The sequence below is a fragment of the Meriones unguiculatus genome, chromosome 12 (genome assembly GCF_030254825.1).
Source record: "Meriones unguiculatus strain TT.TT164.6M chromosome 12, Bangor_MerUng_6.1, whole genome shotgun sequence".
NCBI lineage: Eukaryota > Metazoa > Chordata > Mammalia > Rodentia > Muridae > Meriones > Meriones unguiculatus.
The window spans coordinates 86,948,743-87,219,620 of NC_083360.1; the positions used below are offsets into that span (position 1 = coordinate 86,948,743).

The 270,878-nt window shown below is 45.8% G+C and overlaps 3 protein-coding genes, 1 long non-coding RNA gene and 1 other non-coding gene across 15 annotated transcripts; 2 read left to right on the forward strand and 3 right to left on the reverse strand.

Annotated features, from left to right (window-relative positions):
* Nucleotides 1–12,628: 12,628 nt before the first annotated feature.
* LOC132646960 (U6 spliceosomal RNA) lies at nucleotides 12,629–12,731 on the reverse strand. The gene has a single exon (XR_009585282.1). It is a non-coding gene; the product is annotated as a U6 spliceosomal RNA (small nuclear RNA).
* A 1,679-nt stretch (nucleotides 12,732–14,410) lies between these two features.
* Nucleotides 14,411–81,273, forward strand: Nrdc (nardilysin convertase). Of its 3 annotated transcripts, XM_021660836.2 has the most exons (33): nucleotides 14,411–14,946; nucleotides 30,097–30,409; nucleotides 33,159–33,268; nucleotides 34,211–34,280; nucleotides 34,423–34,504; nucleotides 35,561–35,714; nucleotides 40,986–41,059; nucleotides 43,980–44,075; nucleotides 45,331–45,453; nucleotides 49,757–49,814; nucleotides 50,610–50,683; nucleotides 51,786–51,855; nucleotides 55,083–55,160; nucleotides 57,757–57,877; nucleotides 57,959–58,017; nucleotides 58,303–58,357; nucleotides 63,222–63,326; nucleotides 64,898–65,021; nucleotides 66,897–66,983; nucleotides 68,493–68,612; nucleotides 69,813–69,864; nucleotides 71,641–71,791; nucleotides 73,522–73,649; nucleotides 74,519–74,681; nucleotides 75,862–75,893; nucleotides 76,105–76,243; nucleotides 77,889–77,936; nucleotides 78,204–78,256; nucleotides 78,594–78,677; nucleotides 79,469–79,559; nucleotides 79,782–79,898; nucleotides 80,550–80,639; nucleotides 80,737–81,273. In XM_021660836.2, the coding sequence occupies exons 1-33, from the start codon at nucleotides 14,609–14,611 to the stop codon at nucleotides 80,929–80,931; spliced, it is 3,654 nt and encodes a 1,217-aa protein (XP_021516511.1). In that variant the 5' UTR covers nucleotides 14,411–14,608; the 3' UTR covers nucleotides 80,932–81,273. The 3 variants fall into 3 exon arrangements, with proteins under 3 accessions (XP_021516511.1, XP_021516517.1, XP_060222086.1); XM_021660842.2 differs by lacking the exons at nucleotides 33,159–33,268; nucleotides 34,211–34,280 and having other exon boundaries at nucleotides 14,412–14,946; XM_060366103.1 differs by lacking the exons at nucleotides 14,411–14,946; nucleotides 33,159–33,268 and having other exon boundaries at nucleotides 30,128–30,409.
* Nucleotides 30,807–32,693, reverse strand: LOC132646865 (uncharacterized). Its single transcript, XR_009585205.1, has 3 exons — nucleotides 32,569–32,693; nucleotides 31,612–31,642; nucleotides 30,807–30,829 (listed from the first exon to the last, which is right to left on the reverse strand). It is a non-coding gene; the product is annotated as an uncharacterized LOC132646865 (long non-coding RNA).
* A 195-nt stretch (nucleotides 81,274–81,468) lies between the features above and the next one.
* Nucleotides 81,469–203,293, reverse strand: Osbpl9 (oxysterol binding protein like 9). Of its 9 annotated transcripts, XM_021660853.2 has the most exons (25): nucleotides 203,119–203,293; nucleotides 181,302–181,352; nucleotides 167,540–167,618; nucleotides 146,359–146,435; nucleotides 125,836–125,904; nucleotides 120,488–120,583; nucleotides 119,254–119,301; nucleotides 117,754–117,783; nucleotides 116,633–116,683; nucleotides 111,460–111,498; nucleotides 106,622–106,712; nucleotides 105,573–105,677; nucleotides 102,330–102,489; nucleotides 91,543–91,655; nucleotides 91,343–91,461; nucleotides 90,461–90,546; nucleotides 87,662–87,833; nucleotides 86,292–86,376; nucleotides 85,668–85,778; nucleotides 85,390–85,453; nucleotides 85,172–85,312; nucleotides 84,528–84,606; nucleotides 82,807–82,898; nucleotides 82,301–82,436; nucleotides 81,469–82,149 (listed from the first exon to the last, which is right to left on the reverse strand). In XM_021660853.2, exons 1-25 carry the CDS (start codon nucleotides 203,281–203,283, stop codon nucleotides 82,075–82,077), a joined length of 2,334 nt encoding a protein of 777 aa, XP_021516528.2. In that variant the 5' UTR covers nucleotides 203,284–203,293; the 3' UTR covers nucleotides 81,469–82,074. The 9 variants fall into 9 exon arrangements, with proteins under 9 accessions (XP_021516528.2, XP_060222088.1, XP_021516544.1 ...); XM_060366105.1 differs by lacking the exon at nucleotides 181,302–181,352; XM_021660869.2 differs by lacking the exon at nucleotides 125,836–125,904.
* An 18,378-nt stretch (nucleotides 203,294–221,671) lies between these two features.
* On the forward strand, nucleotides 221,672–252,910 carry LOC110563573 (calreticulin-like). Its single transcript, XM_060365217.1, has 10 exons — nucleotides 221,672–221,777; nucleotides 224,435–224,473; nucleotides 237,480–237,644; nucleotides 240,502–240,705; nucleotides 243,301–243,395; nucleotides 244,585–244,794; nucleotides 245,202–245,315; nucleotides 246,272–246,415; nucleotides 249,414–249,506; nucleotides 251,936–252,910. The coding sequence occupies exons 1-10, from the start codon at nucleotides 221,672–221,674 to the stop codon at nucleotides 252,185–252,187; spliced, it is 1,422 nt and encodes a 473-aa protein (XP_060221200.1). The 3' UTR covers nucleotides 252,188–252,910.
* The last annotated feature ends 17,968 nt before the right edge of the window (nucleotides 252,911–270,878 follow it).

Here is a 270,878-nt window from a genome sequence, read left to right on the forward strand (position 1 = left end):
AAGCAAATGCTCTGGATTCAGTTATAGGTAGTTCAACATTCATAAGAATGCCAGTGGCAGGGCAGTGACCAGATTTCAAGGGATTGAAATCAGCATTACAATATATAGCACCAGAGGAATCTCCAACAACCCACAAAGAAATGCTGCTTACTGGCTTGCTCCAGAGCTCGTATTCACCTGCCCAGGGATGGCACTGCCCACAGGGATGGCCTCCTACAACAATTAGAAATGTGAAAAATGCCCTCAAGGGACATGACCACGTGCCAACCTGGTGGAGGCAACTATTCAGTGGAGAGTCCTCTTCCCAAGTATGTAAGCTGACAGCCAAGGTTAGCTGTCACCGATTCCTTTAAACATTGTCTACGGAGCTGCTTCAATGGCTGGTCATGGATTCCTTTAGGCTCCTTTTATTATTCTTCCTCCTTCATTGATGACAGTTTTGCTGCATATCCTGGGTTGGTACTCAGTATCTTTCAGAGTTTGGAGTATACCATTTTAAGGCTTCCTGGCTTTTAAAAGTTTCTGTAGAGAAACCTGGTGCTATTTTGATGGGCCTGCCTTTTTTGTGTGTGAGGATGTGTGTATCTTTTAATAGAGCTTATTTCATAGATCTAGTAGTTTAACTGTAACATGACAGGTGGAGGGTCTTTTCTGACTTTGTCTGTGCCTCCTAGGCCCAGGTAAGCATCTCTTTCCCTAGAGTTGGTGAGTTTTCACCTGTGGTTTCTATTGAAAACGGTGTTCTATGCTTTTGGAATGAAGCTTTTCTCCTTTGCCTGTGACTTGCGCGTTTGATCTTTTCAGAGTCCCACGGAGCTCAGGTGTTGTGCTTGTATCTTCTTATTTAGCTCTTGAAAGTTCCAACGCCTCCATGTTATCTTCAGCCCTGATGTCTGTCTTCCCTTTGGTCCATTTTACTGGGGAGGTTTTCCATGGAGCTTTTCATCTGACTTACTGACTTTCCTATGTTTAACATTTATTTATTTATTTGTGTGTGTGTGTGTGTGTGTACCATAACATGCACATACAGGTCAGAGGTCAACCGTGTGGAGTTGGTTTTCTCCTGCTACTATGTGGCTCCTGGAGCTTGAGCTCAGGTCATCAGACTTGGTGGCAAGCGCCTCTCCCAACTGAGCCAACTCAACACGTGAGTTATTAAAACTCTCACTGCCAGCACTTCGGTTTGTTTGTTCTTTCTTTCTTTTTTTTCAGTAGTTTTCTTTACCAAATTCATTGGCTCATACTTGTATTCCCAGTGCTCGGGTGGCAAAGCCAGCCAGCCTGGCCCAACTGGCAAGCTCCAGGTCAATGAGCAACCCTGTCTCCAAAAATCAAGATAGAAGACTCCAGAGAAACCGCCCCTGAGGTTGCCCTTTGACCTCCACCATATGCATATGCATGAACCTTTCACACACAGAGACAAATAAGAAGATGATCGAAAAACGCCCAGCCCTCAAGAGAGTCAGGCACAAATCAGGCCAGGCTATGTTCTTTGAAAAAAAATCTAAAGGAGGTGAGGGAGGGAGGGAGGGAGGAATGAAGGAAGGAAGGGAGAGAGACAGAGAGACAAAGAGAGAGCACATAAGAACAGAACTGGCCTGGTAAATTGACATTGGGTGTTAAATAGAGGAGGAATCAGTGTGGAGAGGGCTGGAGGGAGTGTGCAGCCTGCGTTCAGTCTCCATGCCTGTCACACCCCTGGGCAGTCCTCACAGATACTAGTCTTGACAGAGGGTGGGCCTCTCCAGGTTGCATCATAGATACTGGTCACACTTCTGAGCAGTCCTTCCGTAGTCAGGTTGCAAATGCTGGCCCTGTCCTCTCTTTTTAAAAAAAATATTAAATTAGCCAGGCAATGGTGGCCCACGCCTTTAATCCCAGCACTGGGGAGGCAAAGGCAGGTGGATCTCTGTGAATTAGAGGCCAGCCTGGCCTGCAGAGCGAGTTCAAGGACAGCCAAGACTACACGAAGAAACCCTGTCTCAAAACACCAACCAACCAACCAACCAACAAGCAAACAAATTAATTAATTAATTAAAATTTCTTTCATTGTGTGTGTAAAGGTGTGTCGCCTGCATGTATGTCTGTGTACTACTTAAGTGCCTTTGGGAGGCCAGAATTCCCAGGAACTGGAGTTCCAGACAGATGGGAGTCACATCTGAGAATCAGTCTGAGTCCTCTGTGAGAGCGGACCATGCTCTTCACAGGAGAGCTAGCTCCCTCCTCCTGCGGCTGCTCTTCCCTGTAGGCCCTGGCTCCGTCGGACTTTGCTGAATACCTGTGTGTGGCTATGATTTAAGATTTTTACCCCTGGCCAAGTGGCTCTTCAGTCTCCCACTGCTCAGAGCTCACATACAGTTTCTGTTTCCCCTTCCTCCTCCTCGTTGTTGTTGCTGTTTTTCATTCTTCCCTCTTTATTACGCCTGTCCCTGATATCTCAGCGCCAGACTCTTGGGAGCCTCTCGAAAGCGTAGCTCTAGCCATTCCCTTTCGTTGAGGAGAGCCACAGACCCTCCAATCTCTCGGTCAGAGTCCGGTATTCCCGACCTCCTGTTCTGTTTTGTAAGGTTTCCCATTTTACTGTGCTGCTAACTGGGAGCTTTTCAGCCTTCACCCTCCTTTCCTGGTCGGTCCAGCCTCCCCCAGGGTATCCCTCGGTGATTCTCGCAGGCTGAACCTGCACGTAGCCACCACCTTCTGGCTCCATCTTCCCACGTCCCTTGTAGCTGAGGAACAGAGACAGGTGAGGGCTGGAACCTCAGGTCAGGGTCCTGTGGTCCTTCCTCCCGATAACACGCGTCATCATTGTCACCGCGGGCCACACCGGGACCACATGGCGAGAGGACGGTCATGTTACACCCAGGGGGAAAGGCCAGACCTCAGGGCTCTCATCTCACCCTTAGAACACATTCATCAGATTAGTCAGTTCTCCCAGTAATACCACGACTGAACTGCCACGTCTCTGCAGTCCTTGATCGTGACCTTGACATTCTTCCACACTATATATACATATAAAAGCTTTTTGATCACCATCCTTCAATTTGTGTTGCTCTGATATTTTCTCTTGATCAAATCTGAGTTATGGATTTTGGGCAAGAAACAGCTCAGAAGTGGCGGTAGTTTTTTTCTTCATTGCAAACCGTCAGCCATGGCTATAATTGCAGTTTGTCTCATTACTGTGTTCTTGAGGTAAGCGATATTTGCCAAGTTTTTCCATTACAAAGTCATTTGTTATCTCTTCTTAATCAATACCTATTTTTGAAGAGATATTTTGAACGACATAAATACAGCATCCTTTCGGCGTTTGGGGGTACATTCTTCCCCACTGTCCTCTTCAGCAGTCTGAGGAGTTACCTTAGAGCTTTAGGGACCTTGACTCAGGCCAAACCAGATTCATGGCTGGCCATAAAATATTACAGTTACTCAGGAAATAAAAACTATCATCTTGGTTTGGCTTCTTATATATTAAGTCCCATAAAAGGAAAACCCATTATTTTGTTTCTTTGCCCTAGCCTTGACTGTACATCACATTTCAAAAATAAAATGAAGTCTGGGGCTACAGGATAAAAACACTCAAATTCACACTGCTTTCTTCTTTCTAATGCTATTTAATTTTAAAATTACATTTGCAACTGTCCATCTTTTTTTTTTTTTTTTTTTTTTTTTTTTTTTTCCAGGCCCAATGGTAGAAATCTTTTCCTCCAGCCTAAGACTAATTTCACTCTTCTACCTCTTCTGGGATTTTGAGATTCCAGGGATGCCCCCCTCTTCTGTTTCACAAATTCATCCAATTCAGAAGTTACTTATTGATCAGGTCAGCCATGGCTACATGGTGAGACTCTGTCTCAAAAAAGAAATTACTTCTAGAGCAGGCATGAGTCTTGATGTTAGGAGCACAGGAGGGGATGGGACAGATGAAGTGGACACTCTCCGGTGGAATTGAGCTATAATGATAAGCTGATATATGGATAGACAATGAGCGTTCTTTTCAGAATGGTGAGAGAAAGACTCTAAAAATGGTGTTTGTGGAGCCAGGATGACGGCTCAGTCAGTGCAGTGCAGTACAGGTACAGGGACCTGAGCCTGATCCCCAGAAAAGATGGGCATGGTGGCATGAACCTGAGACTGCAGTACTAGAGAGGCACAGACAGACAGATCCATTCGGTTCAGTGGCCAGTGGGTTCCATGGCCAGCCAGTCCGGCCTTATTAACAAAGCCAACGCCAGCGAGAGGCTGTGTGGAAAAGCAGGAGGCTATCACCCAAGGGAGACACTGAAGGGTTTCCAAGACCAGCTTTGACACTGGGGGAAACTGAGGTGGGACATGGCATTGGTCAGAAGAAAGACGCAAAGGAGCTGGTTGCTCTGGCTTCTCAGGCTAGCCACTGAACTCTAAGTCTCTAAACTCTCCTTTAACTCTTACAGTGCCAGTGTGATGGCTCTGATGGCTCTGGCTATCATCCTTGAGTATCTGTGAGACACCCAAGGGAAAAGGAAGGGGGAGGGAGCCAGAAACTGATGGTTCTGGTGAAACACTCTTGTCTGGCACCAGGCATGCGCTTGGTATACTGGCACACACATGCAATGAATGGAGCAAAGCAGGCTCCAACACTTCACACATACACAGATGTACATGCATACCGACATGCAGACATATACACAATTACACATTACATGGATGGAGCAAAGCTCAAACCATCCTACATCCATATACACATGTATACATACATACATACATGTATATATACATACATAAATATATATCTGTTCATCTATACATACATATATACATCTGGTAGACAGAGCAAAGCCTTGATGATCAAGTTCTAACAGTTTCATACATGCACACACACACATACATCTATACACTTACACATATCTGCAACTGGTGGATAAGTCAGCTTGAGCAGCTCCAACAACTTTTTATTTTTGTCCTTGGGCTCGTATACTTTCTCAGACAAAGTCTCTACATAAGAAGAAAAGTTACCTTAGCTATAAAAGCAATTATCACAAAGACAGTTAAAAAATTGTAGTTACGTCAGGATTATTGATCGCTAAGAATGAGTTACAACAAGACGATAGATTATGTGTTTTTCCATTGAGACTCATTTCTAATTAAACATTTCTTATGTATGTCTTCATCCCACAGGTTCATTGTAAGTTCAGGGCAATAGTTTTTCATGTCATAGGTTAACAAGATTTAAGGTTAACAGCAGGATTATTGTTTACATGTCTTTCCATTAAGACTCACACCTAACTACACATTCTTTAGCCCCATGAGTTCATTATAATAGGTTTCTAGGTCATAGGTTAACAAAAATTTTAACTAAGAAACAGATCATCTATCTGAGGTTTTGTATAGTTAAATTAGTTAATTATATATTCTATTCATGCTTTATTCATCATGGTGCATACCAAGACCTGAAGATCTCATTTACAACCTAGAGCAAATGTTATTCCTCGACGTATAAATCTATCTCAAGCCCACTCTTCTCTCTATGGCTGTTTATACGCCAGTGACACGTGAAGGCTCACAGATACTCTGTAGAGGGGTGGGTGGAGTGTTAGAGTTGCTTGAATCAAGCCAGGAATTCTATAAAATCATTATCAGGAATTCCAAAATCATCTTCTTATTGATTCTGCGGGAAACCTGTCCAGCAGAATGAAGTGGTTGCACCAGAGCATAGGCAGTGAGGATTTCTTTATGGCGTGCCAGATATAGGAGAGATACAGACGTGACAGGCATGGAAAGGCATGTCAGTGTCAGGAAGCAAACTGAGACAATGTCCTTGAGGCCATGCCTCAACCAGGGCACATCCATTGGAGACTGTAGACTATACAAAATGCTGGCCTGCCCCCAGGAAGCGCACTTGCTTGCCACAGGCCCTTTCTTGGGCATGAGTGGCTTCTTGCAGAGGATGTTATCTCTCTCTCTCTCTCTCTCACACACACACACATACACACACACACACGCGCGCACACACACACACACAAACACACAAAGATGGTATTTGAGATGTCATATTACCGCCAGTGATACAAAATTTAAAGGAAGAAAAGTTCAGGCAGAGGACAATGTGAAAGCCCTGATGGAAGAACACAGAGAGTTGGTGTGATGAGCAAAGGCCTTAAGGGGTAGCTGAGGTGATGGACACAGAACAGAAACCCCAATGATGCCTATAGGCCATTGAAATTACAAAGGGGAGCCATTGAGGGGGAAGTTATTTTAACTAATACAGTTCTTGTGTAGCTACAGTTTTCTTCTAGGGAGTTTCAGAATGAATGTCTCTAGAAAAAAAGCTGAGGAACCATTAGCTGTATTTTTTACAGAATAATCCTCCACATGACATATTCCCTTCCATCCTTCCTTCCTCCCTCCCTCCCTCCCTCCCTCCCTCCCTTCCTTCCTTCCTTCCTTCCTTCCTTCCTTCCTTCCTTCCAAGATAGGGTTTCTCTGTGTAGTCTTCGGTGTCCAGACTCCCTTTGTAGACTAGGCTGGCTTAGAACTCACAGAGACTCAACTGCCTCTGCCTCCTGAGTGCTGGAATTACAGGCACACACCGCTGCACCCAGCCCTAACTTCTTTTAAGGTTGGAGTACTAAATTCATCCTAGAACTATGTTCATAGCTGTTCTATAAACTCCATTTCTATTGCTGTGATAAAATAGCCCGACCACAGGCAGCTCTGAGGAGAAAGGAGCTTATTTTTACTTACAGTTCCATCGTACAGCCCACCATGGTGGGAAAGGCAAGTGTACACATGATTGTTTGTGTTTAGCTCTGTGCCTTCGTTCTTACGCAGTTCAGGACACCCTGCCTAGGGGTGGTGTGGTTCTTCGCAGGCTGTGTCTTTCCAGATCAGTTAACCTAATTATGATAGTCTCCATGCCCCCAGGCAGACCTAAGGTAGACAGTCTCTCATTAATACTCTCAGACCATGTGATTCCATTCTTTTTGAAGTGGACAGTTAAAGCTAACCACCACAATAGTACAGGCAATTATGGTCACACAAATGCCCTGGGCTAGTGTCACATATAATTAGTCTCCTAAGACAGAACTCCATAACGATACACCTATTTCTTGACCTAGATAGATACAAAGCTGCTTCATGTGAATAGCAAAACTCCATAACGATACACCTATTTCTTGACCTAGATAGATACAAAGCTGCTTCATGTGAATAGCAATCAGTGGGTGAGACACTTATTAATTAAAGCTCCAAAGATAAATTTCTTACACTGTAGGCCTGTAAGACAGGACTAAAGATAATATTTTCCTTATTTCTTCCGTCTTTTTTTTTTTTGTAAACTCTCTACATTTCCTTCTTCATTTGGCTATCTTCTTGCCCACCTTGGGTTTATGATAATCTCAGATTGCCCAAAGCATGCTCAGAGAGAGAAAAAGAGAGAGAGAGAGAGTGAAGAAATAAAATAAACCCATTCACAAAATGGTGTTTTGCATTCCTAAAAGTGTTATTGGCATTTAGGTGGAGTTATAGGGAGGAGAATGAACAACTAGGGAGGGAATTTTGGACACTAAATGGGATAATTTGGGGCTTGAAACTTCAATGGGTTCACACCATCCCGTGTTTACTCAGTGTAGAATCCTCACTCCACACTTCTGACATCCAGACTCTCTCAGGAGTTACCCTTGAAATCGCTACTTAGTGAGGAAAAACAAAACAAAACAAACAAACATGAAAGCACAAGGGTGGATATTTGGTAAAGGGAATGTGTGTGGGGGGGTAAATATGATCAAAGTACATCGTGTGTGTATATGAAAATGTCTTGATGGGAACAAAAGAGATGGCTCAGTGGTTAAGAGCACTGGCTGCTCTTTCAGAGGACCGAGGTTCAATTCCCAGCACCCACATGGCGGCTCACAACTGCCTGTTACTCCAGTAACAGGGGATCTGATGCCCTGTTATGCGTCAATGTGCATAAAATAAAATAAAAAGGGAATGTCCTAACCAATCTCATTATTTTGCATGCAATTAACACATGCCGATAAAAAGGAAAAATAATAAAAATACCCCCACTTAAAATTTCATACTAAAATATATTCAAAGATAAAATTATGAATGTAATGAGAAAATTCAAAATATAATGTGAATTAAGTAAGTTACCTAAGAGCTGAAAATCTCTTAACCAATTTTGCTTTTGACATTTGAAACTATGCTGTGTGAAGAACACAGGTGTTTTTTTCTCTTAACTTTGGCTTTTCTAGTTTCCAAAAGAAGAAAATTATTTTTCTATAGCTCAAGTATAATACTTTATGTAATATTCTTTTAGTTTTTTATCATCTAAGGTAATTCATCAAATTCTAAGCATTTAAAAAATAAAAAGAATTATCCTTTGGATTTTAAGACTAAGGTTCAGATCTGTCCCTCTGTCAGTGGACAGCCATTACTTGATTAAAATGACATTCAGAGCTAGCCATTAGTCACGGAAATGAGATGTTTTAAATTCTGATGAGTCCTGAACTCATGCCTGAACAATAGGAAGGGTTATGGAGTCCACAAGGGGCTAACTCTCAGATTAAAAATTAGGAAAGAGTGTGGGATGGCTGCAGAAGGAGTGAAAACAGAAAAAAAAATCTATTTAAATACTCTAAGAAAGTATGGGTTAACAAGATTGAAAATTATGTGTTGGAGCTAGGGAAGTAGCTCACCCAGCCACGTGCCTGTCCTACAAGCATGAGGTACTGAATCTGATGCCTGACCCCACATGAAAAAGTTGCTCCTGGTGGTGCAAACCTGTTACTCCCAGCTCTGAGAGGCAGAGATGAGCACCTGCCTGGACTCACCAGCTGGGCAGCCTAGTCCATTTAGCAAACTCCAGACCAAGGAGAGACCCTGTCTCAAAAACCACGGTGGACAGTTCCTGAGGAAAAACTCTCGAGGTGTCCTCTGCCCTCCACGTGCGTGCTCCCCACCTCGACGACCATCTCTGGGCGCACACACGCTTTATAATGGTCTTGTGCTCTGTAGCTTTCTTGGTGATCTCAGAATCTTTTTACTTCGGAAAACATCAGTATCTTATAAAATGGTTGTATAAGCAGCTTAAATGTACTTTTTTTTTTTTTTTTTTTTTTTACAGTAATGAGATGTGGCAACTCTTAAGTCCTGGAAATTCACTTTGTCGATCAGGCTGGCTTTGAACTCGCAGAGATCCGCCTTCCTCTGCCTCCGAGCGCTGGGATTAAAGGTGAGCACCATCCATTGCCCAACTTAAAATTATTAAAAACAAAACAGACCAAGACAAAAACAGGAAAAACCTTCAAAACAAAAAACAAAAACAATAAATAGTTCTAGTTTTGAAGTCCTGGCTAGGCTATGGTCACTTATAGGCTTTAACTTTTTGGGGTATATATTCAAACTAAAGTATTTTTTGTGACTTCTTGACAGTTCTGTTTCTAAAATAAGAACTTTTAATTACGCTTATTTATTATGTGTGTGTTGAACACTCATGTTGGCACATGCCGTGGAGGGTATTTGTGAGCGTTCGTTTTTCCCTTCTATCCTGTGGCTCCCACGGAACAAACTCAGGTTGTCAGACTTGGCAGCCATCACCCTTCACCTGTGGAGCCCTCTCACCAGTCCCCAATTCTTATATTTTATACACCTAAGTCGACACACAACTTGACAATTAATTTGACATTTTGACGCCTGCTGTGGTCTCAGGATTGTATTAGGGTTAGCATTCAAGAGGAATTTTTCCTGTGGATACCACATTCTTCTGGCTTTTCCGTTACCACTCTGGAAGCTTCTCCCTCACCTCACTTTCTTCCTTATGAGTTTTTCCTCTTCCACAAGCACTTAGGGGCTAAGTCCTTTACTCTTTTTGCTTGTTTTGTTTGTTTGTTTGTTTTCTTTTTGAAAAGATTTATTTATTTATGTGTATGTGTGCTTGCTTGCAAGAGTTTATATGTACCACATGCGTGCAAGAGACTTTGAGTGCCAGAAGAGACTGTCAGATTCCCTGCAATTGAAGTTAAAGGCAGCTGACATGGGGCACTGGGATCTGAACCCAGGTCCTCTGCCAGAGCAGCAAGTGCTCTTAACCGCTAAGCTATGTCTTCAGCTCCTCTGTTTTTTGTTTTGTTTTGTTTTTTCTTTTGTTCTTTTTTCTCTTTCTTTCTTTTTTTTTGAGACGAGATTTTACTATGTAGCTCTGGCTGGCTTAGAACTCACTGTGTGGTCAAGGCTTGCCTTAAACTCACAGAAATTCTCCTGACTCAGGTTTCCTGAGTGTTGGGATCACGAATTCGAGCTGTATGCCCCACTTCTTTGCTTCCCTTCACCCCCGGTGTGGGTGATCTCGCTCTGTAAGTTTTGTTTATCACCTAGGAACGGGCCAGTTTTCCCTGCAATCTAGGCTTCCTTCTGACTCTAGATCTGACTTCATTTGTGTGGGGCACAAATAACTGTCCCAAACCGAGGTAATGTCTTCTCACCAAACTGTTTCTCTTCCAGAATTTCCTCTTTTTCAAGTTACTAGTAGAATTGGAAGGGTCAGAACCTGGGCAAGTCTAAGAAGCTCAGCTCAGCCACTAGCCCTTAACAGGCCACTTACAAAGGACAATATAGTTAAGGAATATGGCCACATTGAGGAGAGAAACTCCTGGGAAGGCCGGTGACCGACCAAGTCCCATCATCTGGGTCCTGACCTAAGGTCTGGGTTTGCAAGGATGGAACTAAAGCAATCCTGGTGGAGGTGTGGTCCCGTTCATCCCTGACCCACTAGCATCTGGCCCTACCCTGTCCTTCCAGTTGCCTGCTTTCAGAATTACGTGAAAGATCTTCCTGGGAGACAGTTTCCTCCTCTGACTAGCAGCAGGTCATCCGGCCTGAGATGACTGGGGACATTCCAGTTCCCTGGGGACTAGGGTAAAAATAGTCTAATAGCCAAAGGAAGGGTCACAAGTGTCTCTCTTTGGAATATCTCTTCTCCTGCTGGGATGGGGCATAGCCCCGTGACCTACTCTACAAAGAAGATTAGCTAGCATCGCATCACTCTTCTTCATTATCCCAATCAAGAAGTTACTGTTGGGGCTGGAGAGGTGGCTCAGCAGTTGAGGGTGCTTGTTGCTTTTTAAGAGGACTCTGGTTCAGATGCCAGTGCTCAGGCCAAGTGGCTCACGGCAGCCTAAACTCCAGTGCTAGGGGATCTGGTGGCTTTCGTGGGCACTGGTGGCACATACCCATAAATAAAACATTTAAAAAAAATCACTGAAATCAGGCAGTTTGGGACTAGAGGTAGCTAGCTCAGCCAGCTAAGCTGTATAATGATAGCAAGTTAAGAGCACTTGCTATTCTTGCTAGGGGTCTTGGGTTTGGTTCCCAGCACCCATATGGTGGCTTACAATCATCATTAACTCTAGCTCCAAGGAATTTGATGTTCTCTTCTGGTCTCTGAGGGTACCAGGCATGCACACAAGCACATACATATATACAGGCGACATTCACACATACAGGGTAAATACAATATATAAATCTAACAGAAAGATAGACAAAACCAGTCAGTTCAACCTCCTAAATTTATGTCTGGCTACAATCCTCCAGCTCCATTATTACTGCTACAATTAAAGTCATTTTCTAATTTCTGTATTATGTCAATAGCTTTGAAATTGTTTTTTTTTTGTTTTGTTTTGTTTTGTTTTTGCTTTTTGAGAGATCTCATTATTTTTTCCCTGGCTAGTCCCCAATTCTTGGGCTCAAGTAATTCTCTTGCCTCAGCCTCCTGAATATTCCCAGGTCAGATCACAGACATATCTATTTTATTTTTTCATTTTCAGTTTTGCCCTTCTCTCCTCCCTGCTTCAATTCATTGTTAAATTTTTCCTCCTTCTTTTGTTTCTTTTTGTATGTTTACATGTGTGATGTATGCTCCTGTGGAGGCCTGAAATTGATGTCAAGTGTCTGCCTCAATCTCTCCACTTGTTGAGGCAAGGCACTCTCACGGAACCCAATTCTGGCCAATCTAGCCAGTTAACTTACCCTGGGAATCCCCCTTCCAAGTGCTGGGCTTTTTAGGTGCCTACCACATCTGCCACTTTTACATGGGTTTTGGGAACTCTGATCCTCAAGCTTCAACCTCCAATTGGTTTGTTTGTTTATAACTCATCAACCATAGTGATTTCTTGGAAAACAACTGCGATCATTCCTTCTCTTCATTTGCTCACACATCACTTAGTATCTACAGTTTATTGGAAAACATTCTAGGATCTGGGAGTTCGATGAGACACTCAACAGGCAGGGCAATGTCTTAGTCTCTAGGATGTTCTACGTGACCTTTGCCATTGACCCCTTTCTCTTTTGCTTACATATCACCAGTGTAACCACACTCAGAGCTTTTCCTAAGTCCATCCCACACCAATCTTTACAGTTTCCAAGTGTTAGCTTAAATTCCCTTCTTTGGGAAAACTTTCTGAAGAGGGTGTATGTTTGTGTATCTCCATCTAGAGTCATTTGCAGTTATAGACTTAGGCTATATAGTCAGATTTCTACACTGAAAAAGAAAGGCAAAAATAAGTTACAGGGACACCATCTTAATGTCTGCTCTTGGGGCTAGAGGGGAGAGAGACAGGAAAGGATTGAAGCATGTGGTCATGGTACCTGGATACTTCAGAAAAAGATGGAGCTCTTCATGAATGTGCCTGTCACCCAAGAACAAGGGCTGTGCTGATCTTCTCTGTATCGGTCCAACTTTAGTTATCTGCTGCTGAACTGAGGGCTCTCTGTGCCTTTTAAATGTCTGTCTCCTCTCCCGCTAGCTAGCTCCCTTGTAAGCTCTGGAGAGAGGGGGGAAATACTTAGTACTTCCAGCTTCTGGCACACAGCAGCACCTCACTTGGTTACTTAAATAATGGAACATTTCACTACAGGGAAATGCAGCAAACCGCAATTAAGGGTATAAATTATTTTTCTACTTAGGGAAACGATACAGAGTTGAAGCTGAAGATTTTTTATTTCTGGCATTATTGCTTTGGGGGGGGAGAGAGAGAGAGAGAGGCACACAAACACCAATCCAGTAGAAAGCACAGACTCTGTCACTTCTGGATCTATTCAGCATTTGCTATTGTTTTTAATGCACGGGGCAGCCATTCTAGCACTGGAGAAACACAGATGAAGCCGCTCTGAATGAGGAGTCCAGCGGAGTTGCTTTAAAAAGTGTCCTGAAACCAGGGTGCTTCAGTGCCTCAATTTCCCTATCCTCCTCAATACTTTTCCTATCCTGTACTGTAGTCTTAGAATTTGTTTTTCGAATGTATCATTTATTTTATGGTCTTTTTCTTCCCTTAAGAAAATAAGCTACAAGAAGGAAAGGTTTTTTTATTTTATTCTTTTTTTATATTTTTTAATTAAAACAATTTTCTTTTGAGACACTGTCTTAGTAGGTTGCCCTGCCTGGGCCTCCTTGAGTGCTGAGAGTCAGGGCGTGGAATACCAGACCTGCAAAGCTTTGCGTTTTGTTCAGGGCATTATCTTCAGCACCCCGAGGTTCAGAGGTAGCAAAGATAACCACCAACCCACCAGCTTCAAGTGGTAGGTTTTTTTTTTTTTTTCCGTTTGAATGTTGAATATGTTTATTTCCTCCATGTGGTACCATTTCATTATCCAATGGTATCAGCGTACTGTATCTGGTCAACTGCTTTTTGTATTTTTATGTTGTGTCTGTTCCAGTCGCAGCAAAGGCTCTGGCAAACATCAAAAACAAACACTTGGGAAAGTTAACTTGAGGGCAGCAGTCTAACCTGCTTTTGCTTTTCAGTAGAAGTTGGGTAAACCTAAAAAGGTAGGCTGAGGGCTCCTGTCTACGGGCAAGCTGGGGAAACATTTCACATACAAGAGCGAGCACCCCGAAACTGGCCTTTTGGGCACCCTTTCGGATTCTGGGCGTGAAAAGCACCAACGGTCTGTCAGCCTACAAGGAGGGAAAGGGCCATTATTTCCGGTGCTCAGTGACCCCACAAGATCAGCGTCCATCTCAGGACAGGGTAGAAGAACACTTCCGGCGCCCCGTCTTTTCAAAAGGGGGCTTTGCTGAGTCACCGCGAGCGGGTGAGGAAGCCCGGCGTCCCCCGGGTCGGCTCGCGTCGGCGCCGTCCCGCCGGGCAGTACTTGCTCACCCGCGGAGCGCTGCGCGGCTTGCTCCAAACAGCGGCGGCGCGCGTCACAATCGCAGCACGGCCGCTCCCGTCATCCTCCGCCTCTTCGCTCCTGCCCCGCCCACGTCAGGTTTCGAAATGCTCTCTGGGTGCTCCGGGGCCCCGGCCCGTTCCTATTGGCCGCCCGCTCTCCCCGCTCCCATTGGCTGCTTCCGCAAACGTGACGGCTGTGCTGCCTTGTGATTGGCCAGAGGTCCCAGCGTCATCGGCTGTCAGGAGGTGGGATGAAGGAAGTCGGTGTGAGCGAGGCCGGGTTGGAGGAGGGGTTCAGGCCTGTCCTCCCCAGCGGCTGCGGCAGCAACAACGCCGGCCGCCGCCGCCGCCGCCGCCCCTGGGACCCGGAGGAGGAGGAGGAGGAGGAGGAAGAGGAGGAGTGGCTGGAGGAGTAGGAGGAAGAGGTGGGCCTGGGGAGCGGGATGTCCAGCGCTACGACTTGGTGAATGCTGAGGAGAGTCGCGGTTGCTGCAGTCGGTGCCACCGTGAAGAAGTTGTGGTGTGAGGCCGGGCGGGAGCTCACGACTTCGGGGCGAATCGAAGCACGGGGTCTGTGCGAAGAATCTGCGCGATCCTTTCCTAAGCTGACCATGCCTGGAAGAAACAAGGCGAAGTCCACCTGCAGCTGCCCGGACCTGCAGCCCAATGGACAGGACTTGGGCGAGAGCGGCCGGGTTGCCCGTCTAGGAGCGGATGAATCTGAGGAAGACGGACGGAGCGGGTCTCTCAGTAATGCTGGCGACCCTGAGATCATCAAGTCTCCCAGCGACCCCAAGCAGTACCGGTGAGAGTCGAGGCTTGGACTGGGGAAGAACAGGGTGCCGGCTTCGGTTGGTGCTGAGTTACTTTTGGTCTCCGTGTTTCCTGGAGGAGCAACAGGGCGTAATCACTTCCCATCCCAAATGTGTTCTTGGGCGGAGGTGGCGATGGCAATTTGGGTTGTCCCGAAAGGAGTCACTGTGTAGCCATGGCTGTCCTGGAACCCACTCTGTGGTCCAGGTTGGCCTCGAATTTAGAGATCCGCCTGCCTCTGCCATCCAGATGTTGGGATTAAAGGTGTGAGCCGCCATCGCCTGGCTAATTTTCACATTTATTAAAGCAGGGACCAAGGTTTTCGTGAGGAAGAGAGGGTGGGTGGTAAAGGGCGGTTTGGTGTGTTACAAGGAAAGCTGGACAGTTGGCGATCTTAATTTTGGTGGAGAGGATATTTGAGATGTGTGTTATTTCTATTCAGTCTCAGTCCATATATATATATACATATATATGAAAGTCTGTTAAACACAAGAGAGGTAAAAGAGATTGAAAATTACGAAGGGGCCGCTGTAGCTTTCATAAAAGAACTTTATACCACAGCTGGCCTGAGATGGAGTGGCTTGTGACTATGGTAGCTCGCCTTAACTAGATAGCTTCTTTCAAAAACTTATTAGAGAGAACTTGGACCTGAGTTGGGTGAATGGTAGGCTTGTAAACTCCCATCTAATCCAGTGTTTCAATCATGTGTAATGAATGGTGCCTGAGTCTCCACCTAAATAAACTTAAAGAGTTAGTTTGTTTCATTACACAGGGGCATCTTGGATTTGAAACAGTTGATATGACCTAACAGCTTCGTTTTACTGGCCGAGGGCATTCAAACCTAGAGAGTTGCCCGCTCTCTCTCTCAGAATTAGACAGCAGAATAATATCGGAGCTTGTATGAAACTGCTGATCTGCCAAAAAGCCAGTGTAAGGTGTGCCTGTATTAGCCCGAGTAGTGTAGGTTCAAACTTACTATGAGCCTGTAGTGTGTGAAGAATAGGAAGGAATCCTAGACATCACCCTTTCCACCCTTTTCCGGACTCCTGATTTACAAACAGTGGACACTCAGGTCCAGAAAGCAGTGACACAGACCCAACTTCAAGACCAGCTTAATTTCTCTATATAGTTTTTTTGTCAGGCTATCAGGGTCAAGTTATCTTTCTAAATTAGGGATAACTTTTCTTGTCAGACATGTAGTTCTAACTTGTAAGTGAGCAAGTAGAAAGTAACAACATTGCTTGATTTTTTTTGCCTCAAAGATAAAAGTTTCAGTACAGGCTTTAGTGTTTCTTGTTTTTATTTTTCCTGTTCATACAAAGTTACCTAAAAGTAGCTAAATGTCAGATGCTGTTCTGATTGCTTTAGATTTGTTCTTTGACCTTATTTTCTGCAGATTGTTTAACAAATACTAAACTTATATGTCAGGTGCTGACCTAGCATTTCTACACTTTGGTCAAATATACTGCAATAAATAACATTTTCTCTGGGGTGGTATACAAAGGTGATTGAATTTACAGTGTAGGAGGATACAGACATTTAAAAAAATAAAATGAATGGGGTGTGGTAGGGTGCCCCTGTCATCCTAGCACTGGGGAGGTAGAGGAAGGACAATCAGAATTCAGGAGTCATCCTTGGTTATATAGTTTGGGCTACATAAGACTCTGGCTCAAAAAACAAACTAGGGAGGGAGAAGCAAAATCAGGAACCCAAAGTTTAAGGAATTCCAAGTGGAAGTATGTAATAAACTAGGAAGTGATAAACTGGAGTGGCTGGTTTCTTCCAAAAATGTATGAGAGGATGTGGAGATTGGTTGAATGGTAGCCCGTAAGATCCCTTCAGACCTTCCAGTGTTCTGACCATCTGTAATGAGCAGTGACTGAAACCTGTCCTGAATGAACTCCTGAGCTAGCTTGTAATACAAGCTAGAAAAGGAAGACTTCCAAAGGAGAGATTGGATTTGGTGGTGCACAGCTTATAACCAGGGCTCTGGAGGGGGAGGCTGGTCTACGGAGAGAGTTTCAGGAAAGCCAGCGCTATACAGAGAAACTCTGTCTCCAAAACAACACCTCCCCCTTAAAAACAACAAAAACCCAAACAACAACAACAACAAAAGAGATAATGCTTAAGAGTTACTCAGGGAAAATTGTTGCGTTTATGTTTTATGGCTTTTTAGAGCATGCTCTTCCCTTTTTGCCCACTTTTACCTTTTTTCTATACTTTGCCCACTTTTACCTTTTTCTATACGTTTCAGATAGACTTTGTTTTTATTTTATTTTAATTTTGTGGCTGGCTCGCTAGCACTGGCTGCGCTGCAGCTCGTGATGTAGACGAGGCTGATGGAGTCTTCCTGCCTCTGCCCTGAGTGCTGTGATTTTGGGCTTGAACCACCACATGGTTTTGCAGTTTGACTTTGGAAGAAGTTTTTTATCCTTGTTACTTTAAAGGTGGAAAACTTAAAGACTAGATCTTTGAAGTTAAATTCTGTTAAGTTTTGTGTCCAGAAACAAGCATCAAGTGTCTGCAGCCTCTAGAGTGAAACCACCTTTCTAATATTTGCATGTAGACCTTTCCAGCCAAAACTGATTCTTCCCATCGTGTTTCTGTAGAGATTTATCGATGACCCAATATAGCACACAGGAAGAGGAAGAAGAGAGAGAGATCGGGGGGAGGGCCCCAGTTTTCTTATAGGGTGACCCAGGGACATGCGCAGATAGTCTAGGTGTCTTCATAACTGCCTGATAACTGGTCTATCATGTCCCTTGGGGCTGGCCATAGAAGTGCCTGCTTACTGATCCCAACAGTCTTTTTAATATGTGAATGATTATTCCTCCACTCCTGTTTGGAGGAATATTGTGGTGGAATAATGCTGTCAAGGGTGTATCAGCTTGCGTTTATTAATAGTCTGCAGAATTTTATTTTTCTGTATATAATTTGTATTTAGCCTATTTTGAAATGTTGATAATAGCCCCAGGACGTGTGTGTGTGTGTGTGTGTGTGTGTGTGTGTGTTGCAGAAGTGTGGAGGTCAGGACAATTTACAGGAGTCAGTTTTCTTCATTTGCTGTAGGAGTACCGGGGACAGCAATCAGATTGTCACACGTGGCGGCAGGGGCTTTTACTCACTTAGCAAACTCCCATGCTCCTTTTAAGGTTTTTCGGTGGTTGCTTAAATACCAGCTAAGTGTTCGTTTCCCTTTTTTTTCCCCCCCTGGAGGGATTATTCAAATCTTTATTGGTTGGGATACTTTTCTAACAGTGGGTACATAATGCTGGGAAGTTTAGATTGACGAAAATCAGGAGAAAAGACTTTGTTGTTTAATCTGTCTAATCTACGGGAGATGGTAAAGGAAACACGGACATGTAGTCCCTTCTAATTTAAATTTTGCTCAGACTGTTAGATGTAAGTAAGAACCACATTTATTTTTGTTTATATGCTGGGAGAGGCAGTGCATGTGCCACTGTGTGTGCATGTGTGCATATGTGTGTGTGTGTGTGTGCGTGTGCGTGTGCGTGTGCGTGTGCGTGTGTGTGTGTGCGTGTGCGTGCGCGCGCGCGCGCGCGAGCATGCGTGTAGGTTGGAGGACAACTTGCGGAAGTGGCCTATTCTTCCACTGCGTGGGTTTTCAGAGTTGCTCTCAGTGCAGCGGTGGGTCAGGCTTGCCCTGTGCCTTCACCTGCTGAGCCAGCCTGCCAGCCTGCTTACCTTTAAGTTCTCCGTCTGCTTACTGTAGGAAGTACGGCATACCGAACGAGGTTCAGGCTGTTTGAGTATTGATGACGATGTTGACTGTTACATGCTTTGAACAAAAAGGACACAGCCCAACAACTGCATTGAGAACACCAGTGTCTGCTGACTTTTCCAGTTTAGCAGTGAGGTGACTTGCTTAGCCAAAACCTTAGACAAACCAAGTTATCAGAAGGCAGACATACATCAAACATATTTCCTTCTGTATTGAGTGGTAAGAACATGGGCTTTTTGTTGATATTTATTACTAAAACTAGTAAGTGCTTCATTGAGTATGTGCGGGATTAATTTCCTTAGTATAAATGCATACAGATTAATAGGCCCTTAGAGTTATAAATGAATTATGTGCATTTACTTGTATTAAATTCTAGGAACTTTGAAACGTTTATTTTCTTGGCCTGCTACTTGAATTTAGACTCCAATCCCCAAAACATTTATTTATTTTCTATTTCAAAATTTTAGGTGTATGAACGTTTGCCTGCAAGTATGCATGGACACCACTTGTGTGCCTGGTGCCCTTAGAAGTCAGAAAAGGTGATAATCTGGGGCAGTGCTGTCTGCAGTGGTAGAGGCAGGGCGGAGACACTGAGAGACAAAGCAGTAGGTGTTATGAGGACGGTGTGGTGGCTTCCGTCACTGTGTGTTTAGTTTCCAGCCTGAGCTGTGTGACCTCGAGCAAGTTAATCTCTCAAAGTCCAGGACCTTCAAGAGACAGAGCAGGACAATCCTAATAATCGAAACAGAATCTGAACAGTCAGCAAGAAGCAGAAGGAGAAACTTAAATGAAGACCCCTTGAAAGAGAACCCTTTAGCAAGGAGTGATTGTCAATAATCCTGACTACTTGATACTGTTCAGTGACAGAAGACTTGAAGGCTTAGAGACCCAAGAAATTATTCCTGGAGAAAATACTTTGAGAGGGAACAGAGGGTGTAGAGATGTTAATTCAGAACATGCCTGTTCTGGCAAGAGGCCACATCTAAAGTCCAGGCATGGTGGTACACACCTTCAATCCCAAACAATGAAGGTAAGGATAGTTTGTAGAAGGAAGCATCATGTTTGAAAGTGATGTCTAACTGAGCGGCAGAAACAGTGACGAATCAGAGAAGATTTGACCGAATGGGATGTACCCAACTCTCGGAGGAGAGAGGAAAGGGAAGCTACTTAAGGACCAGTACAGAGAGAGGAGGAGGCAGCTTGTGGGGGCAGCAGTAGACAGGTTGCAGAGTGAGAACTCGGGTGAAGACTGAAGGAGCCAGAGATTAGAACAGACTGCTTGAGTTAGAGGCCAAACAGAGCAATTCAGGGGCCGAGAGAAAAGCCAGATTGAATAAGTCAGCTGGGAGAGGAGTTTGAGCCAGAACAGCTGAGTTGAACTAGGGGGCCTGGAGCTCAGAAAGAGCTGGAAAGGCTGAGCTTCTTCAGCAGTAAGTCTCAGAGACTGAAAACATTCTAGGCCTAGATTAGATCTTACGGAGTCTAGAAGCTTCCATGATTAGTCCCAAATTAGCAAAAGGAGTCAGAAATCCTCCCAGGCAACAATTGGAACAGGTGAATAAAAGTTCCTTTTATAACAAGGAGGCATAAGCCATGTTGACTGGTTTAAAGAATGAATGGGAAGCATGACATTTTAGGTCATCGGGGAGATAATTTTTCAATAAAATTTTTTAAAAAGTCTATCTTTGTATATCTGCCTGTCTCCCTACCTACCCACAGAGTTTCATATATTTCCATTTGGCCTTAAGTTCAGTATGTAAGCCAGAATGGCTTTGAACTTCTGATCTTCCTATATGACCTCTCAAAAGCTGGGATTATAGGCATGTGCGCCCACACCCAGTTTATGCAGTGCTGGGTGGGCTCAACCCCGGCCCTAGTGAGTGCCAGGCCCCTGCTATACTAACTGAGCTATATTTGTAGCCCCCAAGATTAGAACAATCATTTAAAAATATTGGGTGCTAGAGAGATGGCTCAGTGGTTAGGAGCACTGGCCCCTTTTCCAGAGCTACTGAGTTCAATTCCCAGCAACCACATGGCGGCTCACAACCATCTGTAACATGATCTGAAGCCCTCTTTTGGCATCCAGGCATATATGCAGATAGAGTACCCATAAATGTCAAATAATAAATCTTTAAAAAAATATTTTTGTGTGTGTATGAGTGTTTTACTGGCATGTATGTTTGTGTACCACACATATTCCTGGTGCTTGCAGAGGGCAGAAGAGAGCTGCTTTGGAGTCCCTGGAACTAGAGGTACAGACAGTTGTGAGTTACCGTGAGGGTAATGGTAATGGGAATTGAATTCAGGTTCTCTGGAATAAGCAGCCAGTGCTCGTAACTGCTGAGCCATCTCTAGCTCAAGAAGATTGCTTAAAGTGGAAGGGAAGAGCTATTAGGATAATGAATTGCCTAGAGTAGAGGAAGAGCTTTATCAGAGTGCAAGAGACGCCATGTTTAGTGCTTAGAGATTTTGAAGGTGAAGATAATCCTCCGATGTTTGGGAAGTGGGCAAGATCCATATTATTTGTGGAATGATTGCTTTTTGAAGGAATAGAAAAGTCCTGTGAAGTGCAGGAAGGAGGGGGGAAGTGGAGAAGGTAGAAGGACAGCAGCACAGTGGCCACAGGTGGTGAAAGCTGATTCACTCTAGCATGGCAGCGTATTTAAGGGGTCAGTAGTAAGGGGGCAGTCGGAGGTACAAGGAAAAGCTTTGGTTGTGCTGTTAGTCTTACAGAAAGCTGCTGTAGACAAGTCTGTGGGACATTTTCTAGCTGATGATTGACGCGGGAGGATCCAAGGCCACTGTGGGCAGTGTCACCCATGGCAGGTGCCCCTGGGCTCAATAGATGAGCAAACGGAGGGGAAACCAGTAAGTAGCAGTTTGCTGTTGTCTCTGCTTTAGTTCCTGCTTCCGGGTTCCTGCGTAAACATCCCTTCAAGGTGGGCTGTAAGCTGTATGTAAACCTTTCCTCGAGTTGCTTTTGGTCATACTGTTATTCCAGCAGTAGAAAGCAACCTGGGACCGGAATTGGCACCAGAGAATAGACTGTTGCTGACCATGTTTGGAGAGGATCATAGAAGTGTTTGGAACTTGGGTTGGAAAAGCACTTGAATGCTCAGAGACTAATGGATTGTTCTGGGAATCTCGGAAGATCAGAATGTTGAGAGAGGTGCAGATGATAGAGGCCTGGCTTGTGCAGTTTCAGAGGGAAGTTTGAGGGTCCCTCAAAGACTCTATTGTGGCTATTCTTGTGATATTTTGAACTAGGAATCTGGCTTTAGTCAGCTGGGGCTTAAGAATCAGCTCTAGTTAACAAGAGGCTGGTACCAGTGAAGTAAAGCTATTGCTGTAGTGGGACAGTTGATGCTAGTTAGCTGGTGCTGAAGTATCAGCTGTGATTAATCAGAGACCAGCATCACATTCGGGAAGTGTTTCCTTAGGGTCAGCACACAGACGCTGTAGTCCGGAGGATGGCTAAATTGCATCTTAAGCCGAGAGCCAAACTGAGTGATGTGAGAAGCTCCCATTTGATACTGTTTTTGAGGGCGTGAGGGTCATGGAGAGTTGCTGAAGTTTGGCACCGTGCGGGGTCAGAATCCCTGCTGAGGACCAGGAGGCCGCTGGTAAAGGTTCAGCCTCAGTTGCAGAGGAGACCCAGGATATTGGAGATACCAGGAACATGGGATGAATGCCAAGAGCTGTATCAGCTGTGGAGTGGAGCCAGCCTGAGCCAATGAGATGAGCTTTGTGTGCTGTGAATGTCAGTCATAAAAGTGGGCTGTACAGGAAGTGATGATTGAATACCATGCCGGGGAGCTACAGGCTTTAATTACAGTGGTGGATGTTGGTTTTGCTTTGATTTGATTTTAACTGTTTTGGTTTTTCTCTCTTGGAATAAGAAATGTGTAACTTACTGTTGATTTTACAGAAACCCACAATTTAGACACTTTGGATTTTTAAAGAGGTTGGATATTTTAAAGAAATTATTATTTTTTAAGACTGTGGGACTTTGAACGCTATCCTGTTTTGTATTGTGATTAAAAAAAAGATTTATTTATTTATTATGTATACAGTATGTGTTTGCATGTACACCTGCACGCCAGAGAGGGCATCAGATTTCATTTTAGATGGTTTTGAACCACAATGTGGTTGCTGGGAATTGAACTCATGACCTCTAGAAGAGTAGCTAGTGCTCTTGACCTCTGAACCATCTCCCCAGCCTCTTTGTATTGTGATATTAACGAGATCTTATAGATAAACAAGAAAGGAAGAGTTAGGGTTCAGTAGTGTTGTATGTCAGGTTGACAAAGGGTTAGCTGCTTAGCTTTTTGTTTTTCTGTCACCTTAATACAAGCTAGGGTCATCTGGAAAGTGGGAAGGAACTCTTATCGAAAAAATGCATCCACCAGATTGGCCTGTAAGAAAGTTCGTGGTTTTTTTTTTTAATTGATTAATGATTGATTTGGGAGGATCCAGCCCTCTGTGAGCAATACCACCCCTGGGCAGGTCAGATGGCCATGGGTTGTATTAGAAAGCAGGCTGGGCAAGCCATGGGGGAGAGGGCCAAGTCAGTAAGCAGGGTTCTTCCCTGTTCTCTACTTTATTTCCCGAGTCCAGGGTTCTGCCTGTTTCATGATGAAAAGCTGTGAGATGAAATAAACCCTTTCCTTTTCAAGTTGCTTTTGGTCGTGGTGTTTATCACAGTAACAGAAAGAAAAGCAGGGCACTGGTGGAAGTGTGCAGAGAATACTGAAGAGGCTAGGTGACAGTTGGTGAATGCCAAGTATTCTTGTGTGAAAATGGCTGAGAAAGAGGTAATCTGAGGGCTACTGCTTAGATTCTTAGGATGTGTCAAGACTGGCTTGAGAGGCAAAGTAGTGTGTTGAGTACCGCGTATGCTGACAAATGACGTCAAAGTGTGTGCTCCCCTCTTGACTTTTGTTGCTGTTTTTTCTCACTCTGTCTCTCTTTCTCCCTCCCACCTTCCTTTCCTTTTCCCCTATCTTTTTTTAGGCAGGGTTTCTCTGTGTAGCCCTGGCTGTCCCAGAAGTTGCTTTGTAGACCAGGCTGGCCTCAAACTCACAGAGATCCTCTTGCCTCTTTCTTCTGAGTGCTGGGATTAAAAACCTGGATTCTTTATTGATTTTTCCAATTTTTTAAAATTATTGTATGTGTGAGTGTTTTGTCCGTGCACATGTGTGCACCAGGTGCATGCCTGGTGCTCCCAGAGGCCAGAAGAGTGCTGGATCCTCTGGAACTAGAGTTCTTGGCAGCTGTGAGTGACCGTGTGCATGCTGGGAATCTAACCCGGGTCCTCTGGAAGAGCAGCGTGTGCTCTCGTCCACTGACCCATCTTTCCAGCCCTTCAGTTATCTGTCAGCTGTTTCCCTGCCATCTCAATTTAACAAGTGTTTGCAGGCTAAAACTTCATGAATATGAAGAACATGTCTGCTTTAGTTGCTCTGTGCCTAGCACATTGTAGATTCTTTAATACCATTTAGCATTAAATGTGAATGAATGACTGCTAAGCATTTTCCTAGAACTCTTAGTAATATTTTTTTCCAGAACTTTCTTAAATTTATATCTGGCCAATTTCTTAAAATGCCCGTATTTCCTAGAAAACAAGTATAAACAGGTAAATTACAAAACAAGAAGTACAGATTATGGCAATATCTAATTTATGGAAGCTTGTGTTTAGCATATAGCAAGTGCTTAAATGTTAAATATTTATGTTTAAAGTTACTGAGTTATATTTGTATAAGGTTATTGGGGTTTTTTTTGTTGTTGTTGTTGTTTTGTTTTTGTTTTTGAAATAGGGTCTCATTATGTAGTCTTTGCTGACCTGGAACTGTACTATGTAACCCAGGCTGGTCTTGAACTTGTGATTCTCCTGCTGCTGGGCTTACAGTTGTGGCACCATGTCCAGCCTGCAGCATGGCTTTTGTAGGAGCAAAAAGTTGGCAACAGTTTTTTTTCTCACTGTTATATAAGGATCACGTTATGGTGCAGGTCTACAATGATGATAATCAAGCTATAAAGAAATAAGTATGTCTCCTTTCCTTTGTTTCTTTTCCTTCCTTCCTTCCTTCCTTCCTTCCTTCCTTCCTTCCTTCCTTTCTTCCTTCTTTCCTTTTTTAATTTGAGATGTCTGGAGTTGCTATGTAAACCACTGGGTTGGCTTTGAAGTAATGACAGTCTGTCTGGTGTTGGGGTTACAGCTGTGAGTCACCATCCAGGGAGATTGTGTTTTGTGTATTGACATAGAAAAACGTCGTATAACTTACTGTTGAGTTACAACTAATGGTCAAACAAAGCATTGCATAATTTTGTTTTTAAAAGGAAAACCCCCCTAAAAACAGTACCTCTGTTCTTAATCTAAAATACAATTTTCTTTGTTTAAACGTATATAGAAAAGGAAGATAGAATTTTTGTATTTGGTTTTTAGTAGTTAAAAGATGTTAAATAACAATAAGTACAAATATTGTGTGGTAATTGTAGGAAATTTAGATAACAAAAAGAAAAGTGTAAAGTTTCCCATAATCATTTTATCTATTATTAACACTAAGTAACTTTTGTGTGTATTTTTTACGTGTTTATAACATATCTTTTGGGCTGGAGAATGTTCTAAGCATGTCTAAGCATGTATTCAATGTACTGCTTCACTTTCTGATATTTTATAAACATCTTAATATTCAATAACCTTTTTATCCTTTTTTCTTTCTCTTTTTCTTTTTTGATTTCTGAAATTTCAGTTACATTTGCAGAAATAATTTGCCCTAAAATTGTATACTGTTGAGAGGATCATGATGAAATCCCTTGTATACAGATGTGGCTCTCCCCTTGGTAGCTTAGTCTTGGTTGTCAGATATGTTGTTCAGTTCTGTGCTTCCACATGTGGCTCCTGAGGATTGGACTGAGGTCATCAGGCGTTGGCTGAGGATTGGACTGAGGTCATCAGGCGTCGGCAGTAAGCTTTTATATTTACCCCACGAGCCAGTTCTCTGGCCCCTTGGTTGTTTTCTGTATAGCTTCTGGGTTTGTGTATTGGCGAGTGTAAAATGTCTTCGCTCATAATAAATTTTGTCTCAGAAATATTGTAAAACATTCTTTTTCACTTCATAATATATATGGTATGTGTAAATAAATATATACTATCTTATCACAAAGTGCACGGACACCTATTTTTCTCCATTTTTATTGTCTCATCAAGTACAGATGACTTCATTTGAGACTTTTTAGGGTTTTGGTATACTTTTTAGATGCATTTAATGTGTACATCATATCTATACAAAATTTACAAGGTCTTAATTTTTACAAAACAAGCTGTTAGATTTTATTTGATAGTCTTTCATTTGACAGAGATTAAGTATTTCAGTGTGCCAGGCCCCCTTTTTAAACTGAAAATTCATACAATGTTCTAATCATGGTTCCCTCCTCATTTCCTCCATCCTCCTCCACCTCCTCACCTAGCTAACTCAACGCCTCCTTTATTTCCCTCTTTAGGAAACAAACAGGCAAATAAAAACCAAACAGGCCAGAATTAAAACAAAGCACAAAAAGTACACACATGGACACACACAAACACATAAAAACGCAAAATCAGTAACCATAATAAACTGTAGAAGATGGTAAAATTACCCCCCCCAAAAAATATACAAACTCTTGAGTTCCTTTTGTGTTGGCCATTTGCTGCTGGGCGTGGGCCTCCCTGAAGTCTGGTTTATACACCGTGTGAGGCTTCGCTGGAGAAAGCTGACTTTCCCTGTGTAAGCAGTTGGAGATAGCTTCTTGTTAGGGATGGGAAATAGTGTTCACTCCCTCCTCTCGGCGTCGGGACCCATCTGGTATGAACTGTGTGCAGTGTGCAGGCCCTGTGCGTGCGGCACAGTCTCTTGTGAGTTCACAGCGTGCTTGTGTCTAGTGACAGTTTTCTTGGCGTCTTCCATCCCTGCTGGCTCTCACAGTCTTTCTTTTTCCTCTTCCACCTAGTTCCCTGATCGCCGAGGGGAGGGCTTTGATGAAGACACTCCATTCAGAACTGAGTGTGTCAAAGTCTCTCACTCTCTGCCCATTGTCCAGATGTGGGCCTCTGTCTTAGTTCCCATCTTCTGCAAGAGGAAGCTTCTCTGATGATGGCCGAGTGACACGCTGATCTGTGGTGGGGTAGAACGCAGGAGTCCTGTTCCTGCTCTGCTGCTTTAGCAAGAAGATAGTTTTTGGTTCTCTCCTAGGCCCATGTCTGTCTAGTCTCGGGTTCTTGTTTGGCCTTAAAGGCGGTCAGACAGTGGGTGGGCACGCTCACATTTGTGCCATTGTTGCACCAGTATAATGTGCAGGCAGCCTGGTCGCCGTTGTACTCCAGGGTAGTGGATGGAATGGTGGTACCTTTCTCTCCGCTGGCAGTGTGGAGTATATGTACTATGAACACTAGTCGGTAGATGTGAAGGCTGTGGCTGGGCACCAGCTGGACTTCTCCGTGTTGGTCAGTTATCAGGCTCCTTCTGGGAGTAACGTACTTTTTTTTTTTTAAATAAAAAATTTAAATTGTGTGCGTGCGCCTGTGTGTGTGTGCACATGCGCGCACCATAGCATGTGTCTGAAGGTCAGAGGACAGCTTGTGGGAGTCAGTGCTCTCCTTTTACCGTGTTGGTCCTGGGGATTGATCCTCATGCTGTCAGGCTTTGTGGCAAGCACATTTGCACCGAGCCATTTCAAGCAGCCTCAACATTTTCTGATTGGCTTTGCTTCTGAGACATTGTTTCATTCTGTCTCCCAGCCTGGACTTGAGTTAGGGTCCTCCGATCTTTCCCCCTTAAGGCGTACTGTGCCGCCCTCATCTGTTAACATTGTTTTGTCTGCTCAGCAAATGTTTCTTAAATATTTGGTATTTGCAAGATGATGGTATATGTGGAAGAGAAAAATCTTTGTAACATTCTAATGAGGCAGACAGAAAAAGTTTTAAGAAGTAATGACAAATGTTACACATTTAAAGTAGGATTAAAGAGAACAGAGATTGCCCGGTGTGCTATGGAGTGGTCAGGAGACACAGGTTTTTGTTTTGTTTTGTTTTGTTTTTTGTTTCTTTTAAGGTGCATTTCAGCACAAACTGCCTTACTGATGGCTGTTTTTGGCATGGAATCATCCTATCTGTCTTTTCCTCTGAGCTCAAGAACTAGGATTTGCCTCCTCTTCTTCTTCCTCCTCCTTCTCCTCCTCTTTCTCCTCCTCCTCCTCTTCCTTTTCCTCTTCTTCTTCTTCTTCTTCTTCTTCTTCTTCTTCTTCTTCTTCTTCTTCTTCTTCTTCTTCATAAAAGCATGTATACTAAGCAAATGCTCGAGTGTTACTCTGAATACCATCTCCAACCCTAAAAACCTCTATTTTGTAAGGGGCCTAGGTCCAGTTCATGCATGGTCCTTGGCTGATACTTCCATCTCAGCAAGACCCTCTTTAGCCTGGTTAGTTGTCTCTGTTGGTCTTTCTGTGGCGTTTCTGTCACCTCCGGGTCATTTTATCTTTTCCTCCCACTTTTTCCCTAGACTCCTGCGATGGCCCAATGTTTGGTTGTGAGTCTCAGCGTCTGTTTTGAAGCACTGTTGGGTAGAGTCTCTCATAGAACAACTCTGACAAGCTCCTGTCTGCAGGGTTAGCAGAGTATCGTTCATAGTGTCAGGGGTTGGCACTCTCTCTTTCGGGTGGGTTTTGGTAAGGCCAGGCATTGGTTTGGCATTCCCTTAATCTCTGCTCTGTCTGCTCTATTTTTATCCCTGCACTTCTTGCAGGCAGGGTAAATTTGAGGTCGAAGTTTTTGTGCGTGGGTTGGTGTTCCCCTCCCTCTCCTAGAAGACTAGTCTAGTTCTAGAGGGTGTCCTCTTCCGTCTCTATGGCCCCCTACAAAGATGCAGCAGATGGGCAGCTTAGGCCTCATGTGGGCCCTCTAGTAAGGGAAGTGGGGACTGCATCAGACAAGGACTCACTCGCCAGCTTTTTAATCACTTCCCCCTGGTGGGACTGCCTTGACTGGCCACCGGGGAAGAGGACATGCTCAGTCCTGATGCAGTTTGATGAGCTGGGATGGATGGGAAAGGGAGCTTCACTGTTCTGAGGAAAAGGGAAAGGAGGAGGGGGCAGGAGGAGGGAGACAGGGTGGGTCTGGGAGAGGAGGAGAGTGGGGCTACAACCAGATGTAAAATGAATAAAAAATAAATTAAAAAATTAAAAAAATAAAAAAAGATAGGAACAAAAAAAAACCCTCGTATTTTGAATATATAAATGTATTTTATGGTTAAAAATTCAAAGAACATAAACAAGGCAAAAAAAAAAGTGTCTCTTCATTTCTTTCCAGCCAAAATGAATTTTGCTTTCAAGGTTCCTTCCCCAAATCGACCAATTAGATTAATTATAATTGTGGTAGTTTTTCCTGATTTGTGGAAGATTCAGTCTAAGACCCTCAGTGATGCTTGAAACCATGAATAGTACCAAATCTTTGTATGTTTTACATACACACACATTTAATGCATTTTCTATCTGTACTTTTAGTAAAATGAAAGTAGTGTTTACAGTTTGAGGTCATAGTATCATGGCTAGAAGTTTTGCTCTTATTGTAGATCTCTTGGACTACTTTGGCATATTTCTTTTCTGTCTTTTAGTTTTTCCCTCCGTTTGGTTTTTTTGAGACAGAGATTTTCTGTGTAACCTTGGCTATTCTGGAACTCACTCTGTAGACCAGGCTGGCCTCAAACTCAAGTGCTACGATTTTTAACATAGCCACCACCGCTAGGCTATGTTTTTTTTTTTTTTCTTTGAAGAGACACTTTATGGCTTCTCGTTGGTGTATGCAAATACCAGCATTTCCTGACTTGAGCTTTGGAAGCCACTGTTAAGTGACTAATGGTTACTTTTGAACACAAGCGCTGGGATACCATTAATGTCCATCTGCTAAAACAGATAGCTGTTGCTGCGTGGGGAGTTACTCAGGCAGATCTCACATGTAAGCTCAAGGCCAGGCTGGCCTACACGGTGATTTCCAGGATGGCCAGGGCTATGTAGATAAATCTCGCCTCAAAAATCCAAATGAAACCAAACTGAAGCCTAAAGAGCAACAACAAAAATCTGACAGCTACTAAAGTGACTAAGATCGTGTGTGTGTGTAGTATATATAAGTATATTCATATCTTGGGACAAATAATCATTTTTATGAAATCTTTATGCCTTGTCTGGATGGAGCGGTGCCCAATTAAAAATGTATTAATTATATGTTTGGACCATGGTTGATGGTGATTAACTGAAACTTGGGTAAGTGGGGTGCTTACGTAGCATGCAGTGTGTGTATTGTACATAATGTAGGTTCTTCTTACTGAATAGTTGAATCAAAATGCTTTGTGATTTTTTTTTCCCCCCCAGATACATCAAATTACAGAATGGCTTGCAGGCACTTTTGATTTCAGATCTAAGTAATACAGAGAGTAAAACAGGAAATGCAACAGATGAAGAGGAGGAGGAGGAAGAAGAGGAGGAAGAAGAGGAAGAAGAAGAAGAAGATGATGATGATGATGAAGACTCTGGAGCTGAGATAGAGGATGATGATGAAGAAGGTTTTGATGAAGATGAATTTGATGATGATGAACATGATGATGATGATCTTGATAATGAGGAAAATGATCTGGAAGAATTGGAAGAGAGGTTGGAAGCCAGAAAGAAAACTACTGAGAAACAGGTGTGAGTCATGTCTATATCATCTTTCTCATTTGGGAACTCCTTGGGGTAATGACTTCTTAGTAGCAAAAAGGAAGTATGCAGCTATCTTTTGATATTTTTTTTTTTAGCTACAGTCTATTCTATATAAAGATTATATTTTGAAAACAATTTGCTCTAGTTATAAAATAATAAATGCTTACTGTAGAAATTAAAACAAAAAAATGTAAAAATCACTCATCAGAGGTAAAAATGGCAATAATTGAGTTTATATGTATCAAGTACATCATATGCTTTAAGAACTGCCAGGAGGTGAGACTCTGTATACTTCCTAGCTGAAGATAGAGGATAAGAAAGTATATCCTCCTTGGAAAGACTGGAGAAAGGTGAGCGAGGCTGCTGCAGCGTCTTCACCCGGCCCCAGTGTTCTCAGTGCTGATTCCTGTGGAGGTAATGGAATTTGATCTCACCCACGAGAAAGTGTCACCGGTGGGAATAATTGAGTACATCAGAGATAGCTGAAGTGAGAGGTGGCTTACTTCCATCATCAGGAGTAGGTATGGTCCTGATAGATTTTCCTCAACATATCTTTTGAAGAATGCTTCCATTTTGCAGGAGGGAATGCCTGTATCAGAGGGTCAGTAACATTTTGGAGATATTATAGTAGAACTGACCAGTAAATATTTGCTAAAGTTAGTTTCTTTCTTGTTCTGTTTTTTGAGACAGGGTGTGATATAGCTCATGCTGCCCTTGAACTTAGTGTAGATGGGATGGAGCTGCTGATCCTCTTAAGCCAGCGGTTCTCACCCTTCCCTGCTATTTTACTACTGTTATGAGTCGTAATGTAAATATTTAGAGATGGAGGTTTGCCAGAAGGGTCATGACCCGCAGGTGGAAAACCACTGCTCTAGACTCTGCTTCCCAGTGCTGGGATTGCAAGCATGCACCGTCATGCTTGGCTTTTCTGTTGAAGAGCAATCCACCAGCATGGTATAGCCTTAATATATAGGAGTCATAGCCAGATTATTAATTTAGGTCTCAAAAGAGTACCAAAAAGTTGTCAGCCCCTAAGACTGATGAAGTAGCTCAGTGGGTAGAGTTTATGCAAGTTCAATGAACTGAGTTTGTCCTTGGAACTCAAAGGGCAGAGGAGGGAAGTAGCAGCCGGAAGTTCTCTGACCTCCATATGCACAGTTGTATTCAGCGTATACCACACATACATACCTATCCACACAGCATCATCAAGATTCAGTTCCTAGGTTTAAAAAAGTGAAAAAGTGGTTACTCCTCAAAGATTTGACAGTGTAAGTTACAGGCAGTAATGGCTGTGGGCAGTGCAGGTGTTTGAGACCAGGGCTTGTTTAACTTAGGTCAGCCTTGAGTGTTCTGTAGGGTGCTGGGATCACAGACGTGCTCTGTCTTGCCTGCCCACCCCACCCCCCTGTCTGGGGATGTCAGTCTCCTTTGGTTGTCCCTGCTGGTCTTGCACTCTTAGAGTGACATGGTCCTGCCAGTCCCTCCTCCTCCTCCGGCTCATATGCACCTCCTTCTTCTTACCTGCTCCTCCTCCTCCTCTCTCTCCTTCTTTCTCTCTCCCTTTCCTTTCTTCTTTTTTAATTTCTCAAGACAAAATGTTACTATGTAGCCCTGGCTAGCCTGGAATTTGCTATGTAGACCATGCTGGCCTTGAACTCTCAGAGAGCTGTCCACCTCTGCCTCCAGAGGGCATGGATTAAAGCCATGCATGCACCACTACCCCCAGACCCATTTTTTTTCCTTTTAAGAAAAGTGTACCAATTTTTCACCAACATTTTTGGTAGACTGAGTGATGTTTAAAGAAGCTTTGTGTGTGTGTGTGTCACACAGTAGGCCGAGTTGTGTTAGGCTGGAGAACTTCAGAGGGGAAACTCAAAACACTGAATAAATTTGTAAAATAGCCACGTGGTGGACTAGTCCAAAATCTTTGTAGGCAAATTGGGAACTGATGGGTTTATTTCTAAGCCTTACGAGAGCAGTAGTAGAATGGAGACATTCAGAAGTCATAAAATGAACCTGAGTGCTAGTGCTAGGTGTGTGCCTGGCTTCTCGGTCTCTTTCTTTCACACCACTTTAACGTGAACACACTTTTGAGCCCTAGCTTAGCTCCCAAAATGACAGCATTATTAAATTTTAGATTCTTACCACTAAGTTTGTCTTTTTGTGTGTAAAAACCTGTAGCTTTTCCTGTGTGTGCACTTCTTTTGATGAAGCAGTTAGTTTTGACGAGCTCAGATCGTTTTGGCGCTGAAGCGGTGGGTACCCTGGTGGAAGAAAGGATTCCTTGACTGTAACTGCGGGGAATGGCTTCTGCTTAGTGGGTGGGTAAGCGTCTGGAAGGGAACACGAGCAAGTTAGTTTATGTGACAGTGCCTTCAGAATTGCATTGGTTCTGAAGTGATTTTAGGACATAATTTTTATTTGAGAAATGTGAGCCTTATTTAAGGTAAGTAACTCATGAATAAATAAAATGGGAAGAAAAAGATCTGTTAGCTTTTGGAATACCTTATCCAATCAGAAGTTAATTACTCTCCTGAAGCATTTTAAAAATTATCCCCGTTTCTGTCCTTTGCAAGAAGTTTTTCTTGACCTGAAAATTAATAAATTAACAAAATTGAAGTTTAAGTATGATATATTTGAATTATGATTTGTTCATAATTTTGAGTTTTATAACTCAATTCTCAAGTATAAATTTTTTTGGGTAGAAAATTCTCAAGTATGAATTTCTTTTCTAGCAATCGCAGAACCTGTTTTTGCTGTGGTTTAAGTCAACTTATTCAAAAATGTCTTCAACCCTGCTGGTCGACACAAGAAATCTTTGTGGGGTGGTTGGACCTGAAAGCAGGTTAGGCATCTATTAAACATCACAGAACAGGTTAGACTGTGGTCTGAGGACGTGGATATTCTTCCATGTTTAAATGAGCATATGTGCTAAGTCTTCAAAAATGGGACTTACAGTATCAGGTGAGGCTGTTTGGTTCTTCTCAAGGCACAAGGCTGGCTTTGTGCCGGGTACATGCTTTCCTACGAGGATAACCCGACTGAACAGTCCTTCACAGTGGATTAATTCTGGAGACTGAGACAAAGTTGGAAGTTAATTTCTACTTCTGTATTTTCAAATTGAGTATTTCTTCTACTTAACAGAACTTTTAACTGATGATGATAATATGTGTCACAGTCATTTAAAACAGTTTTGTGTACATCTTGGCCATCTATTTTGTTAAAAACAAATTTTCCCAAGGAATTTGGCAAATGTACATTGATAAGTAATACATGATCTATATGTGTGTTCAGTGCAAACAGAAGAACTAAAAAGCCTCTTAAACCTATTTCTGTAGCTTTTTTATAACAAAAGTTTTCTCTTAACCATTTACATACTATTTTATTAGACTGAGGAAGATACCATTTTCATTCAAATCCTTAATATAAGTCTACTTAGATGAAAAGTCTTTCTCTGTAACTATTCCTAAGTCAGCGTTTTCTTCTTGGCTTTTTCTTTGTTTAAATGTACCTCCTGAATTGTTATTTTGCCCCCCCCCATGTTAGTAATAACACTTTCTGTGTAACATACTGAGAAGTTTCACACTTTGTCACTGAGTTACTGAGCAGAAGTATTTTAAATCGCTTAGAGCTCTTTATTCTACCTAGATAAGCTGGTTCTGCAGATTTCCAAAACCTAGTAACTCAGGGAACAAATTTGGTTCAGAGTCCTGAATCAGCAACAGAGATGGTGTCTGGGTGGCCAGCCTCTCCCGTTGTCTCTGTCTGTTTCTGCTTTTTCCTTTAGGTCTGCACCTGTTGAGCATTTGGCAGGATGGCAAGCGGAGGAGCAGCAGGGCGAAACTGACACAGTGCTGGTGAGTTTCGCTTTGCTGCTCCTCCTGGTTCCCAGGGAAAGCATTCTGTTCCTTTCTGTTGGAAAACTTCTCCACTGAGTCCTTGAGGTGCTAGTATTGCTTTAGGATTGACTCAAGTATCTATGTGTTCTGCTTACTGCAGTCTGCAGCGGCTCTGTGTGTTGGAGTCGGGAGCTTTGCTGATCCAGATGACCTGCCTGGGCTGGCACACTTTTTGGAGCACAGTAAGATCTTGTAAAATATCATTCCTGGGTGTGGTTCCTTCTCCTTCAAGTTTGTGTTAGTTGATTTCAGAGAAGAGTAATTGGTTAACCGAGTACATTTAAAGAAAAAGCTAAGAAGAGAAGCCTGATTTAGGAATAGTTATAGGGAAGGACTTTTCAGCGAGGCACACCTACATTAAGGATTTGAATGAAAATGGTACCTTCTCCAGTGTGTCCTTCATTCACTGAAGTAGGGTCTCAGTCAAGGCCAGAGCTTGCCGATATGGCTAGCCCCCACATCCAGCCTGCTCTGGGGTGCCTCTCTCTCTTCCTCTGAAAGTAATTACAGGTGGGCTGTCACACCCACCTGGCATATTAAATGGGTTCTAGGGATCTGAACCCCAGTTCACATTTGTTCAGAAAGTACTTTAACCACTGAGCCATCTTCCCAGCCCAAAACCTGTTTAACCGTAGGCATCATTATTTGGCTGCAGTACAGTGAATAGGGCGAGAGATAGTTGCCATTCTCTAGGAACCGGCTCGCTCTGGTTGGAGTAGCCTTATTTCTGTGTTGATAGTACCCGGGGACATCAGAGCATCGGAAACACAGACAGTAGTAAACAGGCACGATTAACATGCCACAAAAAGGAGCCCTGCGTTTAGGCCTGAGCACGCCTCCGAGACTGTGGGCCTTCTGCGGGTGTTCACACACGCGCTTGCTCTTCCACATTGGTCATTTAAAAATGTTTTTAGTTTCCAAGTTATTTGAAAATAAACTTTTTACCTGACAGCTCTTTTGTGGTACTGATTAATCTGCACATAAGCTTATGTTTAACTTTGACCCTTCTTATAAGCGAATTACTTGCTTTTGACAAGGAAATGTTGGGGTTTTCTTGGAGTAGAGATACCACAGAAGCCTTGCGCAGCGTGGCACAGCATCAATGTGACAGTGTTAGTGAGACACAGCCATTGTTTGTATATGACTTTATCTTCTGTGCATAGAAAAGTTCATCGTTGATAATAAAATGCTGTCTGTTTCTTTGTGTTATGTGACTTTTTTTTTTTTTTCCCATCTAGTGGTGTTCATGGGTAGTTTGAAATATCCAGATGAGAATGGATTTGATGCCTTCCTCAAGAAACACGGAGGTAGTGATAATGCGTCAACTGATTGTGAACGTACAGTCTTTCAGTTTGATGTCCAGAGAAAGTATTTCAAGGAAGCCCTGGATAGGTAATTATTACTTAATAACATTATACACATGGAAATATTGAACATGTTTTATGGTATTTTCAAGAAGTAGTCTAGTTCTCTAGAACGGTCAGAATATTTGGGGAAAAAAGAGCAAACTATTAAATGTCCTACCTTCCTTTCTTTTTTGTTTTTGTTTGTTTTTTGAGACAGGGTTTCTCTATGTAGCCCTGGATGTCCTGGAACTCACTTGCTGGACCAGGCTGGTCTTGAACTCACAGAGATCCTGCCTCTGCCTCCCAAGTGCTGGGATTAAAGGCGTGTGCCACCACATCTGTCTCCATTCTTTGTTATTTTATTTTTTTGAATTCTCAGGAACCTGGAGCTCACTAATTTGTTTGGCCAGCAAGCTCTAGGGATCCTCTTGTCTCTGCTTTTCTAGCGCTGAGATTACAGTTGTGTGCTCCATGCCAGGCTTTTAGATGGTACTGGGGATTGAACTCAGGTCTTCATTCTTATGTGACAAGCACCCTATTGACTGAGCCATCTTCCCAGCTCTTCATCATTATTTTTTTAAGATATTTTGTGTTTGTGTGTGTGTGTGTGTGTGCGCACGCGTGCACAGGTATATGGATGAATTCCCACACACATCAGATGCCAGGTGTGTTGCTCAGCAGTTGGAGTTACTGGTGTTTGTGAGCCACCTGGTATGGGTTCTGGGATCCAAACTCTGGTCCTCTGATAGAAGAATCAATTCTCTTAACCACCAACCAACTTCCCTGGTGCCCTCATTTTCTTCTGTACTAGCAATGAAAAGTCCAGTAGCAAATTTAAGAAGATAGCTTCCTTAATAATGACATCTTCAGAATAAACTTAAAGAGAAGTAAAAGACTTGGGATAATGGAAGATCAACCAGTAAGTAATAAGTAAGCAAAGTGCAGATGAGAAGCCATGCCATGAGCCAAGACTTAGTATTACTAAGGACGGCCCACAACAGTTCCAAACAATTCTGAATAGTTTTCACTTCCCTTTTAATGAAATTGGTGAGCTGATCTCATAATTCATATGGAAAAAGTAAAAAGCAAAAGTAGCCCAGGTTATATTTAAAACAAGTTGGACTGTCATTTCCCCAAGACTTAGAGCTGCAGAAATCCCAGGAATGTGTCTCTGTCATAAGAGTGGACACTGCTCAGCGGAGCTCTGGGGCTCCGGAAACAAACCACCACACTTGTTGCCAGTGTAGGACAGGGCCAGGAAGCTCAGTAGGAGAAGAAGGACTTTTAGCACTCTGCCAGAACACCCGGATAGCCACATGCAAAAGAACTGAAGTTCTTATTCAGCTGTATACAAAATTTTAAGTTTAAATTGTGCCACAGATTTAAATGTGAGAACAAAAATTATGAAACTTTGAAGAAAATGTCAACCTTTGTGACCTTATTATGTTTGGTGATAGTTTGAACATGTGGTGTTGGCAAGAAGACAAATAGAATAATAAATTACAGAAATAGGTAATTGTGGACAATTACACAAAGACACGATGAGAAAGTGGTAAAGTTTTTTTTTTTTTTTAATTGAAATGATGCCAAGAAAATTGAGTTTCCATGAATATAGAAATAAAATTGACTCCTTAACTCAAAAACATGCAAAATGTTCTGGGTTGACTAAAAAGTGGACAAAATAGCTAACTTTTTTGAGCCGCAGTTTAGGTAAGCTTTGTCAAATAAGAGTAACAAACCAACCCGTGAATGTAAAGGAAATGGTATTCATGGAAAGACGCTGGGGAGCTGGGGACCTGGCTCAGTGTTAGCAAGGTTCAGGTTTGATCCCAGTACCATTCTCTGTTTAAAAAAACACAAAGTAAATTAAGAGTATGGAAGACTATTTTTGTAATGAATAACTAACAGATTTATATTTTGAATAGTCATTGATTTTTTTTAAAAATTTATTAGATTTTTGTATGTAAGTATCTAATATGATTTAACTTGATACTGTATAAAACAAATATTAGATGCATTGTTAGAATTAAAAAGATACAATCTAGAAAAAAAAACTTGAATAAGCATTTAAAAAATAAATTTCTGATATAACTTCATAAAATGCTATTCAGTCTTACTAGGAATTAGGGAAATGTAAGTCAAAACTGTTGTGAGAGTTAACTATCAGAAAAGTTACAGAGAAGTTGAAACTCTGATAGTATCAAAGGAAAGCTGCAGAGGAACGATGGGGTCAGGCCACCGCGCAAGTGTGTGTTGTTGGTACCCCCGCGTGGAGAAAACTGGATGTTACTTGGTAATGCGTGTGCATCCGAGTCCTTTGAGGTTCTTTCCTGGTTAAATACTTAGAAAAACTGCATGTGACCAAATACACAGTATGAAAACTAACTTATGGTTCTGGTGTCTGTAATACCTTAGTTCTAAAGCCCAGGTATTTGCCAAACAGCAGTGGAATAGATGCATAAATTCACTTCAGTGAACATTGTCACAACAACGAAAATAAACTACAGTCACATTTGCCATGTGGAGGAGTAGACTATCATAGCATTGAGTTGAATTGTGAAAGTTGTTTTTTCTTCAGAGGAGGGGATGAGTTGAGAACTGTATCCAAGCTATAGGAATACACTATAGCTGAGGCCAGAGCATTTCTGTCCTATCTGTAGGCCTAGGCCTGGAAGCTTCTAGCCTCCGTACAATCTAATCTTCTGTAATCCTAACCTCGAAGGCTTCCATTTCTAGCCTCTGCTAACCTAGTTCTAGTTTCAGCCTCCGAGACTTACTGCTGAATAAACTCACCATTCTACCTCTTTTTGAACTCCCGCTGGTTGGTTCAGCTCCGAGACTTACTGCTGAATAAACTCACCATTCTACCTCTTTTTGAACTCCTGCTGGTTGGTTCAGCTCCGCTGTTCTGGCCCAGCTCCGCTGTTCTGGCCCAAACTCTCCAAGCTGACTGATTCAATCTGTGAGATCATTCTCTGATTCATCACTTTGTCTGCCCCTCAATTAGATGTCACTGTCAAACATGCCTGCTTCCTTCTATACGCTAATCTTTTATTGTGTGGGATTAAAGCTCTATAGTAAATGGTGTGTCTATTCCAGCCAGATCACAAAGAGCTAGGTCTTTGGATGTGATCCCTTGCCTGAGCAGCCATGTTGCTGGATTAAACTTCCTTTACATTGAACAATACACGAACAATTGCATACCATGTATTTACAACTATATAAAGTTCAGGAACAAAATCATTTTGCTAAAAACATATATTCTCAATGGAAGTGATGGTATTTGTTCGCTTTGGTGGCAAAACATAGACTAGTTCTTGAGAAGTTAAAAAAGATTAGTCTGTTCATTTGTGGTCCTATGTTTAATCCCCTGTGTTAAACATCTTCACTTTATTTTTAATTTCCCTTTGTGTTTAGCTTTCTTATCAAGTGATCACCATTTAATTCAGTATTTGATTTCATGGGACGCACACATGTGCGGGATTAGTGCTGTGAGCCTCTGGGAGCGGGCGACTGCCTGGAGAGCTGTGAAGAGCTGCTGTGGCCCCAGAGTCACTGTGCCTGTGGTTGTTCCTGGCTGCTTTGTGTGTTGCTTATGTTTTATCTGAAGTGTTTTGCATGACTTTGTTTTCTTAGACCTAAGTAAAAACAGTTCCTGTTTTATTCGAGGTATACTAACTGTTAGGAAGAATGTGAACGTTTTAATGAATGTGTAGAAGTCAAAGTTACAGCAAAAGATTTCAGGAAGTTGGTCTTTCAAGTGTTTCATCTTTATTGGGGAAAGACCAGTTAGGGAAGGGTGCAGGCACATATCTGTAATTGCAGCTACTCGAGGGCTGAGGCAGAAGATTGGCTTGAATTCAGTAGTTCCAGGCCAGATGGGGCAATACAGTGAGATCGTCCACTTCAAAACAACAAAAATAGAGCCAGGTGTGATGGCTTGCACCTGTAATCCTAGTACTGCGTAGGCTGAGGCAGGAGGATTGCCGCAGCACAAGCTAGGCTAGGCTGTAGCATGAGACTGTCTCAACAAGCAAATAGTTCTAAATGCTTAAACAAAATCAGTTTTTATTACATTGTTATACATTTATATACATGGCACTTACATATGGAACTTGTTGTGTAACAGTTCACATAAGTAAATAAATTATATTAAGAAACCCGGGCCATGGAGATGGCTCGGTGGGTGGCAGTGTGTGCTGCGCAAGCCTGATTGCCTGAGTTCAGGCCTTAGAATCAGTGTGAAAAAGTGAGATGTGTTTGTGAGCATCTGCAGCCCCAGCACTTGTAAGCAGAGGCGGGGGCAGCCATCCAGGGCCTGGAAGCTCTGGGGTCAGCTGACCCTGTGGGTGCAGCACCTCAGAAACAACCAGAGGGCCAGAGCCCTGCCCTGGCGGTGCTCCTGAAAGTTGTCCTCCGACTCCCACGCGTGCATTGCATGTCCACTCATATTCTCTCCAGCCCTGTCCCTCCCGCCCCTTCTCACACACACATACAAGAAAAATAGCGGTAGAACTTTGTGGCTAAATTAAATATCAATAGCTTTAAAATTCTGAATTTAAGGTGTGGAGAGTTGGTTAAGAGCACTTGTTGCTCTTGCGGAGATCCTGGGTTTGATTGCTTGCAGCCACACAGTGCTTTACAGCCATCTGTAACTCCAGTTCCAAGGGGTCTAACCCTCTCTTCCGACCTATGTGGGCACCAGGCACACACATGGTGCATATACATGCCATACAGGCAAAACCTTGATATACATAAAATAAAACTAAATAAAATTAAAATTCTAATTTTTATTTTGTAGCTTAAAATATCATTCATATCATAACGCTACTAAGTGACTAGAGTGAGTTTTGCTTAGTTTTATGTGCAAACGTGTGGATTGCTATAAAGATTGTGTATTAGAGAGAGCCGGGGGTGTTGGAAGTCTAATGTCAGCTACTTGGAAGGCGGAGGCAGGAGGGTCGTGAGTTAGAGGCCAGCCTTGGCAACATGGCAGTGTTTCATTTCTTAAGATAGGCGTGTAGCTCAGTGGCAGAGTGCTTTCCTCTCATATGGGAGGTTGTGAGTTTTGATCCTTGTCATTACAAAGAGAGGGCAGGACATGGAATAGGAATAATCCGAAAAGGCTTCCATCTGTGTATTTATGTCTTAGGTACTTTTCTGAATTAGTATTTTATTTCACAAAGAAACAAAGTGGTTTGTGGGCTTTAGATGGATTGTTATTATTTTCATCGTGTAGATTTTGAGGTAATTCTTCAACAGAGTAAAAACATGTGTGAACATGAACAATCCTGGAAACACTTGTTGTACTTTTCAGATGGGCCCAGTTCTTCATCCACCCACTGATGATCAGAGACGCCGTTGACAGAGAAGTTGAAGCTGTTGACAGTGGTAAAGAAACTTTTTATGTTTTGTAACAGTTTGTTTTTTTTTTTTTTTTTTCAAAATGTTAAGCATTTTTCATTCTTTTCAAAACTGTCATTTTATGTGTATATTTTAAAGGGCGCAACATTGAAGTAGAAGCATCAAATTTAGTCCTGAAGATGGTAAATATCTCTTTAGGATCACGTTGCCATACACTGAAAGGCTGCTGGATTCTCAAAGCTAATGTTTAGGTCTTAGATCTTCAAAAATCCAGTTACTCTTTATGTGTGAAGAGACGCTTTCTCTGAGGCTCCATTTCAAGTGTACACATTTATATTTGTCTTTTACTACGTGTCAGTCATGTGTGTGTATTCTTGTGGCTTGAATTTTGTTAAAAAAAATAACTGATATGTTTGTGGATGAAGAAATTAAATCCCCAGCAGGAAGTGTAGTTTCTTTTACTTTCTGATAATTTCTCTTAACTTTGGGGATTTATTTGCAATGCTGAAAAATAAATAGGAGACATCTTTTTTTTTTTTTTTTTTTTGTCTTTTTTTTTTTAAATTTTTTCCCAGAGCTAAGGACTGAACCCAGGGCCTTGTGCTTGCTAGGCAAGCGCTCTACCACTCAGCTAATTCCCCAACCCCTCTTTCTTTTTCTATTTTTGTTTTTTTTTTGAGACAGGTTTCTGTAGCCTTGGCTTTCTTGGGCTCCCTTTGTAGACCAGGCTGGTCTCAAACTCGCAATGATCCACCTGCTTCTACCTCTGTGAGTGCTGGGACTACAGGCGTGCACCACCACTTTGGCTCAAATAGACTTTCACTGGAATTTATTTGTTCCTACAAGAAGATCGTGGGAGAAATTACTCTTAAACGTTAGCTATTTTGAGCTGACTGTGGTGATGTATTCCTGTAACCCCTGTACTGGAAAAGTCTATGCAGGAGGAGAGACTTGACTTCCATGGCAGGCTACAGTATGAATCCATGTCTCAAAAAAAGAGAAAAAAGTTTTAGCCATTTTAATGATAATTCTTACGTTCACTTAAGCACATATACTTGCTTACATAGTGCATCTTAGTGGTTGGGGTAAAGGGAAGGTCCAAAAACTCACTGATTTATCAAGTGACAGAATGTATTCTCTGAGTGTTAGATATTTACACTGTCAATTTTTTTTTTTTTATCAACCAGCCAATTTTTATGGATATGTTTTTATGTCTAGGATGTTAACTACTTGTTGCTGTTGAACAAATTACCAGAAGCCTGGTAGCTAAAGCAAAACAAGTTATCTTCTTGTTTAGGAGGTCCAAAGTCTAAATGTTTCCTCAGGGCTGCATGCTGGTGATTTTGGACTCAGTGGGACAATCTGTTCTTTATTCCTTTTTCACCCTCACTGGAATCTCTGCATCTGACAGTCTTTTTCTGATCCTCCTGTCCCCAACTCTTATGGCCCCTTATTGTAATAATGAATCAAGTAATCCAGAGTAACCTCTCCTTTTCAGGGTTCCTGATTTTATCATATCCAAGTTCCTATGACTTTGTCAGCTAACATACTCGCACATGTGGAAGATCAGGAAACGACTTTGCCCCAACATCCCCACCTGTACTGCTCTGTGCATGTGTACACATATACCTCAGCCCAGTGGAAGGGAAAGAGGAGGCAAATTGCAATCAGTGAAAGGAAAAGCTAGAAATAGAAACATCCGTCATAAACCAGAAAACTAAACTAATTAAATGATAACTCAGTGTGCAAGTAATTTTGAAATTATATTGTGCATAAATCTGTTCCTTCCCAATGTGTATGTTAACTACTCAATTCTAGTCTCTCTGAATGTGACTGTATTTGGAAATAAAAGCTTTGCTTGTGTGTCTTAAAAAAAAAAAAGAAAAAAGCCTTTACAGTATCCATTGCTAACACAGACATGCTTGTTTTTTTATTGCCTGTCTCCCTATGAGGATATAAACTTAGTAGAGGGCCTTCATTAACATTTCTGTTTCCAGTGATTTATTTTTATTTTTATTTTTCGTGTCTGATGAGCAGTAGGTTTTCAGTAATACTTTTTGAAAGACTACCTTACATAATCTTAATTGAGAGTCCTGTGATCTTGATCTTGCTGGGTCCCTTTATGGAATCAGAAAAGTTAGGTAACTTGCTCAGAGTCTGGAGCTGAGTGAGACAGGTGGTGTTGTGGCTGTCCTGGAGGGTTTGGGCTACCCTAGCACAGCACTGGAGGCTCTGGGCTTACAGAGGCACCTGCCGCATCTTTGTGAGGCTGAGGAGTCCAGTGTGAAGGCACCCGGCAGGTTTGCTGTCTTGTCTTTACATAACAAAAAGGGGGAGCTCTCTGGGTTGCTGTGTCATTTTGGTTTTGAGCCTTCAGTGGCCAAGTCCTCTCTTCAGCGCTGGGATCCCTTCATAAGTACACTCGCTTCATTCTTGAGGGTCTACGGTCTGAACACTTAACAGTCCTCATGGGGTTGTAACACGAATTTTAGGGAGATAAAAACATCGAAACTATTGCTTTAGCAAAGATACTTGTGACTTCAAAGTAACTGCTCTTAACCACGATACGTTACTGATTGCTTTGGATGATGTTTAAACAAAATATATGACCAAGGTTTCAGATCCAAAGACTGACGTAGCATTTTATTAGCGCTTTCCTCCGGGAATTGTTAGACCTAACATTCTAGAGCTAAACCATTCAGATTAATAATTACACTGCCTCGTTTGAAAATAAGAGAAAAACTCTAGAAAGGTGATCAGCATCCTCAGAATGACTGACAAGTGATTGGATGGAGTTTCGGTCGTTGAGTTACCAACTTCAGTTGTATAACATGTTTAAAGTCAGTTTTATTACTGCCTTGGTTTCAGTTCTATAAGCTTGAATTTCTAGTCAACCAAGAAAAAAAAAACTTTTACTTTACTGAAAATATTTCTTTAAAACTGACAGAATATCAGCTTGCAAGACCTTCTGATGCAAACAGAAAAGAAATGTTGTTTGGAAGCCTCGCTAGACCTGGACATCCTATGGGGAAATTTTTTTGGGGTAAGATACTATAATTTATCTTATCCTTAGGTAAGGGACACTAAGAACAAGACAGAGTGATAAGGAAGTTAGAAATGTTGGGAGAGTGCTTGCCTTGAAAGCATAAGCCTCTGGGTTTGAGCCCCAGAACTGCATAAAATTGGGTGTGCTAGGTGTGTTCTTACTCCTAGAACCAGGAGGATCAGAAGTCCACCGTCATCTTCAGCCACAAGCCAGTCTGGGGTATACGAGACTGTCATAAACAAGCAAATGAGACAACAAAACCCACCCACCCAAACCACCCAAAAGGAAAGAGAAATTAAAGAAGCCGAAACTTAGCTAAAGTAGATAAGTGCTCTTCACCTTGAAAGGGTGCAGCTAGGAAACTTGAGACAGCGAGGTGTGAACATGCTTGTGCCTGGCTCTCCTGCTGGGTGTTGCTAGGACAGAGTTGGACGTTCTGTGACTGCTGTCTGGGTGTCCCATGCTGGGCTGGCTGTGTGCGATCATACTGTTTGCTCATTATCCCGGTGTTGAGAGGTAGGTACCGTGATAATCCTCCATGATAATCCTGCCTTTGCTAATAAGCATGCTCGGGAAGCTGTGTGTAATTTCCTTAAGCCACAAAGGTAGTAAATATTTGATGGGGGGTTTGAGTATCTGTTTATCTGATCGTAAAAGTCTGCACCTCAACCTGATGCTTCCACTTAGCAGCAGACACTCAGAATGGTTTCTCTAATAGTTTTTGAGCTGTGGCCTAAATTTGTTTAGCTGGTAAGATGTTGAACTGTGTTTCACAATGGCCTCTGTTGTTGGTGGAAATCACTTGTAACCTATTAATCCTGTCATAGCATGGGGCCCAGGATGAGCTGATCTAATTAATTAAAGGCTGTTTTCTTACACCTTCTGTTTCTGTTGTTGTAACTTAGGGCATCCTGACTGTTTATATTTTATTTTTAAGAATTAGATAGGATTAGTAAAATAATTCAGAGGGGAAAACGTAAATCAATACTAGACTATTCAGCAAGGAAACTTAGACAATTTCTGTCTGTTGTTGAGGTTTTTCCAACCATTGATTAATTCCTTATGCATCTATTTCAGAATTGTCTCTTGGCTTATGCTATTATTACATGCCAGCTCAGATGTTTGGGTTACCTGGGTAATATCACAGGTTTTGTAATCTTGCATTCATTGCAAGATTACATTGTTGGTATAGAAGACCTTTAATAAACTACTTTTAGTTCCATAATCTTTAATCTTTTTCATCTTTTCACAGGAAATGCTGAGACACTCAAGCATGAGCCAAAGAAGAATAACATAGATACACATGCCAGACTGAGAGAATTCTGGATGCGTTACTACTCCGCTCATTACATGACCTTAGTTGTTCAGTCCAAAGGTAGTGTTCTCTGTTACATCTTTAGTTACTCTGAAGTATTGCCAGCCCTTGGTCAGCAGGGCTTGAGTAGCCTGAGTCCACACACATGCAGTTTACTTTTGAAGGTTTGTAGTGTTTTGGAGAAACTTGCAGATGAAACATGTAGTCTAGAAGTATCAAAAGGAATTTTTTAAAACAGTTAGAGGTCATGAATAAAATACATGTGGATAATATTGTTTACTATCATGAAATGCATACAGATAAAAGATAAGATTAATGTACACGTAGGTAAACGTTGCATAATTACAGCAGAGAGTAATGTGAACAGTTAAGATGCTGCGTTAGAGCATAACTACGTGAGGTTAATAGTAGCGAATTACTGCTGAGATAGTTCACTCCATTGTTGGAGCATCTGTGTGAAGCTGATCATGTCCATATGGACAGGTATCTACTCCAGTAACGGTATTATAGGGTTTTACCCTTTTATAAAGATCTCATGGTGCTTGAACAGTTGTCATCAGCTCTAATGTGTATAAAATCTAGGATATGTGTGAACAGGGGTTTACGTGTGCTGCTTGCTCTTTGTTTTGGTACCACCGAGGGGTCAGCATTCCCACATTGTCCAAGGCTCAGCTGTACTGCTCTCGTTGAGTGTTTTTCTGAGTCAGTATGACATTACTTACTTCATTATCTGACATTAATTAAAACCGGAGCTGGGTGTGGTGGTGCACGCCTGTGATCCCAGAACTTGGGAGGCAGAGGCAGAGGCAGATGGATCTGTTATTTTTCAAGACCAGCCTGGTGCACAACATGAATCCAGGACATCCACGTCTTGTTACACAGAGAAACCCTTTCTCAAAACCAGAAAAATCAGAAAACAAAACAAAACAAAAAAACCAAACCAAAATAAAACACAACAAAACCCCCAAAACAGCAACAGAAGGCCCTTGGAGCTAGAGAGATGGCCCCGCAAGGAGTGCTTGCTGTGCTTGCGCTTGCAGTGAGCTAGACCTGGGTCTCAGCATCTGTGATGCGTGGCTCATAACCACCTATGGCTGCAGTTCTATGGCATCTCACGTCAGGCCTCCACCAACACCCACACACCAGGACACACAACACACATACACCACTGTACATAAATTAAAATAAAACATTTTCAGAACGGAATGAAATTAAAATTTCCTAATGTTACAAACTAATGGCCAAGTTCACAGAAATGTGAGATATCTCATATAAATTATTTCTCATAGAAATAGGTCTATTCTATTCCTAGACTAATCTCAAGTGTTTATGAGTATACTGATACTCATTTTTTTAAAGATTTTTTTATTATTTACTGTGTATATAATGTTTTGTCTGCATGTACACCTGCACTCTAGAAAAGGACACCAGATCTCATTGGTTATGAGCCACCATGTGGGTGCTGGGAATTGAACTCAGGACCTCTGGAAGAGCGACCAGTGCTCTTTACCTCTGAGCCATCTCTCCAGCCCCCTACTGATACTCATTTTGAGATGGGGTCATATGTAGCCTTGACCTTCTGTGATTTCAGGTATGTACCACCACACCTACCTTGGCTGTTGTGGGTTTTTTTAGATGACTCTTATTTGTGGTTGTATATTTAATCCATATTGATAATAAACTCATAGGGCAAGTTGTTGGTTCATTCTTACTTAAGGTCCTATGAGATGATTGGGAGCAATCCTATAGCAATAGCACAAGTGTTTTAAAGGTGAAGATTGAAGACTGCCTCTGCTCCTTTCCTCTTGTGGTTCTGTTTGGCCACCTGTGTGACTCAGTTAAGAAATTCCAGTAGTTTTCTTCTGATTTCTTGGGGTTTTAACCTTTTTTAGGCTTCTTAAAATCTTTCTAAACTGCCCCTTTTATTTTTTATTTTTTTAAACTGCCCCTTTTGACATTCATTAGTTTGCACATTTCGTCTCTTGAAGAGCTGATCCTCCCAAATATGACTCTCTTTTTTAGAAAACTCTGCCCAAATCTCTTTAAAATTGAGATCAAAGCTGGTTACATATGGAATATTTTTTTTTCAAAAATTAATCTACAAATGTGATTACTTTTATATTATTGTAACAGACATTGCTTATTTTTAGTACAGAGATTAATTTATAATTTGTTGCAAATTATTTCATGCATTTGAATTTTTATTCACCCAGATGTTTTGTTTCTTTGTGTTCTTTTCCTGTTTGACATGCCTATTAATACCTACTTCAGGTTTTTGTTTTTGAGACAGGATATCTCTGGTTTTCCCTGGTTACCCGGGACCTCACTGGGTAGACCAGGCTGGCCTTGAACTCAAAAAGCCTCACCTACCTTAGCTTCCCATGTTTTATTGTAAATTTAAAAATAAACAATAGAATTTTGATGAAAATCACATAGAATCTAGGTTCCATTGATTTTTGAGGATTTCTCATTTATTACACTATTAGCAAGCCACTTTTCTGGGCCTGGGGAGACGGATGGCTCAGTTACTGAACAGCTTGTTTCAGAGGCATGAGGATCTGAGTCTAGATCCCCAGCACACCTGTAAAAGGCAAGTGCAGTGTGTGCACTGTCACCCCAGCACTGGGGAAGCAGCTATGGGGGTCCCTGGGCCTGGCTGGCTGCCCTGTCTAGTAGAATCGCTAAGCTCCAGATTCAGTGAGGCTGTGAAGATGCTCAGGTTGAGGGGCTAGTGAGATGGCTCAGTGGGTGAAACACCAAGTGTGAATTCAGTCTACATGGTAGACCTTCACACACATGAAATAAGAAAAAAATGTAATTAAAAATAGTTTTTGAAGGTAGGCAGCAGTAACTATAAAAAAAAGTGTTTGGGATTTAATGTATGAGAGAAGAATTTAAAAAGGTGGAAAACAATTGAGACAGACAGCAAATGTCAACCTCTGGCCTCTACACACACACACACACACACACACACACACACACACACACAGAATATCAAGTATAAAGCCAGCAAAGTGGTTTAGCAGGTAAAGGTACTTGCTGCCAAACCTGATTACTTGAGTTCAATCCTTGGGACCAACATGGTTGGAAGGAAAGAACCAATTCCTGCAGATTGTTCTCTGACCACCTCACATGCACAGTGGTATGCATGCATGTACACACACACACACACACACACACACACAAATTTAACAAAAAACTCAATTATCTGTAAAGTCATTTAGGTTAAATTCAAAACTTGGTTAGTCTCATTTGTACATCTCTATATGTAGATATATATTTAAACTTTTTCTTGAGTTTCTTTTCTTTGAAGTTCTGGGAATTAAGCTCGGCCTTCACATAATAATTACAAGGTCTGCCACTGAGCAAAACCACAGGCTTACTGAGAATTACTGCAGCTTCTGTGTGTGGGCGAAATTAACACTGTCCAGCGACGGGACACTTAGATACATATGAAAGGTTGTCTTTTTCATCTTGTGTTTTACTAGAAATTTCAAACGGTGACATGCAGTTTAGGAAAGGAATCAGAGTTAGAAATCGTGCATTGTATCTGTTCCTTTTCTTAGCGCTGTGACAAAATCCTGACAAAAGCAAGTTAAGGAAGGCTTTCTGGGTGGAGCTCATTGTGATGGGAGCATGTTGCTGGTCCTCTTCCCATCCCTTGCAGACCAGGAGTTCTGGCAAAGGCTGGCGCTCTGCTGCCTTCCTCCTTTTTCACTTTGTCATTCATTATGGACCACTGGTTCACGGAATTGTGCCACCCACTATCAGAGTAGGTCTCCCTAAATTAAATGTCTCCAAAAATACCCTCATGCATGTCCAGAGGTGTGTCTTTTTAGATTCTAAGTCCGCCCAAGCTGACATGAAGATTAACCCTGAGGTACATACCTGAAACCTAAGAAGACTTGTGGGTAATGCCTCAGCAAATATAGTACAATGTGTGTGCAGGTGGGGTCTGGAAGCAGTCATAGATGCCAAAGAAAGAAAGGCTTGTCGGGGAAGATGAAAACCTCCTAAAAGCTGTACTCTGGGGTGGGTGCAGGAAGTCAGTTGACATCCTCCGTGTCTCTTGCCCCTTCACACTTGCCTCATGGGAAACAAAACCGTTTTGTGTTTTTAAACTTGTGTGCCCTTGCTAACTTTGTTGGTGAGCAATTAGAGATAAACGAAACTGTAGGTGCCGTATGGTTTTCTTGTGTGTTGATACCCTTCCAGTTTTCTTCCTGACTGGTTAATACCAGTCAGCATTAGGCCGACTCATGTATGTAAGAAACAGTCACCAGTATCTCTACAGTCGTTGACTTTGACTGACAACATTGTGTGTCCTTTTCTCCTGTACCTCTCCCTCCCGTCCTCCTTCAAGAAACACTGGACACTTTGGAAAAGTGGGTGACGGAGATCTTCTCTCAGATACCAAACAAGTAAGAAGTCATTCTCTGTAGGGTCTGGGTCTCCGCAGCTAAAGAGCGTATCTGTTGTAGGAGTCCCAAAGGTTTTTTTCCTTTGGTGCTTTTGAAAGGTTATAATACTAAGACCTAAGGAAGTTTACTTAGTCAAGATTGCAGTTTTTGAGTAGAAAGCTAAGGTGGGAACCTATCCTATAATTTCTCTAGTTCAAAAATACATGCATTTAAATTTTCGGGAAGCAGTAATTCTGAGGATTTTATGATTCTTTTTACATTTACTTTTTCACTTTTCTGTGACTGTCCAGGGCATTTGGAACTATGATAAGAAAGTACCATATTGAAAAGCATAGCATGTACAAGTATCTCTCCAAACAAACTTTGTTTTGAACAGTGTCCTTTTTTTTCCCTTTTCTTTTGTCAGTTGTTTGGAATGTGAAATATTGTTCCCTTTTAAAAAGCTATCTTGTACATGATGGTGATTTATACTTTATCACTCCATATATAGTTGTTACATTAAAATATTATTTCTAATACAGCTTTGCTAGGAAAGTACATTCTATAGGAGGAGAGCTGGAAATAAATGGGCACAGAAAGAGACGGTAAATTTTAGGGCAGTGTCCCTCTGATGCAGAAGTGACAGACACAGAGTGCAGTTAGGATTCTAACCCATTTGCTCGTGCCAAAGATGCACTTAGCCAGCACTGTAGAGTAGATGCTCATGAATGCCTGTCAGTTGGTGATGCATCCCTGATGATACTGCTCATCCAGGCGTTTCCTAATTAAATCTTTATGTGTTTGTTTTATTTTCAGTGGGTTACCTAAACCAAACTTCGGCCATTTAACGGATCCTTTTGACACACCAGCATTTAACAAACTTTATAGAGGTTTGTGAACCTAAGGCTTAAAATTACTGGAAGTAACTTTAGCACATTCCCCAAAATTTAAGACTGCCAATTTTCTTGAAAATGCAAAACACAACAGAAATGATGGCTGTGGAGCTCTAAATGGGGCAGACAGCAGGCCACTGACAGGCTGTGGTGCCCTGCTGCTGCCTGGCCTGCTTCATGCTTCCCTGTTTTCCCATGTGCCCTTTGTTCGTGTCTCCTCCCACCCCGTCCATTTTTCTCTTAAGAAAGTAAAAGCAGAAGAGAGAAAGTACTTTGAAAGTTAATTTCTAAAGTTTTATTATACAGAATGGTATTTGTTAAATTAAGAGGACCTCAGGTATCGGGAAAAGGCACCTTTAATTCTTAATAGAAAAAGAGTTTCTGCCACTTTACAGGTAAATTAACATAAAATAAAAGCGATTATAAAAACATTTTCTTAAATATATGCAGATCTTTTATTTTTACAATCTGGCATCTATAGTAATGGCTCGGTGAGCTGTTACATGGTCATGTCCTATTTTCTTCCCAATTTGCCAAGTGATTGTAACAGGGACATCGTTAGAGCTCCTCTTTTTCTCTCTTCCTTTAATCATGGTAGGTTTTCTTCCTTTTTTCTTTCTTCCAGTTGCCATCACTGTTCTTTGCTTCCCCTCTACCTCATTGTCAGTCTCTCCTCACTTCCTGTAATCAGTGACTATTTTGGCACACTCACTCTGCTGCAGGCTTCATCCTGCTAAGCCAGATAGTCCAACAGAGTATTTTCTGTTGTTTCTAGCTTCAGATTTTCTATTCCTATACTCATAGTCTCCAAAAATACTTTAGCCAGTGCACACATTTTATTGTGAGAAACAGAAGCAGAGAGACTTAAATGCAAATGAGTTTTATGCATTTAAAAATGCATTTTACATTCTTCTTGTTCTTTTTCATTCTTGCTTAAAACAACTATTCAGATTAGAAAATTGTCAACATGAAGTAACAGCTACATTTTAACATCCTGTGATTACTGGAGGATGAAATATATTGAACAAAAAAAATGTCCTTTTAACAGAAAATGTTACAGAAAAATACTTACAGCAATTCTTCTGACATTTTTATTTAGTTGTTCCGATCAGAAAAATTCATGCTCTGACCATCACGTGGGCCCTTCCCCCGCAGCAGCAGCACTACAGGTAAGAGCCCAGGGAGATTTGCCTCACTAACGACGGAGGGCGGGGAGAAGACTCAGCAGTTTGGGCTTTCTGTGTTTATAACTCAGCTGTCTTTTAACCTGGAACTTAGCTAATAGATTGTCAACTCTTAGGTATTTCATGGTTTTTCAGGGTGTAGAAACTAGAATTTAAGCTAGGTGTGGTGGTGCACATTTTTAGTCCCAGCACTAAAGAGTGACTTCTAGGACAGCCTGGGCTACACAGAGAAACCCTGTCTAAAAAACAAAATAAAACAAAACAAAAACAACAACAAAAAAACCCTACATTTTTCTTGTAGTGAGTTACTTAACTTGAGTCTTTGAAATTAGACATTTGGTATTAATGTTCACTTTTCTAATAATTTTTTAGTAGTAGAATAAAATATATTAATTTATGATTTATTTGTCCATGGTATGTAGTTTTTATTTACTTGTCAAAGGTGAAAGTTAAATAGCTTTAAGTTCCAAAGATTAACTTCTGTGGGTTAGGGGATTATATAAAGTGGGATAAAAATACCAGTTGATGTGTGTTTGAGCAGCACAGCTGAGCAGTGTTTGTTTTGTTTTTAGGTCAGGAGTGGTCAGTTCTAAAATTCTTTATATTAAATAAATGCAAATGAATTTATATAAATTTAGCTTATTTAAAAAATTATTTTTTGTTTGTTTTGTTTTTGAGACATGGTTTCTCTGTATAGCTCTGGCTGACCTGCTTCTCACCCTGTAGACCAGGCTGGCCTTGAACTCACAGATTCACCTGCATCTGCCTTTCAAGTGCTGGGATTAAAGGCATGTATTACCCCCTGACTGACCCCTACATTCATTTTTAACTTATGTGTATGTGTATGTCTGCACCTGAGTATTTACACGAGTGCACATATCTGTGGAGCCCAGAAGAGGGTGCTGGAGCCTCTAGGCTGGAGTTACCTAGTGGTTGTAAACTTTCCAAAATGGATGCTGGGAAAGGCGTAGAAGTCCAGTCCTGTGCAGTAGGAGCAGTATGTGCTCTTTAACTCTGGAACTGTCTCACAGCCCATCTCACTTTTTTACACTGCTACCAACAAAGCAAAGCTGTGAGGGCAAACCCAGCAGAAGGAAAAGAAGCAGTGTGCATTGCTTGAGCTCAGTAAGAAATTGTTGTGTTACTTGTTAGAATGTTTGAATAATCAAGTCCATTGAAATTAATAAAAACATTATGGATATAGTAAAAAGGCAGGAAAGTGTGTATTACAAGAATAATATAGCAAGAAGTGATATTTATTGGTATGTAGTTATGAATGTCTTAAGAAATATTGACATTATTAAACTAATACTAAAGGGCATTAGCTAAAATGTTCTGTCTTTGTCTTCAAAGATGTGTCAGACATTAGTAGCTTATTTTTATATCCTTCGGGCATTAACGTCTTGAAGATATCGGGCTGTAGAGATGCCTTGCTGGCTAGGGCACCCGCTGCCCTCCCAGAGGACCTGAGCTTGATTCTCAGGAGCCGTGTGGCAGCTCACAACTGTTGGTCACCGCAGTTCAGAGGATGCGATGCCCTCTCTGCCCACAAGCCCTGCGTGCGTACGTGTGGTGTGCACACGCTTGCAAGCAAAACGGCCATACACATAAAGTAAAAATAAACACATCTTTTAAAAACCAGCAAGATCCAGATAGGCAAATGGGATCTCAACATGTGCTGCCGAGACCGACTGTCTTACCCTCTTAATCACTGATATTTGAAGAAGTGTTGAGAATTTTAAAAAGTAACATGTTGTAGCTTTTTGTTTGTTGCTATCCAGATATTTTTACAAGGCCTGATGCTTTATTTAACATTTCATTATCAGTCATTTTTATGCCCCAAATATGTGACTTTTCAGTAAATTAACTTTAACGGAGAGTTTTTCCCATCAGTGTTGCCAAATGCGGCGATTTTAGTCCTGTTCAGATGCAGATGCTCACTTAGCTGGCTTCTCCATAGCTGCTTCCCCTGAGCCGGTCCGGTGTTCGTGCAGCTCCACTCACACTTTCATCCGTATAGTGGAGGCTTTGAGAATTGCTCGGCAGAACTGAAATATTACTTTGATTTTTCAAGAACTTACTACATTTTGGTGACCAAATGTCCCTCTATGTTCGTTATGTTACAGAATACTACTTAAATGACTTTCGAAACCTATTTAGATTTACTCTTTGTGGTGGTGGGGTTTGTGTGTGTGTGTGTTTGAATAACTCTTATTTTGGGGAACATAATTTAAACTAATGCTGAAGGAATTTGTGCTTACGTTGACTGTTGTTATCTGGTAATAACTGTTCCATGAGGTTCTGTGCGTAGTAAGTGGTGAGTACTCACACGGCAGATGACCAGATGACGAGGAAAAGAAAAATGCGCTAAGTTGTTTCCTTGCTTTAAGATCCAGTGTTCTTGAGGGAAACTGACACTAGACTCAGGCTCCCCAGCCTTTAAGATAACACATTTTAATCCTCGACCTCAATTCAATGATGAGAGCCTTTGTAAAAATCTGCTGCTGGGCGCTGATTCCATACTGTGTTCTAAGATGATAATCTGTGCTATGGCAGAGAGAGCTGGGGAGCTGGGGAGCTCACCAGCCAGGCCAACGAAGTGCACACACACACACACACACACACACACACACACACAGAAAGAAAGAGAGCCTCAAAATATAAAAATATTGCCAGGCAATGGTGGTGCACACCTGTGATCCCAACACTCGGGAAACAGAGGGCAGGCAGATCTCTATGAGTTTGAGGCCAACCTGGTCTACAAAGCAAGTCCAGGACAGCCAGGGTTACAGAGGAAACCGTGTCTTGAGAAACCAAAAAAAAAAAAAAAACAAAACAAAACAAAACACAGACATCTCATGTGAATTTACTAAAAGTGTATATATATATATATATATATATATATATATATATACACACACTTATATAATGTTTTATATACATTTTTGTATAATTTATTGGCTATGTGTGTGTAAGTGTATATATATATATACTTTCCTATAAAAAGTAGCAAGCTTACATTTTGAAATAATTCTGCTCTTTTAGTGACTTCACATGATATGTCTTACCATTTTCTGTTTTTATAATGTAGCTGTTAACTGATGACAATTTTGAGTTTGCTGAATTTATAAGAATAAGCTTAGATTCTCAAACCTTATATATTTTGACCTTCTTTTGACTTCTGACCTTTAATTTTTTTTTTTTTTTTAAAGGGTGAAGCCACTTCATTATATTTCCTGGCTGGTTGGACATGAAGGCAAAGGCAGCATTCTTTCTTACCTTAGAAAAAAGCAAGTATTTAATTATTAGGCCTTTTCTGTAACAATCTCTAAATAAAAAACAATAGGTTTTACCATGCATTCCTTTGCCGTAGTTGCCATGAGGTCTGGAATCAAAATGAGAATCATTTTGCAATTAACCAGCTCGTTTTAATGACCATAATTTTAAGGTTTCTTATAAGCTGTCTTTTTTTTAGCTTATGTTGGAAATAATTACGAAATTGAAATTATACATGAACGTAACAGTTGATTCCATAATTATATAAAAAGATTAGTTCTAATAAAAGAATCTGAGCAAATAAGCCAATTATTTAAACGTTTTAGCTCTCTAGGGTTCCCAACCCAAAAGGTGAACTGTGGACAAACGATGCTGAATATGTGGAGCTGAAAGTGTGTGCAGCTGCGTTGGTAGAACCTGTCCTCTGCATTTGATCAGCTCTAAAAGGAAGTGTGTGCAGCTGCGCTAGTAGAACCTGTCCTCTGCATTTGATCAGCTCTAAAGGAAGTGTGTGCAGCTGCGTTGGTAGAACCTGTCCTCTGCATTTGATCAGCTCTAAAGGAAGTGTGTGCAGCTGCGCTAGTAGAGCCTATCCTCTGCATTTGATCAGCTCTAAAGGAAGTGTGTGCAGCTGCGCTAGTAGAACCTGTCCTCTGCATTTGATCAGCTCTAAAGGAAGTGTGTGCAGCTGCGTTGGTAGAACCTGTCCTCTGCATTTGATCAGCTCTAAAGGAAGTGTGTGCAGCTGCGTTGGTAGAACCTGTCCTCTGCATTTGATCAGCTCTAAAAGGAAGTGTGTGCAGCTGCGTTAGTAGAACCTGTCCTCTGCATTTGATCAGCTCTAAAAGGAAGTGTGTGCAGCTGCGTTGGTAGAACCTGTCCTCTGCATTTGATCAGCTCTAAAGGAAGTGTGTGCAGCTGCGTTGGTAGAACCTGTCCTCTGCATTTGATCAGCTCTAAAGGAAGTGTGTGCAGCTGCGTTGGTAGAACCTGTCCTCTGCATTTGATCAGCTCTAAAAGGAAGTGTGTGCAGCTGCGCTAGTAGAACCTGTCCTCTGCATTTGATCAGCTCTAAAGGAAGTGTGTGCAGCTGCGCTAGTAGAACCTGTCCTCTGCATTTGATCAGCTCTAAAGGAAGTGTGTGCAGCTGCGCTAGTAGAACCTGTCCTCTGCATTTGATCAACTCTAAAGGAAGTGTGTGCAGCTGCGCTAGTAGAACCTGTCCTCTGCATTTGATCAACTCTAAAGGAAGTGTGTGCAGCTGCGCTAGTAGAACCTGTCCTCTGCATTTGATCAACTCTAAAGGAAGTGTGTGCAGCTGCGCTAGTAGAACCTGTCCTCTGCATTTGATCAACTCTAAAGGAAGTGTGTGCAGCTGCGCTAGTAGAACCTGTCCTCTGCATTTGATCAACTCTAAAGGAAGTGTGTGCAGCTGCGCTAGTAGAACCTGTCCTCTGCATTTGATCAGCTCTAAAGGAAGTGTGTGCAGCTGCGCTAGTAGAACCTGTCCTCTGCATTTGATCAGCTCTAAAAGGAAGTGTGTGCAGCTGCGCTAGTAGAACCTGTCCTCTGCATTTGATCAACTCTAAAAGGAAGTGTGTGCAGCTGCGCTAGTAGAACCTGTCCTCTGCATTTGATCAGCTCTAAAAGGAAGTGTGTGCAGCTGCGCTAGTAGAACCTGTCCTCTGCATTTGATCAGCTCTAAAGGAAGTGTGTGCAGCTGCGTTAGTAGAACCTGTCCTCTGCATTTGATCAGCTCTAAAAGGAAGTGTGTGCAGCTGGGCTAGTAGAACCTGTCCTCTGCATTTGATCAGCTCTAAAAGATAGATGAAAGCTTTACAGAAACACTAAGATCTCACTGTGTGCCAGGACACTCATGGAAGCTTAGAGGGCGGTTATAGCCGAGAACTTCAGTGACGTTGGTGAACTTTAGTGAGTGTGTATGTGAGCCTTCTCACGACGTGGGCAGTGTGCTTTGAGTTACGCGTGACCGTTCTTACGGAACTCAGGCTTGCAAGTTCTTCATTTTGGTGTATGACTTCTAAGTTTTTGGCATTATTTTAGAAACAAGCCCATTGTTAGTCCCATTGCTGCTTCATTGGGTGAAGCATGTAGCATATAATAGTCTCAAAGAACTTGAAATGGTGAGTTGGGTTATATTTTGTGTGTTTTAGGAGACAAGATCAAAGATGATAAGTGAGACAGCTCCAAGTAACTATGAAATATGGTTAATTTGTGTGCTTTTTACTGTGTTTTTCATTAAGAATTACATTTTTTAATACTTAGGTTTTACAGTAGCTTTTGGTCCTCCCATTAGACAGGAGAAGGTGATCACTGTTTGGTTCTGGTGACTTCTAAGTGTACTGTAACTCCTGTATTCCTGAAATTTGAACTTTAAACATACCGTTGTTGGGTGTGGTGCTACAACTCTGTAATGTCAGCCCTCAGAAGGCTGCTGCAGGGGCGGTCTGTGAGACCTGGTCGCAAACAAACCCCCTTTAACACTTAAAAACGTACGTTCACATCAAAAGCTCAGGCCCCAGAATCTTACAGAAATGTTGACTCTGTTAACTTAAGGCTTACTGATTAGATTGGTTTTCCCAACTTTAGGTGCTGGGCTCTTGCATTGTTTGGTGGAAACGGTGAGACAGGTTTTGAGCAAAATTCTACTTACTCTGTGTTCAGCATTTCTATTACGTTGACTGATGAAGGATATGAGCATTTCTATGAGGTAACTAATTAAGTGGAGTTGTTTTTCTTTTCTTTAGATAACTGCTTTATGCTAAAGACTAATGAAATGTTCTGCTTCTAGGTTGCCCATACTGTCTTTCAGTATTTAAAAATGCTGCAGAAGCTAGGCCCAGAGAAAAGGTAATAAATATTTCGTAGGATGAAACCAAGAGTTGATCCTAGCACAATTCTGATTGCAGACTGCCAACAGACATGCTTTAGTTTTATAAGAATTTATAAGAATAAGTGTTGTTCTGTCATTTTTTACTCTTTCCTTTATTGGCTCTGTATCCTGATCCCTCTACGTCTGAGTGTAGACTATAATGCTGTACATTTATTTACCCATTCCTTTGAATTTTTATGCCTCTTTTCTTATATAATGAAAATTTTTAATATATCTTGTGAATTGTCATGTTCTCTTCACAGAGTTTTTGAAGAGATTCAGAAAATTGAGGATAATGAATTTCACTACCAAGAACAGGTATTAGAAGTCAAATTGTTTTTGCATGTTATGTGTGAAAAAGTTGCAAGCGGTGTGACCACTGTTCCACTTTGTAGAAGTGTCACTGGGACTTTAATTGTGCCCGCTCTGTCATGTGCATCTCAGGATGGCATCGACACTTTCGGTTTAAGCATTTATTGTTACAGGACGAGACTAGACCCATGACTTAGTTAATAGTGTGTGACATTTCTCTATGTAATCACCTGCTTTGTTTATTTGTCTATGTAATCACCTCCTTTGATAAACATTTGAAGGAGAGCTTGCCATGAAATTTGATAGTTTGGGGATTCAAGTGTTGTGAAGATATTCCACTCAATTGCCATGTGTAATCTTAAGAACGCTTGAGTTTTGGGAATTTAAGGGAGAGGAGTTCTTCCTTGATTGAAGGTCTTCGTGGATATGGTGAATTTGAATTGAGGTTGCCAAACACACAGGTTTGTTTAGAATCCAGGGAACTGGAAGTCCATAGGTAAAGGACTGTGGGGCTGGGCAGTGGCTCAGTGAGTAAAGCACTTGCGGCGTATACATGAGGCACTGAGTTCGGAACTCTTAGGCCCATGCAGGAGGGCAGAGCTGGGTGGCCATGGTGCCATACCTTTCATTCCAGCATGTGGGAGGCAGAGGCAGGTGGATCTCTAAGTCTGAGGCCAGCCTGGCCTATGTAGGAAGTTCTATCTCAAAAACAGGGCTAGAAGAAGACACTCAACCTTGACCTTTGGCATGCACTTGGTTGCGGGCACCCATGTGCACACATGCATGCATACAAAAGCTTTGAGGTGTTATGAAAAAGCTAATGATCTGATATATCTATAGTATAAGGACATATAAATGTATAATACTGAAGGTAGAGAGCTTAGAGAAGGTGTCCATCTGCACATACAAGGCTGCTCCTTAAAATAATACATCCGGTCAGCTCCCACGCTTTAGAAGTTATTGTCACTGCACAGGGATTGCTGGTACGCCCTCACCTAGAGATCACTGGAGATGGTTATCATTTGCTTTTCTCTCCCTATGTATTTTTTGTTGACCCATGTACAGTCCACTCCCCGTATTTTACTCTCAATGTTTTTATCATGTATTTGTTACACAGGCATTCTCTTACATAGCATCTCAGTCAAGAATGTTGTCACAGCTGGGAAAGTTACCATTGAAACAACTCTGTTAAATGTACAGCGCATAGAATAGTGTTCTTAATTGTGTAAAGGTACAATTCACAAAAGAAGATAGAAATAAAATGCTCAGAATAAAAGTCGTAATAAGGTCTCTTGTATAGTAAGATCCAGTGGACTGTCCAGTGATTCTCAGAGTCATTCAGCATGAGTACACACGGGATTTAAAGATCTGTAACAGCTCTGTTGTGCTTCCTGTGGGTAGCGGTCACAGACACTGCTCATAATATGGTGCTGTGTTGCTGGTACTCAGAGTTGGATGTACCTCTGCATGGCACTGGGGTAGCGGCCTCTTCCACGTTAGGCAGGTCCTCCACTTGGGAGGCACGTGCACAGCCTCTCACAGTCGCGATGAAGAGCAGTAGATTAATGAAAATATGTCATTTCTTCTCAACCACGTTCAGGGTTTCCCTGGTTTTATCCACTGACATAGGGTTGAGATCTGAGAGCTCTTATTGATAGCCAGTCAGAGCATCTGAAAAGGATGGCTTTTTGATGGCCACCAAAGACTGCTCTCTCGACATATACCATAAGCAGGGAAGATGCAAGTGTATGCGGAAGGTTGCAGAAACTCCAGCTGCCATTGCCTCCTGTAGAGTGTTTTGTATCCTTGAAGCCATCTGAAGTGGAGATGAAAGCCTTACCCTGTGAATCAGAAAGGTCTTGGCTGTTAGAGGGCCCTCGAGGCAAGTTGATAGAGTTGGTACCCACAAGTCCTGGCCTGCCACCTTACGGGGAGTGTGTGTTCCCATCAGCTGTGGTGCAAACATGGGAGTCAGGCTGATGAGGGGTGCAACTGAGAGTGTGTGACTCCCAGACTCCATTCTCTGGGTTAAGAATGTCTTCCCCGTCCCTCTAATCAGTTGTTAGCAGGCCCTCTCAGGGTAAACGTTAACTGATGCCCGGGTCACGGCACCTCATCTCTTCTCCTGCATCTTTGCTGAGTCTTGATTTTAAAGTAGGAGTCCAACACATCTTAGATTAAACCAAGCAAATGTGAGAAAAGAACAAATCAGAAAAGGCCAGGTTTGCTGCATGAACTGTTGAGTTAGGTTTGTATTAATCTATTTTAAACAAAATTGTTTCCTCTTTCTAACCATCAATGAAGGCAAATAGGAATGCCTTTTTCAAAGTAATATTTTTTGTTTGGTTGTTTTATCTATTTATTTATTTATTTATTTATTTGAGATAGGGTTTCTCTGCGCAGCCTTCACAGTCCTGGATTCCCTTTATAGACCAGCCTGGCTTCAAACTCACGGAGAACTGCCTGCTCTGCCTCCGCAAGTGCTGGGATTACAGCCCTGTGCCACCATGCCTGGCTATTTAAAACAATTTTTATGTGATTATTTGTTGTGTATATGCTATAGCATGCATGAGGAAGTCAGAGGACATTTTACAGGAGTTGGACAATTTCTGACATGTGGGTTGTGGGCATTACACTCGGGTCATTCTGCTTGGTGGCATGTGTTTTTACCTGGCCAACCATCTTGCTGTCCTCTAGAGATATGTCATTCAAGATTTTTTTATAGACAGGAAAGCAGAATAATTGTGTAGCAATTAATGTAAGGGAGTAAGAGTTTATAGAAGATAAAACAGTTAAAAGGTCATGTATTAGCAAATGTTAGAATTGTTCTGGCTAAGTCCAAATCCTCAGGTGGAATGGTAGATGGTACAGCTACTTTGAAAAAGTTTGTCAAAACTAGCATTTGAGGAAACTGACATTAACATTTGAACTAGCCTAACATTAACATTTGAACTAGGCTCTTAGGTGTATACCCAAGAGAACTGGAAATGTAAATGCCCACAGACTTAGGTACAAAGGTTCATACTGACATCATTTATTAAAGCCCCAAAGGAAAAACAGCTGTTCATAAACCATTAAATAAGTAAGTAAAGTAGAATATTGTTGTCACGGAATAGTATTCAGTCATAAAGGAGTGGTTTTGTATTACAGCATGGATAGACCTTTAAAATGTTATGTTTAATGAGAGAAAACAGACACTAAAGTTTCCTTAGTAAACGAGTGTATTTACTTGGATTAGCATAAGTAATTTAGTACCATGAGTGTGGGGAATAATGACACTGTTTAACACTTAGCTTTGTAGATATAAAAAGCATTGGATTATAGACTTTAAAAGGGTAGGTTTTATGGTGTATAAAATATAGCTTCCATTGTTAAATCTAAAATTATAGTAAGGTTAGTCTGAAATCTAAAATTATCACTGAAAATGTGTGTGAGTATTTTCCTCGGTGATGCTAGAGATGAAGTCCTTGTCCCACCAGGCAGGTACTTTCTCTCTGCTGCTCCTCCAGTTGGTTTGTTTCCCCAGAACCCATGGCTTTTGCGTCACAGATCGGCTTTTAGGCAGGGTCCTTTAGTCATAGCAAATACTTTCAATCTCTAAGATTTCTACCATGTTGGCCAGAGCAGTTGTATTACAAGGAAGAAGCTGGCAAAAATAACTTGTTTAAAAGGTAGAACCGGGCCTGATGCTACAAGCCTGTACTCCCAACTATTCCGGAGGCTGAGGCAGGAGGATTCTAATTTTAAGGCCTGTCTGGTCTACTGAGTGAGTTAAAGGCTGTCCTGTGGGGCTTAGTGCGACTGTCTCAAATAGAATAAAAAAAAAGTGTTTGTGTATATATTAGTTACTTTTCTACTGGCGTGATGAAACGCCAGGACCAAGACAACTTCTGAAAGGAAGTGTTTAATTGGCTTATGCTTCCAGAGGGCTTGTGTTCATGGCGGTGGGTTCAGGGCCGTTGGAGAGCTCACATCTCACACCGCAAGCAGGCTGCGCTGGGGATGGTGGGAGGCTTTTGAGAGTGTAAAGCCCGCCCTCAGTAGCACGTCTCTTCCAACAGGCCACACCTCCTAATCCTTCTCAAGTAGTTCCAGTGGGGACTAAGTTTTTTAAAACAAATGAGCCTATGGGACCATCCTCAGTCAAACCACACAGTGTATTTGGGTGCACAAGTAGATATTTGAATTGATTGCTTTTTTATTTCTACTTCAAAAACCAGAGAACTTGTCATTCTTTGATCTTTAAATTGAGACAACACACTGATTAATGTAACTTCTTAGAAAATTCATCTTTATATAACATAATCAATGTCCATCTTTCAGTACAGTGTGATGTTTTAGTACGAGCATACAGTGTATGATGCTCAGATCAGAGTAACCGCTCTGTAGATAGTGACCTCTGTCACCACCACGTTGGCGAGTGTTGAAATTCTTTTCCTCTGGCCGTTCTGAAGCATGTGGTGTCACCACAGTTGCCCTTCCGCTCTCCAGAGTGCTGTTACCCCTGTCCTGTGGGCCTGCACCTGTTGCCACTGACCTCTCCAGTCTCTGCCCTGTACTTTGGATTCCTGCTCCTGTACTTCGACTTGTCACTACTCTAACCTAGTGACACACTGCAGTCTGACTCATCTCACGGGGCGTTCTGGGGGCCGCTGCTTTGGTGGTGGGTCCCCATCTTAATGACACAGCGTCCCCGGTGAGCACTTGACCGCTCAGCGTGGGACAGCGGCAGTCAAGAGTAGATAGGGTGACCCTTAGGGGAAGCACCCTGGCTCCGCAGATCTTTCCCCGTGACACGGCGTCCTGTGTGTGTGAACGACCGGGGACAACAATGGTGGCTGTGGGGTAAGCTGACTGTCCCTCTTCACAGACAGACCCCGTGGAGTACGTGGAGAACATGTGTGAGAACATGCAGCTGTACCCACTTGAGGACTTCCTCACCGGAGACCAGCTCCTGTTTGAGTACAAGCCAGAGGTAAGGACTGGTCCAGTTCAAACTGCTGTAGGCTGGCGGTGTGGGTGCATGCCCGTAATCCCAGCACTTGGAGGCAGAGGCAGCCTAGTCTCTGTGAGTTCCAGGCCAGCCAGGGCTAACAGAGAAACCCTGTCTCAAAAAGAGGGAGAGGGGAGAGGAAGGGAGGGAGGAGGGGAGAGAGTAGGAAAGGAGAGGAAGGGAGGGGAAAGGAAAGGAAAGAGGAAAAAGAGAGAAGAGGAGGGGGAGGGGAAGGGAAGGAAGAGGAGGTATGGGGGAGAGGACAGGTAGGGGAGAGGAGCACGTCTACAGATGATCCATCTCAGCCCTGAATGTTTGCCTTGGAGTACAAGAGATGCACACGCGATTTCTTACACACTATCTGTAGTTACTCAAGTGCTGAAACACGTGAAGGAGCTAAGGCAATCTCAAAGACTTGTGTAGTCGGTTCTAAGTGTTCTTTTCCTAAAGTCTTTCATTTTTAAAATGATTTCATTGCATTATTGTATGTGCATTAGTGTTTTGTTTACACGTGTGTCTGTAAGGGTGGCAGATGTCCTGGACCTGCAGGCAGTTGTGAGCTGCCGTGTGGGTGCTGGGAATTGAACCAGGGTCCTCTGGAAGAGCAGCCAGTGCTCTTAACCACTGAGCCAGCTCTCCAGCCCACTAAGCATTCTTTTTAACAAATTGCCTAACCTATTTTTAATTGCAAACTCAGGACAGTTATGATTTTTTTAATACTTGATATATTTATAAGAAAAACATAAAGAGTCCCTGTATTAGAAATTAATTACTTCTGGGCTGAGCCCGAATTATAGATGCTTGAGAGCCTAGTCCGGGAGAATCTTAAGCTCAAGGCCTATCTGAACCTTCGGGTAGAGATCCTGTTTTAAATAAAGTCAAAAGAGGATTGGGGGTGTAGCTCAGTGAAGAATTTGCCTAGCATACATACACAAGGGCTACGAGGGAAAAAACTTTCATATACTATTGTGTGCAAATGAAGAGTTGGTTAGCCACTCCTCTACTGGGAAACAAGTCAGCCTGGTTTTATAGGGTAGCTTTTGTCAGCCTGAGGCCATTTACCTCAGTATTTGTCAGTGTCTGGAGACATTTTGTCTGAGGCAGGGATGTGGGCTGTAGGGTGCTCCTCGGAGCGAGTGGGTGGAAGCTAAGATGGTACAAATCTTCCTAAAATGCACAGAACAGGAGCTGACAGTGAAGAGCTCTCTAGCCCAAGACACAGCTAGGACAGACACTGCTTCTTGCCACCTAGTGACAGGACAATAACATCACCCGCTTAGTTAGTGCTAGTGAAGTTCCAGATGAGCAGTGTTCAAAGCACCGCGAGGATACACGTTTGATGCTTGTTCATTATACCTCAACAGAAGTAAAAATGAGGTTTATGAAATAGTGTTAAACTTAGAGTTCATGAATTAGGAGCTTCATGAGCTAGACACAGTTCACTGGTCAAGACTACAGCTAACAGTGCAGCTGTTTGTTGTGTATTTACTTAAATTTTTGCTATTTTTTTTTCTCTTCCTGTCTCTCATGTCTCCTCTTGTCCCCTTTATTAGGTCATTGCTGAGGCCCTAAACCAGCTAGTTCCTCAAAAGGCAAATCTGGTTCTTCTGTCTGGTGCTAATGAAGGCAGGTGTGACCTCAAGGAGAAGTGGTTTGGGACTCAGTACAGCATAGAAGGTAAGACCGTGCTTCTCCTCCTCTATTTAAGTGTATCTGACTCATCTGAGGATTTTAAAAGATTATTTACGTGTGTGCGTGTCAGAGCTCATGTGCAACCATGTATGTGTGGATCCCTGTAGAAGCCAGCCGGTGTCAGATTCCACAGAGCTGGAGTTAGAGGCAGTTGTGAGCGCCCTGTGGGTGTGGGTGCTTGAGCAGCAGCACTCTTTCACTGCTGAGCCATCTTTCTGGCCCCATCACCTGGGAAATTTTATCCTTTAATAATTTGATGTTTCTTTACAAGTACAAAAAGTACATTTGTCTGCTTGCACAATTGCGTGTACATACACAGTTTTTATTAAATTTTTAGACAGGGACTCACTGTGTAGCCCTGGCTGACCTTAAATTCATTGTGTGGCACAAAATTGCTACATTCCCCCCCCCTTTTTTTTCTTTTTTGAGACAGAGTCTCTGCATAGCCATGACTATCCTGGAACTCGCACGGTGTGTGTAGACCAGGGTGGCCTCCATTTCACAGAGATCTGTTTGTCTCTGCCCCACAGTGCCGCTGTTATGCACTGCCACACCAGGTGTGGGCTGGCTGTCCCTGTCAGGTTGCTGTGTCTGCACTGTTCTCAGCATTATCTTTTATCTTCCACAGTAGCTCACCAAGCCCTGAACGGTGGCTTTTCTAGCCCAAAGTTCCGCAGTCCTCCAGCAGACATGTGCTCCTCTGTCACAGCACTCTAATCCTTGCACAGTAGTTACAGTTTCTGTTGTGATAAAACATCACGTCCAAAAACTGTCCTGAGATAAAACATGTCTTGGGAAGGGTGTATTTCTTCTTACAACTCTCAAGTCAGGGCAGGAATCTGAGGAATCTGGGAACCTGTCCCCCCCCCCCCCCATTGTGAAACAGATCACAGAGGAGGGTGGCTTATTGATTTGCTCTCCATGGCTTTCTCAGCGTGTCTTCTAGGCCTGCCTGCCAGGGGTGGCCCACCCTCCCATAAATCAAGGAAGTACCTACAGACGTCCCTGTGCAATCTGGGGAGGCATTTTCTCCCTAAGATTACCGCTTCTAGGTGTCACTGGCCTCCAGCTCACAGAGATTTGCCTGCCTTTGCGGCCCGAGTGCTGGGGAAGCAGTGTGCCGCTATGCCTGGCAAAAAGTATAAGTTTTTTAAAATTTAGTTTGAAATGAAACTTACTCATATTTTGTTCCTTACTGCTGTCTTTATATTTATGAATTGGTGAGAATATCCGCAGGGGTTATTCGGTGGGCAGATGTTTTACTTGTTACTCACTGGTGGTATTTACTGTTTTTGAGGCAAGGTCTTGCTGTGTATGCCTGGCTGACCTGCCGTCCCTCTGTGCGCCACCACTCTTGCTTGTATTTTGTTTTAGAGAAGGGCTTCTCTGGAGGCATCATTGCCTATTGCCTGCTCTCTGCAGTGTTCAGAATACCAAACTATTCTTTTAAAAAAAGGAGAGAGAGGGGCCGTCACTTGTCAGATTTCACTAAGCAGGTGTGTGTCACCTGGAGATCCACAATAGTCTCAGGCCAAGTGTAGTGACACATGCTCCTAATTGAAGTACCCAAAGCTCCACTGGGAGAGCGGTGTGGGCTGTGTCACGTGACTGTGTCACCAACAGTGAAGAGGGGGCAGTCCAGGAGGAAAGCTTGACTCTGTCACAGAGGGTCTGGGTAGGACCTGGGTTCTTCGTTGCTAGCCCTGCCTCAGATGCTGGCGGTGCTGCTGGGTAGTGAGTTTCTGGGTTTAGCTATGCCTGAGGAGAACCTGAGTGCTGAAGGCTCAGGTGATGGCTGGCTCGTTGAGAGAATTCTGAACGTTACATTTTTTGTTGGCTCATCTGTTTTTCCCTCCACAGATATTGAAGGTTCTTGGGCTGAACTATGGAAGAGTAATTTTGACCTAAATCCAGACCTTCATCTTCCAGCTGAGAACAAGTACATAGGTCAGTAAAACAGTGATCATTGTGTATGTATGTACACATAAAAGATGTTCAGAATATGTCTATTAAAAATTACTCATGATGTCCTGTACTCTGGCCAAAGTTTGGCTATGAGTCTCAGTATCTCCTTCGCTACCCTAGTGGGTAGTCTTTCAGAGGCCCTCTGTGGAAGGCTCCTGTCCTGTTCCTTGTCTTCTACTTCCCATGTCTATCCTGTTTGCCCTTCTGAGTGAGGTTTCAGCCTCTTCCCTAGGGTCCTCCTTGTTGTTTAACTTCTTTAGGACTATAGATTTTAGTATGTTTATCCTATATTATATGGCTATGAGAAGACAGGAATGCCACAGGAGACAGAGGCAAAAAACCTGGGCCCACAGGGCCCTGAAGAGACCAATACTCCAACCAAGGACCATGCATGAGATAACCTAGAACCCCTGCACAGATGTAGCCCATGGCAGCTCAGTTTCCAAGTGGGTTCCCTAGTAATGGGAACAGGGGCTGCCTCTGACAGGAACTCTGTGGCCTGCTCTTTGATCACCTCCCTCTGAGGGGGGAGCAGCCTTACCAGGCCACAGAGGAAGACAATGTAGCCAGTCCTGATGAGGCCTGATAGGCTAGGGTCAGATGGAAGGGGAAGGAGGACCTCCCCTATCAGTGGAATAGGGGAGGGGTATGGGAGGAGATAAGGGAGGGAAGGTAGGATTGGGAGGAAATGGAGGGGGCTGCAGCTTGAATACAGAGTGAATAAATTGTAATAAATGATAATTTAAAAAGTTAAAAAATTAATCATGGGCCTAGAGATGTTTAAGAGCAGTGGCTGCTTTTTCAGAAGACCACAGTTCAGTTTCCAGCTTCCAGATGGTGGCTCACTATTATTTCTCTGGCCTCATCTTTTATTCTTTCTTTCTTTTTTTTAATTAACTATCTTTTTTTAAAGGTCATTAATGTATAATTTATTTTTATGTACATTTGGTGTTTGGCCTGCATGTATGTCTGTGTGATTGAGTCGGATCCACTGGAACTTATGTTACAGACAGTTGTGAGCTGCCATGTGGGTACTGGGACTTGAAGCTGGGTCCTTTGGTAGAACAGCCAATGCTCTTAATCATGAGCCATCTCTCCAGCCCCTAAATGAACTATCTCTTACCTGCATGTTAATTAAGTAGCTAGCTATTCATTTGCAGTGACAAGTCAGGCTATAGTTGAGCTGAACTTTATGGGAATCTCTTAGAGTCCTTAAGGTTGGCAGAAGATACTCCTGTTGAAGAACAGATTCACTCATGAATTGGTTCTGCAAGGACCCTGGCCCAAAGGCCAGCCTCTCCTGGCTAACAGTTACTTGAGAATGGGAGTGAAGCTGAGTGTACAGAGATGAGAGTCTGCTGTTGGGAGTTAGATATTTCCAGTTTTCATGTAATTTAAGGCCAAGTATATACATTGTACTCTTTTTTTTTTTTTTTTTTTTACATTGTACTCTTAATATTTGCAAAATGAGCACTCTTTTCCTGTTGTCAGCCACGGACTTTACACTGAAGGCTTTTGACTGCCCTGAAACGGAATACCCTGCCAAGATTGTGAATACTTCGCAAGGGTGCCTGTGGTACAAGAAAGACAACAAGTTCAAAATCCCCAAGGGTGAGCTGCCACCCCTCGGAAGGAGTGCTGTGGGGAAATCTGTCTCTCGTGTGCCAGTTCTGTGCTCTGGTGCCTGCGTCCTTGACCTTTGAAGCCCTTTCCACGCCTAGACTGATCGTGTGCTTCTGTGCTTGAGGAGTAGATGTAGATGCGCTGCTGGTCTAGTGCTAACGTCACTTGATGCCAAGCTGCCCTTGCTTTTATCCCCGCGACCTGCAGCGTGGGAGGAGGAACCACACACAAACACACACACACACACACACACACACACACACACGTACACACACACACACTATACACACAAACTATATACACACACACACTATACACACACACTATACACATACACACATAATTTAAAATTTTAGTTCTAGAAAGAAACTGTTTTTAAGTATTTTTTCCTTTGAGAAAACCAGGTATTTGACCATCTTAAAGGACTGATTGTATTATTTAAACATTATTTTTAAAAACGGGATAAGATGAGGAAAATCATTCCTAGATACAAGAGAAAGCCAGATCCATAACTGTAAAGTGAAATCTTCCCCAGCTGCTTATCTCTGCCTTTTGCATTTAGCATGTACAGTGTGGGCTAACCAGAGTCTTTAAGGGCCTTCCCTTTAGGGGATGGCCACGCTGCGCCCTTCTTAGTCTGAGCCTGCCATTTAATCAGGTCACTGAACTTTGACACGTCTCCCTTCTACCTTTTCTCTAAATCTTTACTCAATATGTAATTCAGGCTGGTCTCAAAACGGCAATCCTCCTGCCTTAGTCTCCCAGGTTTGGGGACTCGAGGCTGTACCATTACAGTTTTTCTTGACTAGATTATAAGAATTTATAAATAGTTATTGGCATTTGTTCAGCCTCTTTAGAAAAAGGATCTTATTCTGACATGTATAGTTGTATTAATATTTCACCTGTCTGAAGTTATTGATAAATATGGCTATTCATACCTTTCTGTATGTGTCTGATATTCCTGTAGTTTAAAGTGTGCCTTCTATCATATTTATTTGGAATGGTTAAAAAAATACATTTTAAAAGTTTTAAGAATAAAAATAAAGTATGTAGGGATAAAAGAGAACAGGCATGTGATGAGGCTTTAAGGATTAGTAGTTTATTTTTAATTTAAAAGCCACATTAAGAGAAGATAATGGGTGTTGAAGCTTCTGGCCTTCTGTTTTATCCATGGCCTTGTTCTTTCAGCCTATATACGTTTTCATCTGGTCTCACCTTTGATACAGAAGTCTGCAGCAAAGTAAGTGTGTGGGTTTTTGTTTGTTAGGTTTTGTGGTTTGTTTTTTTTTTTTTTCTCGAAAAAAAATTAAATTCTTGACCGTGCCGGGTAGTTTTATGTCAACTTGCCACAAGCTAGAGTTTGTTTTACAAGAGGGAATCTCAGTTGAGAACGACTGAGCTGTGGGAAAGCCTGTGGTGTGTTTTCTTGAAGGACGGTCGATGTGAGTAGGGCCATCCGTGGGTGGTGGTCCACGTCTGTAAGAAAGCAGCCCAGAGAAACCAGTAAGCAGGACCCTCCTTGGCCTCTGCATCCGCTCCTGCCCTGCCTGAGTTCCTATCCTGACTTCCTTTGGTGATGGACTGTGATGTGGAAGTGGAAGCAGAGTAAACCCTTTCCTTCCGAGTTGCTTTTGGCGCTGGTGCTTCACTGCAGTAGTGACCCTGAGTAAGACGTTGGCGCTAGGAGTGGAGCGCCAGCCGGCAGACTGGACTCTGTGGGGGGGGATGAGGAAGGGCTGTGGAGTTTGGGGCTAGAAGCTATTGAGCGTTGAGAGCTTAGAGCTGTGCTGGGGACTTGGAGGCACAGTGCTGAGTGGTGCAGAAGGTGGCCTGGGCTTGTGAACACCGTCTGGGGCCTTTTGTGTAACCTTTTCACGTAAGAAGGTGTGACGTCTGGTCAGCTGGGGCTGAAGAATGAATGCCCATTCGGACTTCTGGGAAGCGTTTTCTCAGGGCCAGCACACATTGACTTGTGTTAATTACTGGAAAACAGTTTTATTTCGGTCTGAACACTTGGTTATTTTCTCTTTTAGTACTTGCACTATGCTGGCTGTTGACTTATTTTTCTGTGCTCTAAGCAAGTTAGAATAACTGGTCGGCAGGTCGCAGTTCCTGGCTTGGGCGTGTTTAGCCTTCCTGGGAACTAGGAGGGGAACCATTGCGGCTGGCTCCTCACCTGCAGAGAAGACCAGCTCAGTTTCTGTTATCTGGTCCTTGATGATTTGCAGGGAGTTAGGATTTATTTTATTTTAAATTGTATGTGCTTGTATGCTTCTAGTGGGGGTCGCGGGTGTGTGTGTGCGCGTGTATCGTTGGGGACAGTCCAGAAGAAGGCATTGCCTCTCCTGCGCTGGAATTAGAAGCAGCTGTGACGTGCTTGTTGTGGGTGCTAGGAACTAAACTAGGTCCTAAGCAAGAGTGCATGTGCTGTTAGCTCTGCGCGCTCTCCACCCCCAGCTTCCAGACTTTTAGTTAGACCTTTCTCTTTACACGTTGCTCACGTATTTATATAGGTAACTCGCTGCGGGAGATCAGAGGGCCCAAAAAGTGAGTTACAGGAAAGGCTCAGACACTGTTAGTGCCTTTCTTTGCCTCTTAACTGTAAAATCCAGCTCTGAAGTGTCCATCCCCCAAATATATTGCTCTTCTCCCTTTTCTCATGTTTTAGGTTTATGAGTCTGCAAGCCTAGCCTGGTGGGTAGCTGGGCTGCTGGCTAGTTGGGGTTGGTTGTTTCTGATGCTGGCTCATTCCCTCACTGTATTTTGCCATTGTCATGTTCTACATGTATGTGACATGAAAAGATTGGCAAACACTCAGGGCAGCCCTGTGATACCCCTGTGAAGCTGGTCCTGAGTAAGCTGGACTGACTTTCAGACCTCATGGGTTGTCCGTCCTGGAGTAGAGAATTAACACCTTACTAAAAAAAGTGAAGTTTCGTACTCTGATAGAAACAGCTCTACTTACTCTCGTTTCTCCTGCCAGTTAATGACGCTAGTTACAATTTGTGCTTTGCAGTGTTGTCCTCTTTGACATCTTTGTCAACATTCTCACTCACAACCTTGCTGAGCCAGCCTATGAGGCTGACGTGGCGCAGCTGGAGTATAAGCTGGTGGCTGGGGAGCATGGCTTGATTATCCGAGTGAAAGGCTTCAACCACAAACTACCTGTAAGTACACAGCTCCATTTTTCTCCGGTGTGGAGGCCCGTGTTCCTCTTTACTGCCCCAAGGTGCTACTCGGAAGCCTCCGTGTGGGTCTGTGGTGGAGAAGTGTCCCCATGGGGTCCTCTTGCGTGTGGCCCTGTTGTGACTTTGAACATACACAGGGTCTTTGCCCCGGCTCCCTCGGTGTGGGCTGTGATGTGTTTTAGCACAGCCTTGGAGAAGCAGGCTAGAGCAGGCCTACCCCTGATGCTGGGACTTGATGAGTCTCAACTGTAAGGACTCTCCTGTCTCTGGGAACACGGTGCCTGGCTTCTTCTGCATGGGTGCTGGGGTGGAATGTGCGTCTTTATGCTTGCGTGGCAAGCAGTTTACTAACTGAGCCATCTCCCCAGCCCCAAGAAACACACACACACACACACACACACACACACATTATTGGCAGTGCACAGAGAGCAAACAGCCCGTGTTTAGGCATGAGCTCACTTCCCTTTGCCTTTGTTCCTCTGAAATCCTTACTAGCATTTAGGTTTGGTTTGAGGTGAATTCTCATAAAAGAGCAATAATAAATTTAAGGAAAGACATTAATATTTTGGGAACTGGGTTCATGTAAGAAAGATTCCACAGGAAAGAGCCTAACAGAGTCCAACTTTGTGCTGGCAGAGTAACTGAAAAGTATAATTCTTTCCTTTATACCTTTGCCTCTGTTTGCTTAACAGGAAGCACTATGGAGTGATTTACTTTGGTTCACCTCCAAGTTTTAAGATTCAAACAAATTAAATCCCAGAATACAGTGGGCGTCTTTTGGGAAATAAGTTTAAAAAGCTGATTCAAAATACAAACCTTAGAAAATTGATGTTCTTCATTTTTTTGAGGCTTACCTCACCTTTTCTATAATTATATAGAATATTTATAGAAAGCTAAAAATTGATATATTTACAGAGTATAGATAAAGCTTTTTAAAAAAATTAAAAATGAAATATAACAACGTTGTAGAATAAATGATGCACCTTGCCTAAGTTCCTGAATGATAGACTTGGTCAGTGTCATAGACTTGGTCAGTGTCAGGCTGTCAGTGACCAGCTGTCCTGGTTGATCCAATAGCCTTTTCCATTTCCGTTTATTATCCTTTAGAAATGATTGGAAGCAAGTATGTGAGTTACATGTTGGGAAAAACAAAATATCTAGGATTAGGAAATAGTTTTAAGTTCGAGCTAAAGAAAAGAGTAAAACTTCTCATTTCTAGGTAAGGTAGTTGTTTTGTTTGTTACTTTTGGAGACAGGGTCTCACTATGTAGCTCAGGCCGTCCTGGAACTCACTATGTAGACCACTATGTAGTCAGACTGGCCTTGAACTCACAGAGGTTCGCCTGCCTCTTTCTCCCCGAGTGCTGGGAAAAGGCATGAGCCACCATGCCTAGCTTGGATAAGACAATTCAATATTAAATAGTTATCACAGTTTTCAAAATGTATATGCAAATATAATACCCTTCCAGCTAAAGATGCATTTTAAAGATAGTTTGGAAGGAAAATGATGAAAACTGAAGACACATTGCTTCAACTTTGAGGACTATTGCGGCCTTGGCCACTGGCAGTTGAGGCATGAGCCCTTCCCTTAGGTTCCTTGCAGCGCCTGTGTCCTCCCTGGCCCGTGGTGCTAACTGAAGGAAAGTGGGTCCTCCCTGAAGTGTAGTGTGTCTCTGTGCTTTGCTGCTCACGTGGCTCTCCCCTCTCAGCTGCTCTTCCAGCTCATTATTGACTACCTGGCTGAGTTCAGCTCCACCCCCGCTGTCTTTACCATGATAACGGAGCAGCTGAAGAAGACCTACTTCAACATCCTCATCAAGCCGGAGACGCTGGCCAAGTAGGTGTTGAGGAGACACACGCCCTAGAGTGCTTGCTTTGCTAGGAGGGGTGTATGAGGTCTGAGTTAAAGTGTTCACCGTGCCAGTGCCCTTCAACCTTGACAGCTGAGAATTCAACCAGGGTTCCAGCAGAGTCCAGGAGCAACAGCTTAAACATCGCGGCATGCGCCCCAGGGCCGATTGCAAGCGCATGCGCGTCTGTATGTGAACAGGAGAAAGCCCCGTGGGACTCTTGAACAGAGCGGAGAGCTCCATGGGAAGGGCAGGAAAGGCTCCTGTGGGTTGGCACAGCCCTTTGTCAGGTGGCTTTAAGCCCCTCCATGCGTCATTGCTTGATGTCTGTAATTGGTCATAAAACAGCTGACCTTAAACATAGGTCCTGCTTTTGTTGTATAAGTGACAAAACGTTGAGTCACAGATATTAGGAACTCGAGAAATTCAGTAGCTCTTAGGGAAGCAGTTTGGAGGTGGACAATGAAGTTAGTCTGATAATGAGCTAGGGTCATTACCCAGACTATAAATCATCACAATCATGGACACTATTAGATTATCTTCTAGTAATACAAATTAGTGAAATTTATAACAAAAGTAGAAATAATTTAAAATTTAAAATTTGTTAAAATTAGTTAAATTTGACTCGTTTGACTTAAGTGAAATCTTTCACTCTGCAACTGAGACAGGAAGGTGGGCAAACCTATTTAAAACTCTGTATGCAGTTTTAATTGCTGATTTGGCGGCTATGGCATTTTTCTCCATCATAAGTTATGGTGGGAATCACCTGTCTTTGGAATGCAGTAGAATCTTGACCTGAAATTTTTCTTAAGATACATTTCTTGTAACATTAAAAAAAAATATATCCCTTGTACAGAGATGTGCGGCTCTTAATCCTGGAATATTCCCGCTGGTCTATGATTGACAAGTACCGAGCTCTGATGGATGGCCTTTCCCTTGATTCTCTGCTGAACTTTGTCAAGGATTTTAAATCCCAGCTCTTTGTGGAGGGCCTGGTGCAAGGGAATGTTACAAGCACGGTGAGTAAGGGGTTCTCACAGTAGGCGGAGCCTGTCAGTGTGCTTTGGGTCTGGACTTACTCTTTCCTAAAGGCTTTGGTGGTGAGCATTGCCAAGTTCTGGTGGGAGTATCCGACCCCTGATCCGGGCAGCTCTGTTCTCAGGAAGAAGACGGTTTATGATTGCGTTAAAGGGGTTTGTTATTAATTTGGTTTTGGTTAAATTTGCTGAAGATCCTATGTGGAGACGAATGTAGAGATTGAAATAGGAGGGTGATAAAGTATGCGCACACACATGCACAGCCAGAATCTGCAAGCCAGGCCTGTCCACGCTAAGAAGTAAAGCAGTTTCCAGGGGCCCGTGGGGGTGCGGAGAGGGAGAAGAGAGTTGTTTAATGGGTATATACTTCTGGTGGGGATGTTCTGAAAGTTTGTCTCACAAGTATCACTGTACACTTTTAAAACTGGTTAAGCAATGAGCTGAGTTATAGGAAAATGGTGAAGCCTGAAAATAATGGAATAAATGAAAAGAAGTGCCTAGGAGACACCCAGGAAAAAGATGCCTTAACTACCCTGGCTGACTGGCTAAGGCATGGAGCGGCCTTTTGGGAGAACATAAAAATGGTCACTGGTAAATGGTGGCTATAAAAATGGTCACTGGTAAACGGTGGCTATAAAAATGGTCACTGGTAAACGGTGGCTTCTGCTCTGCCCTTTGTTTCTGGGAAGGGTATAACTCTGAGCCGCACACCAGTCTTGGTTTCTGTTCCTGAGCCTCGCCAGCTGTCTGCATCTGGCACGGCGGGAGGACAGGTCGAGCTTTGGGCTGAGGAGGAGGTGGTGTGACCGTGTGAAATAGCCACAGGAGAAGTGACCGAGTTGAGCTTACCTTCGCTCAGCTCTTGTAGTCAGTTAGTCCAAGCGCTGGTCTGTTACTTGCTCTACCCAGGCCGTGTCCACTGGCGCAGACTTCCAGAATGCAGCCCTGGCCATGGCATGGCCAGCTAGATAATGTGAGCAGGGAGCTGTTGAAATGTAAAGTCCAGCAGAGGGGCAGCCCGAGTCGCTTAGCGTGTGATGAACGGCTTGTCCTGAGTTCAGGTGGCAGACCCGCCTTCCTCATGCTGCCAGAGTGTGCAGGCACTTAGAGGCTGCGGTTACCAAGCTCTGAGGTCGGTGTCTGCTTGTCTTTTATCTTGTAGGAGTCTATGGATTTCTTGAAATACGTTGTTGAGTAAGTATTGGGTTCAGTTTTCTTGTTGAGGTGCCCTTCCCAGAAAGCCAAGTGTTCCTCAGCTGATTCATACCCTCCCTGCACTTGCTTGGTTTTCTGGAGCCTGATGTAAACAGAGCAGTTCAGAAGGGAGGTGGAGCCCAGGCTGTTCGGTTTGGGCTTGGGGGGAGCGGAAGATCTGCCCCTGGGAGCCGCGCTGACTGTTTTGCAGCAAGCTGAACTTCATGCCCCTGGAGCGGGAGATGCCCGTGCAGTTCCAGGTGGTGGAGCTGCCGGGCGGCCACCACCTGTGCAAGGTCAAAGCTCTCAACAAAGGCGACGCCAACTCTGAAGTCACCGTGTACTACCAGGTGAGCGGGCCACTCGCCCAAGGGCGGCGGGAGTCTGTCCCCGGCCGAGCCTGAGTAGAGAAGACGTTTGTTAAAGGGCACGCAGGAAGAAACGAGAGCGAGCCTAGCTGAGCGGTCAGTGCAGACAGCATGACCACCAGATAAGAAGGATCCATCGCCTGCTTTTCGTGGGGTGGTAAATCCGAGGCAGAATTCTTTATTGTCTGGGACCCAGTGGAGGGAGGAGGCGGCGGTCTGCAACCAATTGCCTTTCAGCACCCCTCGGTCAGCTCAGAGCCTGCTTTAGCCTTTGGTTGATCCCACTACTAATTTGTGAATATCCTCTCTGAACCTGTCCTGTCCAGTCTGTGGTCTAGCCTTTGGGTAACATGGCCTTGCTTACTTTCTTTTTTACTTTTTATTGTTGCTGATCCTGGGCCTGACCCCCGCCTCCCCATTGTCTGTGTGTCTGTGTGTGCATACAGGTGTATGTAGAAGTCAGAGGTCAACCTTGGATATCATTCCTCAGGTGCCATCCATTCCCCTGCCCCCTCTTTTTTAAAAACTTTGAGTCCAGTCCCTCACTGGCTTGGAGTGCACCATGTAGGGACGGCTGTGGCCACTGAGCCCTGTGATTACAAGTATATGCCGCCATACCAAGAGTTTTCTTTTCCAAGAAAAGTATTTTCATTTTGAGTGTTTTGCCTGCATGTATGTCCGTGTACCGAGTGTATGCCTGGTGCCTGCAGAGCCTAGAAGGGTGTCGGAGCGTTGAACTGGAGTCACAGATGGTTGTGAGCCACTGTTCGGGTGCTAGGAACTAGTTCCAGCTCCACCCTGCATTTCTTAAGTGTGGGTTCTGGGGATTGAACTCATGTCCTTGTGCATGTAAGGCAAGCGCTGGCCGCCTGAACCATCTCCCCAGTCATCCCTCCTCCCCCGTCCCGTCTTCTTTGACATTGTCCTGGTTTTCAGAAGTAAATTCATCATCAAATGATGCCATGATCATCTCATACAAACTGCTTCATTTAGGAAACTCTTTCCCTCCACAGAACAGACTTGACTGGTTTTGTTGCAGCCCTCTCAAAGGGAAACAGAGGAAGTCTTGCTGCTTGTTGGTCAGAGCTGTTAGGACATGCAGGCGCTGTCTTTTTCCTCTGGTGAAATAGGAAAGCCAAGGAATGAATGTCTAAGAAGCCTGCAAGAGACCTACTCCGACATGCACTAGCAACGTCCTTGTTTGGCCTCCGTCCACACTTTTATTCTGAGTTTGTGTGCTGTTCTCCAGGCTTCTGGGCTACTTTCGTAGTACTTGGTTTGTGCCTATGTGTTTGAGAAACAGATTCAGCTCCTCCACAGCCACTACCCTGCTATCCTCCTTAGGTCCTTGAACGACAGGTACTTGACTTTACCATGTATCCTGGGCCTTGCAGGCAGGCGCTGTCAGGCTAGGACTGTTGGCTCACCCATGTCTACCTGGAAGTGTACACTAGTGCCAGCCAGTCTACAACTAGCGGTGTTCCAGCAGGATTCCTGCTCTCCGGCTTTCAGGCTGCTGGGAGGGTAGATAATAAACAGGACTGTGAGGGCAGGAACCCTAGGAGAGTAGTGGCCAAGGTCATTAAACCTGTGGGCCATTGCTCATCTGCTCACCTTTCCCCTTCAGTCAGGTACCAGGAGTCTAAGAGAATACACGCTCATGGAGCTTCTTGTGGTAAGTGCACGGAGGGTGGGCTTCAGGGGTTCCTGGTCTACCATGAGGCCAACATTTATGCCGAGGGGCTGTGCAGCTGTGCAGGTCAGAAACTTGTAACTGGAGGGTCAGGCTGTCTATCTGCATCCCATATGCGCAGTCAAGGGCCTGGACCATGTAGGAGAAAAGCTTGTATGGGAGGCTGGATTTTGGAATTTATGGAACTCTGGGGCAGGAAATTGGCTTCTTTCCCGGAAGCTGGGCTGATGGAAGTATGCTGGGTTACAGATGCACATGGAGGAGCCCTGCTTTGACTTCCTTCGAACCAAGCAGACCCTGGGGTAAGTGCGGGCAAGAGCGCTGCGGACCGGGCTTCCCCTGCAGGCAGCTGGCCAGTCCACCGTGGCCCTTGCCTACCCTCCGGGGTAGTACCTACACGTCTGCCCTTCGGCAGTCTGTATGATGGACGATGATCCTTCAGTTTGTTCAGGCACTGGACAAGCTGGAAAAGTTAGCTTGAACCTAGTTGAACAGCGGGTGGGGACCTGCACTTCTACACAAGCAGCTGCGCGCCCACACTTCCAAAAGGGCAGAAGCCCGTTACCGCCATGCTCAGCGCCTCTCTGGACAGGAACCGGGTCACCACGTGAACTCCTGAACTTCTCTGTCTGGCTCTAGGTACCATGTCTACCCAACCTGTAGAAACACATCTGGGATTCTAGGATTCTCTGTGACTGTTGGGACTCAGGCAACCAAATACAAGTAAGAGAGTGACTGGGTCCCCCGCTATTCTTTAGAGGGGGTCGTGGTGAATGGCTGCAGGCACGTCCCTGAGTCTTGTACAGCTGAGGCCAGCATGGTTTGCTTTGCTTAGTTGGCAGGCGTGGGACGGACAATGGCCAACCCATCTAGGACTAACAAGAGGCTTTGCTGCGGCTCAAATCTTATACTTCACTCTGTAGGGCTTACAGGTTTGACTTCAGGGAGAGCAGAGAAAAAGGCTGTTGGGCTGATGGTTATAGAGTATCTCTGAATGCACAAAGCCCTGGGTTGGATTCCCAGAACCACACAGAGGCAGGCGTGATCACATCCTCTTGTAATCCCAGCACTTGGGAGGCAGTCAGGTGGATAAGTCAGAGCCAGCCCAGGCTGCACGACTGTCTTAACCCCCAGACCACTGGATAGCTCAGCGGCTAGGACTACCTGCTCTCAGCCTATGTGGTGGCTCAAACCTGTGTCTGACTCCAAGAAACCCAGTGCTTTCTTCTGACCTCTGTGGGCACCAGGCACATGCGTGAGCAAAACACACATACACATAAAAACAAAGCCACAGGAGACATGGACCCTGAGGGGTAAGGCCCTGACAGTGTGAGGCGTGGCATGGCCCAGGTGGATGTCGACACATCACTGTCTGGGCACCAGGAGAGGAGGCTGAAGCTTGGAGCGGCAGCTCTTCCTCAGTTTCCTTGCTTTCCTGGCTTAGGGTAGAGAACCTTCAGGCTTTATGCCTGAGTGAGCCTGAATTCCTTTGGCTTCTACCCGAATTGTTTCAGCTCCGAAACTGTTGACAAGAAGATAGAAGAATTTCTTTCCAGCTTCGAGGAGAAGATTGAGAACCTCACTGAAGATGCATTCAATACTCAGGTGACTAGTGCCCTGTCTTGGGAAGCCTTCAGGACACCAGAGCTGGTCACTGCCATGCTTGCACGATGGCAAGGGTGTTTACATTCCAGTACATTTTTACAAATGTCCCTCTAAAACCCCCGATACACACGCAGAGATATGCACACACGCACACTGGCATGTCTGCCACAAGCCGCTTGTTCTGAATGGGTGTGAGGTCACGGCTGAGCATGTTTCTGACAGGTCACAGCTCTGATCAAGTTGAAGGAGTGTGAGGACACACACCTCGGGGAGGAGGTGGACAGGAACTGGAATGAAGTGGTGACACAGCAGTACCTCTTTGACCGCCTTGCCCACGAGGTAATGATCTGTCAGAGCAAGACAGCCCTGAAGGCCTGGGGAAGGCCCTCAGCTGCGTTGTCCTGGGTCCAGACAGTGCTGTGTGGAGGGAAATTTCGGCCATGTTTCCTGGCTCACTGTTTCTGTCATCTGTGGTTTTCAGGCTCTGTAGTCTCTCCCTGGGTAGCAGCTCTTTAAGATGCTAACCTTTACCTCTACATGGACCAGCCAGAGGTTATTATGAAGTTTTAAGGGGGCAACTTATGGGGTCTACAGAAACAGAGCACTCATGTTTTTATGGAGTTCCTCCAGGTCTTTTGGCAACTTCTAGCTGACATTTGAAATCAATGAGACCATCACAACAGCGCTTTGGTCCTCTTGTCCAGGCGACTGATGCGCACCACATACCAAAGGCATCAGCGCAGCTCAGCCATTGCTGGAGCGTGCAGTGTGCGACTCTAGGCTGGCTTTCTGGTGCCCGCTGTGGGGCTGATGCACACACAGTTGCTAGGAAGGCCAGTCCCTGAGAACCTTTGTCCTTTTGTGAAAGGGCAGGGGCAGGTTGACACAAGCCAAGTAAGATAAACTCAGATTCTTAGGGGGCGGGGGACAGACTTCTGCCTAAGACGACGCCCTTACTCATGCTCTTTTCCCGTCCTCCCTCTCTGCAAGATTGAAGCGCTGAAGTCTTTCTCAAAGTCAGACCTGGTCAGCTGGTTCAAGGCTCACAGGGGGCCTGGAAGTAAAATGCTCAGCGTTCATGTGAGTGCAGCCAACCGTCTGAAGTCCTTGTGAAAAACTGAAGTCTTGCTCACATCTAGCTGGCAAGTTTCTAAGCCGCCTCTTTGGCCCCTTTCAGGTTGTTGGATATGGGAAGTATGAACTGGAAGAGGATGGCACCCGTTCCAGCGAGGATCCCAGTTCTCGTGAAGGGATGCGGCTCCTCTACCTGCCACCCTCTCCTCTCCTGGCAGACTCCACCATCCCCATTACGGACATCAGGGCCTTCACATCAACACTCAGCCTCTTCCCCTACCATAAAATAGTCAAATAAACTGCAGTCTCATTGGCCTGAAGCAGTGTGTATTTAAAGACGTGTGTGCATTTTATGGAATTACACGATTGCCTTAGGGCTTCGGTTGGATTTTTGCGCTGGCAACCTAGATTTGATTTACGAGAAGACTAACCCAGGGCTACTGGACTGGGTGGCAATGAGATAGATAGTATCCAAGTGTGATCCAGACACTTCCGTCAGCAGTGTGGGGGCCCTGGCCTGTGTCCTCTGAGGAGAACTCAGTTCTTGTGTGCCTACATGCAACTAATTTGTTATAGCACCAAACTGCCCTGTTTTTGTTTAATGTATTTTTAAATAAACATAGTTCTGTATTTCCCTTCAGATCAAGCCATCTGCTGTGGCCTTTTTGGGGGCTGGGGGTGGGAAAGTGAGGTCCCCAGCTCTGTAATCCAGTGAGGTTCCAGGATGAGCAGTATGCACTATTGATGGTGGTGTGTGGTTGGAGGGCTGGGAACGGTGCTTCAGTCAGGTCGCCAAGATTGGCGTTCGAGCTCATAAAACAATGAAGGAAACATATTTTTAAAAAGGTTGGAAAATTATTTTATGAAGCCTTAAGAAGCGCTGCATACTAATCCAGGTTTAGATACAATCTAATAGTTCAGTTCTAAAATAAAGGTTATAGGTGAAACCATGAAATTCCCTTAACACTTGATTTTCATACACTGCGCTAATTTTCTAAAACAACTCTGAGGATACAGTATTTACAGGTGCGTGTACTTGTGAAAAACTGTCAGGTATATCATGTGTGTGTGTATCTAGAACCAGAGAGTATATGAACTAGGAGACAAGGATTTTATGCCTCAACAGCAGAATTGAAGGACAGGAAGCTGAGACCCTGGTCCGTCTATAAATGCTTTTCAAAGCGTGGGATCTGGAAAAGGAAGAGACATCTTGTTTCAAAACCTGAAGTTTTTCTCAGGACTGAAGTCAAAATTGTAACTGCCACAGAGGAGAAAAGGGAAGCGTTTTCCACTTTAATTGTTCGTCTGTGTCGTCAAGTCCAGTATCCCTGAGATAGGAACCACTGCAATAAGAAGGGAGTGCCAGGTTCTCCTGGAGGAAGATCGATTGTTGCTCAGTGACGCCTGCTGCCTGGTCCCCAGCGTGGGCTGAGGTGCCAGCCTAGTGCTTCACAGCACCGAGACGCTTCAGTAGCGGCTCATCGTAAACCCAGCACTCCCCATCTTCATGGAAGAGCTGCAGAAGGAAGAGGACTCTGTTAGGCAGTGCACGTCTTCACCCCGTCTACTCCCGCTGCTAGAGTGAGTGTCAGGTAGGGTCGGGTCCGGGATCCAGTGTTCGCTGACACGAACCAGTTAGTGCTCAAGCTACAGAGGAAACGACTTACCCTTGTCTCCCACTGAATTTCTTTCTCCTTCCTTTCTCTGGCTTCTGCTCTCTGTCTTTCTTCAAGTCTGTGCTTTGCTTCGGTTGCTGCATCAATGTCTCTGATTTTTAAGTTGAAAGTGACGTCCTTCCAAAGGCTAAAGAGATGGAAGGAGCTGTGAGGACACACACCCACACGGCCTGGCAGCTCCCGAGGGCCGCAGTGTAGACTGGACCCCTTAAGGTGCTAACTGTCAACAAGGGAAGGGTTTAGAGGCCAGCAGCAGGGACTTAAGGGCATGAGAAACAGCTCCTTCTCCAGGCTGCCATCTCGGCTGCCAGGAACGCGGCAGAGAGACGGCACAGAACTTAGCTGTGGTTACAAAGCTCTCAGTGCAGGTCCTGCCTGAGGACCCGGGCCCTGGAGCTCAGCTGGCACTGCTTTTCCATGCTCTGTCTCCTCAAGCAGACCCACGTGGACCCGGGCCTAGGCAAGCCAGAAGCATGGCAGCTGCTCTGGTTCCTTACCAGCGGGACTCATACTCGTTCTGATCTTCCAACTTCCTCACTTTTTTCTTGATGATAGGCAACTTCTTGGTGTCGACAAAGACAGTATTTTCCTAGACAGCAAGGGCGAAGCTGCGTTAGTGTTACCCGGAGGTCCTTCTCAGGGCCCTCTGACGCCCAAGGCCCCTCCTCTTAGCACAGTGAGTTTCCTATGCAACCCAAGTCTAGAGAAATTCTTGTTTTGCATTCAGAGGCAATTCAACAGCCGGCTTCAGCATGGCTGTGCGTGCACTCCATCAGACACGCTCGAGGATCAGTCACCAAGGTAAGCGGCCCCTGAAGATGGGCTGCAGCCCCCTCAGCTCCATGTCACCAGCTCCCGCTAATCCGTGTAGATACCTGGCTGAGCACAAACACTGAGTGTGTAAAACTGAGTTCCTTCCTGGCAGGACAGCCCCATTTCTCTATGCCTGAGTGTATAAAACACAAATTAGCATTTTGTGCTGGTTAATTTTATAATTTTTTTATGTGTGTGAGTGTCATGCCTGCATGTATGTCTGTGACTGAGTCAGATCCCCTGGAACTCGACTTAGAGAGTTGTGAACTGCCATGTGGGTGCTGAGGCTTGAACCCGGGTCCTCTGGAAGAACAGCCAGCGCTCTTACGCACTGAGCCATCTCTCCAGCTTCTCTGCTGTTAGTTTTATGTCTACTTGACACAGGCTAGAGTCATCTTGAGAAGAGGGAGCCACAGTTGAGAAAATGCCTCTGTAAGAGCTATCTGTAGGACATACATTTTCTTAATTAGTGATTAATGAGGTAGTGGGAGGCCCAGCCCATTGTGGGTGGGGCCATGCCTGGGCTGGTGGTCCTGGGTTCTATAAGAAGGCAGGCCGAGTCTTTTCTGAGACTGACACTCCACCAAGGACCATGTATGGATATAATCTAGAACCATTGCTCGGATGTAGCCCGTGGTAGCTCAGTAGCTCAATTGGTTTCTCATAGTAAGGGGAACAGGGACTATCTCTGACAGGAACTCAATGACTGGCTCTTTGACACCCCCCCCCCCCAAGGAAGGAGCAGTTTTGCTAGGCGGCAGAGGAGGACTTTGCAGCCAGTCCTGAAGATACCTGATAAAACAGGGTCAGATGAAAAGGGAGGAGGTCCTCCTCAATCAGGATGGGATTGTGAAGGAATAAGGGAGCGGGATACAGAGTTAATAAAATGTAACTAATAATAAAAAATAAAATTTAATTGAAAAAAAAAAAGGCGGCAGGCTGAGCACGCCATGGGACAAGCCCTTAAGCAGCACCCTCCACGTCCTCAGCACTAGCCCCTGCCTCCAGGCTCCTGCCCTGCTTGACTTCCTGCTTTCACTGCTTTCTCTGACGAACCTTTTCGATGGAAGTGTGAGTGCAATGAACCCTCTTCTCTCCCTAAGCTGCTCCTGGTCATGGCATTTCATGACAGCACTAGTGACCCTAACAGACTTTCGTCTTATACCCTTCTGACAACAGACGAGACATTTACTGCGTGACTGCTAAGCACTGCTTCAAACAAGTTCTTCTCGAGAGTTTTGAGGCCGTCCTGTTAGATATAGTGTAGCAAAGTGGGGAGAGGGCGGGAGGGTTCTCCCTAACGCCATGCTAGCTGCTCTTGGCTGAAGTTCCGGAAGAAGGAAACAAGACCAAGGGCGGTCTGCACACACCACGGCCGAGACAAGAGTTGAAATGCGGTCCTCACCCCTGTTGCGTATTTCGCGTACATGATACCATTCCACTCCCCTTCAATTGAGCAGAAAGATTTCTTGTCGTTTGGAGAACTAAACAGAAAAGAAACAATTTCTATCAGTCTCAAGCTGCAAAGTGTTCTCCTCAAGCATTACCCCACTGGGACACTGTTTCAGGGTGGAGAAAAGGCCCTGAGGCGCACTGGACAGACTCCTTTGGAGGCAGTTTCTGAAGCCGCAAACTCCTGCTACTCAGACACACAGCTGCCTCCCAAGTCCTGCCGCAAGAAGTCTTGCCTGGGACCTACCTGTGCTGTTTACTGTTTCCCTAGCAGCGGACGGAGAAATGAAGGGCTTTGTGGAGGCGCGCAGACGCCACACTGCAGGTCCCAAAGCCTGTTTGCAGGACGAGCTCACGGCCCACCCGACAAGGATGGAGTCCGAGGGTGCAGGAGCTCAGCACTTAGGAGGGTCGTGCTCAGCAGGGGCCCACCCTCCACCCCACTGCTGTGGGTCCAGGGTGAAGGTCTCCTGGAGGAGACTGACGCCTACGGTGGAGACCTGCCTACAAGGTCAGCTGATGCTTAGTTCCCAACAGCCGGTCAAGAGAACAGCAATTGAGAAAACGGACACCGAGGCAGAAAGACAAAATACCTACAAAATGTCTGCCGTGATTCTGTGCTTCTTGCCCCCGTAGAAAGGCTTGGTGTGGAAGACGATGCTTGCACTGTAGCCCGTTTTGGAGCAGTTAATGCTGCACTCTCCTCCTAACTCCACCCAGGGCACTGTCAGGATGGACCTGCAGAATCAGAGGTTCTCGGTGAGAGCGCGGCGAGGCGAGAGCGGGGTGCAGCTGACGGAAAAGGGTCTACTTGCCTCCCGTAGCCGTTGGGGAAGGTGAGGATGTAGTGTTCGTCGTACTCCAGACAGGAAACGCAGCCTGTGGAGAGAAGGGCAGCCTCTGCTAGGGCAGCAGCCCCGGCCCGACGTCTGCCCGGGCACGGCGCGCCATCTACCTTAGGGATAGCACATCATCCCCTCCCCCCCGCCCCCGCCTTCACATTTCCATGTAAATTATGCCGCCCAGCCTGACTTTGAAGGGACGTCTTTCCTTAGTGCCCGGTTCTGGTACAAGCTGGAACCCACACACTTACCCTGGCCTATGTTGTGTACCCCAATTGACATCCCAAGGAATTTTGATTTAGTCCAGATATGAGCATTGAACTGTATCTTCTTGCTAAAACACTCAGCGTAAAAGGCTGAAACTGAAACAGAGAGTTTCATGAGTGTACAGTCATAGTCACTGCTCCAAACTGACTGGCTCTACAGTCGATCCTCCTCCCAGGGAAGAGCCAAGGTCATGCTAAGAGTGCCCCCTTTGCCCAGAGCAAGTACACGGAGAGCCGGCAGGACGGAGGCCATGGCCGCCCCAGTGGCCACCAAGCAGGAGAGCCACCCATCCTGCTCGGCAGGGAAGCTCCCGCTCCCTCCCCACAATCTGGGTCCCCACAATCCACTCTTCTGTTGTGTCTTTCTCTCTTTCTCTATTTGGTCTCCAGGTTGCTGTGGGTGAGGTGACTTCGGAAGCTCTAACCTTTAGTTCCCAAACCTTCACTCTGTACCCCTCACTCAGTGATGCCGAGGCTGTGCAACTGCAAACAGAGCGTCCAGTTCAGGGGACAGAGGATGCACAGCACTTGAGCGACAAGCCCTTGGCCCTGGCTGTGGGCAGCAGGCTTTAGAACAGTTTAAGACGGCAGGAAACACCTGTTACTTACTGGGTGGATGATGGGACACTTGCTCAGCCACAAATGTCACACTGTTCTTAGAGACCCAGGGAACTGGCCCTTCTGAAACGAGCTCCTGGAAGCAATTGTAACGTCAGTTAAAAAACTTCTTAGGTAAAGCAGGACAATGCAGAATCCAACAAGCAGCATCTCTGCTCTCTCCTAGACAGACAGGCAGACACACACACACACACACACACTCTCTCTCTCTCTCTCTCTCTCTCTCTCTCTCTCTCTCTCTCTCTGTAGAACCTGACCACTGCCCCTTAGGGACTGGCAGTTTCCCTGCCTACACTAAGATGCCTGAAGGCTTCACCTGCCTGGTGAGCAGGCTCTAAAGCCAGGCCTGGCACAGCCACCCTGTGCGCGCTGACCGTTGCCTCTGTCTTCAGTGAGGCCAACACGTTAACGTATCCTTGGAAATAGACACAGGGGCCTATTCTCCACAAGATGACCCTGAGCCGGGCGCCCCGGGCCGGGGCTGCTGCTTTCTCATGCTTAGAAGCTACGCAGACTGCATTCCCTGGTGTTGGTCTGTGCTTGCAAACAACGCTACACGGAGCCCCGGGCCAGGGCGGCGACTTAGCAGGTAAGGACACGGAGGCCGAGTTCAGTCTCTAAAACGTAGAAACAGAGAGACTCCACCAGGGGGGTCTCACTCCATCCGCCATGCCCCACCACCAAGAAATAAACAACACACACAGAGCAGCGCCCTAACACAGGGCTGGTTCTCGCACAGCGGCATCCAAACCACCCCAGCAGACTCAAATGTCTCTCCAGCAGACTTTCCCACAAGTGCAGCTTCCACTCTGAAGGCTCCTTTCACACGTCCAACACTTTCTGCTTTTGCTGTTAAAGAGCTGCTGGTGCCCACGAACAAGGACACATCTCTCCGACTGCCTCCCCTCTGTGAGCTGCTCACAATTCCACCTCACAAATGCAGCTGTTTTTTCTAGAGCATGCTGGTTCCAAATTTAGTTTGCACAAAGTCATTACAATGATCATTCTCAAAGCACAACAGACACCACTAAGCAGAAACTTAACCAGTACGGTGGACAAGGCCCTTGTGATCGGACTTAATGTCCATCCCCAAGTCATGCCATTCCTCTTTCACCGTCCCGTGCTTACAGGAAATGCTCACCAACAATAGTCTTTCCACAGTGAGCATCTGACATCACGGAATCTTTCAATTACTTCACACAGTGTGAAATAACTGAAAATCCTAACCCCAGGCCCCCCGGAAGGTTCAGCTGGTAAAGCAGTCTGCTGCCAAGTCTGAGTTTACTCCCACGACCCACAGAGAAAACTGCTTCCCAAAAGCTGTGCTTGCGGCTCACAGACCCCGGCCCACAGAAACTCACTGCGTTTTCTTCTGAGTCGTTTGGCAATGTCCAGTGGCACTGAAAGATCTCGCCTAGAATAGGATTGTACGGCTTCTTGGCCACTGACCCTCTCCTTCCTGCATGGAAGGCCGACAGGTACCATTTCACAACCTGGACCATGCGATCCCTGGGGTCCTTCTGATCGCTGATGCTGGAAGACAGGACAAAGGTGATGCTCCCTCTCAGCAGGACGCACCCTGGACCCCATGGTGGATGCCGATGCCAGTGTGGCACTCCAGGGTTTATAAGACTCCAGCAGATGTTTATACCCACGTGGTTAATCATCACCCAGTCAGAGCAGAGAGCATCCGTTTCCCTCAAGCCACCTCCCTCTGCACACTCCATGGCCCCCACTTGCTGGCTTCCAGGCTGGGTCTTCATCCTGCTTGTTCCAGAACTTGAGGCAGGTGTGCTGCTTCCCTGCCAGAGGGATGTCTATATTCCCAATCACCAGTCACCAATTCACTCATGGCTCGGTTTCTGAGACAGGATGTTAGTCCCTGGGCTTTGAATTTGAGTTGATTCTCCTGTCTAGCTCTGAGTGGTGACATTGCTGTGGCTTGTAACACCACACCAAGCTGGTTTAATTCTATTATGGTAAAAAAAATGTGACTTTCTTTTTAAAAATGTATTATTTTATATTTTATGTGTACTGGTGTTTTGCTTGCATGTCTGTACATGTACCACATGCGTGCCCGGCGCCTGTGGAGGGCATGGATACCCTGGCACTGAAGCTAGATGTCTGGGTCCTCTTGAAGCGGCCAGGACTCAACCACACGGCATCTCTCTAGCCCCTGCCGAGTTCCTGGGTCGACTGTCCAATTAGCTCTGGAGGGGCCGGCTGACTTCCATTTCCCTGTGTTTAGTCTGGTATTGGGGGGCGGGGTGACCCTACCACTGGGCTACACTTCAGGCCTGTTGCATGTATCCTGAAGCTGTGGGTGTGTGTCTTCTTGATAAATTCATTCTTTCTTCATTACAATCTGTCTATTTGCCTCTGGTTATTCTTCTGACCCATTTGTTTGTTTTGAGACAGGGTCTCACTCTTCAAGCTGGCCTGGTGCTTAATTTGTATGCTAGCTGGTCTCTCACTTACAGCAATGCTCCTGTCTCTGCCTCACAGATGCGGGGACTACAGGGCATTTACCTTCTTTTCTCTGTTGAGACTAATAAGCCACAGCCATGCTGCTCTGCACAGTGATAGATGGGGTGGTGGTCTGAAGAAGAATGGCCCCTACAGGGGCATTTCTGAACGCCTAGCCCCCTGTCAAGGACTGTTCACAAGGACTAGGTGTGACCTTGCTGAGGAGGTGTCACTCCAGCTGGGCCTGGAACTTTCAAAAGCCCACCCCAGACCTCTCTCTGCCCACAGATTGGCAGGTACCATGCCTGCCTGTCTGCCACGCTCTCCACCAAGCCCCCCATTAAAGCAATGTGTCAGAGTTTCCTTGGTCATGACGTCACGGCGTCTCTTCAGAGCAATCAAACAGCGAGTAAGATGCATGGTAACGGTTTTCCTCTTCTGAGGCGTTTATGAGTGTGCGCGATAAGTACGCGTGCAGTGCGCACAGCCCAGCGTGCCGTGTGAGAGCCAGGATGTCAGGGTCCTTCTCTGGCCCTCTCTGCCTCGCCCTTAGGGCCAGTCTCTAAGCAGACTGGATGCAGGCCCCGCTGCCCTGGGGCTGAGGTGAGTGTGCGCACACCTGTGTAAGCCCTGGCCTCTGAGTGCTGCCCGGTCATTTTATTTTTTACTGTTGGCAACACTAGCAAGGCCAGGGCCTCATGCCTGCAGGTGAGTGAGGGCCTGAGCTACACCCTCAGGCCTAGCTTCTTCCTTTCACCCAAGCAGGCCACTGGCCAAAGAGCCGCCCCTCCACACAGCAGGGCACGCTAGGCCGGCAACCGCTGTCTTCTCTGCCAGAGGCCGGGGGCTGCCCGCACCTGGTGGCTGCTGGCGCCGCCGGCTTAGCTGGGCTTGTCTTCCACCTGGCACCTTTGTCCTTCGTTTTGGAGTTAATCATGTATTTCTAGTATTCTGATTTTTCTGATTTGTTCATGTTTCAGCTGTACTCTTAAAATTCTAAAGTGGTTCCTCTGAGGAAAACAAACTCCAAATTTCCAAAAATCAGCTACTGTCATTAAGCACCTAATAGTCCTATGGCATTACAACGGACCCACCCGTCAGTGATACTTAACATGTCTGCACTTTGAGAACTGGCCACCGGTTTCTCTTAAATCTCTCTTGCTCTCTCCCTCTCCCCAACCTATTCCATGCTGAGCTAGTAATGTGCCTCTGGCTTTAGGAAGCCAGAGCACGGGATGCAGTCAGGGAACACAGACTGGAGCATTTCCTGCTGCTGTCGAAAAGCAATGACCCACTGCCAGTCTCTCGGCGTGTTTTTTTCCCTGCGCACGCAGCTCAGGCTGAAGGCTTTCTGGTACAGCCTATGATTCAGTGTGTAATTGGACTTCCAAACTTTTTCTTTCTTAGGGTTGTAATAAAGTACCTGCCAAGTGATAGGTATGTCAGAAAGGTTTGTTGAGCAGAATTAAATGAATTCCAAATGAGCACATAGTCTTGGCTTTTTAAATTCCCTGCCTGCCTCTTTGTAGACTTTAAAGCAGCTCTGTCAGTGACCGCCTTGAGGGCCTCCAAACCCTCCACCACACAGAAGATTCACCCACCCAAACACGCCAGAGGAGGGGGAGGGCCTGCCTCGCTAGCTGAGCAGAAGGGCACCATCGCTACATAGCAGCAACTTCTGAGCTGTCACTTACCTCACGAACAGGTCCGGATGCGCGAAAAAGTCTGCATACATTTCTAAGAGCGATCTTCTCTCGAGAATAAACGTTGGAAGCACTACCTGTAAACACACACATTTGACTCCCGAGGATCAGATTCCACGAGAAGCAGACTTCTGCACCGCTGCAAGGTGGGCACCCACCCCGCCACACCCACAGTTCCCCAGTTATGCTGCACACTGTCCAAGAAGTCCCAGTTCAGAACGCCCACTGCCCTGCCAAGCAGATGCGAGACCCCGAGGGCTCTGCACGCTTCCTGCTTCCTGTTCCTCGGTACAAACCTCTGCTCTCCCTGCATGTGACACACAGCACTCCTGTCTCAGTTGGAATGTTACAAACATCAAAAAGACGTAAGTGGCCCTGGGTCTGGCTGAGGGAATTATGCTTTCTTCAGGGAACCAGGAGAAGGCATAGCTAAGAAACAATTCATCGAGCTGCTTTTTAGAGGTAAGGCCATAACAGAGGTGACACGGACACACAAATAAGACGTGAAGACAGTGGTGGGGTGGGCAACCCCTCCCCCACAACCCAGTGGACGGAAACGAGAAAGCAGAGTGTGACAGACTAGACCAAGTCAGGACGGCCTCTACAGGACTCCAGGGTCTTGATCTTAAATAGGCAGATTTGTGCTAGAGGGCACGAGTCTCAATACGGCGAGGTTCACAGGGGTCTCTCACTCGCTGCACATCAGTCTCGGCTCTTAACTCAAGCGTCATCTCTGAAAACTCGCTTTCACTTGTCCACAGGGCACTAGTTCACCCATCTGCACGCATGTTAACCCAGGGTCAAGCCACACACACGCGCGCCCCCGTGCTCACTCTGCGAGCCAAGCGGACAGAGCGCAGGGCTGGTCCTTGCCTTTGTGAGGTCCATCCCGAGCCTGACTTGTGATAAGAGATGCATGATGACGCTCTTGTGCTCCTCCACCGAGCCCGCCTCCGCATCGTCATCTCGGTCGTCGTGGGAATCGAAGAGATCTGCAACACAGCAGCTGGCTCAGGCGCCGCCCGGCCGCACTCAAACACCGCCAAGACAACAAAGTTCTCAAGGCCCCTCACCAGCATCGCTTGTGCCATTGGACATGGAGGAATTCAGGGATTCTGTGGTGTCTGGGCGTTTCAGGCTATTTCCGGAGCTGCTGTGTGTCAAGACTGAGGCAGAGCCAGAAGAACTGCATAAAACAACAGTGGAACGGGTCAGCTTTCCAGCTAAAGCAAGCAGCATGGCACGCAGCTGCCCAGCCAGTCGCTTGCGATCAACAGCAATCCATACAGACAGATGGCGGAAACAGGCAGCCTCCTACAGGCAGCACCGACACGCCACACCGAGACCTGCGCTGTGTGCAAAGGGTGTGTTCGAGCCCAGGTGAAGGCCGTGAGCGAGTCGGTGAGCTTTCTGCCTCTGTATCCACATCTGAAACTTCAGTTCACTTTCTCAATTTTTTGTGCACATGGAAATGTGCCAGTAACTGGCAATTTAATTTCCTCAAAAATGGCAACTGTCCAGCTGGGGGGCTCTGGACCACACCTATGAGCATCAGCATTTGGGAAGCTGAGGCAGGAGGATTGCTTTCAGCTTGAGGCCAGCCTGAGTTATATAGACTGTGACTCTAGGCAAAAGTCACACTGGCAACATAATCCATCCTAAGTCTCAGGTTCCTTGTCTTTATTTCCTGAGATCCTTGAGCAAAGTCCACAGGGGATTAATACTTTTTCTTAAGATTTAAAAAGTGAATTTGAAATAACATTTTAAAATATATTATTCTTACAAATAAATTTATGACAACTGACTTTATTAGCAGGTTTAAGAAGGGCTAAAGAGCCTCCCCTAAAAAGTATCAAAATCTACCTTAGAATTCGTATATACATCAAATAACCAGCCAGGAGTGGGGGCAATGCCTTTAATCCCTACGCTTGGGAGGCAGAGGCAAGCTGTTCTCTGAGAGTTCGAGGCCAGTTGAGTCTACATTGAGAATTCCAGGCCAGCCACGGCTATATAATAAAACCTTGTTTCAAAAAACATAGAACCATAAAGGCAAGCAATCATGTACAGTATGGAAACATAAATCAAATTTCTCATAATACAGACACTTAAAATGCTACAGATAAATCACTTTTTAAAAACCCCAGTGAACACTGTACATTATTACTCTAGTTAAATAATTAGCCCTGTTGTCTTTTTTTCATCTTTAGAAACATTAATAAGCTATTTCATAGCAGAAATGAGCAGCAAACAGAGCGTGAGCATGCCGGCCCTGCAAAGCACCCTCCCCCCCTCCCCCCCCCCCCCCCCCCCCCCGCTACCCAGCACGGGAGCAGTCTGACTGCTGTGGCTACAGGCTCACCCGGGCACGCAGCAGGCCCCGCCCCTGTGGCTGCACACCTCCCAAGAAGTATGCAAGACAAGTGAAGAGCGCCAGGTACAGACACTCTCGCCACCCCGAAACTCCTCTGGGATCTGCTTACATTAATATACTGAAAGTTTAGCGTACGCATGAGCCCACTTTAAATAGAGTTTACCTTGTTTTGGTCTATTTTACAAAAATTCTTGGGTAATTACTTGCTGCCTCTCTGCTAATTAGCATTAATACACGTCAAAAGTGGCGAGAAAGTGTATCTCACAAGTTTGAAGAAGCAATGGAACAAGTGAAAGACCCACGTTAAGAAATTAAATTATTTTCACAAGACAGAGCTGCTGGAGAATTCTTGTCAAAATATGTGGTTCTTCCACAGATCATCAAAACGGAATCACTCTTTTAAGTCAACTCACTTTACACCCAAGCTGAGGCTGTCCAAGGAGAGCGCAAGACCGAAGGCCTGGAGACAGGCCTCACATTTGGGTTACTTTAAATGGTAGTTTATGAACTGTGGGTTAGGGGGCAGGAAATGGAGAAGAGAGAGAAGGGAACCAGAAAGAGGGGAGAGGGAGAGGGGCCAAAGTTGTGCAGACAGTTTTGTAGACGTGCTACGATGGAGTTAATCACAAGCACGTCAAGAGTAAGCCTTAAACTAGACCAGAGACTTGGGCGGCACTGCAAGAGTTCATCCCGTGTTACTAAGCTCACTTCAGGATGTTAGCAGATGGACAGGTAAAAGCCATTGGTTGGCAAAAACCCTACACACTGTGACGAGAAATCCAACTCCTGGAATGTCCCCTGACTTTCACAGTGACCATGGGATAGACACACTGATACATAAGATGTAGCAACAAATTAAAAAGAAAACAGCTAGGGTTTAAGAGACTCACTAACTCTGTTTAAATATAGAACAATGGCTGAACCTTTAAAAAAGAAAACCAACCTTTTACTTTGGGTTTGTTTTTTTTCTAAATGATTATTTGCTAAGCCTGTAACGGTATGCATGCAGTAATTAAGACACATCATTACTGTGGTTTAAAAGTTGTACACAGCTGGGCAATCGTGGTGCTCGCCTGTAATCCCAGCACTTGAGACGCAGAGGCAGGTGGATCTCTGTGAGTTCGAGGCCAGTCTGGGCTACAAAGCAAGCCCAGAACAGCCAAGGCTACAGAGAAACCCTGTCTCAACAAACAAACAAACAAACAAACAAACGGACAAACAGAACAAAACAAACAAAAGCTTGTACATAGAAATCCCCCCATTTTACTGTTTTTATTGAGTGATCTATTTTTCTAACTCTAGGCAAAGATAAATAACATCGTTAATTTTTTTTAATTCCCGAATTTCTTCTGGAAAACTGGTAATTATTTCTCAATAGTTTATGATACACACAATATACAACATGAAGTTAATACTATAACTTTGTCCACCCCTAGCCCTCAGGCCTTACTTTGGTCACACAACCTATACATCGTGCTAGTCTAGTGATGGTTCAAGACCCTTCTCCCACCCACACTGTGCCCAGACGTAGCCTGACAGCACAGCTTGCACACTGTGCCCACACCCCCAGACTTAGCCTCTGACAGCACAGCTTGTGCATCGGCCCAGAAAGATCCAGCCATCTGTCCCATTCACACGAATCCTTACAAACACTGAGCTGGAATCACCCCCGTTGCTCCAATCCAAAACCAACACCGAGTATCTGACGGTTGGCCAGCTAGCTTCCCGTGCAGCAGATGAGATTACCCAGGCGTGGACAACACCACAACTGAACCAAACCTCCAAAGCTGGCAGCCTAGAGCTTCACATCAGACACACAACCAAGGAAAAGTCCACACGACCAGAGTGCATCATAAAACACAATATGAAAGGCCAAGATGGTGTATGTTCCCCAAACCCACCAGTTCCACACAAATCTTCTCCAGTGAGAATTATTTAGATGAACCCTAAGACACAGTGCTTGAAAGAATAATCAAACTTTGTTAAAGAATTCAAGGGGTTTAAGGAAGACACAACCAGCCCAATGAGCTTAAAGAGAAGAGCAACAAAGTGACACCCAAGAAAACACAAACATTGTCTCAGTGAACAGAATTTGAAAATAGAGAACTTGTGTAAAACTAAAGATGGAACTGAAAACCTCAATAACCCAGTGAGAAAACTCGGGGGAGAGCCTCTCAAGTAGAACAGAGCAAGGGCAAGACAGACGTCAGAATCTGAAATCAGAGCACTGAAGAATATGAAAAAGTAAAATACTAAGAACATGTAGGAACTGGGGGATAATAAGAAAACATGAAATATGGGGCTGGAGAGACGGTTCAGAGATCAAGAGCACCTACTGCTCTTGGAGGACCAGAGTTCGCGTCTCAGGAGCCACAGGGTGGCTCAGAACCTCCTGCACTCCAGCTCCCGACCCTTCTGAGCCTGTGGGTACTGCAAGCACACAGTGCACCTGCGCATTCACACACAAGAAACACAGCTATACAAACAGAATTTCAAAACCTTATTCAAAACGTTGCCATTTTTAATTATAGACGTAGATGAGGAAGAAGAATCTCAGGTCAATGGTGTACACCAGATCTTCAGCAAGACCATAGAAGAAAACATCCTTAAATTAGGAAAGCACAGTCAGATAAGCACAAGCAGTACACAAAGCACCGGAACAGAGAGGACCAGGTTGGTATAATGTTCTTGTGGAATGTATACACTTTACCCTTGTTCATTCAAATGCTGGTTTCTCTCCCCCACTATCTGGTTTCAATCCAGACATCGCATCTCAAGTTTGTGTAAATATGCCATTGTTTGTTCTCTGTATTTTCAATTAAATAACCAGCCAATGCTGTGCAATGGAGAAAATAGGGTGGGGCATCCTGCTCAGGAGGGGAGGAGAAAGAAGGGAGTGGGTGGAGTTGGAGAGCAGAGATTAGAAGGAGAGGTCTTGGAACCATGAGGAAGGATGAAACCGACCTATGATATGACTAAAAGCAAGTATAATGTTGGGAAATCTCAATGGTAGGAAACTATGCAGGCTTGGAGGTTTAGGATGGAGTAACTATTGCCCAGCATTGTGCTCTAGATTAATTAAATACATCCCAGTCTCTGTGTAGTGATTTGGGTATACAGCTGGTTTAGGAATAACCACTGTTTAACCAAAAGATAAATCAACAGTAAATATTATTATTCTACAACAAACCAGGACAAAAAAACCCTACAACATATCATAGTTAAAGCACTAAATACAGAACAAAGAATGTTGAAAGCTCCAAGAGATACACACACAAACACACACGGAATCACAGAAAAGGCAATTCCATCAGAACAGCAGCTGATTTCTCAATAGAAAGTTGAAAAGCCAGAAGCCGGAGCAATGTCTGACAACCTGATCTATGGTACCCAGCAAAACATAAACAGGCTAAAAGACTCCATGATCACTAAGCCAACCCTACAGAATACTGGAGGGAATACTTCAGACTGAAGAGAGAAGTAAGGACAGCCAAGAGAGCATCAAAAGAGAAAAATAACAAGGTAACCATTCAAACACCAAGCACTATTCACAAAATAAGAGCTGCAACCAACACACTCTACTCAACAATAACAGTGTCAATCAAGACTTGTGTGAGCTGAATAGATATGTTGTATACGAGAAACTCAGCTTTAAAGATAGGCAGGCATCCCCTTAAAGTGGAAAGGTATTTTAAAAGAGGGTGGAATTCCAAGCAAATGGAACCAGGAAGTAAGTAAGTGTTGACAGCCATTATTCAACAAAATAGACTTCAAATTAAAACTAACTAGAAGATATAAAATACTTCCTTTTAATCAAGGGAACAATTAACCAAAAAGGGAATTTCACTTAAACATATGCATCAAATTCTGAAGCACCCAATTTCACAAAGTGTATCCCCACAATGAAAAGACTCAAAGACAAACTACAACTCAATCATGGGTGATTTTTCTTTTTATTTATTGATTGATTGATTGATTATTACAATTTATTCACACTGTATCTCAGCTGTAGCCCCCTTCCTCTTCTTCTCCCATGCCCCTATCCAAGTCCACTGATAGGGGAGGTCCTCCTCCCCTTCCCTCTGACCCTAGCCTATTAGGTCTCATGAGGACTGACTGTACTGTCTTCCTCTGTGGCCTGGTAAGGCTGCCCCAACCCCTCAGGGAGAAGTGATTAAAAAGCCAGCCACTGAGTTCATATCAGAGACAGTCCCTGTTCCCCTTGCTAGAGAACCCACTTGGAGACTGAGCTGCCATGGGCTACATCTGTGCAGAGGTTCTAGGTTATCTCCATGCATGGTCCTTGACTGGAGTATCAGTCCCAGAAAGACACCTGGGCTCAGATTTTTTGGTTCTGTTGCTCTCCTTGTGGAGTTCCTGTCCCCTTCAGGTCTTTCTGTCTCCCCTTCTTTCATAATACTCCCTGCACTCTGCCCAAAGTTTGGCTATGAGTGTCCGCATCTGCTTTGATACCCTGCTGGATAAGACTTTCAGAGGCCCTCTGTGGTAGACTCCTGTCCTGTTCCCTGTTTTCTCCCCCTTCCAACGTCTGTCCAGTTTGCCTTTCTGAGTGAGGACTGAGCATCTTACCCAGGGTCCTCCTTCTGGCTTAGCTTCTTTATGTGAACAGCAGTATGTTTATCCTATATTATATGTCTATTATCCACTTATAAGTGAGCATATACCATGTGTGTCTTTCTGCTTCTGGGTTACCTCACTCAGGATGATCTTTTCTAGTTCCCACCATTTGCCTGCAATCGTAGGTGATTTCAAGACTGTATTTTTCAATAGACAGGTCACCATGACAAAAGTTTTTCAGAATTAAATGTCAACATACAGCAGATGCGCTTAGTAGCTACCTACAGAATATTCCACCCACACACTGAGGAGCATGCATTGTACTCAGAAGTCCACAGGAGCTTCTTTAAAAGAGAACCCACTCTAAGACAAAACAAATCTTAAGAAGTTCAGAAAAACTGGAGTAACTTTTGTGTATGCCATCACAGTGCAATGAAACATGACAACAAACAAATTTCCAGTATTACACTAACTTATGGAGACTAAAGAGTGCATTGCTGACTGATGAAATGTGCCGAAGAACTCAAGAGAAGTAGTAAAATTTCTGCAACTAGGTGAGAGTGAAAACACGACACAACAAAGCCTTTAGGACACATTAAATGGAGTCCTAAGAAGGAAATTTATAATTTTAAGCTCCTACATCAAAAACACAGAAAGAGCATAAATAAATGGTGATCCAACTCAAGAATGGAGAAAAACAAAGAACAAACCAGACCCAAATCTAGGCAAGAAGTAATATAAGTCAGAGCAGAAATTAATGAAACCTAAATGAAGAAAATGATACAAAGAATCAACAAATCTAAAATCTGGTTCTTTGGGAAGATAAACAAGATTCACAGACCTTTGCCCAGACTCACAAGGAGTGACAGATGCCCCAAAAGGGATGAACCACAAATTAACAGAGACACCCAAGACCGAAACTGCTAAGAGAAAACATAGGCAAACCCCACAAGACGAGGGACAGGCAAGACTCTCTAAACAGGGCTCCATTTGTCTAATAATCCAGGCCAACAACTGACCTCATCAAACTAAAAAGCTTCTTCACAGCAAAGGAAGATGAAGCCACAGAATCTTCACTAGCTACACATCTTATAGAGGATTAACATACAGAATATACAAAGAACTAAAAAATTCAGACAGTCAAAAACAAATGACCTGATTAAAAAAAGGGCTATGGATCTGAACAGTGAGTTTCATTCATTCATTCATGAATGAATGAATGAATGAACAAACAATGGCTAAGAAATATCTCAAAAGTATTCAACATTCTTAGCAATCAAGGAAAGGCAAATAAAAATTACTTTGCGATTTCACCTTACCATGGTCAGAATGGCTAAGATCAAGAAAACAAATAACAACAAATGCTGGAGAGGATATGGGTAAGGGGAATTTCATTTAGTGTTAGTGGGAACACAAAGTGGTGCAGTCACTTTGAAAAATCGGTGCGGAGAATTCCCAAAAAGCTGAGAACAGACCATGCGACCCAGGTATACCACTCCTTGGCGCGCGCGCGCGCACACAGTAAAAGACCAGCGATCCCACTCATTGCTCAGCTGTGTTCATTACGCTATTTACAGTAGCTAGAAAATGAAAACAGCTTAAACGTCCTCAGCTGACGAGGGATTATGAAAGTGTGGTCCTTACACACAGTGGATTACTACTTGGCGGGAAAGAAAAGTGCAATCATGAAGCCTGCAGGCAAATGATGGAACCAGCAAATACACTGTGTTAAGTAGCCCAGAAAAACAGACACTGTGTGTTCCCTCATCCGCAGCTCCTCACTCCAAAGCTTCAGGTATGAGTACACAGCCTGGAGGACCGCAGAAGCCTGGAAAAGCACTCCTTGTCCTCCTTCTTATTCTGGCTTTTCAAGATAGGGTTTCTCTGTGTGGCCCTGGCTGTCCTGGAACTCACTCTGTAAAACAGGCTAGCCTCGAACTCACAGACATCCACCTGCTTCTGTCCCTGGAGTGCTGGGGTTAAAGGTGTTCAAGGTCACTGCCTGGCGCCACATTTCTTACTGAAAGAACTTTCAGTGCCTAAGGCTGGGCTTCTGCACACCTTGCAGGTCACATATAGTCAGTCCCAAATGTATCTTGCCACACAAGGCGAAACCCAAGCTATGTCCACTGTACCAACTTCCAAGAGAGCAGGACAAATGTCCAGTCAAACCAAAGCTAGCTACGTCTCTAGCGAGCAGAAGTGACAAGGTGAACAGTGCTTTCTGTGAGCGCGGCCACTTTATGCACAGCACGCCTGACTTACGTCTCGCTTAAATACTCACAGAGACTCCTCCACACTGCACTTATTCTTACCCTCATTTTACCAATGAGGAAACTGAGGACTGCGCAGGATAAGTAAGTTCACCAAGGTCACCCCACAAAACAGACTGAGAACTCAGTGGATCTGAGGTTCTAGAACTCAGAGGTGTGAGCCACAGCAACCTGCCTGTGCAGAGGTCCGGTAAACCTTTTACCCGCCAGCTACCACCCAGCTGGCGTCAGTCTTTTCTGGACAACGCTACTACGTACCTAGCTTTCAGCTACTGCGGTAAATCAGGTGAAGCGTTTTCCACCGAAGAAACCCGATCAGCAGGGTCTGCCTTCCTGCTCGGTATGCGAGTCCAGCACCTCCCTCCATCCCAAGAGCCATCACTGAGCTTCTCAGGCAACCACCAGGCCTGGCCTCCTCTTTCGACCTGAAGTCCAGCCCTCCCCAACACTACACAATCTGCGGCACCTAGCTGCCTAAAGCACAGACCTGGCCAGCAGCTGCCAACATCACAGTAAGATGTTCAAAATTCCTAAAAGCTTACCAAATCAAACAGCATGCCCTACACTCGAGTCACACCAAACTACCTGCAAATAAATCAAGCACCCTAAGAGCCCGCAGCCCTAATCTTCAAGGATGAGCTAACCATCCCACCTTCAATTGCAGCTGCATCCACACTTGGCAGGACTGGCCAAGCTTGAACACCTAAGACTAACCAATTATCTTACTTTATAACTTCCTCATCCAATCCTAAATTGCCAAAACTCCAACTTCAAATTTCCCACAATTTTTCTTTTAAAAACCTAAAGGCCTTTGTCTCCCGGTGCCACTCTTTGCTGACCAGCAGGGGTGACCCCATTGTACAATGGTTAATAAACCTCTTGCTTTTGCAACGAGTTTTGGTCTGGGGGAGTTTCTGGGAAGGGCGCAATTGAACTCCTGAGCTGTGAGACCCCAGGTTTTACACCCTCTGTGCCCCGGCATGGGGGTAGGCACAAAAGATGTTATAATACAATAGTTTTATTTGTAAACTAAAATCTAACAATGGCTTGAGCCCATCAATAAACAAACTGGTACAGGACATAGCCCTACAACAGCAAAATGCCCAGCCATAAAAGGAATGAGCTAGAGCCGTAATTAATCCAGGGATAACATGAGGGAATTGCAAAGTAAAACAGTAAGTAAAAGGAAGCAAAAGCGGTCACTGTCTGGCCCACTGGGACAGCATCCTTCTTGTTGCTGCTGGCGCCTCCTGCCCTGCCCCACCTCAGCTGTATCTTTAAAAGGAAAAAAGTATGATGAGTGCTTGCTCCTGGAGGGGTATGTGGTGAGAGATGGGCCAAAGGGACACCCAGGCCTCTGAAGGGGCTGTGCTCGGGAGACTGGGTGGTCTGCAACTCTATCAATGATGCCTCCCCAAGCCCACAAGAGAGGTGATGAGCAGAGGGGCCCAAGCAAAGCAGGGTTTCTCACTCCTGTGTCTTAAGACCAACATGAACATCTGGAGGCTCCCGGCCTCTCCACCCTGTCACTGTCTCGGGGAAAACTCTGTTCTCTGCTGGCGCTTTCTGCCTTTGCCTACAGTGCATTTGTGGTCCTTAGTAACAGTTCACACGGGCTGCGGTGTGACTCGGTAATCAAGCAAAGGCTTCCCACCCACAAAGCCCAGGGGTCAATTTTCAGCAGCGGACAGTAACAAGGAACCCCAAACAAAACAAGAACAGAACTGTGAATAGTCAGAAAGTGCCATCTAAATCCAGTCTACTTCCCCCACTGGGTAATTATTAGGCTCTTGTGTGTTTTCCCCAGTGTTTAAGTATAAATAAGAAAAATGTCCTTTTCCCTCTCCACAGAAGGCAGTAACGTCGACGTAGCTTCCGCCCCTGACCTTTCCCTTAGCTACACTGTGGAGGTGCTGCCATAGATGAACATTCGGCTTCTTTCCCCCTTTGAGACAGGGTCGCGTTATACAGCCCTGGCTAGAATGCTTGCTAGGAGACCAGGCTGGCCAGAAATTAGAGATCCACCTGCATCTGCCTCCTTGCGCTGGGATCAAAGGTGTGCGCAGGGAAGAGCAGGCTACTTTGAAAAGGTTTCAGAGACTCCCATGAGACTGTTTCAAGTGGCACAAACCACATTGCAGCCGGCAGCAGTGGGCACACATTTCACAGGTGTAGATCAGCTACAGGTCAACGCTCAGGCTGAGACAGCCCTTGCAGTCTTGTCAACGCCTCCCCTCACCCTTCGCACAATCTGTCCCGGGTCTTCTCCACCACAACGTGTGCGTTCCTCGCCAGCAGGGCCGGGATCCACTGTCTAAGTTCCCGTCTATCTACGGTTGAGGAATACCACCTCAGCGGGCTCTCACTGGACAGTTAAGGAGCTGACCACCTATTCTGCATGTTAAATACGTGTTATTTATTGATGTGTCCTTTAGTCATGTCCTTTGCCTGTTTTTTCTCTTATGTAAAGCCTATCCGTTCAGTTTGTATTACTAAATCAGAGTACATGTCACAGCTGTCACAGAACTGGCTTTGCTCAGCAGGCCTTTCTCAGAGGCAAGTCTGTCGCTAGCTGCAGCCTCCAGCCCACATCTTCCAACCCAGGAGCCCTTTGAGCGCACTGGTCTCCCACACTTACTCGATCAAGCGCTGTGGGGAGGAGCCGCTCTGGTGGAACTCGTCGGCGTCATAGAACTCGTCTTCGCTGCTGGAGTAGGAGAACTCGGGGACCGTGCTTGGAGACAGGTTGACGTGGCTGGGAGGCGTGAGGCTGCTGCTGGGCGGCGAGTTCCCGCTGCCTGAGAGGCAGAGGGGCCAGTTAGGGAAACGGCGCCAAGGAGGCAGCGCTCGCAAATCACCACAGTCGAGGCTGCGCTGGGTTAGCTGACAAAGTTCGCACACTATTATATTTCATCAACAATTAAATTAGACGATGGAAATAAGGCAAATCGTGACACAGGATGGAGACACAGCCTTTTATCTTTATTTACTCTACGTAACTAGGACTTATTCCATGCTGAAAAAATGCTCTCCCACTGAGCAACACGCCGCAGACCATATACAGCCTTTAACGCAGTGGAGAAAAGTCTGTACCTTCACTCTGTGATTGCAGATTAACTTGTGTTCTGGAGGGGAAGGGTGCTCTTCTGACTGCACACGTGCTGGTGTTTGGCATCGACAACAGCCAACAGCACCGCTGCGAGCCAGGGTTCCTTAGACTCAGATACTAACTCTAATGGAAATGCCAGGCTGCAAGGCTGTTAGGCACTGCTCGGGTACCGCACTCAGATTCATTCTTCAAGTCACTCACAGGATATAACACCTTTCCATGAAGCCCGGGGAACACACCACCCAAGTCCTCTGCCTACACCTAAGTCAGGGGCCTACAGCTCGGAGCAGAGATCAAGCAGCTGCGAAGGGAAGCACGCACAAAAGGAGGACGACAAGAGCATCCTTCTAATAACGAAATCTAACTAAAGAGGCCAAAACTACTGCTGAGCCAGAGGAAAGACTGTCCAATCTCTGAACCGACTATCTGGCACCCTGCTCAGTAGCAGAGCAAGAGCAAGCAGCGCCATTGAGACTGGTTTGCTGACAGAGGCTGTCAGGAGCCGCGTGACTAGTCTATTACAGAGGCCTGGTGGAGGCTCTAGTTCAGTTACTGCTATGGCCGGCAACACCTTTGATCCTAGCACCCAGGAGGCAGAGGCAACAAACCTCTGTCCACTCAAGGTCAGTCTACAGAGCCAGTCAGGAGCCAGCCAGGGCTATGCAAAGACACTCTGTCAAAAGCAGCAGTTAACACGGACAGTAACAGAAGCAACGAAAATCTGTCCCTGGGCTTCTAGCCTGCTCTTGTGTCTTGCTGCAGTTAATAAACCAACTAGCTATCCGCTGTACCATATTTACAAAGATCCCTTATTAGACAAAATGGCTTACTCCCTAAAGCAAAGCTTACTGTAGAAATCCAAAGGGAAGTCACCTCACCGAACAACTGAATTCTCCCTGTTCCTCAATAGCAAAACTAAGGGACCAAAGAAACTATTGGAACAGGAAAAACAGACCACGAATCACAACAATTAATAGGCAAATGTGCTTGAAACTATGTAAGAGAAAACATAAGAAAATGAATTTGAATAGAAACTGTTAGCCCAAGTTAAGATTTCAACACAACTTATTGTTTCTCTTTCTCCTCTCTTTCTCTCTCTCTCTCTAATTTTTCAAGACAGTGTTTCTCTGTGTAGCCCTAGCTGTCCTGGACTCACTTTTTAGAGCAGGCTGGCTTCAAACTCACAGAGATCAGCCCGCCTCTGCCTCCCGAGTGCTAAGATTAAAGAAGTGTGCCACCACTGCCCAACTTAAACAACTTCTAAGAAATTTTTTTCTATGGTCAAGAAGGAAGAAAAGATAGAGAAAACAGGGAAGTTAGGACAAAAACAAGACAGAAATCATATGCTATTTTTATGTCCTTAAATCCATCTCTAAAATGTTAAATACTTTATCTTCTTCAGAAATAACTCTGAGAAGATGACCCTCATCGTCTGAAAATAACTTATATTAAAATCATCTGACAGAAGAAATATTCCTCATTTTCCCCTTACTAACTAGTTTTGTGTATTTCCAGGTGGAGAAATTTTGGCCACTTTACAATCTGAACATCATATGAAACAAAAGTAAATAAGCAAAGCTTACAGGTTGGTGTTTGTTTCCTTTCGGTTTGTGTGAAGCAGAACCTCTTGCTACAGTAGCCCTGGCTAGCCTGTATGGCCTGTACCTCACTATACGGATCAAAACTTGCAGCAATCCCCCTGCTCCAGCCTCCCAGAGCTGGAATAGCCCTGTGCTCCAGCAGCTACAGGTTCTATTTTTAAGCTAAGATATGATATAGTCCATGAAACACAGAAGCAAAAACAAAACAAAAAACCTAACCTCATTACTGAAATCGCTTACTAGCACTTCCCAAGTAAAGGAACTTCTGTTGACTCCTAATTTTCTTTCAAAACTTAGAAGGCATTCGTGCTGTTAAATACGAGACCTGAGTACAGCAACACCCACTGTCCCAGAATTAATACGGGCTAAAGTCACAGGATAGTTTATGGTGACAGAAAACACTGTGCCAAGGAAGTGTCTGCAGTGATGAGAGATGCCAACGTCCCACCTGCTCACCAGGACTTAAACTTTTTAAACCTCCTCATGAAAGGTCAAAGGGTCAAAGGTTGTAACTGCATTTCCTTGAGTTGGTTCTACAGGTAACATGATACAAATTTAATTTTAAAACAAAAAAATAAATCTAGTATCTAACTTGGGAATGGCCCTGCACTTCAGAGAAAGGGTAAAGATGACTGTAAATAAAATTAAAACAACATATTTAATCCTACAGAATTGACAGCAGTGTGACTGGGTGAAGTTTCCTAGAGAACCCGTGTCACAGGTGAGAACCCTGAACCACCTAGCCGCCAGCTGGTGAAGTGGCAGCCACGAAAGATCACTGCTGACCCAAGGGCACGGGCGTGGGGGCTCGAGTCATCCCTGCCAGAAGCAAGTCACAAACACAACTTCACTGAGGCTCTACCAGAAGTGCAGCTGCACCCCAGAGGGCAAACCAACAGCGGCATCACAGGGCCGCCCGGAGTCGAGTCTTTGTGCTCCCACACTGCCAGATCGCTTTGAGTAAGAAAACGCCCTATATTAAAAACTGAATTATAATTACTACTACTCTTGGTTCAATCTCAAAGCTTCTCCAAGAAGGAACTCTAATTAAAAGCCAAGCTATCGCTGGTGTCGGCAGCTATTATGTTTCTTCATCCTTTTCCCCATTATGGGCCAAACAGAAACCTCCCGATACTGGAAATCCCAAGCAGTAAAGGTTACACGTCTGTACCTGTGCTGTTTGGTGTTGGAGTCTGGTGATGTCCCAAGGTAGCTAACACAGGTCCCACAGGTAAGGACGATGGACGCTGCTCTGACTTACACAACTGAGCAGGCTCTAGATTTGAATATGTAAAATAAGTTAGAGGAACAGCTCAACGTACACTCAACAATTGTTTGGGATGCAACACTTCTCGCTCTGAAGTTTCCTACAGCAAGTCAAATTCATGCTATTTCTCTTTGTGAGCCCCTAGCCTCTCAGCGTCCCAATGCCCAGCACAAGTGCCCTGTAAAACCAGCACTGTTTCTGAAACTCTGACCACTCAAGGTCAGAAATGGAGTGCGCTGCCCCTCGCTAGCGCTAAGAGACAGCAAGCTCACGCCTGAAGAGACGTCACGTGGTATCCTGACGAGGGATTTCCCTCTAGACAGCACAACCCCTGGCTTTACTAGTCACTGTGAGAACACAGAAATGTACGGTACAACAAACGGAGTTTTGAGACAAGAGCTCACTTCGCTCAGGCTAGCCTTCACTCTTTGGAAATGCTCTTACCTCAGCCGCCCACGTGCTGAAATTATAGGTCTGATTTTTGTTACTTTTGGCTTTTGTTATTTTTGTTTCTTTAAATATTATGTCCTCTAAACTAGTAGGCATCACACACGTCAGAGGCGTTCCCTTTGTCATTAACGTCCACTGTGGTAAAACATTTTACTGTTCAGAATTCTAAAGAACACCCCACATTTACATATTCCTGGGTTACACGGGACTAGGTCAGAAGTATTATGTTTTCCTGGTGCTATGAATTCTGAGTCACAGTTCAGGCCTACCGACAAATCAGCACCTTCACTGCGGTGCTCTCCACCACCTCAGAAACCAAAGCTCCTTCCATCTACTTTAAAAACGCCACCCAAGATACCAGCTTCTTTTTCCAGTTCATTTTCAGCTATATTATGCTGTAATTGCTATTATTTTCAAAATTATAGAAAATCTAGGATTGCTGTAATTATCAAACTAAGTTTTCCCATCTACCACTCCGTGGAACATGGTTCCAAATACTGTACCTGGAGGTAGGACAGTCTGGGAAGGCATGGTGCTGATCACGGGTTCCAAGGGACTAGGCTGGTATATTGCGTCTACGGGATTGATAGTACTCTGAGACAAGAAACACAGCAGTCGTTTTTAGTCAAATGTCCTTTTCATGCTGACCCTCCCGAACAAGTAAAATGCCACATTTCGAAAGCAAACTCCACAGGATAGTATACAGGAAAGCTGGTCAAAGGGAAATTTGTCCTTTTTATACAGAGGTTAAGTTTCTCCCAGTAAAGCACAGAAAGAGATGAGAGAAAACATTGTCACAAACAAAGCAGGGCTAGAAGCCAGCAAACCCCTTGTTTCAGCTCAGCGCTCCCGCCTCTTACCAAGGCACAGCACCTCACCAGTGGCTGCGACTCACCTCCCCCCACCCCACCCCCGAGGGGTACCCCACACATGATGTCTGATATGCACCCCACGTGTGCTGCCCTGAACAGGGGATGTGAAGAAGCCTTCCTTGAGGCCTTTTGGGGAGGGTGCTCTAACATGTATCGAAAACTTTGGGGTAAGGACAAAAGTCTAGATAGCTCTGATTCCAAATCAAGAAATTACTCTGACAGCATGATGCAGTTTAAACCAAAACTCCAGAGTTTACTCGATTTGTTTTTAAAGAGTCTGGATGAATTTAATTTGATTAGTTAATTGAAATGACTGATTGTGAGGCAGGATGTGGCTCTGTAGCCCAGGCTGTCCTGGGACTCAGTATGTAGAGCAGGCTGGCCTCGAACTCCTATCTTCTTGTACCCTTCATGCTGTGAACACAGAGGTTTGCTATGTGCATGGTTTGCCTAAACAAGACATTTGCATGATCCCCAAATGTATCCATAAAACCTTAAAAACACTTAGCAACAAAAACTGAGACCGTGGTAAAGGAACTTGTTTTTAGTATTGTCATTTAATGTCTAAATTATTTTTCGGACTAGTTACCACTGACAGTAACCGAAAAACCAAAGGATAGTTGCAGGTGGCGGCATGAAAATAACCCTTAACAACCAAGGATCTAGTGAGGTGACGTAAGGAATGTGCTGAAACAGAGACCTGGACTTCTAATTCCTTCAACTCCTTACGCCTCTCATCCTCTCTGGGCCGCAGTTTCTCCCACTGAGTGGAGGACAAGAGCCTGGATAGACAGTTCTCAACCTGTGGGCTGCAGCCCCCTTGGCAAACGTCTGTCTCCAGAAAACATTTACATTACGATCCATAACAGTAGCAAAATTACAGTTATGAAGTAGCAACGAAAATAGTTTTATAGTGGGGGTCATTCTTATTCCATGATTCTGTTTCAGAGCTGGAACAAGTCCTCAGAACCGGGGAAGCAGCCTTGAGGCTGTTCTGAGAATAAACTAGTCTCCAGTGCTCAGTCTCAAATGCTTCACAAAGGACTGGGCTCCCTGTGGTGGCAGAACACCTGCCTAGCATGTAGAAGGCCCCGAGCATGTGTAAGGCTAGATCCCAGAGCTGAAACACCAAAACAAACATGGGCAAAGTCCCTTCACTAACACTTTGATCCACATGAATGACAACAGATTATCCTTTCCATTGAAAAATCTAAGAAATAACGAACTTTAGAATCAGGGACTGGAATTCAACCTTTTAGATAAACTCTTTCTTCCAGGTGTAACATTCTAATATTAGGCTTGTCCAAAAAAAAAAAATTTTTTTTTTTTTTACAGAAGCCTTTAAACTTCTCTGCATTTTGTGTGTGTGTGTGTGTGTGTGTGTGTGTGTGTGAATTTAGTCTAACTCACTGGCCCTGGCTTATAATCCCAGTTCCTTGGAAAATGGAAGCAGGTGGATCTCAAGCTCAAAGCCTATAATGGCCTACAGAATGAGTTCAGATGCAACCCGAGTGAGATCCTACCCTACAACGAAAAAGTAGAATCGCTGGCTGGGAAACGCAGCTCCACGGCACGGAGCTTTCCTAGCGTATGTAAAGCCCCATGTTCAATCCCTGGCGCCACAAAAATAAAAGCAAATTGGATTTTTAAAACACAGGCTAAGTCAGAGTTTGGACTGAGCTCCTTGCACTAGGCCTCAAAACAGCACAACAAGCCCAAATGGAGTCAGCCAGGCTCAACGCCACAGACTGCAGTTGCAAGCAAACAGGTTGGATGCCAAAACAGGCCACTTCCTCCTGATCACAAGAAATTCAAGTCTGACTGAGTCTGCTTTCATCTAGTTTATAAGAAATGTATCAGTGTTGCTTTGATTGCCCAGTTTCCATGCCATCTTATAAAACTATTTCTGACACTGTCCAGTAAAACATCCTTTTTAAATCAATTAGAGGCTCCAAAGTCCATAAACCACAGGTAAATGAATTAGATAATAAAGTTTGCTGCAACTTTGTCTTTTTGATAGCATATATTAAAAATATACAACCTTTCCTTGTTTTGATGGAATAAAGAAACGGCTATGTTTATCTTAAGTCACTGGTCAATTTCAGCCAAAAAAAAAATCATTCTGCAACTTCCTTGGAACAGGATATTTATACAGCAAGTAATCCTGAGCTGTACTCTGTTGGGACATTCACTAATGAACCCATGCCAAAGCAATGTGTAAATAAAACATGCAAAACATGCATGGCTGTGGCTTCCCTATCCCTCGAGATATGCACAAGTGAAGCATGAGGCTTTGCTGGCTTCTCTGACAGGCTTTCTCTGTGCAATCCTGGCTGTCCTGGACTTGCTTAGACCAGGCTGGCCACAAACTCACAGAAGTCTACCTGCCTCTGCCTCTCTGAGTGCTAGGATTAAAGGTGTGTGGCACCACGCCCAGCCCAGATTTGTTACAGATGATAATCCTAAGGCATAGAATGATTGACTAGCTCTGCCTAGGGTCTCAGATGGGGGTGGCTGGACTAGCACACAGCCCTGGCATTCGATCTCAGCCTCTATCACCAGTTCTCAACTTATAAAACTTTCCTGCAAAAGGACTACGGTTTCAGAGGTAATCACTCAAAACTGTTTTCTACAAGTTTAAATTTTCTCTGTAGAAAGCCCATCCCCAAACGTTCTTAATTGGAAAGGATCAAACAGGCGTGATATGCTTTCTAAAACCCGGCCTCTTTTTATACACAATAAATTAGTCTTGAGGGGAAGGGAGGTTTGGCTACCTGAAGTGTGAGTTCTGCACAGGTGTGTTTCTTGGAAACCATGAACCACTCTTGCCCCAGAAGGCTTAGCAAAGACAGAGTACACCACGCTGCATTGTTACCACAGGTTACAATCACAGAAAGAAAAACCCAGTATATTTAATCCTTATGTCAAAAAATGATTCCTTTTATCGTTTTTTAAAAACACATTCCTTTTTAAAAAATTTTTTAAAAATGTTCCTGCTTTTTAAAAATAATTTTATTTACTTATTTTAATTTAATGTTCATTGGTGCTTTGTGAGGGCGTCAGCTCTGCTGGAACAGGAATTATAGACAGTTGTGAGCTGTCACATGGGTGCTGGGAATTGAACCCAGGTCCTGTGGAAGCGCAGCCAGTGCTCTTAACTAATGAGCCATCTCTCCAACCCTCTAAAAAAATATTTAAAAAGCCCATAGATAACGAACTTGTTTCCCATTTCAAAGCAGATAGAAAGCCACAAGCTCAGCCCTCCTGGGCTCCTTGAGATGGTTGTCAAGGTCCTAATGTGTCATCCCCAGATAGGCAAGCTGGCAATGAGCTTCAGGGTAAAGAGGCTGCTTCCTGTTTTTAACAACAGTTTCTGCTTCTCCCTTGAGATAAAGTCTCCTGCAGCGCAGGCTGGCCAAACATTCCCTACATAGCTGAGGCTGGCCTTGAACTCCTGACCCTCCTGCCTCTACTTCCTGAGTGCTAGGATTACAGGTGTCACCATTACACCTAGTTGATGCTGGGGGGAAAAATCAATTCCAGGGCCTCACGAATACTTAGCAAGAACTCAACTGAGCTTCATCACAGCTCTGCTTAAGAATAGTCAACCATAGTCACTAAAAGCATAAAACTACAGATCTTAACTCATTTCTGTGTGCATGTGTAGTCAGTGTGTATGAGTGTGTACACCTGTGCATAAAGGTCAGAGGTCAACATTGGTTGCCTTCCTCTATCAGCCTGAGACAGGCTCCACGGCCCCCTCTCCTCCCCCAGAGCTATGGCTAAGAGGCCTGGCACCACGCTTGGCTTTTACGTGGGCACTGTGGATCCAAACTCTGGTCCTCACGCTTTCCCGGCAGGCTTTCACCAACTGAACAGCTCCCCAGCCTTCAAACTGGAAAGCTTTTATTTCCAGCTAAGAAATTTAGCCATGAATTTCTATTCTTTACAAAGAGAAGAGTAAAGAGCTGAGGAAGAAAGAATAACTATGTCAAAGAGTCCACATGACCTGTTCTACCAAGAAAACATTATGCACCATGGTAGGAATGACAAAGAGAACAAACACAAAGTCTAAACAGGGAACACAAAACAAACAAACAAACATATTTTTAAGGTATGTTTCCATAGCACACAGCCCTCCCTCCAAGAAGATGTTTGGTGAGAAATGCACTCAGTGAGTGACCTCATGAAAGCTAATTAGCCCATCAGAGGCTGACACATGCAAAGCGATTCATTCGTAGAACCAACACTTAGAAAAATCATCAGACTGCCATTTCCCCTCCAAATGACTGTTGAAAGATGGCCAGCTTTAGGAGCTCAAGGAAAATCACGAGAGTTACAAACGAAAGAGCAGTGAGGAGGTGAAGAGAGGAGCTTGCGTTGAAGAGTGAACAGAGACGCAGGCTCCTCCTGACACGATGGTCAGAAGGCTCCCCAAGAGTGAAAGGATGAAGCCCCGTTAGACTTACTATCATCCCATCTGCGTGCTGCTCCGCATTACTCTGGTCCTTAAGGAAAAACGTTAAAGACATTAACTTCACTCTCACATTTATGGAATGTCGTGTGTACTTTTCCTATCAGGAAGCTTTCTTCACCAGTAAGTGATGAGCCTAGAACATTCCTCTCCGTTTGCACTGAGATTTCCATTTCACGGGACGCTCACTCACCAGACACGGCTCTCCCACTGGCAGCATACCCACAGGAGGGAAAAGCAGTAACGACAGCTCTCCTCAGGCACGTCCTGAGCTCAGGGACTCACCCTCCCAATGGGTACTTACAGTCACAGCAACAATCGAAGGATGAGGACCTCAGGGTGTCTACATCTCAACATTACACAGTTCCTAAACTCCTGCTGCACTTTACACGCGTGACCATGACATGAAATAGTACCCGAAAAATCACGGACGGGAATGACTTCACGTAGCTGGCTGTGACTTCAGAATTACAGCAATCTGTTCTGATTTTTGTTTCAATCAACTTAACAGATGCACCCAGGAACGGTGCTGGAACAGCTAATCCTACCCGACAGGTATTTCATGTACATTAACTCACTTTGTTCCATCAATAAGCCTGTTTGTTTGGTTCTGAGACAGGGTCTCATCGGTCCCAGGCTGGACTCTGTGCTCGCTGGGCAGCCACACTAGGTCCCGTGCCCGTCCGCACAGGCAGCATCATCCTCACCACTGCACTGAGGCTGCGAGGGGCACTCCCCACACAGGCCGCCTCACCGCAGGGTCGCTCCTGTAAACACCGTCTGCCTCCTCAAGGCTGTGCCTCACAGTGAGTAACGTGGAGGAAAGCTGGTGACACAAACTCCTTCCTCAGAACTGCATTTGGGAACTTTGTCGTATGGACCCTGGACTCCTGTCTTCCAACAGAACCTGCCCAGCACGGGTGTGAGCGTGACACTCAGAGAACCCTGGAGGAAGTATATGCTCAGAGAACTCTGAGGAAGAAAACCTCTAGAACGTTAGCTTACGATGATGCAGGGTACTCAGGTGTACAATACCACAACCTCAGAAAACTACATTTCTTGGGTTTCTTCATGTTCACACTTGTCAATTGTACCTATTTCAGAGGTTTTATAAAGATAAAATGAGAAAATACAGGGAAGCATTTAAGAGAGAAAAGTCAGATATAAAACCAAGCTTTTACTATTAAAAGGCACTACTGCAGCTCCCACCTCGCTCGAGTACAGAATATAAATGCAGTGCCCTGGATGTTCCCTGTCAGCCTGACACAAACAGACATGATCTGGGAAGAGGAGCCTCAACTGAGGGACTGTCTCCAGCAGGTTGCCCGGGGCAAGTCTGCAGAGCACTTTCCTGATTCATGACTGATGGGGGGGGCGCTGCGGGCGGGGCCACCTGGAGGGTCCTGGTGAGAGTAAGAAAGTAGGCTGAGCTAGCAGCATGAGCAAGTCAGTAAGTGGCCATCTGAACTGATGCTTTCCCCTCTCCATCCACAACTGAGTTAACTACACAGCTGACATTCTAAAGTCTCGGTAATGCTGATACAAAAGAATTAAAAATATAGACCACTTAGAATTAAAAATTAAAAATATAGACCACTTAGAATTAAAAATTAAAAATATAGACCACTTAGAATTAAAGAGAAAGAAAAATCAAGTTTCCTGCTCTGATTATAAACTTTTGATATTTAGTTTTCCCCTTCTCATTTCTATACAGTAAAGTGGTTTTTCCCTAAGACTAATAATATGAAATATAGGACAAACGTGCTAAAATGGGCCTGTTGTTATCCTCTCCACTGCTGAACCTGCATTGGCCTTTATGACTATCCCCACTAAGTGTAAGAGTTATCCGTGCCTTCCAAAACTGTGACCTGCCTCACTCTCTTGCAGCCTACTAGACGATGAGGAGGCCAGGGCAGCCACAGACACTGCAGAGAGGGGCGGACCTACTCCCCAACATTTCACAGCCATGTAAAGGAGACTTTCAAGGGGGTCACCCGGCTGGAGGCGCTCAGCATTGAGAGCGCTTGCTGCTCCTCCAAGGACCCAGGCTTAGCTCCAGCCAGCGTCAGGGGACCTGATGCCCTCTTCTGACCTCAGTGGGCTCTTGAATGCACATGGCACACATACATACAATGAAGACATTGCACATGTGCGCATGCGCGTGCACACACACAGAGAATAAACCTTTATATATATTTATACATATAAACCTTTATATATATTTATATATATATATAAACCTATATATATATATAAATCTTTATACACACATACACATAAAAGTTTTAAATTTTTCTTTAACATGTATTGGTGTGAGGGTGTCGGATTCCCTGGAATTGGAGTTACAGACAGTTGGGAGCTGCCATGTGGGTGCTGAGAATTGAACCCATGTCCTCTGGAAGAGCGGCCAGTGCTCTTAACTGCTGAGCCATCTCTCCAGCTCCCACAAATAAATCTTCCAATACAGAAAAGCAGGTCTTTCAGCCCCAGTGAAGCATATGCAGGGACGGTGGATGAAAAGGAACGAGCCACGGGCTGTGCTCAGACTCAGCTTCCAGGCGGTTAGATTCGGACATCACTGATAGACTTTCACCTACAGAAACATAGCGAGCTTCACCGGAAACGCTGGTTTTGGCCCCAGCACTGTACAAACTGGGTGTGTCTGCATGCTCGGTAGCTCCAACACTAGCAAAGCAGAGCACAGGTCACCAAATTCACCCTTGGCTCAGCGTTTGAGGTCAGCCTGGGCTACATGTGACCCTAACTCAGAACAGAAACAAGAATTCTACCACCTAACACTTCTATTTTCTATATGATAAAATAACCAGGAAAGTACATTTGACAATTTTCCTTCAAAATGTTTTGTTCATGTATTCTTCCTTATGGGATATTGCTCTTAACCTCTGACATCTTTCCAGCCAGATCTGGGGGAACTTCTGGCTGGAATTATAAATCCAGTATTTTTAAACCAGTCAGTTTTAAAAAGACTAAAGATTGCACTGCTCTGATGAGGTAATGTCAATTATATACCCACATAAATTCTAACATACAATCCAAGTTTTATCAGATAAAAAATAATGAATTTGGACTCTTTACTCCTACTATAACAAAAAATCAAAGTGCAACATTGACGTAAATGTAAGACAAAAAACAAAACAACCCCCCCCCCCAGCAAAGTCTCCATGATCACAGATGCCAGAGTCTCCTCTGCACATACAACCACAGAAAGCTATGAGGGGAAAAGGGAGAGGCGGACGGCCTCCAGCTCCCTCTTCAGAACCTGAAAAGGGTAGAGCCCATGCTTTTGAACACCCAGAACTGTAAGAAAATAAAATGTGCTCAAGCCTTCCAGTTTCTGTGGCATTTTGTTAGGAAAGTCAGAGTCGAGAAAGGCAAGTGCCAAGCTGAGTCCTCCAGGAGACAAGCGCTGTCACACTAAGACAGTGGGAGTGTGCGCATTGCGCCACGCACTGGCCAGTGCTGAGGAAAGAGAGAGCCGCGCGCTACAGAGATTGTTTCTGATAGTCCAGACCCTCTGGTGGACCTCTGTGGAAGGAGCTGCCCAACAGAAGCAAACTCTGAGACTGAGAAGAAAGCTCGCTCGCCTCCTCTGAAGACAAAAACAAAGGCAACATAGGCTCACCACGTGGAACAGCATGAGCAAGGGGAGGCAGGAATGAGAGCGAGCGCCGGCTCAAACACCAGCAGCCCTCTCCAAGTGATCGAGGGAAGTCAGAGACATGGGCTGGCAGCTGCTAGGACTTATACTGAACTTGAGCTTGAAGAGTTCACAGACGTGCCAGGTTTGAAAGGTTTACTTGTAAAAACAACATAAAACTCCCTTCTGGAACTGATAAAGAGTCAAACTTTAAGTGACTTCAGAATACCACTACTCATTCTGAAATACCCTAAAAAGTAGACCTGTCCATCAGACTAAAACATTAAACTGTAGAAACTAGTAGAAAAGAAAGAGAATGATGTGAACTGTAATACTGTTCAAAGACAGAGAGTGTCAGAAACAGTCCTGATGGGGCCAGCAAGAGGGTTGAGCAGGGAGAGGTGCTGCGGCCACGTGGAAGAAGACTGAAAAGAGAGTCACGCCTATCAGCTGGCCTCTGCTACACACACAATAAACAGACACATGTAATAACTTACACATGTTGCTTCAGGAGTAGCTAAGACGTGAGCCACTGAGCCAAGAAGGCACATACCAAGCCCAGCTACCTGAACGACTTTCAGAGACCACGCAAACTGGCCCACGGGGCTAAACTGCATTTCCTCCATCGCCACACTAGACAGTTGTTGATAAGCGTCTAACCCCCCCCCTGCCACCCTCCGCTGACATCTGCTGCTGCTCCCCATGCAGTCGTGTAAATATAGATCCAAGGAAAAGGAAATTTCATGCCTCCAACCATGTCCTGGGCTGTGTCACTAACAATGTGAGGTAAAACGGAGATTCCATGACTGGGCAAGAGACCAGGTGATGAGACAGACCAACTGTCCTCAGGCCGGCCAGCTGAGCTGCCCACCCACTGCGGGTGGACGTGCTGAGACAGGCGCACAGGTGTCAACAACAATGGTGAGCGGGGGCTTTTTACCAAGTACTGACTCTCAAATGGGTTCCTCGTTCTGAAACTCCCAGGCATATGAAAAGCGTTCATAAAAATAGTTAGATTTCAGCTCACAATAGCTCAATACCCATTCTGTCCATGGCTGACAATTAATGAGTGGTTCACTAATGCAGTTCAGTACCCTCTCCTCCTCAAAAACCAACAAAAAACCTGTGTCAAACACAAATTTAAAAACATATCTCTATTACACTCTTTTACCATGTGTAAGAAAAATAATTGTGCTAAAGCTTAAAGTCCTGATCTCTAAGAAAAGTGTAAAATACTTAACAGACTACAACCTCCCATTCCACGCTGCAGCCATGGTTAACAGGAAAAGGCGAGCTCTTTAAACATGTTTCCTTCCTGCCGGGCCACTACCAAAGACTATTACCAGAACACAGACAGACATGTGCGACCACAGGCAAACACAGCAGTTGCTCAATAAAACGGAGTCCCAAAATTCAGCTGACTGCTGAAAATGTGTCTACTAAAGAAAATTCCAATACAATTCTTTAAATTATAAACTCTGTAAAGTAATAAAAAGTAAAATTTACTTACTTTAGCAATCTGAAGCAACACGATGCAGTGTTTAATCGATTCTACCATGCTCTATAAAGACAAAACACTGATTTTAGGATCTTGCTGCAAATTAAAGAGTTACATGATATTAGAGCTTAAAATAATTTTAAAAAAATCAGTTCTCATACACAAAGGAGTGAAGTCTACATGCCAAATACTCTCTGCTGTGTATGTGGTGAGTTCTAATTTGCTGACAGTGTGATAAGAAGCTATATATTGGCAATTCCACGACCCTATGACTCATACCAAACACCATCTACTGTCTTTCTCGCAGACGAAGACAGATGCGAGTGTGGTGAGTCCTCAACGCTTTAGGTCAACAGCAGCGACCCCAATGTCAACTCAGCAAGACCAGGACAGGGATTAAGGGAGTGGTCACAGCACTCAGATCTGAAACACCACTTTAAAAACATCAAGATACAAAGGTCATCAGCCCACTGGGGGCCATCAAAGCACAGCGCAGCGCGGAAACTCGAGTCACACTGTATTTTAAAGAGAAGAGTGTGTACAAGATGATGTCCCTAATCCTCCAAGTCCCAAGCCCGACTTCACGGGGAATCAAGCTGCAGGCATCACGGCATGGTAAATGGGTTTTGTATTCAGAGCTGAGCGCCGTCCTCCGTGACCTTCCATCACGAAGGTGCAAATGTTCCGTTGGAGACACTTCTGGAGCCAAGTACCTCAGACAGGGGATGGTGAACCCCTGCACCATTTTTGTTGTGGTGGTTGACACAGGGTCTCAAAAAACGTCCCAGCTTGAGACTGGCTGGCTTGAGACTCACTATGTAGCCAAGGCTGGCCTTTACCTCCTAACCGTTGTGCACCCACCTCCCCCTGCTTGGAAGACAAGCGTGTGCTTACCACACGCTCTACCTATGCAACAGGGCACTTTTATCCCACGTTCCACAGAAGTAACTGGAAACGAGACAGCACACGGGGTCAGTTCCAACCACAGGAAGAGCAAATCCTCACCCCATGAAACAGGTCTAGAGTACACTCGTAAAAACTAAAGACACTGGTTGTTCTTAGTAACAGCAGCAGGATAAAGAGACATTTAAAGCAGCTTCTGATTGGAAGTCAAAGTTTAATGCATAACTTACATTTGTTGTGTCTTTGAGAGTTTCAACTTTCTGTGAAAAATAAATTTTAAATTAAAAACAATGAGAATCACAGAGATATTGTTGTTTTTAGGAAATAGGCTTTATAAACATTACTTATATTATTCTAAGTTTAATCAGGTCAGGAAGAAAATACTTTTTTGTTATATTTTTAATCTAAATCCAATATTTAAATTTAAAATTTCAGATAGCTTATGGATAAACACTCATAAAACTCAAGACTGATAAGAAAGTATAACTCCCCTCCCCACAGACACACAGTATTCTGTGTATGTGAGTGTGTAGCCCTGGCTGTCCTATACTGGCTTTGTAGACCAGGCTGGCCTCAAATTCAGAGATCGGCATGCCTCTGCCTCCCTGAGCACTGGGAGTGCTACAATCGGCAAAAAGGTATAAACATTGTTACACCTTTCCCAAAACGTTCATATTTACTACAGACTTCATGATTTAAAAAAAAAAAAAAAAAAAAAAAAACCTTCCCTAAAGTGTTTTTAAATGATCTAGAACTAATTTCCAAAATTAAAAAGTTAATAAAAGATGAGTTAGAACATGAATTAATATCACTATTAAGTGTAGCAGAACAAACTGTCAGCAGGAAAGCAAAACAACAATTAAAAATGCTGCACCAGGAACTGGGCAAGAAAAGAGAAGGCATGGCACCTATAAATACCCACAAATACCCACAGAAACCCAAGGGAAAGCACACAGAGGGCCGGAGGGCTGCCACTGTGGGCCCTGCTGCACCTGCTCATCCCCAGCACCCACCCCCCCCCCCCCCCAGCTGAAGTGGCCACATGCAAACTTAGTAACTTCCTTTTTGTTTTTGAGACAGAGTCACTGTGTAGCTCTGGGTGGCCTGGAACAAACGATGCAGACCAGGCTGGCCTGGAACTCACAGAAGTCATCCTGACTGACCCTGAGTGCTGGTATTAATGGTGTGAGCCTCCAGGCCTGGAAATGTAATAACTTTCTACCTTCACACACTATGTACAGAGAAGAACTTACTCCCCGACATTTCATACTTGCAAAAACAGAATTACATTAAAATCTTCCTATTATCCTTTTATTTCATTATTACACTGGAACTGAAAATTTGCCAGACAACACCACTTGAAGACACACTACAATAGTAAATAGCAGATCAATAATTTCATTTTTGGTGGGTTTTTTGTTTGTTTGTTTGTTTGTTTTGAGATAGGGTCTCACTATGTAGTGCTCACTGTGCGGGGACAGGTGCCACCATGCCTCATCCATTTTTGTTTCATTTTATAGAGAGTCTTACAAGATAGAGCAAGCTGGCCATGAAGCCCTCATCTTCCTGCCTCAGTCTTCCCAGTGGTGGGATTCTAATCAAGATGCCTTTGTTCCCCTGGCTTCAACAATTTTTTTATAATAAAACACTGATGTACTTCCATTACTTTTCAAAAAAAAAAAACTTCTGAATTTTAAAAAATTAAGTAAAACTATGATTGTAGAAGTTACCTTTCTCTGTTCGTCATCTTTACAATTTTGGAGCTTGTCATCAAAAAGCTAAAGGGTATGAAAAAGACAATTTTAGGGTCAACATATTTTAATACACTGTATGTATTTACTAAACAGAAAAATAAACCTTAATTTCTAAACAGTTCTATGTGGCTAACATGCATTTCTAACACAGCACAATTTTTTTCAAGGCTCTGTATCAAACCACATTCTTCTGTGTGAGTGACTGTGAACTGCTAAGAACAACTAGAATGGCAGAATTATAACCCAAAAGTGATTTCTGTCTACATTTGCAATACATGTGTGTGCGTATGCACATGTGGAGGCCAGGAGGGTGTGTGCTTTGCTCCATCAGACAGGAACTCTAACCGACTCTGTTATGGGAAGGCTGGCCAGCAAGCTCCCAGGGCCTGCCTGGGGGCAGTGGTATGGTTATACGCATGTGTGGCAATGCTTGGCTTTCTATGGAGGCGCTAGAGATTTGAACTAGGCCTCTTGCTTTCTTAGCAAGTGCTTTTGTTGATAGAGTCACCTATCTCCAAAAAAATGTGTGTAGGGGGGGGAGGGGAGACACAGACAACCCTGAGTGTCTTCTTTTACCATTCTCTAACTTCTGGCTTTGAAAACCTGGAGCTCACACACCTGACGGCTCATGGTTTCATCCGAGCTGGGCTTACAAGCATGTACTGCTGTGCCCAGCTTTGACAAGTGCTGGGAAACCAACCCAGATCCTCATGTTTGCACTGAGCCTGGGTCTTCTCCCCAGTGCCTCCACAAGACTTTTTATTTGTTTTGAAAACAGGGTCTAACTGTAGGCCCCAACAGGTGATCCTCCTGCTTCATCCTGGGGGCAGGATTACAGAGCCCAGCCATACAAGTTGCTCAGTAACTTACAGTATCTATGTGAACTCAAAGGGTTTTCTGCTTTGTCTTCTAAGTTAATGAAGCTTTCCTTTTCTTTATATAACCTATCATTTCAATTTATACAGTCATTCCCCAAAAAAGAAAGGGAGAGAAAACCCAAGGTCTTACAATGTCCTATTTAGCTTTTTCCTCAATAATCTAAAAGTCTAAAACATACATTTTATCAATACAATTAGAGAAAAAGATCTTTTAAGGAGTCAGCTTTACAGATTGCTGAAAACCACACGAGGGATGCAAATTACCATCAAGAAACTTCCTCTACGTTCAGCTTAGTACCCTTTACTACTTCACATCAAACAGCATGGCATACCTTTAATTGTTCTATCAAGATCTGCAGGTAAGCGTCAGCCTCCGTAAGTTTCTTATCAAAGTCTTGGACACTAGGAACAAATCCTGAATCCAAACCCTAGAGAAAAAGAAAGTGAAAAATCTCCCAGTGCCCAAACAACACTTGCTCTACAGCACTCTTCATCCTTCACAAATGAATACTTTCGACTTTCCAGACAGTGTATTTCCACAAGCAGGTTATTTAACTAAATTTTCCAAGAATACCATATCAACCTCCCTTATCAGCCACAAGCACACTCAGCAATGACATGCTCAAAGGAAGGGCTTCTCTGGCCCTGAACACCATTTCCCCCAAACCCCTCACAACTGCCTCCGTTTTCCAGCAAAACCATAGATATTTAGCTAAGAAATAGAAAACTCCAACACATTTGCTATGTTCCACCAAACTTTCCTGCCCCAGCATCTTCATTTCATGTTCTTTTAACTACACTCATGTACTGCTGGGGGTGGGGCTCAGTGCATGTGGGGTCAGAGCAGAGCTGTGGGAGCTGCTTTTCCTTCCACCGGGCAGGCCTGGGGCTTGAACTCGGGCTTGTCAGCAACTGCCTCAAGCCACTGAGCTAACTCAATGTCCATTATATATGATATTCTTCATCCACTCCAGCAGATTTTCACAAATTTTCCACCTTCTTTTTTTTTTAAAGAGAGCAGAACATGGTGGCACACACCAACAGTCCCAGGGAAGCTGAGACAGGAGAATTGTGAGTTCACAACCAGCCCGGGTTAACTGAACACCCTCACAGCCCTAGGCGTAACCCCATCAAGTTCCCTATCCACTTCCACCCTCGGCATGAACACCGCACTCCAGACAGGGCGTAAGCGTTTATTTACAGGGCGCCTGTCTTCCTCAGTGGAGAAGCCCAGTGACGGCAGACCCTACTTTTTGTACATCTCCACCTCAAGTTCCCAAAAGACCATCCGCCTCCTGCCTGACTTGATTCAGAAGAAATGCTGTGTTCTTATCATCCCTGATTAGGACGAATCTTAGCTGTGACAGATCAAGCACCGGAGGAACGCCCAGCCCAGCCTGTGTGTCTACCTGTATGCCCAGCTGCCCCGGGAACTGCCACCTCAGACTTCTCACCAAGCACAGCTGTCAGCGCGTGCCGAGGGTGCAGCCGACTACCTCCGTGCGCCCTGTCTCACTACCCACGCTCTCCACCCAGTGAGCGCACACGGAAGCCTCTCTGATAGCACAGCAACATCCCACGTGGGCACACAGAATATTTCAGCGTTGTTAAATGTGACAACACTCAATTTCAACGCCCCAGACAGGGATGACAAGTGCGGGCTGGCAAACTGGTCCAGCTCAGACCCGCCTCCTCTCCTGTCACTAAGGCAGCAGCGACTCCAGCTACAAGCCACCACCCAGGACTACACTTACTGCTGCTCTCCTCAAACTAAAATCAAAATCCTTACACAAAGGTCAAAAATTTAACAATCACAGCCTGTTATGACCATGAGAAAAGCCAATTTATCTTTTAATTTTCTTTTTCAAATTTGAAATCTTGCCTTACCTCAAGAAAAATCCCTCAAAAAAAGTAATATATGTGAAACCAACATTTAAGGAAAATTGTAACCAATGTAGTCACAATCTAGACAATAATAAAATTATAGTTAAACATTCTTTTGGTTTTTGTTTGCTTTGAGACAAGGTCTCACTATGTAGCCCTGACTGGCCTGGATCTAGCTATGTAGACCAGGCTAGCCTTAAACTCACAGAGAGCTGCCTAAACCTGACTCCAGAGTGTTGAGATTAAACACACTGGACCATCACTGCCTGGCTAAACACTTTTAAAAAAGCTATCCAGGACTTACATTACAAATGTTTGATGAGCAGAGTGGAGATCACACATCACACTTGACAGAAGAAACAGACCCTTCTAATGCCACACACCAGAGGGAAATGAGGAGGGTGCTTGGCTTGGGTTTTGTTGTGTTTCATTTCAAGAGTATAAAAGCATAATTAGCATTGATTTAACTATCAAGACCCAGTTAACATCAGCTAACACTATTCTTACTCAATAGTTAAAAAGATCAATGACACCATCAAGGGTAAATGGGAGAATCATCTACAGGAAAGGAGGAAAATGATCTTTAAAAAATTTCCTCTTCTAAATTCATTTAGAACCATCACTGTCAACAAATCAATTAGCAGAGCCTTTTAAACAAGTCAGGAAAACTCTGCTCCAGAAGAACAATACATTATTTAAACCTCAAGTGAGAGACTCCTACCTCAATTAATCTTCAAACTAGCCCTCTGCTGCCTCTCAGGTCTGAGCCCCATCGGGGTCTCCTTGCAGGCCCTGGCGAATCTCCCCCAGCTTCCCTTCCCCGGCAGAATGAGCCCCACTTCATAGGCTCACAGCAAGGCTCTCACAGTGTGCTCTCTGAGGAAGGCTGATGGGGCGCTTGTACAGCAGTCATCAGCCTTAAACCGAAGAGCTGGCCAAAGCTGCCTCAAAAGAATTCTATGGGCAACTCGCCTACACCCAGTGAGGTACTGTGTACCATGGACAGGAAGGTGGCAGTAACGACCCTGTTCTTGCGCTGACGAAGAATGCACTACAGTTACCACCAGCTTCCGCTCCTGGACTGAGAGGTCACTCAGCCTCCCTGTGGCTCCTCAGGCCGTCACGGGTGACAGCTTTATAAAAAACTGCTGGATTTTGTGCTCAAAACCAAAGCTGAAGCGATAGCTCGGTGGCTCAGAGTGCTTGCTGCTCCGAAGAGGACCAGAGTTGGTTCCCAATGCCCACTCACGGCTCATAACTTCAGGTAAATCAAGTTCCTCGTGACCCAGTGCCTGCTTCTGGCCTCCACACTCTTTATGCACACAAACACATATATGCATGCACGAACGCGCACATGCACGCACACACACAAACACACAGGCCCAGAGACTTCTTTATAAACAAGACCAACAACATAAATCTCTCCAGAGCTGAGCGCAGCCAGTCTTCCTTTGGAAAGAACAGCAAACAGGGCCGCCCCTTAAAAACTGAGGTTTCTACATCTGTGCAGGGGTTCTAGGTTATCGCCATGCATGGTCCTTGGTTGGAGTAGCAGTCTTAGAAAAGACCCTTGGGCCCAGATTTCTTGCTTCTGTTGCTCTCCTTGTGGGGCTCCTGTCTCCTCTAGGTCTTTCTATCTCCCCCTTCTTTCATAAGATTCCCTGCACTCTGCCCAAAGTCTGGCTATGAGTCTCAGCCTCTGCTTTGATACCTTGCTAGGTAGAGTCTTTCAGAGACCCTCTGTGGCAGGCTCCTGTCCTGTTCCCTGTTTTCTCCCTCTTCCAATGTCCATCTTGTCTGTCTTTCTGAGTGAGGATTGTTCATGTTACCCAGAGTCCTCCTTCTGGCTTAGCTTCTTTAGGTGTACAGATTCTAGTATGTTTATCTTATATTATATGTCTAATATCCACTTTATAAGTGAGTATATACTATGTGTGTCTTTCTGCCTCTGGGATACCTCACTCAGGATGATCTTTTCTAGTTCCTACCATTTGCCTGCAAATTTTATGATTTCCTTGTTTTTTATTGCCAAGTAGTATTCCATTGTGTAAATGTACCACAATTTCTGTATCCATTCCTCAGCTGAGGGACATCTGGGTAGCCCATGGCAGCTCCGTCTCCAAGTGTGTTCCCCAGTAAAGGGGAACAGACACTGTCTCTGACATGAACTCAGTGGATGGTTCTTTGAACCTCCCCCTGAGGGGGGAGCAGCCTTGCCAGGCCACAAACAATGCAGCTAGTCCTGATGAGACCTGATAGGCTAGGGTCAGATGGAAGGGGAGGAGGACCTCCCCTATCAGCGGACTGGGGGTGGGGCATGGGAGGAGAAGAGGGAGGGAGAGTGGAATTGGGAAGGGATAAGGAAGGGGCTACAGCTGGGATACAAACTGAATAAATTGTAACACATAAAAAAATTTGAAACAATGTTTAAAAGGCAAAAAAAATGTGTAAAAAGGGAAGTAAAGAAAGAAAACCTGAGGTTTCCCACTTGTAGAGCATTTGGGCATCTAACAGCTGCCCACCACAGCATCTGCACCTGCCTTGGCAACACTGGGCACAGCACTGTGTGACTCCTCTGCAGAAACACACCCGAGACAAGATCGTGCCACCCTGGGCTGCCTCAGCGCCACAGCGACACCGAATGTCACCGGCTGCCGCCCACGGCCTCCTGGATTTCTCGGCACTTCCGTTCTCTCCTCTCTCCTCCCTTTCTTGTCTTGTCCGCATCCCTCAGCAGTAACTGCAGTGACACACTGCACCAGTGGTGATCAGGGCCCCTCTGCTCTCTGGCCTACCACCCCTCAGTTCCATCACCTGTCAGTTTGTACAGAAATTCACTTTACAGAGCTGGTTCTAGGAGAGCCAGGGCTACACAGAGAAACCCTGTCTCAAAAAACAAACCAAAACCAAAACATAAAAAAAAAAAAACAACAACCCCACCCCTATAAAGGAAAAGGAAAAAGAAACTTATACTTATGGGTAACAAGAGGAACTAAGACAAACACGAAATGACACAAAAGAACTTGAAAAAGAAGACATCTTCACTTATTTCTTTTCTTTCTTTCTTTTTTTTTTTTTTTTTTTTGAGACAGGGTTTCCCTGTGCAGCCTCGGCTGTCTTGGATTGGCTTTGTAGAACAAGCTGGCCTCGAACTCAGCTATCCGCCTGCCTGTGCCTCCCGAGAGCTGGGATTACAGTGCTCGGCTAAAATCTTGTTTTTTAATGAAAACCTGAAGAACCGAGTTTGCTATATACAGTTTTTCTTAAACAGAACAAAGTAGTTAGTATACAAGAAAAGATACCACCCACCCCACCCCACCCCCGCCAAAAGCAGGGAAACCATGCATGGGGCACAAGCTTAGAGGCCAGAACCTGGTAGGTGAAGGCAGAGGACCACAGGAACCTGAGCTTCAGCTACTTGAAGCTTGAGCTTCAGCTCTGCCTCAAAACACTTTGTTTAAAAAGAAAAACGTATTTGAAATAAATTGTTCATACAAGTGTTCCCAGAAAGTATAATAAAGATTAAGTCATTAGCACCAGAACTACAAAAGGGAAAAAAAAGATAAAATTTTAACAAAGAAAAATCAACCTAATGAAAAATAAGTAAGAGTATGGACAAACATAGGCATTTCAGTTAGCAAAACAAATACCCTAAAATTAATGAAATTTTATGCAAATGCCATTTTAATCAAAATAAGAGCACCTACAAAGTCCATGTTAACACCTGGGAAATGACACAGATGACCTCTCACCCAATCAAAAAAGCAGAGGGAATACTTACGATTCAATCACTTACAATTATTTTTGAAAATTCAAGAACTGGAGAGATACCAGAGGACTGGAAAAAAGCAAGTGTGGTACTGATCTTCCATAAAGGTAAGAAGAGAGAGAAGAAAGTTACCATGCTGCAAGTCTGACATCAGCGATCAAGCAAAGGACTAAGAGAAAACCTGAAACTACACAGAGGAAAGTAAGGATGTGAGCAACGGGCAAGTTAAAACCAAAACAGTATGCCGCAGTTGCTGGCTTTCTGCCTCTTAGGAAATTAAGTTAGCACATTAAGCTCTTAGAGAAATGGCACCATTTTGTCTTCCTTATCAGATGACTTGAGTTCATTTAATAACAAAAAGTACAGCAAAGAAACAACTTAGTAATTTTCGTGTGCCCATGATTCCACGTGAAGAATAACTAACGCTATCCTTGGCTAACTGAGCGTTCTGAAACATTTATATTCCCCATGGTCCACCCACTTCAGCTACATAACAGGCCTTGGAGCTACTGAGGAGCCCTGAATGTAAGCATCTCTATGTGTTCTTAAGCCTAAAGACAGGACACTCAACTATCAATTCATTTGGAGTCAAGATCACAGTTTCTAAATACCTATAACATTGTGCACAGAGTTGAACTTTTTTCTCCATTGTACTTTCTAGAAGGTACTTTTTCCATGGACGCAAATTAATTTCTTCAATCCACATAGCAGCTATTAGTTTGTTACCAAAAACTTCTGCATATCCCAAGAATGCCCTAAAAGTTTTGTTTTGTTTTTTCACAATTCAGAGTGAGCAACCCTAACACTATAGATTCACCATGAACAAGACACACTGTGCTTTCTTAGAGTGCTCTAAAGTCTGTTACACACTTACTCTTTCTCCTTTCATCATTATGACATTGTAAAATAGTTACAGGCAAGGTTCAGGCCCAGAATCCCAGCACTTGGGAGGCAGAGGCAAGAAAACAGCTGAGAGGTCAAGGCTAGCCTGGGCTACAAAGTGAAGCCTTGTCTTAGAAAAAAAAGATCCTAAGATAGACTGGCACTGGACCCAGTTTACAAGCACTTACAGAACACCTGGATCTTCCACTAGTGTTTTTCTTTTTCTTTTATTGAAAATAGATTTTTTTCATATAATATATTCCGACAACAGCTTTTCTTTCCTTAACTCTTCCCCAACTAGGATTTTTAATTAGGATTCTAGCCCACTTCTCTACCTATAAATACTGTAATTTTCTAATGAGTGACAATGCTATCTGAAAACAGTCTGCAGCCTGTGGACACTTAGCATGGAATCTGAAAATCATCTGCGGGTTGCTACAGCGGAAATGAGCACAAACAAGAGTTAAGGACTGAGTGTGTTCTGAATCCTGACTCACAGCTAACAGACCACCGGTCTGCTCAGGACAGCTCCGTGTCCCTGCTTCCATTTCCTCATTAACAAGATAGGCCAGGTAATGATAGCTGGTCCATTTCCCTCCTAGATCTGGAGGCATGGAGAGCCAGAATTCACTTCTGTAATCCCAAGATCCACACATCGGCACCTCACAGGAAATCGCCTTGATGGATTTTAAAGAGAGAAAAGAAGATGGATGAATAATACTATCAGCCGCAGGCAGTTTTTCTTAGGGAATATACAACCAAGAAAAAGACACAAGCATTAAACTTAGCAATCCTTTTAAAAAACAAAACTAACAGTAAATTGCTGAGCCCTGAACAATGGATGGCACAAAAAAATGGTAAAAGCAATAAACAAAATACAGCCTAGAATCAGGTCAGAAGAAAAAAATCCAGTAAGAGATGTTCAGAAAACTGTTGGCTATTTTGCCTAAAGCACAAAATGTAAGTTGGATTTACTAATTTCCCTGGTAACCAAGAGTCAAGTAATAACAGAGAAAACTTTTGCTCTACCAAAGATTATAATGGTTAAACACGAGTCTAAACAACAAGAAACACTAAAACTGTTTCTAGTTTTAAATTTATGCAGGAAATTGCCCACATAGAGAGAGAGAGACACGACAGAAATGAGCTGTTTCATACAGGTGAATCGGGAATCAAGCACTAAGAATCAGGTACAGACACGGGCACTACAACTCATGACGAAGCACAAGTACGCCAAAACAAAACTTAGCACTAATGATGAAACTTTCACTGTCAGAACAAAATATAAACATGGGTTCCATAGATATGGTTTCTTAAAAATGGAACAATTTAAGTTTGAGGTATATAGTATTTTCGTCATTGAAAATCACTGATAACTTTCATCAAAAACTTCTCCCAGTTTAGTAAGTAAAACTACATAAAAAGCACTGGAGTAAATGGACAAAAGCCTGAAGTCTATAAATAGAACGGGTATAGAGCTTCATAAAGATATTCAGAAATCACTGAATATCTTTGTTTATTGTTTATTTATTATTACTTATTATCTTGAATATCTTCATAAAGATATTCAGAAATCACTGAATATCTTTGTTTATTGTTTATTTATTATTACTTATTATCTTGCAGGTGCTACTTATTACTGTTGGGTGGGAGACGCCATCAGTGCATGTGGCCTCGGGCTGCACCTGGGCTCCTGCTCCGGCGGCAGGGCCAGCGCCCTCTGCACCACACCTCTCCGCTATCAGCTTTTATCTCAGCTTTTAAGAAAACTGAGGAAGAGAAACACAGCCTTCCCTCCTGCAGCCTCGGGTGACCAACGCTTTATCCAGCCTATTAAAGGTCTACCAAACGCAGCCATTTCAGCTGGCTTTCCTGGAGATGCGCCGTGTGCAAGCAGAAGAAAGGGACATCAGCTACGTCAGTCCACAAGCTGAGCATGTAGCCAGCACACACTGACAACCGCCTTTCCAAACGGCCACACTATACTCTTCTCACAAGACTCTGTACAGCAGACCTATAACAAATGAACACCCGAGAGGACCCGCAAGGTAAACTCTTCCGCCTTTAGGAGGCTAGGTCTCGGCCACATCCCTTAAACGGCATTTGCCACAGCTGTCTTTGGTTAACTATGGATGTCCACTGGAAGGAAACACAGGCTCAGTGCTGACAAAGTTGCTCCAACTGCACATAAAATTATTCCCTTTAAATGGCTGGAACTTTACCAAGACAACCTGAGTTAACCTGTTCTCTACCGTAGTCACCAACCTAGTACTTGGTTTGTGGTAAATGTTGACGGAAAAAAAAAGAAAAGATGGTAAAAGCTGAATCCTGCAGTGTGCTTACTCAGCAGTAATTAAACAGAGAAGTACCTTTAAGTTCTACACCGGCATCACCTGAAAAGGTACCTTACTCAGTTGTTAAAGACCACACAGATGCTGAGATCTGACGATGAGGAGGAGTTTTGTTCGTTGTTCGTTTTTTTTTTGTTTGTTTGTTTGTTTGTTTTGAGACAGGGTTTCTCTGTGTAGCCTTGGCTGTCCTGGACTCACTTTATAGACCAGGCTGACCTCAAACTCAGAGCAATTAATCCACCTGCTTCTGCCTGTCGAGTGCTGGGGTTACAGCGCCACCGCCTAGCCTGCTGATGAGACTTTTCATGATAGTAGCAAATTACAATTATGAAGTATCAGCAAAAATAATTTTATTATTGGGGGTCACCACACCATGAGGAACTGTATTAAAGGGCCAAAGTGTAAGGAAGGTTGAGCGCTGCTCAGGGGTGAGGGCAAGAGTATCTGACAGGGTGAAGGGAAAGGTCCAGAAAACTCAAAAGAAGGGGGTCAGAGAAGTTTTAAAGGAGCATTTGGGAATCCAGGCTCAGAATGAGAACTGGGCTGTGGCTCATCAGATGCAAGGTTTGAACTTTTCTTCAAGAAGAATGTTCAGGGCTGAGCAAGCCAACAAAGGATTCTGTAGGACTCCAGCAATTAGGGACGGCAAGAGAGGCTTTATTCCGTGGAGCGGAGCCGAAGGGAGAACAAGGTCTGTCACAACAGCTACAGGACAACTGGCTACAAAGCAAAGCAATTGCAGCAGCAATTCTCCCTTCCTCGGCCTCCCGTCCCAGCCTCCCACAGGCTAATGCCAAAGAGACTAAGCCACAGCACAGGCCTTTAAGCCTCCTGAGGCACACAGAGAACAGAACGATGCTGAAAGGAGCCTCGGCACAGGGTACAGGCCCAGGCTGAAGGACAAGAAAGAATCGGCTCCCTTGAAGACTGTTTTTCACATCTAGATGCTGACTTCAATGGAAACCAAAACCAGAAGCTGAATCAGGAAAGTCCTACAGCTTGAGAAAAAGAGGCGCAATGGATGGAGACGTGCCAGGGCACTGTGACACATCCTGGAGCAATGGGCAAACGGAAGATCCCAGACTCCTTCTAGAAGACTCCTTTGTCCATGGTTTATGAAGGGCTGGGGAGGGGCAGAGTGAAATTAGATTTTAGGCTTCTTTTCTTCCTATTCTAGGATCCCCTGAACCAAATGCCTCCAGGTTAATGACTGCTCGTGAGGACAGTAAACACTCTATTACACTGAGAGGGCCTTTAGCTGAGCTCCTTTAAATAAAAACAGGAAACTGCGGATTCCAACAATGCAAGGTCTTCCATGGTATGACAAAGAATGGGAAACTCAAGTTCATTCCCTTTAACCTCAAAACTTACAAAGACTAAAGCAACCAGAGCTTCAAACAAGCTCTAGAATGCTAAGGCGGCAGAGAAACAGCAACTCAGTTGAAGATTCACATTTCAGAAAAACTAACTATGCTGTAGTCAACATAAAAGAGTCAAGTTCTTTAAACTGACTCCAGAAATAAATGAACTTCAATGTCAGGACCGCCATTCATGCTCTGTGTTTCTGTCTCTCTCAAACACACACACACACACACACACACCAACAACTACCATTCTTCATGGCAAAAACATGAACTGTCTGTCTGTTATGGCCAGGAAGTTATTAGAATTTCCAGAGGACATCTTTAACGAAAATAGAAGAAACAGAAATAAAATCAAACATGACCCAATTTTTTTGTTTGTTTGATTTTGTTTTTCTGAGAGAGGATTTCCCTGTGTAGCCCTGGCTATCTGTCCTTGAACTCACTCAGGAGACCAGGCTTGGCCTCAAACTCAGAAATTCACCAACCTTTGCCTCCTGAGTTGGGTGAGCCATCATACTTAGCACACAATTTTTTATTATTATTATATTATTATTATTATTATTATTGTTGGTTGGTTGTTTTGTTTTGAGACAGAATTTCTCTGTGGCATCTTGACTGTCCTGGAACTCTCTCTGTAGATCAGGCTGGCCTAAAACTCACAGAGATAGAGATGCACCTGCACCTGCCTCTGCTGGGATTAAAGGTGTAAACCATCACCTGGCTATGGCACCCAATCCTAAGAGACTAAGGTCTCGCCCCTTCCTAACGCCCCTTGGCTGCTCTAGCCAGCATCACGCTTCTTCTCATTGTGCAGGCAAACCGACCTCGCTAGTATTGCTATAACACTATCTCAGCTACATCACAAGCTTGAAGATCCCAGCATGGTTTCTAAACATTTCCTCCAATTCCCTGTGACATTTGTAAGCAACCAGTTCAGTTTAGTGAGCTAAGAAATATTTTAATTCACAGGGGAGGAAAATCTAGTTCTAGTACAACTGAATAAAAGGTTTGTATGTTTGGGATATGATACTGCTTCGTGTTCTGATCATTCCAATGGAAACTTTATGCACCCAAATGCTGACAAAAGCCCGAATTCCTCAGGAATCTGTGAAGCCATTTCCCTGACAGAAGGGACAAATGCTCTCTGGGGTGCCTGTTTATACCAAAGTATGTGCTGGCTTCCAGGCTTTCTCCGTACACAAGGAACTGCTACACATATCAGGGCCCATGCCAACCTAACACCCTCGCTCTTTCCCACACACCTCCTCCCCAAACTTCCTCTCCTGGTTCTGTCTTCCTCTCTCACTGCCCCCTGAGCAGCCTCCTGCTTTTCTCACGGCGAGGCCCAGCAGTCTGCCGGACATGTTCAGTCTACTATGCTTATTTAGTCTACTCTTTCCCTCTCTGCTCCTCCAGATGCCTCTGGCTGTTCTATTCCTCATATCTACAAGAAAAACCTTCCCCATAGCCATGCCATGAGGCAGCTGTGTTTCTACAACTTACCCATTTGCTAAACACCCACGATGTTCTACTAGGACTCAGAAAGCCAAACCCAAGTGTGGCACTTGTGAGTGCTATTTCTTGAACTGAAGGAAACTGAAAGGACTTAGAAAAAGTCTCTGAATTTCTCATGTTCCCTTTTCTCCCAAAGCAGCTGGAGAAACTAGAATTCCTTTACTCACAGCTAGCCTTAAGAACCAGAGTTCTCCCACAACACACAGAAATACTGTTTTCAACTTTTTCCCCACATTCTCTGAACAGGCCAGGGTATGGCGGCATGTGCCTGTAATCCCAGCATTTGGGAGGCAAAGACAAGGAAATCATGAACCCAAGACAAGCCGCCACAAGCCTGGGCTACATGGTGAGATTGACTCAAAATGACCCTTGCCAGCCAGTGAGTCATAAAACTTCCATTTTGGAAGGAGTCCTGGCCCATCACCCAGAAGGAATGCTCCACTGACCATGAAGACTCCAGACATGCTTCTCCTTGGGCCTACTGCATTACATCTTTACCCAATCACACGCTACACAGCTATCCAGGCGTCATCCAGCTTACAGAAACGTGACAGTTTTTCCTGGGTCTGTGGGCATTCATTGTGAGGACCCTCTGTCATATAAAACTTTGATTAGATAGATCTGTTAAGAATCTCTCGTGCTAACCTGTCTTGTGTATACAGTGACCCTTATGGGTAAGGAAACCTAAGGATACCATCCTTCGTGGGCACACACGCCATTAGTGACAAAGGAGCTAATACAAGATAAGTACAAACCTTTATTTCTAGCAAGTTACAACCTAGCAAGAATCAGGCGTGTGAACAAAAAAAAAAAAAAAAAATCTACAATTTAGCAACAGCTGTAAGAGATATGCACAAATTCTGTAACAGCAGCAAGAAAAGGTAAGAGGTGCTATGCACTAGAGGGCCCCCAAAGCTTCACCACCTAAAATGTGGACAGTGATCTAAGCAAAAGGGAAAGAAGAACAGAAGGAACTCTGGGAGGCTAGCCTTGCTCTACTGAGAAGCCGCTCACACACAATACTTTTGAGTTCGGCACCTACACACCGGGCTGCAGCCGACTGTGAGATGAGTTAGCACCCACCATTTAGGCCCTAGAGGTATGCCGGGAACTAAACTTGGAAAGGCACCCAACACAGAACCGTGGCAGCGGCTCAGTCAGTGTGTGTTTGCATGAAGAGGACGGGTGGGGCTTGCCTCTCAGACACTCGGAGTTCCCAAAAGTCCAGCTGAGAGATGGTAAAGGACTACCAAACAAGAAAAAGTGTCAAATCCAAGAGATACTACCAAAGCCAACAAAACTTTAGACAGGGGGAGTGAGGCAGAGGGAAAACAGCTTTAAATGGCTGTGTGGTAGACTTTGTTAAAATATTTAAAGAGGAAAACTAGCTTGGAGAATAGCAGAAACTGTTTAAATCTTTGAGAAAAACTAGAACTGATTTCCTGCTAAGTCCACTACAGTGACCATAAAACCTTTCCTTGTAGTATAGGACTTACTACAAACATTACTTCTCCACAGCATTTAAGGACAGAACCTGACACACCTGATGCCCGGAGGCCGTCGCACATTTCAGTATATTTCATTATAATGCATGGGTATGGCTTACATGGTAAGGTAGTCATAATCACTACCTTTCTACATCAAGAGTGCAAAACACGGGCGTGGTTACACATGTGGAACCCCACAGGAAGATCAGGAGTTCAAGCACAGCACCCTGTTTCATGAAGTGCAGACCCCGCGACTGGCCGCTGCCCTTCCCGTGGACAGGCGCTCCCGGTGAGCGCACGGGAACTGGACTGCCGTCACCTTCAGCATGAGTGTGCTCAGCGCCTTTCCTAGCCTCTACGCGCCAGGACATGCCATTTATATCCTGAAACTGAAATTCTCTTTCCAGTGATGCAGCGTGCCCTGGAGTATGTAAAACAATCTGGACTTTAAGAAACCTCTTGTAGAGAGGCACCAAAAACAAAGGTTTATAAAACTCCCCCGGGTACAAGTGAAGGCCAGGAAACGTCAGCACGGTGACTACCGGACCCTCGCACTTGCTCCAGCACGGGCGGTGTTCTGACAGTTCCGGCTTTAAAGTCGCTCCCCAGACTTTCAAACCGCCAACCCCCCCCTCCAGGGCCATTCCCAGCCTTCCAAGGAGAAACCTGGAAATCGTTACTGGCTTTCTACCTCGTTAGCGCAGCTAAAAAGTAAACCGACTTAATCAGGCAACACCAGGTCTTCAAATTAGGAAATGTTTTAAGCTAACTCTCAGTCCTTCGTGCTGAGGGCCAGCAGGGGCCTTCCTGCTCCAGCCACCTCGGGCAAGTTTCCGCAGCTGAGCCACGGCGGGCCCGTAAGACTACCCTCGAGTTTCCGAAACACCTGCAGCCGCTTCTTGACAACCAACCCCTCGCTCCCCACCCGTCCGCCACAGCAGCATCCATAATTAACACCCAAGTACCAGGGCCAAGCCCGGGCACCCGCCTACACATCCCGAATTCTACTGGGCCTGCCAGTGCCTGGGGTGCGCGGCGGAGGCCGGGCTGTCGGCGGAGGCGCGGGGAGGAGGCTGGGGAGGCGGCTCGGGGAGGCAGCCTTCCGAAGCTCGCCGAGTCCCGCCCGGCGGCGCCCCTCGCCCGGGGGCCCAGCTCTACTCACGGCGCCCGCGGCCAACAGGAGAGCCATTCGCCGCGGCCGGCCGCCGTGCCAGGGGAGGGCCTTCCCGCCGGATGCCCTGGGCGCCCGGGCCGCGGCCCAGCAGCCGCCGTGCGCCTCCCCCCGCCGCGGTCCGGGCGCCGCCCATTGGCTGGCCCTGGCAAGGAGGCGGCCCACGATTGGCCGCGGGCACCTGCGGAGGTGAGCGCCGGGCGAGGGGCGGTGAGCGGCGCCCGGCCCGGCGGCCCCGGCCGCCTCCGCCCTCACCTGCGCCCGCGGCCTCCAGCCCACCCTCCCGGGCGCAGAGGCTCCATCGTGACCCCGGGCAGCCGGTGTCGGGAAGGCGGGGGGAGGCGCACGGCAGCCTGCCGGCGAAGCAGAGCCTGGTGTCTGTGTGGCTCGTCGGGGACGCGTCCGTGGGCTTGCTGTTTTGACAGCACCGTAAGGAGTGTGGGCTGCCTGTGAACGCCAAGAATCCACACGGCGTAACTGTGAAGCTCCGGCTCGGAGCCCCTGGGCGGAGGCCCAGACAGCGATGATTGGCTAATCGATCTGGAGAGCGGTCTTTTCTGTTGTTTTCCTAGGTATCTCCAACTCCTCGAAGCATCCGATTATTTGCTGTAGTTTGTGGCTCACAGAGTTCAAGAAATACTCAAACCACCGTGCTGTGCTCACTGTTTACGGCAATGTTAGTTAGCGTAAATTGTTTCGAAATGTCCAACACAAGAGTTCATTCTTCTTCCCCTTTTATAAGGACACAATTCCCCCATGTTCTCTATCCCAGTAAATGAAACCACTGTCATCCATTCTAAAATGCAGCAATGGTTGAGGGCCTCCCCTAGCCCAAATCTATCAACCAAGCTCTGTAATTCTGATATCCTTAATGAGTGGGGTTTATTTTGATGTTTGTTTTGTTTTCTGAGACAGGATTTCTCTGTAAAGCCCTGGCTGTCCTGGACTCACTTTGTAGACCAGGCTGGCTTTGAACTCAGAGAGATCTGTCTGCCTCTGCCTCCGGAGTGCTGGGATAAAAGGCGTGTGCCACCACACCCAGCTCCTAAATGTGTTTTCAATTCCACCTCTTCGAGTAGCCTAAATAATGGCTCCTCTTGGAATAATTTCCTTAATGGAGTCTTCCTGAATCTACCAATTCACTCTCAGCATAAGAGCTACCGTGCATTTCCATAGCATTTCACCACCAAGTCAGGAACTTGCCACAGCTTTGCATGGTACAACCGAGTATAACTCAATATTTAACACTGACCTATACTAAGGTTTCACAGTCCTACCTGCATCTTTTAACTTGCACTCCCTATTTTTCTGCCTTCCACACAAACACCCTTTCTAAGATTCTTTAATTTGCCAAGGACCTTCCTTTGTGCTATTCCTTTCACACTATCTTTTTGACTCTTTCTATACAAACAATGTAAATTCTTCCTATTTTCGGTCATCATTAGCCCATGAAACTAATTTGTGGAGTTTACCACAGCTATAATTTTACAATATTGTGTTATTTAGTAAGGTTGGTTTGGTTCTGGTCTTTCAAGACAAGGTTTCTCAGTGTTAGCCCTGGCTGTCCTGGAACTTGCTCTGTAGACCAGGCTGTCCTTAAACTTATAGAGATCTGCCTGCCTTCTGTCTCCTGAGTGCTGGGATTAAAGGTGTGTGCCACCAGCGCCTGGCAACTGTTGAGTCTCAATTCCTATGTGATGAAATGGGTCTATAGTAGCTGCTTGAAAGTAGCCCCATGTCCGTGAATGCTTGGTCTCCAGTTTGAATTGTCTGGGAAGGATTTGGAGGTGTGGCCTTGTCGGGAACATAACGCAGCAGTTGTGTGCTTCCCTGTGAGGCCCTGGATTTAATCCTCAGTAATGAAGACAAATGACCTGTCAAGTCATGTTATCATGCTTCTCTGCTGCTATGATAAAACACTGACCAAAGAGCAACCCAGGTGGACAGGGTTGGTTTCAGGTTACAGGCCTGTAAGCAAAAAAAAAAGTGGGGGGGGGCGCCCTGGGAACTACGGGCAGGAACTTGAAGCAGAAACCCACAGACAAGCCTGCTTACTGCTTGCTTCCGGGGTGTGCTCGGCCGGCTTTATTGCACAGTGTCCGAGGGCAGTGCCACCCATGGCAGGCAGCCACCCCCATCCATTAGCAGTCCAGAAAGTGCCCCCACAGAGCTGCCTATAAGCAAGCTGATGAAGGCAATCTCTTGAGAGTCTCTTTTCTAGGTGACTACAGCTTGTTTCAAGTTGCTTTAAAAAAAAAATCTAACCACATATGTAGAGACCAAGAGGAAACTCAAGTTCATTTTCCTGAATATAAGAAGCCTGTACCAAAAGACTGTGCGATTCTACAAATACTACATACAAAAGTTTGGGGAAAGGCAGAACTCTGGAGACTATAAAAATATCAGGGTTTCAAGAGAGAAGGAGAAACAGAATGTCAAACATTAAAAAAATGTACATGAGCTGGGCACGGTGGCACACACCTCTATTCCCAGCACTTGGGAGGCAGAGAGAGGTGGATCCGTGAGTTCGAGGCCAGCCTGGTCTACAAGTGAGTCCAGGACAGCCAAGGTTACACAGAAACCCTGTCTTAAAAAACAAAAACAACAAAAAAAGTACATGTATGGGATTTGTGTCTGCAAATGGGCATGTGTATCACATGCTAGCCTAGTGCCCCCTAGGCCAGAAGAGGACGTCAGAGCCTCTGGAACTAGACCTATTGACAGTTATGGGCGGCCACGTGAGTGCTCTGGGAGAGCACCCAGTGTTCTTAACTGCTGGGTCGGAACATTTTTACAGCAGGAAAATGCCTGGGTATGATCCTGTAAGGTTAAATAGTACAAATTTGTCCACATTCCTAGGCAGCACGGAGAATAAACTGGCAGCCACCACAAGCACAACACTTAGGAGTCAGAGGCAAGAAGATCATCGGTGGTGAAATCGTGAGCTGAAGGCCAACCTGAGCTACATGAGACCCCACCTCACAAAACCTCAACAAAACAATTAGGTAATGTGTGTTGCTAGGACCTTAGTGGTAACAGATACCCCTCCACCTGGGAGGAAGCACTGAGAAGAGGCCACGAATGTGATAAACAAAATTGCTGAGCCTTCTGAGTTGGGGGGATTTGAACCTAAAACGACTCTAAATTATGTGGTGCTTTGTGGTGTTTTGAGCCAATTTGGTTTCTGGGTGTTGACCCTACAACAAAGGCCACGTGACTAGGGCAAAAAACACTCAACTCGGCTTGCAGAAGTGATCTATGCAGTCTCAATATTTTCACCTGTGGGTCCTCAGAAATTTCAAAACTGAGGTCAGCCAGTGAGCTCCTGGGTAGGAACACAGGCCGGACGGAGCAGGTACATCACTTGGCCCGTGGGAGAAGCAATACTGTCCTCCCGTCAAAGCTGCCAGTCTCCGCGGGAGACACTGCAGCCAACACTGTCAAACAGAAATGGTAGAATCAGCAGCCTCTCCACAGGCCCACGGCACCTATGATAGTGCACAGCCTTGCTCAGCACTGTACCCTCAGCCTCTCCTCCCAGGGACACTGGGAGCTTGAAGTGTCTGCTGGGAGAGGAGACGCCAGGCACTGTAGCAGCCTCAGTAAAGCGTGGGGGCGGGGTGGGAAGAGCCAGTCCAGGGCACACAGCAGGAAAGGCAGAGGGCAGGAAACTTCGGTGACCTCCCTTATTATTAAACTGTTAAAATAATTTTTAACATCACACTTCACGCATGCTCTTGCCTCATTTTAAGGTTCTGCATTGGTCACTTTATTTTGAAAGAACTTCTAGATTTCATTTTTTAAAGCTACATTACTAAACTTAGTAAGAAATATCTAGCTCTTTGCCACAAGGTTAAAAAAAATTGCTTTCTATTATTTAACTCTCAATTTTAAAATACCTAACTCAATTTTAAAGTGTCATCTCTGATTTATAACTATGTCAGGGTTAGTGAGGGAACAAATGAAAATGTGTTTGAAACAGTATAGGGGAAACTACAGTATTTTATCTATTTCTACAGAGTTTAAACTTTTAAGCCATGTGTCATTCATGTCCTCGTCGTATTTTAAATATTTATTTATCAGTGTGTTATGTCAGGCATGGTTGAATGTCAGATGACAACTCTGGAGTCGGTTCTCTTCCTCTGCATTTACACAGTTTCTGGGGACCAACCTCAGGTCATCAGGCTTTCCTGCCTTGCTGAGCCTCTGGATTTTGGAGATCTAATTCCCACCACGGCTCTTATTCTCTTCTTTAAACTAGATGACTCCATGTGCCCAAGGACCACAGGTAGTTCTCTTCATATATTCTCTCGGTGACTATTTTAATACATTGAAGTGTTGATACTGTACTCAGTACATAACTTCTCTATATTCCGTGTTGAACATGCACCACTTAAAAGTTAACACCATTTTAAAACAAATTTTAACATCATTTTATAAAGGGAAGGCAGAAAGGTTTCCATTAAAACACACAGTGAAAGTCGATTTCTGGCAGTTAAAGGAATAACCTTTAGCTACCTGTGAAAATGGGTCATCTGTTCCTAGTGGCTCCCCGGGGTTCAGAATAGACACCCTACAAGTAGATCAAGAGAATTCATCAGAAAAATAAATCCTCAAGAATCCTAAGTTCTAGTCTAGGAGCCGGGAATTCCCCTTAGGAAGAGCAGCGGCCCTGCTGAGAGTGCTCACGGGAGTCAGGAGGCCAAGTGTGCGGCTCTCGTGCGCACTATGGTACCAATGGAAAAGGCTGTGCATTTGTACTGCAGGCATCTCCTTTGGAGGACAAACGTGAGAGGGCCTGAGGGAGAAAAGTAAAACGCGCCCATTTTTCTATGCGATGCTAAAAAAGCCTAACGAGGCCAGGGGGTGTGAACGTCTTTGGACTCAAACAGCACTTGGTGTCCCAGTTCGACACTCAAGAAAAGTCCTCCAAACATTCCTGTACCCGGGGGCATGGTGCCATGGCCTGTAGCCCTGTATGTGGTGGCAGCGGCGGGTGAGTCGGCCGGGCAGGCCGAGTGAGCCTGGGGAGACGGGGTCAGCGGGTGAAGCTATTTGACACGGAGCCTGACAACCTGAGTGTGATCCCCAAAACCCCCACAGGAGAACTGACTTCCACAAGTGTCTTCTGGCCTATACACACCACACACAGAGGCACAAATGGTATATGGTACATGGGCACCCCAGTTACTAACTAAAGATTCCCATAATCTTACTTAGACACAGAAGTCATTCTACTTCACAAGGGGTAAAAATCAAATGCCAAGACTGCTTTCTCAGCCGGTCTCCTAAACGCGCCCAGACACCGGGTCTGTGTTTATCTGTAACAAGCCTAGCAGCTGTGCCGTGATCATACTTTGGCTCCTCATCTTAAAAAGGCTTCACATGGACTCCATTGCTTTCCAGCCTTGACAGTGATTGCCACCACACTGTATGCTGATGTTTTACTCATAGATTAAAATGGTACTCTGGGTTTAAGCTACCAAGCCTTCCTTAGTCACTTGGCCTGTTTCTTATAAAAGCTGTTCTCTCCTTCCTGTTGCTGTGATAAAATACCCTAACAAAAAGCAACTTAGGTGGAAAAGGGGTTTATTTCGGCTTATATTTCCAGGCTACAGTCGATGGTTATGAGTATGTCAAAGCAGGAACTTCAAGCATCTGGTCCTCTCACATCCACAGTCAAGAGCAGAGAGACAGAAGCACACGCCTGCTCACTGGCTTGCTTTCCTGTGCTCAGCCTCATTTTCTCAAATCATATAAAGTTTAAAGCTAAGACATTTACATTTTGCTTTATACTTGTTATATTAAATAATATTACACCATAAAACTCATATACTACCCTTTGAGGCCTGCAGAATTTTTTTCTAACATTTGAGTGCAAACTTACGCAAGTTTGTAAAACTGCTTTTTCTACCTGTACAGCAACCAGGTAAGCTGCTCACAAGCCAAGAAGAGGGAGTTAAGGGTTTAGTGGCCCTCTGGCTCTTTACAAGGAGCTTCCCAACTTAGCAGGCTATAAAGACATAAAAATGGGCAGTGAGTCACGAAACAAAACACAAAGACCTGAATGTGGCAAGAGAATCTGTAGAAGGAGTTGACAGCAGTGGGAATGAGAGCAGTGTGTGTGTGGAAATGTCAGAGAAAAAATGAATAAAGAACACTTAAAAAGATTTGTAAAAAAGATGAAAAATGAGGAGAGAGGCTGGGAAAAAGGAAAGAAAACAACAGAGAAGAGCCCACAGGCTAACATGGAAGAACTGTAGGACACTCAGCTTCACAGATTTAAACGGTCAGAGAACAATACAGAAAAAGAATGAGAATAAAGATGAAGAAAGGTTTGGATGAAATGCAGGCTCCACAGGTTAGAGACACTGATTTACCACGACACAGCTGCCTGCTGAGGTTTTATAGCTTTGTTAAAGATGGAGAAACTCGGAGCAAAGGCTGGTTGGTGGCGCACACCTTTAACCCCAGCATTTAGGAGGCAGAGGGTGTGGGATTTGAGGGTCCTGGAGTTCCCTCTACAGACCAGACTGGCCTCGAATTTACCGAGGTCCAGGCGCCTTCTCTACTGTTCCTGCTCCTTTGTGGGTAGCAGCAAGTTTTAATGAGAGTAGTCTGGAGATGGAAAATTCAACTGGAAATCTCTGACCGTTTAAAGAAAGAGGAGAGAGAGAGAGAAAGAGAGAGAGAGAGACTGAGGTTGAACAGCAACTAAGTGTCAGCACAGACTTGCCGTGGGTAAACAGGCAGCGCGGCCCCAGGCGCGGTCTACCTCGCTCTACTGCAGGCGCCGCTTCTCAGTGCTAGCTCTGCACAGGTAGGCACACACTATCAGTGAAGAGGGCTTTCTCTCCAACGCCATTGCTTCATAATCTTAAGAGGGACTGCTCCTAGCAAAAACAAGTGTTCAAGTGTTCACTGCTGGGATTCTACAGCAGAGTGTCCTAGGGCTACAAGGCTAAGGAAGAGATTCCCTCTTACTAGTAATGACAGTGAGAGAACTGAAGGCTACAGCACACCATGATGGGCTTTGAACAGCTGAAAGAATTAAACAGGAGATGGGGGGGGAGGAAAGCAGAGCATGGAACTATGAAGACGCACACAGAGAGTCAGTGCAGACAGAACAGAAAGCAGGAAGGTAAACTGCAGTCAAACCAAGGAACCCCAACTCACCTATTCAGAAATCCGCTTTCTCCTGCAAGAAAATGCAACCCTCTATGGCAGGGTCCTCAAGCCTCCTAGGCTGTGACCCTGTAATACAGTTCCTCGTGTCACGGGGACCCCAACCACAAAATAACTCCATTGCTATTTCATACTGTAATTCTGCTACGGTTATGAATCATAGTGTAAATATCTGTGTTTCTGGTGGTCTTAGGTGACCCCTGAGAAAGGGTCAGCCCCTGAACCACTGTTTTATACAGGTTTTTTTCTCACTTATTAATGCCGCAGGATCATTAATGATGGCTGTTTATTTAAAGGATGAAAAATGATATAAATTAATGGATACTGCTTGGGATAGGACAGGAAATAGAGCTGCCAAGATATCTCGAAAGCCTACCCCGAGTGTGACAGATACCCGGAGAAGGGAGGGATGCAGGTGATTTGTGTGTGAGAAGGCATAGAGACACGGCTTTCACACCCCACCACTCAGAGAGCAGTAGCAGAGGCATGAGAGGCTTAATGATGAGGGCTTGAGAAAGAAAGGGGTGGCAGCTCAGTCTAGTCATGCTGAGGGAATTCCAGGGTGGCTGCCCGAAGGCAGAAAACTGGAAGCTTTACAGGAGCAAAGAGTCGTCTACAGAGAGTTTAGCTGAATTTATGAAAATAGCAGAGACAGCTACAGAGTAAAGAAAGGAGATCACAGCTCAAAGAAATCAGTTACTGATCCTTGAAAAGGGGAGAATACTTTTCCTATGAAATATGTAAAACAGAAAAAGGTAAGTCTCTAGGACTGTTGAAGATGAGAAAAACCTTTCTACATGAAGAGGAAAACAGTTATTTTGTAGGGGAGAGGGTCTGTTGGTGCTTTTGAGACAGGGTCTCTCTATGTAATCCTGGATAGACTGGAATTCACCAGGCTGGCCTCAAATTCCTTGAGATCAATTTGCCTCTGCCTCCCAAGTGCTGGGATTAAAGGCGTGTGACACATCAGGCTGAGATCAGGTTTTAATTAGATACTAAGCCTGATGAAAAGATTTTATTGTGGGAGATTCAACTGGAAATCATCAAGAGTTCATTAAAAACCACTGGACCGAGACCTGTCTGGCAAGCAAGGGTCCCGGGTTTGAGCCTTGGCACCCCATCAACCAGGCATTGTGATCAAGCCTGTAATCTCAGCACTGGAAGGTGGAGGCAGGAGGGTCAAGTCTGAGTCTGAAGTCACACTCAGCTGCACAGTGAGTTCAAGGCCAGCCTGGGCTCAAAGAAAGGACTTTTGAATAGTGACGAAGATTCCATTAGCGATGGAAAACAATTAAAACTGGGATGGGAACAGCCACCTCACTTCTGTGGCTTTTATAACAGACACTAAAAGCCACAGACAGCAGCAGTCTCAGGAATGAGAACAGAACAATACACAATACAACCTGTCCACTGACAAGACATCCTAAAGGTGTTGGCAAAAGCAATGTTAAAGAAGCAGGCCACAGGGTCTACGTCGGGAAATGAGGTCATCAAAACTGGAAAGACACTAAAATGGCAGGAAAGGTGGCTATGTAAAGCTCAGACCAGCATGAGGTTTGGAGGTAGTAAGGGGATGATGTTAAGAAAACATTCTTTGGGGGCTGGAGAGATGGCTCAGTGGTTAGGAGCACTGTCTGTTCTCCCAGAGGTCCTGAGTTCAATTCCCGGCAGCCACACGGTAGCTCACAACCATGTGTAATGGGATTTGATTCCCTCTTCTGCAGTACATGAAGATAGAACATACATATAAATAAATAAATAAATAAATCTTAAAACAACAACAAAACCCACTCTTTGACATCTGAGGTGAGGCTAGAGCAACGCTGAAAGCAGAAAGACAGGTCAACGGGAAAGGCAGAACATGCAGGTGCGATGAGGAACAAGTGCCACACAAGCTTCTCTAGCTCTGTAGAGACAAGAACATGTAACTAGTAGAACTTATGTAACTACAGGAAACTGATGAAAGGGAAGAAGCAGCAGAGGAGAAGAGAGCAATAAGACTCTAAGGAACAGGCTGCTGAGTCCACTCCTCGGCCTTCTCACGATGCCTGACAGGATGCCTGACAGGATACATACATATCTATGTCTCAAGTACTCCAGAAGTAACAGTAGGAAAGGATGTCACCCCCCCCCCCATGAGTCTCTCCAGCAGTCTCTTCACATCGCTGTATTTGTTGGCCACTGATGGACTACCACACTCCGGAGGAGAAGGAGCTGCAGCTGACATGTGTGTAGCTGTGCCAACAGCAAGGTATAATCTCAGTTCACACCTAAAGACCAGGACCGGGAAATCAGCCAGATACATCAGTGTTAATGATTAAAGGCGAAGGCAGAGCACTGGGCTACGGTCCAGACACTCCAGCTCCAGAGTGAGGCTCTTTACCACACCCCCAGCCATGCGTAGATAGCAATGCCCACGCAAATGCACACTCAGCGTCATCTTTCCAAATGTCCTATCCTCTCTATTTATAGCTTAGAAAACACAAAGAACGTTCATATTACACATATTCATAAAACGCCAAAGCTATCAAAGTCTAAAACAGCTCAAAGGATCTTTTCTTTCTGCTGTTTTCAAACCATGTAAGCTCCTTCTTACCACACTCTAAATCTGATTCTAAACTTGGATCAAAGTTGGTGCTGACTGTAAGCAGTTCTAGTAATGAAAGTTCTGTGGGCTTTTAAGATACACAAGATACAGCACTCAGGGAACAGGAGGATCATGAGTTCCAGGCCACCATGGGCTGGTAAAGATCCTGCACCACCAGCCCACCAAAAATATTTTTGAACTGTGCCATGATTATGGTTGCACAGGAAGGTCATTGGGTTTGGAGGATGAGGGCCTGTCCTTGTATGCTCACCAAAGAGGTCAGTTCTGAACTAAGCTGTGAAAGTGAGCAAATGGCATTAAAGAGAGAGGGGGCAGGGGAGAGGAGGGTAGATGGAGAGAGAGAGAGAGAGAGAGAGAGAGAGAGAGGGAAGGAGACAGAGAGGGAGGAAGAGAGGGAAGGAGAGAGAGAGAGAGAGAGAGAGAGAGAGAGAGAGAGAGAGAATCATCCATAGGACTGCAAAGGCCAGGAAGCTTTAAAATGTGTTAAGGAAAACAAGCAAGTAAAGCACATGATAGATTTACATGGGTCCTTTTGCAGAGGCATCTAAGGGCAGGCTGCAGACACAGCAGAGACCTGAAAGTCAGTTTAGCCAGTCAAGGATGAAATCTTATCTATCTCACTCAATGCAGTTAAATGTAAAACAAATATCTTCTAATTGGACCACAAGTCTGCCCAAAATATGCTATTTTCTTTTTGGCCTACCTAAACTAAAAAGAAACCGAGAGAAGTCATGAAAAGGTTTTTAAAAGGATACCTCAGAGTAATTCACAAACCCCTTCAACTTCATATTCATCGTTTCCACCCCTCAATAACCATGTCATTAAATGCTGTTTTCTCTGCTTGGACTCTTAAATGATGGGAGCTCAGTGTGCTGTAAGACCTGAGATGAACCTCACCAAATCAAGGCAACTTCTGGTGTAAGATAAAATAAAAAGGGGTCACAAAACACCAGTTTCCTACAATTCAAGACTAAAAATAAAACAAAATCCTCCATCTGCCACCAATGTAAGCTCCTTAGAGGCTACGCAAAAGCAAGCATTTTCTCCATGCTAGAAGAGGCATGTGCTGCCTGTTACTCACCCTGCTCTGTTTCCTATTCTGAAGCTGCTAGGGCAGGGGTGGGGTGGAGACACCTTCTACCCTATTAGCAACGTGTTTCTGCAAAACATTTCAGTTCCAGGGTGGAACATGACTAAGAAATTCTGATTGACTAGGATTAGACACATGACTGCAGCAAAAGTGAAAAGCACTCTATCAATACTTTCTCTCTTTCTTTCCTAGCTTCCTTCCTTCTCTTTCTTTCAACAGAATCATAGACCGTAGCCCAGGCTGCCCTTAAAATCTCAGTGATCCTCCTGACTCAGCCTCCTGAATGCTGTCACCATTCCGCCACTTAGCCACTGCACCTGTAATCTTATTGACCTCTGGATCTAGACTTCTTACAGTCTGAGGCTGAAATGCTGAGCCAGTCTCAGCACCACAGAGGAAAGAACCAACCTGAAAAAGAAGCCTTCCTCAGAATGAGCAGAATCCGAGACGGGCGTCTGAGGCCCCACTAACATTAAGCACAAACTTCCTACCTAGCTCTATTTTTGTTTTTCTTGGCCTGTTTTGTGCTGAATTTACTTTCACCTTTTTCCTAACCAGTATTAACCAGGTGTATGTGGTAGTACCAAATTCTATTAACAAGAAAATAAGATAAACTTGTCAGCATTTATCAATTATTATGTCTAGCTTTATAATTTGGTTTTACCAATAGTCCAATATTGATACAAAATATTTAAAAATTAACCTGGCACATTTTAACAATATTTTATACTCAAAACTGCCTTACACTGTCTTCATTCCTGATTTTAGAAAATAAAAAATCAATATTTTCCCCTACAGAAAACGGGGAAAAATGCCCGTAACTTTGCTATATAACACTAAAAGGCAAGAACCGTCAGCTCAGGACGAAACGCTCTCTGTGTCACATCAGCCTCTCACCTGGAGCTGGAGAGTGTGCCGCAGAATGGTCTCCTCTAAGGCGTGGATCCACTTCTCTCGTTCATCTGCATCTCGAGCTGGAACAAGAGGGTAGAGGTCGTGTGTCATCTTCACAGGCTTGTCTTAAACATCTGACTCCTTATGCAGATACACTAGCTCGCAGAATCACAAACCACTCACAATGTTAACCAAATGAATAAGTGTGTTAATAACAGGTTACTTGTGTCTCAGACCAACATTCTCTTGGTCAGCAACCAAAAAAGCTGGACTGATTATTTTTTAATTGCATCATTAACAGACAAGCGGGGTTTTTTAATGTAGTGCGTATACACAGTGGAATACCATTCAGCCTTTAACAAAAACAAAACCTTATCTGTGGCACCACAGATGGAATGAGTGGAATAAGCCAGGCACAGACACACAGGCACCATACAACCATGCGTGTGTCAGCCTAACACAGCGGAACTCACAGAGGTTGACAGTAGGACACGGGTATGAGAGGGTGAGCAGGGAGGACGTTAGGAGGTGCTAAGTTACAGGAGCCAGAAGCAAGCAGCCCTAGTAAGCATCACAGTGTTGGGTGACAGTCGATACCAACAGCTAAAAGGAAGGGCTCTCAAAGTTTTTTTACCATCAAGAGGTGATTATGTTTGCGGAAATAGGTATACCTGGCCGGATTTAAAATAACACAGTGTGCTGGGTGGTGGTGGCGCTCACCTTTAACCCCAGCACTCGAGAGGCAGAGGCGGGCAAGTATCTATGAGTTTGAGGCCAGCCTGGTCTACAGAGTGGGACAGCTAGGGACACAGAAACACCCTGCCTCAATTAATTAACACACTATATGCATCAAGGCGTAACATTAGCCACCTGCAGAATCTTAGGATTTTGTGTATCAGCTAACATATAATTTAACCTAGATAAACTTAAAACGGGTTGAAGTCACCATAAACCAAGGTAGTAAAGAATTACTGGTTACCGTCTTGTAAAGAGCAAGCATCTGGGGGAGAGGCCTGGTATCTGGGGATGCTCTCTGCCTGGCAGCGTCATGAATTCCTACAGAGGAGTTGTGTGCTGGATGACACACTTAAGCTCTGTCAGCGTGCCAAGGGCAGGACTCTATTTTCTGGTCAATTTTGAGACTGAACCTAAAAATCTTAAGAAATATTGAAGACTGGGGGCCCAATAGCACAGTGGTCCTCAGCCTGTGGGTTGTGACCCTTTGAGGGTTGAATGACTCACAGGGGTTACAAGACCATCGGAAACCAGACGTTTATATTACGATTCATAACAGCAGCAAAAGTACAGTTCTGAAGCAGCAATGGAATAATGTCACGGGTGGAGTCTCCACAGCGTCACTTGTACTAAAGTTCACAGCATTAGGAAGGCTGAGAACCACTGCATTGGCAGAAGGGACTCTGGCTAAGTAGGCCATGTCTTGATTGGGATCCCCAAACAGCCTCACTGTGGAACGAAGGATAAGTCTGACTTAACACAACTGCTTGGTGATGTGCAGTCCAGGAAGATCTTGGTACCTGAACTGGACCAAAGAGCCCCAAATTATTAGTGACTGGAAACTGGCTAACAAAGCCAGTGATACATCTCCTCTACAGAATGACAACCTCATCTTGGTTGCCGACTGCCCGTCCGTCTGTCTGTGCTGGGATTAAGGGTGTGCACCACTGTCACCCAGCACTGACTTGTGGTTCTATAAACAATTTTCAAATCTAGTCCAGCACACAAGCAAACACAATCAAATGCTCATACATGGAGGGGATTCTGCAGATGAAGCCGCACATAACTGAACACCAGGACCAAGAGAGACCCCAGATTATTTTATAAGTAGCCAAGCGGTATGTTTTATTTTTATTTTTACTTTATCGTACATGATGTGTGGGCAGCTGCAGGGAGGTCAGAGGAAAATTTTGTAGTCATTTCTCTCTACCATTTCCTGTGCTCTAAGGATTAAATTCAGGCCATCCATGTGGCTCCTCATTTTATCTTTCAAATAGCCAAATATAAAGTCTCAAATTACAGTATTTTAAATATATAGAATAATAAAAATTAAGAACTCAATGTATGGGTTTAACAGCATATTAAACACAGCTGACAAGACAGTTGGAGGCTGGAAGGGATGAGAAGAAACAGCAGCAGCAGCAGTCAAGGGATATGGAGTCCTCAGAGTGGGCTGCATTGGTGAGGCCCAAGTCAGCACGCTGCTCGCCCAGAGGCCAAGCTCTGCTCCCAGTGCCCACACTGGGCAATGCATAACCACCTGCAATCCCAACTCCAGAAGTGGATGGCACCCTCTGCTGGCATGCTCGTACACACACACACTTTAAAGTACAGATAAAGGGTTAAAAAAAAGGTAAGAAAATGTAATATGCCCATGACTGGAATACCAAGGGAGACAGAGAATAGATGTGAACCCCACTGAGGGAAGAGAAAAACAGGAATAAAAGCGGGGCATGGGAAAGGAAAAGGGCCATCTCTCCCCTGGATCCTGACTGCATCCCCAGTGGGCTGAGTATAAGAGTTTTGGCAGCACCTGCGAAGGACACGGTAGCCCCTTTGCTAAAAAAGAAAACCTCATGAACAAGATTATGAAACATGTTTACAGTCAAAACACAGCGTGACGTCTAGGTAGGCACAGAGGTATGAGTTTTCCTGAGGAAATGTGACCACGATGACGCGCCGTGCTGCCAGTCAAGACGTCTCCTCGCCTACGACACGCATGTCGTAAGAATCCCTGACCTTTCCTGACCCACACTTTCAGATAATCAGCCCTACAGTGCACCTCAGACACCGCTCGACTCGACTTCCTCTCCCATGGATAGACTTCAGTTCACCTCTCTCAAGAAGTCTGTACTTCCTCTTATACGTGTAAGGTACCCTCAAAACACATACACACAGCACACACACACCTGAGCACACAAGCACACACACACACTTACACAGAAGCATGCTGCCTGTTTGTAATAAACCCCAGCCTTGCTTCATGCTGACTTCCTGAAATCCTCTCCTGAGACCTGAATCAAGATCTTGACCTCACTTGGTCCCTACCGGACATCCCCGGGGTCACAGCTGGCGATTCCAGCTTGTACTGCTCACTGCTGGTGACCCTACCTGGCTGAAAATTCTCAAAACTTGATAAAAGACCTTAAGCCACAGATTCCAGGAGCCCTCGGAATCCCAGGCAGGCTTAGTCACTATCGAATCAAATACTTGAGCAAATACTGAAGGCATTCTCCATACTCCAGAATAAATGGCTGGATAAACCATTGAGAACTATGTAGAAATATATATATATTAAATATATATATATATAAATATATATAAATAAATAAATATAAATAAATATATATTAAAAAGAATGATTTCTTTAGAGAGATTTCCAGACAGAGTGTTAAATAAGAACCCAAGCTGGAAACTCAGGTCTTGGATTCACTTTGAACCGATTTCTTTGTGCAGGTTGGAAAGGGGGCTGTGGTTTCGTCCTCCTACAGTGGGTAACCTGTCAGCACCATTTATTGAGCACCCTGTCATTTTCCAGTGTATGTTTTGATACTTTTGCCTAAAATTAAGTGTCCAATAAGCGGCTCACGAGTAAAGGCATCTGGTATTCCAGCCCAGTGACCTGGTTTAATCCTGGGAGTTCTTTCCTGGCAGGAAAGAACCAGTTCCTGAAAACTGTCTTGTGACTGCAGCGCGCATGCTGTGCCACGGTCCATCGCACTCGGGGGAGGGGGTGAGCAGTGGGATGAGCTGCAAGCAGGGGGGTGCACATCACATGACGCTCACTGACATTCTCGTGGGATAAAGACATCACTGGGTCAGCTGTGAAACTGGAAAGCCAGTACCCATTTCCTTACCTTTCTAGTGCTAATAACTGCACTGCACATAGGTGGGAAATTTTCCATTTGCAGGACAACTTGCACAAGTTTATTTTCTCCTGCCGTGACCGTCCCGGGATCAAACTCAGGTCACGGCCATCAGGCTTGGTGGCAAGTACCTTTACTACTGAGACATCTCATCAGCCCAAGACTGAGATTCTTTTAATATAATTTTTAATTATTAAAACAAACTATGCAATAAAACAAACATAACCTAAATAAATGGAAACATAATATTCATGAGGAACTCCCATTCTATAATGTTCAATTTTAATCCAATTTCTAGATTAAATAGAATGCTAATTAAGATTCAAAAAGCATTTTTTGAGATTTGCCAACCTGATTCTAAGACTTTTCTAGAAATGCAGAGAATACAGACTAACACAGACCTTTCTAACATGAAAGCAGCTTTGTTGGAGAGTCTATGGCACATATGAAGGCACATGAAGTGGCGGGGAGAGAGCACAGGCAGTTACTGCCAGTCCTCACTGCTAAGCCTGCCCGCTTCCCACGCCCGCTGTCCTCCGGGCATGCTCCCACCACCTCTAACCTCCCCTCAATCGCTCAGCTCCCTCCTGGAGGCCTCAGATCCGCTCGCTTGCCTGCCCTATGGTACTTTCCCCTCCAACGCCAATAAAACTGCCCTTGAGTTTCAAAACAATAAAGAAGAGAGAAAATATGGGGTTAGAGGTGTAGCTCCGTTGATGGTGTTTTCCCAAGAGGCTAAGCACAACAATCCCAGCATACAGAGGTGGAGTCAGGAGGATCCAAGTTCAAGGTTACCCTTGGCCACTGGAACAAGAGTAAATAAACTGAAACAGATTAGGGCCTGGAAACAGGCGGGTTGTGTGTGTAGACACTGGATCTGAAACAAATGTGCACTAGTAAGCAATAAGGAACAACTCTTCAGTAAATGCCACTAGAATAAGTACGAAGAAAGATAAAACCTGACCCTACCTTGTACTGTACAGAAATCAAATCCAAATAATCCGAGTTCCTAGTTTGACAGAAAAAATAAATAAATGTGAAGTAAAAGAGACTATCTTCATAATTTTGATGTAGAAAAAGAAGGGCTCCTAAGGGAGACACAAAACCCCTAATTATAAAGAAAAATGTACTAAGCCTACCCCATGGTGTGGGTCTGTGTAGACGTGAACTTAAAGGCTTAAGGTAAGAAGATTACAGGTAAATTTTACAGATTGAGTAAGAATTAAAAGCAAAGATGTTTTTAGACATTCAATTCATCTGAAAATGTTCCTTTCTGGCATCCACTGTTCCTCCTCATACATGATGACACCTACTTTACACCCTCTAAGCCAGTAAGCTGCAGTGTCTGTCTATGGTTCACAATGAGGGAAATGTTTATAACATGCCTGATTAATAAATACAAGTATATAGACATTTGTACATATAAAACCAGAGCATTAGAGTCACAAAACAATACCTGCTTTTACAACATGTTACTGATATCATTCTCCCTCCCCTTCTTCCCCTCTTCTCTCTCTGCCCCAGGACTCACTATATAGCCCTGGATGGCCTGGAGCTCACTTTGTAGAGCAGGCTGGCTTGGAACTGGTGGGAATCCACCTGTCCGCTCCCTGCACCCCTATGTGCTGAGATTAAAGGCGTGTAGCACAAAGAACAGCACACTGTCTCTCTCTATTTCACTTTTGAAAGAGAAGATGAGGATGGGAAGGAAGGCTGCAGAGCTGGCGTTAGCAGGCAAACTGCCTGGCTGGGTACACAGCTTCCTGTTCAGAGAGAAACCTTGTCTCCAAAAAATACCATGGAGGATGACAGAGGGAGACATTCAACAGTTGACTTCCAGCCTACACACACACACCCCTCCCCCACTATACGAACGTTGACTTTCACTTACTCAATGGAATTCAAAGGCTGGTGAGATGGCTCAGAAGGTAAAGGTACCTGCAGCCATCTATCAAGACCCATGTTTAAGGTCTAATACACAGTGGAAGGAGAGGACTGACTCCTACAAGCTGTCCCCTGACCACAGTGTGCAGGTCCTAGTGTATCCACACACAAACACACAAAATAAGAAAACAGAATCCACAGACTGTTAAGCCAACTGTTTGGCACAGGTTACCGTGAGCCACTTCAATGTCCCAGAGAACCACTGCATTATCTCTCACGCTCTTGGGGGGTGAAGGCCCAGAGGCTGGCTCCTGCCTCCAAACCCCGCAAACCCGGCTCTCAATCCCAGCTTTGCCCTTACTCGTGTGGACCTTTCACGTGTTAGTTATGGCCTCCGAACCTTAGGGGTGTCATTTACAGTGGGGTGACAGTGTCGCCTGTGAAGATGACACAGTAGACCTTGTGGTGGCTGTCAGGTTTAAGAGAGTGCGCAATATACTTACAGCAGCCCATAGAGCGGGCTAACATGCCAAGGTATATTGTTAGACACATGACCTAAAGAAAAGATTGTTTATCAAACAAACAGCCAGGGGGGAAAAACATTAAGGAATGGTTTGTAAATCCTAACCCCCCAGTAAAGCCTGGTTTACATAATGCAGAGGAAAAACAGTATTTGTTCACTATACCTGGATTTTCGAGATTTTGAAATCTTTTGTGTGTGTGTGTATACCGGTGTTTTGTTTGTGTATATGTCTGTGCACCACATCTGTGCCTGGTGCCCAAGGAGGCCAGAAAGGTTGTTAGAGTCCTAGAAGCGGAGGTTATGACAACTGAGAGCCACGATCAGGATGCTGGGAGCTGAACCTGGGTCCTCTGCAAGAGCAGCCAGTGCTCGCAAGCACTGAGCCATGGTCCCAGCTCCAAATCTTATTTTCTTTATTACAATTGTTATCACAGTTCCTAAACTGAACATGTTTAAGTAAGAACCTCAAATGATTGAAAAGACAGCATTTCCCAAAGTACACAAATCAAACACAGAAGACCTGAATACAAAACCCAAACCCCCATACATTACCATTTCTGTTCCTCTACTTCGGAATCTGTTCTGCTAATGTATTTTCTTCTCCTTTAAGACACACGGCTACCATGAACAGATGACTGCCTGCTTGCCAAACAAGTGGGAATTTGGCTGCTTTGCAACTGAAGTAAACAGAAGAACCAACCTCCACAGGAAGGACTCTGACAACTATTTCGAAATAAAAACTTACTCAAAAACCATGTTTACAAGGTTAGCTCCTCAGGCGCTGCCCAAGTACCTACTGAGTTCCCTAGTGTGTGACATGTGATGTTTGGGACATGAGCTCCAGTAACTACCATCTCCTGGAAAAGACAATCACTTGGCTAGTATCACAGGCTGAGCGTGAAAGGTCCCCAGAGTTGCGTGGGTCTCGACATACCATCCCCAGCTGCTGGCACCATTTTGGGAGGCTGTATAAATCCATGTGCCACACACCAGGCACTGGCCTAAGCTGGAGCGACACAAAGCTGAGCAGTTTCTAGGGTCACTCGACACATCAGCCCCGTTCCCAGATGTTCTCCAGGAAGCAATGAACCCTGGCTGCATCTTATGCTCATGCGCATCGTGAGCCCCGCTTCACTCCCTCAGCTGAGAAGCGCCTGAGCCCTGTCAGTGAAAAATAACGAAAGCTAAAGGTGCTGAGCACTTAATGATATAAAGAGTTCTGAGATAGTAATCCTCGCAGCAAGTACATGAAATAGCTCTTACCTTTGTTTTCCAGCATAAAGAAACAGAAAGTTTAGCCTGAACATGCTAGTACATGCTAGCACCTCAGCACCTGGAAGACTCAAGCAGGAGGATTAAAATTCAACTTCAGCTGGGGGTAGTGTCACACGCCTTTAGTCCCAGCACTAGAGAGACAGAGGCCGGCAGATTCTGTGAGTTTAAGGCCAGCCTGGTCTATAGAGTCAGTTCCAGGACAGCCAGGGCTACATAGAGAAACCCTGACTCACAAGAAAGAAGAAAAAGAACAGAAGAAGAAGGAGGAAGAGGAGGAGGAATTATCCAACTTCAGCCTGGGTATTACACATCAAATCTCTGTCTTAGCAATAATATAACACCAGAAACAGGAAAGTTGAGTGATTTTTTTTCAGTGACAACATCCAGCTCTCAGGATGTCAAGCAGCGCCTGAATTAGTCTGTAGGCTTCCGGTAACTATGACTGTTAAATAAATACCCTCTCATCACCTTTTTCCTAGACAAAGCACACCACAAGGGAAGAGAACCTCCTTTTTCAAATTCGGGGTGAGTGTATCAAGTAGACAGACTGAGCCAGAAACACTAGCCTGAGAAAGGGTCCAAGCCCCAGCCTCACTGCTTTATTGTGATCTGAGGAGGAGGAGTTGGAATAACTTGGAATCACATCCACGACTTTCATGTCTCACAGGCCCACAGTGAAATCGGGGAAGTTAAGAGAAACAACCGCAGTAAGATCCAATTAGGGCAAAAGTACAAACACGGTGGGTTTTTAGCTGCTGCTTGCGCAGATGTTGCAAGGGCAGCAGTGAGGAAACCACCGGCACCCCAGTCACGGCAGGAGGGGGAAGGCAGGCTCAGAATTTGTGCACTGGTCCATGTTTACTAAGGAGCCCTAAGGACGGGTGGGAGGGGTGCACAAAGCGCTTCCGTGCATTGCAGCAGTCACCTCAGGGAACTGAAGTCTGGACCCTGAGCAAGGGTCTGACTGGTGAACTGCCTGACACTCACAGGCATCATTACTACTAAACGAAAACCAAAACCCTGACAGCCAGGCGCAATGGTGCATGTGGGTAATGGACTTGAGAGGCTGAGAGGCAGGAAAAGCAACACAAGTTCAAAGCCACCCTGGGCTACACAGAGAGTCCCAAACCAGCCTGGGCTACCCAGGGAGACCCTGTCTCAAACAACAAAACCCAAACTGAACAAATTCTCTTATTCACATTTGAGGGGGCAGGCAACTCCCTCAGAATAAGTAAAGAAAGCCTGTATTCCAGGGAGATTTTACAGTTTGCTGCCAATTACAAAACTCAAGCTTTCAAATAAGAATGGAATTTTGGAAAATGTGTATGCTCTTTGCACCATCACCCTGACCAAGTCTGCAAAATCCAAAGTCTTTCCTGCTGAGTTTGGGTTTTCAAATGTGAGTTTTCTATGTCATACAATGAACGGTGTCAACATCTGTGCAGAAATTGCAGAACCAGCTGACGCAGTTTTCCGAATGATCAGCGCATGATCTCACAAGATGTTTTGCTGGGTAAAGAGCCATTCTACGTGACAAACTCATGATGTTAGCCTAATGAGTATCACCATACATCAATTTCATTAATCCAGTTCAGACTCCAGATGAAACCAAAGTTTAAGACACTATCACTTGGCTGGAGATGGAGATCACATGTCTGTGATCTCAGTGTTGGGGAGGAAGAGGCAGGTGGATCTCTCTGAGTTTGAGGCCAGCCTGATCTACAAAGTGAGTCCAGAGCAGCCAAAGCTACACAGAGAAACCCTGCCTCAAAAAGAAAGGAAGGAAGGAAGGAAGGAAGGAAGGAAGGAAGGAAGGAAGGAAGGAAGGAAGGAAGGAAGGGAAAGAAAGAAAGGAAGAAAGAAACAAAGAAACAAAGGAAGGAAGGAACAAAGGAAGAAAGAAACAAAGAAAGAAAGAAACTATCACTTGAGTGTTGGTGAGATGCCAAAGAATACTACTCAGGCTTCTCTTCGGAGACTATGAAAACTTTTTTCTGTAGGTCTAGAATCTCATCAGGGAAACAATTGTTCAACAAAATATTTGCTGAGTGAGAACTGATGAACCATGAATCTTCTCACTGGGTATAGTGCTCCATTTTCTGTTTGTAATCTAAAGTTAGAGTTTCTTTTTATTCATTTATTCATTCACCTGTTTCTTTATTTATGGAAGCAAGGTCTCACTACGTGTCCCTGGATGTCCTGGAACTCACTCTGTAGACCAGGCTGGCCTCAAACTCATGGAGATCTGCCTGCCTCTGCCTCCTGAGTGCTGGGATTAAAGATGTGTGTCATTACACCTAGCAAGTTAGAGTTCCTAAGAAATTATTTTTTGCTTATTAAATCTTCCATACTTGGCTCCTTCAAAAATGTATTAACAGTTATAGCTGAAGTCTCTAAGCTGTCAAAATGCATACAAATATTTAAAAATGTGTTTTTCCTCCACGACTTCTGTTCTGGCGATCTAAAGTAACACTGCGCAGCTCCAGGACAGAGTTGGCACTGTGTCAGCAACTGGGCGCTCATCCAGTCAGAGGTCATGCAAACCAGACGAGCTCCTCTCAAGTCAGTCCCGGACTATCCCTCCCCAACGAGAACCCTTGACAAATTAATATGCGAATATACACGAATCTGAATACGTTTAGCTCCTGCAAGGGCTTTCTCTGTTGTATTAACTTCAGGTTTTAGTGAATGGCTGGAAGTCGCTTTTCCTCGACTTTAAGAGGACAAGACCTTCAACATGGGAATGTAGGAAAACTGAGGACTGCTGTGTTTTCAGACAGTTCACACAGGCGTTAATCAGGAGAGCACTCCGACAGCATGAAAGCCAGGAAAGGAGGAAGAGGGTGACAACGTAAACAAGCTACAGGCTGAGGGCACACCAAAGAAGCAGCCAAAGGGCAAAGCCATGCAAGAGTCCAAGGAGATGCAGACACAGAGCGCGAGAGGCCTCAGCCTCGGCTGGCTGGGAGGAGGAGGGGCTGTTCCACGAGGCGTAGCACACAGTCCTGGCACTCAGGAACCAAAAGGTGACTATCGGCCCAGCAAGGCCTTAAACGAACAAAAGACAACAAAAGAATATACAAGATGAAAAGCAAGATGGCTCCAAAATTTTTATTTAGGGTTTGAAAAGCCTCTGACATAGCCAATCCTGAAATCTGATAAGCTTCACCACCAGAAGGGGTTTTTCTGTTTGAAGTGTGTGTGCATGCATGTGTGTGTATGCCATGTGTGCATATGTGTGTATGAGCTGTATGTGGGGTATGTGCATTTGTATGTCAGAGGTCTGCATTTGTATGTGTGTGCATGTCAGGCATCTTCCTCAATCACACCTTAGCTTATTTCTTCAGACAAGGTCTCTCACCGACCCAGAGCTCGACACCTAGCTTTTCCTGTGGTTCTGGGTTCAAATTCAGGTCCTCATGCTTGTGTGCATGAGCCGTCTCTCCAGCCCCAGAAGTTTAAGCTTGGTACACGCATGTAATCCCAGTACTCTGGAAGATGAGGCAGGAAGATTTCTGTGAATTCGAGGCCAGCTTGGGATACATAACAGTGCCAAGTGTGCCAAAGCCATATTGCAGTCTTCTCTTTAAGAAAATAAGAAAAGGTTTACAGAACTTATAAATCAGAAGTACTCAAACCAATGCAAGTCCAGGACAGCCAAGGCTACACAGACAAAACCTATCTTGAAAAGCCAGAAGAAGGAGGAGAAGAAGGAGGAAGAGGAGGAGGAGAAAAAAAAGGAGGAGGAGAAGGAGAAGAACTCAAATACATGTTATTGGAAAAAAAAAAAAACACGCAAGATGAGAATTTATCTTTAAAGCATTCTGGGGATGAGAAGGGAGGAGAGTGGAACAGAAGGTAATTTTAAGAGGCTAAACCAAGTCTCAGCTCACAAGGAGACATACAGAACGTCAGAAAGAAAGAAAAATATTACACAATCACTTTACTTGAATTAATATATGAAAGAAAAGGAAAGGGGAAGAAAAATCAATGTCTATTAAACAAAAGTTCAAGAAGAAGCTGGGTGTGGTAGCTCGTGCCTCTACGTCCAGCACTTGGAAAGCTGAATCAAGTGATCAGCCCTGATGAGTTCAAGGCCAGTTTGACCTAGAGAGGGTTCTAGGTCAGCCAGGCTACAGAGTGAGGCATGCCAATAATAATAATAATTACTAATAATAATATATAATAAAATTCAGGAAATGGAGTAAAAGAAAGTAACACGTGAAAAGAATTAGCTATTAATTCTTTTGTATGCTTTTGAAGTAAACAAGACCAAGTAGATGAGAACTACAAAGTAACAGACTCCTATCAAAAAATTATAATAATTGGTGTATGCCACTTTAAATAAATTCGACATCCTTTAAATATGTAATAAATTAGTACCCTTTACATACTGTGTGTAGAAAAGCTTCCTGAACTTAGAAGAAGTGTGCACTTGTTTCTGTGGAGTAGACCAGCGGGAAGGCATTTCTATTTCTGCATTGTCATGTGCAATATTCCTTCTGAAAGTCTCACTCCAGCTCCAGTCCCCAAGGAATTCTGCTCAGGGCAAAGGGCAGCGAGCCACTTCCACTCCCTTCTATATTTAGTGCTGAGATGTTAACACAATATCTTTGCCTTTCCTTCAGAAAGGATACACTTCTAGATCAGGGCTGGAGCCATAACCCTGCACGTCCCACAGGCTTCAGCCCCGCCCTGTAAGGACAATCTAGACACAGCAAGATGTCGGAACTCAGATTCCAACACAGGACTTGTGTTTATGCCAGATCACTATGCTTAAACCAATACCAACATCTCATGCTCCATCTGAGTTTTCTTAGGAAAACCAGATTTCTGAATAGAACAAATAACTAAGAGAAGATATGTTGAATTGTTTCCCTCAAAACTTGGTCAGAGTGGCCAGAAGTCCCAGGACGGTAAGTCAGGAATGAACAGCATTGTATAATGAGAACTGTAAATATAAATCTAGGCCTTCTTACATGTGTGGCCATGACTGCAAATTCACACACGCCTCAAGCTCTTCCCTGTATGGCTAATAAAGCTCTCTATCTTCTTGGTGTATGTGTGGTCCCTGCAAGGATTACTGTGCCCAGGCATAATACTAAGCTAGCCCTCAGTGGCGGTTCTCTCCATTATAAGTCTTTTTTTATTCAACAAAGGGTCACTTCTACCGTGTATTATAACCATATTATAATCACCTTCCCTAGGGGGAAAAAATCTCCAATCATCTTCTACGAGGGACAAAAAAAGCACTCATCACATCCCGGTCCCCTGACACAGCCGCCGGCACAGACATGCTCAGTTCAACACCCTTTACATGACAAAACACCCGATTCCTGACTAGCCAGTTACCGGAAGAGGTCCTCACTGCTGCCAGCTGCCTTAATTCATTCAAATCTGAGCTCTTCCTAAACACTGGCAGAATTATCTTAAGGGCCTCTTCATTTAAGGTGGGCTGGGACGTGGCTCAGCTGGTAGAGCACTTGCCTAATGTGCAAAGAGGGTCGGGGTTGACCTGCACAAACCAGGTGTGGGAGTGACATTCCAATATCACCACGGGGAAGCCAGCAAGCTTGGGGCCAGCCCAGGTTACACAAGCTGTGACACACACACACACACACACACACACACACACACACACACGCGCGCGCGCGCGCGCGCCAAGAGCAAGGGCAGAAGAAGACTGCGGTTCACATGATACACGGATGTTACATGTGGGTGTCACGGTCATGAAAATGAATGTTCACACCCTCCATGAGTACTAAAGGGGCTGAAGAGAAACCTTGGCAGCCCTGGGCAAGAAAAGCAAGAATCAGCGCAATCCAGGTGCTGCCAGAATGAATTGCCGAGGTTTAACTCATTGACCCTAACATGAAAGTACCACAGACTGCAACCAAGAAGCTGCAGCTGGAACGAGGATCTGAAATTGCGTCTCTTAATCAAATTTTGCTCCGTTCACCAATTTTTACAACACGAAGCTAGTTCCTTATGTACAATCCACATCCACGCATTGTTGACTTCACAAAAACAAATTAATTAAAAAATAATAATAATAAGTGGATGAGCCAGGTGGCGGTGGTATACACCTTCAGAACTCCGGAGGCAGAGGCGGCGGCTCTCTGAACTCGGTCTATGCAGTGAGCTCCAGGACGCCAGGGCTACAGAGAAACCTTACTTCCTGAGACTCACAAGGTCTCCTCCCATAGTTACAGAAGCAGGAACAACTGCTTGGGACAGACGATTGACGGCCACCTGCAAGCTCTAGAAAGATGCTTCCCAGAGTCACGGCCATGCTGGGGTGGGGCTCTCCCTGACACAGTGTCCTTCAGCTGCCGTGTTCACTTGCTGCTCTGCCATGCCTCCACAGCATGATGCGCTAATGCCTTTGAAGCCGAAATAAGAATTCTTCCCTTTAAGGGGTTTCCATCAAGTACGTGGTCACAGCCACACAGACGTTTCTACTGCCCACAGGATCCCTTACTCTTACACGCAGACAGGAAGTGGCCTCGTTCTCCCATTCAGGAAGGAGGACTGAATTGCTAATTATCGTCATCTTTACAATACTCTCCCTAGACGGTCATGTTAAAAATTTACATTAGCAATTAAGAAAAATGAATTGTGGAATGGAATGCAAATTACTAACAAAAATTAAAACTAATTGGAGAGGTCCAACTAGCTACTCACTACACCGGAGTCCATAATTAAACTTGGGCAGATTGTAATCTCAAATATTCAGGGAGGACAGAGAACAGAAAACAAATTAAGAAGCACACAGGTCCACTGGTGAGATCAGTCCTCCCACGGACCCACAACAAACTCCCACACGTGAGCCAGCTCTCCCCGACACCCCGAGCACGGCTGAAATGATAACAGCTAATTACAGAATTAATTACAGCTGGCTTACCCCCGCCCGTGAGCTGTGTGACTTCCTGTTTGGAAAGCTTACCACATAAAAATCAGAAACATGAAACTGCAGAGGGAATAGTCTCAGTCACCAGAACACAGTGGCATGTGCTTGCGTGGCGATGCCGAGGCACCTTCTCCAAGGCAGAGACACAAACCTGCAGCCGAGTGCAGGCTCAGGGTCCGAGCCAAGCGCTGCCCACGCAGGTGTGTGCGGGCCGCCTGAGGTGGGCGCAGTGAGGCACCAACGCCCTGACACCCCTGATCAGCAGGACTTTCTTAACTAAATGCTTGCCGTCAGTGTTGACCACTAGGCTGCATGACAATTCTGGGTATCAGGAAATGGCTGAGCGTTAGCGGACTGAGTTGAAAACAGTGGTCATCAGGGCAAGCACAGACAACTTCCTCCACCGACACTTAGCGTTGCTCCAAGTGAAGCTTCTTCTCAGTGTTTAATGGCTTTGTGATTTATCTCAGGCAACTTGTATCACGCTAAAATATGTCCAGACAAATTTATACTGTTTAAAATTTGAACTGTTTAGTAAATGTCCTCAGAAAAGCCCCCACCACCACCACCTTTTTTAGGTAGGGCCTCTGTGTGTAACCGGGACTGGCTTCAAGCTCACGATCCTCCTGCCACCATGCCCAGAATACAGTTTTCATCTTTAAATATATACATTATATATATATATATTGTTCACTTCAGGTTTGCTGAAGCCAAGAGACCAGACCCCTTCAATGCAAATTCAACGGTACACATTAAGAGCAAGCTACAATGGAGGCCCAGTCCCCTGACCCTCTGCATCTCACTCATCCACACATTCACCATGATTCTGAGGTTGTTGGAGAGTAAACTGGCGTCCACGTGCAGGGCTAATCCAGACTCTGAAGCTCAAGCTTTCAAATGCCTCACAATCGCTGGAGAGGACCCATCCAGGGCTTCTGGCTCTCAAGGGCAACACACCTATTCCTAGCACACGCCCTGTGTGGCTGAAGTTCTGTCTACAAACATGCTTTAAGAACCATTGACCTAGATGAGTCTGAGCACAAATTCTGGCCCTCCCACCTGAGCTTCCTAACTCTAAAACTCCCCAACTCTAAAACTAGAAACAAAGCTATCTGCAGTTGTGGGTTAGCAGTTACACCCGTGATGGCCACAGCCTGTGGGACGGTGTCGGGCTCCTCTCTCGGAGAGCTGCTTGACTGCAGCGCTGCTGCTAAGTAAAGGGACATGGGGGCCCCTGAGGGCACGGCACTTCGTACCTGCGTTAAACTGCACTGGTATTTAAAGGTCCTTTTGTACATCAATTCTTGATAAAACGACACTTCACTACACCAAGGTGTCTGTGGTGACAACTCCAAGAGCAAGAGCAAGGGCTGCGCAGCTGGCAAAGCGTGCGAGAACACACGAGGCCTTGCTTTGATCCTCAGCCTCTCAGAAAGCAGACGAGCGATGTACACCTGTCATCCCAGCACTCAGGACGTAGAGGCAGGAGGACCGGAAGCCCAAGGTCATCCTCTCTAGCCAGAGGTCAAGTTCTGGGCCAGCCAAGAATGGATGAGAACCTTGTCTCCAAAGAGAGGAGGCACTAAGTCCCGTGTTCCATTTTCACTTCTGCTCTAGTGAGCTGTGTGCGCCCCTAGTCTCCCCATCTATAAATCACAATGGCACCAGCACTTACTTTGTGGAGTTGTGAGCTGCATGGTTGAATTCCACAAGTGTTTGCTATTTTCATCCCGATTTCCATAATGTTATAAGTCATTACAAACTTTAAGCCGTCAACTTTGTAAGACAGGCACAGTGGTCGCTCACCCTGCCATCCCAGCACCTGGGAGGCTCAGGCAGAAAGATGTCACTCAGGGTCATTCTCGGCTTCATTTTGAAGCCAGCCTTGTCTCAAAATAAAGACAAAAAAAAGGGGGGGGTACAACTTTATTTTAAAGTAAAATTCAAACAACTGGACTTTTCCTGATCACTAAGGTGAGCCTCTTGTGTTAGTTTGAAATGAAATGCTGGTATGAGATTACTTTTGATCTATAAAAACAATCATTTCAGATGATAGTTCCCGGGCTGGGAAAATGCCTCAAGTAGGTAAGTGCTCGCTGCACACGCATGGAGGCCTCAGTTCAGATCCGCAGCACTCACATCAAAGTCATGGTTCCCATAACTCCAGCACTATCGAAGCTGACATAGGCAGCTCCCCTGGGCTCGATGACCTGGCCACCAGCCTAGCCAATGTGTGAGCAGCAAGTTGAAATGAGGAGCCTGACGCCCGTGCACACACAAACACCTCCATCCTGCCTTCTCTGCCTGTTGGCGTTCCACCCTAGCATGGCCTCAGGCTTGACCATCAGTTCTCTGCTTGTTGTGATCACCTAGACAGACGCCAGATTCTCCTGCCACAGTTTTATCAAAGACCGAGATCCAAAGGCTTTATTACGGTTCACAAAGGCACACTATTTGACCAACACTTTTTTAAATGTTTCAAAATTCGGAAGTCTTACATACCCATTTCCCATTGACTAAGAAAAACCGCATCTGACTTCTCTTGAAGTGGAGAATCCACTTTGGTAAAGCAAGCCTTACCAAAAACCGTAACCAACTGGGCTAGTACAGCTGCTCCCCTCGCCACGCTAGCTTTTACCATTACACTTTAATTCATGTCGTATGTGTATGGTGTGTGTGTGCATGTGCGCGTACGTGTGCCACGGTGCGCTGCAGAGGTCAGAAGGCAGTTTGGGGAGTCTGCTGTCTCCTTCCAGCAGCTGGACCCTGGTCATCAGGCTTGCATACCACGAACTGCTGGTCTGTCTACTTTAATCCCACTTGGTCATTCGGACGCTCAACTTCCAGTTCTACTAAACAAAAGTGTGCTAATAACAAACTCTCTCCACTTGCCTGTGAGCTCAGACTGGGGTCCCACAATCTCTGCATCTCCAAACTAACTTCCTCAAGACTCCTGCTCTGGGTCGTTTCTGATATGAAAACGATCCATCACAAACCAAGCCACGAACACCATTTCCACTAAATTTTCCTCCTCCGGCCAGTCACCAGCTCACACTGGTTACACATGTCCAATCTATTCCTTTTTGCTCTCCCCATCACCACTGCTTTGATCGTTTCAGGGTCTATCACAAGCTACAGCTATTTCACCACAGCTAAATTGTCCATCCTCCTGGCCAAAAGCAAGGCCTGCAGCTGTGCCTAGGTCCCACTGGCTCAGCTCCACCACTGATCCGACACCCCTGGCCCCTCCAAGTATTATCCGCTGCTCTTTTCCATGCAATCTCTGCTGTCAACACAGAAAGCATGCTTTTGCTGTTTCTTTTGTCTTTAAACATACTTAAACTCTCCCCAAACTCCCATAGCTTGAAATCCCTTCTTGCTCCTGCTATCTGCTCAGTAGAATTTGAAAGCACTCTCTGAGCACCTCATGATCAGGTCCATTATGACATCGTTTCTCAGAGCCCCCTTCCGGGGTCTGTCAGCCGCATCTGGCCCAGTGGCTGACCCTCTCCTCCTCGAAGCCGTCTTCAGGCTCCACCTGCTTCTGCCTCCTTTCCCCAGCCTTGTCTTCGTCTGGCTCATCTTGAGGCCTCCGAAGCACATGCCCAGCTGCTGCAGCCTGCAGCTCAGTGTCTGGACTGTTTTCTCTCTACTCTTAGCCCAAACTCCTGAGGCCATAACTATTCTCTATGCCAGTGAGTCCTATATTTCTTTTTCTGACCTGAAGCTTTTCCCTGAATTCCATTTCCAAAGTACACATTCAACATCTGCACTGAGTTCTCCTTTCCTCCCAACTGTTCTTCTTGGAATCATCCACTTCAGTTGATGGCAACTCCATTATTTTTATCCCAGTCAAAACTCTCAGTGTCAACCTGAACTTGCTTTTCTTTCATACACTACAATTCAAGCTTCAAAACAAACTCAGCCTCATTGAACAGAACGTGACTTAGCAGTAGAAAAGTAGCCATGCAGTGATATGGATGGACTTTAAACACTGTTCTGAGCTCAGAGTTAAACAAGAATACACACGATATAATCCCATGTGTGACGGCCCCCCGCCCCTACTACCAGAACGAAGGTCAGATTGCTGAGGAGGGGCACCTGGAAGGGAAGCAATCTTTTGGAGTGGTGAAAATGTGCCATCTGTTGACTGTGGTGAAAGCTATATGTAAATAAACTGACCAAAATTCACTGACTCATATGAGGCATTCTTAAATGTTTTTATCTGAAGGTCTTTTTAAAATTTCACTGATTATTATTATCATGTGTTTCAGTGTATGTGAAACATGAGCGCACAGATGGTGGGAGTTCATGTACAGCACATGTGAGGAGCCCAGAGGACACTTTATGGAGTCGGGTCTCTCCTCCCACCTTTGACTGGGCCCAGGGACCAAACTCCTCACACTTCTACAGCAGGAGCTTTTGTGCACTGAGCCCTCAGCCCCTAGCCCCTCATGCATGTCTGACTTCCTGTTAACTGTGGGCCACTAGAGCTAATTAAGCACACACACACACACACACACACACACACACACACACACGCTGACCACTTTTTTTACCTCCCACCCCACCTGGTGCAGTGTGGAAACTATCACTCTTCTCTTCTTGTCTACAATAGCCTCCTAAATGCTTTCCTACGTCTGTGCCCTCTGCACCTTATTCTCAACATGGCGGCCAGAGCAAGCCCATAAAATATGAATCTCATCATGTCACCCTCTGATCAAAATGTCTAAGGGTCTTTCCTGGTACTATAATTTTTTAATTTTTTTAATTTTTAAATTATTATTATTATTTTTTTGCAATAGGGTCTCACTCTGTAGCCCAGGAGGGCATGAAACTTACTATGTAGACCCAAAGTTCTATCTCAGCACAGGAAAAGGATAACACTCAAACAGGTTATGACAGTATATAGCAACCTGGATTTGCTTTTAATTCTCATCAGCAATTTAATATAAAAAATACCATAAAATGGAAGCTCTATCAGACGCTGAAAATGTTTTCTATCAAATTTGCAGATCTTCTTCTAAGTAAGTGTCTCTAAGTCTGAAGTAATTTTCCTAGTCACCTAAATAAATGCACAGTCTAGGCTCTTTGTACTCGCCCATGCTGCATAACACCCCACAAATGCTTTAGTAAAATCAACCTCACAGTCTGGAAGCTTCGCTCATTTTAAGAGTCTTATTTATCTTTATCAGTCAAATAATGTCTTGTTTTACCAGCAAGCCACTAAATACAAGAATGCTAAAGAGATCGGTCTGACGTAAATAATTTAAGGTAAGGTAGAAGCAAGTGCCTTTGCTCAGAGATCCAAGCCTGTCTTTCCACCAAGCAAACAAAGCTCCTGGAGCCCGAGGGTCCTCCCCAGGACTGCAGAGCCCTGGGCTGCAGGCCCCTGCAACCAGCAGCTGCTGCCCACTGCAGTCAAGTACTCAACTTGATCCGAGCAGCGAGCCCCAGGAACCTGCTTTGGCTTTAAGCAGCATTGCATCTTTAACCTAAATATGATTAAGAGGTTTCCTGAAGTTAAACGGAGTGGAAATTTCCAGGGGAGCACATTACTTAAGCAGTTCTAAACAAAAAATATTCCGAAACACAGTTATTAGTTTAAGGATGAGCACATGACAATCAGAACGCCACTGTTGAGTATGTTGGCCTGTCTTTATTGTCCACAGGCAGCCTCTTCCATCTCTACGTGCCACGTCTTAAGCAAGACAATGAAGAGAAACAACTGTCCTAGTGCAGGACAGCAGTGACCTAAACACCTCTGCAGAGCACAGATGGCCAACAGCAGACTTCACAACCAAAACATGTCCACGCTGTAACCATACTGGGTACTCATTCACCTTGATATATCTGGCAACCGAAACAGTGATCACACACACGTACTAACATCTCCAAACAGTCTCATTTCTAAGTTTCCTAGATTGCTTTAAACCTAAAACAGGTTATTCTGGATAGGAAACACAGCAAAAACACCAGTACCCAAACTAACAGGCACTCCTAGCAGACGACAGGTCATTCGGACCGAGTCACTAAAATCAGCCTTTATTTGCCGGGTTAGAGCTTTCAAAGCAAGATGAAATGAGAACAATTGTCCAGTACCTTACCCTTTCTACCGGCGAGCCATAGCATGCAATGCCGGAACATAGCAGTGGCAGATGGCATTGGAGTTATTAACTACAGAAAGGATAATAGCAGAGGAATGATAGCTGGCAGACAAGACACAGATGCAGATGAAATGGATGCGAACTTGGATTTCTTGAAGCAGAGCAAACCCTTTCATGCGAAGGTTGCGTCTAGCTTCGGTTGAATTTACATTTTGAGCCTCACACGGACAAACACTGCAGCGGTCACAGCCAGTCTTTAGGCTCTTCATGCAGAAGCACAGCCACACGCCTTGAGAAAGAACGTGCGCAACCTTCTGTAAGCACAAGCCAGCAGCAGCAGCCCATTACTCTCGCTTTTCACTGATTTTTATCCTTTTAAATTTCTGATCTCCAATTGCGGCCAGATCCACAGTCGCTTCAATTAATGTGCGTCCACTGCAGACACAGATCCCTGCCTGCCCTGCGGGCCGCTTCATCCAGAAGGTTCCTGTGCCCTCCTTCATGCGGGCTCAGTCGCAAAACCATTCCAGGCATTCAGCAAACAAGCCGGGAGAGGGGAAGGCAGGTGGGACCACAGGGAGGAAGACCTCTCCTCTCAGCTCACCCTGGAAGTGGAAGGTTTTCTGATCAACTGTTATTGTGAAGGTGCTGTCGTCCTCGTCATCTATCCCAATCACGGCTCCCTGTGAAACAAAGAGCAAAACCCCAGTGAGGCAAACAATGACATCAGCAGTCTCCACTGCTGCCACAGCCCTGAAACACCCAAGCTCAGAGGACACGGGGCGGGCGGCAGGCAGGAGAAATCCGAGAGCCCGGTTTTGTTTCGGAACAGGAACTGGAGGAGGAGGGCTGGCAGGACATCCTGGTGGTGCCCAGCTCGGAGACTTTCCACGCTTTGCACAGGGGACACAGAAGCAGGGGGAGGGACAAACGGAGGCTGAATCTGTCTAACAGCCAGCCCCGAGCCTGCTGAGCTTTAAATTGCTCTCTAACCCGGGATCAGAAGGCGCCACCGCCCCAGGTTGTTGTGCAGCTCGGACAGCAGGTGCTCCTCGCGGGCTGCCTCCGTACTGTGCCTGTTAGTGCAGAACCAGCAGCTGACACTGCTTCAAACACTGCCCCGTACCAGATGCGCCCATGACCACTGCGCTCCTGCGGGCGCCGCCGTTTTCACACTGCGACTGTTTGCACCTATGGCTGCCTCCTCCCACTAAACTGCTGTGAGGCGTTGGCGACGCAGGACAGTTTTACTTATTTGACACAAAGCACTCAAGTATACATAGGACTCTCAGAACACAGCAAGAGGGCAGGGAGCCATGCTGGCTGGCTGCTTCGGGAACTTTTGACATGTTGTATACAGTTACATCTGTCCTGTTCAGACCACAGGAATCAAGGGAGGAGGTAGCTACACAAAATAAAGTCTCCTGGGCAATGTTCTCAAGGAGTCAATATCTTTCTATCCCAGAGGGGCCAGAGAACACGCCACCCCACGGGACCACATTGCTCTCACATGGTTCATTATTAAGACACCTTGAAATGGAACATCAAAAGACTGGAGAAAAAAAACAAAAACATCACCACATGAACAGAGCAGTACGTGGGGGACTGCTCTTGCCCTAAAAATATTAAGCAATGGAGCCAAAGATGTACTCTTTTCTTCCCGGAGACCACACAGATAAACCTCCTTCATCTTCGTTCCACACACATGACTTAGCTATTCTTCCGTTTCAGAGCGGATAAGAAACTCTGCCCCATTCTCAAACAAGGCAACGTCTACAGACTTAGTCTAAAGCCAACACAAAGCTCACGCAGGCCCAGGGCTGGACACCCCTGGCAGGCACCCCCTCGTCCATCATGGACCCCTGCACCAGGCTGGAGCACTAACTGGTTAACTTCGCTTTATGCTTGGCCAGCCTTGTGAAACTGATAAATCACACAGTCCCCAGGTCCAAAGACTCAATGACCAAGTACAGGAATGCGTGCTAGATGGAGCTCTGGCCTTTAAGGCCTGTTCCAGAAGGGAAGATAAAGAGAAGAGCGCAGCACACTACCCAGTGCTCTGCCTGTCACTAAGGAAATAACCGCACAGACAAACTCCATGGAAAGAAGGTTAGCAGTCCCTGGGGGGGGGGGGGGTAGGGGCTGGAGGCCAGCAAGCAGGCGGGGAGGGGAGGCTGCTTTGAGAAAGGGTGCTGTTGTCTTGCCCAGTCCTCACACCTGGGCTCAAGTAATTCTCCTGTCAGTCTTCCACTGGCATTATAGACACATACCACTGGACCTGGCTGGCACTGTATTTCTTCTCAAAGTGATGGAAACATTTTAAAATTGACTGTACCACTGTGGTGGTTGAGCAATCCTATGAATATGCAAAAACATTAACCACATACATTAAATCAGTACACTGGATAACACATGGATTTTTTTTTCAAGTCAGGGTTTCTCTGTGTAGCCCTGTCTGTCCTAGACTCATTTTGTAGACCAGGCTGGCCTCCAAGTGCTGGGATCACAGGGCCCAGTGTTGATCTTTTTAGCAAAGGGTCTCACACAGCCCAAGCTGTCCTCCAACTCTAGGTAGCTAAGGATGACGTTGAGCTCCTGATCTCGCTGCCTCCACCTCCGGGGTGCTGGAATTAACGATACGCATCATCACCCCAGTTTCATGTGGTGCTGCGAACCCAGTCCAGGGCTTCACACGCGCTAGACCACACGCCAACAACTGAGCCACACTCCCCAGGCCCAGTGTGTAAACTGTAACTCACCCAAGCTGAGATAGCTCAACCCACTTCCAAATGGCTTGTCTGTGCTTCCTTTTGGGTTTCTTAATCTAAGTTTGTCCATCATCTATAACCCAAGATAGGCCTCACAAGGGCTCCAAATACGTAACTATCACTTTTGCTTTTTTCTCCTCCAGTTCTGGGGAATGAAGCTAGGGCCTCAGGCCTGCTGGGCAGGCACTTCCGCTGAGCTGTCTCCAGCCTGGAGCTGGTACCCTAAGTTCACCATCTCTACGGCTACCGACAGAATGGAAGCTTCCCCCAGTTCCCCGCTAGCTGATGCGGTCCACCTTTGGTCTGGACACCTAAGCCTCTCTGTCATTACCTGAGAACTATTTTCTAAGCACAAACTCTAAGAAACACATCTTTTTAAAAATCTTCCTTGGCCTTCCCTAAACTAATAAAGTCAACTTTACTTCTTAATACCAGTCAAGACTGTTCAAATCTGGCTCGGCTAACCTTCCTGTCGCCACCTCCTGCCACCTCCCTTCCCCACAGAGAAAGATCCTATATATGCTCAGTCTCAACATTTCTTCCATACACCAACAACACAGTGAGCAGCCTCGCGTTTTCATTTTTCCAGCCCAGCTCCCTCTCCTTTTCTCAACAAAGCCCGCCCATTCCCTCCCCCTCCCCCCAGCAGCTCTGTAAATCTGCCCAGCTCTCGGCCCCTTCTCCAGCCCTGAATCATGCCTCCTCCCACTCATTGCATCCCATGGCCACCTCAGGACTCTTCAGACAGAACCCCAGCAGGTGGACAGCTGTTTCCTGGCCCTCCTCAGTCGCACTTCAGAGGCTCCACCACAAGAGCCTTAGATGAGCTAACATGGAAGAAAGCATTCCTGCGAGGTCCACTGCACTTCCTGGAGGGCTCCGGAACCTACATGGCAGTCTCCTGCTCCAGGTAGGGCTTGCTACTACCTGAGTATCCCTCAGGGACATTGCCCCTGACACTGACCTCTCCCTCTGACTGTTCAAAACAACCTCAATTTCCCATTAAAAAAAAAAAATAGCCTGGCTTTACATTGTTCAATATTGTAGCTGTTCAATCCTGGGTGACCATTTAATTATAATTAAAATTAAGCAAAATTTAGAAATAACTGGAGCCAAAACTACTCTGGCAAAGCAAGGCTTAGCATGAATAAGGCCCCGGGTCCAGTCTCCAGCCCCAGAAAAAAAAAAACAAAACACTGGCAATTCAAAGGCTCAAGAGGCCCAGAAATCTGGCGGGTACGCAAACAGATGGCATAAATACAGACCATGTTAATCACTGCGGAGTCACAAGCACTGGAACACCACAGCAACAGGGCGATGCTGTCTGGCCACAGAGAAGAGAACCACATCGAAGAGCCATTGCTGCCACCTCAATGTCTGCACTGACTGTGGCACTGTGCTAAGCATCTTACACACATGCACTTGGAAAAACCGTTATTTTGAAATGTACCATATACAAATGCTGTGCACAAGGTCAGTGAAGGGCAGCTCTCCTGTGTAACTCCATCTAAGTTTTTACGCAGCCCTCCATCCCAAAGGTAAACACTAATCCTGAGAATGTATTTGCCGGTTGTAACAGGGGTATAGCTACTCATATACCCTGACCAAAGGACAGCCCTCCTCTACCTGACAAGACCATAGGGGGATGGGTCTCAGCTTTGAAGGGATGCAGAGGGCTGTGAGGGAGGAAGGGAGCCCGCTGGCCAGTCACATGGAGTGGCCCTGGGGTGACAGGCAATGCGGCTGCCCTCCACACAGTGAGGCAAGCACTGCTCTTCAACATTATCAAGTCCTTCTGCCTTGAGTTTCATACAAATAAACTCATCTATCTTTTTATCTGCTTTCACACAAAGTATTCGTGAAAGTCACCCATGCTGCAGGTAGCATGGTTTGTTGGGGGGTTTTGTTTTCTTAGCTATGTTTCTATAAGGCTATTCACAAGTTGTCGCTTCCACTGTGGGCATTTACACTGCTCCCGTTTTACACTAGGAGGATGCTGCTCTGCACATGTTGCGCTTTTCTTTTGCACAGCAGACAGAAACCTGAGGGTGGATTTGCCACACCAGGAGTGCACGTGTCAGTCTGCAGACTGTTGGGGTTCCTAGAGTAGCTGCGGGCTTACATTCCCGCCTCACGAGCACATCTTCAGTCCCTCAGCGGGACCACTGAAGTCTGATGTGGTTCTAACTTTCACTCCCCTGGTCACTGAGGAGGTACCTCTTCAGGTTTATGCCTTTTGAACATCCTTTGTGTGATGGCTCAAAGCTGTCAATAAGCAAAAACCAAACTACCTTTTTCTGACTGTTTGCAGTTTTCTTTCTATTGTTTATAGCATCTGTCCCCTGCCTTTTGCATCCTCTATCTTCTAAAGGACAGCTCTAAACTTTAATTCCTTCTCTACAGTGTACTGTTTTTACTTGTGATTTCTGTGTGTTCAAGAACCTTTCTCAGTCCTGAAGCCAAGGCAGTATTTTCCTACATCGTCTTCTAGAAGCCTTTATATTTCAGTATGAGGGAAATACGTCCTCCCATTTTTCTTGGCCTTTTAATATTCTGAACCAATATCACCACCATAGTTGTAGCTGGCGTCCAGAAGGGTAGGCGAGAGCGTGGAACCTGTCTTCTGAGGTCTACGTAAGTGGCTTAGAAAGCTGGAATTAAGAGTGGGGTTTTGTCTGTTGTTATTTTTTGTTTGTTTGTTTGTTTATTGGTTTTTCGAGACAGGGTTTCTCTGTGTGACAGCCCTGGCTGTGCTGGAATTCACAGAGATCTGCCTGCCTGTCCCCTGAGTGCTGGGATGGCATGTGCGACCGTGCCCGGCTCAAGAGCAGTATTCTTTTTTGTTTTGTTTGTTTGTTTGTTTGTTTGTTTTTCTAAACAAGGTTTCTCTGTGTAGCCACAGGTGCCCTGAAACTCACTCTGTAGACCAGGCTGGCCTTGAACTCACAGAGATCTGCCTGCCTCTGCCTCCCAAGAGGTGGGATTAAAGTGGTGGCTCTAGGGGTCGTATCATTGACCCAGAGGTTAAGACCACTGGCTGCTCTTCCGGAGGTGCAGAGTTCAATTCCCAGGAACCACATGGTGGCTGCCAACCATCACTAATGAGATCGGGTGCCGTCTTCTGGTGTGCAGGAAGAAAATGTTAAGTCAACTGAACAAGTTTCGTGCAGGAGTGAGCGCACACAGCAGTGCGCTAACTGGGAAGGCACTGACGGCAGCCTCAGCTTCAACAATGCCTCCCGGCTTACTGGGTAGAGGTTTTCACCATCCTTTTAAGTTCTTATCCCTCCACTTACTCCGTTCCCCATCCCCAGGGGAAATTAGATTTCCTCTGCTCCTCACCAGCGCCAGCTGCGTTTACGCACACACACGTCTCTGACTCTGAGTCTGCTTCCCTCCAGCATTAGACTCTTTCTCCATTTCCCTTTCAGGCAAGAGTGTCCAGTCATCTAGGCCTCTTGCCTAGAATTCATCTTGTCCGTTCATTCTTTAGCCCGTCCATCCGTAGCCATGTCACTGGCCCTTCTTCATCTCCCAGAGGCTTTATGACCTACTTTACAATTCTGAGTTATTCCTGCAGACCTCGTGCAGTAATGAAGAACTTCCCTTTCACTCAAGACTGTCCAGGTTTCAGAGATGGCCACACCCCACCGCAGCGCAGGCCAAGGCCCTAACCTCCCTCTCTACACTCATCTCTTCCCAACTTCCGCCCGAACTGCTTGAGGTCTACCAGTTGTTTCAATTTCTTCCCACAACCACGTGTCTGACTGTTCTTTCTGCCCGTGCCCCTTCCTCTCCTCTACCAGGGGTTGTTGCTGTGTTATCTGGAGCAAAACTTTTCTTGGTAATTCAGATGGAATGGCATTCTATTGCCAAGAAGCCATTGCAGTAGCCAACCAAAATGTCAGCATTTTGACTGCGACGCTTTTAAGGCTTATCACACCAACGTAAGATAGGTTTACCTTCCGGGGCCTCTCATGACTTTTCTCTGAGCTTTTTTTTTTTTGTTTTGCTTGGGGATTTGTTTTGTTTTGTTTTGTTTTGTTTTGTTTCTAGACAGGGTTTCTCTGTGTTGCCCAGGCTGTCCTGGAACCTGCTCTGTAGATCAGGCTGGCCTCAAACACAGAGTACTGCCTGCCTCTGCCTCTCGGGTGCTGGATTGAAGGTGTGTGCCACCCCTGCCCAGCCTTCTCTCTGAGGTTTTTGAACATCAGTTTTTCACACTCCATCAGTACTTGAACCATTGACGCTGCTTCAGTTTGCAGACAGTAGCTATGGCTTCAGAGTCTTCTCCAATGGATGGATTTCTTTAGTTTTCTCTTTCTCTTTTTTTTCTATACTCACAGAAATACCATAAACACAAATATGATTCAAAAATCGAAGATAGAAAGCGGTTGCTCTCATGATTTGGGGAAAAAACAAAGCAAAACAAGACAAGATTCTAGTCCCTTTGCAGGGTTTGTTTGTGTTCACAGAAAGAGCAAAGCAGGGTGGGGAGCCGACTCCATGGGCAGTAAAGGGAAGATGGCCCTGCAGAGCATTAGCTCCTCACACCCCGTAACAGGCATGTGGCGGTTCGCACACACGGCACAGATAGTCCCACCGCGCAGTAACCACACACTGTCCCTCACTGTAGAAATGACAGTGGAACTCTACTTTGCGTTCATATAAACATGCTCCTTACACATGCTCGCTGAGATTTAGTGAACAACTGGTAACTTGTTCAAAGACCAACCATTAAAAGGTAGAAGCCACGCGCCTATAATCCAGCACTTGGGAGGCAGAGGCAGACAGATCTCTGTGAGTCTGTGGCCAGCCTGGTCTACAGAGCGAGTTCCTGGACAGCCAGGGCTACACAGAGAAATCCTGTCTCAAACAAAACAAAGTGAACAAGCAAAGTAGAAGGCAATTCTAGCAACTCCTGATCCAAAGAAATACTTACTAATTACTTCAGTACACAAAATGAATACCTATTCTGGGCCAGCTAGGAATGTAACAGAAATAAAATGTAACTGCGCCCTGGAGAAACATGCAAAAGACAAGAAAGAAGAAGTCAAGGCACAAAGGGAAGCAAGAATGCTTGCACTCAGCCTGCTCACGAAGGTGCTGCATGAAGGGCCTGCTTTAGCATCATTCATTCACTGATTCAACAAGTCCTGAGTTTTTCTAGGTATAGTTTTAGGCTCCACTAAAAAGACAAAGCAACTTTTCTTTAAACCTCACCGTATGTTTGTTGAAAGCAAATACACACACACACACACACACACACACACCCTTCCCTTCCACATTGACAATCTATACACACAATCCATGCTAAGAGTCTACATATTTTACCCTCCTATTTCCTCTTCTGTGAGTTAAATATACACTTCATATCTGAGTATACTTTTGTGTTTTCTTAATGACTTTATGCATTCTTTAGGTTATCTGCTGTTGTTTCTGTCACAGATTTATAGTTTTTTATACTTTTTTGGTATTAATCCTTTGTCAAACATATTCCTTACATTTCCCTCCTGCCTTTCCTCTTTGACTGTGGTAATAATTTTGAGGTTATTCAGGTCCCCCTAAAGCCTTTCAACAATGGCTTATAACTTCTCTGCTTTAAAAGAATACATTTATCTTGTAAAAACAAATTCCTGGATGAGTTCTGCCTATTATTACAAAACACAGATCTTCAACTCTTTTCCTAATTGGTGATGGGAATTGCTGAGGAGTGTTACTAGTTTTTGCACGCTGCTCTCATATACAATTAGCTGCTGTTGTTTTTGAGACAGGGCCTTACTGGGTAGCTCTGGCTGACCTGGAAATTTCTTAGCGGGCCAGGTTAGCTTCAAACTCAGAGACCCACCTGCCTCTGCCTCCTGAGTGCTGGCTTAAAGGTGTGCACCACATCCAGCCCCATTTCCTTTTATGCTTTATTTTTTATATGTATGTATGTATGTATGTGCGTCTCTGTGCATGTATGTTATATATGTAAAGGTGCCCACGGATGCCAAAAGAAGGTGTTAGATACCCTGGAGCTGGCTTATAAGCAGTTGAGGGTCATCTGAAATGGGTGAACTCAAGTCCTTAGAAGAACAGTGTGTACCCTTAACCACTGTCTCATCCCTCTGGTCTCTCAACATCCAAACTTTTGCTCAAAGCTAGTTATACAGACAAATTTTCTGTAACTTTTTCACATCCTTTTATTTATTGGCGGGGGCCGGACAAGTGTGTCCTGGCACACGTGTGGAGGTTAGAGGGTGACTTATGAGCTGGCCTCTCTTTCTATCATGTGGGTCCTGGCAAGTGACCTCAGCTCATCTGGCCTGGCAGCAGGCATCTTTACCCACTGAGCCATCCCACCACTGCTTCTTGGGTTCTTGTGGCCTTTACGCACATGATCATGCTATCTACAAATGAGTAACTTTCATCCCCCATTCTGCTCTTTTTTATTTGTTCCTTATTCTCATATTACAACAAGTGCCAGGACCACTAGTACAGTTTATAGAAATATCTGCAAATTCAAGCTTTCTGACCAAGGCTTTTATCTCTTGCTTCTCCTTCATTTGCTATTCTGGGACCTGCAGAGTATCACACTGAAGCAGGAGCAAACACAGGCGCCCATCTTGCTGCTGATTTTATAGGGATTGTGAGGCTCAGAGTTGCTCAGCAGTTAGTGCTCACTGTGAAAGCGTTTAGCAAGCCCAGAGTCTGGATGGCCTGAACCCACATTAACGCTGCTCTGCCTATAAAGCCAGCATTTGAAGGCAGACAGGGACCCCTGCAGCAAAGGGACCAGCGTGGCGAGCCCAGAGTTCACTTGAGCAACCCTGCCTTGATAGAGAAGGTGGAGAGCAACTCAGGAAGATTCGATGTTAAGCCCCACATGTAGATGTACATGCACCTCCCACACAAGAACATGCATGCAAACCACATACACACAGAAAGTGTGAGAGAGACAGACAGACAGATTCAGACAGAGAGAGCGAGAGGGGGAGAGCGTGAGAGAGGAGGGGAGAGAGAGAGAGGAGGATTCCTCATCCAGGGTCTCTAACGCAGCAGGTTCAGTCACTACTACTTTTCAAATATATTAACAAATCTGATGCAGACAATTCTGTGAGTGAACAACATGATACCCAGTCTTGCTTTGCTTTGTTATTGTTGTGGATATGTGTGTGTGTTTAAGAGCTCAAAAATGAATGAAAAACGTTGGCTCCGTTCATACAGCTAGTTAAAGGCAGAATTCATTCTCAGCCTTCATTTCACAGATGTCATGCTCTTGTCTCTACTTCACACTCGAATGCAGTTACTTATTTTGCTTTTGGATAAAACATGGGGGTGGGGTTGAGGATCCGACCCAAGCACCAACCATTACTACTTCCTCAAGGCAAGTGCGCCATCTAGTGGCTCGCTTTGAAACCAACAAAGTCACGCATGCCTGTGTGGCCTTGCTGAGACTGGAAGTGACTGGAGTATGGCTCAGTAGGGGAGTGTGTTCACAGCACTGCCAAGCCCTGAGCTCAGTCCCTCCCTCCAGAAAAATGTCTGGGCCTGACGCCTTGCAAGGTGTCTCAGGCAGTAAGACGTGGACTCCTGAGATCCTGCACATACCACGAGTCTTTCTGCAAGCCAGTGAGCAGCACCCCACAGCCTCTGCATCAGCTCTTGCCTCCAGAATCCCGCCCTGCTTGAGTTCCCGTCCTGACTTCCTTCGATAATGAACGATGATATGGAAGTGTTAGCCAAATAAGCCCTCTCCTTCCCCAACTTGCTTTACGTCATGGTATTTCATCGAAGCAGAAGAAACATAGACAGTGTCTTAACCTCACAGAGGATGACCCTCCACCTCTGATCCTCCTGCCTCCACCTCCCCAGTGCTGGGCTTAGAGGCATTCACCACCCATGTCTGGTTTTAGGCAGCTCTGAGGATGGAACCCAGAGCCTCTTGCATGCTAGGAAGCACTCCACCAACTGAACTGTACCCCGGCCTTGTCATAAGTGCATTTCCATTACCCTGCCGTCCATATGCCAAGTAGCTAAAGCCCACAGAAGTCTGATAGAAATGTAGTATAATCTCCACTTAAAGAGAACTCAAACTCAAGCCTACAGCTGCCCTCTTTCAGTCAACCAAAGGGTGAAATGGGATTTAAATGTAGGTGTCTCTGTTCTTCTAGGCAGCAGGCAGGATTCGAAGAAAGACACTTGTTCTTGGATAATCTCTCCCGGGACCACGGATGAAACTGTATGTGACGAGATAGATCACTGCAATGCATATGTTAAATAGTAGCCAAAAGGTTCTCTAGCCTAAGCTAACTGCATGAGCCTTTTAAAAACAGAGTTGTCTATGATGGGACACTAGAAGGAGTCACAACACTCGGGGTCAATGTGTACTGTCCTACGAGGAGGAGACGGGGCAGTTAGGCCCAGCCTCCCAAAGCAGAGTAAGGGCCGTAAGAGACGGCAGCAACGAGAGCTCCAGGTGTTTACAAGCAACTAAATTTTACCAACAGCCTGCAAATGGTTCTTTCCCAAAGCCTCCAGAGAAGGCCATCCCAGTCACGCTGACGTCAGCCTTATAAGTCGTAGCAAAAAATCCCCCTGAGCTGTCTACCTGCAGAACTGTGGAGATTCCAGTGTATTTTTGAGTATGGTGACAAAATATGTTGGTCTGATATTACTTAGTGTTGCAGCACTAAGAACATTTATCCTGCTGTGCAACTGTCACCACCATCCGACTCCAGAAATTTCCTGTCCAAACTCAGCTCCATACCCACCAAGTAAGTTATTTCCATGCCCAGGCTGGAAACCACCATTTTATTTCCAGTTTGCATGAATTTGATGGTTCTTCTAACAGGACGATATTTGTGTTCTGTGGCTAGCATATTTTGCTTAGCATGACATCCTCACAATCCTCACATGTTAGCATAGGTGAAATTTTCCTTTCTTTTCTTAAGACTAAATAGCATTTGTCTTAGTTTCTTTCCCAGTTATGATAAAATGCCCTGAGAAAAGAGCAACTTGAGGGATAAAGGGTCTGTTTCCCTCCCTTTCTTCACTCACATTACAGTCCAGGAGCCCAGCCCAGGGGGTGGAGCCTTCCACGGTGGGTAGGTCTTCCCACCCCACTAACCCAATCAGAAGAGTTCCCGAGAGCAGAGGCTCATCCTCCTGGTGATTCCAGATCTCCAGTGAGGACTGAGCTAACTGGGCCAGGGTTCTGTGTGGTTCTGTGCATAGCCACATATGATATACAGATACATCCTTCAGTTTTCTGTGTATGGGCAAATATAAGGGCTGTGGCCTGAAGTCATTATCTTAAAATCTAGGCAAGTGAGAGGAAATAATTAAGCAGTTATCCTGCCTACTGGAGCTGCACTGTTAGGTAAACAGATAATAACATTAAGCATCACAAAATAACCACAACTATAGATTATCTCCATTTTGCCAACCCAATGAGAGTAAGTACTCACTGAGCATTAGCGTCTACTACGGTCAACAAGGAATGAGAACTGGACATGTGTCTCCTGCTTCAAGACGCCACCTAGTCTTGTCAGCAGGATCGAATGCGAGTCTGATGCAGTCTCTGGATGCAGCCGCCACCCAGAGCAGAAAGAGGAGAGAGGAAGGCGCTGACCCCAGGGTACTGTCAGTAGAAAGCACACTCTGCAAATTCCAGAGGTCTAGGGTAGAATACTTTGAGGGCCAAATGTGAACAAAAATCACAGTTTTACAGTGAGCAAACAAAGCTACAAACTTGCTACGTGCTGTCCCACAGCTCTCCAGAAGCAGATTGAAGCATTCCTGAGCTCAGGGCATGGAGACCAGCCCAGGAAACACAACAAACACCTAAAATATCAATTTAAAAATCCGTACAATTTAGGGATGTCACGCTACAAAATATAAAGAAATGCAGAGGGTGATGACTTAGCGGGCAGGAGGCACCTGACTGGGCAACGCCCAGGCTGCAGGGCAAAGCTCTCAGCCTGAAAGTCAGGCACAGGGAAGAATTCCACCATGTTTAAAAACCTACAACTAAGCAGTGCATTCACTGTGACAAGATAGTGGCCCAACTCCAACTACAATCCGCTGACCTGCTGCCCCAAGTCAGCCCTACCAAGGCCTCCCTGGGCCAGCCTCAAGCCAAGAGCAGTTAAAACCAGATGGAGTATAACTGGAACCAATAACAAGAAAATCCACTTGAAAAGTCTGTCTCAAAACAACAAGAAAGAAACCCAAATAAAAAAATAAAAACAACCTAAGTTGCTTTTTGTTTGTTTATTTGTTTGTTTGTTTGTTTTTCTGAGACAGAGTTTCTCTGTGTAGCCCTGGCTGTCCTGGAACTCACTCTGTAGACCAGGCTAGCCTCAAACTCAAGACCTGCATCTGCCTCCCGAGTGCTGAGACTTAAAGGTGAGTGCCACCTCTGCCCAGCCCCTATGTTGCTTTTTGAAAACCTTTAAGCTGTCATATGTCCAAGTTAGTCTTGTTTCCATTCTGCAAACCAGCCACCCTTACTCCCATCTTAGTTCAAGACTTTCCCCATTATGCCTAAGCTTAGAATTGTTTTCCAATTCTTGGTAGAACTGTTAATAAAGGTAGCAATGTTTACCAAATATATTCAATCTTCAAAAGTAAGGGTATAACCTAGGATCAGTTCAATGCACCATAGGAAAAAAAAAAAAAAGATAAGGGTGATGACAGCAAGCAAAGCATTTGAAAAGGAGAAAGTTGCCGGCACTGGAGGACTAGCTCTGGTGGAGTGAGTCTGCGGCCTGTGCTCCAGCCTGTGCTCCTCCTCAGCTGTCCCTGCTGAACAGTGGTAGGCAGTAAACAAGCAACTAAGAGCAGCAAAAGCCCAGAACTGCACTGTCCGATAAGGCAACCCACAGCCACAAACACAGTGAGCACATGGATGACCGTGATCTGTGCAGAAGACAGGCCAGACTTCTAGGACCTGAACGAAAAGTCATGGCAACGGTCTCTTTCTTTCAAGACAGGGTCTCACTATGCAACCCTGGCTAGCCTGGAGCTCACTATGGAGACAAGGCTGGCCTCAAACTCAGAGAGATCCACCTGCCTCAGCTCCCATGTTATGTAAGATACTTGTTAATAAGTATTGGCTGCCTGTTAGAGTAATATTTTGGACATATTGGCTCATTAATTTCATTCATTTGCATAATTCTCCTTTTTAAATGTGGGCTACCATCAGTTTTTAAGTTAAATGTGTGGTTCAGGTTATCTTTTGACCGCCCAGACTGCTATGCACACATTATCCAACAGCTGAGAAGAGAACAGCAGCTGCTGAGAGCTTTTCTCACTCTTTTCACCAACATACAGCTCACTTAATCCCAGCCTTGTCCTTTGTAAAATGAGGTTTCCAAGGAGAGCTGGGAGGTGCTTTAAGTCATGGATTAAAACACGAATCAAAGTAACTGAGTTCTAGTCCTCGTCCTGATACTTTCTACAAGTCACTTGGGGAAACCCAGTTTTCCTCACTGACACTTGGGTATTGGCCCCAGTGGCTAAGGAAGAAGTCAAGTTAAACCTAGATTCTGAGACTCCATCAAAAGATGTTTTTGGTGGAAAGTGGTCTTCATGAGTGGAAGGAGTACTCACCCTGAGCCGGACACACCCTCGTCGGGAGCCTCTCATCATCTTGTCCTTAGACTAGAAGAAAAACAAAACGCTCAGTAAGTAAAAGCTTACACAACTGTTTTGTTTGTTTGGTTTGGTTTGGGTTTGCTCTGTGCAGCCCTGGCTGTCCTGGACTCACTTTGTAGACCAGGCTGGCCTCAAACTCACAGAGATCCACCTGCCTCGGCCTAAAGGTGTTGGCCAATATGCCCGGCCTTAAAACAACTGTTTTTAGAGTTATCTGAGAACTAAAAATCAAGTAAATTTACAGAACTGACCATTCTTTCTGCCCATCACCTGCCCCAAGAGAAAGTGTCTCCTTTAGGGGAATTAAATCAAAACGGTTTGAAACGTAAACGGGCTGTGGTCTGCACACATCAACCTTGACCCTCATCTTCACTGCACTGCTCATCCTTCTGCATATCCCTTCACCACAGCCCAGCATGTCTCACCTGCGGTTTAAGGCTCCCCCCACTGACGCTGACAAAAGGCAAAGGGCCACACTGTGGGTGTGGCTGGCGCCCACGCTCTGTGTATGTGGTTCCCGGATGTCGCTTCTCGTCTAGGGCTCCTTGCTGCCTTGCTGCCACTCGAAGCGCTTTGGTTGCCTGATCTGGAACCTCATCTGTGAGTGGCCAGCGTCCTGTGTGTTTCCTGGTTGTGACGTGTGTCCCTGTGGGGCCTTCCTCAGAGGGTGAGAAGTCTATCCTGGCTTATCTTACGCTTCAGTATGGTGCTTGGTATACAGTAGGTGCTCAAAAAGCACTGTTGTCCCTTCTGTCCCCTCATTAGCCTCGGCGCAACACAGGCTGTCACAACAAGCACAGAGCTGACATCAAGCAAATGCCCCTGAAAGTAAACTGGCCACGCAGAGTACAGTAAGAGGGAGGGGAGGGTTTTTAAGAAAGATACTTCCGGAATAACTGATGCAGTCCATTCCCCATATAAGTGAGAAAACAATCAAAACAAGCCGATTCCATGTAACTGTACAACTGTCCCACTTGAAGCACAGATGCCCTAAAATGTCCAAATCTCTATGCAACAGGAACTCCTGTTCAGAAGTGATTGTGGATGACAGAGACATATATTTTAAGGAGAGAAAATCCTCACTAGCAAGCACAATCAAAGAGTTCCTTACTAACAACTCAGCTAGTGGAAACACTGCCAAGAGAGGCATCCTTAAGCATTTAATAACCTTCTTATGGACCTATATTTTTGTTTCTCCAAAACAAGAAAGGGGGCTAGAAAGATGGCTCAGGTTAAGAACCTTGGCTGTTCTTCCAAAGGTCCTGAGTTCAATTCCCAGCAACTACATGGTGGCTCAAAGCCATCTATACTGATCTAGTGCCTTCTTCTGTTGTGTAGGCAGAATGCTGTATGAAAAATAAATAAATAAATCTTTAAAAAAAACCAAACAAACAAAGGCAGGGTACAAAAACATTTATTAGGTTAGAATATAACCTATCAGATTAGAATACAAAGCTGTAAAGGGAGGAAAAAAAAAAAGGTGAAAGCCAGGACAGCCACCCTGAGCTGCCTGCATTGTAAAGCAGTTTTTAAAATCACAAGACACAGGCAAGACAGGCCGGTGCTGTGCTACCATTGGGTTATGAATTACGGAACACGGAGACAACTGGAAGCAATCACACAAACAGGAGAAGCCAATATGGGGTGTTCTACAACAGTTGACAGACTCACCTAAAATGTTAAAAAAACCCATAAACACGTAAACAGTAAACATAAACATGGCACACAAACAGTCATAACACAGAGCAAAGCCAGCACCAAGTTCCATGAGCTCCAGAGGGAGCTCTGAAGGGGCCAGAGATCTCAGAGTCTGGCCCTGGGCTGCAGGAAGGAAAGCACGCGGGCATGCAGGTAAGCACTGGGACATGCAGGTAAGCACTCGAAGCTGAGGAGCTGAGCCTGCTTCAGCCCCACCCTGGGTGGTTCCTAGGTCAGCAAGGTCTCCCTGAGGCTGTTGGATCCTTTCTTCCAGACTCAATAACCTGGAACCGCTCCCAGGCGGTGCCCAAGAACCGGAGTAAAGACCAGCAGGCCTGCTCTAACTCTGAGCCTGGCCACACAGCAAGCTCCAGGCCTGCCTGGGCCACATACAGAGACTGTTCAAAATACATGTAAATGTGTAAAGCAAAGCACAACAAAACAATCTTGCAGTCCAAAAGCCCCCACTGCTCCAGCAGCCCAGCCTGACTTCTCCCCGAACCCTCACCTTCACGCCTATGGGTTTTACCAGACTGTTCTCTGGCCTGCAGTGTTCACACAGGGTGCGGGTTCCCTAACGGGCTAATTCCTGCTTCCCCTCAGGGACTTCCAGCTGAAGCCCCGGAGCACATTATCACCGTTCCTGCCACAAGCCTTTCTTAAAGACACTCTTTCCCTTCATTAAACTCCCCTGGATTTCTCTGTGTTCCAATCAAAAGCAGTAGAACATGTCATGATTAAATTTTTCATTTTTCTTTGATCTCAAAGAATAATAAGTATTTTCTTTCCCAGCAGAGTCTGAAAAAATCATATCTTAGCAGAGGAAAGCCATTTAGGAGCATATGAAGAACCATTCAGCTCAATGTGCCATCTGCTGCCCGACAGGGCTCTGGCCTGCTGTACCGAGCTATGCTTCATCACTTAGATGACTTCAGTAGCCCACTTCAGAAGCCACCTGTAGGGCCAGGAAAGATGACCCAGAGGCTGGGAGCACCAGCTGCTCCTGCGGAGGACCTGGGTTCCGTTCCCAGCACCGCATGGTACCAGCTCCAGGGACTGAGCACCCGTTTCTGGCCTCTAAGGGCACTGTACGTATCAGGCACTTACACACGTGCAAGCACACACAAAATAAAATTGTAAAGTATTTTTTCTTACTCTTCAAGAGCCAGCCAGATGGCCCACTGGGTACAAGCCCTACAGCTAACCTAGAACCCTTGCTGGGAGGAGAGACTGACTCCGAAAGTAGTTTTCTGGGCTCCACACCTGTGCCTTGACACATCTGTTATACAACACACACACACACACGCAACTCACACACACGTACACCACAGACAAGAAATTAACACTTTTGTTAATTAAGAAATACTCTAGGGCTGGAGAGATGGGAGAGATGGCTCAGCCGTTAAAGGCCCGGCTCACAACCATAAATATAAGAAAGACTCAAAATATTCTCTTTTAGGCTTCACGGCTGCAGACACCGCTAATGTCAAATGTAGTCTTTAAATGCACAAAAACATTTCAGTCCCTTACAATTTCTAGAGTTACTTATAAGCTCCAGATATCCAGGGATAAAGGACGTGCTACAGACAGCACAGTCTATGAACCTCGGCGGCTGTGGAGTGCTGAAATGGCTCTGCCGGTTTACCAACAGTGCAGCCTTGACTGCGCTTCTGTTCCCTGTTGGTAAAATGGAGACCTGAGGTTGTCCAAGTGTGGAAAGCCTGCAGCACACCCCTGTAAAGGTGGAGCGAGGTTTAGGCTCCTACTTTATAATCAGCAAACACAATCTGTAGTGGTGCTCTTTAAAACTGAACAGGCCCTGTTCTCACGAGGGACAAATTTTATCAGCGTTCAGCCCGGAACTGCCCAGGCAGGAGCAGAGATAGTCTAAAGAAAGCATGCGCGCCTCCTCCTACCGTTATCAGACTCTGAGAGAATGGCCCCCAAGGAATTGGAATTTCCCAGGAATCCTGGTGCGGGCAGAGAGATATACTTATCAGAGAGATTTCACACAATTCTAACCTCTTGCAAGACCAGGAACGAAGAGGTCAGTGCCGGCAGGTTACGCGTGACTCAACTGTGTGCACACCTCTCGCCCTCTGTTGCCATCTGAACCTGGAGTCTGGCCCCTGAAGGACACAGAACCACTGCACACCCCTTTCTGCTTCTCACTGTTATTTGTCGCTTTAATTGGCCCCCTGGGGGAAGGTGGACTGTCTGTAGCTGGTCAGGGCTCCAAGACACAGACTCCGACCCCAATAACTCTGGTAAGAATGACATCACTCCCAAATACATGTTAACACCTAAAACTTAAGAGCAGCTCAAAGGTCTCTCTCCAGTCTTCTTGGGCGGGATCCGATGAGCAGAACAGGACAGCCTGTAACTTCCTTGCTGAAATTCCATTAACCCAGGGCAATCAGAAGTCAGGCGACGACAGAGGAGGATGCTCAAAGTCCAACCAGCTAGAGCAAGGGGAGCTGTCTCAGGCCACCCTCCCACCCCCAAAGTCACTTCTTCCTCCTTAGAGGTGTCACTCCTCACTGTGAAAAGACAGCCACAGACAGCTGATTCATCCTGGAGCCCTGCTGTGTGTCTCCTGGGTGCCCTCATAAACTCGTGTGTACTTTCTCTTGTTAATGCCTGACTACCTTAAATAACACGTAGACTGCTCCAATAAAAATTTTTTTAAAAGCACCAAAAGTCTGTACTCTCCCTATCCTGCTCAGTCTCTCCAGCTGCAGTTTTTATGCTGTGTCATGTCTGTATGCCTGTTTTCCTTGTTACATAGGAAGGCTAATTATCATTTTTCCATTATTACTTTTAACCTGTTTCCCAGAGCCATGTTCACTGCACACCTGCCTCTGGCCTCCTCTCTTAGGCATCCTACTCATTTGACAAACACAATATACCTGAAATTTGCTTATTTAGTCCCAATTCAGGCTATTCAATACTCCCAGGTAAAACAGAAAAAAATTTTTCTGATAACTTTCTGAGTTGTTTTGTTGAGATGGAGTAACCCAGGTCTCAAACTAGCTATGTAGCCAAGTAACCCTGAATCCTTCGTCCTTCTGCCTTCACCTCCCAAGTACTGGGATGACAAGCACGCATTCCGGGTGTTTTTTCCTTTTTATTACATTTGTTTACTGGGGGCGGGGGGTACATGCACTTTTGATGATAAGTACCCCACTCCTAATTTCAGGTTTTGTTTACTGAGACCCGAACCCCTAGACCTAGATTATTACATACAATTGTGAGTTGCCATGTGGGTGCTGGGTCCTCTTCAAAGGCAGCGATGTGTTCGCAATTGCTGAACCACCTCTTCATCCCTGGAGTAGCTACCTATTTGTATGTTAATTGTAACTCTTAACTCTCCAACATATTTCTAAGCTTTAAAAAAATCAATTCGGTATATTTTTAGCATGCATTAGATACCGAAAATGGGGGGCTGGGATGCAGCTACGTGATAGATGGCTTCTTTAGCATGCATGAGGTCCTGGATACTGGATCCAGAACAGCACAGAACGAAGGGGAGCCAGGGGAAGGAATGGGGGCCTGACTCAGAAACTCAAGATTCTGGCTTGAAGCCACTATACGTGCTATCTATGAAAACCTGTTTAGTTAAAGTATAAATGTGGGTTTATACTACTTCACAAAGGAAATGTGTTAGGAAAAGCTTCCTACAAACTCATTTAAAACTCACTGGATAAGATCAGTTTGCCATTTACACCAATCCTGCTATCCTTGCACAAAGCAAAGAGCGTCTCCCAAGCCTGTTAAATAAAGACACTTAAACATTTGTTTGAATACTAATACTTTGCTTAAAATACATTTTCTTACACAAGAGTCTCACCTGACTTGCTGCACCTCTCTCTCAGCTTCTGCTCTGATGTCTCTGTGCCCTCACATAGCACATCTATTATCTCGCCGGATAATGTATGTGTGCCTCATCGTTTTTTTCTAAAAAGACAAGGTGTCTGATTTATTCCTCTTCTTTCCCCCTAATCTGGCACCCAACCATCCTTCTGTAAAGACTAAAACACATTTAGTAAATGACAGTGGCATTGTAAGGACCAAAAATGTGAGCAAAAGTCAACATGCTTTAGCACCGAGCCTGCTGGTGGATCGTCCCCACAGGCCATGTGTGCCTAGCCAGTGTTGCAACCTGGACCTCCTATCCTGGTGCAGGACAGCAATGTCCAGTGCACTAACTACGAAGACCAAAACCATGAACACAGAAACACTTGCTCTCAGAAGTGGGATATATAAGAAAAGGACAGGAACTTTGCAGGATGATAATTCTCTATGCTTCGATTAGGTTATAGTGATGAGGATATAAAGAAATGGAAGTCACTTAACTATACGTGAAATGGGTTTTTTTGCTGTTGCTGTACTTTGTTTTGTTGTTGTTGTTGTACTTGGTACAATCAGCCGAAAGCAGGTCAAAACGAGAACCACAGAGTGTGGGTTCTGGTAAAGGGTGTGTCTCCGTGTCGATACTGCATTTCCTTGTCACGCCATTAAACATCTGTAGCAGGAGACTGCCCTTGGCCTGTGCTGCTTATGAACTTGGCATCCCACATCCCTGCTTTCAGGAGCTACACATCTAGTGCAGCAGGCAGACAGCGAAGCTGCTGCTCCACTTCTCGCTGTGAATTAGTGAGCAGGACACGCTGGCTTTGGGCGAGACCACGTACATATCTCAGGGTGTTACAAACGCTGGCGCTGGTTATCACTACCCACGTGTGCTGGCCAAAGCCTGTGCCAGTGCTTTCCTTACGGGCAGGTCTGCCACAGTGCGATTCCGAGACAAGCTCCTTTTCTACTTATTTGTCACAGACAGGGTTTCACTCCAGTCTGTAACACATGCTGGCCTGGAATACACAGCAATCTCTTGCCTTGCTCAAAAGACAACTTTTGTTTGTTTTGTTTATGACAAAAGACAACTCTTTATACGTAATTTTTGATTGAATCTTTCAAAATTTTGCGTCATTCACCCCAATCCCACTCATCTCCCCACCCTTCCATATCTGCCCTCCACCCTTGTAGCCTCACTGTCAAAAATTAAAATTAAAAAAGAAAAGAACAACAACAAAATCCATGTTGCCCACCCCTCTGGCAAGGGCCTGCCCCCATGTCCACTGCTGCCTTCTGCGTGTGGACCATTCCACATTCCATTCCGCTCCTGCCTTTCCCGCATCCTGAGTGTGTACCTTTCCTCCAACTGCTTTACCTCAGGAGTTCACGGCACTGGGCCATTAGGCTAGTCTGAGGCCCCCAGCTTCTGCTACCACATCCATGCTGGACCTTCCTCGAGACTCTCAGACATCCTGCTGTTGCCCTGAGTCCTGGGCATCCTGAGGCTATGGGTCCCTTCACCAGCAGCTCACAGATGGGAAAGGGATGGGTGGCAGTTGAGTTGGTCAGGCTGCCAGCCTTCCCAAGTCCACACCACCACAGCCAGCTCTCCCGCTGGCCAGGTGAGGGGCAGGTCCAACCTCTTCTGAGCCACGTGGTGGCCAATGGCACATGGGGAGGAGCCAGCCCAGCACAGTCCTCAGACACCAGAATGGTTTCAGACTGCAGTACAGGCCATGGATATCCTCACAGCCTTCAGCGTCAGTGCAGGCCACAGACATCCTCACAGCCTTCAGTCGTAGTGCAAGCCACAGATATCCTCATAGCCTCCGGCGGTAGTGCAGGCCACAGACATCCTCACAGGCTTCAGCGGCAGTACAGGCCACCGGACATCAACTTAGAGCCACACTGCAGAGGACCATAGGCCCAGACAGGGCCCTTGGCGGCAGCATGGCCCAGACATCACCATGGCCTCTGGTAGCTGCATAGGTCTCTCACATCAGGCTGCGGCTCACTGCTGGTGTGTCTCCAGTTCCACCTCTCCTCATAGCTCACAGGCCACTTGGCTTTTCTCTCTCCCACCACGCCATATACTCACTTGCTTCCTGCAGTGCTTTCCCAGCTGAGAAAAGACAACTTTTAAGAATCAGTTCTCTCCCTCCACCATGAGTTCCCGGGATCAAATTTGGGGTGTCCAGCTAGGAGAGCAGGAGTTTTTTACCTGCTGGGCCATGTCGCCTGCCCTAACTGCAACTATTTCATAACTGAGAAACCAAAGGGAAATGTTGAAAAAAACTTGACCATCGTCAATCACAGACAGCAAGCGAGAGAATCAGAGTACAAACCGCAGGTATGTCTACACTGGTCCAGTAAGCCTGCATAATCCAAGATTTCCTTAAAGTGTCTCTGTGGCCAGGGACTGACTAGTGCCCTTCCTGTCCTCGGGGAGATTTCACCCACAGAGCGGTCAGCAGTGCGCGCTCACAGGCCAGGGCCCTGCTTCCTTCTCAGTTGCCTGGTTCACAAACTCTAAGACAGCCCACTCAGCAAACACGCCTGCATCTTTTAAGCCATCACCTTTTGGTATCTCTTCAAATTCACAGGTGTAGAAAGGTAATATGCATATGTTATGAGAATCAGGTAGAAACCAGACCTGCCATACAGCCCGGGGTAACCAGGCAGGCAGAGCTCACAGCACATTGCGACCTCTGCAGCACAGCATATACATATTTATAAGAGTAGTGACGACTATAAATAGCCACACATTAATTCAACACAGGCTTTGCTTTCAAACAAAAATGTCATAAATTTAGAGAAAAGGCTTTCAGAATTCAAAGCGTTGGGGATTTCAAACTTAGGAGTGAAGGCTGGCGCTCTGGCATTCTACCTAGGAATCTGCACTGTGAGAGGCAGGCTTTCACTGCCGGCCTGGAGCTCACCATACTGCCCTGGGTTTGGGTTCTGAGGGTTGGATCCAGGGAGGCGGGTACGCTAGGCAAACACTCCCCACTAAGCTCAGCCCCAGCCCTCTCACTGTCTGTTTGGTTTGTTCAGGGGTTTCTGAAACAGGATTGTCCTGGCCCAGAACCTTGAACTCTGGGTCATCCCTCTGCCTCCGTCTCCAGAGCACTAGGATTTCAAGGGCCCTGACTCCACACTGGGCTCTTTCACTCTTCTTTTTATGAGGACAATTTTATCTTTGAAGGAGAATTTCAGGCTAACAACTCAGGGAAGAGAACCATCAGTTCAATTAGGGACAGCCATGAAGACTTAGGAGTTTGCATTCTTTATCAAGTTAAATATTAAATACTAAAAAGCAGCACACGCTTCACAAATTATTTACATCACGTCAGTAATGTGCACTAGGCCTCAATGCGGACTTGTTTTGTTTGCCAAATACCACCCCAAACACTCAATATTGATTCATGCTTTTTTTAAAGAGTTGACGAAGGAAAATAATGAGGAAGTGTTAAATTCTAAGCACTCTGTGCTTCAATATTAGTATTTGCCCCCTAAACTGTGAAATTATAATCTATTATTTATCATTCAATTTCATATCTTTATCAAAAATCGCCTGAGGAACTTTTTTCTGACTTAAAAAAAGACCCAATATGGGTACAAAATAAAATGAGAAAAGTGAACTAGAAGAAAAGCCCTAACATTTTAAAGAGTGAACCATGGTCTTGGCAGAGAGTGAGCTATGGCCCTGTGGAGAGCCATGGCCCGGGAAGAGTGAGCCGTGGTCTGGTGGACAGTGGCCTGGAAGAGAGTGAGCTGTGGAGAGTGGACCATGGTCTCGGTGGACAGTGAGCTGTGGCCCGGTGGACAATGAGCGGTGGTCCTGGTGGAGAGTGAGCTGTGGTCTCAGTGGAGAGTGAGCCGTCACCCGGTGGACAGCGAGCCGTGGTCTCGGTGGACAGTGAGCCTGGTTTCAGTGAAGAATGAGCCATGGGCTGGTGAAGAGAGAGCCGGGGCCTGGTGGACAGTGAGCCATGGTCTCAGTGGACAGTGAGCTGTGGTCTCCGTGGAGAGAGGCACTCACTACAAAATGGCGACCTGAGTTTGATTCCCAGAACACACAGGGCAAAGAACTGACTACCACAAGCTGTTCTCTGAGCCCAGTATGTGTGCTATGATGGACATCTGCACACATGCACACACATGGACACACACAAGCAAATGAAAAGGCAGCCCCCAACTTTAAATACATGTAACTCAGAAACACAAATCTCGTTAGCAAGAACAGCAGCTGGACCCATGAAGCTTCGACGCTGTAGCATCCCCACACTCACTCTGCAGAGCCCAATTTAGAAAAGGGCTGTGCTCCAAAACTCCTTGATCATATTTGGAGCTTAGGATTCCGAAAAGAATGTTTGCAAAAAAATCTGTTCAAGTTGATTCCCAAGTTAGCTAGCGAAAGCATTTGAAATCTAGTATGTAAATATAAAAAGAGGTAAATATTAAGAATCAACCAACGCTTCTTCAGAAACCATTTCCGTAAAGAATTTCTATCACCAAGGTGAGAATAAGGAAGTAGCTGAGACTCCAGAGCCATGCGTAAGGGTTAAGAAATTCCCTAAGACTTGAGACTAGAAATGTTTTGCTTTTAAAATGAGAGGAAAACCATTTTGTAAGGCAGTTTCAAATCAACGCAAGCAAACAAGCCCTGGTTCATTACCAATCCTAATCGCTTTGAAATGTTCAAGACTCAGAAAAGAGAGACCCAGGTATGCTGGTGCCGTCGCCTAGCCCCAGCACCCTGTGGCGGGGGGCCGAAAGCCAGCGAGGCCAGCCCTGGCCACACAGTGAGGTCCTGATACTAAAACCACGACAGAAGCTGATCGTTAAAGTGTGGCACACACAGCACAGGGGCTACCTACCGGAGATTTATTCTTATTTCCCAAATCCAGCTGACTAAACTCAAAGGCAAAAGTATCTCAGCTGAAATGTGCACATGAAGCGTCCCCACGGGAGACCTGTGCTAGAGGCCTGGCTGCCTGTGAGGGGTCAGGCCCTGAAGGCTCACCTAGTCCGGGAGTCAAAACCTGGTCCAAACCACTGCGGGGTGATGGGTGCCGGGAATGCTGGGAAATGGCCTAGTCACGGGAGCAGGGGCTGGGCTGTGTCCTGTACCTCCCTCAGCGCCACCCCAGTCCACTTGCTGATCACTGTAAAGTGACCTGCTCTGCCCTGCTCCCAGCAAGGACAGTGGTCCTCACCTTGGGCAGAAACGCCACATGGAGAGCACCTTGTGATTGTGGACACGATCAGGTGCTGTTCTATGACATTAGAGGAGTCGCTGATGTCTGAGATTTGATGCCGAGAGTGTATGGCCCCAGGAGAATAAACTGGACCCTCTGTGCATTAAAGGGCACTACCAACAGAGATGCCACAGCATGTGCACCAGTGCAAGTGCCCGCTTACCATGCACAGCTCTGACGTGTGCACTAACACTGCACCCGAAAGAAAAAGGAATGAGGTCTCAAACAGAGCAGATCTCAAACAGAGCAGTCGCAAACCAAGCGCTAATACCAAATCGGTACCCTGGAAACAGAAAGTTCAGCTGGGCATGGTGGCAATGCCTGCACCCAAAGCAGAAAAATCAGAAGTTCAAGGTCATCCTCAGCTACATGGATAGTTTGAACCCAGCAAGGGCCACAGGAGACTCTGTCTCAACAAGGTGGAGAGGAAAAAAAATCAAACTCTTTATTTTAAAAATTGTGTGTGCGCGCGTGCGTGCCACGCCACACATGTGGAGGGCAGAGAAGAACTTGCAGGGACCAATTCTCACCTCTCCGCCTACCACGTGGGTCCCAAAGACTCACACTCAGGTCATCGCGGTCTTGGCAGCAATCACCCTGAGTCACTGAGCCATCTCCCTGCCCCAAACCCTTGCAACAAAAAAAGAAAAATAATAATGAAACTTGGACTCTAAAATTGGTGTGGCTATGCACCAGTATTTCTCCAAAGACCTTCAACTGATCAATGACACATGAAAAGGTAGAAGAACCATAATGAGAACACAAGTGAGAAAGCGGGTAGCTCACACCCTTTGGGACGACTGAGCAAACTGAAGGAACAGACGGTCCTGAAACTGGATCCCTCACACAGCTAGAGAGCCACCCGAAAAACAGTCTGGTGGCTCCGCAAAGGGTTGGACTAGGAGTGATCACAGGACCGGGCAACTCCAATCCTAGATCTATACCAAGAAATGGAAATGGACTCTTACAGCAAAACTTGCACACACAAGCTCATGGTGGCATTAGTCCTAACAGTCAAAAAGCATTAACAATCCATCTCTATCAACTGTCTCTGATGAATGTTGTTGTTTATTAATATTTATTACTGATTTATCTTTTAATTAAACAGTGGTTATTCCTAATCTAGCTGTAAATCACCACGCAGAGACTGGGATATATTTAGTTAACCTAGAGCACAATGCTGGGCCATAGTTACTCCATCCTAAACACCCAAACCCACATAATTTCCTACCATTCAGATTCACCCATTATACTTGCTTTTAGTCATACGTTTGGTCCGGTTCATCTCTCCTCATGGTCTGAAGTCCTGCCCTGGCCATCTTGCTCTCCTCTCTGCCCACTGGATTACTTCTCTCCCCTCCGGACCAGGATATCCCACCCTAGTCTCTCCATTGCCCAGCATTGTGCTCTGGTTAATTAAATAAACCCCAGTCTCTGTGTGGCGATTTGGGTATACAGCTGGTTTAGGAATAACCGCTGCTTAACTAAAAGATGAATCAATAATAAATCTTAATAACCCACAACAGAGGAGTGAAATAAGATGTGGAATGTGCACACAAACACCCAGTGCTGCCTTCCAGACACAACAGGGTGCAAGCACACATGAACTCCCAGACACTGTGACAGCATGCCTAAGACCGCACAAGCTCAAACCATACGAAAGCCCAGCATGAACACAAAGGCTGCCCCTGAAAGAGACCATTGCCACGGACAGCTGCGGGAACCAGGAAACCAGTTTTCTCCATTGACCCCGGAACTAGAACAGAGTCCACGCTCAGGAGTAAAAGTGCTCCGTGCTTTTTACGTGTTTTTTGTTTTGTTTCGGTATTTTTAGTCACATTAGTTTTGTTTGTTTGTTGACTAGTTGGTTTTGATTTTCATGTTTTGTTGGAGAGAGAAAAAGCGAAAGAGAATGAAGATGGGTGGGTAGGGAGGAAGGGAGGACCTGGGAGGATGTGGGGGAGGGGAGAAATATGATCAGACAATACACTGTATGGAAAAGGCTTTTAAATAATTAAAAAAGAAAATATCTAAGCCACAACACCTTGCAGTAGGTAAGTAAAAACTCAGTGCTACAAAGAACTAATATATACCACACTCGGGCAGACCTTGGGAAGTACTGAAGGGACTTGCAGATGAAGCGCTGGCAAGAAGCAAACGACCATCAATAGAGTTTAAAGAGTGAAGAAAGGTTTCTAAACTGTGGAGAAGTCACGGTTTGCCGAGTTTACTAAAAACAGCAAATTGCATTAATTTAGATGAATGAACTACGAAATGTGAATTAAATCCAAATAAAGCTATTGAGGTACAGAGAGCAGAAAGCATGAGGCCCGGTGCGCCATCATGGAGAAGGACAGCCTGTGGGTACATGAAAACAATAGGCAGTCTAAAATCTACACAGAACTGTTGACTCGGTGGAGAGGAGAACTGGATCCCCCTCCAGAGGACCCAGGTTCAATTCCCAGCACCACATGGTGGCTCACAACCTCTGTAACTCCAGCTCGAAGAGAGCTGGTGCTTCTGCCCCAGCAGCACGTACACTCTCGTGCACACATTCACAAGCACACACACATGCAACTACAGATAGCTAAAAATAATAGTAAAATGAATCTTTAAAAAAAATAAGCCTTTTAAAAAACCTGTCACAGCTAAGATGCTTGTTAAGGTCTATTTTTTTTTTTTTTTTTTTTGGTTTTTGGTTTTGTTATTTTGTTTTGTTTTTTTGGATTTTGGGTTTTGTTTTTGTTTTTGTTTGGTTTTGGGGTTTTAGTTTTTAGTTTTTTGAGACACAGTCTCTGTGTAGCCTTTGCTGTCCCAGACTCACTCTGTAGACAAGGCTGGCCTTGAACGCTGCCCCCCTGAGTGCTGAGATTACAGATGTGCACCCACCACACCCAGCTACTTAATAAGATCTTTAACAGACAATGAAAGCTCACACAGCTAGGACTTAAAGATAATGAGAAAAAGAGGAAATAAAGCAAAGGATAAAACCCACAGAATAAAATCCTTGAAAACTCAGAGCCCAGGAAAGCCAGCGCACAGCGGATGCCCTCTTCCACATGAAGGAGGCGAAAGAACAAAGTATCTAGATAGGTGAGAGGGTGTAGTTCTGAGTGCTGCCGGCAAGACTGGTTTACTGTCCCTGGCCGGGGAAGGCCTTCCTGTGAGGAAGAGGGAGTTGAGAAATCCAGCAGCCTCGGAGGCACAGAGCATCTTCACCCAGGTGTTCATATACCCAGCTCTGCCATAATTACTGCCAAGTCAGCCACGTCCTATGTGGAAGCAAGCAGATACTAAGTCTGAAATCAGCTATATAACAAGATCTTGTCTCAAAAAACAAAATGCTGCTAAAATAAAATACAAAAAAAAAAAAAAAAGTGAACACAGAGGCCTTATGTGGACAAAATCCAGGAAATAAACTGTAATTAATAAAAAAAATAGCTTTTTTAAATTTATTTTTAAAAAGAAATCCATGCACTCAGGAAGCTGAAGCAGAAAGTTAGCTGAAGGCTGTCAGTTAGCCTGCGCTATCTAGCAAGACTCTATCTCAAATCTATCTCAAAATAAGGGAAAGATGGAGGCTAAGGAGGGGGACGAGGAGGGAAGGAGGGCGGGAGGGCAGGCCAGTCCTAGTCTGAAGAGATAGTCCTTAAAATAAAGTTATTAAGAAGGAAAAATAATTATTCAGCCAGCCATTTGTTTGCTTTTCTCTATCAGTATTAAAATAATGTGATTCTTTTTTGAGACAGGGTTTCCCTGTGTAGCCCTGGCTGTCCTAGACTCAGGCTGTAGACCAGGCTGGACTCGAACTCACAGAGATCCACCTGCCCCTGCCCCCCTCCCCCCGAGTGCTGGGATTAAAGGTGTGCACATGTGTGTTGGAGATATTTGCACAGCAGGCCGTCTACAGACCAAGCCACTCTCCAGCCCCCAGCACTCAGGATGTGTGTGTGTGGATCTTGTGCAGAGCCCGGACTAAAGCAAGGCTGGGCGTGGTGGTGAAGACTGCCAGGAAGCCACACACACTCAGCATCTGATACCATTAAAGCATTACTGTCCGACAATAATGTCGGTATCTTAGTAACATTCTTAAAAATGAGAGACCTTAGACCACTGGGATGGCAGAGCAGAGGGACCTGTCATCAAGCCTGAGGAGCTAGCTGAGTTCTAACCCCAGAACCCGCATGCCGGACACACAGAACTGACTCAGGCTAGTTGTCCTCTGGGAATACTCAATATGCACAGGTGAGCACACGCAGTACAATTTAATTTTAAAACGCTCTTTAAGAACTCTTAATGTCTAGGAAGACACGCTGAAATAGTCACAAATAAACCTTAATATAGTATTTAAAGAATGTTTTAAAATAATCCAGTTGAGCTGGGTGCAGTGGCACACACCTGTAATCCCAGTACTTGGGGAGGCAAAGGCAGGTGGATCTCTGTGAGTTCGAGGCCAGCCTGAACTACAAAGTGAGTTCAGGACAGCCAAGGCTACACAGGGAAACCCTGGCTCTAAAACCAAAATAATAATAACAATAATAATAATCCAATTTAGCTGGGCATGGCACCCCTCACCGGCAATCCTGTGAGTTTAAGAATAGCTCTGGCTACACAGTGAGACCCTGTCTTCACACGCGCACACGCACGCACTGGGTGTGGTGCCATACATCTGTGGTCCCCCTGCTTGGGACGTAGAGGCAGGAGGATCAGCTCAAGGTCATCTTTAGCTATAAGGGTCTGAGGACAGCCCAGGCTCCACAAGAGCCCGTGGAAAGAAGGAAGAGCAGGAAGGAACAGAGAAGAAAGGAGCTGATGGCAGTACTAATAAAGAGCTGCCACATGCTGAGGGTTGTCTGGGCGTCAATAACTCACTGTGCTATCCTCTTTTTACAAGTTTGAAATTTTCTACAGTAAAAGTATTTTCAATAATAAAAGCACTTAGGATATGGCTCTTCAGCGCCCTAAGGATAAAGTTCAAATTGCTTAGCATTTCAAGTTGAAATGCCAAGAAAGCCTTTCCTGACCCACCACACCCCGCTTCTGCTAGCTAAGCGGGCAAGGTCGATTCACCACAGCCAACCTCTGACCCAAACTCCTTACCTGCCTCTTCCAAAAGCATTTCCGCCCTGCGTCTCCCTCTCTGCTCATGTGCTTAACCTCTCTCTCTTCACCACTCAGGTCGCAACAACCCTGTTTCCTCTGGAAAACCTATCCCAGCCTGCTAAGACTGTCAGAGGTACCCCAACATCACATGCACCCCAAAGCTTCTAGCTGCGATGCCCTCCAGCACACTGGAGGTGTTAGGACAATAAGGTGGCTTCCATGTCATTTGCTAAGGATTTCTCAGTAAAAGGTTCTGAACAGTAGATACTCTAGAAATACTTGCCAAGTAAGCGAATTATACACTCTCCCAACTTCCTCACCTTCCAACCCCTCAAAAAACTATCTCCTCCAATATTCCTCCCTTCTTGTTTCTTTTTTACGATCGTGACTCACATTAATAGCTGATATAGTTCCATAGTGTTCTCAAACTTAAATCCTTAGCTGTCTCTGGCCAGACTGTCTAGTAACAAAAATAGAGCTCACAGCCCAGGCATCGGTGGTGGTGGTGGTGGTGCACGCCTTTAATCCCAGCAATTGGGAGCCTTGTCTACAGAGAGAGTTCCTGGACAGCCAGGGCTACACAGGGCAACCCTGTCTTGAGAAACTACAAATAAATAAATAAATAAGATTCACATTTGAGGCCAACCTGTAGAGTGCTGAAGAGATGGCTCAGTCAGTACAGTGCCCAGCACACAAGCATGAGGCCCTAAGTTTGGGTCCCAAGGACTGGCATAAAGCCAGGCACACCAACCAGGCGTCTGCGACACCAGCGCTGGGGCTGGAAACATAGGAGTAGGTGGATCCCTGGGACACAGTGGCAAGCCAGAAGAGACAAAGGGTGAGCTTCAGTTCAATCTGGTCTCAAAAACTATGGCAGAAGGGGCTGGAGAGACAGCTCAGCACTCCAGGGTGCTGGCTGCTCTTCCAGAGGACCTGGATTTAACTCCCGGAACCCAAAAGGAAGCTCAAACGCCAATTCCAGGGAATCTGACTCACTCCTGCGTCAGGCACACGCGTGATGCACAGACATGCATGCAAGCAAAACATCCATTTACATAAAATTTAATTTTTTTAAATAAATAAAATGGACGACTGAGCAAGACAGTGTCAACCCTCACACACACACTGGACACATGCAGGTGGACACATAATGTACTATACACAAACAATTTAAAAACTAAAATGACAACAACAATGCAATGAGAAACAGCTCTGTGCTGGCACCCAGTAAGGGCTTATCTATCTCCAGGCCTGAACTATGACTCCATACATCTTGTAGATTCAATCTCCTATCATCTCTCAAATACATCTTCATATTAGTGCTGCTGAGAAACTTGCAAAACCTTCCCAAAACAACCTAAGTGTTGAAGCTTCGCTCTATTCTTGCTTTCCTATTGCCTAAAACAGCCTTTTTCAGCTGGGTGCGGTGGTGCACACCTTTAATCCCAGCACCCAGGGAGGCAGAGGCAGGCGGACTGCTGTGAGTTCAAGTTCAGCCAACACTACACAGAGAAACCCTGCCTTGAAAAAACCAAAACCAAAAGAGAAAGAAAAAAAAAAAAAACCAGCCTTTTTCTCTTCTCAACCTTCATCCCTTACGTCTGGATTCAAATGTCCTTCTAGTCTTTTCTGGGCCATACTTCTGCAGATTTCTATTTCTATTATTTACCTTGTCACAATGATTTGGTGTATGTGCGTGCACATGAGTGTACTGTGTGTGCGTTATATGCATTATATGTACACGTGTGCACATGTTTGGGGTACATGTGTGTGGAGGCCTCAAGTTAACGCAGGATGTCATCCTCGACCATTCTGGTTTTACTGAGTTGGGGTCTCGTGCTGAACCTCGGGCCCACTAATTCTGCCTACTCTAGCTGGCCCAGTGGATCCCCGTCTGTCTTGAGGGTGCTACAATTCCAGCAGCCACCAAGCCTGCTCTGTGTTTACACAGGATGTGGGGACCTGGATGCCGGCTGTGAGTGTGCAGCAAGCATTATTCTCTCAGCCATCTCGCCACTTGTCACGTTGCTTTAAGATGATGTCTGGGTATCTGCTCTGCTAGACCAGTTCCTCCCAGGAGGAATCAACGCTTACACTCCAGGCATGTACACTAACTGCACTATTTTAGCCCCGCAAAAACCCCTGCTGAGCGAGCTAGCACTAGACTATACCGTACCTAATGACTGTGATTAGGAGGCTGAGTTAATGTCAGCCAGGGCTAATGGGACCCCGTCTCAAAAATCGTACACACGTACCACCGCACCACACCACACACACAGGAATAGTGAGTTAGATCTGAAAGCAAACAGTAAGCTTTCCTTCAAAATCCAAGCGTTGGGCTGGGGTGTGTTAGTGGTAGCATGTTTGCCGAGCATGCACACGGAGGACTGTGGGGCCGACCCCCAGCCTGGCAACGAGATGATGAAACAAATGAAAAGAGGAAAGTAAAAAGATCACTCCAGCACCTGCAATTCCAGCACTTGGGAGGCAGAGGCAGGCGGATCTCTGTGAGTTCAAGGCCAGCCTAGTCCACAAGGACAGCCAAGGCTCCGCAGAGAAACCCTGTCTCAAAAAAACAAAACAGACAAGCAAACAACCAAACCAAAAAGATCACTCCAGGCTGGAGAGATGGCTCAGCAGGTAAAGGCACTTGCCACCGAGGCTGAGCTGACAACCTGAGCTCTATCCCGGGACCCACATCCTAGGAGGAAGGAGTGGCGGCCTTGAGTTGTCCTGTCTTCCACACAGGTACTGTGCCATACAACCTGCCTGTAGATAGATAAACACATACAAAAATTAAAAAGGTTTTTTTTGGTTTTTTTTTTTGGTTTTTCAAGACAAGGTTTCTCTGTGTAGCACTGCCTGTCCTGGACTCAACTTTGTAGACTAGGCTCGCCTTGAACTCAGAGATCCACCTGCTTCTGCCTCCCGAGTACTGGGATTAAAGGCGTGGGCCACCATGCCCAGCTAATAATGTAGTGTTTAATAAAAAAAGAAAAAAAAGGATCATTCCATCACCAGAGTTTGGTAAATGTTGGTGAAGCTCTAGGCTGAGAAAAGGCTTGGCTGAAGCTATTTCAGTTCAATCCTAGGGATTAGCTCAATCCCAGGATTATTTGATACTGATTCTCAGCAGAGGCTGGCTCTGAAGCAAGGGCAATCTAGTTTAGAATTTTCTGGAGTGACCCAAAAGAGATCAACGGTCATAGAGCCAGACTAGAACTCAAGTAATTTTGAAAACAAGGAATGGTGTGACTATTTGCTGCCCTGATTAAAATGTGGCACAACTGACAAGTGAGTCCTGGGTTGGTGTGGCCATATTGGCTCATGTCCTTTGCTCCTACGTGGCCACCTGCCTGCCCTTGGCCTTCAGATCCTACCCCAGCTCCAGCACTGGCCTTGAAATAGCCACTTGTGGGGAACTAAACCAAGCAGCCTTCTTCCTCATGGAGAGACTCAGAGAAACTGGGAGTCAGAACACTTGAGGGCACCACCATTGACTGACAGCAGCCCTGCTTGGTTTGCATTTAAACTGGCTGAGTGTTTTACCTCTGAAAAACAAATCCATTAGAAAAAAAAAAAAAATGTGGCACAACCAGTTCAGATATCCTCTCTAGAAGGTGCGGCTGTAAAGCGATTAGCCACACACAAATCATTAATATAGCTAGACCATAAGAACGCTGATGCACTGAGCCAATGACAGACCACTGCCTGCCTTCAGTCAGACTCCTGCTCTCCTTTCTCTCATTTTTTCCTCACAAGATAGTGGAAATTCTCTGCAAGTAAACAACAGAAGAATTCAGGGGAACTGTTCTAAACAGCAGTTAGAGAAATATGACCCCTCCTTCCTCTAACAAGGATAATGTTTTATGGAACCTAGTCTCAGAAGGTAGAAGGCAGAAAAAAAGTCTATGAAAAACTTCAACTTAGTCAGAAGGACAGGGAGTCCAGAAGTCCGAGCACTCCAAATTGACAAGGACAAGGAGACAGAAACAAACACACACACACAGAAATATTTTATCTGGGCTAGGAGCTCCCTAGAATCTTAACTTGGGACCTCTCTAGGATGGCTCTAGATTCAGATCCACACAAATTTGGGATTTGAAGAGTAACTTAATTCTATGCTGCCACTAACTGAAATTACTCCATCATGAATCTTCTGGCTAGGTTCCATGGGATTTGCTGATCATCACATTCACATTTAATGAAACTTGATGTTATTCTTTATTTATCTGAGTCATAGGTTTTCATAATCAGTTTTTTCAGGATAAAATATGTAGTTGTTCCTTTTCCACCCAACATAACCTTAAACAATGTGGCGTCTGTGTTTGTATGCGCACATTTTTTGTTCTTGAGTATTTTTTTTTTGGATGTTTTTGTGTGTTCTTGCCCTTTTTGTTTGTTTGTTTGTTTGTTTTGAGACAAGGTCTCATTAGTTACCCCAACATGGCTTGACCTTAAAATTCCCAATCCAAAATGCGGACATAGGGAGGTTACATATACAGGCCACAGTATTCGGCTTCGAACGATACGTCTTTGTCTCAGTAAAGTTTGATTTTTTAGAAAAGTTAGATCTTGTAGAAAAGAGGCCAGGAATGCGGGTTGGTGGTAAAGTGTCGACCTGGAATGTGCAAGGCCCTGGGCGCCATCAACAACACACAGAGAAGTTCCTACCAGAAGGATCGTGCAGGTCATCCATCCCTCACCCTTGCAGGCCGGCTGAACGACTTACCACATCTTCTCTCCTTCCTGTAGCAAAGGGCAGTTTAATGGGTCCCTGACTTGGCCGCTTACAGCTAGCTTGCCTGCCTGCTCTAGAGCTAATTGCCTAAAAGCCTGCAGCCTCAGATTCCAAAACTGTAAAATGGGAACATCAAATGGGGATAATGAATACCTGTCTTGCAAATTTATTAAGGGTAAATGAATTAAGGTGCCCGCTGGACTACCCTAAAAAGCTCCCCAGAAGAAAGGCAGTGTCTACACCGCCGGTGGAACAGCTTTGAAATGAATGAATATGCAACCCTATTTCAACGCTAAACTTTTCTCCCACGCCTGCATTTCTTCCTTTTTCGCCTATCATTTTGTAAAGCCTTCACGAACTCAAAGAAAGTCACCCCGTCACCCATCTCTCCAACACCGCCCACCGTCCGCCTCCAATGCGATGGGGGTGGAAGAGGCAGCGAGAACACAGGCTTCACGGCACGTCCACTACCTACCCTGACCACTGACTCGCGTCAACGACAGCGAAGTCGAACACTCTGCCCTCCGCGGGGCACAACTTTTAAGGCGACCGCGCCGGGATCCCTTCCCACATCTCCGCAAGCAGGAGGAAGAAAATCCGCGCAGAGGGAACAGTCCAAAGTTACGGAGTCCGTTACCCTCGCGCCCCCGGGGGTGGGACGGCCGAGCCGCACCGGCCGGGCGGCCTCTCGGAGCCCGGGGTGTGGACAAGGGTCACCTCCGCACCTGGCCAGGCTCGTCTGACCACTGCTCCGACAGGGCAGCGCTCTTCCAGCCCCGGAGCGGAGCCGAAGGGTGCGGCCAGCGCCCGGGCTGGGGAGCGCACGGCCGCCCCGGGACTACGCCCACCCGCCCCGGCCGAGGCGCGCAGCCCACCTCGCCCGGGACCACTCCCTGGGGCACCCCGCTCGCCGCCCACCCCACCCCCGGCCCACACACCGGCCGGCCGGCGCTGCTCACTGGCCGGGGCCGCGTCCCCCTCCCGGTCATTGGCTGCCCGCACGCAAAGCCCTCCTCCACAGGGGGACCTCGCGCGCGGCGGTCCCCGCGGCGGAGCACCCCCGCCCGGGCTCCCCGCCGCCCGCCGTCGCGGCGGCGCGGCCTCGGCCGCTCACCGTGTAGTAGGACAGCAGCCCCGCGTTGTAGTCCAGCACGAACCAACGGTACTGCCAGCCCTTCATCACGTTAGTCCACTTGCTCAGCGGCCCTTCCACGATGGACGCCATCTTGGGAGCCGCCAATGACAACAAACGGCCTGACGTCAGCCGCCTATATGGCATTCGGCATGCAGGGGGCGGGGCCTCCGAGGGCCTGGGCGGGGCCGGGGCTCGAGGGGGCGGGGCGGGGCGGTTCCTCTGCGCCGCCGGCGGACCCACGCCCCTGGCCATCGTAGTCTGGCGTGCTTTCTTTCTCTCTCTCTTCGCCTATTGTGTGTAAGGGCAGGATGGGATGGAGACGAGCAAGCTGAGAAAGCAAGCGTAAATATTAAGGTTATCTATCCAATTCGGTCGTGACGGTGTACACCTGTCATCCTAGCACTTGGGAGACCAGAGGATCAGTAGTTCAAAGCCAGACTCAGTTAAGTGGGACTTGGGGCGGGGGAAGGGGAGGGAGGGAGAGGAGAAGAGGGGAGCATGAGTGACCGAGAGGCTGTAATCTCAGGAATTTGGAAATAGAATCGAGGCGCATCGGTGATGAGCCTGCACTGATCTTGAGGAGGATCTGAATTCGGTTCCTAGCGCCCACAGGATAGGGAGCTCACTGTTGCCCGTAACTGAACCTGCAGATATTCCCACCCCACGCAGACACACAACGCTAAAGTACATATAATTAGAGTTCAAGATCATCCTTGGCTGCTTAATTTTAATGAGTCCAAGAGTAACATGGGCTGCATATAACATTTTTTAAAATTATTCACATAATTTTTTTTTCCCTTGAGACAAGAGTCTCTTTGTAGTCTTGGCTGTTTTGATACTAGCTTATGTAGGCCAGGCTGGCCTTGAACTCACAGGGATCCACCGGCCTCTGGTGCGTGCCACCATATCTGACATAGCTTTTTTTTTTTTTTTTTTTTTTAAGGATTAGGAGGTTGAGAGATGGTTCAGCAGTCCAGAGTGCTGGCTGCTGGCTGGTCTTCCATCAGATTTCTAGCACTGAAATGGAGGCTTAGCAATCGTCTGTAATTCCAGTTCCGGAGGGCATGACATCCTCCTCTGGCCTCCAAGGCCCCAGGCACGCACGTGGTACACTTACACACATGTAGGCAAAAAATAACCACACCCTTTTTTTTTCTTGTTTTACTGTAGAGAAGAATGATCGCTGAGGGTTAAACCCAGGGCTTCATGCAGGCCTGGGAAGCACTCCAGCCCTGTGGTGTCAGTCAGGGTTCTTTAGAGTAACAGGACGGATCGAGGGAATGTGTATTTATTGATTTCTGCTGGGGATTTGTTGCAGCCTGGGGTTCGGCTGAGACAATGTCCGCCTGTGGACAGAAAGCCCAAGAATCCCATAACTGGATGTCTCAGCTGGTCTCCAGAAGAAGGAGGCTCTAATGCCAGTGAAGGAATGGGCTTGCTAGCCAGGACGGGAGGAAGCAGGCAGAGAGAGAGAGAGCACTTCCCTCTTCCACTCCTGTCCATAGGCCTCCAGCAAGAAAGGGTGTGGCACAGGCTAGAGGTGGGTCTTCCCAGTCAGAGATCTGGATTAGAAATGGATCCTCCCACTGCCAGTGATCAGGTGAAGCAGAAATCCTCTACGGGTACGCCCTGCCATTTTCGTTAATTCCAGACGTCGTCAGGCTGACCACCAAGACCGTCCATCGCACCTGCCCTCACTTAAGAAAACGGGAGGTCGTTCCCCACAGGAACCACCGCCAATGTTCACCATGTAAGCGTCTCACAAACCGTTCAGTTAATAACCACGTCTGGGAATATGGCTCCGTGGCAGAGTGCTGGCCTAGCATTCGTGAGTCCCTAAGCTCAATTCCCAGAATCAGGGACTGGGATTGCCCTAGGGCTTTGAGAACATTTGCAGACGGTAGAGAGGAAGGCAGGAATAGACAACAAAATCCGTGACATACATATTAAAACTTGTCAAGTGCTCTGGGAAAGAAACAAAGGGAAGAGGAGCTGGGACTGCTGTTTCAGGCACCTGGATGAGAAGGTGACTTTTTCAAAGTTTTCTATGTGTGTATCAGATACATTACCCTCCCATCCTCATAACTCTCCCTTCTTGCCCCTCCCGTTAGTCTCATTTGTCGCTCTAGACAGTTTTACTTCTGTTTGCAAATCATATGAGTATAAATACACAATTTTATGTGTCTGTATAAATTCTGGGCAACACAAATGAGAAGAAAAATATTATATTTGCCCTTCTGAAAATGGCTTAATTTAGTTAATATGATTGCCTCCAGTTGTATCTATTTTCCTGCAAATGACAAACTGCATTCTTTTACATGTATGTGTGTGTGTGTACGCCTCCCAGATTCCACCTTCATTTAGGCAGAACTCTTATTATTGACTCTGTGTATACTGGGTTAGTTGGCCTATGGGCATCTGGGGGCTCTCCCGACTACAGATGTCTAAGAACACAGACACTCAGTATCCCCTCCAGCGCTGCGTGGTTTTGTGGATGTGAAATCAGGTCCTCCCGCTTATGCGGCGAGCACCTATGATCTTAGCTGTATCCCTGGCCCTTATTCTTTAACTTTTGACAAAAGCAAAGACCTGGAGAAGGTGAAGGAAGAAGCTAAGGGGAAAACCTCACAGGGAAAATCACAGTGAACAGAGCAAGCCAGGAGCAGTGAAGAGAGAGAGTGGAGCCCAGTGAGGGAGCAGTGAGGCAAAGGAGAAAGTAGTAGGGGGCAAAGGCAGAAAGGACAGACCACTCACAGCCTTCAGCTAAAACTGAAGTACTTATTGAATACTCTGTCCAGACAGCACTCATGGTCCTGGGATCTTCTGTACCGGAAGCAAACACTAAGCAAGCAAACGTGAAAGCTACTCACTACTGAAATCCAGAGCTGGCTCAGCTGACACAGCGCTTGCTGCGTAAGCATGAGGGCTTGCATGCAGACCCTGTAGTCCCGAACCAGTAGGCAGGGACGGTGTGCCCAGGGGCTTGCTGAATTGGTGAATTACAGATTCAGTAACAGGCTGTGTCCCAAAAAGAAAAAGAATGTGAAAAACTGGTTTCCAGAACTCAACGGGGGAAGGGGTGCACGCCTTTAACCCCAGCCCTCAGGAGGCAGAGACAGGTGGATCTCTGTGAGTTTGAGGCCAGCCTGGTCTACAGAGTAAGGACAGCCAGGACAGCCAGGGCTACACAGAGAAACCCTGTCTTGAAAAACCAAAAAGAAAAGAAAACAAAACAAAAGGAAAGAAAAAAAAAAGAAAAAAAGCACTCAGTGGGTAAAGGCTCCTGCCACCAAGTCTAGCGACGTGAATTTGATCCCTGGGACCCACATGATGGAAGGGAGAACTAACTAGAAAACTGTCAGAGCTCTGACTCCCACGCGCAAGTTGTGGCACACACTTGTGTCCACATACAGAAATACACATGAATGCACACAAGTAAATAAAATGTAAAAAAAAAGAAATTTCTTTTTTTTAAGAAAACTATCCAGCACTGCTTTACTGAGAATGTGATAAGCTACAAAACAGGATGTCAGTGGCTGGGTACTGTCAGCTGTGCAGACAGACATTGGAAAGAGCTAAAAGGGGAATGCTAGCCAGGAGTGGAGACTAGGTTGTGTAGGAATTTTTTGTTTGTTGTTTGTTTTCTCTTAAGATTGAAGATACCCAAGAGGCGAAGGCAGTAGAATCACCGTGAGTGCCGAGCTAGCCTGGAGTTCAGTGTGAGACCCTGTCGCAAATCTACACGTAGATTAAGACCCTGGGGAATATTGCTCTGCTTGTTTCCAGAAGGGGAGAGACGGAGACACCCTCCAGAAGGGGGGAAATAGTAGCCGGAGAGCCCTCTACAAGCCTGCGACTCCAAGGCCAAGTGAAAGGGTTAACAGCATCTCGAAGCAAACCTACTCAGTCATGCCAGGAAAGGGGTGAGGGAGCGCTGGAGTTGGGTTGTCACATGAGTGTGTTTCCTCTGCCCCCAGGTGAGGGGCTCAGAGCTCGGTGATTCAGGACAGGGACTGTGAGGGCACAGCGCAGCGGCACGGTCCCGCAGCACGTGACAGCATTCTGGTCCACAGCAGACAGAGCGTGTAGGATGGTGACCCCGTGAGATTCCAGCAGAGCTAAGCTAGCGCGTTCCCACTACCTAGTGGTGTTGAGATGCTCCTGAGGACGTAGTACAGATACACCGCTGAGTCTGTGATGAGAAACTTAGGCTGCCCGGGCTACGGAAGTGTAGACCGGACAGACACGAAGATAGGCTGTGCAGAGCTCGACAGTGGTCAACTATGGCACAGGTTTATGTAGTCACTGTGTTTCCCGATCCGTTCTTTGAGAGTGCACCGCCACTTCTTTAAAATGAAAAGCTGGGTATAGCGATTCATGCCTATAATACCAACACTCGTGGGACATGGCGAAGAGGCAGGAGGACTGCTGTGAGTTTGAGGGTAGAGTAAGCTGAAAAGTGAGTTCCAACCCAGCTCGGGCTACACAGTAAAACCTTGACTTTAAAAAAAGGTGGGAGGTAACTAAATCAGCCTCGCGCGGGTCCTCGAGGAGAAAACACAGCTATCACAGATGGCTGTTCCAAGCGTAGCCTCAGGGAAGGCTGCTCCGCCGGACCGGACTCTGGGGTGGAAGACAGTGACGTGGATATTCTCACCCCGGCTTAAATGCCCTGATGCGGTTGGGAGTGAGCTACCCTCCACAGGTTCGGGCTTTTGAACACTTGGTCCACAGCGGAGCCATTTTGGAAGTCTGTGGGACATCCAGGAGATAACTCAGGAAACAGATCACCACGTCACCACGTCACAGACCCCATGGGTCATGGTGCACCTTAGTTCCAGCTGAACCCTCTCCTTCCTAGTCCGTGAAGATGTCGAGGAGCGTTGGCCACATGTCTCCCCCCACCCCCCCCATGAACAACAGCTTTCAAACCATGACCCAAAAGCAGGCTTTCCACCCCTCAGCTGTTTCTTGTCAAGTGTTTGGTCACAATGACTAGAAAAGTAACTGAGATATATATGCATACATACATATACATGTGTGTGTGTGTGTGTGTATACATGCTGTACTGTGTAATTCATGTGTGCCAAAAGCCATGTTGGTTTGTCTAAGTGTGTTTGTTCAATGATAAAACAGAAAGTATGCTTCTGTTTTATGAAGTGGACTTCTGAGAAGTATGCTTCTCAGAAAGTCTCCCCATTGTGAAATGCAAATTAGAACCACATTGAGATTCCATGTCGTCCCTCCCCCTCCCCCGGCCACAATGACTATCATCAAGAAAACAAATGACCAGAGATGCTGGTTTGCTTGTGGGGGAAGAAGAGCCCACATCCATGTTGGTGAGAGTGTGAACTGGTCCTGCCACCGTGGGAATCAGTGTGGAGATCTGTAACAGATTAAAAAAACTACCAAAGCCTACATGTTCATCAATAGACACCGATGGATCCTGAGAATGCTGCTATAAAGAAAAGTGAGGGCGGGAGGTGGCTTGGTAGGTAAAAGCATTAGCTGCCAAGCCTGAGAACCTGATCTCAAACCTCAAGACCCACAGGATAGAACAAGTTGTTCTTTGACCTCCGTACACATGCCATAGGCGTGCGCGCATGCACACACACACACACACACACACATATGTGAATGCGCTGAATAATAAATGTGAGGGAAAACAAAATTTTTAGTCAAGTGGGTAGATCTAGAAATTTTCACTAAAAGAGTTAATCCAGTCTCAGACAAATGTTCACGCTCACGTGTCTACCCTAGATTTTACTTTTCATACATGTATTATGAATGTGTGGGTGTGGCTCTAGATCATGAAACTAGAAAGGGGCCCATGGTAGAGTTAAGGAAGGGGAAGGGAGAAAAGAGGGTAATAGAATACATGTGACATGAAAATGGAAATGGAACCACTTCCAGAAGGAAGGGAGTGAGGAAGAAAAGTGGGAGGAGAGGATCGGTGTGTGTGAGTGCCTGCCTGCACACTCACGGCCCTGGACCCAGCACAGCACGGATGAGGCCTGATGGTGTGCCCCTGCAATCTCAGCACTGGGGAGGTGGAGGCAGGAAGATCGGAAATTTAAACAAGATTACAGATCAAGCTCAAGGTCAGTGTGGGCTGGATACTGTGTCTCAAAAAAGCAAACAAAAACAAAACAACTAAAATTACAGCCCAGTGTGGTGGCTCTAATGCTTGTAGTGCCTGTAATCACAGCACTTGGGAAGCAGAGGCAGGAGGACTGCCATGAGTTGAAGGCCCACCTGTGCTTCCTGGTAGCTTCATTCCATGCCGCTGAGTTACAGGGTAAACCTTTTCTTTAAAAAAAAAAAAAAAATTAAAAAGTCAACAAGAGTTAAATAAGATCCATGTATTTTCAAGTTGTTTCTGTCAGCTGTGTTTTCACGGATGTGTTTTTTTGAAAGTGTGTTGTGGGCTGGAGAACTCAGTGACTGGGAGCGTGCACTGTTCTCACAGAGGACTGAAGTCCAGCTCCCAGAATTCAGTCACCACAAGTAACTGTCTTTAACTCCAGATCCAGGGTATCTGAAGCCTTTTCCTGGCCTCCTCAGGCACTGCACTCACAGGCACAAACCCGTGTGAGTTCGTGTTCAGACACACACATTTACACAGAATTAGAGATAATTTTTAAACACCGTAGACACAGTATAGACAGTATCATCAACCTCTAAAGCTGCCTAAGCTCTCCCTGGGGTCATCAGGCAGCAGCAGGCTCCACTTGGCTTCAAGTGCAAAAAGACAGACCAGCAGCCAAAGGCAGGAGGAAGCGCTTTGTCTTCAGACAGAGTCCGGTTCATAGCACGCTGTCTCCATCCTACACTCACGAGCTGAAGTTGAACGTGGTGGGGACATTGGTGTCGTTCCTACGTTCTTCTGTTACAGGCCTTTCCTGGAATGGCAAGTGTGGAGGAGAAAGAAAATGGACTCAAAAAGAAGAGAGCACTAATCATTGTGCCTATAAACTCGAGGACGGGAGTAAGGGCTAAAACATCACGCAGAGGGTCGGTCATGCTTGGTGCTGGGATGGTCCTCAGGGCCTGCATGTGCTAAGCGCACACTCTGCTACCGACGTACACTGCTAGCCCAGAATGTAAGGTTATTTGTTTGGTTTGTTTGTTAAGGTGGAGGTCTTGCTGTACAGTGCAGGCTGGCCTTGAACTCATGATCCTCCTGCCTCAGTCACTCAAGTAGTGGGGACTGCAGACATGTGCAAAAACGCATGAATCCAGGATGAGACATTTTAATGTGTTTGTTTGTTTGTTTAGTTGGTTGGTTGGTTTTTTGAGACAGGGTCTCTCTGTGTAATTGTCCTGGCTGTCCTGGACTCTCTTTGTAGACCAGGCTGGCCTCAAACTCATAGAGATCCACCTGCCTCCCAAGCGCTGGAACTAAAGGCTTATGCCACCACACACTGGCTAGGATGAGATTTTTTTTTTTAATGTGTGTGTGTGTGTGTGTGTGTGTGTGTTGCTAGGAACTGAAGGCAGGTCCATCGTGTGCCAAGCCAGCACTCTACCACTAAGTTACAAAGCCCTAATCTAAAATAAGATTTTTATTATTTTTATTTGTGTGTGTGTGTGTGTGTGTGTGTGCACTGATGTCCACAGAGACCAGAAGAAGTGCTAGATTGCCCAGGAACTGGGTTCTAGTCAGTTGTAAACAGCTCAGTGTGAGTGCTGGGAACTGAACTCAGGACCATTGGAAGAGCAACCATCTCTCCAGCCCTTAGCTTTTATTCTTTTTAAGATTTACTTATTCGTTGTGTGTGTTTGTGTATGTCTCTCTCTCTCTCTCTCTGTGTGTGTGTAGAAGGCAAGAGGTCTTGGGCACACAGATAAGCACTGGAAAAGCCAGGAAAGTTAAACGTGCAGGCTTGTCTCTTCAAAGGAAGGAGACGTTTACTTACCTTTCTCCTGAACGCTGGGAGAGGATGTAGTGTACAACCTGTTGATGCTTCGCTCTCTGGAGGCCAGGCTTCGCCTGAATCCCCCAGAATATGATGCTTGCTTATCCCAGACTCCGCCCCCAAACCTTGACATGCTTCTCAAGCCATAAAATCCGTCCTTATGAGAGAGGTCACTTGTACTTTGCAACAGCCTAGGGGACTTCTGTGTTCTCTTAGGGCCAGGCTAATCCTGACTCCCACGGTACTGTCCACCTCAGCCAGTGTCCCTAGACCCCCATCTTGCGCTTTGTTTCCAAGTCAATAGAAGCCCTCTTTATGGAAGAGGCCACGGCTACTTTATAAGGAGTTTCCGTATCAACATGTCTTAAGCTTGTTGTACACAAAGGACCGAGGTAGTTGTCATCGGGAAACTTCTTTCCCAAGATTGAGCTGTGCTCAAATGTGGCTAAACTACACCTCCTGGTGTCCAGAAGTCTGGCCTGGTACCAGCTAACTAAGTCATGCTGAACCAGTTTCACTCTTAACTCACCTGCTTCATTTCCCTGCTGGCCAGGACACTTGCAGAGACCCCCCCGACGTGTGTGTGTGTGTGTGTGTGTGTGTGTGTGTGTGTGTGTGTGTGTGTGTCTGTGGGGGGGGTGTCTGTGTGTGTCTGTGGGCATGTCTGTGTATGTACAGATGTATGGGGGTTGCACGTGTATGCACAGAGGTCAGAAGAGAGCTTGGATGTCCTCCATCATGCTGCCTGTTCCTTTTGAGGTATGGTTCTCCCTGAACCTCAGGCTCATGTTTTCTTGGCTAAGTTGTAACCCAGCAAACCCTCATCACCCTCCTGTCTCTACCCTCTCAGAGCTGGGTTTGGACATACCCTCACTGACATGCATTAGACACCAGGCTTGTCACGTGGGTGCTGGAACTCCATTCCTCTTGATTGTGTAGCGAATACTGTTAACCACTGAGCCATCTCTCTAGCTCCTCAGGATGAGATTTTTGTTTGTTTGTTTGTTTGTTTGTTTGTTTAAAGATCACCCTAGCAGCAAAACTGAAGCTAAAAGGAAGAGGGCCCATCTAGAAGATGAAGCCACGCACAGGTGGCAAGAAGGAATGCCCAAGTGAATTCTGAGCCACCCAGGGCTACGTAGTGAGACCCTGTGTCAGCACAAAGCCAAGTGAGTAACAAAAGATGGAAAAGACCTGAGGACCACAACAGGGCCAGACGATGGTGAGGATCCGCTACTGGGTACTTACTCTGCGCAATTAACTGATTAATTTGAGACTATGTCTTCCATAGTCCAAGTTGCTTCCACAAGGACATGAAGTGCAGGATGACCCTAGACCCCTGACCCCCAGGCTGCCACCCTCCAAGGGCTGAGAGCATAGATGCTAATTCTGCTCAGCAGGGGAGCTCAGCGCTGCTTTCTCCCGGTGTGTAACTGGGTAATCAGTTAAGAAGCCTTTTGTCTTGTTTTCTTTTGTTTTGGTGGTGGTGGTATATATGTGTGTGTGTGTATTTGCTTATGGGGCTTTTTCCGTTTGAGACAGGATTTCCCTGTGTAGCCCAGGCTGGCCTCAAACCAGAGACAACCTTCCTGTTTCTTCACCCACCCCCCCACCCCACTGCTGTGAATGCTGAAATTAGGGGTATACACCATCATGCCTAGCCAAAATAAACCTTCGCTTTATTGTGCTGTGTGAATGTGCTTTGAGCACGCTCCCCAGACCCTATAGTTTTGTTTTCAAAGGAAGAACAAAAATGGCTCATGTTTCTCAATAGGAAGTTTCCTTCCTGTACACGGCTGTTTAGAAATGTGTGTGCGCGCACGTTTCTAGGAGAAATGGTTTGTGCCTTCCCCCGGCCTTCAGTGTAGGTGCAAAACACTCCACAATGCAGTCTGTTGTTGGTTTGCACCCTTCTCCTCCCAAACTTGCCACCAACTGTTTTCTGCTGTTGCTGTTATTGGTGTCATGTCTCTTAATTGGTATTTGTTGGCCATCAAATAAAACATTTCCAGAATGCTGCCTTCTTAAGAGAAAAAAATAGGAAAAATGTGACTGTCCTTAACTGGGTGTAGAGGAAACGGATCAGGATTAAATCTGAGGAAGGCCGAGTAAGACTGCTGATTCTGTCTGCCAACGGCAAGTGTTCCTTCCACCCGCTCCGCTAACAGAGAGGAGAAAAGGAGTGAAGCTTAGGAAGATGTGGCTATAACGTGGGGCTAAAGGTTACTGAGAAAGGAAGAGGAAAAGGCATGAACTCATCCTTTGGCTTCTTCCCGCGTTCCCTTCGAGACCCACACCCCAGCTAACCTCCTAAGCATCCTCCTTTCTTATGTGGAATCTACCCTCTGCCCCCTGCACCCAGATTAACCCTTTAAAACCTTTTAGTTTTGTTGTTTGGCTTTTGTTTGTTTTTTAAGATAGCATCTCATATAGCCCAATCTGGGCTCAAACTCACTAGATATAAGAGGCTAGCCTTGAACTCCTGCTCCTCCTGCCTCTACCTCCTAAGAGCTGGGATGGCAGTCCTGCCCCACCATTGTGGGCCTGAGATCCCTAGCCTTCTCCTGTATCCCCAATTGAAAATATGCTACCATGGACATGACCACTGACACCGTCATTATGGAAATGCCCTGAATGATGCCCTTTGCCTTTTCCTGTGTGAGTCTACCTTCTCCTCTTTGTTTTTCCCCTGGGAACAACTGGCTGATCATCTAAGTCCCACTTGGAAGCGGGCAAGAACAGGAGCATTTAGGAACCTGAGAATCTGCTTGGTTTGGGTTGTGCCTAGCTCCTCTCTTCAGCAATGCACAAGGCAGCTCAGCTCCATTCCCTGCAGACTACGCACACACACTCCTCTCTGCACAATAGATGAATTTGCTCACCCCCGGTAACAAGTGAATTTCGACAGTTTCTATACTGATACATCCAGGTAGAAGACTGGAGGCCGATCCAGCCTGAACTTCTTTGGTGTGCGTGCACAGCAAGGCAAAACTGCGTCCTCAGACTTGAGTGAGAATCTCCTGTTTACTGTATTATGCTTATGCATAGTTGGGTATGCATCTGATTAAAATCAAATGCATTATGGGAAGGGACATAAACAGAAAAATGATAATAGGACCTAATCTGTCAATCAAAACAGAAAACCGCTGTCACTATACCCTTTATTATCTAAGCTCCTTCTCCTCCTGAACCCCATAAAACTAAGCCCCAAACAACAATTGGGCCCTTAAGTATCCTCATTCATTTGGCCCACTGTCAATCTGTCCATCTTTGATGTATACTGTCATTTCACTTGGAATAAAGTTTTCTCGCTTCTTTCACAAATCTATGTGAGTCCTTATTTCCAGATCTTTAGATAAGAGGCCAAGAAGCTAAAACACCGCCACTAAAACCCCAACCACTGGTGACAACTTTAAACATCAGGTCCTCTTTGAGCAAGACTAACCACCAATTAATGAACAACCCACACTCTCAGTTGGCACAGTGGCACATGCCTATGATCCCAGCACTCAGGGAGGCAGAGGCAGGTAGATCTCTGTGAGTTCTAGGTCAACCTGGTCTACAAAGTGAGTCCAGGATAGCCAAGGCTACAAAGAGAAACCCTGTCTCAAATAAATAATGAATAGAATAGAATAGACTACAATAGAATTGAATAGAATAAAAAAGAGTATTGGTTGTTCATCTAGAAGATTCAGGTTCAATTCCTGGCTCATGGCAGCTTACAACTACCCATAACTCCAGTCCCAGGGGATCTGATGCCTCTTCCGCCCGCACAAACATCAGCCATGCATATGGTGTGCAGACAGACATGCAGGCAAAACATACATATAAAATAAAAAAATGTTAGAAGTCACAAATCGAACAATATATAGTGTTATAAAATTACATATATATTCCAACTTTATTTTTTAATTAAGTCCTGGAACTACAGGCATGGGTGCCCATGCTCGGCTAGACAGTTGATTCTTTTTTTATGGTTTATTTTTTTATATGTGTGTGTAAGTGCTTGCATGGATGTAGATGTGACATGTACATGCTTGGTGCTTGCCAGGCCAGGAGAGTGAGTCATCCAATCCCCTGGATCTGGAGTTACAGACTGCCATGAGCTGATGTGGGTCCTCTATCAGAACCACAAGTGCTCGAACCTGCTGAGCCATCTCTGCACAGTAGATTCTTGGCCTGGAAACTGAGGGCACAGGAGAATCTGAGCAACTTTTCCCTGGCCCAGCAGGATACATGCAAAGCACTCAGTACTGTGCTTCCGCGTAACCAGCCTTCAATCCGAGTGCATCTCTCTTCTTCTTTCTAGGGAAGGTGGGAACGGATTCCAAAGGAAGTAATGTTTGCGCTAACTTTTCAGGCGTGAAATCTTGGCTTAGAAAGGAGAAACTTACGTTTGTAGCAGAACTACTAAGAATAGTCAGCCTCTCTGGGCTTCCCAGAATGAAAGGTTTCCCAGGCAAACAGAACAGCGCAGGAGAGAGAGAGGCAGAGGCTCAGACTGCCTGTGGCGCATCCCGGAAGCAGCCTCTTCTTCCAGATGCGGCAGACAAACCAATACATCCACGGGGAGGCTAACGGCAGAGGCCTGGGCAGGGTTTGGTGTCCAGCTAGCCTTGCAGAACGGCAGGCACGCCACCTCAACACAGAGGGATCCTCACCACGCTGCCTGGGTATCAGTTGCACGGCTCTGACTTCCTATCTAATTCCCAGGACTACACAGTGATTTCCAAAACACAGACCATGCTGCATAATTTATGGCCTCACTTTGTCGCTTTGTAATTAACTCTGCAGAGAACCTGAGGAGGAGGGGCTGTGCTGGTGTGACTCCCAGTTTATATAATTGCACTGTGCTGGAGAGTAACACCGATGCCTCGAACGCTTCCCTCTCTTGCCCACGCACTTTCAGATTATGGGCTGGAAGTGAGCGCGCGGAGCGCACAACTGGACAAATGAAAAGTGGAAGAGCACGTGAACTGACTGACCACACAGCACCTCCTGAATTCCTGTGGCATCCGTATCATGTGCTCCCAATTTTAAATATCTGTTATGTATTGTTGCAGGGTAGAGACCCAAAGGCCACTCAGCACGAACTGGGAATGTGGATTAAGCTGCCGACTGCCTCGAGAGAAACACTTCTCACAGAGCAGCCTGGACTGTATGTTACAATTTTTTAAGGCCAAAAATACAGAAAAACTATATCTTGGTTGGCTGTTGCAGGGAGAAGTAAAGCAAGCAAGCAAGCAGTTTGACAGAAGCCAGAAAGAAAAAGAAAATTGCAGTTAGCTTGACCTAAGTTTCTAGAACGGGGGGTGGGGGTGGGGGTCAGTCAGTTTCACAGTAAACCAAAGATGGCTCCCGCTGAGACAAGATGGAGGACACTTTGACCTGCCTCAGTATAACCTGAACTATTCCCTAGGTGGTCTGGTGAAGTAAACAGGATATTAATCAAGTGTCTACTGCGCCCTGGCACTCTTCTTATTGCCCATTTTCCTATGCCAGGTGCTCTAGGTTCAGAGCGGAGAATATATCAGACTTGGTCTCTGCTCTCTGCAGCTTCTGGTGCCTCAAGAATTCCTTGTAGCAGCTGTTCAAACCTGAAACTGTCAGCTGGACATTGTGGCACATGACTTTGATCCCAGCACTAGGGAGGCAAGGGCAGGGGGGTCTCTATGAGTTCAAGGCCAGCCTGGTCTACAAAGTGAATTCCAGGACAGCCAGGGCTACACAGAGAAACCCTGTCTCTATGACAAAATAAAAATTAGAAGAGAGAGGGGGGAGCGAGAAAAATCTTAAAATTGTCAGGAGAGGGAAATGAGAACTGGTGGGAGCAGCCATTAGCCCAAAGATGGCTCACCGTTAGGCCTGTTGCCTGTGGTTCTTAGTACTTCCAGGGAGTGAGGAGACTGCCCTAATGTTAATCTCTTTAAAGCAGAATAAGCGACTAGGCTAACAACGAATCCAACGTGGATATATTTATATTTATGCCACTGCAGTCATGTGAGCGCACACGCATGTTCATGGCAAGCGCACATGTGTGCGTGCACACTTGTGTGGAGGCTAGAGCCAGCCTCTGACGGTGTTCATGCACACGAGTGGAGGCTAGAGGCCAGCCTCTGACGGTGTTCCTTAGGAGCTGGCTGCCTTGATTTTTAGAGACAGATTCTCTCCCGGGACCCGACGGAGAGCTGTGGGAGGCAGAGCAGAGACCGGGGAGCCTGCTTCTGTCTTCCCAGCTGGGGTTTGGGTGGGCGCTGCTCTGCCTGGCTTGTCACGTAGCTGCTGTGGAGCCAACACAGGTCCTCACGCTTACATGTCAGCATCGTACTAGCCGGGCCGTTTTCTCAGCACACATTTGTGATGGAGGAGGGGGCCGTGAAGACCCAAGAATGCAGGGCACACAATCATTGTGACAGAGTACAAGGTGTGACGGCGTGTGTCCGTAACCCAGCTGTCCAGAGGCTGAGACTGGAGCACCAAGAGTTTGAGGCCAGCCTGAGCTACACAGCAAGAGCCTGTCTCAAAAAGATAATACTTACTTGCTTCAGGAGGTCTAAAAGAAGGGACTTGGGGCAGGCATGATCAAAATATATCAGAAACAGAAAATTGTCAAAAATAAACAAAAGGTTTGAAAAATATCAGACTACAGTCCTAGTTAACCCCACATCACATTGTTGACACGGAACAACAGAGAGGCACAATTTAGCTGACAAAAGCTTCACAGATTCTGCAGTTATAACACAGATTTTTCCCGAATCGAAAACACGACTGAAGCCAGGAGAGAGAGTCCAGACTCAGTAGATGGAGACAGAGGATCGAGACCCACCTCATAGGACTTTCCACCAAAAGACTGAAGCAGACAGCTTGTCTAACACAGATATTTGGCATTTGTTCTATATCAGATACCCAGCATATTTCTGGTCTCAGCGTATCGTAGAAAGAAGTATGATTGTGCATACTATGCAATTTAAAATCCACCCCTTCAGTTCCCTCTCACTGTGCCAGGAGCTGAAAATATGAAAACAAAGCAGGCACAGCAGGCGCTGTCCTTGAGGACTTCATGGTCAAAGTCACCATCCGCTGAGAAGGAGCAGCCCGCTGGGAAGTTATCGGCCATACGATGACTCTAGCTCATCAGAGAGGAAGCCTGACAATTCCGTACTGAGGCTAGCGCACTATAAACAGTGCAGTGATCATTATGAAGGAAGGATGTTATTAGTGTTAAGACAGCATCAATTATACTCACCATGTCTCAACATTTTGTCTACCTCACTGGTGCCCAGAACAGCAGTTCCTGGTGGGAGTTTTTCGTGTGTGTGCATGTACACACACACACACACACACACACACACACACACACATACACACTAAGGGAGTCTGGAAATGTGGAGAGACATTTTTAGTAGCTACAACTTGGAAAGGGTGGTACTTGTCATCTGCTAAGAAAGCAGGTAGACACCCCACAGTGCTGAGGACAGACCTTGCAACAAAGGAAACTGTGTTGCATAAACACAGCTGATGCAAGCTGAGGAACTCTGGACTGGAGGAACCAAATCCGGAATCACCCAGCTGCCATCTTAGGCCTGTGCGGTCCTGTTTTTTCCCCTCTGCCTTACTCTCGAGTCCTTGTCTGCCTGGGAACTTCATGTCCCGGCGCTACCAGACCATGACAGACTTTGGAAGGGTGATTAAACACCTGGGCTCTGACATCCTCAGGTCTGGACTTCATGCAGCGCTGGGAACTTGGCATAGTTCTCGGCCAGTCTCTCCTCTCTCTCCAGCTCTTTGGCCTAGAGTACCACTTACATCCCTCAAACATGTATTTGCAGCCAGGACCCTTTCTGAGTTCCAGTTTATAAATTTTAATTTTTTTTTTTTTGAGAGAGAGGGTGTTAGTATAATGTTCTTGTGGAATATATACAATTTACCCCTGTTCATTCAAATGCTGATTTCTCTACCCCCACTATCTGGTTTCAATCTAGACTTTGCATTTCGATGTTTATTCTAAGCATCACCTGTCTCAAGTTTGTATAAACACACCACCATTTGTTCTCTGTATTGTCAATAAAACAACCAGCCAGTGCTGTGCAATGGAGAGAATAGGGTGGGACATCCTGGTCTGGAGGGGAAGAGAAGGAATCGAGTGAGAGGGGTCAGAGAGCAGAGATGGGCAGGAGAGAACTTGGAACCATGAGGAGCGATGAACCGGACCTAAGATATGACTAAAAGCAAGTATAATGGGTAAAATCTGATTGGAAGGAAGCTATGTGGACTTGGAGGTTAAGGATGGAGTAACTATTGCCCAGCATTGTGCTCTAGATTAACTAAATCCATCCCAATCTCTGTGTGGTGATTTGGGTATACAGCTGGTTTAGGAATAGCCACTGTTTAACTAAAAGATAAATCAATAGTAAATATTAATATTCAACAACAAGAGGGTCTCACGGAGCCCTGCTATTCTAGGATTCATCTAGTCAAGGCTGATCTTAAACTTTTTCTCCTCTGGCCTCCTCTTCTCCAGCTCTGGGTTACAGGCCTATCCCTCCATATCTAGCTTATATGGTGCCAGGCGTCTGACCCAAGACAGCTTGTGCTAGACAGGCACCCTGCACACTGAGCCACAGCTCCAGGCTCTGTTACCACTGTTTTATTTTTGACAGAGGATCCAGTTTTGCTATGTAGCCTGGGCTGGCCTTGAACACGCAGCACCTGTCCTGCCCCTGCCTCCTGAGTGCTGGACTTACAGGCCTGTGCCGCCACACTTGACAGCTTCTAATCACTTATTTGCCACTCCCAGCTTAGCATATAGTAATCAGTGTTCTCTCTGCAGGGAAGGGCTCATTACCTGTTCTCCTGCTGCAGGCTCCTAAGTGACGGAATGGCAGGTGTGTTCCTTCATGCCTGACCTGTGATATTTTTCATTTGCTTTCATTTCTGTGCACGCGTGTACATTTTGTTCGTGAGAGAGAGCACATGTGCGGATGCCAGTGCACAGCCCAGCATTCCCATGGGTTCTGGGAATCGAACTCAGGTCCTCGGGCTTGGGCTGCAAGTGCTATTTATTACCTTTGAGCCATCTCTCCAGCCCCGGGGAATTTCTCTCTGTGTAGCCATGGCTGGCCGGGGACTCACAGAGCTCCACCAGCCTCTACCCCTGAAGTTAAAGGACTATACCACCATGCCATGATCCCAGAGGTATTCTTAAATATAACCCTTAACTAGACATAGTGGCTCCCGCTTATAACCCCAGTGACTGGGAGGTCGAGGCAAGAGGATGAGGAGTTCAAAGCCATCTCTAGCTACATGGTAAATTCAGTGAACCACCTGGGGAGGGGAGGGGCGCAGAGATGGTTCAGCAGCTAAAACCACTTGCTATTCTTCCCGAGGTCTTAGCACTCCCTCCCCCAAGTGGCAGCTAGCGGCCGTCTGTTTGTTACTCCAGTTCCAGGGGACCAAACACCCTCTTGGGGCACCAGGCACACACATGGCACACACACCGACATACATGCAGGTGAAACACTCACACGCACAAAGAAAATGAAATTAAAGACAACAGCAGTCTGGTCTGAGACTGTCTCCAACGGCATCACTCTCTCCACGGCTCCCCACGCCAGCAGTAACTCCTCAGCTCTCCGGCTGCTGGCGGGAGGTCTGTGCGCAAGGCCCCCATCGGCCCCCATCGGCCCCAGCTCTACGCTCACTGGTCACCGTGCTCAAGCCACACTTCAGCGGATACATTAAACAGATAGCGAAGAGAAGTGCGTCACAGGTCCTGGACCCAGAAGGCCTGAGTTCTGGATCCGGTTCTGTCTACCTCCCTCTGGTGCTGGCAAGCTGCTTGTGTCCGGGGGCCTCGGCCTGAGCCTCACGCCGGTGATGCCATCCATCTGTGTGAGGGTTGAGTGGTGCCTCCCGTGTTGGCGATCGGCACACTCTACCGCGGTCAACAAACCGTGCCTTTCCCTTCCTCGGGCCTCATTCTTTTCACAGTGAGGGAAACAGCAGCGGCTCCATGGCTATGGCCGTGAGAAACAAGATCCATTTTCGAGTCTTCCCCTCCCTTTGCCCCTTTCTTCTTCCCTGGGTCAGCCAGTCACCTCCTGCATGGTGCTGTCCTTGAGACCTGTCCTGGATTAGCACCTTGGGCCTTGCGTGTTTTTGTTTAAATAAACAGACATCACACTGCTACCATAGTATCTTTATTGGCGCAGTGGAGGAGTGAGTGGGTGAGTGGACAGATGATGGACAAAGGAAAGGAAGGATAAGGGAAGGAATCATGGCGAGAACGGTTTGAATCCAATTACTCCACAGTTGAGCAGGCTCCCGGGGCTCCCCAGAGGCCGGCCTCAGCTGGCCCTGCCACTCCCCCACACTCTGGGGAACCCTGCCCTGTAGCTCCCTTGACACGAAGGCAGAGCCGCTCCAACACTCTCAGCTCGTGGTCCCCAACCATTGGCTGCGGCCTCTCTTGCTTCGACCCAGGCCACGAATGGGAGGCGGCCAGGTGCTGGAGCAGGTGATGTCAACCTGAGCCCCAGGGTCAAGGTGAGAGACAGCACAGGGCACCTGGCTGGGGACGCACCTCTCCGAGACCCCCCTACAGGACCCTGAAGATGCGGATCCCATGGCTGCCGCCTGTGCTGCTGCTGCTGACCGCCTGCACCTTGAGCACCCAGAGGAAGCGCCTCGTCTACTTCCGGGAGGAGTTCAAAGATGGGGGTAAGGGAGAGGGGACCACTCCTCAGCGCCCCTGCTCCTTCTCAGCCACCAGGTGCTGGAGAGGGCAGGCTAACTTCCCCACCCTGGAGCCCAGTCAGAACGGTTCCAATCCCCAGCTGTGGCCCCGCGTCTGCCCAGATCTCTTCTCCAGTAAAAGAGGTCAGACTAGATCTTGAAAATTATTTTGGAGGTGTGGTGCAGTCACCCTTTGATCTGGAGACTGAAGCAAGTGAACCCGGAGGAAAAGTGTCTCCGCTGGTGAGGACCCCAAACTGCCCTATTCCAGAAAACACAAGGCTTGGAGGGTCTGGGCGTTCACCTCATCCAGCCTTCTCCCTGGCCTGTCAGCAACACCTGGGGATTAGGCAGGGCTACCTACCTCAAGAAGAAGGCAAAATTCAAACAGTGTTCTGAAGCATGAATGAAAGTTTCTCAGGATGAGACTGGGGCATCTTAGGGCAGTTGGCAAGTGTATGGAGAGGTTAGGGAAAGGGGTAGGAGAGGAGGGCTAGCTCAGGAGGCTTTGGAGCCTGGTCCTCTACGGAAGCAGCGTGAACTACTAGTAAAACCTTCTCTCAAAATTCCAAAAATGAAAAGGCAGCCTAGACTGTAAGACTGCGCAAGTTTGAGTCTAGAGATGGGAGGCTTAGAGGCTTAGAGATAGGAGGCTTAGAGGCTGTTGGAATTTTGGTGAAAGAACGGAGATGGCACCAGGGTGGTGGAGATCAGATGACAGGGAGGGCAAGAGCACTCTCGACCCCCTGACTTGCTGTGGGGGAACCTTTTCGCCTAGGACGCTTGGTGGGTTGGTGACCCCTTCCCTGGCTGACCTTTCAGTGAGCCCAGCACGGCCAGGGCTCCTGGACCATCTCCTGCTTGGCCTGGCTGAGACCCAAACCCTCATCCCTCCCAGCAGAGGCAGTCAACAAGCAGGCCTGCGGGCGCTTCCCCAGGGACTGAGCTCCACTTGTCCAATGTGGAAGGAGGGGGGCGCCCACGACTTTTATTGACAAATGTTTCTGAAATGTTCCTTGGAGTCAGGAAAAGGCCAACACTGTGAGTGGAGCCTCGAGGCAGCCCCTTCTCCGGGAAGCCCTGCCTGGACTGGCTCTGGGTCCCTCCTGGGTCAACCGGCCCACACTCTGTGACCGTGTTCCTCTCTGATTCCCTTCTGCCCTTCAAAGTCTGTGGCTGCTTAGGGAGGAGCCCAGCATAGGACTATAGACAAGCAAGGAGTGGGCTTTTGACATGTGCCAAAAAAGAACACCCTAAGAAGAATATGTCGGCACGGTTCTCCCATAAAAGGACCAAACACTTATCTTCTGTAATTACCCACCAGGAGGCCGGTCAGAGGGACATGCAGGTTCTGCTGTGGAGGAAGCTGGCAGGTGGGGTCTCCACCTTCTGAAGCCTTTCCTCAGGTTAGCGGGACCCAATACCGTTAAAGTGGTCAGACCTGGGGAGAGTTGGGCACTGGCTTGTTCTAGCCTGATTCAGAGAGGCTGATCTATAAGGCAGATGCTCAGTTCATTCATAGCTAGTGTGTTGAAAACACGGCTGAGGTGTCCTCCTGACCTCCGGACTTCTCCGTCTGAAATAGACCATCCACTCACTGGGTTGTTTAGATTTGTTGTTGTTTTAAGTCTGAGAATTATCTTTAATCCTTCATTTTTTTCCTTCTCCCTCTAGTTGATGAGCAATTCTAACTGATTCTATCTTCAAATTATATTTAGGATAGTATAATGACTCTGCCTGTAATTTCAGCCACACTTGGGAGGAGGAGGCAGGAGGATCTAAACCCCGGGGCCAATCTTAGCTATAGAGCGAGTCTGAGGCCAGACTGGACTACCTGAGATCCTGTGTCAAAAAGCATCACCCCCACTGGGAATACTAATCTACTCAAAACACGCTTTGTGCAACCACCACATCCCTGCCCCTCACTCCCAGCCCATCCAGCTCAACCTCACAGTGCACACTACAGCAACTTGAGTGGCTCCTCTGCTACTTCTGCTTCCCCGAAATCTTCTTTCAGCTCTTGTTTGGTTGGTTTGGTTTAGTCTGGTTTGTTTTTTTTTTTTTTTTTTTTTTTTGTTTTTAACACAGGGTTTCTCTGGAACTCACTCTGCAAACCAGGCTGGTCTGGAACTCGTGGAGATCCCCCTGCCTCTGCCTCCTGAGTGCTGGGATTAATGGCCTGTGCCACTGCACCTGCCTTGGTTTTGTTTGAGGCAGGGTCTCTCTGTGGGAGGTGGGAGGATGTAACTCATCGCTAACTTGCCCAGCGTGCACAAGGCCCTGGTTTGAGCTCGGGCGCAGCGGTACTAAAAGCAGGTGGGAGAGAAAGGCATGATCTGGGTGGTGCCTTCAGTTTTACAGCTAGGAAACCCCGGGGCTGGCTCAGCGGGGCCATGGGTCTGGAAGGGGCCAGCTTAGCGGGGCCATGGGTCTGGAAGCCGGTGCAGTGGGCCGAGGGTAGGTGAAGGGGTAGAGCGCAAGCACAAAGGAGTTGGTCACGCTTTGGCAAAGTCTGCCTAGCAGAAGCAGAACCCGGGTGGATCACGTGGATGAAAAGTACAGGTTCAGTGGACGCGAGGCGAGCGCTTTGCCAAAAGGTTATGGAGAGGCGTGAGCAAGGCTTGGGGGCCCTGTCCCTGCAGTTCTGCGCCCGACTGAGCGCTTGGTGCACAAGAGCTCAGGTAAGTCCACGGAGAAAGCGGGGTGTGCTGGTACCCGCCTGCGATCCCAGCTCTTAGGAAAAGGACAGAGAGGGCGTGAGAGTTCTAGTGATCCTTGGAAACAGCCAAGTTTGAGCATACGGGAGCCTCTGCCTCAAAGACCCAAACGAATGAGTCAAGAATATAAAGTTCTAATGTTATGGAAAATGTTTTGCCTAAACATTTAAATATATCTAATGTTATACAAAAATATGCAAGATTACATGTAAGGAATGTTTTGTCATTCTGGAACGTGAATCTATGCAGAGGAAAGCTAATAGAAGGAAATTATGCTAAAATGCAAACGGTAAATACCTTCACCATTACAGATGGACCGGTTTAGCCTTAACTTTTTTCGATAACAGACTTATATTTTTAATTATAAAACAGCAAAATAACCTGAAAAAAAAAAGTAATCCCTTCACCAAGCAGGCAGAGAAAGGAAGATCAGGAGTTCAAAGCTAGTCGCAACTATTTAGCAAGTTCAAGGCTAGCCTAGGTTATATGAAAGAAAGAATGAAAAACAAAACAAAAACAAAAAAAACTCACTAAAGGGAAGAAAAATAATAAACAAAGTAACTGTTCTGTCATTCCGTTTCCTCTTAGACCCAAATTTCCTGCATTACCCCCAGCCCTCTCTAGCTCATCTGTACTCTGTACTTTAAGCCACAGTAAAGAAGCATGGATTTCCATAGGCCTCACATACAGCCCGAGTCTCAGATCACTCTGCAAAGTAGCTGTTCATTTTCCCAAAGCCCGAAGAAGCAGAACAGGCAGTCTGAGGTCACAGGGCTATTAGAGTGACAGATGTAGAATTTCAGTCTAGGACCACAGGACTTCAAAACTCATTTTCCTTGTACTGCTTCGGCTCTCTTCCACCGCCTCCACCCCCACGAGCCATGTTCGTTGAAGGCCTTCTAGCTTGGCAACCATTCTGAAAGCAAATCTTATATGCTTTTAATGTCAGCAGCAAAAGGGCGCAGAGAGGTCACCTAATCCAAACGCCTCCCTGAGGCAGACAGAGATTCAGGTCCTTGCTTTCTGCTGTTCCTTTAGAACATTCCAGGCCACAGCACTGATGGGGTGATGCCCTTAGAAGGCACCTTTCTTTATGCAGACGGGGAAACTGAGCCCCAGAGATACAAGGTCATTTTCCCAAAGCTCCACAGTGCACGGTGGCGGAGATTCTTGTCGAGTCGGGGTCTCGTTCCCTCGTGAAGCATCCGGTGGTTGCTGCTGAGAGCTGCCTAGTGTCGCCCGGCCAGCAGACAATAATACCAGTGACCTCTGGCACAGCATGGGCCTGTGGAGGCCCAGAACTTTCCCAGGGACTGGCACATTACCACAGGCAGGAGCACGGACAGAGGAAACGGGAGAATGACCATACTGACAACCCAGACAGATATGACGGGAAAACGGATGGCCACAGCCACCACCATTGTGAAGATATAAAACCAGAAGGAGAGAAATTGGAATTCCAATGAGGGTCTCAATGATGCAGGAGTCACCAGGGGTGTGTGTGTGTGTGTGTGTGTGTGTGTGTGTGTGAATGTTAATTCGGTTAGCTCTCAGACTTGTCTATGAAAACTTGGCCGGAGAGACTTTCTGACACAAAGGGCCTTTGTGCCCAGCTGGCAGCACCGCACTGGGGCAGCCCAGCAGGGCCGAGGGACACCCTGCTGCCTGGGCCTCCGACTGATAAGCAATTGAGACCATCTGTGAATCAGGGACACTTGGACATGCTGAGCCTGGGGAAGAACTGCCCTGGACAGATGCCCAAACCGAAGGGACCTGGTCCAGCTGGCCTTTCCAGAGCTCAAACACAGAGCCATGGCGAGGATCTCTGGAGGCTGCAGGGACCAGGAGCAAAAGTGGGGCCTTGGGATGGATGCTACTGCTGGTTCTGGTCCCGCTGTCTGCCCAGGGGGTGGCTGTGCATAATTTACTAACCTTGTCGGCCCTGCTCTCTTCTTTTTAAATTTACTTTTTGTGGGGAACCAAACCCAGAGTCTTGCACGTGCCAAGAAAGTTCTCTGAAGCTACACATGGCCCACTTCCTTGCTGAGATTGTGTGAGACAGAGGAGGCCATCCTGACTTCCATGTGGCTGCCGTGAAAACTGAATGGAGACAAAGCGTGGGAACCATGCACAGCACGGCTCCCGTACCTTCCCCTTCTCTGTGTTACCCTGCTGGTGGAGCCCTCTTAGAATGTGCCTCAGTTTCTTCAACCAGCTACTTCATCAAATGCCATCTCAGGACAGAGGCTGGCCACTCTATCAACTAATACCTCAGGACTCTAATTTCCTTCATAAAAAAAAAAAATCGTAGTTCCCCTGCTACTATATTGCACATTGTATCTTTAGATTATCTTGTTTAAACTTTGTCATCTTACTCTCCAGTCAAGGCACAAACTCCATGAAGGAAGGGGCTTTATTATTCTTATTGCCCAGTACAAATTAAGCTTCATAAACAAATGAGTCAGCAGAGGGAAGAAGGGAGGAAATTTGTTTAAAAAAGAAAATTGTATTAGTCATCACAGTCCAGCATGGAAAGAAATCAGGGCAGGAACTCAAGGCAGGAACTGGAGGGGAGGTGGTGAAGGAATGCTCCTCCTGGTGTGCTCCTCCTGGCTTGCTCAATTTGCTTCCTTACACCAGCCCAGGAGAGGTGACCCCACCCAGAATGGGCTGGACCCTCTGGCATCCATCCCTAACTGAGAAAATGTTCCTCAGGCTTGCCTTCAGGCCAATCTTAGGGAGGCATTTTCTCCGTTGAGGTTCTTCTTCCAGGATGGCCTAGCTTGTGTCAAGTTGACAAAAACAAAGCGAAACAAAACCTAGGACAAGGTGGAGGGTCTGGAAAGTCTGCTCAGTTGACTTTCAGCACTTGTTGTGCAAGTATGTGTGAGGACCAGACTGTGGGTCCCCGGAAACAGTGCAAATCCGGGTACGCCACGTGTGGGTTTGGAGACAGGCACATCTCTAGAGCTCATTAAATAGGGTTGAGGGTGCAGTTCAATAGCAGGGCATTTTCCTGGCATGTGTAAGAGCCTGGAATCAAGCCCCAGCATATCACACACACACACACACACACACACACACACACACACACACACCCTAAGCTAAACTATACATTTCCAGTTCATCCATGTCAACACACAAATGTTGTGCTCTAGCTAAACTACTCTAGGGCTGTGGAGAAGGCTCAGCAGGTAAAGAGCTTGCTATGGAAACAGGAGGGCCTGAGTTATGATCTCTGAGACTCAGGTTTAAAAGAAATGAAGGACATGGCGGACTGCCCCTGTCATGCTGGCACCGAGAGGGCTCGCCAGCCAGCCAATCTAGCCGAATGGAAGAGTTCCAGCTTCCATGAGATAGCTGGTCTCAAAAAATAAGGAGAGGGCAGTAGGCCAGTCATGGTGATGCACACCTTCAATCCTGGCCCTTGGGAGGCAGAGACCTCCTGTGAGTTTGAAGCCAGTTGTACTTACATACCAAATTTCAGGCCAGCCAGGGATTATAGTGAGACTCTGTCCAAAAATAAAAATAAAAGTAGAGAAGCAGTTAAGGGAGAGCCTGGCCTCATCTACTGGCCTCCACACACAATTTCTCTCTCTCTCCCTTTCTCTCTTTCTCCTTCACTCTTCCCCTCTCTTTCCCCCTCTCCATCTTTTTTCTCTTTTTCTGTCTCTCTCTCCTTTTATTCCTTCCCTCCCCTCCCTCACACGCAATCACACCCCAAAATGAAACGGTTCTTAAAAATTATCCCCAGTGGCCACACTGTGGCTTTACAGTATTATTTGCCACTCAAAGACTGCTGCTAAACACTCTTTACAGGAATGCCTAATTCTAGGGCCAGGGGAGGGAATAGACTTACCGTTTTATACTTCCAAGAAGTAAAGACACAGTGAAGAAAAAGGAAAATCAAAGGACCTTTCCAGAGAGCCAGAAGCCAATGGAAAGAGCATCCGAGGCTAAGAGACCTTGGAGAAGTAAAATAAATAATGTAGCCTCATTACAATTCCAGGTAGAGCATCATTAGAGCAGAGATAACTGAGTGAACATGGCTCAGTTTTCATACCATCCTGTTAACAGTGGGTGATAGAGGCACTTGACTTCTGGGATCTTCCTTCCCAAAACCTATGACCCTTGTCTGACCTCAAGAGCAGTATCAGAAAGCTCTAACTGAAGGACGTTCTACCAAGGTTCTGTGTGTCCCTTCAAGTGAAAGTCGTCACACAGGTAACCCTGAGGAGTGGTCACTAAGTAGAAAATCCACTGAGGCACACAGCTAAATGCACTGTGTATCCTATGTAGCATCCCCAAACAACGACAACAAAAGATTATTAGGTAAAAACTAATGTAAAGCATGACTCTTAGCTCATCCGAACCACAGGAATGCCAACAGGAGGGAAAGCGGTGCAGGGTGCGCCCTTGACATTCTCCTGAGGGCCTGAAGATGCTCTAGAGCAGAGGTTCTCAACCTGTGGGTCCTGGCCCCTTTGGGTGTCAAGTGACCCTTTCACAGGGGCCACCTAAGACCATCAGAGAACCTGGATTATTTACATTATGATTCACGACGGTAGCAAGTTTACAGCTACGAAGCAGCGATGAAAGTGGTTTTATGGTGGGGGGGTGTCACCAAAACATGAGAAATTCTATTAGGAAAGTGGAGAAACACTGCTCTAAAGTAAAAGCTGAATTTTAAGAGATGAAAAGTAGGGCCTAGATGGTTTCCGGGGTAAAGGGCTTGCCACCGAGGCTGAGCACCTGAGTTTGCTCTCCAGGACCCACAAAGTGGGGAGGAGAGAACCAGCTCCTGCAAGCCGTCCTCTCTCTCTCTCTCTCTCTCTCTCTCTCTCTCTCTCTCTCTCACACACACACACACACACAGAAATAAAAAATTTACATGTAGTAAAAACAGGGAGTAGAACCAGGAGAGGCACACACCAGAAGTCCCAGTTTAGCAAGTAGAGGCGGAAGGGTCAGAAATTCAAGGTCATCCTCAGGCTGAACTCACTATCTAGCTGGCACAAAGTTCATGAAATAAGTGTGGAGGTCAGAGGACCCTGTCCCAGAAAAGAGGGGAAAAAGTGTTTAATAATAATAATAATAAAAAGCCACCTCATTATTTCACCTAAAATTTTTCTCTTCAAAGCTTTAAAGAAATCAGTTAAAAGAAATGAATCCTATTCTTTCACTTAATTAAGCTCCTAAGACAGTTCCTAGGCGTATATAAAACTTTATATTAATCTCAACAGAATTATAAATTAAAAATTACAACAATTTTAATGCAAGATATTCTAGGATATCTTGGATAGGGCAAGCAAATCATGTCAGCCTGATAAAATGCTGTGCAACCGAAAACATGTGTTTTTTTTTTAAGATTTACTTTATTTTTTATCTATGTGTCTGTGTAAGTGTATGTGTGTGTGTTACACAAATACCCAAGGAGTCCACAAGAAATCGTGGAACCCTTTAGGGCTCCTGATATGGTTGTTAGGATCCAAACTCCGGTCTTCAGGACAAAACAGCAAGCTCTCTCAGCTGCTCAGCCATCGTAACGTTTATGAATAATTTCTAAGGACACAGGATACAACCGTAAGTGGACACACTAATTGTGTCTGTGGGAGGGAGGAAGGGAGAGAGAGTGAGGGGGGAGGAGAGAGAATTTCTAGTATATACAGGAACGCATTCACATTTAAAAATAAAAAAATAAAGGCTGCCTGGTGGTGGCGGCACACCTACTATCAAGCTGGGGCAGAGGCAGGCAGATCTCTGTGAGTATGAGGCCAGCCTGCTCCATAGAGTGGGTTCTAAGACAGCCATGGGTACACAGAGAAACTCTGTCTCAAAAGAACAAAATCAAACAAAACAAAAGGCTTGGAGTTGGAGCTGTAAATTGGTGATAAAGTGTTTGCCTTGGTCCTGGGATTTTATCTGGGGCACTGGAAAAATATCAGTAAAGCCATTAGCAACGTCCAACAACAACCACTAAAGAAAAACAGAGCATGATTTCCAGAGGAGCAAGGCAGGGGTGGCCTGCAGGAGGGACTGGAGGGAGGAAGAGAAGAGGAAAGTGTTAACAGCAGACATCTCTGGGATCATCAGGCTCGCTGTGTATTTGCTGCTTCCAGATTTTCTGTGTGTTCCGCACAGATGTGGTTTTTACCTTGAAAACATCAGGCAATAGGAAATGAGAAAGCAAGTACTCCATCTCGGTTCTGTGTGTTAATCAGCGAGCTCCTCCAGGGCGTGAGAGCTTGGGCGGGCAGGGTTCTGGAATCAGGCCTTGCTCGGCCTCACTTCCTTGGCCTCTGGAGCCCAGACAGCACTGGCCAGGCACTCGCTGTTTACTGAGTGTCCAGCACCCTTCTCTAGCATAATCATACAGCCTTGATGCGCACTTGTTTTTGTTGTTGTTTTGGTTTTGTTTTTTTGTTGTTATTTATTTCCTTTTTTATTTAATAGTGTTTTTCTTTTTTTCCAAATGCACAGCTGATTGAACCCGCTCACACAACTTCTCCAGCAGCTGGGGCATCTCCGCCCTTTGCGTTTCTGGTGTAAATTACTCGTTTCCTTTTTTGAGACAGAGTCTCTTACTAAGTAGCCCTGGCTGGCTAGGAATTTACTATGTAGAGCAGGCTGGCCTTGAACTCCCAGAGACCTGCCTGCCTTTGCCTCCTGAATGTGGGGATTAGTCGGGCACACCTTCTTGGTAAGCTTGTCTGTCTGTCCCCTGGGGAAGTGCTGCCTCAGAAATGACAGCCTGGAGGGGTAGGGATGCTCAGTTGGTGAATACTACCTCTAGAACAGGAGGGGGTAGTGCTGGAAGCCCTCATTCAATGAGGGAATGACCATTGTTTTTTATCGCACTTACTGTGGGAGTTATGCACATGCAAAGCTTATTTTCTTGTTTTACCATATGGGTCCCAAAACTGAACTCAGATCATCAGGCTTGGTGGCTGTGCCTTTATCCCTTGGGCCATCTCGCTAGCCTAAAGATTAATTTTTTTGTTTTAATTAATTAGAGCCCCGAGTCAATCCATTATTTGTTAGACATTATCATGTACTTTCTTTGTTTGAAGAGGTTTGGTTTTGATTTGGTATTTTGGTTTTCTGGGATGGCGTCTTGGAATGTAGTCCAGGTTGGCCTTGAACTCATGATCCTCCTAACTCAGTCAACTGGCTTACCTCCAAGTTTTAGTACAGCCTTTCTTTAGACATGAAGACAGGACTCAGAAAGTGAATTGCCCAGGTCCCACTCGGAAGCTGGGCGCATGGCTAGAGGTGGTCATTAGCTGTAGAGAGCATAGCAAATTGGCAGCAATGGAGACTGAGAGTCCCCAGAATGAAACCCACAACTCCACTACTCATTTCAGGCTTGAGTCTTCAAATTTTAGACCATTACTGGCCATCTCGAATGTGCTTATTGTTAAGCCTGCTGAGCTGAGTCCAATCCCCTGGTCCCAGGGGTGGAAGAAGAGAACCAACTTCTACACAATGGCATTCAAATGCCGCCCACTGCTCTCCCTCATTTTTAAATAAATACAAAAGGATTAACCAGGTAGTGATTATGCAAGCCTGTAATCCCAGCACTCAGGGAGGCAGAGGCAGGCAGATCTCTGAGTTCGAGGCCAGCCTGGTCTACAGAGGGAGTTCAAGGACAGCCAGGGCTACACAGAGAAACACTGTCTTGAAAAACCAAAATAAGTAAGTAAGCGAATAAATAAATAAAAATAAACAAAAGGATTAAAATCAAGGTTTAATTTTAAGCCAGGCAATGGTGGTAATACTCCTATGAGCCTTCAACTCCAAAGGCTGAGGCAGGAGCATTTTTTGCAAGTTTAAAGCTGGCCTAGGTCAGGTGGTAAGCGCCAGGCTGTCTTGAACTAAAGTGAACCTCAGTCTCAAACATAAATAAATATTAGAAGTCTTTACAAGAAGTCAGGGTCCTTCTACGGTGACCAGAATTTCCCATTGAAAAAGAAAAAGAGACAAAAGCTGGGCACAGCGGAGCACACCAGTCACTCCAGACTTCAGGGAACAGAGGTAGAAGAATCATGAATTTGAGGTCAGCCTGGATCACTAAGGAAGACTGGAGCGGGGAGAGGCAGAGAGAAAGAGAAAGACACACACGCAGAGAAAGAGAGGCCATGTAAAAATTCTCTGTAGAACACAACCCAACAATATTGAATAAACACAGCAAAGGGGGCTGGAGAGATGGCTCATCGGTTAAGAACAGTATCTGCTTTTTCAGAGGTCCTGAGTTCAATTCCCAGCAACCACAGGGTGGCTCATCTATATCCTCTACTGCCCTCTTCACACGCAAATGGAGCACTCATGTACATAAGATAAATAATCAAAACCTTTGAAAAAAAAGAGTTGTTTAAAACATATTAAAAATACAACACCAGCAAAGGTGTGTATTTATCTAATTAGTCGAGCTTCTGATGGATCTTTTCGTCCCCACCGAGAAGGAAGCAAATGCGTTCACATTTCTTTGTCTCCGGTGTCATGTTGTGCATCTCTCTTACACGTGTGTGTGTGTGTGTGTGTGTGTATTTGTACGCGGATACAATCCCAGCAGTTCATCGAGCCTATTCCTGTGTTTCACGCTATTTCTTTTAATTCTTCTGGAAACTCTGTGAGTTAGGTGATACCTTTGTGTAGATGGAAAACTGAGTTTCTCAAAAGAGGTGAAAAATGCTTCTGAAGCTGGTGTGAGAGATGAGTTCGCCAGACCAATCTTTTGCAGGTGCAGATACGGGATAACTTCATTTCCGGGAGGAATCACAGCTGTATGGCCTCCCTGCTTTTCTATCTCTGCACAGGCTTGGGAAGATTGTGTGCATTTATCAGCTAGATGTGCCTGCTCCTGGACACACTGTTTTTTGTTAGAGCTCTCTCCAGGGATAAATATTTGGCCAGTTTAAAGGGAGGATTTTTCAGATAGAAGGAAATCTTGGCTAATGCACTGCCCTCCTCTCTCCCTGCGTCCTCTCCCTCTCTGGGCTTTTTACGTGCGACCTTTCTGTGTGGAACCCCCTCGCCTCACCTTTCTGCCATTGCAGCTCTTCGGCTATGCTTTCTCTGAAGCCCTCCCTGATGCTGAGTGGCCTGTGGTTCGTGGGATTTCGTCACTGGTGCCTCCTGCTAACACTGCCCTCAGCTTCACCCATCCACTTGCTGCCCAGCTGCTCACTGGAATGTCTCCTGCACAGACTTCCTGAATCCCAGGGGTCAGAGGTCCCTGAAGGGGCCTGGCCAGCTTCCTGTCTGTATTCCAGGTGGCTGGTACAAAGCGAGTATTCGACAAATCTTCACACAAGACCCGACTCCAGTATCAGATCTGCAACTGATGCCTCGGTGTCCACAAACAGGTCACATCCCCCTGCGGGCCTCAGTTTCCCTATCAGGATTATGCAGAAGTAAGGGTAAATGACCAGTTAGTCATTCTAGCCCGAGCCTCTTCTGATATTAAGATGTCACAAGATTAAGAAGAAAACCATCATGTACTAAAGCAGGACTTTATTTGATTATATAACATCATCTTCCTAAGGAGAAATTATTTTTTAAAATATTCACTTTAGTGCCTGTGTCTATATCTCAGTGTATGTACATGCACCATGTGTGTGGAAAGGCCTACAGGGGTCAGAAGGGCTATCAGGTCCCCTGGACGTGGAGTTACAAATGGTTGTGAACCACCATGCGGGTGCTGGGAAACAAACACGGGCCCTTGGGAAGACCACGCTCTGAACTGTTGACCATCTTTCTGGAGAAGCTCCTTATTTTGACACAACTTAAACTATGTGTGACTTACGTCAATGCTCTTCGCCCGGAAAAGCAATTAAGACTGAGAACTTTAAAATTCTGTCTTAATACCTTCTACCATGGAGGTCAAGGCCAACGCCGTCCAATTCTTTCTACGTGTTTGTTGGGTCCAGTCAACATCTGTCAACTGAGCGCATGAGAACTCCGTTTGTAGGTCTGAGAATCGTAGGGCTTAGACAGAAGGTGTAACCACACAGCTCTGCACTTGTTCCGCAGTGGTTGGGCACTTTGTGTTAGACGCGGTGGCCAGCACAGTAACTCTAGAACACGGGAAAGAGAGACATTACTCAGGTTACACGAAGAGTATGAAGAGCCACGGCTGACTTACCTCCGTTGCACACTTATTAGGTTATGACGGGCTTCTCACACACATGGTCTCGGGGGAGCTGTAAAATCTAGGGATGAGCAGTGCGGCTCTCAGGGTCTCGTAGAGCTGGCTGCCTGGGTTGTTCTCTTACTCGTGAACTGGGCTCTTGAGCAAGATTCTGAATCTCTGTTTCTTCATCTTTAATGGGAAAAAAATGAAACAGGGCATTGTTCCCGGGGCTGTTCTGAGAGCAGGGAGAGAGTGCACACACAGCCTTCAGCACAAAGCCCGACACAGGGCTGCTAGGTAGAAGCTATTTTCTTTAAATACCATTCATTTTTAAAATCTTTTTAGTAGCTATTATTATAGTGCCTTTTTTTTTTTTTTCCTACATAACACTTTTCTTCATCTCTTCCAGAGGAAAGACAGCTTGGTAATCAGACAGATCTGGGATCAGATCTTAAGCACAACACTTGCTGGTGTCCCAGTTAGGGTTACTATTGCTGTGAAGAGACACCACGACCAAGACAGCTTGGGGAGAAAAGAGTCTATTTGCTTTACACTTGTATATCGCTGTTCCCCGTCGGAGGAAGTCAGGGCAGGCGTGTGCAGTCAGGCACTGATGCAAGCTCACTGGCTTGCTCTATGGTAGCTTCCATAGAAGCTTCCTTACAGAACCCAGGAGCACCTGTGCCCTTCCCCACAGACCGCTAACTAAATGGCAGACAGACTTACCTGCCCATAGGCCAATCTTATGGGCGCATTTTCTAAACTCAGGCTCCCTCCTGTTAGATGACCCCAGTTGTGTCAAGCTGACATAAGAGAAGCCAGCACACTGGGTACAAAACGGAAACAATGATACAGCATTGTCTGTGAGTACTGCGTGGGGTGTTCAGAAAGCCACATGAGGGCCTAACATTGACTTTCAAATCTGTCTTTTGGCTTTTGTATGAACCATATCCTTCAGTGGTTTAACTATGGTCACAGAAGTAGGGCCCACTTCATCTGAGCCACTGTGACTTTATGCCGAAATCAGCTCCTTGAAGAGAGGAGTAATAAGGTTCTTCACCGACACCTATTGAACACTGAGACACTGAGGGAGACAGGAAGACTTTGGAAAGTGTTGGGGAGGAAGTTTTTATTATTATTTCTTTTGTCAGGATATTTTACTTTAATTTTATTTTATGTGTATTTGGTGTGAGGGTGCCAGGAACTGGAGTTACAGACAGTTGCGAGTGCTAAGAATTCACCCAGGTCCTCTGCAAGAGGAGCAAGGTGTCTTTGTCTTGCTTTGTTCTCAGCAAGCGCTCTTAAGTGTTGGCTACTTGCTGTTTTAGCAAGAAGTGCTGTTAATTCAAAATGGGCATTATTCCACAGCAGTGTATTTTGGATAGCTCTCTCTGTGTCTCTGTATCTCTGTCTGTCTCTCTCTCTCTCCCTCCCTCTCATCTGTCTCTGCCAGTCTCTCTGTCTCTCACAGTTGAAATAGGCTCCCACTGTACAGTCCCGGTAGTGTATGCCTGTAATCCCAGTACTCAAGGCTCTGAGGCAGGAGGGCCAGCTAGGGCTGCAGAGTGAAACCTTGGCACAAAGGGGCAGGGGACGGTAGAGGGCTCCGTCAGTCAAGCACTTGCCATACTTGATGATGACATGAGTTCAGTCCCCAGTGCCCACATGAAAAGTCAGGTACGGTGGCATGCTCTCGTTATGGGAGCGCTGGGAGGCAGAGACAAGAGGATCCCTGGGGTTTGCTGGCTCCTCAGTCTAGCCTAATCGGCAAGACCCAGGTTACAGCAAGAAATTCTGCTCAAACAGCAACGACAGCACCTGAGCAGGGACACTGAGGTGACATCTGACCTCCACGTGGAAGTAAACACACATACAGTGTGCACATGTAACTGCTCACCTAACCACCTGTGCACACAGGAGAGAGAGCGAGCATGAGCTGAGTGTGGTGGTATAGACATAGGCAGGATTAGGAGTTCAAAGCCAGCCCGTGCTACACTGAGACCCTATCAAAAAATAAAAGTAAAAATATTAGCAAGACAAGCCCAAGCCCCTGGATGTCCTGAGAAGCAGCTGAGTCGTCAGACCCGGGCCTTGAGTAAGAGGAACTGCCAGTGGCCGGCTCTCAGTGCTCTTCCTGGGAAGACAGGGGCGTTGTCTTGTCTATCAAGCAGGGAGAGCAGAACAGCTCCGTTCAGGGGGAGGAGATGAAATAAAGGCCACCCCCAAAGCCTCTTCTATCTCAAGCTGCCAAATGGCTCTGGGACTCTGGGACTCTGATTTGGCCCAGGAAGTAGGAGTCAGCAGCTCTGAGGCAAGAAATTAGGAAGACACTGAGCATTTGGGTGGAATGCCAGGTCCGCAAAAGAAAGCTCCTTTGTCTGCATGCCATCCATGCCAAAGCAAAACACATTTATCAGCATCTCAAGACTGCATGGGAGAGTCTAAAGAGTTTAAGCAACAAAAAGGGGCAAGCAGAAATTGATTGTTCGTGATCATCATTACTAATTCAAGAAGCATGAAATGATTTTGCTAGTCTCTTCCACGAGAGAACAGGTTTTATTATTTTACTTTACTGAACACAAGCGTACGTAAGGGCTCAGTCCTCATCAGCTCATTTTCCGTCCATTTGTGAGGACAAACGGTTCATGCTCTCCAGCCACACCATCCCGTGGCGATTTTCAGGCCTTAAGTGTCTTGAACACGTGGGAAAGTGTCTCGGTTGCTTGGTATTTGAGCAGCTACCCAGGCCAGGGCGAGAATGGTGGGTGCCAGGTCATATGTGGTGAAAGGATTTCAGGAGTATCCTGAGTCACCCTCTCCTACAGTGACTCTTCCTAGAGATCTTAAGTCATTCATCTGAATGTGTGTTTTGTTTTTTTTTTTTCCTTCTTTACTCCATAGATGGATGGACAAAGCGATGGGTACAATCTAAACATCAGTCAGATTACGGAAAATTCCAGCTTAGTTCGGGAAAATTTTATCAAGACAAAGAAAGAGATAAAGGTAAATATTGGAATCTAGGGACGTGTTGGCTGTATAACTTTTACCCCCTTGTTTGTATGCATGATTGCCAATTCATTTCTCTTAAAAAAAAAAAAAAAAAAAAGCGGGTGGAGCTGGACACGGTGGCTCACGCCTGTAATCCCTGTACTCAGGAGACTGGGTAGCCATGGAGTTGTGGCCAGTGAGGGCTAAACGATGGCTCCCAGGACAGCCGGGATTACAGAGTAAGAGCCTGAGCCTGTCACAGACAGACACACACACACACAAAAATAGGAAGTAAAAAAGGATGGCCCTCCAGAAAACGGATCATGCCTTGGAACTGAGTAACGGGCACTTTAAGCTGGCCCTTCATGCTAGGCCTTTCGCCTTCCTAACCCTCCCACGAAGCGATCATCATTATCTCCCCAGCTTTGCAGAGACTCAGAGAGGTTCTGACAACTGCCCCAGGCTGTGCCACTCGGCTCAGAGGAGCAGCTGGGACTTGACTCTGGCTCTGACTCCAGGGACTGTGTTCGTTGCCACTAATGCGTGCTGTTTTCCCCAAACTCCTAGGACTTTACACGTAGGGTTCTGCCCTGGAAACCTGAGAAAGCACAACAGGCTCTCTTCCTGGAGCAGGTTTGGTGATGGAGAAGAGGGCGGGCGGACCTAGCTGGCTAGCTGTGGGACTGGGACACATCTTTTTACTTCTCTGAGTGTTGACATGAGATGAAAATGACCTTCACCTGAAGTGCTCACGAGACAGAGCGTGTGTAAAAGCCAAACAATGCTGGACTGTGGGCATGGGGTTCTCGGTCTGAGAAAGCTTTTGTTCTATAAATAGTTCATTGATCATCCCCTGGAGTGATTTCCCGTCTTCCTCCATCTGGCTACTGTTACGAATCGCATTTTCATATTTATCAAAGGAGAGAATCATGAACTGGCTTGCACATTTTAAAAATCTAGTTTGAGTCCTCTCTTGGAAATGGTTTTCGGAGGACAGAGAACGGGAGACTGGGCCTTTCACCTGTGCTCAGTTCTGCAGTCCAGGCAGGCTGCACAGCCATGTCTCCTTAGCCTGGTTTCTTGGCCAATGCTCCTGCATTCAATACTCTGAGGCCTGCTAGACCCCCGCTGGTTGTCTGGAAGGACACTGGGACGACAGTGAGACTGACAGAAGGGGCTTGGTTTGTTTATATAGCAGGGTGTGGCAGGGCAGAGTATAAAGTTTGGCCTTCTGCAATCCCTTCCTTCCTCCCTCCTTCCTTCTCTCCCTTCCTTGCTCTTCTAGCCCTTAGAGGTCTTAAGTAGGAATACTCTTCAAAATGCAGACAGCTCCCAGCATGATGTCAGATGCCAGTGTTTACCAGAGGACTTGAAATGCTTGAAACCGGCTGAATCAAGCCCTGCATTCCTTCTCATAATGTAGCAGGGTGTTTTTTGTTTGTTTGTTTGTTTGTTTGTTTGTGGCTGATTTTTAAGACAGTGTCCTGTAGCTCAAGCTGGTCCCTGTCCCCCTGCCTCCACCTCCCAAGGGTTGGGATTATAGGTGTGTGCCATCACTTCCAGCTTCATTTGGCACTTCCTCACTGAGCATTTCCACAGGTCTGTCATTTGTGACTGTGTGTTCCTAGCAAGGAATTCTCTGTTTGATTGTTTCGTATGGTTAGCCTAGAAAAGCTCTGGGGTCCCTGGCAACGCTGACATTCACTGGAGGTTGGGGGCTCTGAAATTACATGTCATGTAGTTGCACGTGAGTCTGGTCATGTGAATTGGTTTCAACGACGTCATGACACAGTGAAGACCCCAGTGTAGCTCCCCTTTCATTGTTACTGTGGGGGTTAAGTGCACAAACACGAGTGACTGAAGAAACCAGCCGTTAAGGGCTAGGGAAATGGCACTGGGTAAGAGTGCTTGCTGAACAAGAATGAAGACCTGAGTTCAGATCCCTAGAACCAGGCCTGGAGCGACGACTCAGCAGTTAAGAGCACTGGCTGATCTTCCAGAGGACCCAGGTTTCCAGCACCCGCGTGGTGGCTCACAACCATCTGTGAGCTCCAGTCCCAGGGGACCCATTGCCCTCTTCTGTCATCCACAGGCACTTCATGTGTGTGGTGCGTAGACATACATGCAGACAAAACACACATGCACCGGTGAAATGAATAAGTAAGCCCCTATGGCCCACATAAGAAGCTGGCATGGCTGTGTACTCTGGAACCGTGGTGCCAGGGAGGGGCACTGGCTGCCAGCTCCAGGCTCAGTGGGAGACCCTGCCTCAAAGCACTCAGGAAGAGTGTTAGAGCAGGACACCTGGCCTCTGTGTAATCAGAAGCATGCACACATGTGTGCATGCAACACACACAGTTTTTGCAAGAGATAAACTACTTAGAGATTAAAATAGCCAATGAGCTACGGCAACAATTATTATTTTATCTGAGTTAATTCTGGGCTCCTTTTTACTGTAGCGCTTGGACACAGCAGAACCTTTTCTGCTGCCTAGCCAGCCTTGGCTTATAACGCTGCAGAATGAGAGTGAAGTGTCTCTAGAAAGTAAGTGACGGCATGATGCAAAAGAACACAGCGACGTATCTTAAAATTCCAGCTGGGTTCCTTCTTTGCCATGCAGCTTGTGCGGATCACTTCTCCTCCCCGTGACTCAGCCTCCTAACTCATCAAACGGGCACAGCGCCCATTTTCCAGGCCTGACCAGAGGCTGGGATGAGATACTATTATAATGCTCCTTGCACTGCACCAGGCACACCCTGTGTGTGAAGAAATAGCAGAGCTTGGTTAAGCCAAGTGCTGTGTCTTGTCTCTCTAAGCACTTTCAGGGAATGTCAGCCTGACCCCTCTGCACTCTCTCTCTCTCTGCCCTCAGGTCTCCAGACCACGGAAGATGCCAAGTTCTATGCCCTTTCCACCAGGTTTAAGCCATTCAGCAATGAGAATGAGACCTTGGTGGTTCAGTTTTCAGTAAAGCATGAGCAAGGCATCGATTGCGGTGGGGGCTACGTGAAGCTCTTTCCTGCCTCACTCGACCAGGATGACATGCACGCTGAGTCCCAGTATTACATCATGTTCGGTAAGCTCCCCAGAGCAGCTGCTCTCTCAGCCCCCAGGGATCTGAACAGGATTCACTGCGGTGGCTGGAAAGCCTAGACAGACCTGAAATCTGTACCTCGACGGCTCCGTGTCCCTTGTGCAGTAGGACTCTCCATAGTCCTGGAAAGAAGACAGCCCTAAACCCAACCGTTAATATAAACAGACCAGCGAGGTGGGGAAGTGCATGGTATTGGCAAGCCTATAGTGTACGGAATCACAGCCCAGGTCTCAGAAAAGGAGCAGTGCAGATCTCCCTTCCCCTCTCCTCTCCCCTCCTTTCCCCTCTCTTTCCCTCCCCTCTCCTCTCTTGTCCCCTTTTCTCCCCTTCTCTCCTCTCCCATCCTCTCCTCTTATTTCTCCTCTCCATTCCTCTCCTCCTCCCCTCTCCCCTCCCCTTCCCTCCTCTCCTGTCCTCTCCTCTCCCCTCCACTCCTGACCCTTCCTATACCCTCCCCTTCCCCTCTCCTCCCCACCTGCCCTCCCATTTCCCCAGCTAGTCTTCCTTTTTCAAATCCTCCTCTTCAGCTTTATCTTCCCCCTTTAAAATCCACATCCTCTTTTTTCTTAAATCACACACACATGCACACACACACACACACACACACACACATACATACATACACACATGCACGCACACAACTACCTTACAAGGTCTCACTCTGTAGTTCTAAACTCACTATGTACCTCCGATTGGATTTAGACCCCAATGATCCTCCTGCTTCAGACTCCTGAGTCCCAAATGCTGGGATCATGGGTGCAAGACCCCACACCTCCTTCCAGACTTCCTAAGTGCCGTGTAACACTTGGGATGTGTAAAGTGTGTCTGCTCCAGCAATTTTGTATTTTCTTTGGCATCTATGCCATGTGTCACTGTCTCCATTTTGCAGACAAGGAAACAGAGGCAAGAAATTTGCTTGAGGGAAGTAGAAAGGCAGAATTTGAGTCTGTTTGTCTACAAAGCCTTTATCTTCTTCCTAAGGGGAGCTGACTAACTTTTTAAAGAGCAGAATGAAATCCGTGCACTTAAAAAGTATTGAGCCAAGCTGGAGATATGGCTCAACGGTGAAGAGCGCTGGCTGCCTGTCAAGAGGACCCAGGTTTGGCCCCAGACCCACGTGGTGGCTCACAGCCATCTCCAGCTGCCTCTTCTGGCCTCCACTGGTACCAGGCATATAAGTGGTACATAGACATGTATGCAGACAAGACACCCACACTCATAAAATACACAAAATGAAATGTAATTGAGAAAGGGTATTGAGCTAATTGTGATGCTACATGCCAGTTCTCAGGCAGAAGCAGCAAGATTGCTGGGAATTCGAGGCCAGCCTTGTCCACAGACCCCCTGGACATTCCTTCCACAGTTCGTGACCTGTACATCCACAGCTCCTGCCAGCCAGCCCACCCTCTACCCCTTCCCCAACCTTCTCCCTAATGTTCCACAGACTCCCCCTCTCTAAGCTGTGAGCTCCTGGAGATTTACCCCAGGACCTAGCACCAAGCATGACCCCCGAATGCCCATGTTGATATGGGGTGCTGGAGTAAGCCCCGGGGACATCATCGTTCATTTGGTTGGTGAGACAGCCAAGGCTACAGAGCGTCTTTTAAAAGTTCTGGGGAAAAAGTATTGATGGGGTGCTATGAGATCATAAGAGACAGCATGATTCAGTACAACTGCGGGCTTTGGGGAGGAGGTATTGATTATTCTTTAAAGCGGAGTGTGATTTTAACAGGAGGAGGGGGGCATGTAGTGAGGGCAGGGTGACCAGCATGTGCAAAAGCTCAGACATGACACTCAACTGCACGGTAAAGAAGTGGGGAGGAGACCAATGTGGGCAGAGGGCAGTGGAAATGCCTCTGTGCATTTGCTGTGAGTGTGTGTGTGCTGTGTGTGACTGTGTCTCACACTTGACGGCTGAAAGGCTGAGAAGATCTTTTGTGAGTTGTGAGAGGAGAGCGATAAGGAGAGTCTCGGAACTCTGGGCTCCCCAGCTGTGACCCACAGTTCTCACTAGAACTGTCAGAGGTGAAAGGGGCCGCAGGCTCGTTACTGGATGGGCGTGTCTTTGCATCCCAGCAAGGCATCTGTCTCAGCAGCTCTAGACTTGGGCAAGCTGCTGGGTTTTTCTGAGCCACACCCGTCTGCAGTGAGACGGTGTTGCTGACTTGTCAGTGAGATGCTGATGCTGCTTGGTCAGAATTAAGTCATGTGCTAGCCACCCCTGGCTTAAGAGGAGTTTAAGGGGAGCTGGTTTGGTCAGTGGGAAGATTAGAGAAAGAGTGAGCTGTCTGCTTCTCTGCCTGCTCCCAGACTCTCTCCTCGGGACCTGGTACTCTCTCACCCCTCCCCTCCCTTTCCCTGCTGCTGTCCACAGGCAGCACTGTACCTTCTCTCTCAAAGACCTGCCTCTCCCTTTGGGGGAAAAATGTCATTCATTAAAACCTTCTCATATAATTCCGACTTTGAGTGTGGCACCTGTCTCTGGGAGCACAGAGTGGTTGGTAGGGCTGCATCTGCCTCGGGTCTTGGCCTCAGACTGGGCACACCGCCTGAGAGTGATGTGGGTGTAATTTTCAGGCCCAGACATCTGTGGCTTTGGCAACAACAGACTACAGGTCATCCTCTATCACCAAGGGAAATACCATGAGAACAACAAGACCCTCAAGTGCAGGGTGAGTATGTGGCTTCGTCCTCAGCCTCCAGCAGGCGAGTTCATTTCTGAAATCTGACTTATTTTTATATGTGTGGTTAGTTTTGCATGTGTTTGCCTGTGTGCCACTCATGTGCCTGGTACCCACGGGGATCAGAATAGGATGTCAGATGCCCTATACCAGAGTCTCAGGTTGCTGTGAGCCTCCGTGGGGGTGCTGAGACTTGAACCCGGGTCCTCTGGAGGAGCAGCCAGTGCTCTAAACTGCTGAGCCATCTCTCCAGCCCTGAGGGGAAAAATTTATATGTTATCTCGTTTTTTTTCCTTATAAAACTCTACCGATTAAATGTTATCATGTCCATTTTACAGGTTAAGTAGAGCTAAGAAGTTCATGAGCAAACAGCAGACCAAAAAAAAAAAAAAACTGGGGTGCAATGTAGCATAATGCCTGGAGTGGCACAGTCACTCACTGCTGCCTGTCAGGGTGGAGCCAGGGGTGCCGGGCTTAGATGAGACAGCGGGTCAGCTTACCTCCGCAGCCTAAAGCTAGACGCATGGACGTTCGCCAGAGGACAGCAGGTATGTTCAATCAGTCACCCTACCAAGCGCTATTAACCAAGTGCTAGTTCTGCCTTGGGCCTTGAGCACGGCATAGATTCAGCCAGACTCACAGGACTCACAGGGGAGTGATCTGTGTCCTTTGAAGGCTGAGGTGAAAGGGCTGTGTGTTTAAGGCCAACCTGGGCAATTTCGCAAGATCTAGGAAAAAAAAATCACAATGGAGTAAAGAGTGGAGGCAAAGGAAAGTGACTGGCTACATGACAGAGAGACAGGGACCCCCTCCTCAACCTGGAGACGTAGGCGGGGAATGCCTCCTGGGGAGTTTCCCCTTGTAGCTTTAGTAAGTGAGTGTGACAGTTTTGTGGAGAGATGAATCCCTGGGTGAGGAGACCTCAGGAGAAAAGTCAAGAAGACTCCAGATACCAAGGCCCAGTCTGAGTAAGGCTGAGGGACTGGGGAGACCCCAAGAGTGAGGCCCCAGGAGTGTGTTGGCGCCACATCGGTATGCTCAGAATCCCTGCAGGAACATTAACTAGAAGCAGGGGAGAGGGAAGGTGCTGAAGTGTGTGGACGCTCAGGAGGAGGCATCAGGAAAGTGGGATCTACAGTATCCCCGTGTGGAGCTGAACTGCTGCCCGTTCCCCTCCTAGATTAATAAGGACACTCACCTGTACACCCTGATCATCCGCCCGAACGCCACGTACGAGGTGAAAATCGACAACGAGAAGGTGACGAGCGGAACGCTGGAAGAAGACTGGGACTTCCTGCCTCCCAAGAAGATTAAAGACCCCTACGCCAGGAAACCAAGGAAATGGGATGAGCGGCTACAGATAGAGGATCCTGACGATAAAAAACCTGAGGTCAGAGGGCGTTCGGCTGGCAGGCTAACCCCGGGGAGGAGGAGCCTCGGACATAAAAGCAGATGACTAAAGTCAAGTGTCTGGGCGGTTGGCGCCGCGAGAAAAATGAGAGTCCAGCAGGCATGCTCAGAGCTGCAAGACTAAATAAAGGTGAAGGCTGGGTGGGAGCAAGCCGCATGCAAACCGTAGCAGCAGCTCACGTGACTGAGGGCAGGACGAAGGCAGAGACAGGGATAATACCCACCTGAAGTGAGCTGGTATACCCAGAGGTCCTTAATGACCCTTTCTCTCCCGCGCTGAGCAGGAGGGCAGGGTGGGTAGGGAACCAACTCCTGCTGTCTCTGTTCGGGTCCAACGTTCCCTCCCAGGTCGTGTTTCTATCGTCACGAAGGAACATTGTGTTTTAGGACTGGGAGGACTCTGAGTTCATACCAGACCCGGAAGCCAAGAAGCCGGATGACTGGGATGAGGCGATGGACGGGGTGTGGGAAGGGCCGCTGATACGGAACGCCAAGTACAAGGTGAGGAGCCAGCCTCTCTTTCCAGCGAGACTTCATAAAGTGAGATCACCTGGGAGAGGTGTAAATTCTGAGTCATAAAATAAAATTTGTAGCCTGCAGGCTTGTAATCCTAGCCTTCAGGAGGTTGAAGCAGGAGGATTGCAATTTCAGGGCCAGGCTGGGCTGCACAGCAAGACCCTGTCACAAAATAAAATAAAACAGAATGAAAAACAAAACAGAAATTCTGAGATTCCCGCTCTACACTCTGAATAGGACGGTGACCACATCACAGCCCTCTTCTCAGCTTCCTCCTGCTTGCAAGAGGAAGGTTGGTAAAGCCAGCACTAAAGAGGTGATGGTCTAGGCAGGCTTGGGCAAGGAGCTTGTCCAGAGTTGGGGAAAGCTGCCAGTTAAAGGAACATGATACACACAGGAAATGGGCTAGGCCTCAGGCGTGGGATGTCTTAAAAGCCAGCCAGAAGGGCAAAGAGCGGGCTCTCCAATAGTCCAAAGTATTTTGAGGACAGGGGGATTGCGTCTCAAGGGTCAGCTCCTGATCTCATGTCCCAAGCGAGAGCTAAAGGAATCTGGCTGACAAGTAAGTAGCCCAGCAATAAAAATGGCTGGAGCAGGATTTTATCTGGCCACAGTTTCCTGGGCTACACGGGAGAAAGAGAACAGCCCCCGGTGCCAGATATCTAGGCGATGTTCTCCAGGAAGCTGCATTTTTCTTAACTTCGTGGAGCTACCTGTTCAGAGGGAGGGCCAGGCTGGAAGAGACCCTGCCATGACATTTTACCCATAGTGGGTGGAAAGGGAACTGGAAAGAGTCTTATGCCCTGACTCAGAGAAACGGAAAGTTCTAGCAGTCTCGTGCAGAACTGTTTAGAAGTCGATGGATGCTTTCTGATTGTATGATATTAGAAGAATGGAGAATTATTACTGACGTGACCACTCTTGGTTGGCTCTCCATTTAGGGAGAATGGAAACCTCGGATCATCGACAATCCCAATTACCAGGGGGAGTGGATTCACCCAGAGATAGACAACCCCAAATACAGGCCTGACCCCACCATTTGTCACTATCACAACATCAGCGTCCTTGGCCTGGATCTTTGGCAGGTAAAGCGCTCTGGGCTCACAGCCCCTGACCGGTTGTCCTGGGAGCTGCCGAAAAGCAGAAGAAGCCCCAGCCTGGAACTTACAGACTTGAATAAATCTTGATCTTCCTAATCCTCAAACAGCTCCTTTTTAAAATGGGAAGTAATTCTATTCATCCTCAAAATCTACAAGCCAAATTTTACTTAATCTCTTCTCTGTAGCACCGAGTTAAAGACTTTGCATGCTTGTTTAACTTTTTGTCGCGTATCTATTTCTCAGCATCGAAAGGCTCAGAAAAGTTGAAAAATTTTCCTGAAGAGATGCATCTGGTGAAGTAAGCAGAGAACTTGGGCCCAAGTGCTAGTCTTTCTAGTGCCCGTGAGGTGAGGAGGCAGGACTTGCAGGGAGCACGTGCCGTATCACTGAGCTCTGCCGTGCCCCCACTCCGTTTTATTAATGAGGTGTAGTTAGGGCTCAGAGGTGTAGACCGGCTCATAGCTAAAGACTTACATTCCTTTGTATCTTAATTTAAATTTTATTTTTCTGTGGTGTGTGTGTGTGTGTGTGTGTGTGTGGTACACCAGCCTGTGTGTAGGCCAGAGCTTGATACCTGCCTGTTCTCTCTCAACCATTTGTCCATCTTACTTGCTGAGACTGGGTTCCTCACCAAGCCTGGATCTTGCTGTTTTGCCCAGGCTGGCTGTCCAGTGAGTCCGCCTGTCCCACGGGGTTGGGACTACAGGCCTGGGCCGTGATGCCTGCCTTTGCGTAGATGCTGGGGACCCAAACTCAGGTCCACACAAACACTTCTCCCGCTGCCGTCGCTCGAGCCCCCACCCTTCCCACTTTATGATCCAAGCAGCCTCGCACAGAAACCTCCAGTGAATTCACTTGGTAAAACATCTTTAGAACTTTGTGTTTCACAATCAAACGCAGCTCTTTTTCACATGTTCTTTTCTCTTGATTATGAGAACACTGCAGCGGAAGTGCGCTTTCTTCCATCCGAATTTTGCAGATAAAAACTTGTAAGCACAGATGGGAGATGAGTAGATCAAAGTCTGCATACGACCAAGCGTTAGGACGCAGGGCTGCCGCTGCCATAATCCGGGAGTTTGTGTAAGGTGGAGAGGGAAGCAGAGGTCACTGGAGAAAGCAAGAGCACTCTCTTCCGTGCAGAAGATGCGCAAGCCAGCACATGGGCAGTTTCCTAAGCGGGATTCCAGACAACTCAGGAGAAAAAAATCCAAAAGGTCAGAAAACATCTCACAGCTGCAAAAGGAATTTTACAAGCCGACTGAAGACATGACTTAGAGCAAATTGAAAATTCTGCTCTTCCATGTCCATTTGTCATTTGTTTTTCTGCTGGAAGCAGTGTTAATGGAATGATGTGAGCCAAGTAAAAAAGGCTTTCTTATTAAAAACAAAAAATGCAATATATATGCCTTTGGCCGCAAAAGAATAAGACAGAGCTTTATAAAGTATAGAGGAAAGACACACAAGCCCTCATACTGCAGAACTTTTTCTTGGTCACACAGCTGTTTGAGTAAAATGAACACTGATTTATTTCTTTTTGTTTTCTTTTTGGGACAGGGTCTCATTATGTAGCCCTGGCTGTCTTAGAACTCACTATATTGACCAGGCTGGCCATGAACTCACAGGGACCAACCCACCCCTGCCTCCCCAGTTCTGGGATTAAAGATGGATATCACCATGCCAAGCTTAACAATGATTTAGCCAACCTATTGGTGAAATTTAAAAAAAAAAAAGTCACAGATTGGCCAATTTTTGGTCCTTTGGAACATATCCAGTTACCGAAAAGTTAAAATAATCGCTACATTTTATTGAATGATATCCACAAGACACTGGTCTTTAGATACATGAGTTCTAATCTTCATGACACTGCCATCAGACAGTTACTATTTCCTATGATCCACATATTGTTATTGTTTTGAGATGGTTTTACTCTGTCACCCTGGCTGGCCTGGAACTCTCCAGGTAGTCCAGGCTAACCTCGACCTCACAGAGCTCTGCCTGCCGCCTGCCTCTGCCTCCTGAGTGTTGGGATCAAAGGAGTGTGCACCACTTTCATCGTCACCGTCATCGTTAATTATTACACACAGGGCCTGGTCGCTCTCACACTCACCATGTAGCGGAAGGGGACCCTGCACTCCTGAGCCTTCTGTGTTAAACCCCCACAGTCTGAGCCATCCTGCCCGCCTTCCCTGATTTCCTAAGGACAGAGTAACGAGGAGGAGTTGAGGCACTTGCCTACTGTCATTGATCTAGCCGATCTGTTCAACTTCGCGCGTTGTGCTCCTTTCTATTTTATTCCTTTGTCGTGACATAAACACTGCAGGGCTCTAACCTTTTAGTCACGAACGCTAAAACCCTGTTTCTGAGACAAGGTTCCATGTCCCTACTGCATAGAGAGTACGAAGTTAGCCCCTGGTACATGAACCCTCCCATCGGCTGGGCCTACAGGCACACCATGCCCGGCTTCTTAGGATGCAGTCTTAGGAAGGACCCTGGTTCTGTTCCCAGAACCCACATGGTGGCTCGCAACATTCTGTAACTCTAGTTCCGGGAGATTAAACACCCACTTCCAGTCTCTGAGGACTCCTTCATGCATGTGGTGAGCAGAAGCTGACACAGGCACACAAATTTACAAATAAGTAAATAAGGCAAAGCCTTTCAGTGGGTGAGTGTGTGTGTGTGCGTGTGTGTGTGTACATGTGTATTCATGCGTATATTCCCATAGTCACAGGAGAACATCAGGTGTCCTGTTCTGTCACTTTGCCTCATTCTCTTGAGCCACAGCCTCTCCCTGAACCTAGAGCCAGCAAACCCCACTGGTCCTCTGGTCTCCGCCCCAGACAGCACTGGGGCTGCACCTTCCACCCATGCTAGGGATTTGAACTCAGGTCCCCACGCTTATGCACCAATTACTCTTCCCCACCAAGCCATCTCTCCAGCCCCCTGCAATCCAGTTGTAACAATCTCACATTTTTCATTTCTGCAGGTGAAATCGGGCAGCATCTTTGACAATTTCCTTCTAACGAATGATGAGGAGTTTGCTGAAGAGGTTGGAAATATGACCTGGGGGTTAAGAAAGGTGAGCTATCCCTTCACCCTGAATTCCACATGCCTGATTCTGCCATTTCCAAAATCAGGACTCACAACCCTTGTCCCAGTTCTGGTCCCTTGGCCTTGAGAGACAAAGCACTCGCTTTCCCTGGACATCTTTGACTCTGTGCTTGTCCCTCTGAGCACTTTGCAAAAATGTATCTCACTTGGCCCCGAAGGCTACCTTGCAATATAGATAGTATTCCATTTCTCCAGTGTGGGAACAGATTCGGGGGGCTGAACTGCCCAAGGTCACGCAGGCACAGCCTGTGACTGGTTGAGTTGGAGCCTGCCTTCTCAGAGTACCATTAGAGGGAGCCACTCAGCAGTGTTTGCCAGCCCCTCCCTTCCCAGAGCTAGTCTCTGTGTGGAGTCTGGGACACCGCCTTCGGGAGGAAGACATCCAGATGTCCTGTCCCAGTGGAAGGGTCAATCCCAGTAGGTTTATAGCCAGGGCTTAGTAATTCAGCAGCAACATAGGTACCTGCACAGCGCAGACACAGAGGAGAAAACGAGAACCACAGTCCTGCCCTGCCTGCCCTGAGCTAGAGAAATGACTCCATTTGCTGTGCAAGCTTGAGGATCACAGGTCAAAGTCCCAGAACCCACAGGAAAAACAGGCACAGGTAGGCTAGGCAAGCACTCTGCCACTGAGGCGTATTCCTAGAATTCTTTTTACTTCTTATTTTCAGACAGGGGCTCACCAAATTACCCAGGCCGGCTTTAAACTTACTGCCTAGCCAAGGCTGACCTTGAACTTGTCTCCTTTGTCTTCAGCCTGCTAATAGTCGAGAGTACAGGTCCGTGGCGCCAGGCCTGACTCCCAGCAGATCTAACCGAAGCTGTCAGGCTTGGTAGCATTGGTCTTTATCCACTTGGCTGGCTTGTTGACCCAGTGCCCGGATTTAAAAGCACTTTTCCGTCTAGTCTTGTCTTGCTTTACTGTGTGTTATCATCATAATGTTGTGGTACTACAGATCTAACCGAGAGCTTTGTTCACAGTGGACAGCCATTGCACTACCGAACCACTGCACCGCTCCCCAGCCCTGTAACACTGATGGGTTGTATCCTTACACACACACACACACACACACACACACACACACATACACACACACACATTAGTTAAGAGCAAGAATGTTTTAGATAGACTGCTTAGGGTCAAATCCAGGCTCCACCCCTGACTAGCTCTATGAAGTTGGTCAATTTATTTAACCTTTTCTCTCAGTTGGGAATAATGATAGCAAGTATCTTTTAAGCCCCTGATATCTTGTATGTGTTCAATACATGCTACACCATACATGTACTTGACAGATACTTGGTGAGAGCCGGTTTGCCATGGCGGTTGTTGGGGACATAGCAATGAAATAAAGTTGGGACGTCTCTGTCTTCATAGGGCTTATATTCAGTATAGAGAAAACAAAACGTAAAGTCCGTACGAGCTGGGCATGCTAACACAATCCTACAATCCTATAATGCCTACAATCCCAACAGGGGGAGGCAGAGGCAGGTGGATTTCTGTGAGTCTGAGCCCAGCCTGGTCTACAGAGTGAGTTCCAGGACAGCCAGGGCTCTGTCTCAAAAAAATGAAGGAAAAAAAAAAAAGAAAGAAAGAAAGCATTCAAGGCCATTCTGGGCTATATAGCAAAACCCGGCCTCAGGAACAAAATAAACAAATGAATGAATTAGAGAAAAGTCCAAACGCTGGATGGCTTACGTAGAAAGTGGGATGCATAACGTTACGATCTCTGTGACGAATTCAAATACCACACAAATGTTGTTTTGCCTGTGGTGAGCAGTGACACAGACATCTAATAATAGACGATGAATCGATTAATTTTCTTTTAGTAATTGACTTTTAAAATACTTTGATTCTTAAGCATTGTTATCATGTTTACTTAGTGTGTGAATACATGCACATGCCACAGAATGTGTGTGGTTCTCCCTCATTACGTGAGCCCCACAGGGATGAAACTCAGGTCGTCAGGTTTGGCATCAAATACCTTTCCTTAGTCCTCTTGCCAGCCCACTTTATATTCTAAAGTTATTTTTACTTTAGTTTTTATTTCATTTTACGTTTTTCATTTTGAGACAGGGTCCTAGGTTAGCCCAGGCCAAGCTTCAATTCCTTGTCTAGCAGAGGATGACCCTGAACTCCTGATCCTGCCTCCATCTCCCAGGTGCTAGGATTACAGGTATACAACAGTAAGCTTGGCTTCAAATCTATTTTATTTACAAAGGAACCATACATCAACACCCAGACACAGATTTCTCCCCTCCCCAGAGGTACTGAAATTTAGATGTAAAGGAACACCATCCTGGGAATCTTGAAGCCAATGGGAAGACAACAGATGTTTCTAAAATGGGCTCTCTGTTTATGTCATCTGTGAAACTTTGAAATCCCACATTTCTAAACAGGATATAGAACAGCAGTGGAGAGAGCTGTATGAAGAAATGGAGAAAAAGAAGGAGGCGGAAGAGGCCAAGAAGAAGAGGGAGAAGGAGCGAGCCAGGGAAGAGGATGTGTGGGGGCTGGATGAGGAGGAGGAGGAGGAGGAGGATGGAGAGGAGTCCGACGAAGCAGATGAAAAGCCCAAGCAGAAGTACAGCGCCGGGAGGACAGCTCTGGGCAAAGAGGAAGCCCACTTTGATCAGAAGGACGAACTGTAAACGCGGAGAGAGTAACTGTTCAAGGAAGCCGGAGACAGTGCTCATAAAGGGAACTGGCCATAAGTTAGCAGATTACGGGAAATAAAATGCCTCGCTCTTCTCCGATAAACTTTGGATTTATATTTTCACACCCCCTCCCCACTCCTTTAAAGAAAAAGTAGTTAAAAGTACTATCATTGTTACGGTGTTTATGAAATGAACTGTTGGCAGGCAAGCTTCTGTTTACACTTGGTTCTCACTCTCAGGCGCCCTGTGCGCCTGGGTTTTCCTTCTGTTTAAGTGTACGCGTTTCTTAAATCTACTGTGCAGCGCTGACGGTTGTACCCAGGGTTTCCTCTTCTGGGTGTCCTGACTGAGCCCTAAAACCAAAATCAGAACAGCCTCAGAACGCTGAAAAATACTTCCTGGAAGTCACTTTGCCTGCTGTTCATGACCTAATGTTTAAATGACTGTCCCTTGCTGGCAGGTTTGCTGTCTTGTTTCTATCTTTTTTGTTCCACCTGCTCTTAGCACCATTATCTCTTGCATTCTTGTAGTTCTTTTCGGATGAGAAAGCATTTTCCCAAAGCGTGCCTACAATGCACCCATTCAGTCTGACAGTGCTCACTGCAAAGGTCATTGCAATCTTCATGTTACAGACACAGAAACTTGTTGAGGGTCAGACAGTAAGGGACCGGCCAGCATCTAAACGTGTTTGTCTGGTGGAAAAGCTTATCCTTCTACCGCACCAGGCTATTTGAAGGAATATTTATTACTATTGAATACAGACAGTAGCCAGCCTGTTACATGGAAGAAATGTCCTTTTGGGTGTCTGTGTGTCTCTATTAAAATTGTTTAATCCAAATTTAAGGAGCCAGTAAACCTAACATAGGGCTACAAACATGAATCAAGGTGCTTACTAAATATCTTAGAAGAATGAACTCCCAGCACTTGGGAGGTAGAGGCAGGAGGATCAGGAGTTCAGTAGCACCCTCCACTACATAGTGAGCTCAAGGCCAGCCTAGACTAAGACCCTGTCTCAAAAAACAACCAAAAGCCAACCAAACAACCAAGAAAGGAACTCCCTCTGTTTATGCCTGCGGGTTTCAGAGACAGCTTCATGAAGAGAGTAACTTTTGAGCCAACTATTGAAGAATGTATGAAAGCATAGAACAGATTTGGAGTCAAAGAACAAGGAGCCTGGACAACAGGAAGTGGAATCATAAGATCAGTGAGAGCAGCAGGAAGTTCTTCCTTCCTCCCTGGGAGCTGGGCCCTAGTCTGTTCTGTTTTTTGTTTTTAGAAAAACTAAACAGTTAGTTTTTAAGAGAGTATCTTTTATTTATTTGACATTTTTATAATATACAACACACCTGACCCCCCCCTTTGAGACGGGGTCCCCATGGTCTCACCATGTTATGCTGACTGGCAGAGAATTTACTCTGAAAGCATAGGCTGGCTGTGAACTTTCTCCTACCTCAGCCTCTGAGGGCTGGAATTGCAGGCAGGCAAAAACTGCCCAGCTCCTAATGGTGGGTTCGGACTTTTAAAGTATTCTAGATGAGGAGCAAGTAAGATGGGTAAAGGAGCAAGCCTTCAAGACCCGAGTTTCATCTCTGAGTTTTCCCTAGTAGGAGAGAACCAAGTCTGTAAGTTGCCCTGTGACAACACACATGCAGTGTGTGTTCATACAAGAACTGATAAACATGAAACAATTAAGCGGCAGTTGGGTGTGGAAAGAAAGATTAGCACGCTGCCAGCCCAGGGACTACAGAAGAAGTTTCCCAGCCAGGCGGGGTGGCCAAGGCACGCCATCCCACAAAAGGCAAAGTTTCAAAACAACGGCAAGTTTGAAAACATCACACATGAGCTACTAAGGGTCTCTGGGCGCTGCCTGATACTGAGATGTTCCGTTAGAGACAGTGGCCCCAGGCCAGAAAAGAGCTGAGGTGAGCTTCATGCAGCTAGTTCATGGCGCGGTTTTCTCTCTTCCACGGAAGGGGTCAGGAGAGCACCCCGTGCCCTCTTGGCATCGAGGAGCTCATGGTACTTTTTTGTGAGTGGTGATAATGGGGGGAGACTCAGAACAATCTTGGTCTCCAGACTGCCAGTGAGCGTCAGGGTGATGTAGAACCAAGGGGCGGTCTCGGAGGCCTCAACACTCTAAAGGGGGAGTTCTCTACCACTGCCATCTGCCTATAGCTTAAGTCTCATCAGGACTACCTCTTCCTCCATGGCTTGGCAAGGCCTTATCGCCAGGGCTGAGTGATCAGAGAGCAGTCAACTGAGTTCATGATAGAGGCAGCCCCTGCTCCCCTCACTCACAGATCCACATGGAGCCTGAGCTGCCAATTTGCCACATCTGAGCAGGGGGTCTAGGTCCTCTCCATGCATGGTCCTCTGTTGGTACATCAGTCTCTACAGCCTCCCCATGGGCTCAAATCTTTTAGTTTTGTTGGTCTCCTTGTGGGGCTCCTGTCCCTTCCATGTCCCTCTATTCCCTTTCTTCCTCCATAAGATTCCCTGCACTCTGCCCAAAGTTTGGCCCTGAGTCTCAGCATCTGCTTTGATCCCCTGTTGGGTGGAGCCTTTCAGAGGACCCTGTATAATAGGCCTCCATCCTGTTTCCTTTCTTCCACCGCTTCTGGTGTTTATCCTGCTTGACATTCTGAATGAGATTTAAGCATCCTCCCTAGGGTCCTCCTTAGTGTTTAGCTTCTTTAGGTTTGTAGATGGCTGTCCTATATTATATGGCTAAGATACCACTTATAACTGAGTGTATACCATGCCTGTCTTTCTGTTTCTGAGTTACCTCACTCAGGATGATATCTTCTAGTTCCATCCATTTGCCCACAAATTTCATGATTTCCTTGTTTTTAATAGCTGAGTAGTATTCCATTGTGTAGATGTAACACAATTTCTGTATCTATTCTTCAATTGAGGAGCATCTGGGTTGTTTCCAGTTTCTGGCTATTACAAATAAAGCTGCTAGGAACATAGTTGAACAAATGTCCTTCTTGAATGGTGGGGCATCTTTTGGATATATGCCCAGGAGTGGTATAGCTGGATCTTGAGATAGAGCTATTCCCAATTTTCTGAGAAAGCGCCAGATTGATTTTCAAAGTGGTTGTACAAGTTTGCACTCCCACCAGCAATGGAGGAGGGTTCCCCTTTCTCCACATCCTCTTTAGCATGTGTTGTCACTTGAGGTTTTGATCTTAGACATTCCGATGGGTATAAGATGGAATCTCAGCGTTGTTTTGATTTGCATTTCCCTGATGACTAAGGACTTTTGAGCATTTTAAAAAGTGTTTCTCTGCCATTCTATATTCCTCTGTTGAGAATTTTCTGCTTAGCTCTGTACCCCATTTTTTAAATTGGATTATTCGGTTTGTTGGTGTCTAATTTCTAAACCCACACACATTTGGACACCTAATTTTTGACAAGAATGCCAAAACCATACAATGGAAAAAATACAGCATCTTCAACAAATGGTGCTGGTCTAACTGGATGTCTACATGTAGAAAAATGCAAATAGACCCATATTTATCACCCTGCACAAAATTAAAGTCCAAGTGGATCAAAGAGCTCAACATAAAACCAGACACACTAAATCTGTTGGAAGAAAAAGTGGGGAAGAGCCTTTGAACTCATTGGCACAGGAGACAACTTCCTGAACAGAATACCAATAGTTCAGGCTTTAAGAGCAACAATCACTAAATGGGACCTCATGAAACCGAAAAGCTTCTGTAAAGCAAAGGACACTGTCACCAGAACAAAACGACAGCCTACAGACTGGGAAAGGATCTTCACCAACCCGACGTCCCATAGAGGGCTAATATCCAGTATATTTGGTTACTTCTAATGAGAAAAGTGAAAAATGATGTGTCCAAAGATACCTAAAGTTAGAAAGTGTGACAGTGCAGAATTAGTCTTGTCCAGGGCCAACTCTTCATAGAGCCCCCTTTCCTGACTGACTGGACCTTGTACAGAGAGCTGAGCTTTCCCAACACGGTGGGCTCTGTTTGGCTGTCGGTAGGGCAAGCTGATAGCTGTTTTCCTCCTCTGTGCAGAAGACAGTGTGCCTTAGGCTGGGGAGACATCTTCCAAAAAGAAGAAAGAAATTAGATTGCTGCTTCTAAGCTGTAAAGTAAGCTGTAAAATAAAAAATCCTATAAATTGCTACAATGACAAAGCCGTTACAAAATAAATGCGTGTATCACAGAATGCTTTTTAAAGTTAGTTTGTTTTTAATATATCTAGTTATTTATCTGCATGTATGCTTGTTTACCACTTGCGTGCCCGGTAGGGCAGAGGCCAGAATAGGACATCAGATTACCCTGGACCCAGAGTTACAGGTTGTTATGAGCCGCCATTTGGGTGCTGGGAATTGAATCAGGGTCCTCTGGAAAAACAGCTAGTGCTCCTGGGCTCATACCACGCTTTTAAAAGACATTTTGTGTTGTGTTTGTGTCCCTAAACGCTTCCCAAACGTACCGGGCCTTGAGCCCAGCTGGCATCTCCGGGAAGAGGCAGAAGCAAGTGTGTACGAAAACCACGTGGCGACAGAGAGGTGGCAGGGGAGGAGGCAGCCTTGCACAGAGCAGCCCTCTGTTTCAGCACCAGGCAGGCAGGGAGACTCAGGCTCGGCGGGAGGCGTGGCCGGAAGGGAAGGGGCGCCCTGGTCCCCTTCCTGCCCCATGAACCCGGCCCAGCATCCTCTGTGTACACAAGTGTTCCTCTTCTGTGCACTTCAGTTTGCCTTCCAAGCCACCAATTGTCTTCTCAGTTTACTTAACCACCTCTCAGCAAACTGCAGGTATCTGCTTCTCGCTGAGCTTATCGCAGAATCCTCATCTATTCCTCATCCCTGCCCTCAAGCCCTTCCGGTTCAGTCCTGCTTATCTCTCCCTAGGCAGAGGGCTCACCAGTTCAAGCTGGTTCCTCCACTCCTTCAGTCATCAGTTTAGGAGCCTCCTCTTCACACTCCCTATCTGCCTTCTACTCGTTAACGTTTAGACAGTATTTCACTAGGTAGCCCTGGCTGGCCTGGAACTCACAGAGACTCTGCTGGGGTTAACAGTGTGTGTCCCCACGCCGCCATCTCTGCTTCTGTGAGTCAGATTTCTGTCACTTTGGGGCCGGTTTTCAATAACCTTTACACTCTTCTCACGGTCCTCGGCATCGTTTTCTGCTTCCGCAGCCTGGATCCTGCAGTGCAAGCCTCTCCGGCCTGGCTGCCCTTCTCTGTCCACTTCCCTCTTGGAGGCCTTCCACCGTCCGCTGTGGAGCTGGGGTCCTGTACTCTACCCCGCCCCACCCCCATCCAGCAGCTTCACCCTGGTTCTCGCCTGAGCTAGGGTGTCACAGGGGCTTTTCTTCTGAACACCAGCGCTCTCCAGATGACTGAAAACATATACATCTGGTTACATGTTTCAAAATAATTATTTTCAGAAACATACGTGTTTCACATAAAGCCTTTGGGATTATGTATGTGTTAGGGAGGACAGCCCAAGGTTCTGGTTTCCCGCACCCTAGAGACAGTTATGCAGTATTTATTGTATTGCCTCTAGGTGTTGTGCTCATTTGTTGATTGATTGGTTTGACTTTGTACATGATACGTTACCATCTTTGGTCCCAGACAATGGCGGTGAAATTTAGTCTTTGGCTTTTTCCTGCTTTCTCACGATGCGAACTAAATTTTGTTTAATATGTTTTTGTTTCTATATATTCTTTAAAAATATGATTTTTGTTTTGTGTGAATATTTTTACTTATGTGACATTTAGGTTTCGTTTTGTTATTTTAGATCTTTTCTCTGATCGCTGTTTTGTGAGGGTCTTCAATTTTTAAAAATTTATTATGGTTTTATGTGTGGGTACATGTTGGAGGGGCATGTCACGGCATGTGTGTGATTCCCAGCACCCACAACTGTCACAACTGAGTATGTAAGACACTCATACAGATACATAAAAAAGAAATAAGTCTTGCCAGATGTAGTGGTGCACGCCTTTAATCCCAGCACTCCAGAGGCAGAGGCAGGTGGATCTCTGTGAGTCAGAGGTCACCCTGGTCTGCATAGTGAGTTCCAGGACAGCCAGGACTATGCAGAGAGACTCTATTTCAAAAACAAAACAAAATCCCCAAATAAATAAGTAAGTCTTTAAAAAGAACATTCAGTTCTACTATTGTGAGAGTAGCAGACATCCTGAAACAAAAGACAGGTTGAAAAGAGGGGAAAAAGATTTTTTAAACTGAGGATTTATATTATTTAAAAGATTGAAGCAGAAAGATTAGGAATTCAAAGCCAGTCTGGACTCTATTCCAAAACACAGATAGATAGATAGATAGATAGATAGATAGATAGATAGATAGATAGATAGATAGAAGATCATTCTGAAATGGAGGATCAAAAACTGAGAGGAAACTATTTTTGCCCTTCAGCTCAGTGAGCGCTGGGCAATCAAGAAGAACCGTGGCTGAACAGAGGGTAATAGATCAAGAGGGGCAGCTTGGCCCTGCCCATCTGTTCAGATTCTGCTCGGCTTCTCAGTGTGGGTGGAATGAGATGTTTAATGTCTCACCATCAGACAAGTTGTCCTTTACAGAAAGGAAGGGGAAAGTTAGGCTAATATTTCTAGTTCCTATGACCCAACTTGGGAAACTGAAATTCTTACTTCAGTGACTAACTTCAAGGGAGAAAGAGATGGGAGAGAGGAAGGTACAAGAGGTCAGAGAGAAATTTGCATCCTGGGCTCTTCCAGTGTCCTCCAGTTCGGATTACTTGGCACACCAAAACACTATACTTGGTTGTACTGCTTCACAAGCCCCAAAACACACACTTACAATAGCCCCTCTCCTCCTCATTATTATTATTACTACTACTGTATTTTTGGGGTAAGGTCTCACTCTGTAGCCCAGGCTGGCTTCCATCCAGAGCTCTTAGGTCAGAGCCCAGATAACTTGTTAGTAATTTCTCCAAGCTCTCGGAGCTGGAAGTTTGATCCAACGCTCTACAATGGAGCCTCAGTTCCTTCACTACCTTTCGTTAGATGTCCAGGGACTCACAGCGCCTTTGCCTGAAAAATGGAGGCTGTAAGGACTCCATTTTGGCCTTGTGGTAATATTAAATAAGATCACTGACATAAAGCCTTAGCCTAGGAAAAGATCTCAAGCTCAAATATAAATTCAGATTTCGTTTTTTAAAATAAATTTTTGTCATGAAATTTTTATAAGTAATAAAAAATAATTATTATAAAATGTTATTTTGTGCTTATGAGTGTTTTGCCTGCATTATGTTTTTGCACCACATTCATACCTAGTACCTGTGGAGCCCAGAAGAAGGTCATGTATCCCCTGGAACCGGAGTTATAGATGGCTGTGAGCCACCTCGTGGGTGCGGAGAATCAAACTTGGGTTCGGAGAATCAAACTTGGGTTCTCCAGAAGATCAGCCCATACTATAAGCCTCTAAGCCATCTCTCCAGCCCCAGTTCAAATTTCTTTATTGAACATATACTATTTGGGTCACATACTTGTGACCTCAGTACATGAGAATCAGAGGCAGGAGGATCAGAAGTTCATGGTCAGTCCTGAGTGCTTGAGGCCCTATCTGAAAATACCAGTGCTGAACAATAAAACAGTAAGAGCCACGGCCTTCCTTTCCTTGGAGAATAACTGTTGTTGGCCCTAATGCCTGCAGAGTCCGGAAGGAAGGTCTGCCAGCAGGCTCCCGTAAGAGACTTCGTGTTCCTTATTGTCCACTGGAGTTGATAGCTGCCGCTTCTCACCGAGGAAGGGTTTAGATTCAGGCTCAACTGAACACAGAGTGCCCTTCGGGGTTTCCTGCATAGCAAGAAGCCATTAGCAGCTAGGGACACCACAGATTCCGTAAAGACAGGGAGATGGAGAGCAAGAAAGAAACTGATTTGATGTATGTTAACAAAGCCCATCAGGAGAAGGCAGACCCGTCAGATAGCAGGTGCTTGCCTGGCACACGTGAAACCCTCAGGAATGGAGAGAGAGAGAGAGAGAGAGAAAAGGGAGACAGGGGCAGGCGGAGCTCTGTGGGTTCAAGGCCAGCCTGGCCTACAGCTTCAGGGATCAAAAGTTAAGATACCAGCACGGCCATTTATTAGACCTTAAACTTTGTTCTCGTGACCTCGTTTTTAAATTTCAGTGTCCATTATGTGTTGAGTGGGGGTTTATAATGTTATCTGGTGCACACAGATGTGAGGTCGAGCTTAGAGATCACATGAAACCGACTCACTGGCACAGGATCCCTGCTCCATAGATGCCTACTCAAGCCAGATGCAGTAATGCTGTAATGCTGCCTCCAACGAGCTTCCATCGCAGCTGCACACCTCTAAGCGGCTCACTGTACATCCAGAAATCTAGTGGGGGTTCTTGTGTGTGTGCGGGCGTGCATGTGTGTGCGTGTGTGTGTGTGTGTGTGACCTTGAGCCCAGTCACACAGGGATTGCAGGGATGGGCTATTATTCTTTTATCCTTCGTTACTATTTTCATCTGTTTAAAGGAAATCTTTACCTCCCTCGGTTGCTGGAGGAACAGGCGCAGATTTTGGCACGCACCTTGCACTTTAGAAACACTGTGTACGTGCGTGAGGCTACGATTTGTGTTTACTAGTCTTCTGGGGAGTGAAATGGACTCCGAGGGGGACTGAGTCCTGCCTCAGAGTTCGGCTTTTGGGGAACGTAGGTCATTAAGTTGCTGCTGCTCCAACCGCTACTCAAACCTCAGTCCCTGAGCCTGCAGAGTTTTTGTGAAAGTGTGAAAAGAGGTGCTCTGCTGACCATCCCCACCCCCACCCTGCCAGAACACAGCGGCCTGACTGGGGCTGGGAATACGACCCACAGGCAAGCACCCAGTGGGGTTGCCAGTGACCTACAAATGCAGCTTGGCGTCTTGAAAATGAGTTGGGCAAATCTCTCTCTCTCTCTGGAATCCATCTCTGGAATCCAAATCAGGAAACATGAAATGACTCAGGCCATTAACAGCAATAAAAACCAGGGCTAACAGTATGCAAACAGAGGGGCTGGGAGGTGGAGGAGGATATGCTCGGGAAGAGATAGAATCTAGGCTCTGACAGACTCAAGTGGTCAGTGTGCAAAATTGTGATTAAACAGAAGCTACAAAAGACACTTTGTTTATGCAACAAATACTAGCGTTCCTCCAGAAACAACAAATGTGTTGGCCTCTTATGAGAGCATGAGAGTGACTCAGACACAGCATTTGTCTCCCAGCACACTTAATTTTGGTGAGGGAAGAGAAACAAGTCGGGAAACGAATGATTGCAACTTGCTAAGGGCTAAGGAGAAAATAAACACAGGATGGAGGCAGCCTGGGAGGGAGGGACCTCACTAAGAGACAGTGCAGAGGGCTGGTGACCTGGCTCAGCAAACGTGCCACCCAGCCAGAAGCCTTGTAGGGAAGGAGAGAAGCAGCTCCCTAGAGTCCTCCTACCTGCAGGCTTAACTGTGGCGCTTGAGAGCCCTCTCCCCAGGACATAGATAAAAAAATTAAAAAGGAAACAGCAAAGGAGGGAAGGCCTCTGACTAGAAACTGAAATGAGGTCTGAAAGACAAGGTGGAACCAGCTGCACGGCGGTCGGGGATAGGGGTGTTTGAGAGAGAGCATGCAGCAGCTGTTGGCAGAGAAGCAGCTGGGAGGGAAAAACACACAAACACGAGCATGCACATACGCATGCATTCACACATGCACACGCAAACACACACACACACACACACACACACACACACACGGAACAAAGGAAAGGAAAAGCCAGGTGTGGAGAGTGGAGCACGTCACGCAGGGTCTTGAGGACTTTGTAAGAAGCTGAGGGTTTAGTTCAGGAGTAGCGAGACGCCGTCAAAGCATTCGAGGCTGGTCAGTGCCGTGACCCGACACGGTGTGGTAAATAATATTAAAGGGAAGGACCTGGGCCAGAGCCATGTGTCAGTGGCTAAAGATGCTTGCTGATGAAGGAGGAGGCTTGAGTTTCACCCTTGGGACCAATGTAAGAGTGGAAGAACCAGCTCCATGAAGCTGTCCTCTGACCTAAACACACACACACACACACACACATGCACACACACATGTACACACACCCATCATATATATATAATTCTTAAAGTATTGAAAAAATAAGAACTCGGTCTGGGCAGAAACCCAAGTTCTAAGTTCTACCATTTACCAAATGCACGACCTTGAATACATTTCTTAATCTTTCCATGTCCTACAAAATTGAGGTAGGTTTGAGTTTCACTTCATGGAGTTGCAGAAAATTTTTAAAAAGGAAAGAAACGAAAGGCATACTCTCTCTCCATGTACATACATATATTTTGGTTGAACCAGTTTTTATCACATACCAGATATGTAATGACTACAAGTTGCTATTTATTTATTTGTTTGCTTGCTTATTTATTTATTTATGATTTTTTTTGGGGGGGCAAGGTTTTTCTCTGCAGCCCTGGCCGTCCACCTGCCTGAGCCTCCATATGCTTATTGTGGTTACAGGGTCCCACTTTGTGGTAAGGCTGGCCTCATAATCCTCCTGCCTCAGCCTCATGAGTTTGAGGGAATACGGGTGCACACCTCCATGCTGGTTAAGCACGCACTGTGTTCTTTAAGTCTTTGTAGCTGTTATTCAGAGAATGAGTGTGTGGGAAGTGAAAAGGAGGAGTCCCTGAGGTGGGGCCAGTTATGCGGAGAATGAGCATTCGGAAATTATGTGGAGCGAAGTGCTAGCATGGAGGCAGTCAGGAAGGTCTAGCTGGACATGCTTTGGTGATTTTTGCAGGTAGGTTGGGTATTGTAGCTGAGGAAAATGGAGGAATAAAGAGCAACTTCCAGGGAGGTGAATGGCTGATATTTGCTTCTGAAAGGGATCCTGAGACAAGCAAGTGTGGCAGAGAAATAGGCGTGTTAAACTTGGGCGTCCGTGAGATGTCTAGGAGGCATCCATGTGGATGTCAACACAGTTGGAAACCAGGAAAGTCTGGGACCAAGGTATGAATTTTAAAGTTACTAGCAAATCAGCATTTTTTTTTCACTTGAGAGACTTAATTTTTATTTTTCAATTTTTCATAAATATATACAAGCTATTTTAATCATATTCAATTCACATTCCTCCCTCCAACTGCATTTAAAAACAGAAGCCGTTTAGACCACCTGGAAGAGTTAACACAGGGAAGTGAAGGCAGCCATGAAGAGGCCAGAGGAATTACAGATGTTAGGGTAGGGGACTAGAAAAGGGGAAGAAGAAGAAACTGTGAAAGAAGGGAAAGTGAGAGGCAGCCGTTGTCAGAGGCAAGAGTGGTGAGTGTTTTAGGAAAATCTGAGCGGCCCGTTGATGCAGCAAGGGAGCCAAAGAGGCAAGAATCTGGGTCACTGAGGAGTAGGCTCTTTCAGGGAGGGCCGAGAAAGAACCACGTGTTAACAGGCACCTCATGTGTGGCCCGCATTATTAGTGAGATGTTTGCTTCACCACCTTTTCCCCACCACAGCAGACTGAGACCCTGAAACCTTGGGCCAAAATAAATTGTTTCACCCTTAAAAACCAACCAACTAACCAACCAACCAACAAACAAGGCTGTGAGGCTGTGAGGCTGCTCAGTGTGCAAAGCTGCTTGTCACCAAATCTGATGTCCTAAGTTACATCCTGGAACTCACATAGTGAAGGGAGAGAACCAGTTGGAAACAATTGGGTACTAAGATGAATTAGGGGTGTTTCTTTTGATAACAGGTGTATTAAAACTGGAACAATGCACAGAAAATTTGCATAATTCCTACATACAGATGACATACAGATTTGTGGAGCATTCTATTTGCTTTTTGCAGGGATTTGAATTTGGGAACAATACTAGCTTTTACATGTTCAAAGTGAAGACTAAATCAACAGGAATGGGTGTATTAAGTCAGTTATGGTGTCTCTCATCTTTAGTCCTAGCTCTGAGAAGGCAGAGGAAGCAGGCAGCTATCTGTGAGTTTGAGGCCAGCCTGGTCTACACAGCAAATTCAGAAGAGAATGTATTTCTTGAAACGAAACATCAACAGAAACTAATGAATTTAACTACATTTAAATATGTGGTTTACAATGGCTTTGAAAGGAAGACATATATATATATATATATATATATATTTTTTTTTTTTTTTTTTACTACAGCACTTTCCTTATATATACATACTCTAAAAACAAAGCAAAATGGCAAACAAATCCTGAACCCTATTTAGTGAGTTATTTTGGTAATGGAATCAATGCAGCAATTCTGAAACTACTTTGTGTTACAACATTGAGTAGGTGAAAAAAGTCGCCAAGGCTCTGGGGAGCAGAGTTGTCGCTGTGGGAAAGAGAGAGATGCAAATGAAGGAAGGGCCCTAGGGGAGCTCAGAATTAGAAGTACCAGTAATGAAGCCATGATTAAACACAGTTAACTAAATTAAATGGCTATCTCAGCTCCCCCTTTCCTTGTTTATTAAAAGGGCCTAGAAGCAATTATAGCCCAGGAGCAATGAGTGTGCCTGGGGCCCAGGTCTTGGTTTCTAAATATCCATTCCCTACAATACAGGAAGTTTCTTGGAGAAATGGCTGACTTCCCGAAATAGACAGTGAAAGTACAAGATGAACCTGGGGCATCTTATATAAGAAAGCAAGGAGGTGCAGGGGGGGAGGAAGAGAGAGAGAGGAGAAGGAAAGAGAGAGGAGAGGGAGAGAGAGGGTATTCAGAAGGCAGCTTGAAGGACTTCTCACTACTCAACACTGGGACAAGTTAAACAATAATAATAACGCAGTGAGAGTGATAGATTATAACCTAGTAAACAGAAGACAGATCCATGAGTTTATATTGATGACAATATACAAACATATAAATATGTGAAAGAAAGGATAGAGGCGTGGCCATGGTGCTACAGACCTGTAACCCTAACACTCTGAAGACAAAGGCTGGAGGGCCAAGAGTTGGCTTGGTAGTACATTTGAAGCCAGCACGGACCACATGAAGCCTGAGGGTGGGAGAGGGGGTTACAGGCGTACACCACGCTGTCCAGATGCTCCCACAGATTCTTAATTCAAATATATCCCATGAGTGTCTGAGCTAAAGTCTTTGAGGGAGCCTCAAATTTCCCTCTGAAATCTCACAAGCCAGGCCTCCATCACCTGCTCTCTCAACAGTCGTCTCTTGTAAGCTCCCATAGAACATTCAGTCAAGCTCTGAGCACTCAATGGCTTTTCCATCTGAAGCTCCAAAAGCCCTTCCACGATCGTCCTCCAAAACAGCGCGGCTGGGTCCATTACAGCAAGCTCCCACTCTCTAGAACCAAGTTTTACCTTTGTTTGGTTTCTGTTGCTGTTGTAAACACCGTGATGACCAAAAAGCAACCTGGGGAGGAAAGGGTTTTTATTCAGCTCCTAGGTCACAGTCCATGACTGAAGGACCAGGGCCAGAGGGCATGGCAGGAACCTGAAGCAGAAACAGTGACCGCCAAGGAAAGGTGCTCACTGGCTTTCCCCCAGCTTGCTCTGCCCTCTTCCTTACACAGCCCAAGCCCACCTCTCCAGGTTCAGGGCTGAGCACAGCGGGCCGGCCCCATGTCCATCAGCCATAAAGAAAATACCCCCCAGACCAACCCTCAGGCTAATCTAGTGGAGGCATTTCCTCAGCTGAGACCCTCTCTTCCCAGGCATCCAGCTGACTACTGGCTGGCACGGTAAGATTGTACATAATTGTAACAACTTAAAATTTCTGAATTTGGTCATAATTTTAGGTGGTTCTATCGCTATATGAAAGAATATCTTTGTTCTTGGAAAATACAAACAGAGAGAGAGAGGGAGAGAGAGAGAAGCAAACAGGGACGGGGGTGTGGTTCAGCTGGTAGTGTTTGCTTAGCACAAAGCCCTGTGGCTGATGCCCAGCATTGGAATAAATGGGCATGGTGTGGAGTGGGCATCCCAGCATTCTGGAGACAGAGGCAGGAGGATCAGAGGTTGGAAATTATGCTCAGCTACGTAATAACTTCAAAACCAGCATGGGCTACTGTAGACTCTGAGTGGTAAAAAACAGAAACACAGCAAAAAGCAAATTCACACTGAGGGCTGGAGTGCAACTCAGTAGCAGAACGCTCGCCCAGCAACCACAAAGCCCTGGATTCAATCCCAGCACTACAAAAACAAAGAGGAAAAAGGAGTCATGAGGGGGAAGCAAAGAAATGGCCCTGGAGAAGGGTCAAGGGTCACACAGTGATAAAACAGCTCTCTACAGGTAGGAGATATTATCTGGACGCCATGGCACACTGTTACCTCTAGGATCACAGATACAGAGAGGCTGATGCAGGAGAATCACAGGTTTGAAGCTAGCCTAGAAATATATCAAGATACTGCGTCCTCCACAAAAGATACACAGATGCTAAACTAGGTCTGATCACTAAAAGAACCAGGTTTTCTCCTGTCTTTTCTACCTTCTGTCTTTCCTCCTTTCTTTCCTTCTCTTTCTCCTTTGTGTGCTATCTGTGTGTGCATGTGTAGATACATGTATTTACCTGTGCAGGTATATGTGGGTAGAGTGTTTGGCCATCATGGGGCTCTCCTGCCTCTACTTCCTGGCACTGAGATGGCAGCTGCACTCCACCGTGCCTTGCTTTCATGTAGGTTCCCGAGAAGCTGAACTGGATCCTCATGTTTGCGCGGCAAGTACCTTCTCCACTGTGCTGTCTCCTCACTTCTCTTTTCCTTTTCCTTTCCTTTTTTCTTTTCTTTTCCTCTTCCTTCCTTCCTTCCTTCCTTCCTTCCTTCCTTCCTTCCTTCCTTCCTTCCTTCCTTCCTTCCTTCCTTTCCTCTCCTTCCTTCCTTCCTTCTTTCTTTTTCTTTTCTTTCTTTCTTTCTTCCTTTCTTTCTTTCTTTCTTTCTTTCTTTCTTTCTTTCTTTCTTTCTTTCTTTCTTTCTTTCTTTCTTTCTTTCGTCCTCATCAGACCCAGTCTGGCCTGGAACCCTAGATCTTTCTGTCTCCTCTTTCCTCCCTAATGCTGGGATACCAGGCATGTGCTACCGTCAAATCAAGCCCTCAGGGAAAGAGAGAGACAGAGAGACAGAGACAGAGACAGAGAGAGGAAGGAAGACACACTTAGGTCTTTTGATTTGTCTTTATATAGACACGGTGTGCTCTTTTGAAGGCATATTTTACATTTGAGAAGCCGGAAGACATTTGGGCCACCACCACCTGAGGGCAGTAAGAAATGATGCCGCCTCTTCCCGGGTGGTTTTATTGCTTCATCTGCTGAAACAGATCAGCACAATCAGAAAATGCCAGTGAGGGCAGAGATGTGACTCCCTTGGCAGAGTGCGTCTTTGGGCCATGTCAGCTCCTGGAATCACCTTTTTAAGGAACTGAAAGACTGTTCTCTAAGACGTCCAGTTCACATCTTCACCAGCTGCATGTGAGAGTTCCAGTCTCTTTTAAAAACGATTTCATTCAGCTATTACTGGTGTGCGTGTGTACTGGTGTGTGTGTGTGTGCGCGCGCGCGTGCGTGCGCACACGCGTGTGTCAGGGTGTGCCTGTGGATGTCAGAAGACAGCTCCCAGGAGTTGGCTTTCTCCTTCCACAGTGGGTAGCTACAGGAGATTGAAGCCAGCCCGTCATGGCAAACGCTTTCTACCCACTGAGCCAGCTCACTGAACTGAGGGCTCTAGTTTTTTTCGTGTTTCTGACAAAATTGGATTATCAAAACAATGTTAACTATTCTTTTTTATGTAATGATACTGAATTGTTCATTTAAAAACATATGCAGCTAGCTTAGTGGGTGTAAAGCAGTATCTATCTTGTTGCAGTCTTGATTTGTACTTCCCTAATAGCTAATGATGTTTATTTAATGTTTGGGGTTTTTTTGCCATTTTGATATCCATTTATTATTGATATCCATTTATTATCCAAATGTAAACGATCACTTTCTTTTAGTTTGGTTCTGTTTTGTGTTTTTGAAGCGGCAGGAGCTCGCTAGGTGCCTCAGTCTGACCCAAACTCTTGGGCGCTCCGGGTGTGCGCACTCATCCTGCTGTTCCATTCAACAGTTACTTCCACATGAGTTCTTATCGCTTTACTCAGGCTGCTCCGGAACTCCCGGGCCCTCACCTCAGCTCACAGATGCTGAGGCTACCAGCGTGTGCCACTGCACTCGGCAATTCTTCTGTTTTGAGACAGGAGCTCATGTATCCCGCCCTGGCCTTCAACTTCTGATTCTCCCAAGTTCTGGAATTACCACACTAAGTTTATGTGGCGCCAGGGATTGTGTCCAGGGCTTTGTGCACAACAGGCAAGGGGGCACCCTCCCAGCTGAGCTATACCCTAGCCCTATCAGTTAAAAAATATGATATTTTAAAATGTGTGTGGGGCAGTGGGCAAGTGATGGGAGTAGATATTTTCCCTCCCAACATATGGGGCCCACGGCTTCACTTCAGGTTGTCACACTTGGCCACAGGCACCTAAACTGGAGGAGAAAATGGGCTTTTGTATGTTAATTTTGCATCCTCCTACTTTGCTGGAAGCGGTTATTAGACCTAATTGCAGGAATGACCTTTAGGGTCTCGGAGATGTACGCCCGCAGGCTGTAGCAGGGGTGTCTGACTTCTCCTTCCTTGCTGTATCCCCGTCTCTTTCCTTTGTGGCACTGCTTAACTAACACAGGAGGCACTATGCAGAGCGAGAGTGAGGAGTGTCAGCACCCCTGCCTCCTTGTTGGCTTCAGAGGACACGCTCTCAGCTCCCACCCCCGCTTTGTGTGTGTCTGATAGTATGCTGAGCCTCTGCTCCTTTCGCATCTATTGTGAATATGTAACTTTTATTCTTACCGTCTCCTTATGTGTTGTATTACAACTGTTCACTTATTTGTTTTGTTTATTTGAGGCAGAGCCTTGTGTGGCTCATGCCTTATTAACTATGTAGCCAAACATGACCTTGAACTCCTGGCCCTCCTGCTTCTATTTCCCATTGCCAGGATCACAGATGTGTGTGCTGCTATGCCTGGCTTTGGCTTCATTTAGATTTTTTTTTTTTTTTTTTGAGACAGTGTCTTGTATGGTCTTATCTGGCCTGAAACTCACTAAAAGTGAGGATGAATGGAGTCTCCATCTTCCTGTCTCTACCTCCCAGGTGTTGGGATTATATTTGTGCCATCGTGTCCAGTCGAACTGGTTTATTCTAATTGTGTGTATGTACTTATTTTTTTTAAGCTGGCATGATTGTCTCTATGTCCATCCTGGCTTGGAGAGTGCAAGCCCCAAAGGAACAGGTGGAACACGGTGGAAGAGGACACTTCTGGGCACCACCAGCACACACCCCTGTGTATGCACTCACAGGGACAGACAGACAGATAAATAAATAAGTCAGTCTTTTAAAAGGCATTAGATTTGATAGGCTGGGGTCAGATAGAAGGGGGGGAGGACCTCCCCTATCAGTGGACTGGGGGAGGGACATGGGGGAAAAGAGGGGCGGTGGGTGGGATAGGGAGGAGATGAGGGAGGGGGCTGCAGTGGGGATACAAAGTGAATAAATTGTAATAAATAATAAATAAACAAAAAAGGCACTAGATTTGAAGAATTGGGTGCCCTTTTTACTGCGACTCGTGATTCTGCTTCTCTGAGACTCTCCAGAGAACCAATTCTCTAAGCTTGCCCCAGCTTATTCCTGGTTCTGTCTGTGATTTTTCTAGTTCCCCTTTCGTCTAGTGAAAGCCCTTCTCTTTCCCAGATACATGATGGATGATATTTCCTTCTGTCAACCATCTCAGCAGCTGGGCGATGATGGGACACACCTTTAATCCCAGCACTCAGCAGGCAGAAGCAGGTAGATCTCTGAGTTTGAGGCCAGCCTGATCTACAGAGAAAGTTCCAGGACAGCCAGGGTTACATGAAGAAACCCTGCCTTGGGAAAAAAAAAAAAATTAGCATAGACAGAACACACTTGCTCTTCTGTACTTTGTAGACAGGACCTTTACCTCCAAAGACCTGGCCCCCACTGTCAGCCCATGGATTAAGAGGTTGACGAGAAATCCTCGGTTTTCGTTATTTAAAAAAATGTTAATGTGAGTGCGCCCTGTGCACTCAGTGTCTTTGGAGGCCAGAAGAGGGCATCAGAGTCCCCCGAGACTGGCTTTACATGCGGCTGTGAGGCTCACCGGGATCTAACCCGGGTCCTGTGGAAGGGAAGATCAGGCAGTATTCTCAACTGCTGAGCATTGCTCCAGCCCCAGTTTTGTTGTTTTAAGATTTATTTTATGTGTATTAATGTTTTATCTGTTCATCTTAGTGCAGCCTGTGCCCACGAAGGCCAGAAGAGGGCGTCAGATCCTGTGGAAATGGAGTTACAGGTGGTTATGAGCCACCTGACGTGGGTGCTGAGGACCAAACCTCAGTCATCTGCAAGAGCAGAGGCTGTTCTCTACAGCTCATCTCTCAACCCCGCCCCTGCCCCTGCCAGCCTGCGGATTTAAAAGAGGGAAGTGTAAGATCAGAAGGATGTTTTCAGAAGATTGCAGAGTGGAGAAGGACTTGCACAGAAGTGGGGTGAGGGCTGAGGAGCTTCAGCAGTGGTGCAGAAGAAAGACGGTGGCTGGGGAAAGAGGAAGAAGCTATCAGGTATGGGTGGACTGGGAAAATGAAGATAGAACTTCGGGTACATATTGGAGAGTTAGCGACTAGAACTTGCTGG

Bases quoted from the DNA above. Each gene is read 5' to 3' on its own strand.
- Nrdc (XM_021660836.2), top strand. From the start codon at position 14,609: ATGCTGAGGAGAGTCGCGGTTGCTGCAGTCGGTGCCACCGTGAAGAAG. The intron at 58,018-58,302 runs GTAATAAATATT...TTCTCTTCACAG, and splicing joins AAGCTAGGCCCAGAGAAAAG to AGTTTTTGAAGAGATTCAGA. The intron at 73,650-74,518 runs GTAGGTGTTGAG...TCCCTTGTACAG, and splicing joins AAGCCGGAGACGCTGGCCAA to AGATGTGCGGCTCTTAATCC.
- Osbpl9 (XM_021660853.2), bottom strand. From the start codon at position 203,283: ATGCCATATAGGCGGCTGACGTCAGGCCGTTTGTTGTCATTGGCGGCT. The intron at 105,678-106,621 runs GTACAGTATTTG...ATTCAAATCTAG, and splicing joins CCAGACTGTCCTACCTCCAG to AGCCTGCTCAGTTGTGTAAG. The intron at 85,779-86,291 runs GTAAGTAACAGG...TCTCTGTTTCAG, and splicing joins AGTGTCCCATCATCCACCCA to TTTCAGCCTTTTACGCTGAG.
- LOC110563573 (XM_060365217.1), top strand. From the start codon at position 221,672: ATGCGGATCCCATGGCTGCCGCCTGTGCTGCTGCTGCTGACCGCCTGC. The intron at 221,778-224,434 runs GTAAGGGAGAGG...CTGTCCCTGCAG, and splicing joins GGAGGAGTTCAAAGATGGGG to TTCTGCGCCCGACTGAGCGC. The intron at 224,474-237,479 runs GTAAGTCCACGG...GACTCTTCCTAG, and splicing joins CTTGGTGCACAAGAGCTCAG to AGATCTTAAGTCATTCATCT.